This window comes from Ambystoma mexicanum, chromosome 6p (genome assembly GCF_040938575.1).
Source record: "Ambystoma mexicanum isolate Mex_15411 chromosome 6p, UKY_AmexF1_1, whole genome shotgun sequence".
NCBI classification, from domain to species: Eukaryota; Metazoa; Chordata; class Amphibia; order Caudata; family Ambystomatidae; genus Ambystoma; species Ambystoma mexicanum.
In genome coordinates this window covers 909,932,471-910,220,828 of record NC_090935.1, presented here as the reverse complement: position 1 = coordinate 910,220,828, position 288,358 = coordinate 909,932,471, and positions in this window count along the sequence as shown.

Here is a 288,358-nt window from a genome sequence, read left to right as displayed (position 1 = left end):
TGTCCCTAACCTCGGCCCAACTCACAACATTTCCATATACAATGACACCAATCGGGCCAAGAACAGGAATAATCACAACCGGCAATCAGTTGTGCATTGCAAAATGATTAAGTGTGCAAAATCAATATTTCTTATACTCCAATAAGTCATTGTAGTTTTGAGCAAATTGCTGAGGGAACAAAGTCACGATTACCATGTGATGTTAGCAATTCTACTGGCGATTCCACCTGTAGCCCTGGATATGTTGCATCGTTGGGAAAATAACGCTGCACTTTATAGTCCCAAAATAAGGCTATATTGGCAAACATTAGGAGTTACAGAATCTTGCACCACTCACTAAGTTTGTCTTGAGCTATTTTAAATGCTTAATCAGGGCAATGCTATTATGAGCTATCCCGTATCTAAAGCAGGTGCTGATCAGAACTGAAAACATTAGCCCCAGGCTGCGCCTGTTGAGAAGCAGGGGGTCAGTTGAGGCCATTCGCTCTGTTCCTTGCACTTTCTGCTGGACACTCTGTGTACTACAGACCAAGCACTTTGGATGTGCCTGGACCAATCCAATGCCTCCGTACAGAAAAAGGTGTCATCCCAGTGAGGAGTGTGCGCTTAACACAACACCTCTTTACAACAGTGTTGTTTGCGATTACTGAACGCATACTATGAAGCAATGTGTCTTGCTAAAATGACAGGTTTTATAACTATGTGTTGTTATATTGTATTTTGATTGCTTTTAACAACCGTCAGTTATGGTGGCAATACATGACAGTAAACTACTGGGTTATCTTAGTTATATTTCTATTAGAATAGCAATAGGCTTTCTAATGTAATCCTTTTCAAATCCGCCAAAGTAAAATTGTGGTGAGATGTTTTCAGTATCTTAGATCTGAATTGACAAGGCACTGATCTTTTACCTTTGACAGGACAGTGCGAGTGTGTGATAGACCCTGTTTCGCAAACCTTTCCCGAAGCGCAGGAAAATAACCTGATGTCCTAATCTTTGCCTCGTGGGTGCCATCAGTTGCACGGGGTTCATGTTTGTGTGTCCAGCCTTATCTGTCTGTCATAGTCTTCCTCGCCTTGGCAACGGCACCAAATAAAGAGCGTGGAACGTGCTTCTGGAATGTGCACATTAGTTCCAAGGTGCTGAATAGCTTATCCATGCCCTGCCTAACTCTACCCTCCTACCCCGAGTGCTTGGACACCATGACATATGGCCGGAGGCGCTATACAAATGCAAGACAACATAACATACATGTAGAGCTGTTATGAAGAGTGGAAACATTCTTCTTATGGTGCCTTGTACTGAGTAGAATTAATTATAGATGGTCCAAATTAAACATGAGGCACATTTTTGCAGCCATTTTTTTAGTTCTAGTTAGAGAACGCTTTAGTTCTCTCGGCGACCTTTTTACATGCATGTCTCCCATGCAGTCTGCTGTCACTCGGCTGCTTCGTTAAGCACAATGTCCTTCTGAATTGGTTTTGCTCGCTGAATGTCCCCTTGCATTTCAAATTCTGATTTATGGAGCGATTATCCTTGGCCTCTATTCCTCTTTTGCAAAATAAATTTGTTACGTTGACAGGCCATTTTGGAACCAAGCAAATTGACTGACAACACTGTGGTAGGTCTTCCATGTGCCTGTTACCAACATGTACTGCGCAGGAAAACAAGTAACATGGCTGGAAGTTGGCACAGGTTGCCTGCTGACCATCACATGTGCCGCCCTCCACTGTCGGTATACCTTACCATCCTACTTTTAATATAGAAGCTGCTTTTTTTCTCTACCTCCCCAGGGTGGATTGCAGATGCTAGGGCAGTTAATAAGCAATTATCAGCGCTGCAGATATCATTTGTGTGCCCAAAACACCGGATCGTTTTGTGTGTAGGGCATGGAACATGATGGACACTGGCTAGCTAGTTATTGGCCCAGCCGATACTCGGCATGCCTAATGCTCGAATGAAAACCAGAAACAGCTGAGGAGTAGAGGGGCTGAGATTCCGTAGCCCTTTGCTCCTTTGACTGTAATGTGCCTTCTTCTCAGAACAGAAAATATTCTTACCTTGAATGACACAGAATTAAGAATAATTAAAAGTATCGGAAGCAAGTGGCGTGTCAGCTGCCATGCCACTACAATGCTTTGCACCATGTTAAACATAAGCGCCATGCCTCTGTTTCCAAAAACAGGAACGCGAGGTAGAGAGGAGTCGTGCATGGAACAGAGAGGTCCTGCTTAAGTGTCTGGAGGATGGAGACCGCATGGGGGACAAGGGGGGGAAGTGGGGGTGGTGGGGGGGGGGGCGGACTACTAGGCACAGGCAAGTTGGTTGTAGAGGGAACTAAAGACCCGTCCACTATTCCTTTGACTCTGTCCTCTTTGTTTAAGTGTGTCTGGGTTATCAGGTGGGATCTCACACCACCAGCACAGGACAAAGCACGAAGTATTAGATGGGTACACTGGCATGGCAGATGGGTGGGGGGGCTGCAAAGATGGCTCTCTGTAGAAACCTAAATGCATTCCTCAGAGCACACCGAGTGTCATTAAGTGCCACAGAGCTGTCACCTCATATTATTATTCCATTTGAAACACATTGCCTGGCTAATTTTGACATACGCTTTTATGTGGAAGTGTGTTTGTATTATACCTATTGCAAACATGACTAAATATTAACAGTGGTGCTTTCACACTAGAAAACAAGACCCTGAGCCAGTGTTTAGAATTAGATTGCATGTTTGAGGTGCACATACATTGTTGCCCACGTGAATTGTATAAAAAATGTAAAAAAAAATATGATTGACATAAAATGTATGGGAAAATACATTGAAAAGTCACCTACATGTAACTAGAGCGTCCAGCCTTTGTATCTTACATATATTTTCATGGTTTTAATACTCCCAGGTTTCAGATTGTGCATCTTCAGTACAGTAAAAAAGCAGTTGTACATATTATCACGTACGTGTCAGGGATCAGCATGAGCTGGCATCAAACGTTTTAGAAACAAGCACAAGTTTATTAGGAATCTGCTACACATTAGAGAAAAATAATATGCAAGATTTTTATCAACTAAAGTTGTCAGGCTGGATATTCCTCAGGATGTGGGTCATGCGTCCGGACACCTAAAAGAAAGTGTCTCTCTGGAAAGTTAGAGAGTCCAAACAAAAACGTTCTTCCCATTCTTAGTAATACTGGGCACCGGTATGCTTCTAGTGTCGGATCTAAGCATTTCACACCCTTCTTCCTTCTGTCCCCGGATACCTCCTGCTACAATCTCCACCCTTCCTCCTTCTCTCTCTGGGCACCTCTTAGTACAGTCTCAGGTTTGACGGGTCCTGCACCATTCTTTCTCATTTCACTGGTTACCTCTCGGCACAGTCTAGAGTTCATGTGATCCTGCACCCTTTTTATGGCTTTCACGAGCGAGAGCCTCCTCCTGGGTCTCAGCTTCTAGCTGGAAGCTGTTGGAGGGCTTTGTAGATGATGTCAGGGGTGGGGATCTCGCCTTCCACCCAGGCACATAGCCGCAGGGAGAAGGAGGAGGAGGCCACCCTAAAATCTCACCAGAATACTCACTTGGCCTCTTACCACCTCCCTTCCCTCGTGGTACTGGTTCTCCAGCCCCTTACTACAGTCTCTCTCTAGCCCTCTGTGTTTTGCTCCAAGTCTTGTTCCAGCAGGCTCCTGCCCTCTCTCTTTCCATTCTGACCTTCTCCTGCCTCTCCTCAATGCCTCACCATGACGCCATTGCTCCAACCCTCCTACATGTACCCAGGGGTGACTCTGTATCCACCAACTCCTTTTCCTCACTTTTGTTCTGTTTCTCTGAGTTAGTCTCCCTTCTCCTTTTAAAAATATTGCACTCTTTCGTCACAGTCCTCTCTGCCACTTCCTCCTTTAGCACATTGATGTTACTTCTCTTCTCTACTCCACTTCCTCCATCTCCTTGATGTCCCATCACATCTTCTCTTCACTTCCTTCTATCACCTTCTCCGTAACAACTTTGATGTTCAACCACATTTCCTCTCTAATTCTCTCTATCACCTCCTACTTCACCTTCTGGATGTTGCTCCACTCCAGATCACCATCCCTCTGTGTCTTGCTCTATCCTGCATTCTCAGCCTTTCTCATCCCAGCCCTCTGGGCGTTTCTCCACCCACCCTTCTGGGACTTGCTTGTCCCAGCCCCCTGGGTCCCTTGATTCCCCCAATTCAGCCTCCTGTTCTCTTCTTACCCCCGCCCTCTGAGCCTCTCCTACAGGATCCTGTCTCTGGCTGTGCAAGTTTCTTGAGGCTCTCCCCCAGCCTTCTGTCTGCTGATAGTTCTCTCGACCCTTTTCCAGATCCTGTTCCCCTTTCCAGTCAACTCCACATTTCTACTAACTCACACAACCTTCTGCCACAGCCACTGCCATTTTTAGGGTTTTGGCAATTGTAGCCTTTCTCTGGTGCAAGGAAACCCTGGTATTTTTTTTCTTGGGTAGCTGGGATGGGGATTAGCTGATGGGCCTAACCACTGGGGATGCCTTACCATCCTGATGAGGGACTTTGGGTTGTTGGCTCATCCCTCCCCTTCAGTGGTCCTCTTTCAGCCGGCCACACCTTAGCTCTTCCCTCTTAGTGGACTCCCTCCAACTAACCGGTCTTAGCTGTATGAGTGCTGGAGCCCTTGGGAGGTGACTGATTGATTGCTGCATTCTGTTTCCTTGTTCAGGTCCTGCTGTCCCTGGGTGGCTTTGTACCATATTTCTGTATCCTCACGAGTGGAGTGTCGGCTCCACCGGCTCGCCATTCCTCTATTCCCTTAAAGGGGAAGTAGTGTCTAAGGTGGCAATGTGACAATCACCTGCAGGAAGCTCGGTGTTCTCTCCTCTGGGTCTGAATTTTTGTGTGAAGTGGCAAAAACCCTATTTCTGAGCTAACCTCTATATCTAACATCTGGGCACTGTATTATTTATCAAACGTGGATGAGAGTAATGGACTGAAGAAATCTCCCTTAAAAAGCTTTGCCACTTTCCATCTGAAAAAATGTGTATACTAAGGACAAGCAAGAGGAGTACTTATAGTGTTTGTACCAGCGTAATGATATAGAGGAATGTGACATCTGCCAGACGTTCTGTGCAAAAACTATGCAGACTAGGCACAGATGACTGGTTGGCCAGCTGGGTGAAAGTACAGCAGGCACTTAAAGGCTGGTTGAGTGAGGAGCACTGCCTCGTGTTCAATGTGTTACAAACGGGTTGTTCAAAAAGTATTTGTCAAATTTTTACAGACATGGAACGTTTGCCTTCTGGCTCCTTTGGGAAGTATTTTTAAGAAAATGGTGCTCTGAGGGTGGTTAAATGAAATAACGGACTAGTGTATTTAAAGGAACCAATATGTTGACTCCCTTTAGGGTTTTTTATGTAACCAACTTCAAAATGCTTGTTACATTTTGGAAAACAAACACGCCCACCCTGGTGACTTTTAACATACTAGCACACACTATTCATATTACAAGCAAGAACTGCAATTGATATTAACATATTAAAATATAAGTTAAAAAAATTATATGAAACGGTTTTTAGAATGCACACCACAACCACAAGCAAGTAGTACAAGGGGGTACCAAAATCGTCAATGTTAAATTGGGCAGGTGCCCTGCCCACCATTTCGAGTCTAAGACCTGCCCCTTTTGATATTGATTTGATATAAACTTAATATAACATTTATATGAAAAATGATATCAAACATGGTTCTCTTTTTTTATATAAAATGTATATATTGTTTTATAAACCGTTATATAAGAATCAATATAAAATTAATACATTTTTAAAAATAAGAATTCAAATTGTTTTAATCTAAAATTGTTATTTAACATATTTTCTATGAATTTTTCTATGAACATTTATATAAAAATGAATATTTTTTTAATAAAACATGTTTTTAATTTAATGACCCCCCCATAAATTGTAATCACCTCCAAAGTTTTTGATATCATTTTGATATCAACTGTATATCAATGTTACATGAACAGGATATAAAGTCTATATATAGTATAGAGGACGTTGTTGCATACAAGAGCTTGAATTCACCTGGGTAAATTTGCTTTATTCGCAAAGTGTGATTCGCAGTGACAATAAAAAATACTCCAAACTATTGGCTTTTGGCAATGCATGTTTCTTTTTAAAATGAACAGTGAAACTTTTACATAATACTTTTGGCTTTTGGCAAGCTAGATGCGTTTTAAATGAACACAATGCAGATGTTGAAGGGGCGGCTGTAGAATCTACATCAGGTCTCCACAGCCTTCAAAAAGCCAGATGGTGTTTACAGAAAAACATGCCGCAGGAAACAGAGAAATTAATGTGTTGAGGTGACACACAAACACGAAGCCAGAACTGCAGTGGGGCATGCTTTCATGCGTTTGCAAAGCACAGGCACAGATATCACAATACACTGACGCAGAGGCTTGTGGAATACCAGGAATTCTATTGACTCTCACCAGTTTTTCTGGATTTCGCTGCACCAGCAACAGGATGCACATGGGTAGCCTGCTAAGGATTGGTATATTGTTCGCTCTGCTGCACTGCAATGCCAAGAATGCTGATCCAGCACCATGGGTTGTCTACTAAGGGCTTCTAAATTTAGATTTGCTAAACTCGACAGAATATAGCCAAAATTAGGTTTTGCTCCAAGGACACAGGATCCCCAGTTTGTGTAAACTAAGCAAGAAATCATATGCCTGGGGAGAATTGTAGATTTAAGGATCTATGTGACCAGGAAAACAGTGCAGGTGGGGGAAGGAGTCATTAACCCTTAAAAGGGGCAGTTATGACTGCTGCAGGAATATGGCTTGGGAGTTCTGTGGATTTACCCAGGAGCTGAAGTTCTGCCAAACCCCTGTGCTGGAGACTCCTGCTGTGACACTAATTGATTGGAGTTGATTGCAGCACTGCAAGTAAACTTTGCTATATGGAGCTAATTGGATTTATCGTGGCTCAGGGGCACCTGGGACAGAGGACTGCAACCCTCTACAAGGCCTCTGATTGGAAAACAGCCCCTGTGTTTACAAAGCAGCTTGAGGATTGACATGAGAAAAAGGTGAGCTGGTTTTTATTTTCAAACACATTAATCTCACTATGGCTAACCTAACGGCGGGGAAATCACAGCCTTCCTACCTCCTGGGAAATCAACATTAAGTACACAAAAATAAGGTGATCACGTGTGTGTCAACAAGTCTTACATGCAGGAAGACCTAGAGTTAGTCCAGAACATATACTGAACCTCTAACTAGTCACAGTTTTAAAGCATACAAAATGTATTCAATTTTATCATAAATTCTCACAGACAGTATCATAATGTCATAATACGCTACAAGATAATAAATACAACCACAATATGATGCAACAAGTAGCATGTATACATAAATCGTACAATCTGAATCCACAGTATATCAGTACACTGGATTGCAACAACGTGGATGTATAGGTCACACTCTCTCACAATGCACTAAGAGCCCAACTTGTACAAGTTTCTGTCCTATCAAGGCTAATTTGCCAGACATTCATCAGGGGCACACATTTTCCACTTGTGTGTGTCGTGTAAAGGCTGGCGGCACAATTCAACCATCTACTGCCGGTATCCAGTAATCTTACCTCCACACAAGTGGTCGCCATACATATAGTCTGCGGGAAAAGGCCATGGCAACATTATGCATTGTGACCATTTGTGAGGGGAGTGGGGCTGTCCCCCATTTGCTTCGAGGGGTAGTGGGGGGAAACAAAATTAAAAACAGGTGTTGTAGGGATGTCTCCTGCAGGTTCAGTGATAATGTCACCACAAACCACAGCCTTTTTGCAGCACTTTTTTGCCACATGGCCTTTTTGCGGGGACATTATCACATGGTACCCTACTGCCCTGGTCTTCCTGTAGATCCGTAATAGAATAAAGACACCATTTTATTACACTAATAGGTTCTTAACTAATCCTCAACAATACCCTTACCCCTCGGGTTTGAGATATACAATTTGGTAATATACGTGAATGGTCTGTCGAGTTTGACTTCTAAAGACCATCTGCAACCATTAATGTTGCTTTGACTGGCTTCCTTATTCTGAATACACCAGGGCATCTTCCTCTTGCTATCCTAAAAAACCAAAACAACCTAAGTAGTTGTGGTTTCTTACATTGCATAAGAACACTAATTCTAAAGTCTATACTCCAATCTAACCTCTCCATGAGAGCAGGTCCAATCTCTCTGAGTGTATTCCAACCTTTAATATGTATGGATGGAAGATTATTTTCCTAATTACATGCAAGATAGAATCTGTGCAGGCTGGAAACACAAAAAGAGGGAACTACTAGACCGCTAGGGTCATCATAAAGCTGCAGATTATCAAAGCACAATTTAATATCAGACTTACCTGGTTATTAGTCTTCCATAACTATCATCTGATTTAAAGGGAATTTGTCATGGGTGCCAATGCCATCAAGGGTAGCGGTTTTTAGTAGGCCGAATAGTTCCCAGGGGACAATATGTCTGCAATGCCTATAAAATGAGGGATTGGCCCCAACAACATTCTTATTAGGTAGCCAGGCTTTAATGTAACACCAAACCATCATATTATGTAAAGAGAATTGTCATTCCTATACACATTTAATTTTAATTAAATTGCCATCCAGGAGTGCACATTCTTAATGGGCTGAAAGATTCCCGGAGTACACTATATCTAAATTGTCCACAGAAGTCTAGCATTAAAATAGGCCCATTAGTAATTAAGTCATAGGGCTATACTGTTGCACATTACAGCAGGTTGTTGCACCAAAAGAGGCCTCATTAGACCTCAAACCTACCTTCCAGAACTTAACAGTGAAAGTGCCTACAGTCTGTCTCGCGGACTATCAAAATGGCCACCATGTAAAAATACACATGATGACATCACGTAAACACGTCTGTCATCAACGTGCTGGTCGGGCTGGATTAGTAATACTTAATTTCGTAGCACAGATCTGATCTAAGGACCTACCTCACTGAAACAATGTAGATGCTATTGGTGGCTAATAAGGATGATAGTTCAAATTGCATCTACTACTCTTTTGCCTATTTGCAAAAACTAACACTAATCTACCATACTTGGTGTTAATGCTGGTCTCCGAGGCTCCGGTCATGTCCCTTTGCCGCATGGAGTGGACATACACACATCCCTACTTACTTAAACCCGGACCAAACAGCGGCACAGCACAACATGCGCAGATCAATTAAAGTAGATTTATGTATGAATCCTAATCAATGGTAAAACGTGTGTATTTGCAGACCATACCTATTTCACATCCGTAACAGGGAAATGGGCAGCACAAAACACAATGTGGTACCATTTCAGTTTCTTCCTCTCAATGACAATCATACATATGTGTCGTAGATTTTTTTTTTTAAAAAAAAATGCTTTATTGAAGTTTTCATAAAGAACCAAACAGCATTAAAACTATACAGCATAGTCATCCCCCTACCCTCATTCTCACCTACTCCCTCTCTATCCCTCTATCCCCCTAACGGCTCCCTATCCTCCCTCCTTCCCCCAGTGCCATCTGGTCCCTGACTTCACCTCCCTCAGTTCCCGACAACCATCTGCGTTCCACCGGCAGTTGACCACTGCCATCTGGTGGTTTTTTTACTGCTCTCTGCTTTGCTCAATCTGCATATGATTCAATTTGTTGGTGAGGAGCTAGAGCCTTCCTGCACCCCTCAAGAGCTTTACAATTAGGCAAGACTTCTCTAAGCACTATAGCACTGAGAAGCTTTTTTCATGCAAAAATAATCACACACAGGCGTGGCCAGCCACTAAATGAAAAAAGTTGGTATTTAAATATAAGGTGCAAATAACTATGTTAGCTGAATACATTTGTAAAAATGTAGTTAGTCCTTCTCAGGTCATGGTAAAGAGCAGAATCCTCTGTGCCAAAAGGAATGCAGCCTGTGCTAAATATAGACTATAGGCATTGCCTGGTGCCCGGCTAGCTCTGGCAGAGCACACGAAGTGGCTGAGTAGCTGTTTCCTGTCCATCAAAAGCCCATGTATACTAAGAATTGGAGTGTACATGCTTAATGCACGACATTCAATATTATGGAAAAACAAGGTTTTTAAGTGGAATTACTGGACCAGATCAAATATGAGAATATTGAGTGAAGTGTGGAGAGTATGGCAGAAAAATGTGTTTATATATAAATGTTTATAATATAGCAAAATATGATAAACAGGAGCTACAATGTATTCTTGCATAGGCAACAGTATGCTAAGTAGTTTGGTCTAAATGGAAACCCGGATATGCAAGAAGGAAGACTGCAGCATCCTCTGTAAGGCAAGAAGGACAGTTTTGGATGAGCTATGCCAGTATCCAGTAACCAAGTTGAACAGTATATAAGGTGTCTGCTTGCCATCAGTCTGGAGGAGCTGGCCATGAAAGAAGGACAAAATGCCGGTCGGGGGGGGGGCAGGATGGGGGGAGAGGGGGTCGGCAGAGCCCTTTGCCCCATACTCATTTCTGTACAGATTAAACTAGTTATCTTTGCAAGATGAAAGGGATCAAACTAGAAGTGGAGTCTTTGTGGGCATGCATGGTAGGTGGGTTCCCCAGGCCACGCAGGATGAAACATGTCAGTAAACTAAAGGACTTGGCCTACATACTGGCCAAGCGCACAATAGCCATGGGCTGGAAAGCTAACAATAGACCGAGGGTGGAAGTATGGTGGCATGATCTTCAGAAATGGGTGGACGCTGAAACAACAGTGTGGGGGCAAAGCATTTAACAGAGGAGGAGAGGACCCAGGTGAGACATTGATGGCCTTGAGACATTTGGTGGCCGTACTCTTTGAGTCGGCGCAGACCGGTCCTGGTGAAGATGACTCCTCGCCAGGTGCAGAAGGGATTACACCCTTAGAAGATACAATGGAAAATGATGAAGTGGAATAAGCCCGGAGGGAGGAGGGAGTAGTGGGAGAACGATGAACATTTCATGCTATTGTTACACCAATGACTGTTTGTTGTTTAGTTGTTTTGGATGTTTTGTTATTAAAATCAATAAAAATAATAAAAAATAAAAATAAAACACAGGTTGGATAATATTTTATGTATATTTGTTCTATGTAAAGCGCTTAAGTGTAATTGCTATATAATAACACATCATTATCATTTGGCCTTGGAAAAAAAATAATCTTTGCAAGATGAAGACTTGTGGCCTTAAATCCCTAGAGGTCTGCATTTACTCTGGTGTGAGCATGATTAAGGGGTACCCGCATGCTTAAGGGGTATCCCTGTAAATTGGGCTACCTTTCAGTGGTGACCTGTGATGTGATCTTAGTTTCTTGCCCCCATACTTTGCAAAGCCCCAGGCCAGTCAGCCACACCCATCTATAGTGACCATTCCACTAAATCAAAAAACACGTGTTCCCTGAGCGGTTTTAGTAGAAGCCATTTTAAAAGAAATACTCTCTGCTCACTGAAGCAGGGCGTGGCTCCAGAAAGACAGGCCAGCATGGGACTTCATAACAGAGGGAAAAACTCAAGTGAACAACACCCACATGAGTATACCCTTGCAAGTGATAACAACATGGGAACATGTATGTATCATATGGTGATGTGAATGATACTATGGGGATGTGAATGATGTACGAGGTCAATGGAATAGATGGAATAGGACTTTTGGTGATGTATTATGGAATCAGACGTTTTGGTGATAAGGAATAGATTGGATAGGATAGATTGGATTGGATTTCAGGTGATGTGTTAAGGAGTAGAGTGAATAGGAGGTGGGTTATGTATTGACATTGTCACATATTTCTGTTTTTCTACTTTTTATAATGAAAAGGGAACCCCAGCATATAAAAGACTGAGATGAATGGGATCCTCAGCATATAAAAGACTGAGAAGATATGGATCCCCAGCTTATACGGACTGGGAGATAAGGGATCCTCAGCCATAACAGGTTGTGACGGTAGTACCACACAGTATTCATTTATGATGATAGAAGCGATAGGTGGTATTACAAAGGATATAAGGAAAACCAGTAGTGGCTCCGTATAAGGAATGGGCCTGGATTTTAGTCAATTATTTTTGTATATTTTCCTTTGCTGTTGTGAAAAAGGAAGGAAGGTGGATGAGTCGGGGGGGGGGTGTTGGGGGGGGAAGGGGTGTGTGTGTGTGTGTGTGTGTAATCAAAGTGGAAAAAGTGGGGTGATCTGTATTTTTGTGTTATATTCAGAGAGTTCCTCTGTGAACTTTTGGGTTGGGATCCACTCTGTAACTAAATGTATCACACAAGAATTTGGTATGCTGCCAGAAAAAGGACGATTTCAACGGCAGGGAAGGAAGAAGAGCTCAAACTGTCTCAAAAGACTCTTCCGCACTGCTCAGAGGAATACCTGATGAGTATCTGCCTTTTAGCTCAGTAGAGACCTTCTTATTCATCTTTTTTGGTACAAGCAGCTGCTTCACTTGTATACCCCTGGAGAATGCTGAGAATGGGTCAATATCCCACGTCATCAAGGCGGTGTACAATCTAAGTGTTCAAATGAAGAAAGAAGGTGGAGTTCAGAACACAGATTGGCTATCGCGTGCCTATGATTGGGTCCTGTCGTGGCTGGGGGCAGCGGTAAAATTACTGGTGCCTGTTATCGTGTTCTTCTTGATCCTCTTCTGCACGTGCCAATTGGGTCTCTGATGATGTGTTCATATAGCCCCTAATAGTGCAAAGATGATGGTATCAATTGGGGGATCTAAAACACCTTGCCATACAATAAACAGTGAAACTCAAACTAATATTTCTGGGTTTGTAGATATGTCGGGTAGGGATGAGTTTGTTACTGTAGTAGTAACGAAAGGGGAAAATGTTGGGGAGGAGCTAGCACCTTGGCTAGCGCCTTCCTGCAGCACTCAAGTGCTTTACAATTAAGCAAGACTTCTCTAAGCACTATAGCACTGAGAAAGCTTTTTTCATGCAATAATGATCACACACAGGCGTGGCCAACCACTAAATGAAAATAGTTAGTATTTAAATATAAGGTGCAAATAACTATTTTAGCTGAAAACATTTGTAAAAATGTTAAATTGTAGTTAGTTTTTCTCAGAGCACGGTAAAGAGCAGAATCCTGAAGAACGCAACGTGATAAAAAGTCAGGTATGCACAGTAACCACGGGGCGAAACTAGTAATGCACGGATCCATTAAATCGGAAATCTCTTGATGTTGCCTAAACAAACATTGGATTCAAAAGAGTGAGTATCTAATTTATTTACGGTCTTGGACAAACGATATGTAGAAGCACTACATCGAAAAAACCCAGAACGGGAAAAGAGGAAAAAGAAACACCCCATCAGATTATACAAATCAGCGAATCGAAAAGTGAATAGACAACAGGATACATCAGAACGGGATTACCCAAAAGGAACCCACTCGTGTACGCCACCGCACCAACAGTCCATGAAGCAGGAGAATACCACGCATACAGAATTCCTCACATACATGATTATGTGCACACGAAGAAACGTGTCATAAGCATACAGCCAAAACATCTTGGGTGTCCTGAAGATGGCTTCGAACGAGCCCACAAAAAAGATTGGGTCACATTGGTACTATTTTCGAAACTAGAAACACGAATTGGTGTAGACACGAAAACGTGAGGGCAAAAGCCCATAGAATTATTTGGCATTAGCCACTCACTCATGTTACTAACAACACTGAAGATTGTTGTGCAGAATAATATCCAACATATGATAATGAAAGTAAATGTCTGAAACAACAAGTGGGTATGTTTCGATTGGATAAGAATGTTGATGTGTATGTTTTACCTTTTTTTACTTTTTAGTAATGTGTTTTTTTATGATGGTATCTAAATAAAATTGATATATGTATTTTATTTATATTTCATTATGTGAAACTGCTCAATGTCAACACTGGCATTATCGGACTGAGCTGTCGGAAGCGGCTGTTCCGTTTCTCACAGCAGTGCTGCTTGACGGCATCAGTGTGTTCCGCTAGGTCTCTTCCTCTATTTTTTTTTTGCTGGTCTGCCGGCATGCGTCGACTCGGGCGCTCTTCTCCTGGAAGGGGGGCTGTTACTGTGTATCGCCTCGCTGTGTTTGCTGCATCCTGCTGCACCCACAGAGAGTCTGGTTTGGTGCACTGAGCCTCCGGCTGCCTTGCTCATAGCCCACAGGTTTACCTTTTACTGTTGTTTAGACAGTGACCGCACTCGCTACTAAAACCAGCGTTCTTCGGCTAAAAGCACTTTGCCTTTCAGCTAGTCAGCTAGTTTGCCTTCAATGATACCTCACTCTATGATAGACGTTTCTCCGGTCTCCATGCCAGCTTTAAGAAAGGATCGCCTTGCTGAGGTTTCAGCCCATAGCTCTTGTAGAAGAGAGCGCATTCGTACCAGGTACTATGAGCTAGTACTGCACTCATTAGGCTCTCCAGAGGAGTCTTGCATGACCTTTGATGTTGGTCTGGCTTCTCTCATAGGGAGCCCAATAGCCAGGGGCATAACTAACAAAGATCACAGAGCTCATAGGGTAGTCAATGTTGACAGCTTTAATTTGCAGTTTGACAATTCGGCTCTTTTCCTTCCTACCTCACCAATAATGTCTAGTTGTGAAGTTAACACTAATAAAACTTCCCAAGTGCCTTCTTCAACCTCTGAAATGAATGGGGATTGGCTATTCCCCACTACATTGGCACCCTCCTTCTCAGGGGAGAATGTGAACATTCTTGCCCCCATATCGCCTCTGCCATCGCTTTCTGCTTCAATGAAGAATACTGACACGATTTGTATGCCTGATACCTGGACCCTTTTGTAAATGACTCTTGAAACAAAACTGAATAACTGTAATACTCTTGAGGACTTTAACGCATGGTGTGCGTCCTTTCTTACTTTTACAGAAAAACCTCATGCGCTCCCTTTTCTTAGAAATACACAGGTAGATAATATTCCACCTATGATGGGGTTGCTTAGTACTAAACTATCTTGCTCCTCTCAAACCCATTGGTTAGAAGCAGATAATACCCCATTCAAGAGTGTACGACCTACGGTTAAAGTCACCTGTTCTACCCAGACAGATCTTTCTTATGAAGAAGCTGAAAATTCTACCCACTCAATGAGGGTCTCATGCACTGATGTTAGGGCTGACCAGTGCCTCCTTTCCCTCTATTTTAGTAAATGAGTCTGCAGAAACCCAGTTTGGGTCCGTCAGAACTTCCTACTATGCCTGTGTCAGCATATTCAGCTGGACATCAGGAGTCTCAGAAACCCAGAACGACAGACCTAAGGAATGTACATTGTAAGAAACTCAACATGCCACCTCTGGAGAATGAAGACATCAAGGCCCTGGTGTTGGATAATCGGAACATTGTCATTTCTAATGTCTCAAAACTAGCTAAGACTGAACCCAGACACACACTATGCAATAAAGTCCTTGCCTGGTTACGTGCAAGAACAGGGCCAGGCGTTGTGCGTTCTTCTGATTTGAAAGTCTAGTGCAGAATTGACTTGGCCAAATGGTGTTCTCAAGTAAATAGTGACTGTATTTTGGTGGGATGTGGAACTGGCAGTTTGCCCATGTACCGGAAACATGCTAAATATCTGCCTATGGGTTCCACGAATCTTGAGCTTATTGTCTGATGCTGCTGCCCATTTATAGCAGTAATTTGCTGTATTCTGTTTTAATGGTTCCCTCTTATTTCTCCCTTTTCAAGTCCGACGTTGTGTTACTCAATGTCCTCATAATGCCCATGTATTTATGTATTCCTTTGTTGTTCTCACTTTTTTGGTTATTATGTATTTAGTTTGTTATTTATTTTATTTATGCTGTCTTGTAAGTTTTGTTCTGTGTAGTGCTCTGAGGCCTATGGGCTAGTAGCGCTTTATAAGAATAAAGTCAAATCAAAAGTCAAATCAAAGACTGGCCTACTGTACCATTTTTGGATTTAAATAATATAAAGGTACAGGATGTATTCCAGGACTTTTCCCACGGTCTTGTGTAAAAAGCTGGGTAGCTATCTGTGGACAGTGTTTGTTAGCTATCATGCTTAATGCACAACATACAACATTATGGAAAAAGAAGGTTTTTAAGTGGAATTACTGGACCAGATAAAATATGAGAATATTGAGTGAAGTGTGGAGAGTATGGAGGGAAAATGTGTTTATATTTAATTGTTTATAATATAGCAAAATATGATAAACAGGAGCTACAATGTATTCCTGCATAGGCAGCAGTATGCTAAGTAGTTTGGTCTAAATGGAAACCCGGCCATGCAAGAAGGAAGACTGCAGCATCCCTTGTAAGGCAAGAAGGACAGTTTTGGATGAAATATACCAGTAACCACTTTGAACAGTATATAAGGCACCTGATCGGCATTAGTCTGGATGATCCGGCCACAGAAGAAGGACAAAATGCTGGTCAGGGGCTGGGGGGTGGGGCAGAGTGATTTGCCCCCCATCCTCATAAAAGTATTGCTCCCCAATAAAGTAGTCAACTGCTCTAGCACCCCTCCCAGTACTCAGCAATGATTGGACGCTTCCATATCATATGCCAAAGACCAGCGTGGTCCCTCCTGCATCTCAGGCAAGTAATGGACACTGACTGGTTTATGGAGTGTAATCTCTCTGGTGTCAGGTACACCCTATGCAAATAATAAAACTGAGTAAGTTGCAATCTTACATCCCTGGATTCTTTTTTTACCTGTTCCCACATTTGCGCCATCTTTTCTACTGTTATGGGGGCTCACAAATCCCTTTCCCATTTTACCTTGACCACCAGCCCCTTATCCCGCCTTGTTGCATTCAAAGCCCCATACATCTGCGACAACTTCTAGATCCAGTAGTGTTGCACAAGTGGGTTTACCTCTCACTCCTCCGGGATACCTTCCCATAATTATGCCATTTGCTTCACTACTTTGGCATATGTGAGAAAGTGACCGCTCGCCACCCCGTATGCTTGTCTCCATTCTTCGAATGTCCTTAATTTCCCCCCTACAAAGAAATCACCTAGTGTGGTGCATCGTCGCTCCCTCAGGATTCCAAGCCCTCTGCTCTGTAATGCTATCCTGATAGTGGCATCACATCCTACTGGTAGATTCCTACTATACAGACCTTTAACATGTAGCCTTCCTAGCCATCTCCTTTAAATTACCCGTACAACCACAAAAACCTTTGTATCCCCCCTCCCGCCTATGGGCCTTCCCAACAATTCTACACCTTGTCTGTCCTTTGCGATTCCTCCCAGCAGCCCTGTTTTCTCTCCTACTAGAGCCATTGCCAGTGTACTACCCATTTTGACTGTGCCGCCATGTAATATAATTAAAAATCAGGCATGAGCAACCTCCCCTCTTCACAACTTCATTGTACCATTCGCCTGACCACACAACTCCGCCCAGTGTTCCACAACAATTCCCCCAGCATCTTCTCTAACATCTCAAAGCAAACCTTTTTGATATCATGGGATGTTTGCAAAATAATATAGAAGCGTATGGAGGACCACCATTTTACAAATTGCAATTCTCTCCATTAACGAGAGGGGTAACTTCTTCCAAAACTGTACTGCATCCCCAATACACAAGAGGGCACGTTCTATATTGTATACAAATGTTTCCCCCATTTCATGAAAAACCCGGATACCCAGGTACTTAAAAGTTTCCTCCTCCCACCGGAGATCCTTAATCCGGGAGAGCATTCCCCCCATGTTCTGAGTGCCACCAACGTGATCAGCAATAACTTTTCTTGATTAACCTGGTAACCCAACAGTTTACGGAAATTATCTAAAACCTCCAAGATTATTGGCATATTCCAGTGGATCATCCACATACAACAAAATGTCATCCACGTTGAGTGAGATTTTGTGACGCGCCCCTCCAGCCCTTATGCCCATCTCCAGGATGTGCAGTCTAAAATATTTTGCTAATGGCTCAAGCGCCAGGGAGAACAGAATGGGTGACACCGGACAGCCCTGTCGTGTTCCCCTCCCCAAGGAACATCCTTGTGATACCAGGTTACCCGTTTTCACACTAGCTGTTGGGTTATGATACAACAGGCATAACCACCTCAGAAACCCATCCCCAAAACCGCAGGCCTCCAACACTCTAAACAGCCTTGCCCATTCAAGTGAGTCAAATGCTTTCACTGCATCCAGTGCAGCTAGCGCCATTTCCCTCTGCAAATCCTTGATCAGTTCCACCACATGGTGCCGCCTGCATAGGTTCATGCCGGTATCCCGCCCTCCTATGAACCCGACTGGGAAAAACAAAGAGGTGATGACTGGAAGGTTTAGAATGAATCTTAACCACTGGCATTGCTCTGGGCAACCCTCCAGACCATTGTTCTTTGCCTGCCAAGCCATTACAGAAGGGGAAAGACCATATGCAAATCAGGCTTGGTCCCACCTCAAAGGGGCAGTCCAGCCCGAACTGCTAGGTCACATCCCTTCTGCACGAGACCACAAGCATCCCCAAACATGTTTCGGCCTTGTTGGGCCCCATCAGTGAGGAGTAGCTTGAGTCTCTAGGCCCAGCAGGCACAGGACCTACGTCCGGGCATACCCGTCCCTCTCGGGGTGACAAAGCAAAAACAAAGAGGTGATGGCTGGGAGGGATGTGACCTAACAGTTTGGGAGGGTTGCCCAGAGCATCGATAGTGGTTAAGATTAATTCTAAACCTTCCAGCCATCACCTCTTTGTTTTTGCTGTACCAGTCTGGGAGCCACCCTGGCCAACCTAGATGCCAACACTTTCCCCAGGATGTTCGCGTGCACGTTTAGTAAGGAAATAAGCCTGTAAGATGTACATTGGGTTGTTTCCTTATCCTTTTTCAGCAGTACTGTGATCACTGCCTCCCTCAGATACCCTGGCAACATACCCTTCTGGAGTGCGTGGTCGTAAACTCTTTTCAGCTGGGAGGCCAGAATATCTGCAAATGCTGTATAAAGCTCTAACTGGAGACCATCGCTCCCTAGGGCTTTGTTAGCCTGCATTGACATTATTGCACCGTGTATCTCCCCCTCTTCTATGAGTGCATCCAATCCTTCTCTTGCCCTTTCACCCGCTAACCTGGGCATTCGTACCAAATCCAGCAGATCTGAGGCTTCTGGCTCCGAATAGGTGCCTTCCATCAAATACGACTGTCTATGGTATTCCAGGAACACATCGTTTATTTCCTGTTGCAAGAGAATAAGCTGATCTGCCAGATCCTGCAACTGAGTATTCGTCCTCCTTGGGTGCTCTTGTCGTACCAGTGATGCCAAAAGCTGACCTGTCTTGTCACCCTCCCCATGTATACATTACGTATAGCAACTCCGGTCAAACTCTGAAGAGCAACTCTGGTCAAACTGTGCCAGGGAATCCTGGGCCTCCCTGTGGGCTCCCATCATCTCAGCCAGCAGCTCTCCTACCTGGTGTCCCTTTGCTAAATTTGCCTCCCGTTTCTGAATCTCCCCCTCCAGATCGTTCATAGTTATTCAAGGTCTGCCTAACTGCCACCGCCTGAGACATGCACTCACTCCTCTCAAAGTTATCTTAAATGCCTCCCACTGCATCCCTACGTCACTCGACGCTCTCTCATTCCATTAAAAAAGACATTATGGCCTCTCTCAAAGCCTGTGCATTGGCCACATCCTCCAATAAACCCTGTATCATCCTCCACATCTTGGCTCCAGGATAAGTCTGCAACGTCCCCAGTCTCACTACCAATGGGGAATGATCAGACATGGTCCTGTCCAAATATTGGACATATTGCGGTGGACCAAAGAAAATTCTCCCTGCCCGTGAACAAGTAATCCATCCTAGAATAGGAGCCATGAACCTCTGAGTAATAAGAATATCCCCTTTCAGTCATGTGCGATTCCCGCCATAGCTCCACTAAGTCCAGCCTCTCCAATGTCTGCCACAGCATAGCTTGCGCTTGTGGTTTTGTGGTACCCCCCTTTTCTGTCCTGTCCAGCTCCAGGTCTAGGGCACAATTGTAATCCCCCCACCCCCATATATACATCCCAGTACGATAGCCTCCTGTCAGATTCACCTCTGAGGGGAAATAATCCCCATAATCTACATTCGGAGCATATGAACTCATCACACACATTTCCTGTCCATACCATTGTCCCACAATGGTGATCGTTCTCCCTTCACTGTCTCCCATTGTTCACTCCACCTGAAAGGGGATCCTGGGGCCACCCATATCAGCACTCCCCTGGCATATGTCGAATATGAGGAGCCAAATACCTTCCCTACCCACTTGGACTCTAGTGCTTTCAGATCTGCCACCTACCTGCGTGTTTCCTGCAGCAATGCCAACTGTATGGTATGTCTCTTCAAATTTTGCCGCACATTTGCTCTCTTTCCCATACTACCCAGTACCCGCACATTCCACGTGCCTATTTTAAGGTAGTTCATGCCTGTGTGATCGAGTAAAATATGTCTCCTATTCCTATGTTGCCTGCTGTGGCACCAATTCCCCTGTCTCTGTACCCCTCTCAAACCAACCACCTCCCCCTGACAACCTTCACCAACCAAGATCGACCTCCATCCCACAAATGCTTCTCAGTGTGGTCAGAGGGATCCTGATGTCCGAGGTAGACTAGATTGTGCACACTCCAGCTGCAACTTGTCATGCGAACTGCTTGTATCCATCAATTAACATCCCTCCCCTTCGAGTAGTACCATCAGCCCTCAACCACCCCTGCCGTCTCAGCCTGGTTCTCCACCATTCTGCTGTTGTTTTCCTTTCGCTGCTGACCCAGGCTCCTCAAGGCACCTTTATTGGTGCTTTCCTGTCCAGCCAGAGCCATGCCTCCTGTGGGGAAACAACTAGAAAGGATTTGCCTCCACCTACCACACGCAGCTTCGCGGGAAAGGTAGTCATGTAACACAAATTAAGCTTCCAGAGTCTTGGACGAGCTGAGTCAAAAGACTTCCTCTGCCTCTGGACTTGCTGCGTAAAATCCAGAAAAATCTGAATCCTGGCACTATCCGCCTCAATGAACCCAGCTTTGCAGGCAGCTTGCAGTATTGCAGTATTGTGTCCCTGTCCCTAAAATTAACTAGGTTGGCCACTGTCGTTCTGGGTTGTCCTGGAGGTGGTGGTCTGCCGGGTACTCTATGCGCCCGCTCCACAGTGAAGAGATTTGAAAAACCTTTGGGGCGCAAGAATTCCAAGATCAGTTTTTCCACAGACAGCACTGTTCTCTGCCCCTCTTGACCTTCTGGGACCCTCACCAAGCGAATGTTGTTCCGACAGGACCGGCCTTCAAACTCCTCCGCCTTAGCCTCCAGCCCTCGTGTCGCCCCAATAAGGATGCAGACTTGATTGTTGAGTATGGCCATATCATCCTCTACTGTGCTCACTCGTTGCTCTACCTCCGTCAACTGCTCACTGACTTTCCGCAGGTCATCCCGCACCAGGGACACATCCACTCCTACTTCTTGTAACCTCCCACTCCAAGGAGATCCTAGATTCCTGTATGGCCACCATGAGTCCTTCCAGTGTGACTCCTCCCCTCGTGTCCCCTTCTGCCTCTGTCACCGTGGCATCCCCACCTGCCGGTTTAGCTAGCCTCTGCTTGGCAGTGGCATAGTGGTCTATCTTTTGCTGCCTATTCACCATGGTGCCAAGTCAAAGTTCCTGGAATCATAGAGGGTTGTGTTCCCCCTTTTGGCAACTGCTCCCCAGGACTCCCAGCTGTTGTCCTTCATGGGACTGTCTCTTGTCCCTTCTCCAAAGTTATGTACAGGCCTTTGTCCGTTGCGTCCTTAGAGAGCCATCCAGGAGGAGAACTATCTTGTCTTTTTGGGGCTTCTCCTCCAGCCTTTTCTCCTGATCTAATCCTATAACACTCGCCAGAGCACTGCTGCCAGTCCCAGACCTGTGGTTCGATCCTTTACTAAGCACGTATGCTCTTGCTGAGGCTGCTGTGTCACCTGCAGTAACAGTTTCCCCTACCAAAAGTCAGTCCAAGAAAGTACCCGGTGTAGTGCGTGTTCCCCCAGGCCAACTGCTACGTCATTTCTCCTAGTATTTCAACGAGTGAGCACTTCTTTGCCAGTGCCGTAGCTGTTGCCAGTGCCGTAGCTGTGGCCCTTCTTCCAGGCACCTAGTGCCTTAAGCTCTGTCAGCCAGAGTTCCCCAGCCTCCTCCAGCTTACCTCTGGACTACAGGGCATGTGACTCGCCTGGGGCTCGTCCTCTGCTGGCTCTCATGATCGGGTCCCAATCACTGTTCCTCGCCACACAAACTCTGGGTTCTGCCATACGTTTTCAAGATCAGGCTCCAGCTGGGCTCGTCCTATGCCCAGGGCTGCCCCCGCTTCATCTGTACCTTTCAGTTGGTGCTAGGGCTTCCCGCCGCTAGGTCTCCTTCACTGCAGCCTCTGCTCCTTCCCCTCCAGCAACGCAGGCGTGTTCCTGCCATGGAATGGGCAACTCCAGCGGATCCCTGCAGTCCCCTGACTCAGCAACTGGAAGCAAGTCACTCTGGGTCTTGTCCTCCTTTCAAGCCGTGGCAGCAGCCATCTTGCATCGCTCGCCCCCTTCACTACTGCAGTGGGTGTGTGAGCTGCCTGGTGGACTCCAGGACATCCCTCGCATTTAAACTCTCTGTATTTACACCTGGGGTGTTCCGACACCTTTCCTGCTGTGTCTGCTCAGCCGGTGTGCTACTTTTACAGGATTTATTGTCGGATTTCTGTGGCCTGGAGCGGGAGTCTCTGAGCTTCACCTCCTCATTCGCCGTTCACAGGCCACGCCCCACCATTGTAGACTTATTTTGCAAAACCTCTGGTAAGCTTATTAACAAAAGGGCTGGCCTGAGATCTACATGCCAATCAGAGTAATGCATTACAATTTCTTTCTTCTCATATACTAGATGGAACCTCATGAGTGTATATTTTTCAATTTAACAACACATAACTACTCAAAGTTTATGAATGTTATTAGAAACAACGTACCTCCTTTTTAGGCAATTGGACATTACAAAACAAATTGTTACCTTTTCAATTTATTCTTCTCAATGAGAGTCATGCATATGTGTCATAGACTTATTATTCAAAACCTTTAGTAAGCTCATTAGTAAAAGGGCTGGCCTGAGATCCACATACCATTCACAGTACTACATTTCGCCTTCCTTCTTCTCATATTCTAGGTGCAATATCATGTCTGTGTATATTTTTCAATTTAACATCACATAACTAGTCCAAGTTAATGCGAGTTATTACAAACACTGTATGTTCCCCTTGTGCCAAGTCTTCTGACCCGTGCAATTAGCAGAGATCTTACATCACAGATTCCCTGCTCCTTGAACAATACTCCACGAGAATGATCACCATAGGAGGGTTCTCTGGTTAAATTGTGCCACTCGGCAAAGTGATTCAAACCCTCAATGTGATTTTTAGTCATTGATCCAAAATTGAGTAATTTCTTATTGACTTCTTCTTGTGAACATCCTTTGACTTTTTTAAGGATTGTCCACTCGAAATCCATATACGTGTGACCTTTATCAATAACATTTTTCACCAAGGGGGCTTGTTTGATTTTATTTTTGATGCAACTCCTATGTTCTATCATTCTTGTTTTGCACTTCCCGTTCATTCTTACGATCTAGATACATGGACAGGTGATCAGGTATATAATATTGTCTGTGCTACAATTTGTGTGTTCATTGATCACCCATTCTCGTGTTAGCTCAAGGTCTACCACTAAAGTTTTTCTGGTAAAGGGGCACATCACATTGTTCCAAAAGGGGTGATATCCTAAAACCGATGGTGGCCCTCACAAGGTCCCATATTGGGATTAAGCATTTTTGCATGTACTGATATCATTCCACATGACCATGTTGCGCGTGTTTGTACTCTTCTTGAATGCCAACAAGAGGTCTAGTTAGATCTTTGGTAATGATTTTGTTCCAATTTTTGTTAATGATCCCTTTGATCTTATAGGAGAGATTACTAAAGGTAATCGCAAATACCTATGGATTTTCTTCCTTATCTTTTTTCTCATTAGACTTTTGTTTGCTCCAGCAAACCTCTGTTGTTATTATCAGCTTTTTTAGATGATCCTTTGACAAGTTTGTATGGATAGCCTCGATTTACCAGTTTATTGATTTCTAAATGTGCTCCCTTTTCATATGACTCGCTGGTAATACTATTGCATTTTAGTTTAGTTTAGTTTAGTTTAGTTTAGTTTAGTTTATTATTTGTATAGCGCCGCCTGGCCCTAGGGCATCCAGGCGCTTGCGATGAATACAACAAGAATAATGAATACAACAAGAATAATGCGGCAGAAATGTACAGATCGATTACATATTTACAAATTTACAGTCTTGGTGCATGCTAGTGAGGTAGGGCTAGGCAGTTTCTTTGGATAGAAGCCAAGTTTTGGTGTTGTGTCTAAATCTGTGAAAGGACGGTTCTGATCTCAGCTCGAGTGGAAGTGAATTCCAAAGTTTGGAGGCAAGCACGGGGAAGCTGGAGCCACCTGCTTTTTGGAGCTTAAATCTTGGGATATTTAAGCAGTGTGTTTGAGCTGATCTGGTAGGGCGCGCTGGGGTGTGGTGCTTGAGGTTGTCGGATAGGTATCTGGGTGCTTGGTTAGCTAGGCATTTGTGTGTGAGTGAGATGGTTTTATATTCAATTCTTTGTGGTATGGATAGCCAATGGCAGGTGCGTCTGGCGTCCGAGATGTGTTCATGTTTGGGTATGTTCAGGGCTGCTCGCAGGGCGTTGTTTTGTATGACTTGTAGTTTGTTGATGTTTTTCTGACTGGTTCCCAAGTATAGCGCATTGCAGTAGTCAACTTTGGAAAGGACTAGCGCTCTGGCTAAGGTGATGCAGTTGGATGGTGAGAGGTAAGGTCTGCTGGCATTGATGAGTTTACAGGTGTAAGCAGTGGCTGATGAGATGGAATTGATCTGTCTTGTCAGTGTGAGGGAGGAGTCGAGGTAGATTCCTAGGGTTTTGACGCTGTTAGAGACGATGATGTTATTGCCGTCTATAGTGAATGCTTGATAGAGTTTGTCGAGTTTATTAAGTCTGGGTTGGGAACCTAGGAGAAGAAGCTCGGTCTTGTCGTCATTAAGGCATAGGCCATGCTTGGCCATCCATTCTTGGATAATGGAATAAATGTTGTTGAGAGCAGTGAGGTCGGTGGTGTAGTCGCCTGTTAAAGGGATCAGTATTTGGGTGTCATCTGCGTAGTTGGTGTAGATGACACCCAAGCGGTCCAGTATGTCAAAGAGGGGTTTCGTGAATACATTGTATAGAGTGGGGGAGACGCAGGAGCCCTGGGGGACACCGCAAGTGACTGGGGCTGGGATGGCAGAGGCTGTGGGTGCGAAGACTCTCATGGATCTGTTGTTAAGGAAGGAATGGATCCATGCGTTGGCGTTATCTGAAAATTTGGCTGCTGAGGATAGATGTTTGCAGAGGATGTCGTGGTTGACCAGGTCGAAGGCGGCCGATAAGTCAAGGAGGAGAAGGAGGGCTAGTTTACCATTGTCTTTAATGTTGTCCATCTGTGTCTTAAGGTCAATCAGGGCGGTCTCAGTGCCGTGTTTGGGGCGAAATCCTGATTGTCTGAGTCCTAGTAAGTTATTTTTCTCAAGGTGGTTCTGTATCTGGAGATAGGCAGCTCTGTCGAGGATTTTTAGTAGGAAGGGTACAGTCGTTATGGGTCTGTAGTTGGTGGGGACATTAGGGTCAAGGGTGGGCTTCTTAAGTAAAGGAAGAACCCAGGAGTCCTTGAGGTTGTTGGGCACTATGTTGGAGGTGAAAGATGCGTTGATGAGGGAGGTGATGAAGGGAGCAAGTTGTTTGGCTGCATCTTTAATGATAGGGGCTGGGCAAGTGTCGCCTTGGCATTTGGACGGTTTAAGAGAGTAGATTATTTCTTCAACCTCTTTAATGGTTATGGTGGAAAACTCAAAGAGGTTATTGTCATCATTTTGGGGGGTGGTGTGGGTGTGTGTAGAGGGGGTGATGTTATCGGAGAGAGTGAGGCTTTCTTTCTTTGTCAGGATTTTGGCTTGTAGCGTGGCAATTTTGCCTAGGAGTGCTTCCTGGATGTTCGTGCACCAGTGGATGTCTTTGTTGCAAGTGTCTGGAATGGGGGATGGTGATTCGAGTTCTCTCAGGATATTGAAGAGCTCTTTGGTGTTAGATTTGGCGTTGCTGATTCTTTCATTGTACATGTTTTTTTTAGACTGGATGATGGCTGATTTATAGATGTTCGATGCCAGTGCGTAGGATGTCTTATTAATAGTGGATGGTGACTGTTTCCATGCTAATTCAGCTTGTCTTTTGGATTTGCGGAGTGTTTTTAGTTTGGGGGTGAACCAGGAATTGAGGTGTGCTCGTGGTTTGGCTTTCCGAAGCTTGAGTGGTGCTATGGTGTTTATGGCCTTAAGGATAGTTGTGTTGTATAACTCTACTAGTTCAGTAGGGTTGGTCATGGTGGGTGAGAAGTCGATGATGGGTTGGAGTAGCGGGAGGAGTTTCTCTAGTGTGATATTTTTGTTGTTTCTTGTGAGTATGGGTGGGGCATTGGAGGAGGGCAATGGTGTTTGAGTGCCTTTGTTGATGGTGAAGGTAATAAGGTGGTGATCGGTCCAGGCGCATGGAGTGTTGGAGAGGATGGTAGTGTTGCAATTGAGGTCAGCTATCCAGTCAAGGATGCGGCCTTTGTTGTGTGTGGGTTGTGCGATATGGTGGGTGAGTCCTAATTCTGAAATAGTGTTGGCGATAGTGTGAGCTTTGTCATCTTTCTCATCATTGAGACCTAGATTAAAGTCTCCTAGGATGAGTAGTCGAGAGTTAGGTTTGATATTGTTAGAGAGTAGAAGGGCTATGTCGTCATTAAAGGATAGTATGGGGCCTGGCGGTCTGTAAATGAGGTGGATGGTGATAGTGCTTGTGTGCGTTGTGGATAGTTTGAGGGTGAGTAATTCCGCTGATGTCAGTGATTGGTTTTGTATGTGTCTAATGTTGATGGAACTTTTTGCAATAACGGCTACTCCACCACCTTCAGCTGTTTGTCTGTCTGCACGGTAGATGGTATAGTCATTGGGTATAGCAAGTGATAGAGAGGGGCCAGATGCTGGGTGGAGCCAGGTCTCTGTAATAGCTATGAAGTCGAGATCATTGACGGTAATAATGTCGGCAACGTCTAAGGCATGGGCGACTACAGATCTCGCATTGATGAGTGCACCTTTAATGGTTTCGGTGGTGATGCATGATTTTTTGGTATGGGTGCGGGGGGAGGGTGCGATCAGGCCGTGTGATATCTGGTCTGTCGGAAGTGTAGGGCGTGTGCAGTGAGGGGCAGATTTGGTTAAGGTTATGTTTTGTTTGTTGCCTAGATTGGGGAAGGATGTGTGTGTTCTGGATCTGAGTCGGGTGAATCTCGATAATCCTGAGCAGGGATAGGATCTGCTGGTAGTGAGGTTCGTGATAGTGGGTTGGCCGATGGGAGTAGTTTGTGATGCTTCTTGGGGGCTGGGGGCGTCTGCTATGCGATGAGAGTCAATGGAGGAGGCAGGCTGGAAGGGGTTGATGTTGGGTAGGAAGGGGGTGGGGCAGGGTATGGGATAATGTCTGGGGCAGGCTAGTCTGCTGAGGCCGTTGGGGTGTAAGCGAAAGTGTGGCCCTGTACAAGGGGTGTCATGGGGGACCAGGCAGAATGGGAACATAATGAGGAAGGTCCAGGTTATCATGTCTGAATTTAGAGGGAACTGACGCACAAAATCGTCAGAGAGAAGCTAGTGCGCAATGTTAGTACACAATGGTGCTGCAGTGAGGGTACTAACGCAGAGAATCGGAGAAATGCTAGTGCACAGTGCTGATACCCAGTGCTAATACACAGTGTACTCTAAGCGACCATAAGGCACTACACAATGTCACAGTGGTCTCTAAGCGACCATAGGGCACAACACAAGTGGTCACAGTGGTCTCTACGCGACTATAAGGCACTACACAATGTTACAGTGGTCTCTAAGCGACCATAAGGCACAACACAGGTGGTCACAGTGGTCTCTAAGCGACCATAAGGCACAACACAGGTGGTCACAGTAGTCTCTAAGCGACCATAAGGCACTACACAATGTCACAGTAGTCTCTAGGCGACCATAAGGCACAACACAAGTGGTCACAGTGGTCTCTAAGCGACCATAAGGCACTACACAATGTTACAGTGGTCTCTAAGCGACCATAAGGCACAACACAGGTGGTCACAGTGGTCTCTAAGCGACCATAAGGCACTACACAATGTCACAGTAGTCTCTAAGCGACCATAAGGCACTACACAATGTGAGCAGTAGTCTGTGTTATACCGTACTGCGAGAACAGGGTTCAGTGAAGGCTTGAAACAGTTCAGGTTGCTGGCTGGAACAGTTGAAAAAAGGTTGCTGTAAGGGGCGGTATGTTTACCCCAGAGGAGATGGGCAGGGGATCTAGCCCTATGCTCGGTGGCGTGTACAGGCTAGAGATAGGCACAGTGCACAGTGCCTTCGAGGTGGGCCGGTACGGAACCTGCTGGCTTGTGGTTGACTCCCAATAGAGGAGAGGGGCCAATCACGATGTTTGCAGGGTTGCGGGGCCGGATGGAGGGCTAAAGATGCGGCGGACAGCCATCTTTAAATGGTGTGGACCTCGGGGCTTCGATTGGTGGCTGGATGCACTTTGAGTGCATTAATGGGGCAGATCCTGGCAGGAAAGGCCGCACTGGGCAACGCTGGAGCGGCGCGGATATTACTAAATAATTTGCCGCGTGTTGCCTTCAAGACGCACGCTCGTGCTGTAGCTAGGGACTCGTGACATACCTGGTGTCAGCAGCTCCAGCAGTAGATGGAAGGAGCTACTGCCCATGGTGGCTCTGGATTGGTAAGGGCAGAGTTTCCGGCCCCTGGCTCCTGTGGCTCCGAACAGGCACCCAACAGGCCTTAGAATGGCCTTCGAGCTGGCCGCCGGCGTAATCCGCCTGCCGGCGGTTCCAGCTGATGAAATTGAGGCTCAGCCTCGGTTTCACGCTGCGCTGCGCCCGGCATGGGCGAGTCAGGCGCCGTGTGGGGACAGGGTCAGGCAGGCCCTGTCCGAGTTCCCCGCTCGGCGCGTGGTTCCTCTGCTGGGCTGGGGGTGCTGGGGGGGCTCCTGCCCTCGCCCCACGATGAGGAAGGGTGGAGGATAGATACAGGAACTGTCCAAAAGGGAGATTGCCTCTAACATTTTTAGCATGACGGCTCCCATAATGCAACACGGGATTTTTATCTGTGGTCTTAGTATAGGGCCTTACTAGCAGTTGTCCTTGCTCGTGTTAAATGGTGATTTCTAGATAGTTCACTTCCCAATTGCTCATAGAGCCCTTGCACTTCAGGTCTGTTGTGTCCATTCAACCACCACACAAAGCTGTTAGCCTCTTCTTCACAGCCTGTCCATAAAAGAAACACACCATCTTTGTATCTCAGCCAAAAATCCAGTTTCTCTTTGAAAGGATTGATCATTGCATAGACATCTGTTTCCTGAAACGTGTTGACATAGAAGTTTGCTTCCATCGGGGGCTCGATGCCACTACCTAAAGCGCTCCATGATTGGAACCTTAATAGCGACAACAAAGCAGTGGGTTTCATCATGGTTCATTTGTCTAGTGGCTAGCTATAGCATCCAAAAACCCATGCTGCACTTTCTGAGGCATTCATGAGGTACTGGTTGCAGAGGCCCATTGAGGAACCAGAAAAGCCAATCTGAATATCGGACTGCCCCATCCGTTCACTTGTGTTGAAGCACCCCAAAAGCCATTCTAAAACTGCAGTGGATCCCCAATCATCCTTGGGTCTTGTTGCCACCCAAAAACCGTTGTTGATTGTTAGCACCCCAAACAGTCAGTGCTTGTGGCACACAAAGCAGCCAGGGCTTGTTGAATCAGTTGCAGAAAACTCCATAAATCCAACGGCTGACGGCTGTCGGCTGGCACATTCCACATCCAGAGTGTCTGCCTGCTGCACCATCCCACTGTTGGAAAACATGTTGGTATGGTAGGTATGGTATTGTTTATTTATATAGCGCCTATACACAGGTAAGTGTTTCAAAGCACTCAAGGAAGGTGGGAACATCGGGAAAAAAACAGTCGCTCAGAGCCCTTGAAATTCTGAGATGATAATAGTCTGTACAGGCACAGTAAGTGCGTATAATACATTTTTAACAAGTTAAGACACAGCAAATAGGCCTGACAGCGATTCTTCAGTATTACCAATGCAGTTACAGGTGAAGACAGGTAGAATAGACAGACAATCTTCAGGCATGGTGCATTCAGATCGTGGAAGTGCACAGACGGTGACAGTGAAGGGGAGGTCCAAGTGCACCAGGTCGCTGGAGACTGGGGTAAGTGCACAAAGAGCAACTCTCATGAGTTATTCTCAAGTGCAGTGAAAGTGGGTTGGGTGTAGGGCCCTGACGCAACTGCGAGAGGACTGGCAGGGGTGCCCAGGACCGGTGAGACTCTGAGGTGAGGTACACCAGGTAGCCAGTCAGCAAGCTGTAAGGGAGGAGGGAAAGAGTAGATAGTTAGGTTATCAAGGCAGAGAGAGAAGCAAGAGGAGAAAAGGAGTTTCTGAAACTTAAGAAGATCAGGCTCAGGATGCAGGGCGGCAGGGAGGCTATTCCAAAGGCATGCACCTGCTGAGGATAAGGATCTCCCTCCAAATCCCTGCTTGGAGAACTGGCTCACTCCCAGAAGTTTGGTGGTAGATGAGTGGAGGGCTCGTGAGGGACAGTTTTTGCCTCTAAATAAAAACAAAAAGAATGTAGAATCAGAATAGGACATCTTTTACACAATGACAATCAAATAGATTTTTAAAATACGTTTTCTTTTCAAACATTAACGGATACTGGGCCTCATTACACGGACGGCGGTAAGGGTTTACCGGTAAGGGCACCGGTACCGCTAAACCCTTACCACCTTACTACGAGGTCCCTTTGCGGGTTGCTACTTTAACGCCTGCTATTTAGCAGGCGTTAAAAACCAACCCGCAAAGGGACCAGGGTGCTAATTACGGTACCGCAATTTGCGGCATCGTAATTAGCGCCTTCCCCATTCCCATAGAGCCCTATGGGGCAAAAATGGGAATGGGGAAGGGCAATGGGGGAAGGGGGAATTACCGCCCCGCCAACCTTGGAATAGGGCGGTAATTCCCCTTTCCTCCAAGGCGGTGCCGGTATTTTACCGGCATGGACCAAGGTGCTAATAGCACCTTGGTCCTCCGCCTACCGTGTAATGAGGCCCACTGTGTTATGGTTCCCCTGGCCCAATGGTAAACACATTAAAAATCAACCTTTCAAGCAGTTTGTGCAAAAGAATCTTGGCTAAACCTCTTCATCAAGATGTGTGATCTTTGACAAAAACTCAAATCCCAACGTGTAAGGCCTGCCAAAATTGTAAATTAACATTTTCAGTATTGAGCGAGACATGGCTGCATTTATAACTGTATTTTAAAAAGGCTATCACAGGGTAGCACACGTCTATCTCATAGTGAACAGCGAAAAACGCTTTGCGCCTTAGCAACCCATTGAACCATCCACATGTGAAAGATGCAGCCTAACAATCTGCGCTTCCCTTGCACACAGAGAAAAGACATAAAAGCTTTTTACTGCCCAGGTACTGTAATTTGTACCACTTTGCGATCACAACACAAAAGAAAATGTAAAATGTAATACCTACTTGGAAATACAAAATGAGTCCACTAGAACCACTGGACACGATCTAAAACATGAATTGGTACAGTTGTTTGGAAGAAACTAGCATTTATGACCTCTTTCAAATATTCAAAAACAATATTTCAGCAGCCACAGTGCATAACAAAACATTTTACATAAAATAGTTACAAAGGAGCGCGAGAGCCCATCTACTGAGAACAGACATGGGTCAAATACACTGTTCTATGGAATTGTTTCCACTCAGGAGGGTCTACAAGCACGCTTTAGCTTACTGCACCCTTCACAGAAAAGAAATAACCATTTGCATATCAGTCTTTGTCCCACCCATAAGGGCAGTCCAGCACTGAAATGCTAGGCAAATCTCCTCTGAAAAAGATATGATAGGTTATTTATAACATGCTTAATACCCAGAGGTTTCTAAGAGCGGACTTGGGGATCGAACCTGTGTTGCTCTGTGTCTTCTTGCTTCCAGGGCGAGCACGTTGTCCTTAAGCTATCCTCGCGTGAGAGTACCATTAGCAACCCCAGACACATGCTTCGGCCTAGTCGGGCCTCATCAGTGAGGTGAAGCTGTGCCTCTCTAAGGCATACCATCTTAAGTCCAATGTAACACCCTGGCATTTGCCCCCTTAAAATATTCCAACAATTCAAGCAGTTTGTGCGAAAGAATCTCAGGTACAGCGCATCATAAACATAAGTGCTATTTGACAACCTAGACCTCAGTGCATATAACAAACTGGAAGTATTGGTCAACCAGTTGGAAAGACTGATCCGACATGAAATTAGTCAAAAATTACAAGCCACTTTCACAATATTATAAGGCACAACGTATCCCTCGTGGGTTAAGAATAGAACGCGAGACAACCTTATGCAAAGAAAACCCAGATTTTGTCAAAAGATAGAGGTATATTCTAAATAAATGTTCCTTAGATTTAATACTGCTTACGATTGAGGAATTATCAAAATCACTAACTACCATAGAAACAGTTTTGGAAACGATCAAAGCCACTCTGATCAAAACAATCACCAAAGAAGAGTTAACATCCATATTAGTTTATTGTCGTAGTTAGTTGTCTTAGTTGCATATTTAGAATTTAGAAGATACAAATATTAAACTTGATACTTACAAAAAAGAAATGGAGGCGAAAAAAATAAGAAAGTTCAGACGTGATACTCTGGACTATAAATTAGATATAGTTTATTCGTGGAAGGAATATTACCGCCAGAAGGATTGGGCAAAAAGTGGAAAAAAAAACGTATAACAAAAAAACTCCAGCTACAGGCAGTGCATCCTCTGAGGTTTCCAGTGCAGAACCTGAACCTCAAGAAATAGAACAAGAATCAATTATTCAGATAGATGACCAAGTAGCATCATCCTCCAGAATTGCCACACTGCCCTCTGAAAATATTTCTTCTTTTTCAGACCGCGCAAAATGAGAAGAAGCGCAAAGAAAAATCCATCAAGAAATGTGAACTTTCCTCAAAAGAAAATCTAGTGATTAACATCTCAAGTCATAATTTGACCAGATTCAAATAAAATATGTTGCGAAAAGGGATCTCATTTGTTCCACACTTTAGCAGTAGATTGTTAAAAGAAAAAATCAATTTTTTCAAACTAATACCCAAAATGAGATTGAAAATATTCTTCGACACATGTGAATGAGGCAACTCCAGGAGAGAAAATCCATACTTAGAAATTAAACCAAAAAGTACATTTCTACCACCCATCCAAAACCCTCTTTTGGAAGTATTCCAAAAACAGGTGATGAAAGACTTTGAAAGTTGAACTTCAAAAAAAGAACCAAAACAAAGTTCACACCCAGAGAACATCAAGTGTTAGACAGATTATGGAAGAATCCTAATCTAGTTATCAAACCCGCAGACAAGGGGGGTGCCCTTGTGCTGATGAACACCACACAATACAAGATGGAAATTGAGAGTCAATTAGCAGACCAAAACACGTACTTAGAAATCTTTACGAATCCTACAGAGGAAGTACGACAGATTATTAAAACCGCACTTGATGAAGCTGAGTCCGACAAAAGTATCAGTCATCGTACAAAAAGTTTCCTCACCAATCTGCATCCAGCTATGCCCATAATATACACTCTGCCAAAGGTACACACGAATCTCATGAACCCACCGGCAAGACCAATAATTTCAGCAAATACCAGTCTGTAAGAACCTCTAGCACAATATTTAGACAGGGCTATAGAACCTCTGACCCACAATTTCAAAACATGCATTAAAGACACAAATGACTTTCTGAACAAATTACAGGATATACACTTTGATGAAGAAAATTACATTCTATTTACCATGGATGTCACAAGTCTATACACCAATATCACCCATTAAGGTGGTGTGGAAGCCAAATAATGGCTATTGTTATCTTCAACTAAAAAATGCAAGGCAGATGAATTATTTATTCTCAAATTACTCAAAATAGTCCTACAGAACAACTTTTTTATGTTCAAAGACAGATATTTCATTCAAACATCAGGAACCTCCATGGGTGCCGTGATGGCTCCAAGTTATGCGAATACGTACATAGCATACATGGAGGGAAACCTACAGCCTGATTCATGGAATTATTTGCGTGAGAAAGGCAGATTTGCACGCCTTTCTTCCCGAAAATCCCAGTTTGAAGTATGGGGATTTTCGGGCAGAAAGACGCGCACATCTGCATTTTTCACGCAAATAATTCCATGAATTAGGCACAATGGCCCTCATTACGACCCTGGCGGAAAGTGACTGACCTGACCGCCATAGCGTAAATAGCGTTTCCGCCATTGCACGACGGAGTAAAGTGCGGCTAATTCCGACCCATCGGGCACGAGCACTACGCCATGGCGGAAGTGCAAAGTCCGCGATGGCGGAAATGTCCCCAAAACGCCCCTCACCGCCGTCGTACGGCGCCCTAGGTGCAATTCCGCCACCCATCTTAGCGGTCACCATAATGAGCGGCAATCGGAAAGTACGGTGACCGTAAATATACGGAAACGGAAGTAAAAACATGGTCCCGGAACGGGAAACAGCACGCCGTACACCTATAAAATCAGAATTCCCACACAACCATAAAAAATACTACCCTGAGACACATCCCAACCCGTCATCCACCCTAGTGAAAGCAATAAAAATGGGAAAAGTAGCGAAAAAAGCGTGCGACCGCAAGCGGCAGGTCCACTTCTCCCATGAGGAACTCACCGTGCTCACAGAGACCCTCCAGGAGAATGCTGCCGTCGTCTTCTCGACGCAAATTACCAGGACGGCACTTGCGAACAAGAAGGCCATATGGGCCCTGGTGGCACAGCGGGTAAGTGCGGTGGGGACCGCACCCCGCAACCCACAGCAATGCAGATGACTTGCGGATACGCGTACGGAGCATACTATCCGCCAACCGTAACATTGCCACAGCTACCGGGGGAGGATCGGAATCACGCATCAAGTTGACCCCCTGGGAAGAAATCTGTGCCTCCACCATTGGAATGGAGAGTATAGAGGGAGTCGGAGGGATGGAGAAAGGAGTGCAGACATCCGAAGAATCAGGTAGGTGGCCCAAATAAAACAATGCTAAATCCACAATGTCCAATCATGTGAAGTACCATGTGTCCACATAGTGCAACAGTAACACATGTCCAGGAGAACGTCCACATACATTGGCCTGATAGCGCACTTTAAAAGTCACATTAAATACATAAATAATTAAAAATCCTTAAAACACCCTCTACACGTGCAGCAGGCACACCCTAACTGCAGGCTGCAAAACAACTGCATCCTCAATCCACACAAAAATGAAACCACCTCCAAGGCCCTGACCCAAATCACCCTCAGGTACCACCCCAATGCATGTGATACATTGCCATTCCAATTTCCACAGACCCATTAATAACGCTCGCCCTCCTTTACTCCACCACAGGGTCCGATTCAAACGACGAGCTTCAGGACACCCCTACCAGCACACCTGCAAAGAGGGCCAAGACCAACGGCCAAAGACCCTCCACCTCAGCTGCACGGATCAAGACACGGCAGCAGCACAAATCAAGTGGCAGCACACAGGAGGGAACTTCAACAGGCACCCCAGCAGCCAGCATGCCCACAACAGCACCACCACAGGTCCCCCCAATGGATGCCACAGAAGGCACTTCTTCTGGTGGCAGCAGCACCATAGGTGACACTGCATTAATGGCAGCATGCTCCGACACAGAAAACGGGGATGTCGATGTAGGACCCATCCATGACCTGTCTCAATCCCCCTGTTTGTTTCATCCCGTACACCATGAGGATACCACGCAGGGGCACCCACAAGACGACGACTGGCCATCCCCCACAAGCCCTGTGGCAAGGCAACATGAGGTGATCAGCCCCTCTGTGACACCACCGCAAATGGCCATGGCACAGCAGAGGCAACAGTCCCTCGACCAGGTGATCGTGCAACAGCAGCAACTGGCCACGCTCCTCAAGGACCATGCTGATGAATGTGGGGGTACTAAGGCAGCCATAGAAACATCAACTGAGACACTTAGGGCGTAAATGGAGAGAAGTACAGAGACACTAAGGGCACAAATGGAGAGAAGCACCGAGAGCCTGAGAGTACAAATGGAGAGAAGCACCGAGAGCCTGAGGGGGGAACTGCATGCGACGTCCAAAGACGTATGTGCTGAACTTGCCGCTGTGCGCCGTGTGCTCACTGAGCTCTCACAAACCCTTAGGGACATGCATGGACGTGAGCAGGCAAAGACATCATCCGTTGCAAGTTCCGTCCAGGGCAGCCCCCAACGTAGATCTGGGAGGAACCTGCGCTCCACAGGGAGGGGTGCCCCTGATACCCGGAGAGGGGGCTTGCAATAGCGTCTGCCCACTGACAATGAGCATCTTTGGACACTGGTGTTCGGGGGGGAGGTAGGAGGGTGGAGGGGGTGTGTTGGGCTCACTTGGGTGGCGGGTCGATGGGGTGTGTAACATAATTTCACATATGCTATAAACATTGCACAATCATCCAATGAGATGTGTGGACATTGATCTTTGTGTACGAGGCCTTTATAGGCGTACAGTCCACATTGTGCATGTTCCAGACACACACAGTGCCACAAGTCCCGTGTCCATGTATCAGCCACCAGGCGTGAGTGCTAGAAGCATGAATCAATGAGAATCTGACGAATGTCACGGCCCTCCTGTGCCTCGCGGACTCCTTGAGGTGCTGCCACATCCCCACTCTCATCATGACCATCTTCAGGTGCTTGCAGTTCTGCGTCAGGGGGCATGGGCACATTTCTACGTACGCACATGTTGTGTAGCATGACACATGCCATGACCATCTTTGCAACCTCCTCATGGCGGTACAGGAGTGCCCTGCCAGACCTGCTGAGGCAGCGGAAACGAGTCTTCAGTAGGTCGAATGCCTGTTCTATGACTACACGGGTACGTGAGTGGGCATGGTTGTAGTCCTCCTCATGCTGGTTCTGTGGGTTCCGGAGTGGTGTAAGGAGCCATCTCTTCAGTGGATACCCGGCATCACCTGTATGTGGACAATAAAGGATGTTTGTGGAATGACATTGCTACGTACGCACCCCCCCCCTTCCTGCCAGGTCATTGCCGCATCACATACCCCACATTATCATGCATGAAATGAGACTCACCGAGTAGCCAGGATCTGTTCCCTGCGTGTCGCTCCATGTAGCGTGGTATTGTAGAGTTCCTCAAGACCATAGAATCATGGGTTGATCCAGGAAATCGGGCACAACAATGTGTAATGATCCTGTTGGAGTCACACACCATTTGTACATTAAGAGAATGATATTGTTTTCGGTTGCGGTACTGGACCTCCATGGCATGTGGGACGACCAATTCCACATGGGTGCAGTCGATGGCACCAATGCAACCCGGTATGCCGCCAAGTGCATGGAATCCCACTTTTGTGTTCGTAATTTCCTGCTCCGAGCGTGGTAGAGAGATGTAGTCGTCTGCGTGCTTCAGGAGGGCATCGAGCACTTGCAATAGTGTCCGTGAGAACACTGGCTGTGAAATGCCATGCAACTGTCCGACTGTGTGCTGGTAGGTGCCTGTGGCCAGGAAATGGAGTACAGACACCACCTTCAGTAGGGGTGGGATGGCGGTTGGGCTATCTATCATGCTGACAAGGTCAGCCTGTGTCATGTCCACAATGGCGGTTATGGTCTCCCGGTCCAAACGGTAGAGGGTGTGGATCTGCTCATCCGTGAGGTTGAACGGATGTGCTCGGAGGCGTGGGATTGCGGGCTGCCTGCGTGGTGGTAGTGGCTGTGCTGGCGGGCCTTGCTGGCCCTGCCTTGCCCTCCTCCTCCTCCTGCGTCTCCTCTGTGCGGCCGGTTGTTGTAGTAGTTGGTGTTCGTCTTCTTCTTGAAGTTGGAGTACTTGCAGTGCTATCAGGTCCCCCAGGGCCAACATCGCTAGTCCTGCCGGTAGTATTTTGGAGTGGGTGTGGTTGTGGGAGGGGGTTGGGTGTGCAATTTATGTGTTTTCAGGCTGTATAGCCTCCACCTGTGGTGATTCATTCCACCTGTGCAAGCTGCAATCCCCTTTGGGCGAGCACGTCCCGCACACAACGCTGCAATTCGACGCATGGCATCTTGCTATTACAATCATGTATTTGATCCCGATGGCAGTGAAATATTGGTTCATATGTTCATTCTGCTATGGTCCCATTGTTTCACATACTATCTTTGCAGTCGCGAACAAACTTGTGAAGGGTCAGTGGAATGTAGTACTCGATTAACGGTGGACCCTCATGCAGCACTGTACCGAGGTTCACCGACGGGCGGGGCGTCCCATTTGTGAGTGAAGCCAGTTGCCATTTTCACACACTGCCGCACTACATGGATGAATTTGTGATTTCAAGCGGTCACAGATGCCTTTTCGACGTGATGTTGCAAATGAGGAATTCGAAGGACGGCGCTTTCGGTTTTCAGCTAGCGGCGAGGAGACGCCCACAGGTCTGCCTGCAAATATAACGGTCTATTGTTTAATGTCCTTGGGACAGGGGCCATGGCGTGAATGCAATGATTGATATGAACAGTATGGGATGCGCAATAGCGTAGTGGACGATAAGGCAGGACGTTCCCAAATACATGTTACTTCACAACACTGGAATTCCGGCCTGGAGCACAGTGGATTTTGCAGACTGCATTACGCACAGACTCAATGGAAATTTCACATGTTATGTGAGTAAATAATCAGGCGTTTTCATTCCGGGATGAGGGAATGATGTATGGATGCATGGACAGATGATTTAATGGAGAGTTTGCCATGTACAGGCCTTTTTGGAATCTATCCACCTCCCCTGCGCTATGTGATGCAGAGCTGCCATAGTGGGACCATCGTCTATCTGCCCTTGTTGAACCCTCCCTATCTCGACGCGCCTTCAAACACTTGTGTCTATGCACGTTACTAATCCCATCTAATGGATTCTGTTTTGACAGACGCATGCACACAAACACTCGTTTGTAATAGTGTTTTCACCTCGATTTTTATAGTTATGATTCGCAAGTGATTTTTGGGTGGGAATAATCCTTTTGAGTGGGCTAGCATGCATATGGCTGTGGATTTAGTGTGATCATTGAAGTGAGTAATTCAAATGAAGTTCTGATGCCCATACTATTCTTTTTCATTTCATTTGGGTGACAGGTATCTCCTCCCCTTTTGCCGCTGCCATCTGTATGCCACTCCTGCAGATGGCTTTTACTCCTGACACCTGCTGCTTCGTGTTAATCAGTGGAGCACCATTACGATCTTATGGGACGATCGCCAATGGGCCACATGCCCTTACGCAGTACTAGTGGCTAGGAGCAACATATCGACCTTTCAGCTGGACTAGTGCCTACCTAATGGGACGGCCCTGCGGTTCTAGGCGCTTCCATGTTGCCTTTTTGAACGTGAATGTAGCCCCTGTGTACCATGAAGGAACAGGGCGTCACACAAGAAGAAGCTGGTCATTTATTGCGGATGCAGCCCACAATAATGAAATATATTTTGGAGTACATGACCTAATGGCTGTATGGGCTTGGTGATTTTGTTGTGCATTAAATTTCTATTCTGATATTAACCGTGTAGCGTTCTTCTTTGCAAGTAATGTAGCATATTCCTATTTGTGGAGCGATGTATTGTGAGAAGATCTGCATTGGGTTCCGGCTTCTGAGTATAGTTGCGTGGTACTGTATTGGGCGCGTTTGCCTACGAAGCCCAGTGTGGTCAGGGATAGGGGCTACCATTATGACTGTTTTAATGATGTCATGCTCAGGGGCGGGGGATTAGCTTTTGTGTAACAGATGCCGGTCAGCCAGGTGGATTGGTGGAATGATGTGATTATCAGAATATGGCAGGTCACAGGTGCCTGTGTTTGCGTGCGTTTCTTGGAGGGAGACTGAGGTCATGTCCATTGGAATAGCTTCTGTATTCGTGCCATCTGTGCCCTGCAGCTCCCATTGGCCCCTCTTGAGATGAGCCTGGCTGCTCAGTCACTCTGCCAACTTGTGTGGTACATGTTTATGCTGATGGTTGGTTTGTTTACTGGCAGGAGTACAGGGCTGGTGCAGTCTCACTCAGGATACTGCTTTGAATGTTGCCTTACACTGGTGTCAGTCGATGCGGGGGCCTGTTTTTGTTTGTCTCATATTTCAGTTCATGTTGCTGGACTTGAACCTTCACATGCCTGTGCTGCATCAGTGCGGCAATGGTGCCATGGCAAATATGGATGGCCACTCACAAGGCACTTGGAGCCCCTAGATTCATTTGTTCGTTGGCATGCATGGGTGACTTGTGCATTTCACTGGTTGCATTGTGTGACTTCATTGCACCTACGAGGAGTTGTGCAATGTGGCCAGGGAGTGGTGTACAGGCACTCAGTAGGGCCTTTTACGGTTGGTTCGCGATGCCGTACTTCTCACCATGGCGGAATGGTACTTTCCGCCATGCTTGATGGCGTTAGGTACATGTCCGATAGGGTCAGAATTCGCGTACCGTTGCGCCATGGTGGTAATTACGGTTTGGCATGGCGCGCGTGCGCGTACTTGGTGCAGTTAGCGTTGGCGTTCACTAAGGTGTCGCTAATGGCATCGTACTTTACGGTGACGGGTCATAATCGCACCGAGCGCTATTCGATGGCGGTATTGCATTTCCGCCATCGTTTTTTGATTTCCGCCAGGGTCGTAATGAGGGCCAATGTCTTTTGTGATATGAAATGGATGAAACATCTTACATTCTTTGTAAGGTGCATTGCTGATTTATTTGGCATATGTAATGGTTCCCCGGAGGAACTATCAGAATTTTTTGATCAAATGAACACAATGGCCCCCAGAATAAAATTCACATTAAAAACGAGCAAAACATCAATTGAATTCTTGGATGTTGAAGTTTACACCAAAGCAGGGAAATTGGAAACCACAATATTTACCAAGACCACTGACAAAAACATCTTATTGCACACCAATAGCTTTCACCACAGGAATTATCTCGAAGCCCCACAAATATACCACAAAAACTGAGGAACTCAAGAATACATTTGAGAAAAGAGCATATGACCCTGCAGTCATCAATACCAGTGCAGTAAAAGCAAGTAACACAGTAGGCTCAAGGCGTTAGAACCCAAAGTATATGAAACTGAAGAGAAGCTAATATATGTGACAACATATTCACAGCAAAGTAGGCAAATAAAACACATAATTAAGAAGAATTGGGAAACACTAACCCTAGATCCCATGATGGGGAGATTGTTTCCGGAACCACCTTACAACAAGAGCAAATCGGTAGGAGTGCATCTAATTAAAGCTGACTTTGCATACAAAAGAGATAGGACTCAGAAGTACAATGGCACCATTCCATGTCACAACTGCAGAAACCTGATCAAAGAAAATTATATTAACCACCCACACAAAGGATATGAGATCAACCTATATCACTCCTCAACATGTGACTCCAATAACGTGATCTATGGAATAAGATGTCCTTGTGGTTTGTATTATGTAGGTCTGACCACAAGGAAAGCCAAAACCAGGTGGTCAGAACACAAGTCGAACATCCGAATGGCATCGGACAAATCACCTGTAGCACAGCACTTTTTAAAATACTTAACAGATTGTTACTTCAACGGGAGAGCTATTGGATTGACCGCCTCAACTCGATGTCCCCTAATGGGATGAACATGGAGTGGGATTTAAGTTGTTTTCTATAAGGAATACAAGGCACCTACAGGGGACACCCCCCACATCTTAAAAAGTGGTGAAATACCTCCACTTTAATCTGGTCCACCGTGACAATACTACACCCACAAGCAGAACTATGGAACATGCATATATACCTTGATTCGACCAGCAGCTGAATATCTCCATATTTTAAATGTAAAACCATCCAGACCATGGATCAAGCATATCAAAACAACTTGTTACTCCAACATCATTCCAATCATTGGAAAAAACAAGAGATATAGGACTCTATTTAGAAGAAAAAGAGATACACAACTTTGTACATCTCAGTACACAACCTAATACATGGATCCAGGCTTCATAAGCTAGTATCGGTTAAGAAAATACCAGTCAAACATGACACTCTTCTTGCACCTGCCATGAAGTCCATTTTCTAATTTATTTTGTGTTCCTACCGGCGCGCAAGCAAGGTAGTTACCACAGCAATCAGAAACCACAGAAAGCACAGAGAACACGCAGCCCGCGTAACTGCACGAGACTTCAGAAAACTCAAAATAGGTAATGCAGGGATCCCCAACAGCTTATATTTTATTAAAAGGACAACGCCAGATAAAGAGATACATTCATGTATCTTTTTGTTACAGACAGCAAACAAGGCTATTTAGAGAGCACAGAAGCCATCAGAACACAAAGAACACGCAGCCGCATCCATAAAAAAGGAACGCGCACAAATACTAAGGAGGAGCGTAGAGGCTGCACCTAATGTGAAGAAGAAGGTACAATCCCACATGTATTATAAACTAGACTGACCTCAGCATTCCAGTTAGTCATAATCCTAACTAAATAGAGTCGTTTCTCTCTAGGAAAATCTGACCAGCTGAGTCCTATTGTGCAACTACAAGAAACTAGAATATTGCCTACACATAGACTGCAGCGGCTTCAGGAGTTTGACACCAGTTACTAATCTGACATACCCTGTGTATTCACAACGAGGTGAGCTTCCTTCGATGTATAATTAAAACGATTGTGCAACATATAAATGCAGGGCTTAGAACTGAGACCCAGCGCTGTCATGTAGCAACTGGTCCCATTTCTAGCCCACCTTTCATGACCACCCTCATAAAGGATACCTTTTTTTACTTACAGATCTATCTCTCAGAGCGAGAGGAGACTGAAACATAAGCCAACATGAAATTTTGCTTTCTCCAGTCCACTGATTTTGTGGCACTCATCTTCTTTCTTCCCTGTTTGACAACAAACTCAAATCCCCCAGGTCCTGGCGTGCCAAAATCAAAGTTCACAAAACTCTGCCCCTTTCATGCACAGCAACCCCCAATGGTTTCAAACTGGGTCATAATCAGTTTGTGATTAATATTTAGCACACTTCAACTATTTTACCAGGTTTATTGGCATGGGTACTAAAACAATGCAGTGTGAGTCTGCCGATATGCTGCCCCACAAAAAGACAATTTTGTCCTTGCCTTTCAAGGATGTGACTTAATCAAGTACAATTAGGGTTTAATTAGGGTTTAATTTGTGGAAGACTTTTTAAATGTACAATGTTTAAAGCACATTTTTCAAACATGCACAGTATTTGAAGTCATGCGAGCGGGGCTGCCCACTGAAAAAAGTGCTGCATTTTCTGGGGCGATGCGTATGTGCGTGCTTATGCGTTTGTGTGTGTGTGTTTGTATCCTCACAAAGATGACATTTTCCTCTAAAAATGTAATCCCTGCAGGGTGCAAAGTTGTAGGCTTGGAAGGCCTGAATTTGCAAAGAGCACCCATTATTTGAAATATCCCCATGCCCCATTGTATACACTTAAAACATGGTAGGCTTACATAATTGCACAGGATCACACACTTTGGGTAACCAGCAGAGCCTGGATTTCAACACATCAAAAGCCCCAATTAATTATCAGCTTCTCCATATGAGAGCCCCTTTGGAAGGGGGAGCGGATAATATGATGATGGCAGGAGCAATCAAGACAAGGATTCGAACAGTTGCATTCTTTAATTGACAAAATGTATCAATGTAAATTGGAACAAATGAAGCCCAAAACAATATTGTACCACAGGCTTTCACACAGCATCAATGAGTGCATTGCTGAAACACAGTGCATTCATCACAGCCTTTAAAGAGGCAGCGCCCTCATATGTGTTCTTAAATGTGAGTGTTACGCTCACCTGGTATCCACAGGGACGCCACCCAGCTGTGTTACTCGCTGGTATGCTTTGCCCTGATGTGGTCTGCGGGGAAGGTTCTGCCTGAAAATACAGGAGGACTGTGTTCAAGACTGACCGACTGGGGTAAGTATCCTCCCTCCACCCCGTATGATTTCAGTCCCTCTGGCGCCCTCTCCTCACCTTGTGGTAGAATTAGGCATGCTCTCCGTCCTGCCTTCTTTGCAGGGGCGCGTTGTCTTTCATGGGCAAGTGCGGTCCAGTTACTTCACTGACGCCGGCCCATTTGATATTGTTCAAGTAGGTCTTATTGCTGTTCTTTAGTTTTGTTGCTATCCTGCATGCCTTTCTTTGTTTAAAATGTCTCTTTTTTTCTCCCTTAGGTATGCAGAGCTTCAGCGCGGTGAACTGGCTTGGTTGAACCCCGCTGGTAAATGATGGTGCATTAAGACCGCTATGATGCGGTAAGTATGCGCTATGCTCAGCGCTGCGAAGTCTTGCCTTTGCTAACCTGTGTTTTCCTTCCTTGTAGGTCGCAGAGTTCTTCAGCGCGAGTAGAATGTCTGGAGTTGTGCCAGCCGAGAGGCGACCAGCCAGGTAAGCCTTTTGAGCAGTTCGTAATTTGTAAATGTCCCTACTGCTTTCTTTAATGTTGCCTCTATCTTCCTCTTTCAGGTCGTTCTGTCCGGGATGCGTGCAGATTCGAGGAAGCTGTTCTCAGTAGCTGCGAGTGTTTAAAGATGAAGACTGCAGGTAAGATACTGCTGCTAATGATGTTCCTTTTGTCTCCTTGCAGGTTCTGCTTCTCCGAGGTTCAAGGGAATAGCTGGACACGGTGAGCGTCACGTTGCAAGCTGCAAAGTAATGTGAAGCATGTTGTCTTGCTCGGGTGTGGTTTAAATAGCCCCAACAAAATAGTCCAGGTAAAGTAGTTCCTAGGCTACCACACCCAAAACACTAGACTGCATAGCTTGGTTCTTAGGAACCAAGCTATGTGGATGCCTCCATGTTGGCTGACAATACAATAAAGTAGTTCCCAAGCACATTGTTTTTCATGGTGTATGAGCCTGGCGCCATAGGCGCCAGGACTGGCCCCGTGAGGGCTTTTGAAGAGGATACCAGGCTCTAGAGGCCTGAGTCCTGACTCCACCTGGCCAATGGGTTTGCCAGAGGGGGTTTTGGGCGAGGGTCGTGGCAGCGAGTTACCCCATCAAAAATAAAAATGGTGAAACACACACTAATGTTTCACTACCCCAGTGTGGCTTAGCATTGGCATTAATACCAACATTTTTTGTAGATTAACCCTGTGCCATCTATTAAAAAACCTTCAAAGCCTATGAACCGCTAGACAGAGCCTTCCGGGACTGAACCATCGTCATGCTCAGCCCTGCCCAACTCAATTTACGGAAAGGGCCATTGGCTGTTCTAAACACATACAACCTTTACTTGCAAACACAGAAATGGCTATCATCTGAAACTGGTGGAGACTCATCTCCAGTTCCGGAAGCACCTCAAGACCTTCCTCTTTGCTGCTGCTTTTTCTCCTCTCCCCTGCTGACTTCCTGGCTGAAACTGAAACTGCACTGGTTACCTGGCCACCCTCTGATCTTAGGCCCAGACCCCTCCCCCACCAGTCGCACACCTGCACTGCCTTCCTGGCAACCACCGCACAGGGGGACTGTTTTCTGTATCCCTACAGTCCCACTACCAGCACTTGACACCTGATGTCTGCACTTACCCTTGCACTTGACACCAGCTGGCTGTACTTTTACATTTTGTTTATTCTATTATGCCATGTACTGCACTGTCCCCTCCCCCTTACACCTTTACCGTTACCCCTTCCGATACACTTGCTCGATCTGAATGACACCTGGCCTAGTAGGATCGTTGTCTGTCTTCTCTCTGTTCCCCCCCTCCCTTGCCTTGTTGGGCCTTGAAACACTTATGTATAGTCGTGTTATAAATGCCATATCATATCAAAGCTCGATTCTTATAGCCATGTGTTGGAACTGTATTTTTTTCCTACATGTCACACTAACAGTCATCCAGCTGTACAACACAGCTATACAGGGTGCTATGTAATGATACATTTAAAAAATAAATAAAACCCCTGACATTGAAACACACAATGCATGTTTAGTTTGAAAATAAAAACCAGCTCACCTTTTTCTCACTGACAAACCTCAAGCCGCTTCGTAAACACAGGGGCTGTTTTTCCAATCAAAGGCCTTGTAGCGGGTTGCAGTCCTCTGTCCCAGGTGCCTCTGAGCCACAATAAATCAAATTAGCTCCAGATAGCAAAGTTTCCTCAAAAGGCTGCAATCAACTCCAATCAATTAGTGGCACAGCAGGAGTCTCCAGCACAGGGGTTTAGCAGAAAGTCAGCCCCAGGCTAAATCAACGCAACTCCCAAGCCATATTCCTGCAGCAGTCAGAAGTGCACCTTTAATGGTTAATGACACCCACCCATAACCCTAGTGCTGTTATCCTGGTCACATAGAAACCAACATCTACAAATGTCCCCATCCCCCATGATGTCTTGCTTACTTTGCACAAACTGGGGTTCCTGAGTCCTTGTAGCAACATCTAATTTTAGCTGTATTTTGTTGAGTTCAGCAGATCTAAATAAAGAAGCCTTTAGCAGACCACCCATGTACATCCTGGTACTGGCTCAGCAAAAATGCAGAAATGACAGCATGAGTCATCTGCATTCTTGGCATTCCAGTTCAGCAGAGCTAAAAATATACCAATCCTTAGCCGGCTCCCATGTGCCTCCTGTTGCTGGTGCAGTGAAAATCTAGAAATGCTTGTATGAGTCATCAGAATTCCTGCCATTCCACAGGCCCCTTTGTCAGTGTATTGTGTTATCTTTGCATGTACATTGCAAAAGCCTGAAACACTGCCCCACTGCATTTCTGGCTTCATATTTGCATGTCGCCCCCAACACTCATTCCTCTGTTGCATGCAGCATGTGTCCCTGTAAACAGCATTAGGCTTTCTGAAGGGTGTGGAGACCTGATGTAGATTCTACAACTGCCCCTTTTACCTCTGCATTGTGTTCATATAAAAATCATCAAGCATTGCCAATAGGCAAAAGTTTATTGTAAATGTTTCACTGTTTATTTTAAAAAGAAACACGCATTGCCAAAATCAATAGTTTGGGGTCTTTTGTATTGGCACTGTGAATCACACTGTGCGTATAAAGGGAATTCACCTAGGTTTATTTTGACTGCCATCAAAGGTCTGGCATGCCATGACGTCATCTATACTATATATAGACTTTATATCCACAGAGAAATGGCTTAAGTCATAGGAGCGGTCTGGCTGCTAAACTGAAGTGGGTGCCAGGGGTCAATAGAGTAAGCCACTCTACAATAGGTCTGGAAATAAACGTCCAACTCCACTGCCACCCATTTAGTGCCAATGCGATACATGAATGCTGCAAATGAAGAACCCTGGCACTCGAATTTAGAAAAAAGTGCAAACATTTTGTTTATTAATCTATTGGTTAAAAGACCTACAAAGTTTTCAATTATAACATGAACAGTAACAAGTAAAAATACCCATGAAATTGGGTAAAGGTTTGCCACGTGTTTGGTCCTATGAAGGACTTCCTCAGGCTGTTTGTTAAAAAAAAAAATTACTCGGCTTGGATATTTAAACAGTGAGCATAACGCAAAGGAAGCAATCATCTGATTGTCACGTGATAGTCACTCAAAAACACAAGGTCAGAAATCATTATAACATGGTGGCCATATTAGTCTAGTTAAGTAAAGTACTTCAATCACTGCAAGTACTAGCACTGACCCACAATATAGAGTGAATGTAAGCGTCCCCAGAAACGCACCCCCCTTAGTAAGAGGCAATAATGGACACACCCCAGAAGGGGAATGAGGCCAGGACCAAGTGCGGGTAAGATCAAAAGAGCTTTATATGATTCAATATAGGGCATGCAAAGGACTCTGCAAACTCAGAGAGCGCTCTGTCTGACAATAGCAATGACAGTTAGTTATATTACAAATGCACATCATGCATGAGGTAAGCTATAGGGGCCACAGAGTCTCAGGGATTGGGTGGTGATGGCTAGGTGGTATACATTGTATACAGTTTCTTCTCCAGGATTGGTGGACGTTGGTGCTGCGCCACGTGGGGCGGGAGGTCAGCTGGGCTCATCGGAATGTAGCGCTGGGCCGGACATGTTACGATTGATAGCTAAACTAACATTTGCCCTTTTGGCCACACATTCCCACCCATTCATCACACTTCATGTGTCCTGTTGAGTTGTAACTCTTGTAAGCGTTGACCTTAGATCAATACATAGTCAGGAACATTGATACATGATCTGGAGTGTCTTAATACATTGGTTTTAGGAGGCGTCTTAGGTTCGAGCAATCAGGCCCCATGGGCGTAGTCAGGGGCATGGGCGGGGGTGCTTGACTAACCATCCTTGACAATAACAGTGAGGGATGGCATTATGATCTGTTGGTACACGTGTGTGCGCCCCCCTTTCTAGGGTCATTAACTCGGGGTCGATGGAGGTACTACTGACCTGTGGGGGGCATGTGACCGGTGCCTGAAAGGCAGCAGGATTTAGGACCAGGTAGCTCGTAAGTCACAGAGTTCGGCTGTGGCGGCCTCTGACAAAGGGGAGGGTGGCGGATGCTTGAAACGGGTCCAGCAGGGTCGGGAGGGAAGGCAAGGCTGTGCTGTTTGAACACCGTCTATCTCGAGAGAGCCTGGGCAGGGGGAGGGGGAAAAGGCCTTGCAGCTCGGTGGGTGGCATCTTGCACGAGGCGGTTTTACTGTCGTATGGGTGAGGGGCGACTAACAACACATGGGGTTCCTAAAAGCATTCATATGTATTTGTATTTACATAGGATACTAGCTGATGATCATACCTTTTTTTTTTTTACATAGCATTTCACATTTACAGTTGACATACGAACATGAGGTAGTGTCAATCAGGTGTGTGTAAAGAGTGTATTGAGAGAGCAACACAAGTTACTGTTCACAGTTATCAGCTGTCCAGTATTTGTATATCTCTTCATTACATGTGATATTGGTTGCACAACTTTCTCTTTACCCATTCTCCTTTATGTTAGCAGCGAACGTTAGTCAACAAGGCACATATTACATAAATGATTTCTGCACATTGCAAGGGCTTTCGGGGTGGGTATGGGTGCAAGGCGCCACACCGTCTATGGCTGGGGGGCTTGGTGCAGGGGTCAGGGCCGGCAGGGTGTGGGCTGATCTCAGTTACATCCTAGTATTCTCGTTCATAGCTGGGGCAATGATGTATTGCAGAAGGTCAACAGCTACAGTGTTTTATTTTGTTGTTTGCTCGCGTCTGGTGACTCGTGAGAACGAGTCTTCAGCGGATCTGCCATGCAGTGGGAGGTGGAGAAAGTGTGGGCCTCTGTCAGTGCGGTCAAGTGGGGGTCACTCTGCAGCATTCAGTGTTTCTGCCTTGGGTTGAATATGCATGTTTCTAGCAAGATTGAGATGGCTTAATACAAGATGGCTTCTATTCTCTGCCACATATCGTGATGTTGCCGCCCCACCGCCTGGGCCCGGGAGGCCGGAGGGCCGCCGACGAGACAAGGGTCTCAACCAAGGTGGGACATGTAGTGGGAGGGGGGTCCTATTGACCTACCCTTCCCTACATTTCCCCCCTTTCGTTACTTAAGTAACAAATACCTTAGCTCCCCCAGTCGCTCGCACTCTTTCTCAGCCAACACTGCTTCCTCCCAGGCTGGTGTTCCTTTTATTGGCATCCAGGCTCTGCACATCCCCCGGAGGCTTTCCCCCCTTCTGGCATACTCGTCTGGGGTGCAAGTCATATATATACATCCCATATCTCCCTCTAGGTCCACCCATACCTCCGTGTACCACTCTAGTTCCCGGGGTTCCTTTATTGTGGTATGATACAGCCTGTCCACTATTGTCATGATGCCTAACCCTGGAGCACCAGGCCAGGCCCAGCACCCCCGGAAGCAGGCATCATGCCCTCGGGTAAAAGCCCAGCGGCCCCTTATAGGGGCTCTTTGGACTCAGTCCTGGCGCCTTTGGCGCCAGGCTCATGTTGGACATCAGTCCTGGCGCCATAGGCGCCAGGCTCATAAAGGGAGGTGTTTTGTGCACTTACCTGATGCAGACCATGCTGCACGCTTCAGGCCTCCCTGAGACCTGAAAGGGACTATTTTTTTATAGGGACTATTTTTTCACTCGGGCGTGGCCAGGGAAGGATACATACCTAGTTGGGGAAGGATACATACCTGGGACTTCTTTGGAGGCTATTTAAGCCACGCCCAGACAGCAGCTCATGCTTCGTGTTGTTCTGCTTCCTGCAGCTTAACGCTCACCGTGTCTGCTCCTGCTCCTGGACTCCAGCCACGCCCGCCTCGAACCTGGAAGACCTGCAAGGAAGGAAGAGAAGAGAAAGGTGAAAACCAAGGACAATTTCAAACTTCTTACCTGCATCCGGAATCTTCTCGCCAGCATCCCTGAAGAAAGACTTCCATTTAAAAGCATCGCGTTGCTCGCTGCAGCGCCACGCTTCACTCACCTGTCCTCGAGACATCTCCCGGCTCCATCGCGGCTGTCAGCATCGGACGCCACATCTCTGCACCTAGGGGAGAGAGGAAGAAACAAAAGGTGAGCAGAAGGAACACAGAAGGAAAGCCTGATTAACAGCCATAATACTTACCGGCTTTTCTTCCACATTTCGGGTCGCGCCGTCCCGTTGGCAGGTACCGTACCCCGGCCCCCATGGGGAAAGGACAAGAGACATTTCTGGGGAATGATAAGGACATTTAGAGGGATCGCCCTCATCACTACTCACCTCGGCAGTTTAACCCCTCGACGCATCGCCTTCATTCTGCACCTGAAATAAAGGACAGATCACAGGTTAGAAAGACAACATAAAGGGGGCCTCACTTGAACTTTGAACTTTCATACTTACGGCGCATCGCTCAGGAAAGTCAAGTGGATTTTGCCAGCGCCATTCTGAAAACCAGTGAAGTAACTGGACGAACACGCGCCCCTGCACCAGAAGCAGGATGGAGAGTTCATCCTTCCAAACCATAAGGTGAGCTTAAACCAGGGTTTGGAGGAAGTTAGAGAGGAACGAAGGGGGAAGGGGGAAAGGAGGGAGCTCGCACACTATTCTGCAGACTGTTAATCCCCTTTCTCATCTGCAGAAGGATATTCCTACGGGCCAGGCAAGCACGATTTGGAGGTCCTGTCCAATCGGTGTTCCGGGTCCTGCGCATCACGCTAGAAGAGGCCACAGCAATCCAGACTAGACCAGCGCCCCCGTGGGAACCAGGTGAGCGTTACAACTATATCCCCGTTGTAATATTTAGGCACCATTCTATATTTGGGTTCTGAATCCTCTCCAGTTTGTACGTGTGCTTCCTGTTGCGCCCATGCCCTTCCTCCAGCATTGCCCATCGTCACCATCATCATTGCTCGATTAGGGACTGCAGTTGTGCAGCATCGAAGACCCAACTGGCACACACAAAAAATCAACAATAAAAACACGATGAGGGACATTAGTAATTTCACTGCGAGCCCCATCCAGGAAGGTACCCAGGAGAAAAGGTTATCGAACCACGTGCTTGGATCAGTGCCACCTTCTGTCTTCATTCGTTCGCCCAGGTTGTGGACTGCGGCGATGACGTGTGATAGTGTCCCGTTATCAGCATCTTCGGAAGGTATAAAAGTGCAACAGGCACTTCCAATTTTTCGGCAAACACCTCCGTCCATCGCTGTCAACAGGTCTAGGACATACCTGTTTTGCATTGTCATCAGTCTCAGCGCCCTTAGTTCCACTTTGATCATGTTGAATCCTTCTTCAGTGTCGTTGGCCAATTGAATCAGCTCCCACCGTGTGATCTGCAGCCATTTTGCATTTGCTCCGGCCTGAATGCTTGGAATGAGGGAGGCAAAGAAGCTTTCTGCTGAGCTGAATAACCTGTACCTGTCTGGGATCTGTGCCAAAAGTTCTGAGGAGACCTTTGAGATATAGTTTGAATACCTCTGCTTTCTGGACAGGATTTCGTCGGTGGTTTCTTCTGATAGGGCGTACAGTGGTGGCTCTTCAGTAGGTGAGGCGTTGGTTGTAACTTGAGTCATTTTCCGGCCCCCCTGGCCCAGGTGGCTCTCCGGTATTACCATTAAAGCTGAGTGCAGTGTCGCCAGGGAACACGTGCCCCTCCATGATGGTGGGAGGTACATGTACGCCCGCTTGCCACAGACCCAGTAAGTGTCCATCAGGGCTGCTGTTCCTTTCTTCATGTCTGGGATCATTAGGCTCATGCTGCAGTTCGTGTTTCTTCCCATGTCGATTTTCCCTTCTCCTAGGAAGCAAAGTTCACTTGAGATTTCTTTCTGTAGTTTCAATGCTTTTTCTATAGAACTCACCCAGGTCAATTTTGCCACATGTTCTGACCACACCGCGACACACGTCTTTGCAATCCATTGTAGTTTTTCGGCTGGCAGCCCTCGCAGTGCTTCAGCTTTGCACGTTACCACATCATCTTTCCATTTGTTTTCTGAAAATAGTGTTCCTTTTATTACCAAAAATGGTTCTTTTAAGCATACCACTCCCTTTGGTCTCGAATAGCACGTTTTTTCATTCTGCAGCATTTCAAAAGATACCGTGTGTGCCTGGAAGGTGTTCTTAATTCTGCACAGAGTGAGATGGAGGAGACACTGGGCGTCTGCAAGAGGCAATTCTTGCAGCATTAAAACTTTAGGTGTGCCTGAGGCATGGGGGATCAGGTAGCACATGTAGCAACTTTCATTAGTTGTTTGTTTGGCTGTGGAGCTCATGTCTGCATACCATTTATTTGACTGGTGTGGGTGTCTGGGATCCTCTATCGTGTCAAGCCCCAGGCCATAGTATTCGTCATATCTCTTTCTACCTATGTTTCTCTTCTTCCTGTTGTTGAGGAATGTTCTAGCATGCCTGGCTGCGTGCAACATGGACTCCCTCTCCCCAGCCCCCTCCTTCTCCCATTCTTCATACAGAGTAGTGAATTTGTTAGCCATTTCAAGATTTTCCTTAATTCTCTCTGTGGTGTGGTCTTTGTCTCGGGGAGGACTGATTGTCGTTGCGGGTGGGGTAGCAGTGGTGCCATATAACCATGATTTAACAGATGGGTGCCGATCATTTAGTTAATGTACGCTAACATTTGTGGTGTGGCTTTGGGGCTTCAAATGGATGGTCGGCTTGTTGTTAGTATCATTCTGATGTTTCGCCTCGTCTGGATGCGGGCCATACCCCCACACCAGCTGAAAGCCATTCCATATTAAATAGTTACCTTCCTTAAATGGTTTGCTTACATTTTCCATATTGCTTCCATTACCTCCCCCCTCATTTATCTCAATGTAGATAAATGCTGTCAGGTAATATGTTGCCAAGCCAAACATGAGTGTAAAAAATATAATAGCACAGACAGTCAACCCACATTCCTATGAATATGTTCGCAAATTAAAAACATTTCTATTCCTAGTGTCCCTATTGCTAGTCGTTGCAGGCTGCCTGTTCTTTGCCATGGTTACTCCTACATGTTGAAACATAGAAAAGGACGCATTAAGCATACAGTGCAGTTATTTTCACATTTTCCACTTTTCAGTGTTACTTTAGAGTGAGAGAGAGATATAGAGATAGAGAGATGGAGAGATAGAGATAGAGAGTGCAGGGTGAGGAAGGGGAGAGAGAGAAATCATTTTATACTTATTTACACGTTGTCATAAACATTTTCACAATACAGTTGTCATTTTAATACATTTCGCATTTTCTTGTTTTCGTTTTTCTTTTTATTCATGCACATTTACCCCGTCGGGGCCCTCTGCACCTTCTGCTGACCCCACGCTGTCATATGCTTTCCTGACGTCTGTTAAATGTATCCAATATCTCAGGCCCTTCACTTTCACCGCTGTGGGTGTGCAAAACACCACCTCCTATGGGCCATGAAATCTTGGAGCATTCCGCCTACGCACGAAGCTCCTGACGTATATCATCTCCCCTGGTACCAGCTGGCCTGCTGGGCTTTCTTGCTCTGGAGTGTGCGTTTCATTTCCCCATCACTTATGAATGGTGGTGCAAGTTGTCTCGCTATCATTCGCGCAGCCTCAGTAAGTTTAGTCAGGTAGTCATTAAATTCTTCTCCCAGTACAGTTGCACTTCTGTGTGCATCCGAATGTCTACGGAGGGGTGAGTGCGCTGTGTGCATTCGTCTCCCTGTCACGATCTCGTGGGGTGACAAATGGTGGTCCTTGCTTGGCTGATTCCTCAGCTCAAAAAGGGCCAAGGGGAGAGAGTGTACCCAATTCTTCTTGAGGGTGAAACATAGTTTTGACAGCCTTCCTTTTAGTAATCCATTGATCTTTTCTACCATTCCGTTACTTTGCGGGTGATAAATTGAGCATAGTTTATGCTAAGAGATCGTTCACAAAATGTGTGCCGTTGTCAGAGCGAATTACGTCGCAAATTCCCCAGCGGGGGAATACTTCCCGTATGAGAAATTTTGCAGCGCACTTCGCATCTGGGCAGGCACAGGGACCTGCCTCTACCCAGCGTGAAAATGGGAAAACTACCACTATCATGTACCTTGCTCCGTTGCATCTCTCACCCATATCTGCATAGTCGATATGCAGCTCTCTAAAAGGTCCTATTGGCTTGGGTATCATTCCTCTTAGTGTTCTCAAAGTCATGCCAGTGTTGTATATTTGACACGTTGTACATTCCATTGTTAGCTTGGAGAGTTGTTCCTGTAATCCTGGGATGAACCAATGTTCTTGTATCTCTGCTGCGATGTGCTGTCTTGCGTTGTGTGCTGGAAAGTGCAGCTGCTGGAATGCTACTTCTAATAGTTTCGTTGGCATCACTACTTTACCTGTGTTGTTTTGCCGCCATAATAAATCAGTTGCCGAATGGCTGCATCCTCTTTTCGTCCACAACTCTTTTTCGTCCTCAGGCGCCTCTTCCTGTAGTTCCAGTATTTGAGACACTGGCATCGTATTATACCCATCTGGGATACTCTCCTCTGCTTCTCTTCGCATTAAATACCCACCTGTGTTTTCTTTTCTCAAGTATGACGCTTCCTTGGCAGCTGTGTCTGCTGCTGCGTTTCCCAAAGAGACAAAGTCAGTGTTATTTGTATGGGCCTGGCATTTCACTATTGCTACCATTGTCGGTTCTTTTAATGCATCTATGAGTTCCCTCAACAAATCCGCATGTTGTACGGGTGAGCCATCTGCCCTGTTGAACCCCCTTGTTCCCCACCTGGCAAGCCTTCCCTGTACTGTTGTGGCCATATATGCTGAATCTGTGTAAATCGTCACTGCGCATCCTTTTGCTGCTCGTAAAGCTTCAATTAACGCTACCAGTTCTGCTGCTTGTGCTGAGAAATGAGCTGGTAGTCGCTGCTGTATTAGGACCTCGTACTCACCTTCTACCATTCGCACTACTGCCACTCCTACGTGTTTTTCTCCAGTTTCTGAATTTATGGAAGCTGACCCATCTATGAAAAATACCTCTCCTTCCGTCAGTGCGTTCTCACTTACCACAGTTGTGCCATTGTCCTCGCCCTGGTATGTTGCGCAGTCATGTGCCTGGATATCCTCTACAGTGCATGGCTCTGAGATGAATCTTGCGGGGTTAACCACCTTGCATCTTACCACATGTATGTTAGCACTTGATAGTATGACCTCATATGCGGTAGCTCTCTGTGTAGTTAATGTGCTCTTTGATCACTCGAGTATGGCGAACAGTGAATGTTCTACATACAGTGTCAGTGAGCATCCCATTACTATGGTAGCGCTCTTCTCAATTATTGCCTTATTGATCTTCGCGCTCCCAGCGCGTGTGTTGCCTGCTCCTGCTCCCCCCCTCCCACTTCCTGGTCTTTCCCCTCCCTCCCCGCCTCCCTGCCCGCCCACCCCCCCCCTCTGATTGGCTGCGTCCTGCCTCCCCTCTGGCCTACTCGACGGCCGTTCCCCACGCTCGCTTCTTTTTCCAGCTGAGCGTGGAGAGCGGTCGCCGGTGGCCTGAGGGGATTAGCAGGCCTGGAAAGCCCTGCCTGGGCCTCCGTGAGTTGCTTGCTTTTTAAAAAAAAATAGTTAAAAGAAAGTTTATTGCCTTATTGATCTTCGCGCTCCCAGCGCGTGTGTTGCCTGCTCCTGCTCCCCCCCTCCCACTTCCTGGTCTTTCCCCTCCCTCCCCGCCTCCCTGCCCACCCACCCCCCCCTCTGATTGGCTGCGTCCTGCCTCCCCTCTGGCCTACTCGACGGCCGTTCCCCACGCTCGCTTCTTTTTCCAGCTGAGCGTGGAGAGCGGTCGCCGGTGGCCTGAGGGGATTAGCAGGCCTGGAAAGCCCTGCCTGGGCCTCCGTGAGTTGCTTGCTTTTTAAAAAAAAATAGTTAAAAGAAAGTTTATTGCCTTATTGATCTTCGCGCTCCCAGCGCGTGTGTTGCCTGCTCCTGCTCCCCCCCTCCCACTTCCTGGTCTTTCCCCTCCCTCCCCGCCTCCCTGCCCACCCACCCCCCCTCTGATTGGCTGCGTCCTGCCTCCCCTCTGGCCTACTCGACGGCCGTTCCCCACGCTCGCTTCTTTTTCCAGCTGAGCGTGGAGAGCGGTCGCCGGTGGCCTGAGGGGATTAGCAGGCCTGGAAAGCCCTGCCTGGGCCTCCGTGAGTTGCTTGCTTTTTAAAAAAAAATAGTTAAAAGAAAGTTTATTGCCTTATTGATCTTCGCGCTCCCAGCGCGTGTGTTGCCTGCTCCTGCTCCCCCCCTCCCACTTCCTGGTCTTTCCCCTCCCTCCCCGCCTCCCTGCCCACCCACCCCCCCCTCTGATTGGCTGCGTCCTGCCTCCCCTCTGGCCTACTCGACGGCCGTTCCCCACGCTCGCTTCTTTTTCCAGCTGAGCGTGGAGAGCGGTCGCCGGTGGCCTGAGGGGATTAGCAGGCCTGGAAAGCCCTGCCTGGGCCTCCGTGAGTTGCTTGCTTTTTAAAAAAAAATAGTTAAAAGAAAGTTTATTGCCTTATTGATCTTCGCGCTCCCAGCGCGTGTGTTGCCTGCTCCTGCTCCCCCCCTCCCACTTCCTGGTCTTTCCCCTCCCTCCCCGCCTCCCTGCCCGCCCACACCCCCCCTCCCTTCCTCTCCCTCTGCCTATAACCTCCCCCCTCCTGGGCAGCCCTCTGCCCGGCAGCCCCTGCGGCTAAGGGCCCCAGGCCAAGGGCGACTCCCACTGTGCGGCTCCCTGTGTGTCTGCAGGTGTCCGCAGGGGACGCCAGGCGCCAGCTCCTCCGCACTCCGGCCCGGCCCACCCCACCTCACCTCACCCCCTTGATGCCTCGCCCCCCTAATCCAATTTCCCGGTAAACTAGGGTGTTTCTCTCCTCTCGCAGGAATCTCAAACTTAGGTGGCCCTGACCCACTTCACATTACTGTTTGCTCTTCACTGTGTTAACCTAGGCTGTTTCTCTCCTCTCGCAGGAATCTCAAACTTAGGTGGCCCTGACCCACTACACATTACTGTTTGCTCTTCACTGTGTTAACCTAGGCTGTTTCTCTCCTCTCGCAGGAATCTCAAACTTAGGTGGCCCTGACCCACTACACATTACTGTTTGCTCTTCACTGTGTTAACCTAGGCTGTTTCTCTCCTCTCGCAGGAATCTCAAACTTAGGTGGCCCTGACCCACTACACATTACTGTTTGCTCTTCACTGTGTTAACCTAGGCTGTTTCTCTCCTCTCGCAGGAATCTCAAACTTAGGTGGCCCTGACCCACTACACATTACTGTTTGCTCTGCATTGTGGTAAACCAGTGCCCTCCACTCACTTCCTGTCTGCATACTCGTGTCGTTCACCTCCCCTCCTACTCCATGGTGCTCTCCATCTCGCCTATCTACTCTAACTGCTTCTCCATTGACTATCCTGCTCTCCTCACTAAATCCGGTAGGAAAAAGTTTAAAAAGGACATCCTGGTCTCCAACCCAGGCCTCCCTATCGCTGACACCTACACGAGCGCCTGCTCCAAGGAAACTCTCACTGACATTCTCTTCTTCGTGCCTTCACCTGACCTATGGACCCTTCACATGGTCGCTGTGCTCTCTCCTTTCTCCACCTCTCCCATTAATGGTGGCACCCGTTGGGATGTCCTCTTGGCCCCCTTCCACTCCTCTAAAGCCATCATTAATGTCTATGCTAACGGGACCGTCTTGGTCCAAGGCCCTCAGGCCAACCTTCACCTCTTTGATAGACGCTTCCCATGCCTCATCAACTTCCTCTCCGCTCCCGCTGTCCCTCCTCCTCTATCCTCAGCTACCTTGCCTCCCCCCTCCCTCCCTACCCCCTCCCTTGCTCCCTCTTCAACTCCTTCTCTAACACCTCCGCAGGGTGTACCTCTGACCTGTACCCCTCCCCGGAAGTTTTTCAAGGGTGGCAACCTTCTCCACATTGCCACTCTAAATTCTCGCTCTGCCATCAAGCACTCCTCTGATATCTGTCGCCTTCTTGAGGAACTGGACCTCGACGTCCTCGGTCTCACTGAGACTTGGTTCACTGCCAGCTCTGCCACCAGCTTCGACACACTCCTACCTGACGGCTACAAGATCCTCTCCGTGCCCAGGCCCAACCGCTCAGGGGGTGGTGTTGCCCTTATCTTCCCTGAGTGGATTCCTGCCACTGTCACTCCTACGCAGACCTACTCCTCTTTTGAATGTCTTGTCTGCCGACTCTCTCTCTCTCCTAGCCATTCCCTTACCGTGGCTACTATCTATCGGCCACCTGGCCAAATTTCCTCCTTCCTCTCTGAGTGGGCTGATCTCTCCTCCTCACTCCTGTCCTCAACCACCCAACTTCTCTTTCTCGGTGACTTCAACATCCACCTTGATGCCTCCTGTCCCCCCACTGGTCTCTTTCGCGAACTCTGCAACTCTCTCTCACTCTCTATTCTCCCCTCTGGTCCTACTCACTCTGCAGGGCACACTCTTGATGCTCTGATCTCTTCTGACCTTCCCCTCTCCCTCCCTCTCTCCACTCCTCTCTCCTGGAGCGATCACTTTCTTCTATCCTCCCACCTCTCCCTCCCTACCCCACAGGCAAAGCCACCCTCTTCACTGCCACCCACCTTCTCGGTCATCCGACCCATGAAGCGTGTGTCAGTTGAGGCTTTCGCTGCCACCTTCTCGCCCCCTCCTCCCCCCTCAGCTGACTCCCACCCCGACACAGCCCTCTCCATGCTCTATTCCTCTATATCTGATACTCTCGATATCCTTGCCCCCGTCATGAGAATCCGCCTGAAGCCCAAAGCCAAATGTAATTCCTGGTACGACTCGGATCTCGTCACTCTAAAACGCAAGTGCAGGGTGGCAGAGAGGAAATGGCGTGCTTCATGTTCATCCTCTGACAAACTGGCCTGCCGCCTGCTCCAAAGGCAATACCGGCTCTCCGTCCTCACTAAGAAGAGAGCCCTTATCCAAGCCCGCATCTCTGAGGCATCAAACAACTCGGCCGAACTCTTTAAAATCTGCAAGGAGCTGGCCAACCCTGCTGCAGTCTCTACCTCTCCTGTCCCCTCCCAGGCCCTCTGCACTGCACTGGCCTCGCACTTCATCTCAAAAACTCAGGACATCCTGTCCTCTCTCTCCTCCCCTCTCCTCCCTCCCTCTCCTCCCGGCTCTTCCTCTTGCTCTCTTGCAGCCGCCCCTCCGCCCTCCTTCTCCTCATTTCCACCTTTTTCTGCTGACGAGGTTTCCAGACAAGTCCGATCTATGAAAGCCTCGTCTAAACAGGTTCACCCCTGTTCCTCCAAAACCATCAAGGACCACATCGTCTCCCTGGCTCCTGCCCTGGCTGACTTTTGCAACCACTCATTCGCCTCTGGAGTCTTCCCATCCCCCCTCAAGCACTCCCTTGTGCACCCCCTCCTCAAGAAACCCTCTTCCGACCCCTCCTGCCCAGCCAACTATCGCCCAATCTCCATTACTCCCTTCCTGGGCAAGCTCCTGGAGAAACTGGCCATCTCCCAGCTTAACCTCCATGCTGAATCTGTTGGTAATCTTCATGACCATCAATCCGGCTTCAGAGCGGCCAGAAGCACTGAAACTGCTCTCCTGAACATCCGCGAGGACCTGCTCCTGAACCTCGATTCCAACACTCCCTGTGTTCTCATTCTGCTCGATCTCTCCTCTGCCTTTGACACTGTCAACCATGCCATCCTGCTCAACCGTCTCCGTGATCACCTGGGTATCACTGGTCAGGCTCTGGCATGGCTGACCTCTTTCCTTTCCGGTCGACCCTCCCAGGTCCAAATGGGCTCCTTCCTCTCTGACATCTTTTTCTCCTCCTGTGGTGTCCCCCAGGGATCCAACCTCTCTCCCTGGCTTTTCAACCAGTATCTGGCACTCCTTGCCCACCGCATCGCCGCCCTCTGCCCCCACTTCCAGTGCTATGCGGACGATACCCAGCTCATTTTCAGGCTACCCTCGGCCTCCTCCTCTCCTTCCCTCATCTCCGACTGTCTGTCTGCTATCCAGGAATGGTGTGCCGCCAATGACCTCTGCCTTAACGCCAGTAAGACTGAGATTCTACTCATCGGCGCACCCACTCCCTCCTTCCCTGCAGCTCTCTGGCCGGCCTCCCTTGGCCCCCTCCCTGCCCCTACCTGCAAGGCTAAAAACCTCGGGGTCATCTTCGACTCCACACTCTCCTTCTCTCCTCATATATCTGATGTCTCTAAGAAATCACACTACCAGCTGCACCTCCTCAGAGGTATTCTTCCCTTCCTCTCCTTCCCCCAGAAGCTCACTGTCTCCCGAGCCCTGGTTCTCTCAAGGCTGGACTACTGTAACAGCCTCTATCTTAATCTCCCTGCCTCCACTCTCCGCCCTCTGCAACTTATCCAGAACAGAACTGCGAGACTTGTCCTTGGCCTCAAGCCCAGGGACCGTATCTCTCCAGGACTGAAATCTCTTCACTGGCTCCCAGTGGCTGCGAGGATTAAGTTCAAAACCCTCTGCATTGTCCACAAGGCCTTCTGGGGCCTGGGGCCTAAATACCTTCAACTCTCCCTTCCTAAATATCTTCCCTCACGAGCCCTTCGCTCATCCATCTCTAACTCCCTCATGGTCAGCCGCTTCTCGAAGCAACGTGCTGGGGGTAGATCTCTCTCCGCAGCAGGGGCCTCCCTCTGGAACAGCCTGCCTGCCTCCCTGAAACTTGAGGAGAACCATCTCCGGTTCCGGAAGCACCTCAAAACCTTCCTCTTCGCTTCTGCCTTCTCTCTCCCTCTCCCCTGCTAAACCTGCTCAACTCCCCACTGAATTCTACACTTAACCTGCATCTGGGCCACTCTCAGCGACCTCGGTCCAGGGCCCAGCCACTCTCCACTTGCACTGCCCCCCTGGCTCCCCCTGCACTGTGGGACTGTCACTGTATCCCTACAGCCCCCTACCCAGCACTTGCTCTGCACTTACCTCGCACTTGCCACCAGCTGGCCCTTTTTATTTATTATTTATCATCTATTATTTTATTACGCCACTTACCTTGTACTGCACTTTTCCCCCCTCCTCCTCCCCCTGCACTTCCTCCTTTTCCCCTTACCTCTGCACTTGCACGATCTGAATGACACCTGGCCTAGTAGGATCGCTTGTCCGTCTTCCCCTTGTTTTCCTCCCTCCCCGCCTCGTCGCGCCTTGAAACACTTGTGTATAGGCGCGTTACAAATACCATATCATATCATATCATATCATATCAATTGCGAACGCGGCGGCTGCGAGAGCCTGTTTGCATGCGAAATGACCTTGCATTACAGCATCCAGTGTCCCACTGTAGTATGCCAAAGGCTTGTGACCTAATGCCGCTTTCTGTGTTAGGAACGCAGTCATGAGTGTCCCCTTACAGTGCCAGAATAGGTAGAACTCGCGTTCATAATCTGGTGTCGCGAGTACTGGGGCGCTTGAAATCAGTTCTTTGAGTGATATCTCTGAATCCCACTGTATTTCTGTTTTTTCCTTTTGTGCTTCCTTGAGTGCCTGGAGCAACGGGTGTGTGTATGCAGCATAGTCTAATATCCATGCTCGACAATAGTTGCACATCCCCAGGAATTTTTGCATGTCCTTCGCTGTCTTTGGTCGTCCTACTGCCGAGATAGCCGCTACTCTGTCTGGTATTATTCTTTTGCCATCTTTTGATATCAATTGCCCTAAGTACAGCACTTCACGTTGACAGTATTGCAGTGTTTGTACCTCCTCCCCCTAGGGTAAATGCTGTCAAGTATCTGCACTCTTCTGCAAGTGGTATGGAGAAAAATGCGTTTTTTAAATCCACTACAGTGAAGTGGGATGCCTCTTTTGGTATGCTGCATAGGATTGATGCCAGATTTGGGACCAAAGGGAACTCTTTCTGGATGACGTCATTTAGTGGGTGTAAGTCCTGCATCATCCTCCAGGCCCCTCCTTTCGCTTTTTTGATTGGGTAAATACATGTATTGAACAGGAAGTTCGAGGGTACTATTATCCCTTGCGCAAGTAGGGCATTTATTGTTTCTTTTATACCTTCTTCTGCTTCTCGGGACAGGGGGTATTGTTTGACCCGGGGCAGGATTGCTCCAGGCTTGAGATTGATTTTTACTGGTGTGACCCCGTGTAGTAGCCCTACGTCATGGGGGCCTGTTGTCCACAATTGCCAGGGTACTGAATGCATGTCGTCATTAAAGAATGAGGGTGGGGCGCCTACCACTGCCATCAGCTGTGTTGGCACCTGTCTTTGCTGTATCATTACTTCACAAGGGATAGCTATTTCCATTATTATTTCTCTGTCACTCTCTGAATCTGTGAAAAGCTCCTCATCTGACAGATCCTGGAGTGCAATGTCAGCGTTTATGCACAGTACCGTGCGCCACTCACAGCCGTGCATGTCCATTGCAATTACAACTATTCTTTTGGCTGTTATTTGTACTGCATGTATGTCCACTGACATCACTGTTCCAGGCACTATCTCGGGGCTGGCGATTGGACGAAAGACACATTCTGCTGGTACTCTCCATTCTAGCTTTTTCAACTCCGGGACCACCCTGGCTAATGTTTTTAACCCATGAATAAACATATCTGGGTCCACAGGTATGCCACGCACCTCTGGGCACGTTGCTCTTGAATATATCACTAGCATGGCACACATAGCACACATCCCTGGGGTTGAGCACACAATCCCTCCCCTTTTTGTGAACGAGATGGTCATGTTCAATTTAATGAGGAGATCCCTTCCCAGCAGGTTCACGGGTGATTGTTCATAATACAATAGGGGTGCCCTCACTGTTTTTCCCCCTACTGTGACGTCCAAATCTTCTGTGTAAGGAACTTCGACCACTGCCCCAGAGAACCCCTGCGTCTCCAATTTACGATTAGATAGCGGAAACCGGCCCTCGCGTATACACGATTTTTCGGCTCCCGAATCTACCATAAAGATGAATTGTCTGTTTCCTATCTCTGCTCCCATCAATGGTTCCTCGCTTGCATTGAAGGTGGTCGATAGGATTGGACACGCAAGTGCTCTCTGTGGGCTGTCCTATGCTGGATGCCTAGTTGTTCCCCCTTGGCTGAAAACATTACCTGAAACTACGCCACTCCTCCATATGGGGCGGGCGCGCCGTTAGGTGTCGTGGTAAATGGGTTGTTTTGTGTGTATGGTATGTGTCCACTGCCTTGTGGATGTTGTTGAGTGTGGTGGGCTCTTTCCTTGTATTGTTCTTGCCCTCTTTCGTCTTGTTGTTCTCGTCCTCCGGTTCGGGGTAACCCGAATGGGCTCCCCGGATGGGGGTGCCCGTAATACTGATCATCTTGGTAGCTTGGGTTAGGCCTACTCCTGCATTCGTGCGAGAAATGTCCCCACCTCCCGCAATTCCAACAATTTCCTTGCCCCCCTCTGGGTCCTGGTCCCCCCTTTCTGCCATTACCTCTGTATCCCTGTCCAACTCCTCTTCACCCCCTGTACCCACCTCTTCTGTTGTTGGGGTGCCACGTTTGCCACTGCAGTCCTCCGTACTCCTCCTGTCCATTCCACTGCCTTTGCCCGTTGTCTGCCCAGTTTGCAGCCATCCTCCCCTGTATCGCTACTAATCCCCCCTCCTCCTCTTCTGGGTCTCTGTCGTGTGGGAGTGCTGCTACATATGCTGCGACCTTCACTAGTTTCGTTTGTACTAACTTGGCTTCGTCTGCCAGCCTCTTTTGTGCCACCTCCTTTTCTCGTTCTGGTCATCCCTTCGCTTCGATCCCTGCTATTTTGTCAAGCGCTTTTTGCACTTCTTTTGGGAGCCCTCTCTTTATTATGAAGTAGAACAACGATGTTGATTGGTCATATGGGGTACCCATTTCAGCTCTCCACATCTCCTGTACCCGGAAAATGTAATCTGTAACTTCTTCCCCATCATTCATAGTGCATTGCATTACTGACTGTAAATCTGGTGTGTCTGGGAATGTTTCCCTCAATGCGTCCCAAACGCGAGCGCGCACTGTATTGAAGGCAGCGCCATCATGTCTGTCACTATCCAACGTTATTCCCGGGAAACCTGTTTTTGTCCACACCCTGTCTGATTGGTCCCCCACTGCTGACACGAGTAAACTCTTTACATCTCCAATAGCCAGTGGCACCCCTGCAGTGTGTTACTCAAAGGCATATATTCATTTGCTAGCTCCACCTGATAACGGGGGCAGCAATTTCAATAGGTTTGCTTTATCCATCTGTGCCCAAGGTATGTAATTCGGTCTCCACGCCCCCGATGTATTAGTGGGAGTTGTAGTCGCCCCTTACATCCTCTACCAATACTCACCTTTGTTCCTTTCTTTCCCACCATAGCTACCTTCCCCGTCCTGTTTCTTATCCTCCCTGTCCATTCTGGTTCTAGTGTCCTTTCTGGTGGTGTTTTTTCTAATTCCACTAAACTTCCACCTGCCGCTATTCCCAATCTCCCAGCTTCCTGCTCATCTTCATCTATGTCACACCACAGCTCCTCTCTCCCATCACTTTCCATTCCTTCTCCCCCTACACTTCCCCCTATATTGTTCGCTCCTAGTTCTACTATCTGTGTGGGCTCCTCTTGTATTCTGAATAGTATCTCCCCTTTCTTCCACCCTTCCTCATTTGACTTATCTAAAGGGTGTGACCGGGACAATCGTTCTGACCTTTGTTGAGTTTGGCTCACCTTGTTCGCATAGGCTTTGTATCCTTGACAACTATTCCCTTGCTATTGAGAGTCTGGCGTCTAAATCTTCTGTCAATTTGCATATGTTTACCGAGGGGGTACTTACCTGCCCATTTGATCGGGGGCACTGGTATGGTGGTGGCGCAGTTGGTCTTGCTGTGGGGGTGGGGGTGCTAGTGGGTACGTATGTGGGGTTACTGTAACCTTCAGCGGGTGGGGGTTTGTTTAGAAGTGGGTGCAATCGAGTCACCTCTATGACTCTCTCTTTTCCCTTGTCCTCCTTGCTACCTTCTGCTCGCGCTGATGGGGTAGCCGTGAGGGCGGGCTGATCAAGTGTGGTGTCTATTGTCTTTGGTGGGGGTGTCTCCTCAAATAATCGCCATAGATCTAGTATCTCTCTTCTATTGTGAAATTGTTTCCCCTTGTATTTTAGGAATATGCAAGTGGCTACCATGTCCAGGACGCTTTTATCAAATGACCCTCCTTGTGGCCAGACCTGGGGGAGACCCTCCCCCTTCAGTTCCGTTACCCATTAGTCGTGGTATTTAGTTATCCTTTCTGCATGACCTGGTAAACTCTTACAGATATGCGCTTGGGGTGTCTCCGCTCCCATGCCTAAATTGATGTTACCTTGTTCATTTGTACTAATCTGTTCTGTCACTCTGTGTGTGTTACTGCGTACATATGGCTTCAACCCCTTCCACGTTACATAAAAACAACTCACATTGTTCAATGAACATATGTTTGTTTATCAACTCTTACCAGGCCACACTTACAATGACCGTACCCCCATAGAAAAGTGCTTAAAAACAGTGCAATTATACAGTGTCACGTAATTACAGAAGATCACAACCATACAATGTGCACAACACACCGCAGACATTCATCACACCTCAGCATACACATATAGCATTTACCCTCCCTGTCTTGCCCCTTCGCCTTCTACGGCGACCCCCTCTATCCCTCACACAACTTCTTCTGTCTGTATATATATATTTTTTTTTTCCTTTTTTTTAAGACCTTGTTTCTGCCCCGAATTGAGAGAAATTTAGAGAAGAGTAAGAAGAAAAGCTATTTCTAACGTATTTTCTGTGTCTCCTTACTTAGACACCCTTAGATTATCTTTTCACAGTTTTACTTATTCCCAGCACTAGTCGAGATAGCACTACGCGGCGCCGCCTTCTACTCCCTTACAGAGTTAGGTTCCCGTCCTCTTTTCCCTTTTCACTTTTGTGTCCTAATGGCCATGTGCAAGGAAAGAGAAAGTATTGGAAGTAAGAAAGTCCCCCTTATATTCCCCACTCCCCTTTTCTCCTTTCCCCTTGTCCTTCAAAGAAACTAAAAATGTTCCCTTTTAATATTACTCGCACTTAATACTCACGTGCCCGTCTTGATCCGAGACTCTCCGGATTTGGTCTGTCCAAGCAGCGCAGCCTCGCACTCAATGGCCCCACCCGGCTCCGGCGAGCGGTACTAAGGGTTTTTTGAAACGGGACCCGTACCCTCTCGCCCTAACTGCGTGCGCAGGTCTCTGCGTACCAGTTGCCGTAGGTGGGCGGCTCTGTTGAGCGGGCGCGCCGTGCGTCTCCACTGCAGCCGGGGTCGTCTCATGCCAAGGGGACAGTTTAAAGTTAAGAAATACATCACGTCTATGGGGTCACCACTGAATGTAAGCGTCCCCAGAAACGCACCCCCCTTAGTGAGAGGCAATAATGGACACCCCCCCGATTGATTCAATATAGGGCATGGAAAGGACTCTGCAAACTCCGAGAGCGCTCTGTCTGACAATAGCAAAGACAGTTAGTTATATTACAAATGCACGTCATGCATGAGGTAAGCTATAGGGGCCACAGAGTCTCAGGGATTGTGTGGTGATGGCTAGGTGGTATACATTGTATACAGTTTCTTCTCCAGGATTGGTGGACGTTGCTGCTGCGCCACGTGGGGCGGGAGGTCAGCTGGGCTTATCGGAATGTAGCGCTGGGCCGGACATGTCTTGTAACAACGATTGATAGCTAAACTAACATTTGCCCTTTTGGCCACACATTCCCACCCATTCATCACACTTCATGTGTCCTGTTGAGTTGTAACTCTTGTAAGCGTTGACCTTAGATCAATACATAGTCAGGAACATTGATACACAATCTGGAGTGTCTTAATACATTGGTTTTAGGAGGCGCCTTAGGTTCGAGCAATCAGGCCCCATGGGCGTAGTCAGGGGCATGGGTGGGGGTGCTTGACTAACCATCCTTGGCAATAACAGTGAGGGATGGTATTATGATCTGTTGGTACACGTGTGTGCGCCCCCCTTTCTAGGGTCATTAACTTGGGGTCGACGGAGGTACTACTGACCTGTGGGGGGCATGTGACTGGTGCCTGAAAGGCAGCAGGATTTAGGACCAGGTAGCTCGTAAGTCACGGAGTTCGGCTGTGGCGGCCTCTGACACGGGGGATGGTGGCGGATGCTTGAAACGGGTCCGGCAGGGTCGGGAGGGAAGGCAAGGCTGTGATGTTTGAACACTGTCTATCTCGTCTATCTATAACAACACATGGGGTTCCTAAAAGCATTCATATGTATTTGTATTTACATAGGATACTAGCTGATGATCATACTTTTTGTTTACATAGCATTTCACATTTACAGTTGACATACGAACATGAGGTAGTGTCAAGCAGGTGTGTGTAAAGAGTGTATTGAGAGAGCAACACAAGTTATTGTTCACAGTTATCAGCTGTCCAGTATTTGTATATCTCTTCATTACATGTAATATTGGTTGCACAACTTTCTCTTTACCCCTTCTCCTTTATGTTAGCAGCGAACGTTAGTCAACAAGGCACATATTACATAAATGGTTTCTGCACATTAAAAGGGCTTTCAGGGTGGGTATGGGTGCAAGGCGCCACGCTGTCTATGGCTGGGGGGCTTGGTGCAGGGGTCAGAGCCGGCAGGGTGTGGGCTGATCTCAGTTACATCCTAGTATTCTCGTTCATAGCTGGGGCAATGATGTATTGCGGAACGTCAACAGCTACAGTGTTTTATTTTGTTGTTCGCTCGCGTCTGGTGACTCGTGAGAACGAGTCTTCAGCGGATCTGCCATGCAGTGGGAGGTGGGGAAAGTGTGGGCCTCTGTGAGTGCGGTCAAGTGGGGGTCACTCTGCAGCTTTCAGTGTTTCTGCCTTGGGTTGAATATGCATGTTTCTAGCAAGATGGAGATGGCTTAATACAAGATGGCTTCTATTCTCTGCCACATATCTTGATGGTGCAGCTCCATGTGTCGGCCGGCAGCCGCCCCGCCGCCAGGGCCCGGGAGGCCGGGGGGCCGCCGACGAGTCAAGGGTCTCAATGTAGTGGGAGGGGGGTCCTATTGACCTACCCTTCCCTACAAGAGTTAAAAACTCATAGTTAATGCTATATATTTTTCTTGAGATTGCTTCATCACAAGGCTTGCTGGTATTAAAACTTTATTCAATTTATGCTGAGAAAATTGCTTAGTGCAAAATGTATATCCAGTTGATATAACATTGCTATACATTTATATCAAAATTATATCAAAAGTTTCTGGGGTGATTATATATTTTGGGAGGCAGTCGTTAAATTAATTTTAAAAATAAATATATAAATGTGAATATACATTTTTAAATTACAACTATATTAATTTTATAATAAGGATTATATTCATTGTTATATACATTTAATATCAAATAATATATTAATTTTATTTTAAAAATATATTAATTTTATATTGTTATACAAAATGTTGATATAATTTTTTGTACACACATTATAGTACTTTATATCAAATAGATCTCAAAAAGGGCGGGTCTTAGACTGGAAATGCTGGGCATGGCATCTGTGAAATATAACATTGACGATTTTGGTACCCCCTGGTACTACTCGAGCATCATTTTTAAAGCACTGTATTCCTTTGTGTGTCAATTCATCTGAATGAATGTGGTGCTTTGCTACACCACACTAATAGTTTTTCCTTTATGCGCTTTGAACATACATGGTTTGACATCTGGGCGATTCCTTTCATGCCTGTCTACCTCAGGGTAAACATTGGATTTATTAGTCATCCTTCAGGGTGTGGAATATTGTAGATAAGGTGTATAGCTGAAAGAAAGTAAATAACATTTAGAGTAAAGAGACACTTGAGCATCAGAGTCCAAAGGAATTGCCTGGGATTTTTTAAAAGTAATACTTAAATTCCACTCTCTCTACGTTGCTGGCATTGTTTCAGCAGTAGAGTGAGAACAATTTTCATATAGTCTTTTTGTTTATAGGACCTGGTAAAAATGTACATGGTACAATATTAAGTTAAATGGTAGTCCTGTGGAAGGCTATCCGCCTAAATCGGGGAAAACAAATTGCGTTTTTAATTTGTAATCTCTTCATATGGAAGATTAGGTAATTCCTTCCTATATTTATATTAAGCATAAATGTGCTCAGTGTTCACAGATGCTAAAACCACAGCGCATGTGGTTATTTTGTCTGTTTGAAAAGCAGTAGAGGCACCCTGTGTCCATAGATAATGACAAAAAGTGACCTCAATGTCTGCTTGTGTCTTTCAAGTTGTAGAAATATAGTGTTATGCAGGAGTTAATCTGTACTTTTTTCCGGGAGGGAACTTTTCCTTTTCTAGTAGAGGAAAACAAAAAGAAAGTTATATTTTTTAATGTTCAGGGTTCGAAATTGAGATTTAGTGAGCAGGAGCTAAAACCAGCTCCTTGGTGTCGGGTGTCACCTAGTAGGCAGGAGCTACCAGAGATGCTCCTTTAACTTTGTCCATTTTGTATGAACCCTTGTATTTAAATGTGTATTCGGTGTGTTTTAATTAGTTTTCTCAAATTCTCAAAGTTCTCAAATACTCAAAGTTAATGTCATATTTACATGTTTGGAAGGCACCAGTTGTCCCTAGGAGCTAAAAGTAGCTCCTGGTAGTTGTTGGTTTCAAGCTAACCAAGTTCTACTATTCTAGAAGCAGGAGCTAAATAGCTCTCAGCTCCCATCAATTTCGAACTCTGATGTTTATGTGGTAAAAAATTGTTTTGAGACATTCAGTCCCATTACGAGTTCGGTGGTATCTCTGTGGTAAATCCACCTAGATACCACCAAAGGAATGACCATTTCCACCACTTGGTCCGGCGGAATTACCGCCATATTACAAGTGGTGGTAGGCAGTGTTAGTCCCCATTAACTGGAGTGCATAGGACGCCTTGGGGATTTTGGTGGAATTACTGCTGGCAGTAATTCTGCCGATGTTGCCATTTTTTGACAGAAAGGTGGAGGATTTACTACCAGCTCTGAGCTGGAGGGGTATCGTGCACCTCTCTGCCTAACGCATAGTATGGTGGTGTGGGGATGCAGTGTTAATGTAGCAGAATTACTGCAACACTACCACAGAACTTTCCTGCACCACCATACTCGGAATGAGGCTGAAGGTTTTTAACAGACCTAATTTTAGCCCTTGTTAATGGAATCTCCTCCTTTCATTTACTTCACTGACTGATGAGAGCAGGTGCCTTTGCACATGGTGGCCATTTTGATTTTATAGTGCTAACCGAGTAAGGGCTAAGCTGACCATTTGTGGAATGAAAATGACTGCCAGTTATCTACCGGTACCATATTTAGACTAAAAACTTCAGCTGTATCTTTTTGGGTAGCCATATTGTAGGCAGAAATGGTTGCTGGATGAACGAAGGTGGCCTTATTGAGAGTAGAAATGGTTGCTGCATTAATGCGGGTGGCCATATTGAAAGTAGAAATGTCTGACCGAGGAAAATGGGAAGCCATGTTGAGAGTGAAAATGGCTGCTAGGTAATTGCAGGCAGCCATTTTGAAAAAGAACATGGCCTCAGAATGAGGAAACACATATATATCAAGTGGCTGAGCTTAAAGTTATGACTAGTAGCACATTTACAGTGCCAATTACGCCCTTAACTCTTAGAAGGCTGCTTAGAGATAACAGTGACCGGTCAAAGTCTGATGTTACTACTTTATATAGCTTCCTCAAGGAGATCCGAAAAGAATGTGTTTTGGGTGGGGAGGGGCAGGTAGTGCATGGGAATGGCCATAGGAATTAATATGGCCAAGGGCATTCAATGGTGTGGTTAAATAATCAAACAACATCCACAAGATGTGCGTCCCTCCTGACATGTCATCTTCCTCTTAGCTGTACTCAAATGCAACAGTTTCAGTGTTTTGGTGTAGCTTAAGCACCACCTAATAGCAAAAACTGAAAAGGAATGTTCAAGCAAGGATCATAAATAGAGTCTTTACTAAAAACACAGCATCACTAATCACACAAATCACTTGCCCATGCAAGGAAAAAGCACACAGTATTGCAGGTAAATTAGGATGTATACTGCAGGAAGGATATAAAAAAGACATATAGAGGACTGAGAAAGGGAAACATACAATGAAAAGCGTTACTTTAAAATGCTTTAATATGTCTTTGGGTAAAGTAGGGAACAGGGCCCTAAACCGCCTTTCAGGTCCAAGGGAAGGGCAGGTGCTCAGAGTACCTGCGTGCCTGGGAAAAGACACCTATCCCATAAGTTATCTACCTAAGCCTCTTTTAGAAGTGTCAAAATGTTCTGGGCGCTTCGCTTTGTCCCAGAATCAGAAGATTAGGTCCAGGTATCCTGATGTGGTGAGTCACCCAAGGCTGGAAGGTAAAGCTGGGTGCACAAAGTATCAAGCCGCTAAATTAGGGGTCCAAGTGGGCCCTTCTGTCTCAAAACAGCTTCAAATGCCTCTTGATGAATTTCTTAGCAACAGCAGTACAAGAGGTAATGCCTCTGGACTTTTTATTATTATTATGTTTTATTTTAAGGACAATAGATTATCCAGTGCAGGAACTCAGTAGAGCTCTGTTCTGCACTTCCCAAAAACCAACGAAGTATACAGAGTCACCTACAAGAACACTGTCCCACACAAGTAGTTGAGTGTCCTGGTAATAGGGCCTTGAATGCAGGCAGGCTTCAAAGTTCTTCTACATGTGGTCTCTCTGTTCCCCAGAGTCCTGTCTCGTGTAGATCCAAGGGTATTTCCCTGTTCCCCTCCCCCCACCTGTTAGCAGTCTTCAATGGGAATTTGTATGGTTCCTTCTTCGTTTCACCACATGTGGTCACTTCAGCTAACAGCAGAGGTTTGTGGGTGGCACGGCCCATATGTTAACAGCCTGAGAGGAGAGTAATACATTTAAGCAGATGAAAAAGCAGATGTTTCGGCCCTCAACTTTAGTCAACGAGTGTCAGGGAAATAATGTAACTTGTAGTACTAAAACCAGAATTGGCTATAACTTCAAATCCCTACACCTCACACTAATCCCTTTTGGTAGAATGTTATGTTTATTTTAGTACACCATCCAATTAACATGTTAATTGGGATTTAACACAAGGCATCTTCCGATTTCAGAAAAAACAATAAAGTTAACATCAGGCTACCTTATCTGAGATATGGCCAAGCATCTGGTAGGGAAATGTACACTGTTGCAGACTGTATTAAATATTATTAAAATTCTCTCCAACTCTATCTTTTTGAATGATACAGTTGGAGGTACCAATAGACTTCTCTATGATATTAGCCTGTCTCTGAAAACAGGCGATAATTCCCACAGAGCTTTTTTCCACCAGAAGAATTAGCGCCAGTAACAAATATGGCAATTCCATCACATTACAAGTGGCAATACTGCTGAAATACCGCCAAAAAAGGTGCCAACTCTGTTACTTCCAAAGAAAAATGGATGTAAATGCATACAGGTGATGAAATGAAGCCACAGGCGCACCCAATTGGCCCTGAAAAAGGGTATGTAAGGACCACACCATCCCCAAACACACTTCGCAACACTGTGCAGCCACTAGCAGTAGCAAACCTTGAGATCTAGGATCTCTTGCTCTACATTGAGCTACAGAGGCATGCCCACAGCACCATGTAGTGCAAGCTTCAGAAAGGTAGAGGAGACGCCTTGCAAGGAGAGAGCTCATTCTCCATGGCCAGGCCATTGCCCTGTGCATTAAGTGATGGCCTGCTGATAACCCTCTACCGCCTTCACAGCGAGACCATAGCAGAGCTCCTTCCCTGATACAGACCAATCTACAAAACCTGATCAACATAAGAACAGCTATCCACTGATGCTTGCGTTGGTGCTGCACTGTTTTGCCACAGGCCTCTCACAGCACACTGCGGGCATACTGCATGGCATGTTGCAGCCCATATTTTGTATTGTGCTTGGCTAGCTTCTGGACATGTTCATGCAGCAGGCTCCCCAGCACATCTCCCTGCACAGTTTCATGCAGCAAATGCACATTTCTATGCAGCTAACCACTTCTCTAACATCACCACAGCTCTATATTGCAATCATGTGACATTGGTGGCCCCTCTGGCATCTGAAGGGTTATTAAGGAAGAGTAAACAGCAACATTCCCTTAATGTACAGGTGACCTCTGATGCAGACCTCACTGTGACCTACTGCTGTACCCAGTTCTCAGATTCAACCACGACGCAATGGTCCTGCAAAACAGTACACTGCCAGCATATATAGAGACCCAGAGAGGGCACCTGACCAGGATCCTGGATAAGTACAATCACCATCAAACAACACAGAGAGGCTTTTCAAGTGTGAAGGGTTTCAACCATGGGGGATAGCCTATTTGATGTCTATGTAATTCATGCCTGTCTCACCCCTGTAATTGTATTGTAATTGTAATTGGGTATTTAAAACACACTTAATACCCAGAGGTTTCTAAGCGCGGACCCAGGGATCGAACATCCGTTTCGTTTTGCGTACAAGGTGAGCATGTAGCCTGTGAGCTATCCTCCCAAGACCTGCCCTCCGACACATGAGAAGCACTACCCCACCAGAGAAGAGACTTCAGGACAACGTCAGGGCATGACAGAAATGCAAAAACCCACATTTATTTTTTATTTTATTGTGATTTTATCAGACATTTGATCTTACACACATTACAACAAAACTAAGAAATATATACATAAAACAGAATTAAAATACACCTTCTTTACCGAGTTATAAAAACAATTCTAAAATAGTTTAAAAAAGAAAAGGCAAAGGAACAAATAGGAAGAAAAAGAAAAAGAAGAAAGAGCATTCACAAGCGTAATTTCCAATATGCATACATTGCTTGTAAAAGATCACCACCTAGGTTGAACAAGCTTAATTCATCCAGCATTTTAACAATTGCAAACATTAGGAATAGTTCAGATCCCGCACACATTATTACTGCGAGATTGGGGCATTCCACCAATAAATGCCACAATGTTTCTGGCTTACCCTGGCTGTTACAATGGGTGCAGATGTTAGTCAAACTGTCTACCTTCTTAGAAAAGAATTGCACCTCCAGGGAGAAGGTTCAACCGAAATCTTAGCAATCAATATCTTTTGACAAGATATGGGTAAGTGCTTTATCAACTATTTGGAAGGTTGAGTGCACTTTATAGCCTCTTGTTTTGGATATTGTGGCAATCCAATCCATTTCCTTCAGAGTTTTCTTTACGCTCAAAAGACTGTCCAGTAACTGTCCTTGTCCAAAACATACAGCCATTTGTCTGAAAATGCCAACATTAAATTCAAGAACAGAGATGCTTTGTATTTCATGCAGTCATGCAGATTTAGGAACAACGTGTTTGAATTTGGTGACACAATTTTTCCAACAATGGATACTACACCCCAATTAAACCAACAGCGAAGTGACACCACAAGCCAAGGTCAAAGCGTAATGACACCATGGGGAGAGAAGGGTGGCAGACCCAAGACCCTCTTCCAGGGTCTGCCCTCCATTCTGTCTCACTGAATATCATACGCTGCGCATTTCTATTTCCATACAATATACAATCTTTGGAATTACATTACCTACATAGAAATGTAGTAAAGTTTTGATAGAAAATGGACAGAATTTATCATGAATTTGCTTCATCTGAAAAATCAGTTGGTCAATTTTCTTCTTGATGTTATGCATTGTCATTAATTTATTGGAATGTTTGCATAAATTAAACCGCAAATAAACAACTTCCTTCCTAGTTTCAATACTGATGTTGTCGATAGACCACTTCACTGTGCTGATATCCTTCCTGGTAAAAGGGCCATGCCACCTGCATAGGATAGCCAACTGATTCATTGGCACCCTATTTTAGGACTGATCAGTGCAGCCTTCCATAGAGTTTCATCCAAATCTGCCAGGTATAGGTTGAATAAACATGGGGCCAGTATACAGCCCTGGCGCAACCCTTTAGATGTCGGAAAGGTGTCTGTGAGGGATCCCTTAGCATCTAACCTAGCCCTCACTGATATCCCTTTGTGGATACATTCTAGGATGGCCAGCAAAGGTGTGGGGAGTCCCCACTTTCGCAGTTTATCCCAGAGCAAGTGGCGATTCCAAATGTCGAAAGCCTTAGAGAAGTCTATTAAGGCTACATATAACTGGTCTAGCAAACCCTTCCCTGATTGCCTAGTTCCATCTTTAATTGCAGACAAAATCAGCCCATTTAATGTAATGGATTACCCCTTTCTGAAGCCACATTGAAACCTGGGTAATAAGGTATTTTCTGTAATCCAGGTCTCCAGTTTTTCCCGAATTAGGGCTGCAAATATTTTGCTGTCACAGTCCAAAAGGGCAATGGGCTGATAGCTATTGGGATCCGATTGATTTCCCTTTTAAACACTGGAATAATTATGTTGAAAGTAGTCTGCAGTCGAAAGTCCAGAGAATTTTGGACCTTAATAAAATCAACAACAATGGATACAAATAACACTCTGGAAAACAACGTAGGAGAAAAGGTTTGGATGGATTACTTCACAGCCCTGTTCCAAAAACCAGTGGAATCTTTGCCAACACCGCTGAATAAGAACAATGTTGTGTGGTCCGACCCTTGTGATTTGGACGAGATCAGCAGGAAAATATCAAGATTAAACACCTAAAGGGCTCATAGCCCAGATGGGATTACTAATACGGATCTAAAAGAACATCCGCAAGAATGGTCTGCTTTTATCCACAGAGTGATTAAGAATTGTATGGAAACAAAAACTCTTCCATTCTCGTGGACAACATCAACTGTGGTCCCCATCTATGCGGATGATCTAATTCTAATGGACCACACAGCAATTGCACTACAATGCCAGTTAAACAACCTTGCAGAGTACATTACAAAAAATAACTTGGAAATCAATAAAAACAAAACCAAGATCATGGTAATGGAGAAACTAACAAGGAAAAGGGAGTTTTTCCGTTACAACCTGGAAGGCCAAGAAATCGAACAAGTTAAAGCCTTTAAATACCTGGGGGTGATCTTAAGCAACAGCAGACGTGAAGTTCCCATGCAAACGAACCTAATGGAAAAAGCGAAGAGACTTACTTCACAAGCCAGAGCGATCGACAGAAAGTATGGCCGTTTCTCTATGACTCCGGTCATACAATTCTATAAAGGGAAGGCTGTCCCATCTTTGACATACGGTTCAGACGATCTGCTAATGATCCCAAAGGATTTTTGGCTTCGATTACAAAGCTTTTTCTGGTGAAGAGTATTAAATCTACCAACCTCAACACCTGTTGCATCAATACGCCATGAATTATGTCTCCCGTCACCACAATCTATGGTGAACAGGAATTTGCTGTTGCTTACAGAAAGATAATTACAAGCAAGTGTGCAAATGTCTTGGGCATTGTAAATACAGAAATGACAGGAAAACAAGAATAAACTATTGACAAAATGGGCACAAACTAACAAGGAGCTCCTGGAGGAGATAAGCAGTACCAAAGAGGAGCTAATTCAAAACCCTAATTAGACAAAACAAAAATGAATCGAATGGGATTGGATTCAGACCATCTCTTTGGTGACCAGAAGCAAATTGATAAGTCATTTGCCCCCAGCGACCAGGAAAGTAAACGAACGCCCGAGTTACATGACAAAGTTCCCAAGTAAAGTATTTGCGAAACACCTTCCTAAGGATACAACTAAATCTTCTGTTGACTAATGAAATAAGAGCGATCAGAGGGCTGCCGAAAGAAAACATGCGTTGTTTCTGCAAGAACAAAGACCATCAGGAAACCATTAGGCATCTGCTATTGTCATGTGTTGGCCTAACCACTTTAAGAAACACACATATGAGCCACCTGTTCAAAGACCTGCGAATCTGGAATAAAGAGAGCTGGTGGTTTTGCTTAATAGAAGGTGATAAAACATCCTACATAATAGCAGTTGCCCAGTTTTTCCAAAAACTGGAACTTTGAGACTTCACACGGACATGGTTAGAAATCTTTTGGAGATTTAGATTTCTTATTTTGCTTCTCTTAACTTCTTTAGAGAGCATGGAATTAAATGGAAAGAAAAACTTAAAAAAATTGCATGTCAATTAAATCAATAAATACAAAATAATAATAATAATAATAATAATAATAATTATGGATTTTTTTCAAGACCTAGGCATATTGCAGGATCTTAATATGTCTTTAAATAATAGAGTCAACACCAATGACCATAGATCAATGTTCAGTTTAAACAGCAAATTAGTGAACCCATTGGGTTCGGCAGCATTCAAATGAGATGATTTCATAATTAGATGTTTAATGTCCTCTTGATCAAAAACTACTTTCAAAGAGGTAGGGATACACAATGTCTTTTCAATGTTCAACACTCTACCAAACATTTCCGCGCAGTGTGAGCGTCACTCTCTTTCACCTACTCCATTACTTTGTAACTCAGTCTGACCAACTCCATCATTGTTTACGATAGACCAAAAATTACAAGTGTTACTTTGAGTGAGTGATTGTAACATCCTTTCACTGTCTTGCTGTATCATCTGAAATGTATGATTTCATATCCAGTGTTTGAAACCTCTTATTACTTCCTTATTTCTTTTAGACATATTTCTGGGTCATGATACTGACGACGCAACTGTTTGAGATCTGCCTTATGGGATTTATTACGTTCCCATACCGATGTATTAAAGAAATGAACATGAGCAGTTTTCTTAAACACAAGAATTTTAGGCTTCTCCCTTCCCCAGATAAAGTTGTGAAAGGCGACACTCATACAGTTTGAAAGGATATCATCTTTCGATCCCTGACTGATATAGACCTCCAATTTCCTTGTTAAATTTGCCTCATTCCTACTACATTTTTTTATTTGGTTTCCCCCACTACTTACAGCAAAATTCTGGAGTTGCTTAGATGTTTCTTGTTTTTTATATAATTCAAATGTTGTCATAAGTATATTGTGGTCGCTCAAGTTTGTTGTTATGATCTCAAATCTGTTGCATCGTTTAAGCATTAGTCGAGATAGAATTAAGTAGTCGATATAGGACGCCTGGGCCCCTCTTTTCCATGTTGGCCTTTTCTCTAGGTAACCCTCCAAAATTCCCATTTGCGACTAACAAGTCCCAATCTTCAAGTAAAGGCGTCCATTTCATATTGACCCGGAAGTTAGTGCTACTCCCATTAGAATATTCTACTTATCTTCCAGCTTCAGAAGCAGTCCACGTTGTGATTTACAAACTAATCAATACCCACAATCCTCTGATTCCAGTATAGATTTAGACTCAGAATGTTATGATTTTTATCACCCATTTTATGTTTTACTGAGATCACTGGAATCCCTGGTATGTCCTTGGAGGTGATATTTATGGACTGGAATTTGGTATTTCTACGTGCGATTAGCAGTCCACCGCAGGGCGGCTGGCTCTAGATTTTTGGGCAAATTGCTGTATCATTTAGTAACCATCGCTCCAAAGTGGATTCAACTGTCCGGTCTCTTGCAATATAATTATATCCCCTGTTATAAATATATTAATCAGGTTTCCATGTTTCAAGAAGCTGTTGAAACCTCTCATATTCCATACTACTATACTAAAATGTTGCCATGTCAGATTTCCCCTTCTCAAACATTTCCTTCGCCAACTCAGGTTTAAGTGAATCTAGCACCAGGACCCAATTGCCCAGCATCTCTGACGTGGAAAGGCTACTGAGTCTATCCTCGAAGGATCATATGTGCGCTACTCCAGTTTTTTTCAACTTAAATTGCCCTGTTCCTCCTGCTCTTGGAAACCGGCCGGTTTCTCAATTTCCTTTAAATGGCCCTTTATTTCTGTTCCTTACCGATACAACATATACTCAACGTTTAATATTTTGTGTTTTTCTTCCAAATTTGATTTCAACACGAACGTAGACTTTAGATGTATTTCAGCCAAATCTGTCCTGGTTTCATATGGAAAACTCACATACTGAATGCCTTCTGAGGAGATTCTTTTTTAATGTTGTAATCACTTGTAGCATTTTTAAAACATTAGTCTGGTTCAGAATTAAATTTAGATTCAATTTTTTGTCTACGTCCATATGAATCTCATGAGTGTTAGGGTCTGTCTCATTCACTACACTGCACTGTTTGTCGACCCATTGAATTTTTTAACTGCTTTTCCTTGTACCACTCTGGACAGAACCAGGTGAAATCAAATCTGTTATACCAAACAGATCCATCAGACGATCTCGATCACCCATAGCTAAATCCATATAGACTAATGGTACCCCCTTATTGAGCATCCCCTGGTGCTCCCCTGTTCTATCTTTCTGCAATTCTGTTTTTAGGGGTTTGAAGATTCTTCTCTCTTCCATTATTAGATTTTTACACTGTCACCGGTTTCTTAAAACTGGCTGTCCAGCGCTCTTTATCCTCTATTTTTTTTTCTCTGCTCAGAATTCTCAGATTCCTGCTCACCATTCCGAGCTCATTCGGTCCTTCCAGAAGACCATTTGGCTGGAGTTTTACATTTCTAGCCACCCGGAGGTGTTAATACATAAATTATTACTGGGCCCTATTTCTTCTTTCCTCTGTATTGTTTGACTAAACATATGACATATCTTTTGTTTTACATGTCCTTTGACAGAAACAATCTGCAGGTCAGTAGTTTTGGTTAGATCTACAAAGTCCTGACTTTCTTATGCTGATTGAATATTGATATTTTGGGGCCTAGATATTTTCCCTCAAGTTCCCAACCCTGTGGGTTAGTATTTACTTCATCTTCAATTAGGACGTTTCTAAGATATTTTCTGGAATCCAATCGTAATTGATTTTTCCTACCGTTCTTTGATTTTGGGGTGGGGGGGCTTTTTGTATAGCTTTTTCACAGTACTACTTCCTTCTTTAGCTACCTCCCCCGTCTGTTCATCCACCTTTCCCCTTTCTTGTACTTCATCAGTAGAGGCCTGTTGCTGCTTCGTCTCAGGCAAGTCTGTAATCAGCTGCTGAGGTTCTGCCTCCTCTGTCGCTGTTTGTTTATGCCTTGTCTTTCTCAGTTCTTTTTAGATTTTTTTTCAATTAAATTAGTCAGTATATCTAATTTGACATTTAGCTCACTTCATTTTTTATATGTGTGTACAATTCTACTGAGGCAATGAGAACAGTATTCAAGGCCAATATCGATGATGAGGTTAACTTAATTTGTTCGTCAGCCTCCCTTAAGGTGTAATGCAGGATCCTTGGACCCAAGGTTTCAGTGTCTTGGACTATATCACTATGGGTGAATTTATCCAAAAGTTGCGAGGGAGAACCTGCTAGCAAATCACTGTCCTCCTGAATGGATCCTTCATTTAATCTGCTAGGATTAGGACAGTGAATATCTGCATATTCAATCAACAATGGTTTGAGATCTGTCTCACCATTGCTGTTCACTAACTCGCTGCCTGATATTCCTGCCCCATCCAGTATGCTGATGTCTGTTACATCACCCGGGAATGCCATAACACTTAAATTAGGGGTTTATGACCTTCTAAACTCTATACTGCAGCTCCTACTGTTATATTTAACTGCCCTTGAGACTTCACTGTGGGGTTCAATCTTTTCCCCAACCCATCTCCTATTGGCCTATCTGCTTGTGAGTTAACAGTGGTGTCAGTACCCATAAACTGTTCATTATTTAAACTATGCAATATGTGATCATTCATTCTTAAATTACAGCAGGTGGAATTGACCAAGTCATCCTCTGTAATCCGTGAATGAATACCTAGTTTAGCCACTTTCACTGTGAGAATTTGATCGTCTGCTTCTTTACTCAGCATTTGACCGCTCACATTTTTATTCACAACTAAAAGGGGAAGAGATTGTGTTACAAACCGGCTGCTATGCCAAAATCCAAAAGCTGGATGCACTGCATCCTGTAAGCTGGAGCGGGAGAGGAGCAGTAAGTGGTGGCGTGACCGCAAAGATCAATGGTGGACTGGCAGTCCTTTTAACTACACCAAAACCACTATGCGGGTGGAACCGCGTAACATCCCAGTACCTTGGATACTGAAAGGCCATCCAGGACGAAAATATAAAGTACGAGATAACAAAGGAAGAAAAGAAGTCGGTCAGGCGAAGGGGATAGCCAAACCAGAACTAAGAGAAATCGCGTTGACGTTATCCCTGAGATTGTCAGGTAACGGGGAAAGCGGGAGACCCTGGAGGGAGACAAAGAATCGTTATGGGACTAACCATAATCATCCCAGTCAAGAATAAATCTTTGTAACAAAATGAAAGAGGAGAGTGATATACAAAAGAAAACCATTCACAAGGGAGAAACTATCAATCTAGAGTCAAAGAAACCCCATTTTGAAAATAATCCAAAGTATAAGGAAGCACTTAGAGAATTGTATGAACTGATCAAAGAAATCATGAACGCCATTTTCCTGTCTTTAGTTGTTACGATAGTGGTAGTAGTATGGTCTTTTAGGGTTAGTTTGGACAGATTCATTTAAGACATTCACAGATGACGGACGAGAGTTTTACTAAGTTTAAGTAGGGAACACCCTATAGAAGTAGGGAGAGATAGGCATGATCATTTTCTCTAATATAAACACATTTCAAATGTCTTACAAGAGTCCACGTCCTTCTTATGACCCGCCACAACATGGTGTACCACAATGGATAGCACATGCATGTTGTTGCCTTAGCATTGGTCCCATTAGCTTGCATCAACGGAGTCCAATGGTAACCCCAGATTCAACAGCCATACACCGCCATATAGACTGATTTAGCTCTTTAAATATGTTGGGGAGGCTCCACTGGTAGGTCATCAAGTTTCTCCCCTGTAGCCCAGCTCGTAATCTGAGTAAACCTTGTTGTATGGATTCTGATCTGTTGTATCTAGCTAGAATTACTAGAAAGGGCAATGCCTGGGTAACAAACTGGACAACATCTATGTTTCCCTCACAACCCACAACGATTTAGGCTTCTTCTGAGTTTAACAATACACATTATATTTTACCTGGCAGCGTTGCTTCATGCACAGCCATAACTTACAAATATCCACTGATAAGTGCTGGCGAAGCCTAATGCATTCTTGCTTACAGAACTGCTTCGTGAGCATACTCTAAGAGGCACGTTTTTGATTTCCAATCTTCCCATTAAAAAGAGGTGTGTTAAAAGTGATCCTTGTCTAACACTGTGAGTAAAAGGGAAATCCTCTTAATAATTGCCCATCTGACTATAGCAGACTCTGGCTGAAAGGTTCTGATGTGTTTCAAACAGAACTGGCAACAAGAGGCCTTGCATTTCTATTCCCTTTAATACAGCCAATATTTCGGACCAATTTGTGCTAACAAAAAAGGGGGGCGTGGCCGAGCGAAGAACCATGCGGATGCAGGTCCCGTGAGCTCCTCTGCGCTGAGGCGGAATGTAGGCTCCAAATAGGGGCTATCCCCTCTCTGAACCCTCTTCATGGACGGGGAATGAAGAAAGATTGCCCCCCTGGTCTCCCAGAGCGATTCTCAGCCGCTGCACATCCAGGAGCCCAGCGTCCTGACACAAAGATCTCTGGGAGTCCCTTCTCCAAAATGTCGACCATTTTCCGACCTGCGGGCAACTGAGGCCGGGACTGATGTGAAGTCATGGTCACTGGTGTGGCTTCGCCTCCTCAGAGCTCCCCTGGGGAGCCGGAGCATCAGTGCCCATGAAAGCAAGCACCAGTGTGGCCAGAGAGGAGCCCCTTCCCCCGAGGCCCAGGCGGACAGCCGAGTGGTGGTACTTGGTGACAGAGGCCCTGTGGGGGGACGCAAGCTCTCCGGCAACTGCATGAAGAAGGAAGCTGAGTATGTGGCAGAGTGGGGCCATGCAGCCCAGGTGGACAAACCCAGGTGAATCCTTCTCGCTGATAACGAAAGGGGTGAGCACAGTGTGTTCAATCCAGAGGACCCGGAGCTGTGGCGATCTGAGGTGCCATCCATGAATTGATGCTGCGACCTGGTGTGTGTGGGGTGGAGGAGCCCCCTGTTGAGGGGAAATTTATCCCAAGCCCCCCTGAAGCACCGTGGGAAAGTGGCCCATGTCTAACTTGGGCAGAGACCCACTACGTGCACTCAAAAGGAGAAGGGGTGAAGAGTTGGTAAGCAATGCGAGGTATGTAATCAAGATTGTAGGAGTCCCGTTGGGGGGCCTGCTTATAGACTAACCCCTTGGAAGAAAACCCTTGGCCTTGAACATTTTGGAGTGCTAGCTGGTGAACAGATGACCTGGCTGGGAGCCTGTGGAGCAGCAGGCTGTTCGGGCAGGAAACCCTCCCTCGGGGGACTAATGATACTAGCTGGTGGGATACTAGCTGGTGGGATACTTGGTGAGACCCCTGCTGACTGGGCGGATTGTGCAACATGTGCTTGGGAGCAGACAAAGGGAAAGGTATCAACACAGCGAATATAAAACAACTATTAATGGGGCAAGAGCTGTCCTCCAGGAAGCATTCCCTTGAAACTTGTGCCCAGGTTAAAGCCTCTGCAACACCCTTGCCAATAGAAGACACACCATATGTGCCAGCGACAGAAGCAGACATTAGGTCCATGCTTCTAGAATTGAAGCAGGAAATCCAGGAGACCAGGGGAGCACAGGCAAGCTGGTGAGCTCAATTGCAGATCTGCAGACACACATTACAGCTGCAGAGTCATGACTAGAGGAACTGGTGACAGCTATGGGGGAACAAGCCCACGAACAGGCTCTCCTATCGAATAGGACAAATGGAGGTCATCATTGCAAAACAAGAAGAAGCAGAAAATCGCACCAGGTGAAACGATATCCGCATCCGCTGGATTCCAAAGCAAGTTCTGGATCAGGAGCTGATTATCTATGTCGAGAACCTCTTCCGTTCTGTCCTACAAGTCTCAGACAGTGAGGAAATAACCCTGGATCGAACGTAAAGAGTGTATACAGCATTTTAGATCAGGAATAACTTACTTCTGGATTTCCTGACGAGGGTGCATTTTTATCACCAAAAGGATCAGGTGATGCAAGAAGCTAGGAAGCAGAGGGAGATTCGTTTCAGAGACTCAAAGCTAATGCCTTTTCAAGACCTATCACAGGCTACCCTCTACAGTCCTAAACGACTGAACTTAGTCACCTCCTGGCTGTCAGATAGGAAGTTTCCATATAGATGGAGTTTCCCATATCAGTTGCTCTTTGAACTTGAAGGGAAGAAATATGCCATCTCCAAGGAGGAAGAGGTATCAGCTTTGATGGGTTCAGAAGAAGCAAACAAGGAAGAGGGCAATGAAGACCACCAAGGCCAATCTAAGAAACTGGTGAAAAAGAACACCAAACTGAGAGGTCTGCAAAATAAGAGCAGAAATAAGCTGGTTAATCTATTTCGTTGACGCTGGTATCCCTGTGTCCTGAGGTTAGAAGTTGGGCCTTTAACTGTTTATCATTCCAGGCAGGAGACCTTGTTCTAGTTCTGAATGTGGGACTCGGAGGATGATCTGGAGACTAGATTGCTCTGATTCTGAGATATGAGAATTGTGTGTGAGATGAATGTTCTCTGGGTGAATTGGCGAGGAGGCATGGTACTGTTCACTGGAGTGGAGTGAAGTGGAGGGAACAGACAGAGAGCTGGGTTTGGGGATGTGTAGATTTGGCTTTGGTGTAATGGAAATCACCACCACTATGGCAGAGTTACTTGAAGGGTTGCTCAAGCCGTTTCCTTAAGACTTATAAGCCAAGCTGTTGTTTTTTTAAAAAAAGTTGAATTAATGTTACAAGTTCAGATCGCCAATGTCCATGGTCTGGTAGCACACACAGGTCTCATGGCCCAGAGGAGTTTCTATCTTCAAGGGGCCGTATAGCGCTGCTCATAGGTATAGATACTTCACAAACCTGACTCTATAACTGCAGGTGGGTTTGTGGAATGTTCGAGGCCCAACTCCCTGCAAGTCAGTGTTGGGGCGTCTGAAGATACTAACTTGGGACATTGGGTTTCTCCAGGAAACACACCTGCTGCCCCAAGACAAGAGCAAAAGGTGATGGCTGGAAGGTTTTGAATAAATCATAACCACGGGACAGCTCTGGGCAACCCGCCAGACCATTGTTTTTCAACCTGCCAAGCCATTACAGAAGGGGAAAAGCCATATGCAAATCAGGCATGGCCCTACCCCAAAAGGGGCCGTCCAGCCGGAACTGCTAGATCACATCCCTTCTGCACAAGACCTCAAGCATCCCCAGACATGTTTCAACCTTGTTGGGCGTTATCAGTGAGGAGAAGCTTGGGTCTCTAGGCAAGAGGCTAAGATTCATTCTAAACCTTCCAGCCATCACCTCTTTGTTTTTGCATTGTAACCCAGAGTGGGACGGCTATGCCCAGACGTGGGTCCCATGCCTGCTGGGTCTGGAGACCCAAGCTACTCCTCACTGCTGAGGCCCAACAAGGCTGAAACATGTCTGGGGATGCTTGTGGTCTTGTGCAGAAGGGATGTGACCTAGCAGTTCATGCTGGACTGCCCCTTCTGGGGTGGGACCAAGCCTGATTTGTATATGGTCTTTCCCCTTCTGTAAAGGCTTGGCAGGCGAAGAACAATGGTCTGGAGGTTTACCCAGAGCAATGCCGGAGGCTAAGATTCTTTCTAAACCTTCGAGCAATCACCTCTCTGTTTTTGCTTTGTAACTCCGAGTGGGACGGGTATGCCCAGACTTGGGTCCCGTGCCTGCTGGGCCTATACACCCAAGCTACTCCTCACTGATGAGGCCCAACCAGGCTGAAACATGTCTGGGGATGCTTGTGGCCTTGTGCAGAAGGGATGTGACCTAGCAGTTCAGGCTGGACTGCCCCTTCTGGGGTGGGACCAAACCTGATTGGCATATGGTCTTTCCCATTCTGTAATGGCTTGGCAGGCGAAGAACAATGGTCTGGAGGGTTGCCCAGAGCAATGCCAGAGTATAAAATTCATTCTAAACCTTTCAGCCATCACCTCATTGTTTTTGCCTCAAGACGAGAAGCAGATGAAAAACAGGACGTTCCCTCTGGCTTATTTTAGTAGTGCAGGAGTCAAATAAAAAGGGGTGCCAATTTTGATAGCTCATGAGTCGCACTTCCAGGTTAGGAACACATGAACTGATCCCAAAGGGAGCTATCAAGCCATAAAGGGATTCCTTCATGGGTTCCCCTTGACACATATGGTGCTGTATGGCCCAAACGATAATCAAGACAAATATTTCATGCACCTGATCCTGATCATTCAGGCGTCTAGGGAGGGGGAACTGATCATAGGAGGAGATTTCAATTGTGTCATAGATCCTCTGGTTGATCGATCAAACATCCCCAGACTCAGCAACAGACCTACGGACGTTCAAGTTCCATTCAAAACATTTCTTAAAACCAACAGGCGATGTGGATAGCCAAGAAGTCTGAGTGGATGCTTTCATCATAGGCTGAAGAAAACTCAACACCAATTTGTCCTTCAGTGAGGATGCTCGTCTGAAAGTTAGTGTAGGTCGCGAAGAAAGCAGTGGCAACAAATCTTTGCCATGCTAAGCACATGCCAGTGCCTTTGAATGATCTTCCTGATGTTATATGACGAAGTACCAAATGTCACAACAAAAAGCAGGTCATCATCAGTCTTACACTGGGTTTATCAGCTAGTATATGTATATCTATATATATACAAACATGATCCATATTGTAAGTTATTCTTACACTGCCATGGTGGTTGGGGACAGCATTGGGGGGCTATGCACACAAGGCTACTGATCGACTGGTGGCCTCTGTGTACCTTCTCTGAGGTCTGCAGTGGGTGGCGGTCTCCAATCCTGAGTCTAACCCCATTCCCAGCGACTGGTCTTAAACATGGGACTTGGTCACATGGCCTTTAGACACTTGCCTTGTCCAAAAACTTCCTTGTGGTTTCTTCCCATGGCCGCATGACTAATCGTCTTGGAGATTTTCATAAAGCGCACTAGTATCAAGCATAAGCCTAACGTGGAATTTGTTTCCGAACTGGTTTTTATTAGGATTTTCCAAACATGAACAAACTAGAGCAATTCTCTTAGGGTCCAAGAATGTGCATAAACGTAACTCAATAATGGTCTGGATAGTCGTGCCCAAAACATATATATCAGTATCTTTTTGTGAGATTAAAAAAGGTCAGTTCCTGTTAAGGCTGGATCCTGGGCCTCCTTGACAAATTTAATAATTTAATAACAAAAAGCAAATGTGTAGGAAGGTGCTGAGTGTTTCATATAAAGCATAAAGAATTCAAAGATAAATCTCACTCATGATCTTGCCATTTCAATCCTTAAGTAAGTCTCTTGTTTTCGTAACCTGGGCATGTTCTTGTGCAGCTGGGGCTTTTACTTGTTTTTAAAGACTTTTAGTTATAAGTCTGCATTCTGTTTGTACACTTTTGATCTGTATTCAACCCATTTGTTTGTGCCCAGGTCCCGAAATACCACAACTCCACCCTCCTACTCCCCTGCTACTACATAAACATATACATACATATGTATATGTACATGTAATTGGTCGAATTGACCAAAAGTGCACGAACGAAAGCAGACTTTCAAATGAAAGTATTTTGAAACATGTATTACGAGCAGGGGGACTGCAGAAAGGTTGCATCCGGTGTCAAATTGTGCTGAAGCCTGGTAGTTGATTCTGTAGTTTGTGTCATCCTGGGATGGGCCATAAACTAAGGACCTGAGCAATAGGAAGAGAGGAGGCCACTGTGAGATACCAAAGGGTGTCTCACCTGCTAGTCCCCGGGGATCTCTCTCTCAGGTGGCCAGGGCACGGCCATCGTCATTGGACCCAGGTCCTGGGTGTGGACCAGTGTGGGAGAATCACCTAGGTGGAGGGTCTCCTGTGAGTGGGGGTGAGGCAGCCAGTGGCGAGATGGGGTATTCCTCCCTTTCCCGTACCCATGATCCCTCTTATTTCATAGGATTGTCCTGTATCCTAACTCCCCCACCCCCTTTCCACACAAACACTGGGCCAAGGAAGAGGGTGACTGAGGGTAATAATGCTAACTCTTATACATCACATTGGACATGTCCCGCTAATTGGTTCAGGCAAAGTCTGGCACTTGACTCTAAGTGCATACATCTGATACCAATTTGCTCTCCTCACACGGATATAAGGTGCAACATAGAGAGACACTCTGAGCAAGGAAGAACACAAGTAAGAGCAGAACTTCCAGGCAAAGGTGAACCTACTGGAGCAGAGCAACGGACCAAGGGACAAGAGCCACGGATGGAGAACCCCAGGAGTTCCCTGTAGGCAGTCATTGCTGCCAAAAGGATGCGAAAGACACATGGAGAAGGCTGAATCCCAAACTAGAAGGCTGCATTGTTTTTAAAGGATGCCAGCAACCCTCTCGGGTGAATGGCAGAGTTGGGGAGGCGAGGCCAAGCCTGTGGTACTTACCTTGACTTGTAAACTGGAAGACAGTGAAGACAAGAAAGAAACACACACAGCCGGTGAGTTGGCAAGCCATGTGAGAGACTGGTGTGTGATTAAGAAAGATTGAAGTGGCAACATAATATTGCACAATTGAAGGCTGCACGCGTGTGGATGAGACGGGAAGATAGGCAGACCTGCAAATGAATCTTGAAGTAACGACAGCTGTAATGTCAGTGATACTGAGTAACAGAGTGGTCCGGCGAAAGGAAGTAGCCCACTCGAAAGTCTCTGTGAAAGGTGAAACGTTTGTAGTGATAAAGTGAATGAACTGTAAAAGCGAGATGATTGAAACTGACCTTGAGAAAAGGTGAGAGTAAAAAGGTGAACGTTGAACTTTGGTGCATAATACTTTGAACTACCCAGACTAGTAAGCACTGCGGCAAATAACATAGGAGTGTGAGAAGACGAAGTGGTCCTGCGGAGGTCTGTAGAAAAAAAGCCACACACATTTTAAAATCTTGACTGAGGGAGACCGAAGGTGTAATAAGTTAGGGGAAGGGTACCCCTAAATGAGGTGAATTAAGTTTAGGGAAGGGAACCCCTGCAAGTGTTTTGTTTTGCTTTGAAAGGTCTGAGCCCGACTGAGGGAGACCAACATGAACATTTGCTCTGAAAGGTCTGACCCCTACAAAGGGGCGCCAATGTGAACTTTTTAGTGAACTGTGTTTTGGAAATTGGAAAGTAAGACTTTAACATAAAAGGCCAGGCGGGTCTCGATCTGCATCTTGAACTGCCTTTGTGTTAAGAGCCTGAGGCAAAGTGTGTCATCTTGCCTACAGGGACTGCCTTATTTCATGCTGTCCAATGTGGTGAGGAGAGCTGACTCAGCCACATTTATACTTTATATTTGAACACTGAGTTTCCTTTGCTTACATATTCTCCTTTTCACACTTTTTGTACAAGATATAGGGCAGGCATTAGATTTCTGTTAGTATAGACCATTTTGTCACAAGTCTCTCCCCTTCTCACCTGTTTTTCCTGCTTGCTTGCGACCTTCTTTGATGATTTCTTTCGCCTGGTCCTCGATTAATATCAACCCATGTGCTGGTCTTCGGGTTCCAGCGTGAGGATAGCAATCCCATTCCAGGAGACATTCAGATGTCCAGGGCGGAACCAGGAAAGAACAATGTCCGAGCTCGGGGGCACGGAACGCTGTGACCGAGTGTAGGCGAAAATCCAAGAAGAAGCTTCAAGGTACATTCAAGGAAAGGAAGGGAAGGGAGGAGGATTCAAGGAACCGGGAATTAGGATTCGGAAGAAAGCCCCGAGCGAACTCTGGCAACACACGTCCAACTACAGCGAGCGGTAGCGTTGAGATGCGCTGAGCCGTGGGGGCGTATCTGTTTAGTAGAACGTTGAGCATGGCGCGCAAAGACTGGCAAGCTGCATTCTGTATCAATGTTGGGAGGATCACGGCATTCAGTCCTCTATGGGTCAGGGACCACGAAGTCCAAAATGGACGCAGGCGACGGTTCATGACAGTATGCCTCCTCTGAAGCCTAGCTCCTCCGGGTTTGCCTGGATGGATGAAATGGTATCTTTGAATCAGCTTGGGGGCATTCTTGTTTGACACTGGTTCCCAGGTGTGCTCACTGGGAGGATACCCTTTCCACTCGACCAAATACTGTAGTTGACCACGTCGGTACCTAGAGTCACAAATTCTGAAGACCTCGTATTCAAGTTGGTCATTGACAATCACTGGGGTAGATCTTGGATCAGTTCGAGAGGGCTGAACATATGGTTTTAACAGAGAAGTGTGGAAGACTGGATGAATCCTTTTCCATGACTCTGGTAGTCGGAGTCGAAAGGCCACTGGATTGCCGATTTCTTTCATAGAAAAGGGCCCGTAACACCTGGGAGCCAATTTGTTTGGTCGTAGGTGATGAGGAAGGAGTTTTGAGTATAACCAGACCTTATTGCCTATTGAATAGGAAGGCCCAGGCCTTCTTTTGGAGTCAGCATAATGTTTAACGTCTCTTCGGGCCTTTTCTAGGTGTTCCTTTGCTTCTTTTTGTACATTGATTAGTGTTTCAATCCAGGAATCAACCGCAGGAACTGGGGTAGAATGTGGAAGAATGGACAGTAAGACTGAAGGATGAAATCCTTCACTACAGAAGAAGGGACTGGTCTTGATAGCAGAAGGATCCGAATTGTTGTATGCGAATTCGGCCACAGGTATTAAGAGTGACCAATCATCCTGGACTTTGGTGGCGAAGCAACAAAGATATTGTTCCATGGTTTGGTTTACTCGTTCGGTAGCTCCATTGGTCTGTGGATGATAACCCGAAGACAATGCACGTTGGATTCGCAGTATACGACATATCTGTTTCCAGAACTGGGATATGTACTGGGGTCCTCGGTCAGAAATGATTTTGGATGGTAGCCCATGAAGCCGGAATATGTGTTCTAGGAAAATCCCAGAAAGTTCAGATGAGGATGGCAGTTTGTGTAGAGGCGTAAAATGAGCCATATGTGTGAACAAATCAATCAATGGTAACCATTATAGTTGTGTAGCCCCTGGAAGAAGGTAGTTCCACAATAAAATCTGTGGCAATGATTTCCCAGGGTCTTGTTGGTAGTGCTGGTTGGAGCAGGAGACCTGCTGGTCTTTTATTGTCATGTTTGTTCTGATTGCAGACTGCACAAGTCTGGACATGGATCTTGATATCATCCTTCATCCTCGGCCACCAAAACTGTCTTTGTATTAGATGGAGGGTGTTGGTGATGCCACGGTGTCCTGAATGGAAAGTATCATGACATAAGCTTGTGATCTTTTGTCTCAGTCCAGGAGTAGGGATGACCAACCAATTATCCTTGAATAGATATCCGTCTTTTGATTTGAGATTCCATCGATTGTTTCTCTTAAACTCCTTCCAAGGATCAGAGGACTGAGTTTGGATTTGAATATCCTCCAGGAGAGTAATTGCTTGAGCAACAAATATTGTGTTGGGAAACATCTTTGGAAAGGTCCGATCCTCAAGGGGTTCGTAATCAGGACGTCTGGATAAGGCATCGGCTATAATGTTATGTGTTCCAGGGAAATGATGGCTTTGACATTGGTATTGGGCAAAAAAGAAGGCCCAACGGGCTTGGCGACTGTTTCTACATTCTAGGGATTGTAGGACTTGAAGATTCCTATGGTCCGTACGGACTTGTACCGGGTATTTGGCTCCCAGAAGGAGATGATGCCAATCAGTGAAAGCTTGATGAATGGCTAACAATTCCTTCTCCAGGACGGAATAATGAGTTTCACTGGGAGTCAAGGTGCGGGAGAGATAGGCGATGGGGTGTTCTAACTTGTCGCCCAGTTCCTGTTTCAGGACTGCCCCAATGGCGTAGTTGGAGACATCAGTTTCAACAAGGAAAGGTCGATCAATGTCGGGTTGAGCTAGGGTGGGAGCTTGTGTGAACTCCGACTTCAACCGTTGAAACGCCGAATCTTGGGCTGAGGTCCACTGAAAGGAGTGTCTTTCTTTAATAATGTGATAATAGGGTGCACAATCTCAGAAAACGCTGGTATAAATTTCCTGTAGAAATTAGCAAGCCCCAGGAAGGATTGAATCTGCTTTACAGTGGTTGGAACAGGCCAAGACAGAATGGAGTCAACCTTGGAAGAGTCCATTCCAATCCCCTTTGGGCTAAGAACGAATCTGAGATAGTGAACAGTAGACACATGGAAAAGACATTTCTCGGGTTTGGCCAGGAGCTTATGTTCACATAGACGTTGTAGGACTGCCCATACATGCTCTTCGTGTTTCAAATGGTCCTTGGAGTAGATCAGTATGTCGTCTAGATATACAATGACGAAGAGGAACAGCATATCAGAAAACACCCGATCCATAAAACGTTGGAAGATTGCTGGGGCATTAGCAAGTCCAAAGGGCATGACCAAGTATTCAAAATGGCCAAAGGGTGTTCTAAAGGCTGTTTTCCATTTGTCACCTTCTTTTATACGAATAAGATGGTAGGCACCCCTGAGATCTAGTTTTGTGAAGATGACTGCACCTCTGACTGCTTCCAGGATGTCCGAGATGAGAGGCATTGGGTAACGGTCCTTGAGAGTGCATTGGTTAAGGCCACGGTAATCCAGACATGGCCTAAGCTCCTTGGAATCCTTCTTGGGAACGAAGAAAAGGGAATCGCCCGCCGGGGACTTGGATGGTCGAATAGTTCAATTTTCCAAGTTGGTATCCAGGTATTCCCGGAGGGCCCTTTTTTCAGGTTCTGACAAAATAAACATTCTTCAGAAAGGAATTACGGCTGAAAGTTCAGTGTCGATGGCACAATCCTCATGTCTGTGGGGTGGTAGAGCTTGAACAATGGCTGTTGAGAATACATCTGTGTAAGCCTGGTAGGCCCTGGGAATTCGGATGATGTTAGAGACGGTGACTGGAATTTGCTGAGTTTCTTGAGAGTCTTCAGAGGACCTTGGTAAGGTGTCTAGGGACAAACAGTGGGACATACAATGTTCTGAACCAAGAAACAAAGAGCCTGCTGCCCAATTGATGTAGGGGTTATGCTTCTGTAACCAGGGCATGCCTAGAACCATTGGATAGTGGGCAGAGCTTATGATATCAAATTTAATCCTCTCTTGGTGGTGATTTATAGAAAGAATAATCTCTTTGGTTTGAAGGGTTATGGGTCGTAAAGACAGGGGTCTCCCATCAATAGCTTCTACAGGTTGCATAGTCTCTCATGTTTCGTGTGGAATGTTGTGAGTAGTGACCCAATCATGATCTATGAATATGCCCATGGCTCTGCAATCCACTAATTCCAGGATGGGGTAAGATTCTTTATTGGAAGGCGATAGGAATGCCTGTAGAATCACAAGATTATTTTGTCCAGGAGCGTTCAAGGAAGGAATTGATGTGGAGCAGACACCTTTCTCCCGAAACTGTGCCCCATCTAGGATCGGGAGCTGGCATTTCCTGAATGCCGTGAAGGAGCGAGAGGACACTCTCTCACAAGGTGTTTATCGGATGCGCAATACATGCACAGGCCAATGTGAATCTGGCGCATCCTTTCTTGTGGGGTAATGGGTCCACGGAAGGCCCCCAGTTGCATGGGTTCTGGATCTGAGGTTGGAGAAGCTGCGGGCTCTGGTCTGTATGGATGGTCTGTAGCAGCTTTTTGGAATGTTGACTTCTTTTTCTCCGCCTTTCTTTCCTGGATTCGAAAGTCAATTTGTAGAGAAAGGTCCATGAGGGACTGGAAGGAGCTTGGGCGAGCTACCCTGGCTAACTCGTCCTTTATTTCTTCATTCAGGCCTCTTCGAAAAAGGGTGAAGCTGGCTTCTTGGAACCAATCAGCCTCCTTCACAAGTTGTTTAAAGCAGGTCACATAGGTAAGCATATCCTGGGATCCTTGTTGAAATTCAAGTAGTCGTTCTTGAGCACTGTAAACCTGCTCTGGACGATCAAACATGGCTTTTAGGGCTTCTACAAACCCATCATAATCATCCAGGAGGGCGTTGCCCAAATTGACTAGGGGGGTTGCCCAGGTCAAGGCGTTACCAGTGAGGTGTGAGATCATAAAACCCACCTTTGCTCTTGGGGTGGAAAAGTAGTAGGGCTTGAAGGTGAAATGCACCAAACATGAATCAAGGAAGGCACGAATGTTCTTTGAAGAACCATCATATTTGTCCACTACTCTTCCCAATAACACACTTTCTTTAGTTGCAGAGTCACGAGACAAGACTAACTGCTTTAAAGCAGCGTTCTCTGCCTTAAGGTTCTGGACTTCTGTGGTTAGTTCCTGCATACCTCGCATGAGGTCTTGAACCGCGGCTTCCATCTCTGTATCTGTATCGTTTTTTAAGCATCTCAATCTGTCACAAGTCTCTCCCCTTCTCACCTGTTTTTCATGTTTGCTTGCAACCTTCTTTGATGATTTATTTCGCACGGTCCGGGATTTATATAAACCCGTGTGCTGCTCTTTGGGTTCCAGCGTGAGGATAGCAATCCAACTCCAGGAGACGTTCAGATGTCCAGGGCGGAACCAGGAAAGAACAATGTCTGAGCTCGGAGGCACGGAACGCCGTGACCCGAGTACAGGCGAAAATCCAGGAAGAAGCTCGAAGGTAAGCTCAAGAAAAGGAAGGGAAGGGAGGAGGATTCAAGGAACCAGGAATTAGGATTCAGAAGAAAGCCCCGAGCAAACTCCGGCAACACACGTCCAACTACAGCGAGCGGTAGCATTGAGACGAGCAGAGCCGTGGGGGGCGTGTCTGTTTAGTGGAACGTTGAGCGTGGCACGCAAAGACTGGCAAGCTGCATTCCGTATCAAGCAGCCATGTTGGGAGGATCACGGCATTCAGTCCTGTATGGGTCTGAAGTGGGAAAAGTGAACAAAAGGCTCCCACCAATCCCCTCTCAAACCTGGCCTAGAGGATCACGGCCCAGACACCCGCCACGAGAGGAGTTTGCCCATCTACCAGACGACCAAATACCCTGGTACAGGAACATACGGATGTGCCCACTCGTGTGCCCACCCGCCTGCCCACCAGCCTGCCCCGCACATGCCGACACCTGCGGCATGGATGGACTCGACTGAACCATCCAGCACCAAATCAACACATCGTTAGAGATGCCATGATGACCTAGCCAACGGTCAGCACACCCGTGCAAACATACACACCGGACACTCCCACACCAATCCACACAAAAAACATACTCAATGCTATGACGTAGGCGACCGACACACCCACGGACGTGCATCTTTATTATTTTCCACATAGGCTTTTCAAAATGCAGAAACGCAAGACGCACAATGAACTCATCTAAAAAGGCTTGCTCACGCTTCTTCTAAACCCACGTATCATATTGAGAAATACAACGAAGACACGACACTGGGGATAGAGCAATATGATACCATAACCTAAAGCGCTCTGCATCAAGCGGTTCCACCTATGCACCAGGCCCAAGTAGGCCGCAAGCAAAAGCTTCCATGAACATTGAATGAGCAAGAGTTTGGTTGCTGACCCTGCAGAATGAGCCCAGCGAAAGCAGACAGTCAAGGGCACAACGTTGCAAACTCTCATACCGCAAGCCGACGCCAAGGTCACACCTGCAAGATAAGCCAGGCACACAGTGAGAAATGCAATATTAATTGTGCAGAATTCTGCCTCAACCACGGTCCCACCTCACGTGACCAAGCCGAACCTGATAGGGAGCCAAGCCCAGGAGGAAGAAGGCGCCTGGATCCCCCGTCTCAAGACACAGACAGATACAATTAAGCGACTCAATGGACATCTGCAGCGGTGGGAGTAGTCGGCCTTCCTGCTTATGAATAAATCCTCACATTGTCTGCACATACCCATAGTGAAACATTGTTGCAAATGACAGGTGCACCGCGAGCTGGGAACAGCGATGGTCCCAGACTGGAGGGCTCACGGGTGGACCAATCAGAACATGGGGCTCCTACCACTGACGCCATTAACATTGACCAATCCTCAGGGGTCTTCATGTAACAATTTTTATGTATCAAACTGAAGGGACAACCCAAGTATACCACCTGACTGACCCTTAACCACTAACAACGTTCTCTATACGTATGCTATACTAACCCTACCACTCGGGGAACCAATCCAGAGTGGCGATAGGTTTTTTGCTAACTTTCTCAGGTGACCCAAGTAGCGCGTCGTAGTAAGGTAAAAAGGGCCTGCGAGCCCCACGATGTTGAGAGAGTGTCAGGACGGACGCGTACGATCCTTGACCCATCCCTGCCGTTTTGTTTAATCACCTTGCTTCTTGCGTGTGTCTCATACTCTATCTCTTTTGGGATATACGGGAGGAGTTGGGGCCTCCCTGCCCGGAGGTCCGCGGACGGCCCAGCCGACCCCGGGAGAATTTCCCCCCGACAGGTCAGGGACCACAAAGTCCATAATGGACGCAGGCGACGGTTCATGACACATTTATATTTGACGGACTCAACTAGGACGGTTTTATTTATTATTTGATGGTCAAGAATACTCTCATTTTAGCTGTAGGGCAAAGTAGGAGTTTCCCCAACCCCATTGAAACTTCAATAAAGTTTTTACCTTTTGTGTCTGTGTTATACATGTGATACCATGCCTCCCTTACACCACCCTAAGGTCTTCGAAAGGTCCTCTCTAGACCTTGCATGGCCTGACTTACACTGGATCCTGGTTCTGCAGCCTCCCAACCCAAACGTTCGCTCCTCCTCAGCGTCCCACCACAAGCTTATACCTCCAGCCTTTTTCTAATTTCTCGCCTCTCTTTTTCTCTGTCCTTGTGTGTCTCCTGAATTTCCTTTTCTCAAGCTCGTTCCTCCACCCATCCAAGGCTTCCCCTTGCATCTTCTCTCAGTCTTCTCCTCATGCTGTTCTACTTTTCTCTCTGATCTTCCAGTCCTACACCGTTTCTCCCCTACTCATGGTGAACCTCTGCTCCCCCTCTCCACCTGGTCACTCTTTTCTCTAACAGTCTTCACTGTGAGGAATCTGAGGGCATCTTCACTTATTTTCCCAAAATCGCCTCTCCTCTGGTGACCAGGGAAAGGCCACCGCTACTGGATCCTGACCTGGGGTTTGGATATGAGAGGGAGAACTACCTCGGGGAAGGTGAACTGGGAGAAGAGTGTGAGGGACACTCAGGTGAGATGCAGTATTCCTCCCCTTCTATGTAAGATGAACCCCTAATTCTCACATTTATATGGCATATGGTAACGTTGATCCCACATCCCATAAGCCCCCACTTACACATATACCCTTTTGTATTGATTTCACCTACAAAACTTCGACTAAAGAACATGTGTTCAAACTACACTACAACTCCCAGGAAGCCTCTGATACTGGGATGAGGAAGATGCAACAAATACTGACAACAGACTGCAGAACTAATTCAGCACAGTCTAGTTGCCGAATCCGGAATCCAACTAACGGGAAGTTAAAAGGCCAGTACTGGAAGAAGAAAGTAGTAGTGATCGGGAGAGAACAAGAACAACAGAGGAGGAGGCGTGGAGATTGCAGCCGACCATTGGGAGAAGCAGAGTGTGCCGAGACGACGAACCCTGAGCTGTTTCAGCCATGTCTCGAGATTGGTATTAGAGAAAATGCTCTAGTCTCCAGAAGTCAGGAAGCAGAAGACGGTACCTTAACGGACCAGAGTTGGCAGAAAGACTGCTGTGAATGCTTGTTACCTTCAGGTGCTGTGGTCACACTAGAGGGTCTGAGGGGCAGAAGAAAACCCAATGGGAGCCGCAACAACCCCTAAGCCATGAACCAGGAGAGGAGGCAGAGCGAATGGCAAAGAGCCAGTGAGTTTCAGCAAGAAAAGAAACCTTTAGCTGCTACATACACGACTGTCCTATGCGAATACATTTTATCATGCAGTATGCAAAGTTCCTTTCCATGGTGACCCTGCAACTGAGGATGTTTCATGAAGGACAAAATATCCTAGACAGCTGCCAAATGGGATTTCGCCCTCTGATGGGAACCAAATCGGTCCTGGTATCTGTACTTGATGAGCTTACCCTGATTAGAGATGAGGGCGGCACGGCAGGCCTCATTTTGTAGGACTTGTCGGCCACCTTCGACACGATTGATCATGGGATTTTGATAGCTAGGTTAGAGGAAGTAGGGTTCTCCGGGGTAGTACTGGATTGCTTCTGCGCCTTCTTGGTTTCGCGTTCCCAAACAGTTTCCTTCTACCCATACCATTCATCTCCGGTTGCAGTTACCTGTGGTGTCCCACAGTGCTCAGCCTTATCCCCTTTACTGTTTAACTTATATATTTGCCCTTTGGTGGCTCTCATTCGCTCGTTTGGCTTTAGGGTCTTTTCTTATGCAGTCGTCACCCAAATTCTGTTTACATTGGACCCAAAAAAGGCAGATGGGAGCGTAAGATTAAAGAACTGTTTGGAATCCGTATGGGGCTATATGGAGACAAACTGGCTTAAGTTGAATGGTGGAAAGATGGAGGTCCTGATTACTGGATCTGCCAGAGGCTGCTAGAGGATGGACCGACGACTTCTGCCCATCATCGCTTGGCCCTTTGCCAGAACCAGCAGAAATAGTCTGTAGTCTAGGAATTGAGATACCAGAATCTTTGTCGATGGAGGCTCAGGTCAACACAGTGTGTGGATTAGGGTTTGTTAAACTCAAACAGTTGAAGAAAGTCCTCCCTTCAGTTCCTGATGAATTCTATGCCCAGGCAGTGGCACCATGTGTAAATCGAAGTATTGATTATTGTAACGCCATCTATTTGGGACAACCATCCTTCCTCATCCAGCGCTGGCAAGTGCTGCAAAATGCAGCAGTGTGTCTGGTTACACATATTCCGAATGGAGCAGGAGTAACAAGGGCTTGGCAATCTCTCCATTGGCTGCCGATTGAAGCCCGGGTAAAATTTAAAACTTTGTGTATTATGCATCGGGCGCTGACTGGAAAGGGATGTTTGGCCATTCAGGAGAAACTGCACAGACATACTCCAGCCCGACCTCTGAGATCCTCGAATGCTGCTTTTCTACAGGTACCCAAATAAAGGAAGGAGCAGCTGGGGGGCCGAGCCTTCTCGGTGGCTTGGCCTAAGCTTTTGAACTTGAGGTCCTACCATCTAAGAACCACTGTGGACTTCCTTCCTTTTAAACAAAGTCTCAAAACATTCCTCTTCCGGTGAGTTGGAACCTCTCTTTGGTCTCTCCATTTTGGGTCTTTTTTGTTTAAGAATCATAATGCCTTAGGTGAAAGTGCACTATATAAGTAACCAATTGATTGATTAATTAATGAACCGATCTTAAAGTGAACACGGGGGAAGGAAAAGTATCTTTCCATTGTTGAAGCAAACTTTCATTGGTACCGGAAACCGCGTTAAACGAGAAAAGTAAATTAGCATTGTTGAACCAATTAAGGCTACCGTCAAGTGAGAAGACTGACATAGAAGTGATATTTTCCCATGGAAATACTTCATATTCAAAAGTAAATGAAGTCAGTATGGTTTAACCAAAGAAGGGAAAATATATATAAGTAAGAAGATATTATATTAACAGTTTGTCCCAAATGAATATGATCTGAACACGTTTTGCCAAAGCCAAAAGAAGGTTGAAGATGTCAAAATAAGATTAGTGCTGCATATAATCATATTGATAGTCCAGTTACCTTTTGATGAAGAGTTGTCGGAAGGTGGGAAGGACAAGTTGCTAAGAAAAGGAAATGTTAATACCAGTGAAGTGAATTAGTTATTTAAAGTCAAGTAAGAAACCAAGTACTTGCAATAGCCAAAATACAAGGAATTGTATTACCCGAGAAACAAGTGCTGGCAAAGACAAGTGAACACAAAGAGTTGTTTGGTATGAGAAATCCAGCATTGGCCAAAGCCAGGAGAAGCCAAGAAAGAGAACCTGGTTGCGTGACCTGCAATGGGTGAACCGTGTGGTTCAACAACTGTGCCTAGAGTGGCCCCCGCATGGAAGTAGTGTTGATGGAAAACAGCCAAGAAAGGGGTATTAGTTGTGTGACCTGTAATGGGTGGACCTTGTGGTCCGACAACTGTCCCTAGACCGAAGACCCTGTATGGAGAAGCCATTGAAAGTATCCATAAAGAAGTTTGTTTTGCAAGAACCTTTTATGTGATTTTGAAATCAAAATATTAACTGCTGATGTGAACTAGTGAAAAGAACTCATATCAAAAGAGCTGGGAGGAGTCCCAAGGAACTGGAGTGTTTTGAGAAAGCTGGAAGAAGTGAACTCTTGGGGAAGGGAACCCCAGTATCTTGTGAACTATTTTGAACTTGGGGGAGGGGAAGCTGATTACAAGCCTAAAGCTGGAAGAATCTCTGAACTGTATTTTGAACACTACTCATTTTGATGCTTAGATCCCTACACATTGCATACAGTTATTTGTGAGGACAAGTATAGGTTTTGGACACAGACAGACACTTGATTTAAACTTCCTGACACAGACTATCCTTAGTTTTCTTTAGGTAGGGAAATTCCACCTTAGCATAGGGCAAGTTATACTTGACTCCATCCTGCTTTCTGGGTTAATAATGATTTTTGTGAACAAACCTCAACCTGTTGTCTGTGTCTGACTCATGATGCCTTCACACCACACTGGGTATTCTTTAGACACTTCCTCCTTAAGCACCTCTATATTTTCCTCCACTCCTTCCATGATTCCTCCAACCCCCTCCCTCCTTAAATTCTCTCACTGCCCTTCCTTTGCTGCTCTCATCATCTCCTTATGCGACATCTCAGTAATGAGGGCTTACTTCACAATCTCTCTTCCAACTGCCTGTGTCCTTCTCGCAATAGTTTCTGGTTCTCTCTCTCCACAATTGCTTGGGTGTCTCTCTCTGCAGCTACCTGTGTCCTGCTCTTTCAAGCCTTCTGGGTTTCTGTCTCCCTCTGGGCACCTGGGTTTTTCTCTCCCTAGCCTCCTGGATCTCTCTTTCCACAACCCCTTGCATCTCTCTCCTCAGCTCCCTGTGTCACTTTTGCCAACTCCATCCTTCTGGGTTTTCCTCTCCCTGGCTTTCCATTTATTCCTCTCCCCAGCATTGTGGGTTTCTTTATTCTCAGCCCCCAAGCCTTTCTCTCTCCACTCTCCAGAGTATTTATCTTCCCAGCTTTCAGAGTCTCTTCTCCAGCATCCTATCTCTCAATTGCCCCAGCCTGCTAGGTCTTTGTGACACCAGCCTTCTGGGCCAGTCTTTCTACTGTTCCCCAGGTCTGTCTTTCACCACCCTGCTGGATCTTTGTCGCCAGCACACTGGGTCTCTCCTCCAACATCATGTCTCTTCTTTACACCAGCAGCTGGGCTTTCTTCTTTAAAGCCTCCTGCTCTCTCATCTTGCCTCCTGCTCCTACCCCTACTCACCACGTAAGTCATCTATAAACTAGGCCCTTTTCCAATCTCTGCTACAGCCCCTTCCTTTTATTGAGCCTTGTCCCCACCTTCCAGCCTCACTCTGCCGTACACAAACTTCAGATGCAGCTGTTATGGTGATTGAATGATGGGCCACCCGGGGCTTCCTCGTTCAAACCTTATGGCTCCCTCTTCTTTCCTCCTATATCCTGTACCTACTCCACCTCCCCAAATCTTGTCATCTGTGAATGAGGTTCTTTTCCAACCTCGGCTACAGCCCCTTCCATTTATAGATCCATGCCCCTGCCTTCCAGCCTCACTCTAGCCTACACAAAGAGTATCTCCTGATGCAGCTGGCATGAAGATTGAATGATGGACCCCATGGGGGCGGCTAAAGGTTTTGATGTGGTTGATCCCTGCCCAGGGGTGGTCCTCTCTCTGCTTGCCACACAGTGCCGCTGCCCTTGGCTATAGGTGTATGCTGGTGGAGACCGTGTAAAGTAATAGGTTAACTAGTCAAGCTTTCTGTCTGACTTCAGCTCCCACTGCATCCCCATGTGGTTCTGCAGTGCAAGCGGCTAAAATCTTGTTCTGCCATTTTAGGTAGGCTTCCTTATCCTCTGTGAGGAGAGCAGGGTGTGATGCGCTACAGGCTCCGTGAGACCATCCCTCATAATCAATTCCTTTAAAAGGGCAGGAACTTCTGAGACGGTAATCTGACAAGCCCCTGACTCCCATGCCTGGCATGGTGGGAGTCCACCCCATGCTGGCCCGAGGCCCAGAAGCACCTGGCTTGTGGCAGCACCTGGACAACTTTGTGGTCCCACCACCCATCAGTAAGGTCAGTGAGAGGACTTTGTTTCAAAAACCACCCTGAAGACGCTGAATTTCTTCATGATTGGTATTCCTACAGCCCCCATGCCCTTGAATTATAGTAAGGATATCTTTCTCAATACTTCACTACACTTGATTCATTGCTACGATTATATGTGTGAATGTGTATCACAACTGGTAAATGTTATGTGAGATTTTGAGTGACAGTTGCCTGAATAGATCGGTTTGGAACTGGTGTCACTAAGACTGCTGTACATGTGGCTTGCACCTGCATAGGAGGTAACATTGGAGCACCGGATTGGTGCAGTTAACGGTGCGGAAAGCTGAGTGCATATATTCTGCGTGGTGAGCTACATCCTGATTTGTTAGAAGGGTGAGAATTGATAGTTGAAGAGAGAGAGTATTTTGAATGTGTGGTGTCAGTTTCTTTGAGCTCTCGTGCAAACAGATTAAGCGGGCCAGTAGGCGGAGAGGTAAACTAGGCGCAAATGCGTTTACACATCCGGCCCCATTTTAGTCCTTCTCGAAGGAGAACGAAGCAGAATTTGCGTCTCCGCCATGCTCTGTCCTCCATGTTAGGAGAGCAGAGTGCTTTAGAACTGCATGAGATTTTCATGCACGCATAAAAAAAGGAGTGGATTCATATGGAATAGGCCTCGCATTAGTAATTGCTAGTGAGCATAGGAATCCATTAGTAAACAATGCCATCATAGTGTCATTTGGAGGTGACGATTCGTTGTTTGCCAAACTGAGAGTGAAAGTAGAGTAAAGGCAATTTCAACTTATTCTACTGTTCACTTTGTGCTGCGTTATGCAAAAGTTGAAACTTGCATGCAGGAGACCCAATAGCACATACGTGCAAACGTTGGAGATCCCCTGCGTGCAATTTGTATTTATTTCAAAATGACCCCCCAAACAGGGAAGATTTCAATAGAATAGAGCTGTTACTTGGAGCACGGTTCTTGCTCCCCTGTCACTGTCTCCCATTTGGGATATTGGTTTGGTGGTCTTTGATCTGGCTCAAATGTGGTAAATGTTTTTCTCTGGTTTAAATGCGAAATTATGGAGACATTTTCCAACCAAAGAGTCGTTAACATATTTCGCTAGAGGACGGGTAGATTAATCAAGCTTGAAGCATATAATCCCTTCCTAAATCAAGTGGGTATTTATGTGTGGAAAAGGTATATTTCAGTCCTGATTTAAGATTGGGGATGACGTTCTTACTTAAGCATTAAAGCTGATGACCACAGTCAATAACAGTAGTTATGTGCCGGGTAGCATGGGTGCTAGCCACATAAGCGGGTGCATAATGAAGTCTTAGGGCACATAACTACTGATAATCGCCATTGGCAACAGACTTTAAAGCTATTATCATTCATCCATGCGTGAGTATCCTTGAATGGTGAATGCCATTGGATATTTGTGAGAGTTGAGATTAACCGATTTTACTGAAAATTGATTTTGGAATTGGAGAAGAGCTGCAGATCTGGTTGTGATGGTCAGATATGTCAGAATCTTTGGACATAGCATTTAACTGGAAGGGGGCAGAGCCAATAGCATCCGCAGGCTGCCTGTCCTTCCTCACATGCCATCTTTTTCTTCTGATCATTACATTCCAAAACAGTAGTTTCGGCTTAAAGGTGGTGCTCTTCTCAACAGCAAATCAACGAATGCTTCTGTGCGAATACTTCCTGGAACTGTGTGATGTGGGTGCTGAAAACACAACACGCTCCTTTGGCACATCCTCACATCTCAACATAGGGCGTCTTCACATCACCATCAAATCACAGACGTGGTAACTACGTTAACCCCTAATCGGGGTCTAATGTGCACAGGGATGCAGATGCTCATGTGATCGAAATACAGACTCTAATTGAGGCACTATTTACATCTCTGCCTCTTTTGTTGACTTCCATGCCCTGGTCTGTTCTCAGTTGAGTCTACACTCTGTTGCACATTTATCTGGTGTCATCAGACCTCAGTGATATGTGGACCTAGAATTTAAACATACAATGCCAATAACATGGCTGACAGGCCCGAACGATAACTAATGAGGATCCCGATTGACTTTTCGGGTGGTGGATGTGCTGCGCACATGGATGCCAGTGTGTCCACTACTGCGTCACACTCATTGCAATTTTCAGCCATGTTGTCCCTAGTGTCACCTTCTTCTTCCGGGTTCAGCTTCCTAGACTTCCTGCTGTAGTCCACAGAGGAGCTTATTTTGCTACGTGGTGTAAATTAACCGCAGGGCACCTGTTGCATTTGCCCCGAGGTGCAAATGCGTCCCATCGGTCCAGTTTTCATCATTTGTGGAGTACAAAACAAAGGTGTTAATGCAGGTACCAATAGAGTAAAGCCCGCCGGCCATGTACGCATGGCATGCCGTTTATAGTGGACTCCTATGGAATCTGCCTGCTTTTTGCTGGTGTAAAAAGCTGGGGGATTACATAGGAATTCACTGGCGATTATTTTAAAGTGAACCTTTTACGTTGGTCCAAACAGGTCCCCGCACAAAAATCTCATCATTTGCACGTTGTAAGATATAGGTGCAATCGACTGGCTGTATGCCTCCCTTTTGCACTCTTCTGGGCAAATTGCGTAAACACTGCCTGCCATTTAGACATGGCAGGCAGTGTTTACAATGGATTCCTAGGTAATGCACCTGCTTTTTGCTGGTGTAAAGCGCAAAGCAGACAGATTCCATCGGAATCCATAGCATTTACACCAGCATGACAATGTCATGCTGGTGTAAATAATGGTGTATTTGTTCGGCAGAGAGGGCGCGGGCGTGGGAAGCATAATTTACCGTCTTTGTGCCCTCTCCACCATAAAAATAATTGAAAATATATCGTGGCATGAAAAGCATGGATAACATTTGTACACATGCATTTCACAGATACATTTCACGCTTTTGTGGTGTGCCACCCCCTTTTGAGAACAAGCCCCTTCCAGGGCTCGTGCTAATACCACATGTTGGTGGCCATGGGACTTACGGAATAAAAGGGATGTGCGGTTTCCCGCTTGTCAGCCGATGTTAGCTGTTACCTGACTCCTGCCTGCTGTGTGTCTGCAGCTGCGTAGCAGGCACAGGGCCTGCTACTGCAGGGCCCTCCACCAAGACAGTGCCCCTGCTGAGCAACGCTGTCCCTGATGCCCCTCACTGTCGTGGCCACTCTGCAACTCCGGCTACATTGGCCCCAGGCCATGGAAGAGCCTGTGGATGCATATGGGCTGATAGAGTGCCCCTTGTCCGTCTGTGTCGGCTGGGTGGCCCCAGTAAAGGTGAGCCTTGACCCCGGTGCCCTGGGGGTCCAGGACATGACATTGGGGTGACCCCCTGCAGCTCTGTGTGGTGGGCGCCCCACCCCACCCCAGCCCACGGGGTGGCGTGTGTGTCCATGAGTTAGCCCAGAATGTCTCCAGAAGGTGATCCAGCTGGGTGCCCCCAGCAACGGTGGCAGAAATGTAATTCATGTTTCGTGCCACTTCTACACCTTCATAAAAGGAGCGCCTGGAGACTGCCCTTATTATAAATCAACATAACATAAACCAAAAAACTGCACCAGAGCGTAAGTAAAGAAAAGAAGACAGGCTTAACACCTTCACGCCTGTCTTTAGCACAATTATTTGCAATCCGGGAATTTGGAAAATGAGCCTAACTGCCCGAGAGAGTTGACCTACTGCAGGGCATTCATCTCAGTTGGAAAATGTCCGCTTCGAACCTCAGCCTTTGTGTTTATTTCCTGTCGCCACTTCCAGACAGAGAACATTCTGGAAAATCTGCTTTCCAGATCAAATCGGAAACTATTCTTACAACAGCGCACTGGCATTTCCTCAGCTCTTGCTCCAGCTTCTTCTTACAGGGGGTGGAAACTCTAAACTGCCAACACAAAGATCTGGCTTTAATTAGCCGTCCCTATAAAAAGAAGGCCAAATTCCCTTGTTATCTCAACTGCGAAACTGGAAGTACACTGCATCCATCATTTCTCTGGTATGTTATGTTGGCAGAACCAGAAACAGCCACAACTTATTTTCCGAAAAGCTATCAAACATCAGGTGATCATACTGCAGAGTCGTTGCGAATAGTAAACAGAGTATTGACAGTGGGCCTCATTATAAAGTTGGCGAATACGGTATGAACGGTGCTGGTAAGGCACCGGCAATGTTCATACCGTACCACAGAATTACGAGTTCTGCTCGCAGGTGCCTGACAGCCCGCCAGGTCTGACCTGGCGGGCTGTGCGGCACCCGCAAGCATAACTCGTAATTGCACCAGCACTGTTATCAACGGTGCCGGTGCAACCATGCTCCGCACCCCCATTCTGCCCTATTGGGCAGAATGGGTATCGGAAGCCCGGCAATACCGCCACCCGCGAATGGGCGGGAATCAACTCGTAATGGGCCGGTTATTGCCCAATCGCGGGTGGCGGTGGCGGTGCCGGTAGCGAGTTTGGCGGCAGCCGTGCCTGTAAAACAGGCACGGCTGCCGCCAAACTCGTAATGAGGCCAACTATGTAGATCAAACTTTCTGTCCCATTTCCCAAGCTGCAGAGTTCAGAAGCACTGGGACAGCAACACGCACAAGTGCTGCGGTCAGACGCTAGGTGCATCCTCGTATGGTGTTTGTTTGTTTGTTTATTCATTACTAATGCGCGCCAGACCCGGGGGTATCCGGGCGCAACAGTTACCGAAAATGCAAGGCTTAGGTTACAAAGTTACAGGAAATAAGCAGGAAAGAAACATATGTACAGGCAATGAACAGAATATAAACATATATACAGCAGGCATGTGCCAGGAATTACTTTGAGAGAATATACAGATACATTACCGAGATGTAAAAAGCAAAGCAGTCAGGCCTACAGATCAGTAGATTTGAGCAGGATAATGTAGTTGCGTCTAAATTTAAGGTAGGGTTGATCTTCTCTAAGGGGGTGTGGCAGAGAGTTCCAGAGTTGGCCAGCTTTTACAGGAAAGCTACTACCACCTGCCTTAGCAAGCTTGAATCTGGGAATGGTGAGGCAGTTGGTGTTACCCAGTCTCGAAGGTCTGGTGGAAGTTTTCCTATGGAGTCTATCCGTGAGATAGCTGGTGGCAGCATTCTTTATTGCTTTGTGGGTGAGTGATGCAGTTTTTAGGAGGATTTTATTATGGGTCGAGAGCCAATTATTTTGGCGTTTAGTAACTGAAACGTGCGATCTTCTGGTCGCACCAAGTGCAGCTCTTATGGTGTTGTTTTGGAGGATTTGTATCCTCTGAATAATAGATTTATTGGTGCTGATGTAGAGGGCGTTGCAATAATCTAGCCTGGAGAGTATTAGTGCTCTGGCCAGAATCATGCAATTGTCATTCGTCAAAAATGGTTTGCCAGTCCTAATGAGCTTACAAGTGTAGGCAGTGGCTGAGGCCATTGATTTCACTTGTTTGTCGAAGGAGAGGGTGAAGTCAAGGTAGAAACCAAGGGTCTTTACTTCCTTAGCCACATTGATGGTGTTACCGTCAATTGTGAAGGATGAGTACTCCTGGCCTAGTTTCTTAAGGTTGATGTGGGTGCCCAGGATGATAGGCTGAATCTTGTCATCATTCAGGCATAGACTGTGGGTGGCCATCCATGCCTGGATGATGAGATACACTCTATTCACCAACGCCAAATCCTTGTTGTAATCCCCAGAAAGTGGGAGGAGAATCTGAGTATCATCTGCATAGTTAGTGTAGGTGATATCCAGAAGGTCCAGATCATCGAACAGGGGCTTGGTAAATATATTGTATAAAGTACGGGAGACACACGAGCCCTGGGGGACACCGCACGTGATCGGAATAGGGTCAGCCGCTGCTGAAGACAAGAAGACCCTCATGGTTCTGTCACTCAGGAATGATTCTATCCAGGTAATGGCCTCAGCGGATAAGTGGGCCGCAGAATCTATGTGGCTGCATAAGACCTTGTGGTCCACGAGGTCGAATGTGGCCGATAGGTCAAGCAGTAGGAGCAGGGCTGTTTTACCTTGGTCTCTTAGTTCATCGACCTGAGTTTTCAAGTCGATAAGTGCGGTTTCTGTCCCATGTAAGGGGCGGAAGCCTGATTGTCTTGCTCCCAAGAGTTTATGGTGTTCCATATTTTTGGATCTGAGTATAGGCAACCTTATCAAGTATTTTGAGGAGAAAGGGTACCGTCGTGATAGGACAGTAATTGGTGGGTATTAATGGATCCAGTGTTTGCTTCTTTAACAGTGGGAGCACCCAGAATTGCTTCAGGTTAGTGGGAATGGTACCAGATGAGAAGTTTAGTTTAGTTTAGTTTAGTTTATTTATTTTATTTTTATATGGAGGCATTGATAAGTTTGGATATAAAAGGGCCAAGATCTCTTGCAGCATCTTTTATAATATGTGCTGGGCATAGGTCGCACTGGCAATTGGACGGCTTACGTGAGAGAATGACTTTTTCTACCTCGAATATGGATGTTTTAGTGAAGTGGAATCTGGCTGGACGGTCAGGAGATATTTCGCTAGGGGGAGGGTCTAAGTTATTCGGTTGGGATGGCAAGTTGAGGGAGGCTTTTTTTTGGCTATTTTATTTTGGAGGGTGGTTACTTTGTTAGAGAGTGCCTGTTGAATATCTGAGCACCATGTTTTGTTTTTGATGCAGATAGCAGGTGTGGGGATAGGAGACTCTAATTCCTTTAATATGGCGAATAATTCCTTCATACTGGAATTGGCGTTAGAGATGCGCTCGTTGTAGGAGTTATGTTTAGCCAGGCAAATTTCCTTTTTATATTGGGAAGAGATTTTAGTTAGTTTGGACTTGTTGGCTTCTGAAGGGAGTAGTTTCCCGTTAGTTTCACAGTTGCTCTTTAGGAGTCGTAAGTCCATTAAATGAGGGGTGAACCACTTGTTTAGGTGAGATTTTGGCTTGCTAGGTCTGAGTTTAGGTGGAGCAATTTTGTCAAGTACAGTTCACATAATTTTATTGTATTCATTGACCAATGTGCCCGGATCCAAGTTGTCAGCCAATGAGTTGAGGGTCGGGAGAATGGCAGGGATAACTTTGTCCACTGTAATGTTCTTTTTGTTCCTTGTTAAACAAGGTGGGGCAGCTGGTATGACCAGCGGGAGTGGTCTGGTAGTGGACAGTGTGAAAGACATGAGGAAGTGGTCTGGCGAATTTAGTTTAATCAAATTCTACCATCAGTAATTCACCTATGTCCTAGTTAGCCTGGTGTTCCAGCTGTAGTTATCACATACCCAGGGGCAGTTCATATATTTATTTACTTGTGTAACTCCCAGATCATCAACCATCACAGAATATCAAAGTCTTTGGAGGTTCCTGAATTGTAGCGGGTAGGCAGCAGTGGCGTGTCCAGGGAGTGGCCTGGGGTGGTATGTGCTTCCTCTTAGGCAGAATTGCATGCAGTATGCTCTGGGACCACTACACACGATTAAGACTACAGGTGTTAGCCAAACCAACCTTTGGTATAAGTCTGTACCACACAGTTTTTGGTAGTGAGCTGAGCAGCCAGGCTTATCTCAAGAGTGAATGTGAGCAGTACAAGTAGTTACACAGAGGACTTTCAATCACAGTAGTTTAAGTAAACTCTTATACTCAAGGTTTTTTGGTAAAAACACTTAGTAACTTATTACACAATCATTTGGAAAACATTTCACTAGCAGAAGGCAACTTAATATTATATACCATACCCATACACTTCAGTACAAAACTGTAAGCTTTTGAGACAGTTTGAGCTCCCCTGAAATAGGAGTTAATGGCAGTTCAATTACTTAGCAGTGAGTAAAAAGTAGAATAGATCACATATACGTTCTAGGCAGTGCAAATAGTTTCAGTTCACCAGAAGAGTTCAATTCAAGTCAATAGGCCAGGCCAAAGTCAATGGGCTAGTGTTCTGGATAGGAAAGAGCAGTTCTGGTCTCAAACGGTAAAGTCTTTGCGAAAGTTCTTAGAAGTAGTTTAGGTGAAAAAGAATCATATGTCGGGTCACACGCTGATTAGGCCTGCAAGTTAGGAAAGTTTCACAAACGTTCACCACGAGAGTGGCGTTATTTCAATCGGGTTGGCACAGTTCCTTTTGAATGAAGAAACAAATGCTGCTGAAGTTGTGGTTCCTGGCAGGTCCTGCAGATCTCGCTGTTCCTGAGCCTCAGTCATGGGGACAAGAGGGGGGATGTCCGGGGACTCCTGCACTGCACAGAATCGTTGAAGAAAGCAAACAGGAGGTCGTCACTTCAGTTCCAGTAGCTGTAGATTCAAGAACACAAACTGGTGTCCCTCTCCCTGGTTAATCCTAACCAGCCTTGAGAATGGTATGCAGGTGTTTTATGAGTTGATTGGTCCCACCAACTCAAAGGAAGAAGCCGTCCTTGAAGGAGCTTCTCTGTCGAATGGAGTTTGGCAATTCTTACCTTCAGCATGGCTTCACCGGGCAAACCAACGGTCCAGGAGTTGCAGCAGCCATCCCCTTCCAGCTCGTCTTCAGTTCTTTCATTCCAGTGGTTGACTCTGCCATCCAGTCCTGGGGACTCACCTTTTAAACAGTTTTCTCCCTTTCATTCCAGCCTAGCTGTCACTCACCCAGCAGGGTGGCTGTCCTTGCCAGACAGCCAGCCAATCACGCCAGAGTGCATTTGGGTCTCCTAGGAGACTAAGCACAGGGAGTTTCGGGCACCTCCCTCACTTCCTGCCCACCCCAGATACTCAGGCGCCAGAGGCGGTCTTCAGTCCTGAAGCCCGCAAAGGCACACGAACAAATATACCAAACCTGATTTTGAGCGCAGAGACAATTACTAGAAGGAACTTTCCAAAAAGAAACAGCGAAAAAAGAAGACCGGGACTTGTTTAAACAAAGGGGTTTAAGGCGCCAACTTGAAAAACATGTCTCCTGTGATTTTTAGCTACCAGTGTTCGCGGCTGGGAAAAATCATGGTAGTTTGTTGCAAAAACACTGGCACCAACCTTTTCAATAGGAAAGGGTAGCATGTGACTGCTACATGAGTATTTCGACACGGGATACTATGTAACCCCTCCAGCACTCCATTGGAAGATGGTGTGTGGTGGGTCTATGAATTTAGAAAGATTAGTAAAGTCAATTTCACTTTAAATTCTCTGCGAAACAGTAGTTTATCCCAGAGAAGATATTTAAACCTGTGGGAAGTCTAAAAGACACCTCTGTGTCATTGCACTGAAAGTGCTGTGTAACACACATGAAAAGATGATGCCTATAGAGTTATCTAAAACTCCACAATCAAAGAACACAAATGTAAAACGCACATCAAAATACATGAAAGAGTGGGGAAAAAAAATCAAGTCCTCAAAATCCAGCAAAAATTGCTGGGGGTCTGTAAGGTGAAGGGAATTAGCACATTTATGAGAATTCTCCCTAACACTACCCCTGGAATCTGATTTGCCACCCCAGGTGCCACCCCATTATCCTAAACTATGATCATTATGAGTGTGTGTGCTCATACTTCATGCCACCCCTGCATAAGGCAGTGCCCCACTTGGGCCACCCCAGTAAAAAGAGCCTGGGCGCGCCACTGGTAGGCAGCTTGACAAATGTAACTGGGAAGATGGTTTGCTAAGGTGGGCGCTGCCACTGAGAACCGTCTGTCTCCTTAGCCAGTGTATCTGAGATGGGAGCCTTCAGGATCAGCAGGCCAGCCGATATGGTCATACCCCCAGGTTCCTTCAACAAGGTCTGATTGCTTGCTCTTTTTACAAAGTACACAGGCACCAAATGACATTTTGCAAAATGTATTCTGCTCATTCAATGCAGATGTTCAATCCTGCCCTCAGTATCAGTCAGTACTTGCATTGGGCCATGGCCACATTCCCGCCCCCGCTATGCCTCACTCATTATTGAAGTCAACACTGGCATTCAGTCTACCTGCCTCTCTGTGGGAGCATGCACATGAGTGTATGTCCCACATCCCATTTGCCTCACTCTGTGCACATCCCACCACAGGGCTGCATATCCCAGAATACATTCTCTCGCTCACCATAGAGACCAGTATAGAGGACAACAGGCCCCAGAATGCGCGCTGCCTGATGTTAACGGTCCTCCAGAATTAGTTTCAATAATGTGCTTTGCTTCTCATAGTGCAGATAACCTCATCATACTACTTCTGCCAGAACACACTGCTGCTCAATTAATAAACATGCCTCCAGGAGTCTATGTGTCCCAGGTACCACCCGCATCCCTTAACACAGATGACGAGGCTACAGGCCACAAGAGGTGGTATGCATAATCTGCTTGACACAGTTCAGATGCCTCCCTCACCACACACAAGACTTCATGTCAAGGAATGCACATTACACTGCACACTTGGTAACTATATTTTTAGGAACGCCCTCTCCCTTCCATACGACAGATGCCCCCAGAGTACTACATGCTCAGCAATGCACACTTTACTCTGCATTTCTCCACTCCACCAGGACTACATATTCCAGGCAGCACTCTTCTGAAGAGCATGGACGGCCCCTCCCACGACTACATGTTCCAAAACACTGTCTCAAGACAGAAGACCACCGACAACATTACATGCAACAAATCCCACCAAAGTCCCCTTGAAATTGAGCTGATGTTCGCTTTCAAATCTGCCTAATACCCATCCAATCTCCCTGACATTCCCACCAAATGTCCCTGATGTTCCCTGAAATGTACAGGGGAGTGTGTCAAGGGGAGGAAGGATAGCTCAGGGGCAACGCATTTGTCTTGGAATCAAATCAAAACCACGCTGCGCAACACAGGTTCGAATCCCGATCCCCCGCTTAGATATTGCTTGTTGGTATCAAGCGGGCGTTATAAAAGAACAATTATAATTATTTGAGTGTTCTGTTTCTTTCTCTCTCTTTATCTCGTCCACTGGGGGTCATTTTCTATCGAGTACAAGCAGGGGACCGCCAATATCATCCCCTACATGCTGTTTTTTTTAAATGTATGTATTATTATTTTTTTGTTTACTTATGGTTTATTGTAAACCGTTACAAAAAGAAGAAACAATTCATCAATACACAGCGATACATAAAAACACAGTGTTAAGAAATCATCTTAAAAGTCCATGCAAAAGTACAAACATTAAAATCTCATATGGTAATGCATCTATGAAAAAGAAAATGGCCTAAAAAGGTTCACCTCATCCTATGGCCAGAGAGTGCAAATCGTGTTACCTTTTCGAATACGTAACTACTGGCCCAATTAACCTTGAAAAGCTGTTTCATTTGATATTGCTATTTCCCATGTTCTTGCAAATGCAACTATTGCCAGCCCTTCAAAGGTGGTCGTTGGGTTCAACATTCTTTTCCCCATTTCATTTAAGTCCCAATTGTTAACTGTGCTTATGATTCTATTAAAGTATGTTCTTCTGGGGGGGGGGGGTGCTGTTGCATGCGTCGAAGATGGCCGCATGAGTGGAAGGAAGGCTCTGCAGCCCGGGACCTCTTCACAGCGTTATCCTTATTTGGAGAGTGCATGCTGAGACTGCTTAATGGCAGATTTGATGGCGGAAAGTATCTGCTACAACACCGTCGACTCTGGTGGCAGTAACTTGCCCGAATGGCTGTAAAATCGTGATCCCGCTGGAGCGAAGTGCCGCCAGTGCTGTGCCTGCCCTGCCCGCCTTCCATGCTACCTGCGCTGCTGGCCCAGCGGTGCGGGCTGCCGTGTCCACTGATACTGGTGAACTGCCCCTGCCATCTATGACTACCCAGGACCAGACCATCCGAGTGGGGGGGACTGGACACCTGCCCGCCAGCTATTGACTTTTACGAATTCCGCGGCTGAGCAGATAGAGGAGGGACTGGAGGCTACGTATGCTGGGCTTCCTCTGCATTGCCAGCTGGCTGGGGCAGGGCAGTGGCCGTTCTGCGTTGGGATCGGCCCTTGTTGGCTCTGTGCATGACCCTGGCTGGTGCTTAGTGCACCTTCGGGGGGCCGATCTGGGCCGAGCGGGAAGCCCTGTGGGGCTGACTACTACTGTTGCTTGAGACACCGAGATCCCGGCTGCGGGGGACCACTGCTGGGCCTACCAGGTCACGGGTCGCCTTCTGCCTGCTATCCATCACCCCCTCCGCTGGCGCACATACTATTGCTGCGTGCCACGACTGTGGTGGACACATCTGGGCACCGGCCCTCTGGGGTGTGGTGTGGGAGGCAGCCTTGGTGAAACTGCAGAGGCTCCTACACCCGAGCTTGGACTGCATGCTTGGGGCTTCTGGTTCGCCATCATCATCACTGTGACCCTGCTGGAGGAGACTTGGGCGCCTACCTCTTTACCCAGATAACCAAGGACTAAATCCTCCGAGAGACTCTGAGAGGCCCACACCCACCCAACACCACTTGGAGGGGCCTCGCTGCTATCTATCTGTTCTTCATTCACTGGCACCACCCTGTATGAGTACACCACCAGGTGACATCCGACTCCTCCCGGCTTGGGCCTCCTAACACTCCTCAGTGCTGCATCGGATGCTGGCGTGGGGCTAAGAGTTTGTCCCCGGCTGTGTGTGTGGCCTGCCCACGCTCTGGGGTCACTGCTTGCTGCCCTGCAGCTGGCCCCGGATGGACCATACCCTGTGCTCCAAGACGGTTGGGCACAACCCCCCCACCGCCCGACTACAGTGGCTGATGTAAGTACATACCCCCCCTGATAATTAAGGAAGCCACAAAGCCCCCCTACCACAGTTTGTTCGGGGGTGCCTGAGCTGCTGGCCATAGACGTGCCACGGGTGAATGTGAGGTCCTTCCTGTGGTTCTGTGGGATTGAAGTACGCAGGGAGCTCTGCGCTACCCGCCTTGCAACAGGAGTTGGATAGCTTCAGGGAATACATGGAGAGAAAAAGGAAGTTCTTAGATAACCCTGGAATGGCGAGGGCGAGCGCCCCGGCAGCCAGAGTGGTGCAGCTTGAGAAGGGGAGCCAATACATTCCGGCGATCCTTGATATGTCCGTAGTTTTGGTACGCTCAACGTCCAACGAGAATCAGGCATTTCATTTGTTTTATGCTACACTCTACGCAAACTCTGATGAATGTACTCTCCCAGAGGTTGAACATTTTTAGAGGGACTGCCAATTTCCATCTTGTCAGATGACGCGAAGGAGACACTAGATGCTCCAATGACTAGGGTTGAAATAGAACAGGGTATTGATGCACTCCCGTCTGGCAAAGCACCTGGCCCCGACGGGATGACTATGGAATTCTATAAGCATTTTAAATCTCTCCTAATCCCACATTTGGCCACCCTATTGGATAAGGCACGTACATTCGGGGTTCTCCCACCTACATTACGATAGGCAGTCATAATGGTACTGCTCAAGCTTGACAAGCCGGCGACGAACTGTGCATCATATTGGCTGCTGTCACTAACTAATTGCGATGTGAAGATATTTGCTAAGGCATTGGCCCTCCGTCTTGCTCTGTATATGTCATATATTGTCCATCCGGACCATTCAGGGTTTGTCCTTGGCCACGCCACTGCTTTAAATCTAAGACGTCTCTTCAATATCCTGGCTCAGATGGACCCGGGGGCACAGGCTGTGGTGGCTACGCTTAATATCCAGAAGGCCTTCGACTCTTTGTCCTGGTGTTTCTTATGGGCAGTGCTGGAGAGGTGTAATTTCGGGGCACGGTTTATCTCCTGGGTGAGGTTGCTCTATACACTCCCAAATGCCAGGGTCTGTACTAATGGGTGGCTCTCAGAACCTATTCCCATTAGCAGAGGGACTTGGCAGGACTGGCCGTTCTCGCCTTTGATCTTCGCATCGTGATGGAGCATCTGGCCGACTTGATCAGGTATAGACGCTCACACAGAGGGATTAGATTGACGGGCGTGCCAGAGATCATTTCTCTTCATGCGGATGATGATTTGTTGTTCGTGCGAGATCCAGAGACCCAACTAGCAGAGATCCTACGTGACATCCTTGCTTTTGGCGCCCTGTCTGGACTGAAATTGAATTGCGCTAAATCTGAACTTTTCCCGCTGACAGACTCTAGAGTTGCCCCCCGTGACCTCATGGGATTCACCTAGGCTGCACTGGAGGTTAAATATATGGGTGTTAGTGTGACACGACAGCGGGCCTCGATGCACGACTGCAACTATGGCAGATACCTGCTCCAGCTCTCGCATAAGCTGCATAGTTTGGAAAAACCTCCCCTTACTATTTCTGGCATAGTGGCACTATTGAAAATGGTTGTGCTGCCCCAGCTGTTTTATTATTTTTTAAATATTCCAATAAGGCCGGGTGCCGAGCTCTTTCACACACTGAGGAGCGAAATCAACAACCTTATGTGGCATTCGGGTGCAGTGAGACTCAAGTGGGAAACATTGACTAGACCATATAACCAAGGCAGCCTGGCTGCCCCAGATCTTGTGAAATTTTGGATTGCAGCTCAGGCACAATTTGCAATTTACTGGTTTGACAATGACCCCCCTTCTCCACATGTCAAAATTGAACGGTTGGCAGCCGGTATGCCCGATGTGCGTTCACTGGTGCTCCCACTTTCTTGGAGATGCTCTAGCTGCATCAATCCTGTGGGTGCTACCGCTCTTGTGTGCGACAAGATATGTGAGCTGGTGGATAACCCCCAACCATTCCATGGGGCCTTCTGCTTTGGAACTGTCTTAAGACACCCCCCCGAAATAGGCAGGGAACCCGCAGATAACTGGGCGCTGGGGGGATGTGCCACACTGGGCGAGATCTTTAACATGCAAACCGTGATGTAGTGGTGCGCCTGCCTGAGATTGTATGAGGGCTGCCTTCCAGCTGACTGCATTATGCTCACCTGAGACGCGCGATTCGAGCTACATGGGGCCACACTGCCCCCAGATAACCCCCAGATGACCCACTGCTTGGCTTGGTGTTGGAGGGGCCCTTGGCCCGAAGCCGGGTAACCAGAATATATAAGTTGATGCAAGACCGAGCAAATAAACCTCTAACTAAGCTGCGTACAGCCTGGGGTACAGACTTGGGTATCGATATCACGGATGAAGATTGGGAGACAATGTGCTCGCCGACCCGCAATGTATCGCTTAACTCCAGATTCCACCTGATACAATTCAAACTGCTACACAGGTTCCACTACAGCCTGACTTAGCCTATTCTCACCGCATAGTTCCTCCCTGTGCCCGAGATGTGGCTCCGAAGATGCTGGCTATTTACACATGACATGGGACTGTTCGAAACTGCAGGAGTTCTGGAGTGGGATCTGCGATACAGTATCTGAAATGTTAGGTTGCATAGTTGTGCCTGGCCCCTTGACCTGCCTACTTCACAGGTTTGATGGGCTCCGGCCAGGCTACCACAGGATAGCCAGTTTATGTATGATTCATGCTGTGCGTAGTATTCTATTGTTGTGGTTGCGGCCCTCACATCCCACGGTGAAGAGGTGGTTCTGATGCCCATGTAACGGCTACATGCCGTTACATGGGCATCAGAACAGGAGGAGCACTGGAGATAGCTCCAGCCCATCCATTGCAAACCTGTTGCTATATGGCCTCCCTTCCACAGTTACCTGCAGCAGTTGCCCGATAGTGTGCCAGATGTCATGGAGTCGAATCTCTGATTGGGGAGTGACTTTTTGGTTGTTTAGTCTTGCTGCCTAGCCTGTAATAAACTGTAACTATGATGTCTGACCTCTTATGATGAAACAACATTTGATGCAGATGTGTGTTATGTATCACTGGTTGCTGCTGCCGACCCGATTGTTATTGTAATGTCAAGCACTCAATAAATAAAGTTTTTAAAAAAATATATATGTTCTTCATTCAAACTGTAGGGCTGGACAATCCATGAACAAGTGTCTAAAGTTCTCAACAACCTTGTTATCTTTATAATGTCTATACGAAGAGTTTGAGGAATCAGTAAGACCCCGCCTTATTAAAATCACTTTTGTATGGAATAAATTCCAGCGAAGATGGAGTATAATGGACCGAAAATATTTGTTTGGAAAGAGTAACTAGTATGGGGCCACCCTTCCTCTCCTCTTATATCTATGAGACAAGTGTCGAAGAGAAGCATAACTGTGAAAGGTATCTACAGTCTTTGTCCAGTCTTGGTCGTATAAGGCCGCTTTGACCTTCCTCTGCATTGATATTAAAAACTCTACCTCGAAACCCAGTTCATGAAGTGGAAATTCGCTATGGAGTTTCAACTTCCCTAAGAAACCTCCTGATCGAGGTCCCGTCAGTCCTTCCAGTGCAGTTTGTGCTTCTGAAGATAATGTGCCCTGCTCAGCTGTAAGAATTTTATAGTACAAGCACAGTGTCCGCCATTGCACAGGGACGCTGAGGGAAAGAAGCCCCAATTCATATCTTAAAGATGCAACTGGGAGAGTGTTAGGGATTCTTAATACATGTCTCCACATTGTTCCCTCAATTGTGTCTAACCAGAGTTGTGACTTGTTGGGTCAAAGTTCCAACACATACGTCAGTCTTGGAATCACCTTTCCTTCATAAAATTGTATGCTGGCCTTAATAGAGAACCTACCATATCTCTTATCAATCAGGGTTAACTGATTGGTCAGATTCTTCTCCTTCCAGCTGACTAATACCTGCATGTGAAAGAATGGACAGAATTACTGGCCAGACGTGTGGGTCACTCTTTGAAACGCTAATAGTTAGGCCACTGTTGCCTGGGGCACCTGAAGACTTGGCCTTTTTAATTAATGGCAAGATTTCTGCGGGGTCTGGTTTCAGGAGAGATGGCCCTACATTTTAGTCCGGCATCCTCTGAATCAAATCCGTTCAGAGTGCATTATCTCCTATGTGCAGGTTTTTAAATTGGGACACCCACGCAATTTCGGACACCGCATTAAGTTGTATACAAGCTTGAGACTTGATCGTTGAATTAACGGTATCCCAAAATTGGTGTGAATCTTTACTAATTAGGATTCTTAGCATGTGTTTTTTACAGAAGGTTCGGTAGTCTGGTTTTAATTTTTTTATTTTGGAATTTTTCAAAGGTTGCTCACCGGGCCAATACCTTATTAACCTAGTCGTTCTTCTGAATAACTGTTTTTTATTGCCCGATTCTTCATTATAGTGGTGTAAGAACTCACTTTGATTTTGTCTGGGATTGGCAGTGCTGCCCGTTATCGTATTAGGCAAACAGAGAGATTTGGTCTCTGATTCATAGAATTATTTGCGTGTAAAATGGGGATTTGAGTCGCAAATCCTTGTTTTACCCACAAATAATTCCAGAATCAGGGCCATAATGTCTGCAAATACCTCCTCTCCAAAATGGCCCAATTTCCATTCATATGTTGAGTTGTGCATAAGGGCCGTAAGTACTTTGTTCAGTTGCATTGTGGTACTGTGAGTTCATCTCAACCCGTTCTGCTATTATTCACGGTCAGATTGACGGGACCATTTAGCTTAACCCCTGCATAGGAAACGTCAAAGCTAGCCACTATCATACAGTGGTCACTCCGCTTGTTCTTCAGAACTGAAAAATCAGTGCAGGCCTCAAGTAGGAGTGGATCTACGAAAATGTAATCCAGCGTGGAGTAGCTTTTCGCTCTATGCCAGTTAGCTAATAGTTTGCCCGTAAAAGGATCGATTTTGTTGATCATGTGTAGGTCTAATGACCTCGTGGTGGTTACCCAATTTAGTCCTGATAAAGCTTTTAAACTCTTGTGGACAGGCTCGACGTTAACACGGCCAAGGACTTCATCTAATAGAGTGTCAGGACAGTCTACGTTTAAATCTCCAGCCACCAGAATACACCCCCTGTGATCCAACGCTTTCCAATCAGTTATGCTTAATTGTAATTATTTAGGAAATCATCCAGGGCAGCTATCCCTCTATGCCAGTAAATATTTACCAGCAGTACAGGTGCACACAGTTCGAGGGAGTGCATTTCAACTGCCAAGATCCCAAATAGTGAATTAGCAATTTGCATCACCTTCAAGCCTTGACTGGTTCGTATTGCGGTTATTAGCCCCCCAGATGGTCTACCCATGACACCTGACTTGGCTGCTTAATGGAAAAGCTCATAGCCATCTACCCGAGGGCAGGTTGTTACCAAAGTTTCTTGTAAAAACATTAAGTTATTATCTTTCATGCAAGACCAGGCTACAACATTCCATCTAAGTGTGCAGACTCTTAAAATCAACTAGATGCCCTTTGTCATTGTCCTTTAGAGTCCCACAGGGCTGAGGTTTTTTCTGAGTACAAACAGCCCTGCATCCTAGAAAACTCCTTATGCTGGGGTCTATCTACTGTTCCCAGCGATTTTCCGCCTCTAGGAGTTTGGCCACTCTTCATCATCCCTGGCTTGTTATCTCCTTCATTTAAGTAATTGTATATTACAATATTAAATCCCAGACCTTCAAATATACTTCTCTCTGCTGAGCACCACACATCGTGGGTAATAATAAGCAGCGCTCAGATGCCCGAGGGTTTGTAGCGCTATATAAATGCTAAATTATTATTATTATTATTATTATTATTATTATTATTATTATTAATACAAGCCCCATCACTTGGTGCGAGTTGAAGTAAATGACACATCTGTTCGTATACAGTCTATTAGGGAAATGAATTCTTTCTATATGAAATGACGAGATAGAACGCAGGGTCGGGATTTCAGCAAAGATATTTAGAACATTGGAACGGTTCAAACAAACATTCTCCTCCTCACATGGCAAATGACAGGTCAAAAGCACCTCTTTAGAATGTTATTTAACATATTGACGAGAGTGCTGCTTGCCTTAGAAGGATGCAACCATTTCTGAACATTGGGCATCGGTGCGATTATCCTTGTTGGTGTCTGAACTCTTGGCACCTCGAAGAATGCTATGGGTTGTAATTATCCGCCCCTTAGTAACACCAGGGACAGGATAGGAATCAATGCGATCGTTGGGTGTTAGTCTCATAAGGTTACTCCTTTCAGTGTCCTCCGAGGGGCACATTTCCACAGTTCGGGGAATCTGTTGAGTTTCCTTTTTATCGAGTCTGGACCGATAGAGTTTCTCCAAAAGATTCTGCATATCAACGTTGACTTTGGTTGTGGGGAGGGACTTATCCCCGCTGGGATTGAAACTTGTCCCCGGGACACAGTTATTGGTAGTCAGATGCATGTCAAGTGAATCTATTGACATGCCACTCTGGGTGGCAAAGATCTTCTCACAAACATCCTTCAAAGGTTGTGGAGCATTGATATAGACCCCTGGCGAGTCCATTACATGGTTGGGGTCTTTTGTGTTATTTCTGTAGGGGTCGGCCGTGTGTCAGGAAAGGACTTGCTGGTCATTGACTTTTGAGAAGCGGACCATTGGAGGGTCTGTCTGAGCACTTGATGACACAGATGGCAGAGTCTGAACGCCAGTCGACTTCTTGCTAACTTTTTCTCTGTACTCCTCTGGGGGTAATTCCCTTTGAGTGAACCGCGATGTGTCTGATCCGTTAGTCAAGCGTACAAAAGATTTTCCAACCGGGTCATCTCAGGCTTTGCAATGGAGGGCACTTGTGTACCTGTGTTCAATGTGTCCTTTACTTGGAAGAAAGGTGGTTGAAAAGCACAGTCGGAGGTAGTAGGGGGCAGATATTTAAGGAATGATTTAGATATCTTATCGCCATCAAAGGGGATCTGAGCATTCGCCATTAATAGCTGTGTTGGTGGATTGTTGAACGTGTTGTGGGATTGCCCTTCTCTAAGCTCCCAAAGAGTGGCTCAGCCATTAACGAATTGCCTATTAGGTTGTTTACAATAGCTTTCTTCCATTTTGAGTACCTTAAGTTCGTTGAATTCTTTTTTACTATGCAGGAACGCAGCACCATCGAAGAGCATCTTTCATTCTCGTTGTTTTCATGACTGACTGTGTTAGGGAAGTTTGTTCGATGACTCTTTTTCCTTTTGAGGGGTAGACTAGGTCCACCTGTTTTACGGAGTCTCCGCATGGATTTAATATCTCGACAGAATCGTCCAAAATTATTAGATCAGGGCTATCTTGCTGTTTTTCCAGAAACAGCACTGGAGACAACAATAGTAGAGGGCATATCATATCCCCCATCATGTCTAGCTTTTTCCATGCAATAGCATCTAGGTAGTTCGAGTGGTCCTTGATTCTTGGTATATGTTTTCGTATAGCGTTACAAAAGAGCTAAGCACCATGCTCAAGACAGATATGGTAGGAGAAGTAAGGCGTATTCTGTCATCAAGTTCTAGGAGCGTGTGGTATAGCCCAGATCTACCATTCTGAAGAGGACTGGGTTCACCCTCCCCTGCACGTTGGCTCTTGGTGTTTTCTTCCAGCAACTTCGCCAACGTGATGGGGGAATCCATGTCCTCAACATCTCTTTCATGATGTGTAGATCTCTCAACTATAGATGCGGGTTGAGCAAAAGGTGAAACAGCAACCGGGTGGGTCAAAGACCATAGATTCTGTGAAATATACTGAGATCATTCACGTGAGTATGGTCCTTCTCACCCAGGTTCTTTTGTCTTTCCAAGGGTCTTATTTCTGTACTAGATACCGATTTTTTGAAAAGGTTAGTGATCAGATTACTCCACACAGGGGAATTGTTTCCCTCTTTCAAGTTGTGAATTATGGGGGCCAAGGAGCTCAATGGCTTTCTTGTTTGAGCATCTGTCTCCTGGGGTGCAGAGAGGATCGCTGACGAGGGGTCAGAGTGCCCTAGATTTGTTAAGAGTTTTGGACAATAACATCCTCCTGGTAGGAAACATAGTTAGTGCTGTTCAGCTTTATTGTCAGAGGGGGTTGGACCAGGGTCGGACTGGGACAAGAAATAGGCCCGGACATCCAAATAAAAGTAGCCCACCCCTCGTCTCAAAAAAGTGGCCCACCCTGCGCCTCAAAAAAAGTGGCCCTCAATCCATCATCCATGAATCGCGTCAATTCACGACTTTACAGAAATTGCTACTTATGGAGGGTTCATGTGTCTGTTACATTACAACACAACTCATAAAATAACATAACTTTGCATACAGTTCTGTGACAGGGTCCACAGCTCAGAGGCGCAGGAGTGGCATGAACCTACCACCCCCACTGCGGTTTTGGGAGCTGCTGCAGGTCGATGCTTATACAGGGCTCCGAACCCCAGCAGGGAAGGAGGGTTAGGGTGACGATGGTTGGATATCAAAAGGGGGGGGGGGTAGGGAAACCGGAATGAGGTTTAGGGAGAGGTTATAGCATTGTTCCTAAGTACACTACGAAAAATATGGTTATGATTTCACTAATGTGATATACATTTCATACAAGAATGGATCACCATATGTATCATTAATATCTGTGTGTATAGATCCATATTGTGAAATTACTGTAAATGCAAGCAGACGTCCAAGGCCAAATGCTATGTTATTGTATAGCACGCTTAAGCTCTTTTTTTTATAGAACGAATACGCATACAATATCACCCAACCTTTGTTGGTACTCATGCAGCAGGCACTTAACCCACTGAGCTACTTCCCTCTCAAAGGATTCGACTGTCCTGCAGATTGTATGACAAAGTTCAGAAACCCGAGCACAAAAACACACATAGAGACACATACTTCAAACATCCATTATTAAGTGCTCTGGGCATAGCTGAAAAAGTAAAGAGCACAAGCCTTTTTCGTGCATTTAGGCGCAAGGATTTTGTCAAGTGACCGAGGGCCATCTCCCGGCTGCTGGCACTCTCACGTGTGGCCTCTATCGCACTCTGACCTGCTGCAGAGACGTGACAGCAGGGCTCCAGCTGGTGGCACTGACTCCCAAGTGCCTGGCTCTAGAGTGAAGGAATGGCAGTGTTAGGAGGCTCACAGGTCCGGCCTGTGCACGGTGCACGGGGGTGCAGCCTGCCAGCATGCCAGTGACAGCAATGCCACATTTGGCCAGATCTTGCGGTGGCAGATGGAGGGCTGCTTTTTGGCCCTCATCTTGAAAGTGTCGGAGGCCATGCGTGTGTGTTCTGGAAGTGTACCAGTGACTGCCTGATTGCTTCTCTGCAAGGCAGGCTGACATCTCACAGACCATGTGCACCTGTGGTTTCTGCAGTGTGTCCACGCAGGAGGCCATGTCTGCAATCCCGATCCGGAGCTGTGTGCGCCTGAGGAGGCAGTTTAAGTTTGCATATGTTAGCACTGTGACTAAAGTATTCTGCATTGTGTACATGTCAGAGGCCATGTGTAAGGTGTCCTTAACTTTGTACATGTGTGAGGTTGGATAACACTGAGATGGAATGTCTTGTGATGATTGTAAAAGAGACAACGGCAGAAAAATAAACATGCTATAACTGCAATTTGGAAAAAGCAAAATACCTAGTCCGAAATTAATGCTCACCTCAGCTCTTGGCCAGGCTCCTAGAATCTTTCTGTCTCCGCTGCCAGGCTGCCCATTCCCTGCTAAAGCTACACTTCCTGCAGTGTTCTTCAGGTGAAAGCTGTATCTACTCCAGAAGACAAAGCAGTGCCGGGCTGCCAATGTCACCACCCTGGCGAGCTGCTTTCTTCCAGCCACAGGCGACCTGATGCTAACCTGGGGTGCCTGGTCCATTCCAACAAAGATCACCATCGCCATTCCGACAAAGTCTGGCAGTTCTTCCATCTCCTACTGTGTGTGCCATTGGTTCTTGGGATCCTCTGCTGTCATTTTACTTATTGATGTAAAGCTTGCTAATGCCTGCCCCTGAGGTATCTGCCCCCACCTTCATCAAACTCTCTGCACATAAATCACTGCGTCTCCTGCCGCCTGTGCTCCTCCCCCATTGCTGTCACTTTCTCTCCACATCATCCATGGTCTTTCAACGTCTGCAGCCGCAATTTTATTGGCCTGGCGCCAAGTTGCTTTGAACTTTGCAAAGTGCAACGAATTTGTTGCTTTCTGCAAAGTTGGAAGCAACTTAATGTTCCCGCCGGCGCCGCAGTGCCATGGTCCCAGCCAGGTCCAGCCCAGCCCTGCAGGCAGCCTCCAGGCTCTTGCTGCAGTGCCCACACCGGTGTACTGTCCCCTGTAATCTAGTTGTTGGTGCAAGCATAGATAGCCACAAACTGTGAAGGCATCCCGGAGAAGCCATTACACTTGAACAACTTAATGATGTACAAATACACAGAAAAAGCATACACAAAAGCACCCTTATGCAAATTGTAAGCTGCAAACGCTTTTGTTAAAGGACCCAGCTGGAATGAGTAAAGCCAAATGTTTGGTCACAAAAACATCATTTTGGTAGGCTGGCATTACTTTTAATCAGTTCTGCTCAGAATGGTTCACCAGAGATCTAAACAGTGGCAAGTATTATACGTTTACTTTGGACACACACGTTCCACTTGAACAGCTCACTGAAAGCAAAGCGATCAGCCCACCATACATGAAACACAGAGGATAAATGCGTTACACAATGGCCTGATTGATTGCGAGATATGGTTACATTTTTCAGCCCTCCCGCCGGCTGAAGCCTGCAGTTTGACTGAACGAGAAATGTTGTTCGTTTAATTTGTAGTTCTGTCAGGAATACTACAAGTAACTAATATCTTTATCATTAATATAACAGTCCCTGAAATAAAGCATATTTTCACTGTATTTTCACTGTATTGCTACTATGCTTGCTGTTGCGCGTTGCGGTGCTGCGGGTGCTTTTTGCTTTTCTTTTTTTTTTTTTCACTGGCCCAGGCGTGGCCAGAAACCGGCCCCCAGGCAGGACCGGCCCACACAAACATGATTTTGTTTCGGCCACGGGCCGATTGGCCGAGGTGCCAATCCACCACTGACTTTGAACATCTCCATTCACGCAGGGATTTGTGGATGCGAGCAACACATTACTGCAGGCTTGTGTGTGATAGGTACAGGTTCCATTTGATGAAATCCCTTACACATAACCAATGTTGCACCCATGCAGGTGATGCTGGCTATCCCTTGAAGAGGTGGCTCCTTACCCCTGATTGGAACCCGCAGAACAGGCACGAAGAGGACTACAATCGTGCACATACCCGTACCCGGGTGGTGATCGAGCAGACCTTTGGCCTTTTGAAGGCACGTTTCGCTGCCTCAGCAGGTCTGGTGGGGCACTCCTGTACGGGCATGAGAAGGTGGCCAAGATCATCATGACATGCGTCATGCTGCACAACATGTGCATCAGACGGAATGTGCCTCTGCCCCCTGACATTGAACTGCAACCGCCTGGTGAGGCTGAAGAGGAACAAGAAAATGGGGTTGCACGTCAGGCAGGTGGCGATGCACAGGAGGGACGTGCTGTGCACCAGAATCTGGTAGACCAATATTTCTAATACACATGGATGCGGAGGCTGCCATGGATTTGGGACTCAGGGCACTGGGTGTTGGGGGGACATGGACACTGTGCACTGTTCACCAATAAAGCACACCTGCACAATAACCAATGTCCAGTCATGTGATTATTCTTGACACAATGGGTGTATTAACCATAAAGTGTAGAGAAAGTGCATAAACCCTCCACCCCAAACACCCTCTCCCCCCTCTCCCCTCCCCGCACAACTACCCCAAACACCCTCTCCCCCTTCCCACTCCCCCCACAACTCCCCCACACATGGTGTGCACTTCAGTGTAGCATTAGTCCGCAAGAGTTACCAATAAGAGGCTGCCCCTACTTCCAATGTCCTCTACCAACATTGGGTGGCTGCATGTCTGGCCTCCGCAAAGTCCGCGCAGACCTGCTCAGGGGGCTGGTCTGCCTGGAGCTGGCAGAGGAGGAGGTGCCTGGTTGCTTCAGTCCCTGTGCGGGACGCTGGCTCTCCATGGCATCCGCGACGCGGCTGAGGACCCGCCTCACAGCTGCCAACTCATCACAGATGCGTGTGGTACTCGCTTCTATAGCGAGTTTAATGGCTGTAGCGTATTCACGGCACTCCTCCCTCGCCAGGGCAGCTACACTCACATACTGGCCAACCAGCACAGTGAGCTCCTCCTGGCGCTGTTGGATGACACCGGTGGATGTTGACGCAGCGTGCGGCATGGGTCTGCCATCAGGTGAGCTCTCCCTGGGGCTCCATCTCCCTGGCAATGACTCACCACCAGACAGCTCATGGCTGCTGGCATTGGATGTGGGGTGTGGGGTGAGGTGAGGTGACAGCTGCGGGCTGGGTATGCCATGTCCTACGGGTGTTTGGCATTGTCCCTCTTCATCCAACAGGGGTGCCGTGGCAGCTGCTTCTCCAACTGAACTGTTGGCAGTGGACAGTGGGCCTTCTGCCACTGGCTCCTGTGTGGTGGGAGTGGCTGGTGTGGGTGCTATCGCGGTGTCAGTGCCCCTATCACGCCTTGGTGACGTTGCATCCTGAGTGGCTTTGGGCTTCTGCGGCAGTACTGGTTTGCCAGAGCCCCTTGATGTGGTAGGCCTGTTGCCTGCTGCCTCCTTCTATGCCCCTGGCCTTCTTCATGGGTGTTGTGGCCTGCGCCGCGGAGTCCTGGTCCTTACTGTCAGATTGTGAGCCTGTGGGGGACAAAGAGAGGGACAGCATCGGTGATGGTTCTACGTGCATCATGTATTTATTGGTATTGTTGCAGTTCTCTCCATTTGAGGCTCTTTGGACTTTGAGTTGTGACATACAGGTTGCTTGCCATATGGGTGGTTCATGCAGGCATACGTCTGGGTGACACATGTATGAGGTGCTGCATGCATGGGGATGTGATGGTGCTGTGGACAGCCTATAGGCAGGGTTGTGTACATGTGTGTGTGATGCCCCATACATTCGCTCATTTCACTGTCACATTTGGGGAACATCATCATGCTTTGCATTACAGTGGTTTGTGTGGACACTCACCTCCATCAGCCGATGATGGCGCTCCACGCTCCATTTCCCCCACTCCCTCAATTGTCTTTATGCCAATTGTGCTGGCACATGTCTCCTACCAGTGTGTCATCTTGATCGGTGAGCCTCCTCCACCACCTGTTCCCATGCCCTTGCGCCGATTGGCTGCAAGAATGCTCCTGACACGTAGGCGCAGGTCATCCCAGCGCTTGCACGCGTCTTTTACAGTGCAGAGGGTGGTACCCACCACACTGACTTTGCGTGCCACCTCCTCCCAGATCGCCTTATCTGGGCAGCACACCACATGTCTTGCACAAACACGACCTCTGCATTTTCGGCAAGTGTGTCGGCGAGCATATTTAGCTCCTCCAGTGAGAAACGGACCTTGCGCTGGCGCGCAGCACCTTTCTTCAGGGCCTTGGGCATTCTGATGGAGTGGTAAGTGAAGTTGGGGCTGCTGTTGAGCTGATGCAGGTCCTGGGTGCTGAGGATGGCAATGGATTGTGTTTTTAAAGATGGCCGCTGTGCTCTTTCCCGTTCCTGTGCGATGACGCTACTTCCGGTTCCGCTTACTTACGATCCATCGATGGCGGTAGTGCTATCAGCGCATTCCTTGATGCCGCTAAGGGCCATTTTTGGGACTTTAGCGGCATGCCGGTAATGTCCTTACCGGCATGGCGCAAAGCTCGTGCCCGCGAACTCGTTATGGATCGCTATTAGCGGGCTCTTTACTACACGGACACGGTAATTGCTCCATGCCGGTAAGGACAGTTACTTACCTCCAACCTCGTAATGAGGCCCTTTGCCTCTGTTCTTTATTTTTACAAGCAAGCAACAAACCAAACAACAGAGATTAGGTTCTGACTCCCCCATGACCCTACATGATGGATGTTACGGTGTCACAAAACGGACCCACCTTTCTGTAGGGCCGCCTTTGCCCGATTGGTTGAATTGTCTTCCCTGCCAGATACAATCACTCCCCAGCTCTGTGATCTATTGTAGCCCACATTTCTTTCTTGGCTGTTTGTGGGTTGGTAATTACTTGGCAGTAGTTGATGGCGTTCTTGGCTGTTGTCGGGACTGGCGTTGGTCCACCTGGATGTCTACCAGAAACACTCCCAATGTACTCTCAGGTGTTGCAATGGCATCAGGCAGCAGGCACTGGGCCGGCTTAGGCATAGGAGAACTGGACGGCTGCCCAATTAAAGGGTGGCACAGGGGGCCATCAAGACGGGAGTGCCAGAGGGGCAAACTGTCCCGGCCCCCGTATGTTATGTGCGCCTCGCGGGGAATGGAAGATGCACTGCCTTCATGTCGCTCCATTTTAGCAGTCAGATACAACTACATATTTACATCCGTCTCTGTGTGAGAGTTTGCAGTACACAAGAAGCATGTGAGTTGGATAGCCTATTAAAAGACAAATCCTCGAGCAGTAGGGAGCAGCTGGTTGATTACAAAGGCAGCTTAATTATAGGAGCTCGCATTGTGACCATTGAAATCAAAGCTCTGCGGCTGTACTGGGACTACAACGAGTGCTTTCCATTGAAAAAACGTTTTTAACACCAGGCTCCTGCTGATTCATGTACTTGATGTCTTTAGCCAATGCAAAGAAGTAGATGCACTTTTTCTTTGCAAGACTTAAGCAAGTCATGATAGTGTATTTTTTGCTGATGAGGCTATTGCATCGAGGTTTTCATCACCGCATTACATCCAGTTTATGCAATCACTATAGCACAACAGGTGCAGCATTTTCATCTTTCTTTGGACCATATTGATCACATGTGATAACAATGATCACATGCAATTACCAATGTTGAAATGCATTTTGATAGGTTTGAGTGCCAACATGGTAAAGAAGATAGCTCCGTGAGTTAGGTACTTGTTGCAGAGGACTGTGTTAATGTATGCTGTGGCACAGTAACCAATCATGACAAGGCCAGCACAGCCTTTCCTCTCTCTGAGGTTATTTGTGTAAATAAACACAGTTCACAGTAACACTTACTGAGCTACAAAACAACAGGCCTGCAACAAAAAACTCTACTTTGAAAGGCTAAAATAGTATCACTCTGCTGCAGGTCTATTTAATATCAACAATAAGGAGCATAATGCATGAGTGGGAAGAGGTAGTTAAAACTACAGAGAGTGCAACCCAAGTGCCTAACTCATACAGTATGTCAGCATTCCTTAGCCCATTGCCTGCTCTTTTTGATCTAAATAATTTTAGTAGATGGGGTCCTAAAAATTGCCACGGCAGCTAAACGTCTAAGGCCCCGCTAATGTTGTTTTTCATTTCATGGCTAGGGGCCTTTTCACACGTTTTTTGTATTAAAATATTCAAAATTTCAACAATTAGGGCTGACCCTTGTGGACTGCCATTTCTGATGGAGAAATACAACTTTACTCATGCTCTTTTTTGCATGATACCCTTCTAAAAGGATTTTCTTTAAAAACATTGTCATGCTGGTTGAGGATCTGCTTTGTGAACTTCCTATGACAGTTCTATAAAACATGTATTATTTTAGTTCATGGGTGTAAAACATTCACAAACAATTGAATCTTGCAGTTGACAATAACTGTGAAATAAAATAGCCAAGGGCCAAAACTTAGTCATGACTCAAATCCCAGCTTTACCACTTAACACAATTTTGTGATTCTGGACAATACATTTAATCTCTGTGTCTAACTTGTCATAAATTCCAGTCCTTAAATATTTCAAAATCGTCAGCCATTTAGAGTTATTTAACTCTCAGGGTAAGCTCTTTAAACACGCCTCACTCATGGGTTAACTGGCTGTAGTGTTGCTCCATGAATTATTTTAGTGACCATTTCTTTATCGCACACCACAAAGTCATTTTCTTCTTGGCTCACTCATAGCTGGAGCACTTGAAAACCATGGCCTCTTCTGATGGATATCTATGTTTGAATGTGTGCGCCTTCCTGGTAACTTCTAACCTGTACCCACTGCTGGTGGTATATGTACCTTCCTTGTTGTTTCCAATCTGCCTCCTATACCTGTAGATTTGTAAAGGTGCTAATCTCTGTCCTGCATCTATGCTGGGGTGTGTGGACCTTTCTCATATGGCTTCTGATCTCTGTCCTGCATGTAAACTACAGCATGCATGCCTTCCTTATGGCGGCTATTGTTGGAGTGAGTGCCGTACCTATGCCAGAATACAACTTCATGTGGCCTACTCGTGTTGCCCTTGAAATGGGACTTGTTTATTAGGGTCAGTCCTGGGTCCACGTCTCTTCATTAACTATACTTCTGCTCTTGGCACGTTGATCTCCTCCTATGGCTTTTCTTATCAACTCTTCGCTGATGACACGCAGATGATCTTCTTTTTCTCCTTATCTGACGAGCTACAGCCAAAAATGTGTAACTGTCTCTCGCCATCAAATACTGGATGGCATCTCACTCATTCATCGTCAACTGCGCTACGACGGAAGTTCTCTACTTCCCATCCAAACAGACTATTGCTTCCTCTCCCTCTCTTCTATTCTTCTCTCCTGACTACTTTCCTTACTCTGCTTCTGCTCGCAAACTTGGTGTTGTCTTCGACCCATCTTACAAATTCTCACTCTTCATATCCAAATCTGCTTTTGCTGCCAAATTTAATCTCCTCAACATCAGAAAAATAAAACATCTTCTTCCCTTCAACACTGCTAAGCACCCAATCTCCTCTTTAGTACCCTTGTGATCTGAGTAGTCAAATCCATGGCCCAACTATGCTTGCCCAGCACCTCTCAACAAAGTCCTCAACTTTACAGTCCGTACACTCTTAAACCTTCCCTGCTTCAACTCCACCTCCCCAGCATGTCATCAGTTATGCCCGTTATCTGTTAGAAAGAACTATAAACTCATTCACATCTTCAAAACTATACACCGACTTGCTGCACCCTACCTATTGGCCCATCTCACTCCCTACTCGCACCCTTGCTCCCTACAATCATCCTCAGCTCGCCTCCTTGCCACCTCTTGTGCCCCTTGAGCTCCCTCTCATTTCCACTCTCTTCCTTTCCTCACTCCCTTACTCTGCAATGCTCCTTCTCTCCCTCTTCGCACTAAACCCACTCAATCTCTATTTAAATATAACCTACTAGCTTTCTGAAAAACCACTTACAGCATTCTACGCGACCATCTCCCTGTTCTCCTCTCCCCCTACCTCTCTCTATGACAACCCCAGAGCACTTATCTCTCAGCCATCATCCTAAACACAGCATTTCCTCCACTCTCACGTTCCTATAACATGCTCTACTGTCCTCGTCCCTGATTCATGTTTCTACCTTCCATGCATCATCTGGTCTTATATCCACATCATCTCCTCCATTGTTGCAAACATTGGTCCTCCGCTCTGTAAATCAATGTTAAAAGGTTTTGTAAGCATTTTTGTGTCAAAAATGCACTGATTTGCCTGTAATTTCCATTAAATAAATAAAATCAAACTATTCTAATTCTAGCACAGATAAAAGGAGTTGGTGAACTTTAAAGGTGATCCTATGATTGTTTTGATTGCTGCAGCAGAGGATATTAAGCACTGGCTTGTGACTGGTATCGGTGGGGCGGGGGAGGTTTGGGGGGGTTGGGGGGGTTTGTGAACAGACGTTTTTGGATGTCTTAACATTTTCGTTTTGTGAGAAGCCCTAAATGCGTCTGCACCAAAATACCTTTTGATAGATAGCCCTGTTCAAACAGGCTATTTTGAAGCATGTTTTGTCTGCATACAGAATATTTCTTTGTCCTGTCTTCCTGTAGGAACTACTCATGTTGTTAAAGGCCTCCAGATTTAAAGCGGTAGAAGGAGGGGTGTAGAGCTAGTTTTCCACACTGTTCTCATCATAATCGTTTTGGTGTTGAGTGGAACCTGAAAAGAGGGAAAGACTCTGGAGGTACACCTCAGACACACAAACTTTAATCTGTCGAAGATTTGTTATGTACATGGTGTTTTAATGTGCAGTTACTCAGATAAGCCTAATTCGGGTTGTTGCTAACCTCCATCTCTCCATCTCCAATACTCTGGACATCCTTGCCCCTGTCATGAGGATCTGCATGAAGCCTGCCTCCAAGTGCAACTCTTGGTATGACTGATTTGGCCGCTCTGAAACGCAAGTGCAGAGTTGCTGAGCGGAAGTGGCAGGCCTCAAGAAAATCCTCTGAAAAACTTGCCTGCCGCCTGCTCCAAAGGCAATATTGACACTCTATCCACTATAGGAAGAGGGCTCATGTCCAAGCCTGTATTTCTGGGGCCACCAATAACACAGCTGAACTTTTCAAAATCTGCAAGAAACTTGCCAATCCTACTGGAGTCTCCTCTTCTCCGTCCCAGGCCCTCTGCACTACACTGGCCCCCACTTCTCCTCCACAACTCAGGACATCCTGTCCTCACTCTCCCATACTCCTCTCCCCAAACCCCTCCTCTCTTGCCTCCCTTGGCTCCCTCCCATCCTCCCCCATACTCTCCTCCTTCTCTCCCATTGCACCGGATGAGGTCTCTAGAATAGTCCGCTTTATGAAAGTCTCCTCCAAACAGGTGCTACCCTGCTCTTACGGAACTATCAAGAACAACATCTCCTCTCTTACCCCTGCCTTGGCTGACTTCTGTAACCATTCCTTTGCCACTGGCTCTTTACCACAACCCCTCAATCACTCCTCTGTGCACCCTCTCCTAAAAAAGCCGCCCGTTGACCGTTCCTGCCCGCATAACTATCACCCTATCTCCATCATTTCTTTCCTGGGCAAACTCCTGGAGAAGTTGGTCATCTGCCAACTGACCCACCACACCAAATCTGCTGGCTGTCTCCACGGCCACCAGTCTGGCTTCAGAGCATCCAGAGGCATGGAATCTGTGCTCCTGAACACCTGTGAAGACCTGCTCTCAAATCTTGATTCCAACTCTCCCTCCGTTTTGATACTTCTCGATCTTTCCTCTGCCTTTGACACGGTCAATCACGCCATCCTCATAAATCATCTCTGTGATATCCTAGGCATCACGGATCGGGCACTGGTCTGGCTGACCTTCTTCCTTTCTAGCTAACTTTCCCAAGTGCAACTGGGCCCGTTCCTCTACGCCACCTCACTCTCTACCTGTGGCATCCCTCAGGGCTCTATCCTATCACTGTGGCTTTTCAATATCTACCTTGCCCCTCTGCCCCACTTGATCTCCACCTTCTCGTCTCACTTCCAGTGTTATTCTGATGACACACAGCTGTCCTTTAAGCTTCTCTCCTTTTCCTCCTCTCTCATACCTGATAGCCTGACTGCTCTTCAGGCATGGTGCTCTGCTAATGATCTGTGCCTTAATGCCAGTAAGATGGGGAGCCATCTCATTGGGACGCCTGCTCCCTGCTTACTTCCCACTCTCTGTCTGCCCTCCTTGTACCCCCTCCCCTCACCCTTTTGTGAGGCAAACGACCTTGGGATCATCTTCAACTGCTCTCTCTCCTTCTCCCCTTACATCACAGATCTTTCCAAGAAGTCCAACTTTCGGCTCCACCTCCTCAGAGTCATTCACAATTTCCTCATCATTCCCCAGAAGCTCAACATCTCCAGAGCTCTAGTTCTCTCTAGGCTGGACTACTTCAGCAGCCACTTCCTCAATCTGCCTCTTTTCTCCTTTCACCCTCTTCAACTAATCCAGACTTATCTTTGGACTCAAGCCCAAGGACGCGTCTCTCGAGCCCTAACATTTCTCCACTGGCTCCCGGTGGCTGCAAGGATCAAATTCAAGATGCTCTGTATTATCCACAAGGCTTTCTGGGAGCAAGGAGCCAGCTACATTCAACTTTCTCTCCCTAAATGCCTCCCTGCTAGAGTCCTTCTGTCCTCTAGCTCCACTTTTCTCCAAGCAGAGTGTGGAGGGTAGATCTCTTTCTTCGGCAGGAGCCTCCATTTGCAACAGCCCTTCTGCCCCTTTCGCCAGATCTCCTTAAGTTCTGGAAACTTCTCAAGACTTTCCTTTTCTCCTCCTCCTTCCCTCTCTCCCTCCCTTGCTAATGTCCCACTGGCTGTGATTGGTGCTTGGTCCCTTATGTGCCTTACAAGTGACAGGACCTCCTCATCCAGTCTACCCTAGCACCCCTTAACCAGCACTTTCCCTCGGGCACCCTTCCCTGACTAGCCTGATTCTGGTCCACCCCGTCCTCGCACAAGCTGACCCTTACCACTGGTTCCCCTGGCACTGGCCCTCCTGCTCAGCACTTGCCCAGCGCTTGGGCTCCCACATTCCTCCACTACTCCCATCCCCCCTGCCCTTATCCCAGCTGGACCGCCCTGAACAACCCCCCACCCCCTGCACTTATTGCTACTGCATTTGCCTGGTCTGAATGTCACAAGGCCTACTAGGACAGTTTCTTATTATTGTTGTTTCTCCTCTGCCACCTCCCCACCCCCCTTTTGCCTTGTGGCGCCTGGAAACTCTTATAGTACCATGTAAATGTCCAATACAATAAAATAAAAATGAAAGTTAGAGTGCTTGAGGCTACTGGTCCAACACAAGAAATATTAAGGGGGCCTCACCAAATTATTTTCAATGTGCCTCACAAAAAAAGGTGACAGCCCTGGTGGGGCCCAGAAATGCAGCTTTTCATAGCCACATTGCTTTATGCTTGCAAAGGAAACCGTGAGCTATCACATCCAGCCTCCATGGCTGCCATAGTCAGGGTGCCAAGTGAAAAGAGGCCTCTAGAGCTGCTCACTTTCTCCTTGCAGCCTCCCATGTTGTGTTGACTTTATCAACGCATGACAGCCCATTGGCCCTGCAGGAGTCAAGTGCCCAGAATTTCCCACCTCGGAAGCATCAGACCGAGCTGTACACTTCAACGTAAAACTGTACCATCATTATATGGATGTCAAGAAGATTGTAGAACACAGGCCTCATTACAAGTTTGGCGGTAGCCGTGCCCTTTTTAAGGGCATGGCTACTGCCAAACTCGCTACCGGCCCCGGCACCCACGAATGGGCCATTACTGGCCCATTATGAAATGAATGGGCCGGTAATTGCCCATTCGCGGGTGCCGGTATGGCCGGCCTCCCAACCCCCATTCTGCCCCATAGGGTGGCAGCATGGTTGCAACGGCACCGTTAATAACGGTGCCGGTGCAATCACGAGTTCTGCTCGTGGGTGCCGGTCTGCACGCCTGGTCAGACCACGCGTGCAGTCCGGCACCGGCAAGCAGAACTCGTAATGTGGCAGAGAGGTAACAACGGCACCGGTAGCACTACTTGTTGCGCCGTTGTTGCCTTTCCGCCACATTCGTAAAAATGCAGAACTTTGTTCAGTTGAACGGCAGCCATTGATGTATCCGTTGGGGTTGAAGAGAAGCTCATAATAAAGGACGTTTCCCTACTTACCACTGTCATCGATCCTTTCAGAAGCTAAAGTGGCAAAGGGCTGTCCGCAGTTTTATTTATTTTTAACAGCTTTGTAACTATTCTTAATAAACTGTCATTTAACCCGAGTTCATATCAGTCTGGTGTTGATCCCACTCGGCTTTGTGAAATCAGTACAGCTCGCCTTGACTGGACTGCAGGTCCACCAGGAGCAGTTCCTCTCACGTATGCAGGGTCTTGTGGGGAGTGAGTCCTTCCAGCAGCCTGAACACTTCCTCATCTGCATAACAGTCCCCGTCACTGCCGCTCTCGCTGTTGTCTAATTGCCTTCCATGTTACCCCTCCAAGCTCTTAAGGGTGAAGTGGCCACAAAGGGTGAAGTAACCTCATCCCTCCCTAGGTCCCCTTACCGTCAAATGGCATTTATGTGTGCCCCCTTCTGGTTTGAATTTGTATTTCTGGTGGTTTTTGTTTTTTCGACACCATCATTTTTGTTGGTTTTTGTTTTTTAGTCACCATGGATTTAGTTTGGACCGTTTTTTCCAATGTAATTGTGTTTTTTCAAAACTAGACATTTTCTGCCTGATTCATGGAATTATTTGTGCTGAAAACACAGATTTGCGCGCCTTTCTGCCCGAAAAATCCCTGTTTAAAGTATGGGGATTTTCAGACAGAAAGGCGCGCAAATCTGCGTTTTCAGTGCAAATAATTCCATGAATCAGGCTGTTAATTTGATTTCATGAAACTTACTCTGACCATTCCTTGTGGGGCTTGACCTGGACATTTGTTTTCAACCTGCACAATTATTTTTCCTTTTACCCCCAACACCACGGGAGTAGCAGCAATATTTCCAACCTTTCCAACCATCCCAGATTTACTAAATGTAATATATATATATATATATATATATATATATATTTTAATTGAGGAGGAGCGCCATATTCTCTATTGTAGTGATGCACTCACCTCCCAGGTATGTTGTCCTGTTGCTGACCAGCCCTTGGTGACTGCCTGTCATGGCCATGAGTGGTGTCATCGACGTACTCTTCAGGCATAGGCATGTTGCATCTGATGGCGATGCTGGGCAGCATGCAACACATGGCCATAATGAGTCAGACCTTACAGACTGGTACATAAATGCACCGGCAGTCTTATGAAGACAGCAGAACCATTGTATCAGGACACCAAATGCCCGCTCAATGGGTTTACAGCTCTGAGTGTTAGCAGAGGGTGCATTGGGTATCCTTTCATTCATGTATTTGAGAGTGTGTAATGGCTAAAGCCCAGATATCTGGCAATATTTCCAAGACATACATGTCAGTGGTTGTGAAAACGTAAAATTAATATATACATGCGTTTTGGCAGTGCGAGTACAGGTGAGACTTATGCATTTGTCAGAGAGTGGGACTTGGCATGTATTTGAAGCCAACTGGAATATGTGCATTTGGTAGTGTGGGGTACAATGATGGCCAGTGAGGGGTCTTAGGTACAGCAACAGCCTTTCTATACTATATGCATAGCTCTCGGTTATACCTATCCTATGCCTGAGTGGGACACCCTGTCCTGTGTTTTTCCTTGAATTCTGCGACCTGTGGTCCTACCTTTGAAATAGGTAAGATGAACTACAAGTCCCAGAATGCAAGGAATGGAACCAGGTCTGTCTATCCCACTCACACATGGCATAGGGCAAATGACAGCTCTGACACATGGGGTGGCATGTGTCGGAATTGATCGAACCATTGCCGTGTGATACTTCCCACGTGACTGCTGTCTCTCAGATGTGTCCACAGTGGGGTATGTTGTGAAAAGATTTCCAGGTAAGTGTGTGATGCATTTGTGAGGTTCTGCGGTTTCATGAACATACCCAGCAGTCATGCCCAGCATTGTCCTAGTCCCTCTATGATACTTGACCGGTCACTCTGGGTCAGGGTCGTGAATTCATGTGTTATTGGAAATCCTACACACGTGTGTGAAGAGCTGGTCAGCATCAGAGACCATCTGCATTTTTATGGAGTACCATGGGAAGACCTCTCTTGTCCTGGATGGTAAAAAAGCCATGAGTGTGCTGTCCAGGGACCCAACCAGATTAAGGAATAATTGTGCCTTAATATGATTGATGGTCACAGGGTCATGTGTGAAGGCAATGTGCCTGTTCCACAAAAGTGGGGATGGTAAGGAGCTTCAACGGGGGGTATAGACCAGGCTGATAGGTTGCATGGGGAGCTGCAGCGTAGGCTAATGGGTTACTTGGGGCCCACAGGACATGCTCATGTGCTACTAGGGGAGGGCAAGAGTGGCTGATTGGCTGCCTTGGGATGCTGAATTACAGTCTGATGGGTTGTCTGTAGGGGGAGCTGCAGGACAGACTGATGAACTGCCTGAAGGGCTGCGACTACTCTCCCAAACATGTTTGTCCCAAGATTCCCTAGAGTTGCCTCGGGTAGAGAGACTGGTGTGCTGCTCCTTTCATGGTGCTGGAAATGTAAAAATGTATATAATCTCTGCTTTATGTGCTGTCCCTAATGCCTAATTGATGGAATGCTCCATGTTATATAGGCTGGCGCATGGGCTGTCACATGGCTGGCATCACTTGTTGTGCTGATTTAGGCCTCTTGTTTAACTCCTGGCTTACACCTGCTCTGCACAGGTGCTAGTTGTATGAGTAAATGTTGGTAGCAAAACATGTGTAATGGTGCATTATTATACCCATGTTTGTATTTTGCGTGCACATCCATTCTGTCAGTTTTGACGCAGTGAATGGACACCTTTAATACATGTGGTATGGTTGTGTAGGATTAGGCCTTTGATCACTGTAACCAAAAGCAGGCCTTCCCTTAAATATTACGTACATGGGTTGTCCGTAAAGCAAGTTTATCTATCGTACAAACGGCCAGGAGGTGTTAGATAACATCAAAGAATCAAACTAACCTGGCCCCCTGAACCACACAAAGAACACACATTTTATACAAATTTTGTTACAGAGTCAACCCCCACAAATGATTGGTTAAACCTGCACAATGTAACCATATTCCCTTTAGTTCCCACACTTCTTATTGGATGCATTCATCTAAGCACCATCCTCATTAACTTATAATTGCATGTTTCATATTTACACTACATCCCTCTCTGGGGCCTTTCCATATTTGGCCATAGTCCCATCTCCTTGTTACACAGTTTACACAACTTACAAACAATTACAATTATCACAGGTTCCATCTGGTTAGAAACTTGTGACACACACAGCTAGTCTATGAAATTCCATTGATGTAAAAGAAGAGGAGAGCAAACACATTTCCCTTTGATCTATTGTTGCTGGTTTTATCGCCCAAACATGTTGGTGTCCACATTTCATTCTAAACTATGCGACTTACCATTCCAGCCTACATGGTCTCAACCCACATCTTGACCACTGTAATAAAAATCCATGATCTATCGGTGCTCCTTTCCCCGCAAACAGCCCGCATCATGTTTAATTGTCCGGCCCTAGCAGGTGACCAGAATATTCAATAACAGACTCCAAGATACTTCCAGAGATTGTGGGCCTCATTACGACCCAGGCGGTAAGGGGTTTACGGCGCCGTAAACAGCGCCGACCCTTACCGCCTGAGTACGAGGTCCCTTAGCGCCATGGCGATTTTAACACCTGCTTTTAGCAGGTGTTAAAATCCATGGCGCTAAGGGACCATGGAGTTAATTACGCCACCGTAATTTACGGTGGTGTAATTAACGCCTTCCCCACTCCCATTATGCCCTATGGGGCAAAAATGGGAATGGGGAAGGGTAAATGGGGATTGGGGACTTACCGCCCCGCCAAGGTCCGAATGGGGCGGTAAGTCCGCGGCCCAGGCGGTAACTTACCGCCTGGGTCGTGATGAGGCCCTGTATCTCCCCTTCACAATGCACCTAGACCATAACAAAAATCTGCTTGAAACTTACTATCTGAAATTCATCGCAACTGCTGCTGTCTTTTCCCAACCTTGTAAAACTAGTTTTTCAGTCACACATAGCTCAATTGCCCAACCCAGGTTTTTAGCCAGTGCAATTCCTAACTTGTCAGAGACTTCTGCAGCAAAACAGACCTGTTTTCATACTGCCCAAAGCCTATTTCTCTGGAGACTCCCATGCATGTGTACCTATGTATGTTCAGGACTACCGCATCCCCTCACACTGATTTTCCATTGTCAGTCTCTTACCTCGCATGCACATGTAGAGCACCCCGCTGCTTGATTGTTAAGTACTATGTGGCATGACACACCTGTATTGCGTTTATATTGTATCAGCAGTTTTGACACTTATCTTGCTGTGCACATGAAATTCGAAAAATGCATCAAATAAAACACAAACAACACTAAAAATAACACATATCTCATTCTGATTAGCTATACTAGATTCATATTAAATTCCCACATTATGTCAACATTGCTGTCATCCCAGCCACCAATATGGTGCACACAATTCAAACTTCTCTTTACCCGTGGGACCCTTATCAACCACCCCAGCATTCCCCACTTTAGTTAATACATTACCTAACAAACCAATTTCCAACTCCTCAATCTCATCTTCTCGGGGGAATGAAACCTTACATACATCTCTCCTATTATTCCCCTCTGACCCATGCTCCTCCAGTGGACAATCCCAATTCGCCCTACCACCAATTCCGCAATCTACCCGTTTTCCTACATATTCACCCCAACCTGGTGGAGGACATAAAACTACTCCTGTATCCATTTCAGAATCAGTTTGAGTACCCATGTGAGATGGAATGGCAGTGGCCCTAGCCTTAGACAGGGTCACAACCATCATAGCAGCGGCTCTAGGCATGTGGGCAGTGCAGCACCGTAGACATAGTTGACAGGAACAAAAGATAATGAAAAAAAGACAAAAATAGGTATACGAATTTTCATAGTTATGCTCATCCATGAAGGCACCCAAGAAAAAAGAGAGTCCAAAAAAGAATCATCAGCAATTCCCGCCTCCCTTTCCATGGCCCCCCTCAGGTTGTGCAATGTGGCAATCATTTGGGTCAGAGTTCCACTGTCCAAATCATTGGGAGGAACATATGTGCAACATTTACTCCCAATCTTCTGGCAAACCCCACCCTTCAAAGCCGTTAGGAGGTCGAGGATATACCGGTTCGGCGATACTACAAACCTCAAGGCCCTGAATTCTTCTTTAATTGCACTAAATGCTGATTCAAAGGAATTCATAAATAATAATAATTCATAGCAAACAATTTGTAACCACTTCGAGTTGGCCACAGTCTGTATGCCAGGGGCCAAAATGGAAGTAAAAAACATCTCTGTCCGGCTAAATATTCGAAATTGTTCAGGAATGTTTATAAGAGCCTTAGTGGATGCTGATGAGATGTAGTTTGATCTTCTCGATCGTTTCAAGGAGTCACTTTCTACAAAAGTTTGTAAAGTTCCTGAATTGTCCATGTCTGATGACACAAGGGATGCAAAGGGTATGGGGGACAAAGAGAGCGCAAATGTAGACTCAGATTTGGATTTTGAGAATATAAGGTGGCTCTGGGGAACCACAAGGACAGGCACATGCAAGGTGGTGAGACTGCAAACGCCTCGCCAGGATGGAGGTAACTGCATGTAGGAAAAGGGTCCACAGGACCAGTACAAGTCAGGAAGTGCTGCCGTACCTTCAGCCAGATCAGCGATGTGAAGCCTGATGCTGCAGTTTCAATTTGTGCCTACAGACACTGTTCCATCACCCTTAAAACACAGAGAAAAAGGTGTAAGTAATTGGAACTTAACTTTCTGGCTCCTTAAGCCATGTTAAAAAGTTCACATACTTTTTCTATCGACTTCCTAATCCTCAGTTTATTTGTGCCACCCCTTCTTCAGGAAGTCCCACTAATCCTCCTGCTCTGCAACTCTTTAACCCTTGCTCCCATTTATTGTTCACGATAATTAATCCTTCAAGATTGAACTATACTCTTTGCATGCAATGAACATCCTTCTGTTTTTCCCCATCTAATGGTAAACATTCTTCTTGACTGGAAGGGTGGAAGCTGCTACAGATTGCCCCTGAAATTGCCCTCGGACCCTGCACAAGTCTATGTGCATTAGACACCATGACTCCACTACCCCTACCTTGTCGGGAATAAATAATCTAGGGACACCAGAAGCATAGAAGCAAATATAACACAACTCTGTCGCTCTCTCTCTCTCTCCCCACCCTGTTCCTATCATGATACCATGAATTATCTGATGCAAAGCTGTGTGTGTCATTTACTGTTTCTAAATTTACATCATCATCATTATTTACAAAATCTATTTCAAGGTCTAGTTGTGCTTTTAACAATTGTTCTGCTGAATCCTTAGTACTTGATAACTAAGACCCATTTACATTCCTACTATTGAGAACATATACCACAGAAATCACGAGAGAAATAGATCTATACATTCTCATACACATGTTTTAATGCATTCTTTTGTTTTACAGTCTAAATAACAAATAACAATTCTCAATCGCTTGGCGCCCCTTCATCCTTCCACTGGCATGAACTGTGTTTCCTTAGGACACACTTATCTTTTTAGGACTGCTCTTCCCCAGGTGTCAGTGGAGAGACTCTGGTGTCCCTTTGTACATCATGGATGTGGATCCAAGTTTTGCTTCCCGCCACTTTGACTGCAGTCAGTGTACCAAAGATTATTCAATGAAGTACATAGAAACGCTGTTCATTCCAGCGGTGAACAAAGGAACACACATAGATGGAGTCCCCAGGGAGTAGCAATGGTTGCTGTTGATCTTCTTGTTCCTTGCTGTCTTTTCCCGCTGCCTACTGGTGTGATACTGTAACCTGAGAAGACACAATCGTAATGCTCTTTTCAGGGTCCGAAGATATTCCCCAAACTCTTCTCCAAGAATCTCTGCTGACTTATGTGCATCTGAACCTGTGCATGTGGGTGAGAATGGTGTATACAATCTATGCCTCGTCACCACCTCATGAGGACTGAGGTGATGATCTTTCCCCAGCGTATTTCGTAAGCAAAACAGGGCCAATGGAAGACAGTACCACCAACTTTTTCACAATTTACTACATAATTTAGACAACTGCATTTTAAGCAAACCATTAAGCCTATCCACTATTCCATTGGCTTGTGGGTGATACACCAAGCATAACCTGTGCTTGATACCCAGAAGAGATGTAATCTCTGCAAATAATGCCATAATAAAATGGTTCCCGGCAATTCCAAGATGGCTACCACTAGGAGAGCACTGTGACCGATGCTCTCGTGAACCTCAGGATCCTTAAAACGTTTAATTGAGCATTATCGCCCTCCCCAGGCATAGGATTCTGCAGTGGAAGAGCCTGTGTAGGTGGGGGCTAATTCTCTTCCCTTCCCTTCCAAGAAAAGCTTGATTCACAACTGTGAGGGATGCTGACATGGTCGCCAGTTGGCAGACCCGCGTTGCACATAGCTGAGGCCAGAAAACAAAGTCGGCGAACTTGCGGTGCTGATCCAGCTGGACGACCAGAAAAAGTGAGGTGGTCAAGGAGAGCTTGTGGGAACTGCCAGGAGGGCAAAGAGGCGCCCGTGGTCCTCGCAGTGTTGTGCCAGCTGGAACCATTGAAGAGGGTAAAGAAGAGCTGAAAAGGGTGCAGTGAGGGAGTCCTCGACCCCAGAGGGATCGGAAGTGCAGAAGGAGACCGCTGGAAGCCCGCTTTCTCCACTCTCCCACATTTGGAGATTTAATTGTGGTAAGCAGGAGTTGGAGAGGAGGAGCAAGGCTATGGTGGAGGTCAAGTGTAGAGGTGCAATCAGACATCCTCACTCCAAGCACCGCCACTATGTTGCCTATATGTTGGGAACCTGAGATGCCGACATGTGCCGTTCCAGTCAGTGTACCAATACCACAGAGAACCTTTGAGAAAAGATATCCATTGAGGAAACCCTACCAAAATGCACAGAGACACAGGAACTCATTACAACCCTGCCGGTCCAGTAACAATGGTGCTGGTAGGCTCACCAGCACCATTTTTACCTGACCGGCAGAGTACAAGTTTGTGAGCCGGATGCCCACCCGGAATGGCACCCGCTCGTAGACTTTGACAGGAGCACAAGCACTGTTGCACATGGTGGCGGTGCTTGCATCCTCCCCATTCCCATTGAGTCCTATGGGACTTGAATGGGGAGTTGCATTTCCCGGCACCTGGCTTCACGGATCGCAAGGGCTGTAATGCCCCAGTGATTCCCCAAAGCCAGGCACTGGAAACAAAACACATTTCCGGCGCCAGCATGGCGTTTTTACCGGCAGGGCTACCGCCGGAGTTATAAGGAGGCCCACAGTGTTCTTTTGGATGAAGTACCGAAAAAAATGTGCATTTTCTCCAAGCCTAATGACATCACATGAAATAGGAGCTGACATATCTAGAGGCTTGACGGAGAGAAGAAACATAATAGTATTCTTTAAGAAGTGAAAAACAGAGGGTACAGATGAGCAACATTTCGGGCTCGAGATGAAGATGCTCATGCTAGAGAATGCTGGAAAATATGTAAATCAGTTTACACGTGTACAGTGCTGAAAGGCAAGTAGTGAAAAGTATTCACAAGGCTTGCTATGTAGTGAATTAGATTGCAGCGATGCGCCAATGTATATACATAGGAATGTATATAACCTGGATGATTCCACAATGCAGTTTAGCAGGCCTGAAACCCAATGAACAAGAAAAAGACTTTCAAATGAGTGGCGCAGTTGGAAATTACTGATGGCATGGCATGTTTCAGAGAAGAAGGGGATGGTCCAGAACCAAGGAAATAACACCACAGTGAGACTGATGCCTGTCAAGAAGGCTACAATGAATGTGAGAAAGGAACACGTTTCTGTTTGAAGCACCATGAAAAAACACTAAAGGTTTCTACAGTTCATCATTTAATAGGATTAAATGCGCAAAAGACTCGAAAAAAGTGGTCTTCAAGTCACATGGGTGAGATCGAAATAGCTTGAGTCAGGCTGTGCTGAAACTAGAATCCAGAGTGAAGCTGTACTCCCTTTATTTCCCAGACGAAGTCAACAGTTACAAGGCCAAGTTCAAAAGCCTAATTGTCTGATAGACTAAAGGAGTGTTGATGGATAGTGAGTTAATTGGAGGGGAGGCATGATCATGCCAAGCTTCCATGCACCTGGGATGGTAGCCTACATGCTGCTAGCATGTGGAAGATTCTAGAGGTGTACAAGGGTGCCACACCAATCATAGTGGGCTGTGTAATTAAGAGCCCCATAGTGTGAAGACCCAATTGATCGTTGTGTACTTAGTGACGACAATGATGGCTAGTTATTGGGGGTGGGTTTTGATGCTCACCTGACTTAGGTACCCAATCATAACCAGTGGCTATTTAGAACGTGTACATAGATGTTCACTGAGAGCCAACCACAAGTACTCATAAGTTTTGTAGTTTGCCACATAGCATGATGTCAGAAATGATGAATTCTTATTATAAAAGAGCTGTTTTTTATGAAATGTTTCGAGATAGAGCTGTGTGGTGTCAGATAATGCCTGTTGTACTCCTGTTTTAGATAATTGATATTAAAACAGAAAGCAGTTTGCCAACTTCCTGAGTCATTCTGATTATTGATGTTTGAGTAACTTTTGCATCCCCATCCACCACTGAGTATTGCTACCTTGTCTTAATGGGCTCTTGGGAGAAAGAGTTCACATCTAACGAGAAGGCCCAGGGGAAAGAGGGCCAAGTAAACCCATTCTAAGGAACATGGAGTGACGTGGGGTGACTCCCCAGGTCTGGTGTTGCATGGTCTGGCGAGAGTACGGGGAGAAAGACTCAGACTCTAAACAAGGGAGTATGAGCCCATAGCGGGGGACAGCTGGAGGGAGCGAGGCCTACACCAGGCATACAGGGCAGCACAAGCACTTTAGGGGCCCTGGTCCCTGGATCCCATCACATCACTTACTGAATGGAGAGCTAAACACTGGTGAGCAACATCCCAAGGGGTGAGGAAATAATACACGCTCTCCCCGGACAGGGAAAGTGGGCCATCATTTGAAAAAAGCCTCCAGGACATATTAAGAACACCCACTATAAGCAAGGTCTACACATAGCTAACTTCAGAAGCGCAAATCAGAGCACACAATCCTGTCAGTACAAGGATAATAGGAGAACTACGGTGGGAATCAGCCTATCCATATTAGAGGAAGGAAGCAGGGAGGTGAACCCAGTTGGAAGGGTACCTTGCACCGGTGAAGAAAGGCGAACCCAGGAGGAAGGGCGGCAAGCTAAAATGTACAAGATTAAGCAAAAAGATCCTCCACAGCATTAAAGGGACCCAGGAAATCCCCTCAGACCAACTTTCAGAGGATGTGGAGCAAAGATTTTCACCCTCCTCATGGAACACAACAGGGCCGGGAGCAAACAGAGCAGGGAGGTCCTCAGATAGAAGAGGGCCACAACCAAAATGGGACACAGTCACTACTCAAGCAATACTTCAGAAACTTTGGGGATGGAATCACAGACAGAGTCTAGAAGCAAATGACCATAATGAGAGAAGATCTGGCAGTGGCACTCCAGGAAATAAAGCGGGACGGTGAATAAAATGGTGGAAAGGGTGGACATGAATGAAAAATCAATACAAGAGTTGATAGAGGACTCAAGGAAGACAGAAACCTGGATAGAGCAATTGACAAACGCGACCCACAATCTTGAGCTTCAGAAGGAAGACATAGAAAATAGGTTGAGATCAAACATCCAAATTAAAAACCTGCCTGAGGATGTCCTAGACAAAGACCTAGAAATTGCAGTAAAAGGCATGTTTGTGGACTACTAGACGGAGAGAAAAAGTCAGAAGTGAGGATTGACAGGATCCATAGAGTGGGCCCCTGAAGAGTGGAACCAGGAGCACAGCCTAGAGACATACTGGCTGCTCTGCAAGACTACAAAATAAAGGAACAGATCCTGCAGACTTCAAGGAAGGTGAAACAAATAACTTACAATGGGTCTTACCTGCTGCTTTTCCAAGACCTATCCCAGATAACTTTGATCAAAAGGAGGAAAATGGCCCAGGCCGTAGGGTACTTCGAGACAAGGATATCTGATATTGCTAGACGTTCCCATTTGGTTTGGTGTTCGAGTGGCAGGGGAAGCAATATCAGATTGCATCCTTTGTAGAGGGAGTGACAATCTTGGGGATTTAGGAGGAAGATCAAGAGTCAAGGGTCCCCCAGGCAAAAGCTAAAAGCTCACTCAAAAGTTGGGAATGGTCAATCGTGAAACTAAAGAGAAACAAGAAGGGGGGATATCAGCCTCAATTGAAAGGCATGGCCCTCTGAGATGAACATGAGAGGAGGCTATTTCCTGCGAAGGACAGAATATCTTGAGACAGACAAAGAGGTACAAAGGGCTAACTGATCAGCAAGCCTGGGGAGGGCGGGTAATAGGGACGACACAGGAGGTCCCGAGGGGGTGGGGGAGGTGGGGGTGGAATCTGGAATGGGTTGTGGAGAACCCACTGATGACCACGCTAGGTTGGGTAAGGGGCTCAATCCCAGAGAGAGCGATTCAGGGGGCTAGAGGCCGGTTGAGCTGTCCGAGCGAAGGGGCGAGGGAGGGGAGAGAAAGGGAGGGTGTACTCATGTGAGGGGGGTGGAGAGGGCGAGGGAAGGGGGAGGGAGAGGAAGTCCAATCAGGAACTGGTAAGGAGGTACAAAAACTGTTGCCAATCATATGGCAATGGATAGTCACAATAAACTAGGCATTATATCCTTGAATATCAAGGGATTAAACCCCCCTCTGAAGAGTACAAAATTGGAAAGATACATACAGAGGGAGGGAAGGGATATAATAACATTACAAGAGACCCATGTACAGACCCGGGACAAGGAACGATTGAGATTGAAAGGCTTTTGCCAAATGTACCAGTCCACAGATAAGAATAAGAAAGGGGGAGTGTTGATAACCTTTCAGAATAATCTTGATCTCATGGTTACCAACATGGATAGGGATGCACAGGAGAGATACGTATCCTTGGATCTGAAGGGTAGGGGGGAGGGCTACATGGTAGCAACCATTTACACTGTAAACACAGGACAAGAAGCCTTAATTCAACACTCCCTGGTCAAATTCGAGAAATTTGCGAAGTGCCCCATAATTTTGACGGGGGATTTTAATATAGCTTGGGATCCAGAAAAGGATAAATCCACGAAAACTCAGGGAGCATAGGGGAAACCCGCAAAAGATTTGGTAGAGAAAGTGAAGAGTCTAGCACTAATGGACATATGGGGGGAAAGGGATGGGGACAAGAAGGGGTACACATTTTTCTCGCACATCCATCAATCATCATCATGAATAGACTATGTGTGGTCATCCCAGGCACTCCTCTGATGGATAAGGGCTATAGAGGTGGAGGCAATAGTCTTATCAGACCATGCTCCCTTGACACTGAAAATCAGCAGGAGGTCAGGCCCTTTAGAAATTGGGGTACTCTGTTTTCCTGTTCAAGGACGAAGCCCTGAAGAAAGAGTTGAAGGAAGCGATCGAGAGTTTCTTTGGGGATAACAACTCGGAGGACACATCCCAGCAGATGAGGTGAGATGCCTTTAAGGCTACAATTAGGGGGAAAATAATTGTGATTAAGGCCCGCAGGGACAGGGAATTAAGGCTAGTAGAAAAAGACTTAGAAGAAAAATGTAAGAGGGTAATGGCCAGGATGGGAGTGGGAGTGAGTGGGCAAACAAGACAGGAGTATAGAGCTATAAAAGGGCAATTGGAAATGTTACAGGTCAAGGTAGCGGAAAGCACCCTCCTGTTCTTAAAACAAATATATTACATTAAGACAAACAAATCAGATAGACTTCTAGCTAGGATGTTGAGAAGGGAAGAGAAGGCCAAAACTATTTTAAAATGAAGAGTGTAAGGAGGGGATACCAGCACGGATACTAACGACATTGCCCACGAATTCTTGATGTTCTATATGGAATTATACAGCTCAGAAAATCCATCTGAACGGAGGGAATGGGAATACATAGAAAAAAGAGACTTGACAGAAATAACAGAACAGGAGAGAGAAGCACTCGAGCTAGATATCACATTGGATGAGTTGTGGTGGGTCATTATGTCATTACCCAGTAATAAGTCTCCTGGCCCGGACGGGTTCACTGCAGAACTTTATAGATCCTTTAGGGAAACATTGTTACCATATCTGGTCCCCCTCCTTAATGAAATTGGGGGAAGGGTGCAAATTACAGCCACCATGGAAGAGGCAAATGTAATCCTACTGCCAAAGGAAGGCAAAGACCCTAGTGTATGTGGGTTTTATAGGCCGATAGCCCTAATCAATGTGGATTCTGAGATTTACATAAAGGTCCTGGCGAATCACTTTGACCAAATTCTCCCACGTATAATTAAACCAGATCATGCAGGTTTCATCAGGGGCAGACAGACAAGTGACAACACAATGAGGAGAACGCACCTTATAAAAAAAGTTACAGAAAGAAAATTCCAGCCCTTCTGGTAGCCCTAGATGCCAAAAAGGCTTTCGACAGGGTAGAGTGGTGGTTCCTTTTCATCGCAATTAAGCGAATGGGCTTTGGCAATAAGCTTCTAACAACGATCAAGGCCAACTATCAGAACCCATCCCTAAGGCTAGCAATAAATGGCCAACTGTCTGAGGCCATCAAGATGCATAGGGGTACAAAGCGAGGCTGCCCTCTTTCGCCCTCCCTTGCTGTATGCAATTTATCTGGAGTCACTTTTGAAGGCAATAAGAACTAATTGTGAGATTGAAGAGATTACATTTGGGCTATGGTTCACAAGTGCGGATGATATTTTGTTAACCATCATAGACCCAGAACGCTCCCTTAAGGCAATGGAGAGAGAGATGAAACAGTTTGAGTCGGTAGTAGGGTTAAAAATAAACGTCCACAAAACAGGAATCCTGAATCTGACAATACCGAGAGAAGCAGAGGAGGGGCTCATGGGTACGCTTCCGTACAGATGGGTCCTGAGGTCCATAACTTACTTAGGAATCAAATTAACTAAAACAGTGGACAAGCTTTTTTTCAGCCAATTACTTGCCCATGTTAGAAACAATAAAGAATAAATGGATCGATTGGGGACCCCTAATGATAACCTGGATGGCCAGAATCAATGTTTTAAAGATGGTTATCCTTCCTCAACTGTTGTACTATTTCATGGCTCTCCCAATACATGTTAAAAAGAAAAACAGAGTGGAATCCACCCCGTAAAACCCAGTGCTCCTCCTTGCTCCTCGTTAGGAGCTAAATCCATTCCTCTGTAAATTCCAAAAGTATATTGCTTGTACTCATATTCAAATTATGCGTTTTTCTCACGCAATAATCCCCCCACGAGACAAACTCATCTCGTGGGGGCTGTCTGGGTTGTGATCCTCTTGGCCATGGTCTGGATGAGATTGGGGGGAGGGTGTTGTCCCATTCTCCCACTTCAGTCCCCCCTCTGGTCGACTTGTCGACCACAAACTCATCCTTTTCCTTATCTCCTTTCACTCTCCATACTTTAGTTATTCCGGCCAAGTGTCCATAGTGGTTGACATGATCTTCAAACGTACATGTAAACGCAGCTGCCGCCGGGTTTGCAGTATACCCTTCTTCCGACATAGCTCCTCGGGTTTCTTGGGTTCTCTACCTTCACAGATGGTGGATCCATGTGGTTGTCAAGAATCTGCTTGCGCAACCTCTCTCTTTCCTTTATTATCATGTCCGTGTGCTTGACATCGTCAGCCGGTAGTAAGGCGTGCATGCCGACCATCTCCATCATTTCGTCTGTAGTACGTGCTTTTCTAGCTTTCCAGAACTTTATCACAATCAACACAGCTCTACCCAATATTATCACTCCTACTATTAATTTCAGTCCATCCCAGAGCCATGAAGGCATCCATGACCATAGAAATGAAAAACAGCTGTTATCTTTCTCTACCACTTTACTCTCTTCCATCATTTTGGAGTGCATCAGGGCCAGTTGTGATACTGCTTCAGTAAGTGTTCCATTATCTGCGTCGTTAGCAGGGATAAATGTGCAGCATGATTGTCCAACTTTCGCGCAAACTCCTCCTTCCATCGCCGTGAGAAGATCCAGCACATACCTGTTTTGCAGTGCTACCATTCTCACTGCTCGTAGCTCTTCTTTTATGGCGTTGAATCCATTTACAGTCGAATTTATTGTCATCATCAGCTCCCACCGGGTGATCTGAAGCCATTTTGCGTTTGTCCTGGGTGTATTATTGATGAATAGAACATTGCTCCTCTGCTAACTAGTCTGTGTTCTGGTGGGATGGAGGTGAGCGCTGTTTCTGACCTTCCCCACAGGTAGTTTCCAGTTAGTGCTTCCCCTTGTCTTTTCGCTCTTGACAAGACGTTATTGTTGTTGTTCTTGTCACCTTCTGCAATCTTCACTGATCTCTTCTTCCTTTTGGTCCCTTTGTCCATCTTGGGGAAATTGGCCATGTTGACATGTTTCTGAGGCACAACCAGGGATGGTACGTTGATGGTACGTTGATGTGTACCACGGTGCATACTCCATTCCATAATGGAGGCAAGGTGTGGTACGCTTTATCACCGCAGGCCCAATAGCGGTCCATTAGAACTGCTGTGCCAGCACCACCCTCAGGTAACTCTACCGTACTTCCACAGTTGGTGTTGTATCCCACATTCACATCACCTTTGTGTTGGTAGCATAGTGTGGATGCAGTCAGTGGTAGTATGTTTATTGGATCTTCGTCCTTCTCCATCCACGTCAGCATCGGTACATATTTACCCCACGTCGTGCAACATCTGTCGTTGTGCTCCTGTATGGTGGTAATATTTTCTCTTGTTATCATGTTGCTCCAAACCACTCCTATTTTCTATTCATTGTTCATATATATTTTCCCAGTTATTGTTATTAGCTGTCTTTCCCAGCACCCTTGTTCACCAGGGACTTCAGTTGCATACCAATCACACAGCAGGTATTCTACCATTACTTTCTTTGTTTCTCCTTTGTCGGGGCCATCCGTCATGTATCTGAAGGCTCAGCATTTAGCCTGCTTTTATGGTAGCTGAAATATGTTTTGAGGAAATTGTTTTCGTATGGATATGTGTCTCTTGTTTTCCATTGAAGTCTCACCACCGTCCCTTGGAATCGTCCTTTCGTTTGGAATAGTGCCAGATATATTATACATTTTACTGTTTTTGCTGGTATTTCAGTGTGCTCATGGTGTATGGGATCAATGAGCACACATAGCAGGTATTCCCAATAGTATTGTGGCTGGGTTTGCTGCTATGGGGTACTCTGCCTCTACAATGTAATTCAAGGGCCTAAGGTCCTGGATGAAACGCCAAGACCCTCCTTTAGCTTTGCGCACTGGGTACATGGCCGTGCTACATGTTGATTCTGATGGTACCAATATGCCATTGTTTATCAGGGCTGTTATAGTTTCGTATATGCCCTGATCTCCCTCTTTTGATAGTGGGTACTGCTTTACCCTAGGTAATATTGATCCCTTTTTCATCTTTATTTTTACTCCTCAAATGCTCTTTATGCAGCCCACGCCATAGGGACTGGTGGTCCACAGTGATGCTGGAACTTTAGCCATGTCTTCCTCATAAAATGGTACTGTGGTAGATGTAGGTGCCCCTAGTGCCACTGCCATTTTTAGTGCCACTTGCTTGTATGTCACTCTCAACCAGATGTCAACACTCATCATAAACACCATCTCTCCTTCTCCTTTGCTTTCTGAGAAGAGCTCTTCGTCAGACACCTGTGTGAGCCTGCACCCCTCAGCCAGTGCTATTACTGCTCTCCAGGCCCTCCCCTGCCTGTCTTGGGCATGTACTGTGATGTAATCTGCAGTTGCCATGATGCTCTCGATGCTCACTGAAATCATCTTCCCCTCTAGTTCATTTGATGGTGTCTCTGGCCTGAACAAATATGCTGCTGGCCTCCTCCAAATCTTGCCCTCTATTCCTGGCATCCATGCAAATGCCATATCTGTTCCATATTGGAACATTTCTCCATGTACTGGCTCAGCCAGAGCTACTGTTTGGCCACAGTAGGCTTACAGTATTTGTCGTGTTGTGAGCATGTTCATTCCTGGTATGGAGCAAATTGTGCCGTTCTCCGTGAAGTTGATTGTCATAATCAATCTGCTCATTATGTCCCTCCCAAGTATGTTTACTGGCAACTCCTTCGAGAACAGGAGCGGGACAGACATATCATTATCTCCTATAGATAAGGAGATGTTATCAGTAAAGGGAACCAACCCTCGAGCCCCAGAGGATCCTTGAGTGTGCATGGCCTCGCCTGACATTTTAAATTTACCCTCCCTTATGCAAGACCTAGTGGCCCCGGTGTCAACGAGGAAGGATATTTTTTTGTCACCTATCACTACCTGTATGCATGGTTCCTCCGCAGTTTTAGGTGTTATCGACAGGATGGGACACATCAAAAACGTCTGTGGGCTGTCCTATTGTGGGTACAGTGACTGACCGCCTCCAGTGTAAGGGTTGTGCCCCAATATGGTCACCCTCCCTAACTGTGTTTGTGGTAGTGGTGTATCAGTGGTTGACACTTTATTGTCCTGTATTTGGGTGAGCTGCTGTGCTGGTTGCACTTGGTGTTGTTGTATTACTACCACCTGTTGCTGTGGTGATGAATATGTCCGTACCTGTTGTTGTGGTGCGGCATATTATTGTACCTGTTGCTGTGGTTATTGTGGTGACGTTTGTTGCTGTGTGTTGTTCTGTTGTGTTCCTTGCTGTTGTTGGTAAACCTGTTGCCCCCCCATATGTCCTTGTGGCCCCTGTTCCCCCCAGGCCGATGGGGTGGGCCTCATTCTACATGTGCGCGACATGTGTCCCACCAACCCACAAATCGAACATACTGGTGGTTCCCTGGCCTGCCATGGGAAATTCCCCATATTGTCTTGGTACCCTTGTTGCCCGTTAGGGTCGTAACTTCGGAACCCTCCCCCTTGCTGCTGTGCGTGCTGGCCATACCCTCTCCCTCTCCTCATGCCGCCCCTCCCCCGGAAGTTGTTATAATATCCATTTCCTGATGACATGTACCCTCCCCCTGCGGGAGCCGTGTATGGTGGGGGTGGTGGCCTTTGTTGTGTTATAAGTTGTGCTGGCTGTGGTAATGGTGCTACTTGTTGCTGTGTGGTGTCTTGTGCAACCACTACTTGTGTGGGGGTGGGTGCCATTACTACTGGTGTAGTTATTAGTGCTCCTTCCATGGTATATTTAGTTAGTTTTTTCTGCACTAATTTTGCCTCTTCTGTCTTCCTATCTTCTTCCTTTTGTTTCATCTTTTCTTGCCACATTCTACAGTGATGTATTATTGTTAGTTGTATTTCCGGCCAGGCTTTATCTTCCATTCCCACTATTTTCTTTAGCTGACTTTGTACTGTCTCCGGGAGCCCTTGTACTAGTATGTGGTAAAAAAAGGGCTGGTGTTTTATCCCATGGCTCCCTGTTTTCCAAGCGCCACTTCTCCTGAATCTGCTGGATGTAATCAACAGGATCTTCATTCTCACGTGACGTAATAACTCCTATGTCTGATGTGTCTGGGTACTGGACCCTCAGGGCCTGCCATAGTGCATGCCTGCAGTTGGCAAATGGTGCCCCGTCATGTGACGTGTCTGTGATTTTAACCCCGGGGAAGCCTGCCCTCTTCCAAATGTCATCTGCTGCATCCCACAATATTGATATTAATAGTCCCTTCACATCCCCTACTGCTAATTTCTGTCCCGCAGTGTGTTTCTCCATCTCGTATATCCACTTCCTTGCTCCTCCGCTTACGGATGGGAGCCTACATTTTATATTCTCCTTATCAGCATGCTTCCAGGGACATATTGCGGTCTGGCCCCTCCCCTTTCCAGAAGTGGCATTAAATTGTAACCCCTCGGTCCCCCCCCGTGACCGTGGAGTAATGTCAGTGTACTTGTCCTCTTCCTCTGTGTCGGGTAACTGTGTTGTCATATTTATATTAACGTTGCTTTTGCATATCTTCTCCTTCGTTCCTCCTCCCTCTCCTATTACCCTCTTGTTTCACCGCAGGAGTGTGTGGCATTTCCTCCTGTCTGCGTCCTGGGAGATCTCTGAGCCTGCCACCGTATGGTGTATGTTCAGGTGTAGGTGTGAGTGGGCGTGGTGGGTGTGATAGCGTGGATGTTACTGTGTGCGTTGTTCCTCCGGCCACCTCTCTTACCTGTTCTTCACCTGTCTTCTCCTCTTCCTTCTTCCTGCATGCCCATGGTGATTCACCGTTAGCGCGTGTGAGGTACAATTCATCTAAACTCTCCCTACTGCTACTTCTTCCTCTTTTCCCCACACCCTCTTCTTCTTCGCTGCAGAATCCGTCCATGAGCGACAACCCCCATTCTGTTCTTTTTCCCCCCACTGTTACCATTTTTAAGTCTATTAAATCCATTCCTCTCTGTTCACCTCCACTAGTTGCTGCCTCCTGCGTTGATGTTGTAGCCACTTCCACGTCCTGGCATGCGTATGTTCTTACTCCGTGCTCCGCTCTCCTACCTCCACTCTCCTCTTCCTTCCTCGCCATTATCTCACCGCCTATTTCCTCTCTCTTCTTTTTCAGTTCCTCTATCACCTCACTACTTACCCTTGCTAGTATCCTTTCTTCCTCTCCCATTTCTCTTTTTCCCTTTTTAATATACTTTCTATTACTTTACCCTCTTCATATTTCATGGTGCTTTCAAAGAGTATTTTCTTCTTCCATAATTCCATTTCCTTTTCCTTCTCTTCCTCCCTCCTCTTCATGTCACGTTGCTCTGCTCGGGACACCCTCTCCGCTATTGCTTTCATCCTCTCCGCTTCCCTCTTCCTCTCTTCTGTACGCTCCTTCATCCTATCCTGCTCATCCCTACTCTCCTTCGTTTCCTTCCTCCTTCCTTGTGTCTCTTGCTCGAACTGTCTAATCAGTGCACTCCGCGCATCTCTCAATTCAGCCAATCTTTCCTCCAACATCTCCTCCTCTTCCTGTGACAGTTCCCCTTCTCTCGTGTTACTCACCTCACCCCCTGTCTGAGTGCTACCTTTGTTGTCCTTAGGCACTCTCCTCACCACATCTTCTTCTTCTCCTGTTAAGGTCCCTCGCAGCTTTAAGAGCACCTGCGCTGCTATCCATTCGTCTTGTCCTATTTTCGCGATGTGCTCCTCACCTCTCTTTCCTCCTTTTGCGCGCGCCTGCGTGCAACTTGAACCCACCGTGCTCGTCACCTCCTCCCCCCTCTGGTAGCTACCGGTAGCGGTATATGGTGGAGGGCTGTATGCGGGGTTTGAGTACCCCTCAACTGCCGTCAATTGTTGCCTCACTGCTTCTCGTAACTCCGTCACTGGATACAACCCACCTTCTGCTTTCTTCACTACTTTTGCTAGGGGCATATCTTCTGTCCCTTCTTTCTTTACTTCTACTTCATGCGTGGTACCAGACCTGTCGTCCTCCCTTTTGTCCTTCTCAGTGCATTGTGCGTTACTAGTCGCCGTTCCTATGTTCCCTTCTTCTTCCTTAATCTCTTTGCCCTCCTTTGTTTCTTTGCTCCCCTTCTCTTCTGTCGTCCCTTCCATGGTGAACATTCCTATTGCTCCTGGCTGGGATCCCTGGAACATCCTCCACAAGTTAAATACCTCCACGTGATGAGCTAATTTCTTCCCCTTCTACGTGTTGTGTATGTGTGTCAGCAGCGAGTGTTGGACGTATGTTTCAAAACTGCCGTTAGGCGGCCATGGTGTCGTCATTTTGTTGTCTGTTCCTTGTGTCCATTCTATACTATATTTGCTAAGCTTCTCCCTGTGAGGTGATAGCGTCTTGCAAATATGTTGGAGGGGGGTAGTTAGAGTGTTCCCCCACCCTCCAGACCCCGACCCGTATGACATTGCTGTACTATACTGTTAACTCTCCTCAGCAACAACCTTCTTTACTTGGCCCCGTAGATTGGGGACTTCCGACCGTCCGCTGAAAGGTAATGTAGTTACAAATATACAGTTCTTTTCCTCTGTTTATTTTTCCTCCTTTGATACCACCAGTACGGCCCCCTGTGGCCGCGGCGCACAAAGCCCCCTGCGGATGCATGCCCTGTGTGACGTGCCTTTACAGCTGCCCCACCTTTTCCACTCCCCTATTTTCCACCCACCTTCCTCAGCGTAACCAGTGTTCTCTGTGCGTGGTCACTTCCCCCTTTTCACCCTCCCCTTATTTTGGGGGTAGCCGGTGTTCTCCGTGCGTGGCCTCCCCACCTCTGTTGTACCGCCCTTACCCTCTACTTACTCCCATACAAACCCTCGAACGACGCAATGTGGTTGAGGTGTCCTATGGAGACCCTACGGGTGACGTCACCGACTTCTTCAAACTATTACCGGTAAGACTTTTATAACATTAAAAGAGCGCGCGATATGTTATAACTCCTTGTCCCCGTCAACCCCACAGCTGTCCTCTTGTTACGCCCGGAACAAGGTAACCAACAGTAAACTCTTATAATCGGACTGCGCACGCCTCTCGTCGCCTCGCGTGTGATACGCCTCTCGCCAGGGGAGCTTAACCAGCCAATTATCTTCCGCACTCGGCAACAATCCAGCTACCTCCTATGGGAAAACGTCATCTATCTATCGAGCTTTTTTTTTTTTTTAATAACTCTGTTTATTGAATTTAAACAACAAAACATAAGAGACATATAAGAATAAGACATGAGTCAGCAGTATACGTGTGGAAGGCAATCTCAGCAGTATACAAGTTGAAGGCAGTCGTCCATATCAACGGGGCCCGTAGGGCCGAGGACCAGAAGACAACAAGACAACAATAGGACCAGGCAGGCAAACAAGGCAAGCATCACTACCGGTGCACCCCCACCCACAGAGCTTATTGAGCATCTAGCCATTTGCCCCATATTTTCTCGAATTTACGGGGGCAGCCCCTTGCATTATAAATTCGGCGCTCTAAGGTAGCACCTCGGTCCAGCTCGTTACTCCATCGATTCAGGCTCAATGGTTCGTCCGACCCCCAATTGGCCGCTATAAGCCTTTTGCTCGCCCCCAGCGCCGTTGCCAAGAACATTTTTTCATGTTTGGACAGGTCTACTTCTCCTCCGATGCCCAATAGTACCATCTTGGGGTCCCTGGGAATTGGTGTCCCCAGAGCGGCTGAGATTGTATTAACACATTCCACCCAGAAGGCCTGTATCACCTGACAGTCCCATATCATATGGTAGAAGGTGGCGGGTTCAGTTTTGCATCGGACACATGTCTCGTCTTCTATTCCACCCCATCTGGCCATTGCAGTGCGCGAGTGATATGATCGAAGTAGGATCCTCAACTGTATGAGCCTAAGCTTGGATTCTATCCCAATTTCTCTGGGGGACATTAATGCTTCTACCCAGTCTTCAGGTTCCAGGGGGCCCAGGTCCCTTTCCCACTTTGCCTTTAGTCCGTCGAGTTGTGGAGTCCCGAATGAGCTAAGGGCCTGATAGAGGCTGGAAGTGACCCTAGAAGAGATGTACTGCGGGAGAATATTGGTCTCGATGGGGGAGCAAGGGGGTAGGACCGTCGTGTCGGGGAATTGGGCGCGGATTGCATGGGACAATTGCGCATGCCGAAACCGATCCATGGGAGCCAGGTTGAATCGTTCGCGCATGGTCTCAAAGCTCAAGAGGCGGCCCTCTTGTATAATTTGTGCTAATGTGTGTATTCCTTTGGTCAGCCAGTGACCGAAGGGGCCCATTTTTACCAGTTCTGGGAGGAGCGCATTGTGCCATATGGGTTGCGACAGTGTTGGCTGGCCTTCCCAGCCAATTAGCTTGTGAGCGGCCCGCCAAGCCCTCCGGATATGATGGGACATTTTGGGCAGCGCCGGGAGTTGGTCGCGGGTGGCGTAGAGGATTTGGAGCGGTGTTAGTGGGGACATGGTCTCCAGCTCTATACGGTTGTGTGGCTGTGTGGGGTCTGCATGTATCCAGTCATTCACTACTCCTATTTGTGTGGCCAAGTAATAGGTGCGTATGCAAGGTAACCCGATGCCTCCCTCCCACACCGATCTTTGGAGCGTGTCAAGGGCAATCCTGGATTGTTTCCCTCCCCAAAGCAATGTGCGCAGATTCTTGTCGATGAGTGCGAAGGTTTCCCGGGGGATGGGGAACGGGGCGTTCTGGAGGACATACAACAGTCTGGGAAGGGTCATCATTTTGAATAGTGCGGCCCGGCCCATTAGGGACAGGGGGAGAGATTGCCATTGGGGGATGTCTCTGATGAACCGCTCTATTACTGGTTGTATATTAAGTCGGGGGAACCCATCGAGCGTCGGGTCAAGCCGTATACCCAGGTATTTGAATTCCCTGATAGAGACGCGATATGGGCAGGTCTCCGGGATCGCAGGCTCACCCCCCTGAATCGGGAAGAAGATGGTTTTGGCCTCATTAACCTTTAGGCCTGCAAAGGACTGATATTCCCCGAGTATGCGGGAGACCACCGGGCACGAGACACCTGGGTTACTAAGGTATATGAGCAGGTCGTCCGCATAGAGCGAAAGGCGGTCTTCCCCCCCTCCCGGCCAGACGAAACCATTCCAGTTGGTGTTAGCTCTAAGCTCAATCGCTAGTGGCTCGATGGCCAGGAGGAAGAGGAGTGGAGACAGCGGGCACCCCTGCCGCGTGCCTCGACCCAGGGGGAAAGGTTTGGAGGACATGCCGTTCACCCTCACCGTGGCCTCCGGGGATGCATATAACAGTTTTACCCACGATATAAACGTCTGCCCCAAGTTCATCCTGGCCATGATCTCCCACAAGGCATCCCACCCCACTGAGTCAAACGCCTTTTCGAAGTCCACCGCCAGGAGGGCGAGTGGAGCTGGTATCTCCTTTGCCCTGGATAGCGCCAATTGGACCCTGCGCAAGTTCATTCGAGTCGACTTATTGGGCATAAAACCGCATTGGTCCGGGTGGATTAGGGTCTCAATCACTTGCAGTAGTCTGTTGGCGAGTGTTTTGGCGAGGACCTTCGCTTCGCCATTAATCAGGGATATCGGGCGATAGGAGGCACATTCCTCCGGGGGTTTCCCCGGCTTGTGTATGACCACTATGCATGCCTTCCTGAGGTCTGGGGGGAGTGCTCCTAGTTCCCTGCTGCGTAGAAACATGCGGTGCATGTGGGTGGGGAGCATGCTACCAAGGCACTTCCACGTTTCTGTTGGGAACCCATTGGGGCCCGGAGTTTTCCCGGGCTGGAGTTGTGCCAGTGCCTCCTGCACCTCAGTGTCAGTAATATCCGCATTCAGGAGGTCTGATTGGTGCTGCAGGAGTGTCGGGATTTCGATGTGGTCGAGGTATCGGGAGGGTTCGACCAATGGGTTCCCCGTGGGCGGGGTGTAAAGATTTTTGTAGTAGGTGGCGAATGCCTCGACGATATCTGAATCTTCCGTCAGTAGTGTCCCATCCGGAGATCTGATTGCCCTAACGTGTCCCCTGCTCTGCACGCGTCTCTCCAACCAGGCCAGTGTCTTGTTAGCTTTGTCGCCCCTTTCATATATTTGGCTTCGGACTAACTGGTGAGCATTTCGTGCATTGTCTAGGGACAGGTTACTGAGGGCGGCCTGCGCCGTGAGCATCGCCTCCTTTGCTTCTTGGGTGTTCTGTATGAGGGTTTGTCACTCACACTCCAGGACGCGTGTCTCTGCATCCCTGACCTTCTGGACTTGGCGTTGTTGGTAGGCGGAGACCTTGGAGATAGCCTCCCCTCGTAGGACAGTTTTGTATGCCTCCCAGATTGTGATCGGGCAGTCCACCGAGCCCACATTGTGTTCGAAGTATTCCGCTGTCGTCTTCTCTAGCTCTTCTGCAATCTCGGGGAGATGGAGATGGTACGTATTTAGGCGCCAGTTACGGTCTGAGCGGCAGGAAGAGTTCTTGAGGGTCAAGAGAAGCGGGGAGTGGTCCGAGATCCCTCTTGCGAGGAATACAGCATCGAGGAGCCTGTGGGTTATATTGCGAGGGATGAAGGCGTAGTCGATCCTGGAGAATGATTTGTGGACCCCAGAATAGAAGGAGAACCCTGCCTCGTCGCCATGGAGTGTGCGCCAGGTGTCCACCATTCCTGAGGTTTCTGCAAACGTGGTGAGTGGCGTAGAGGTGGGACGTGATCCAGCTCTCCTATAGGTTCTGTCGATTGTGATGTCCATTACCTCGTTAAAGTCCCCTCCGAGCACCCACACATCCGCCTCCTCCTCCAGGAGTAAGTTCTGTAATTCAGCGAGCAGTTCCTTCGTCAGTGTGGGGGGGGCATAGAGCGCTGCCAGGCCCCATCTCTCACCCCAGATGTCCGCCAGCAACAGCACATAGCGGCCCCGGGGGTCCGTCCTGATCTTCCTAACATGGAGGGGAACTCTCTTGTGGACGAGTATCATTGTGCCCCTCGCCCCTTTCGTGAATCCGGCATGGTAGACCTTCGAGTAGTTGGATCTTTTGAAAAAGATGGTGTTGGTGCCTGTCAGATGTGTTTCATTTAAGAGGGCAATGTCTGGCGAGTGTCGGTTTAGGTACTGGAGTACCAGTCTTCGCTTTATGCTGGAGCCGAGGCCATTGACGTTCCAGGACAGTATCTTCACTTTGTTGGAGTTCATCCTGTCAGCGTGAGACTATTTGTTGGGGTGTCTGAAAGGATTAGTGGCCGTTGCATTTTCCCCACGGGGGCATAAGTTGTTTCCTTCTCGGGGTGGGGGGGACCCCCAGCGGCCGCCTCGCATCGGAGTGTCTGAAGACTGGCAGGTGCCTGCGTCTCTGAACCTGGCCCACCGTAGTGTTTGTCTGACTTGCCTGCTTTCATCGTTTTCCAGCTTTCTTTTCCCGTGACTTTGCTTCTTCAAGTCCCCAAAACTCCCCCCACCCTGCACTTCCCTTCCAACTGGGAGCACCTGTCGCCCTAACATCGAACTTATAACTTGTTGAACGTAAACTTCGTCGGAATGACCCGACCTAGGGTGGTGGCTCCAGTGGAGACGCCCTGACTGTGTTTGGAACTGCGGTGTCAAGGTGGTGGTGGCCGCGGTGGTGTAGTTTCCATGGTGTCCCTTGGCGACCTCAGTACTGTGATGCCCAGGCCTCATCCGTTCTCAGTGGTATTCCTGAGGGGGGGTCTTGGTGTTTCTGTTTCGGGGCCCATCGGAGTAGGAGGCGGCGAGTCCTGCCCGGGCCCGGGTTTGCGAGCGGGCGGCCCAGAGGGCGAGCGTCGAGGCGTCGGCCCATTAAGGATCTGTGTTTCGAGCCAGTCCCATGCTTCTTTGGGGCTGTGGAATAGGTGTGTCGTTCCCTCGTGGTGGACCTTGAGCAACGCCGGGAAGAAGAGGGCGAACTTGATGGATAGAGAGTGCAGCTTTTTCTTAACCGAGTCAAACGACTGGCGGGCCCGCTGAACCTCCTTAGTGTAGTCCGGGTAGAACCCTACTTTATAGCCGTTGTATGTGATTGGGCCGGAGGCCCGTGCCATCTGGAGGATGGCGTCTCGGTCTCGGTAGTTCAGGAGGCGTGCAATTATAGTTCGGGGGGGGGCTCCTGGGGTTGGTCGCCCAGTGGGTACCCTATGTGCTCTTTCGATAGAAAAGAATTTCGACAGTTTCTTGGGGGCAAAGATGTGGGTCAGCCAGTCTTCTAGGAAAAGTTCGACACTGGGGCCCTCCTCTTTCTCCGGGATCCCAAGAATCCTGAGGTTATTGCACCGTGCCCTGCCCTCACTGTCTTCAGCTCGGTATTCTAGTTGGTTAACCTTCTGGGCAATTATGGCGAGTTGTTGTTCCAACTGGCGGACATTATCTTCTGTGTCCGACACTCTTTGCTCCGCTTCTCCTACTCTGGACGATAAATTGCGCAGATCCTGACGTAGGAGAGATACTTCCGTGCAGACTCCGCCAATTTTGAGTTCCAGCGATGTTCTCGAGTCCCCAATTGCCTTCATTAAGTCTCTAAGGGAGAGTTGGGGGTCCTGAGCTGCTTCCCCACCATCCGCTTCCGCTGGGGATTGCATTTCCAGGCGGGGGGGGGCTTCCACGGTATAGAGGTCCATTTTGCTTTGTAGGGTCTGCCTCCTAGCCTTATCTTTGCCCATGGCGGAGTCGGGTATTCGTGTGAGGCGGCAAGTCCGGATGGGACGTATTGGTGCCCCCCAGGGGGTCGTTGTAAAGTCTGAGTTGGGGTGGGTTTGTCGAGCGACGATCCTTCCCTATTGTGTCCCTGTTCAGGTGTGCCGGCGGGATTGCTTGGCCGCTGGAAGCAGACCCCTGCTATGGTTGGTCCGTTGTGTCTATTGGAGGGTCGCGGGCCCACAGAGATGGCATCCGCATATACGCCCCCCCGGAGCCCGTATTATTTTCAGTTCTTGAGTGACGTGTGGAAGGCGATCGACGCGGCTCTCCGCTGTGCGCGCCACTTTGTGCTGCCCCTGGAGGCCGTTAATTGTGTCGATTGAGGGGCAGATCCCTTTGTCGTTGGCGGTTCCAAGGGTCCCTGGTCGGGGTTGGTCCGGTGAATTTCGGGGGTTTGCCCCAATGCGCGGTCTCACACCGGGCTGCCCCAGTGGGGTATCTGCCCCGCTCCTTGTGCTCGTGAAGTCGTGGCCTTTACAACGGGAGGCCTCCGTCCCTCCCCGGGTCACTGCCCACAGTTGTTAGCTTATTGCCAGTTCCCTGGACCCACGATCGTTTGTGGAGGGTGCTGCGGACGTTGTCACCAGTTCTGGGTGCTAATGGTGATGGGGGAGGAGAGCGCCCCCAGTCCCCTCAGCTCCGTGCCCCCCACAGGTGGACCTCCGAATTCACTTTTGGGTGGGGGATGAGGCGTCTCCTTAATGCGGGTCGGTATCCCGCCGGTCGCCCTTACCTCGTTAATGCTGATGGGGGAGCGCAACACCGCGTTACCGGTTCCCGTGTCGCGGCTCAACCCCAGGCGTGACAGTCCCGCAAATTGAGGGAGAGGCGGGTGGGGGCAGAAAGGCGTTCTGCTCGCCTCTGTTTACGCCGCCGGGTCTGGTAGCACAGCGTAGAGCGTAGAGATCCCTTGCTGTCCGTGTAGTGCTGGTGTCCAGGATCGTCGCGGCTTCAGCGCCGAGCGTCGGCCGTGCCCGCGGTTCGGGCACTCGGACGGCCGTCTCAAGCAGGGGGCTCAGCAGGGTGGAGGAGCCCCGGGCGGCAGTCAGGAGGAACCGGAGCGATGCCTCGGGCCGGCGTCCTCGGCCCCCCCCCGGCTCGTCCGCTCCCCGAGGGCCTCAGTGGCCGCCGCAGCTCATGGGGGGAGGGGCGAAGGAGCCGCAGTTAACCGCCCAGCAATGGCGGCGAGTCTCGCGTCGGCGGACTCAGGGACGTTTCTCACGCCCCCCGGTCCGATTCTGCTCGGGGTTGTAGCAGGCAGTGCCTGGATGGGTCCGCCAGTGTTGTGCTGCTTCAGGAGGTCGGGCGAATTCCCGGAGCGGAATAAATGAAGGATATTTAATCGCGGCCACCGGGAGCCGACGCGATTAGTTCTTCATGCGCGGCTCGCGCATGCGCAGTCTCTATCGAGCTTTAACACTCGATCAATAGGAATCCTCATCAATTCATTGATCAAAAACGCCAATTCATAGGAAAGCCACACCCCCCCTCTACAGGTGCCCACGAACAACCACACGTGGTGCCTTCTGGCTCCACCCACCCTGCTTCTGTGACGCAGTAGAAGACGGCCCTCGTGCCTGTCCTGCTACCGCTCACCCGTCTGTCAACACTTATTAATCAAATCTTTGCAACACACTGGGCCTCATCACGACTTGGGCGGTTACGGTAACGCTATTAACGCGGGCGGTATTAGCCCTACCGCCGAACTCCCCGGCGCTAATAGCGCCGGATCACGAGTTCGGCGGTAATGTAAGTCCCCATTCCCCACTGAGCGCCGGCGGTAATAGCGTGAATTTTCAGCGGATTTCCCCCCAGCTCAGAACTGGGGCGAAATCCGCCGAAGCCCTGATTCGGCGGACCCTTAAATCCGGCGGTAATAGCGCTACCGCTGGATTTAAGGGTTACCGCCGAAGTCGTGATGAGGCCCACTGTAATAACACCTCCCGCCGCCCTTATTACAATTCCTCCCCCCTCCCTCACAATGTCACATTGCTTGTTGGGTGTGCCAAGTTCCCTTGATGCGGGGCCGCTCGACTGAGTGCACCCCTCCAAGCGGCTCGCCACCTCCCCTCGTTTGGACCACGTCTGGATACTCGCCAACCGCGGGCGAGATACTTCTCAACCGGCTCCCGAGGGCCAATATCCGGATTGCGCAGTCCGGTCTTCTCGCAGTTCCGCGATGGTCCTGTAGTCCTCAAAAAGGGGCAGCGGCAGAGGGGGCCGCGCTGCCGGGCGGCCTCCCAACGAGAGGCCTTGTATAAAGTTCTCAGGGATAGACCTCAAACAGATCTCAGCAGTGCCTCTAACTTGTCGGGGTGATTATCCCGGGGGCTGGCAGAGCCGTCCGCGGACCTCCGGGCTGGGGAGGCCCCAACTCCTCCCGTGTCCCCAAAAGGAGTATGAGACACACAGAAGGAGCAAGGAGGTTCTGCTGTTTATTATAACAACGGCAGGGATGGGTCTCGGATCATACGCGTCCGATGAGACTCTCACTCTTAGTAGGGCTCGCAGGCCCTTTTTACAGCAGTATGATGCGCTATCCGCGTCACCTGGGAAAGTTAGCAAAAAACCTATCGCCACTCTGGATTGGTTCCCCGAGTGGTAGGGTTAGTATAGGTAGCTGTTACACTCACCTGACTCCCACGGAGGCGCTGGCCTGGTTCGCGCTGCTGTGACCTCTTCTAAGGTGATGCGCAGGGTTCGGAAGACGGACTGGACCGGGCCCCCAAATCTGGCTTGTCTGGCTCGCAGAAGTATCCTTCTTAGGGTCTGGAAGGACGAGCTCTCCATCCTGCTTCTGATGCAGGGGCGCGTTGGTATCCAGTTACTTCACTGGATTTTCGGATTGGTGAGAACCAAACTTGCTTGGCTTCCAGGTAAGGTTTTTGATAAGAGGTTCCCCTTGTGTCCATGCATTAATGTACTAATGCTAGTGTCTTTTTCCCCAATGGGGCCGGGGTACGGAATTCCGGGGAACAGGCACCGACCCGAGATGAGAGGTGAAATCCTTGTAGAAATCAGGTAAGTCTTTAATGAGCGTTTTTTGGTAATGTCTTTTCATTCGCTCATTAACGCTGATGTCTCTTTTTCCCCTTAGGGGCCGGGGTCCGGAAATGCCAGGATGCGGCGCGGACCCGAAATGAAGAGGGAATGAATCAACAGGTAAGTCTTAACATGGAGATTTAGCTTTCCTTATTCCCTTCTCTCTCTCACCTTTTGTTCTGGTGTTTTTCTCCCTAGGCGCTGGGGCGTGACTGCGAATCCGGATGATCACTGCTGAACATGGAGGCGCCCTGTAAAGGTGAGTGGAATGCGGCGCTGCAGCGATCGACGCGATGAGCTTTTAAATTAAAGTCTTCCTTTTCAGGATTGTCGGCGAGATGTCTCCTGGATGCGGATTTAGCAGGCAAGGACTTTTCCTTCTTCTGTTCTCTTCTTCTCTTCCTTTGCAGGTGATCCAGGATGCTGGCAGGCGTGGCAGAAGTCAGGATGCAGGAGCAGACACGGTGAGCGTCCAGCTGCTAGATGCAGAACAACGCGAAGCACGTGTGGCTGTTTGGGTGGGGTTTAAAAGCCTTGGAAGAAGTTCCAGGTATGTATCCTTCCTCCAATCAGGTATGTATCCTTCCCCGACCACGCCCGGATGGTAAATTAGTCCCACAGGTAAAGTAGTTCCTTTCAGGCCTCAAGGAGGCCGGGATCCTGCAGCATGGTCTGCATCAGGTAAGTGCACCCAAGCATTCCCATAATGAGCCTGGCGCCTGTGGCGCCAGGACTGATGTCTTTTATGAGCCTGGCGCCATAGGCGCCAGGACACTGTCCAAAGGGACCCTATATGGGGTTGCTGGGTCCTTCCTTGGGGACTGGATGCCCGCTTTCGGGGACGCTGGGCTTGAACCGGCTCCCCGGGAGCGGGCATCATGACAGCACTCCCCCCCAAGGCCCCTCCCAAGGTTGTTCCCTCCGGGAGTTTTGGTTTGTCTGGGAAGAGTCGGTGGAATTTCCTGACTAATCGAGGTGCATGCACATGGTCGCTGGGTTCCCACGACCTCTCCTGAGGTCCGTACCCCTTCCAATCAATTAGGTAGAACAGTTTTGACCTAAACATTTTTGAGTCTAAAATGTTCTTCACTTCGAATTCGGGCTCCCCATCTATTAGAATAGGTTCTGGAGGTTTGAGTAGTCGGGTTCCGGGTACCACTGGTTTCAGAAGTGACACATGAAAAACAGGGTGAATTTGCATACTAGCTGGTAAATGAAGTTTAACAGCCACTGGGTTAATTATTGCCGTAATAGAATAAGGTCCCAGATATTTTGGATTAAAAGTTCGAGGCCCTTTGAGCGGTAAATGTCTGGTAGCTAACCACACTTGATCCCCAATCTGATACGGAGGTGCTTCACTCCGACGTAGATCAGCATTCTCCTTGTATTTTCTCTTGGCTTGTTCTAAATGCGTAGTTGCCTCTTTGAAGGCTTGGGTAATTGTAGAATGCAGATGTTCTACTGCAGGCATTCCGAGGTTCTGAGGTGAGTCAAGGTTTGAGGTTCAAGGGTGATGCCCAAACAAAGTATAAAAAGGACTGTGGCCAGTTCCAGAGTGTACCGTATTCGGCTATCCAAAGAATGTCTTTCCAGTTGCTTTCAGATTGCTGTAACATACACCGTAAGTACTGTTCAAGGGTCTGATTTGTCCTCTCGGTCTGACTATCGGTCTGAGGGTGGTGACTGGTCGATAATCTTACGTCGATCTGCGCCATTTGACAACATTTGCGCCAGAAGTGGGAAATGAATTGGCTTCCCCGGTCAGAGATTAGTATAGATGGGAATCCATGTAGCCGAACAATATTTTCGAGGAATTCTTTGGCTAGGACAGAAGCTGAAGGTAAACCTTTCAAAGGAATAAAGTGGGTCATTTTGGAAAATAAATCCACAATTACTAGAATAGTATTGTACCCCGAATAAGGAGGCAGGTCCGTAATAAAATCCATTGATAGGGTGTGCCAGGGTGCTGGTGGTATGTCTAGAGGTTGAAGGAGACCGGCTGGTCTTTTCTTTTGACTTTTATTTTGGGCGCAAACACCACAGGACATCAGAAAAGATTTAACATCTTTTCGCCAAGAGGGCCACCAAAATTGTCGTTTCACCTTTTCCTCTGTCTTGGCAATACCGGGGTGTCGCTCTATTAATGTATCATGATAACCGGAAATAACTAGTTCGTGTAATTCCTTATGTGGCAGGAATAAGCGTCCTTGGAAATAAGGTAAACCATTATCTATGGTAAAGTCTGATCCCTTTTGTATCCATTCCTGTAAGGTTGTAGGGTCCAGGAGTTGTTTCACTCTGGCTTGAATGTCTTCAAGCGTCTGTAACGAAGTCATGCCTAGAATCCTCTGTTCGGGAATTATTGGTACTGGTTCTGAGTTTGTATCAGATTCTCCCATTCCAATTCGGGATAAGGCGTCTGCTTTGCCATTCTTGCAGCCAGGTCGATAGGTAATCACAAAATCAAATTCAGCGAAAAACAAAGCCCATCGGAGCTGCCGTGATGACTGAGCCTTGGCGGTTTTCAAATACTGTACATTTCGGTGATCAGTGATCACTGTGATGGTATGTCGAGCGCCAAGCAGATAATGCCGCCAGGCTTTAAAAGCGGACTTAATGGCTAACAGTTCTTTGTCCGTGATTGCATAATTAACCTCGGGTGCCGAGAATTTTCTGGACCAAAATGCTACGGGATGCAGTTGGTTGGTTTCGGGATCTCTTTGGGACAGGACAGCTCCCATGGCTAGGCTGGATGCGTCAGTCTCGACGACATAAGGGAGATCTGGACGCGGGTGTTTCAATATAGGTGCGGAGGTAAACTTAGCTTTTAAATCCTGAAAGGCCTGCTCAGCTTCTTCAGACCATTCAAAACGTTTATTTTTCCTCAAGAGTGCAGTAATGGGTTGTACCACGCGTGAAAATTCCGGGATAAACCTGCGATAGAAATTGGCAAAGCCGAGCATGCTTTGAACCCCTTTTACAGAGCTAGGTGATGGCCATTTGAGGATGGCATCCACTTTTCTTGAGTCCATTCGGACTCCTTTGGGTGTCAGGATGAAACCTAGAAACTCGACTTCTGTGGTATGGAAAACACATTTCTCCAATTTAGCAAATAGTTTGTGTTGGCGCAGTTTTTCAAGTACTGCCCTGACGTGTTTTCTGTGATCAGATTCCGAAGAGGAGTACACCAGAATGTCATCGATATATACGACAACACAAACATCGATGAGTTCCCGAAGGACATCATTCATGAAGTATTGGAAGGCAGCCGGCGCGTTTCACAATCCGAAAGGCATCACCTGGTACTCGAATAATCCGTATTTAGTACGGAAGGCAGTTTTCCATTCGTCGCCTTCTTTAACTCGTACCAGATGATAAGCCCCCCGGAGATCTTACTTGGTGTATATGCAAGCGTCCTTCACCTGGTCAAGGAGTTCAGGGATCAGAGGCAGAGGATAACGGTTTTTAACCGTTATCTGGTTCAATGCGCGGTAATCGATACAAGTTCTAAGGTCGCCTTCTTTTTTGGGCACGAAGAACAAAGCCGAGGATGCCGGAGACTTTGACGGGTGAATAAAACCATTAGCTAGGTATTGATCCAAATATTGTCTCAAATGCAGATTCTCAGGTTCGGTAAGGGCATAAATCCTGCTACAAGGGGGTTGTGCACCGGGCACCAGATCGATTTGGCAATCGTACGATCTGTGAGGAGGTAACGTGTTGGCCTGTTCCTTTTGGAAGACCTCCTGAAAGTCTTGGTATTCCGGAGGTAGTTGCATGGAGGCAGAGGTTACAGATGCTAGATTAATCTTCAGGTTTTCTGGGTAGCAGGTCTGTGTACAATCCGGGAAGGTTATTCTCTTAGCTCGCCAATCAATTCGAGGATTATGTGTCTCTAACCAAGGGATTCCAAGAATAACCTGAAACTGTGGAGCCTTGATTACATCAAACACAACACCCTCCCGATGGCCGTCGGGACCAATAAGAGTCACCTCAGTAGTGGAATGTGTTACCGGTCCAAAGGCAATTTCGGTTCCATCGACTGTGGTGATGACATCTTTGCTGGTTTTAGGACAGAGAGGGAGGTTAATCCTAGAGACCAATTCACGATCCACATAGTTTCCAATAGCCCCACTATCGATGTATGCCTTTATTGCATGCAACCGCTTAGGCTGTTCTGGATCTACGAGAACCATTGGCACAATGAAATGCGAGGTCTGAGAGTTAGTTTTCAAGCTCGGCAAGCGGACCCCTACACTTGTCGGGCGGAGTCGTTTCCCGAAACAGAGTCTTCATGGTTTTTATCAGCGGCTCCTACCACCTTTCGGGCGGTTTTGCCAGGCAATCTCGTAGAAAGTGTCCAGAATTCCCACAATAAAGACATAATTTTAACTGCCGCCTCCTTTCACGTTCCTTTTGAGTTAAGGGTCCTTTAACCCCTCCAATTTGCATACGCTCAGAGACATCAACTCCCTTGGGATTAGCATAGGTCTTGACCAACAACCGGGTGTCAAACCTGGACCGATCTGCTTTTCTGTTCTGAAGTCTGTGATCCAATTGGACCACTAAGTCTATATACTCTGTGCATTCTTGGGGCGGATTTACAACTTGGGCCAAGACATCTTTAAGTTCTCCGCGAAGGCCTCGATAAAACAACGTGACTCTTTTATCCTCTGGCCATCCCGTTTCCACAATTAGTCTATTAAAGGTTGCAATATAGGATAGGAGGTCCTGATTGCCCTGTCGCAGGGATAGAAGTTCGTCATCCAGAGCCTGCCCCTGAGAGTGTCGAGCAAATAACCTTTCCATGCTTGCTTGAAACCTTTGAAAATCACGGAGAATCGGGTCATCTTGAGTAACCAGTGGAACTGACCAATCGGCAGCGCAGCCGCTGAGATATGACAATACAAAGGCTACCTTGGTCTGATCATTAGGGAAGGCCCCAGGTCTGCATAGGAAGTGCAAACGACACTGATTCATAAATACGGCGAATCGTTTGGGGTCCCCAGCAAAGCGTTCGGGTGGGGCCAGCGGCATGTTTCCAGGTAGATTAAGCTGCACAGGGTTACTGGAAACCACAGGAGCGGGGTTCCCTCCGGAACCGGGTAGAGGAGTTTGCCCAGCTTGACCTTGCAAAAGCTGTCTGGCCAGGTCATCAGTTCTTTCCTTTGATATTATTAATTCCCTCCTGAGGGCATTAGTCTCTTGACGAGTGGCATGTACTTCGGCCCGTAATTCCCCCAGTAACTGGGCCAACTGATCAGTCTCAGAACTTTCCATAGCGCCTGGGTGGGAATTTGTAGGAAGGCTCCGCGTTCTGTTACACTCACCTGACTCCCACGGAGGCGCTGGCCTGGTTCGCGCTGCTGTGACCTCTTCTAAGGTGATGCGCAGGGTTCGGAAGACGGACTGGACCGGGCCCCCAAATCTGGCTTGTCTGGCTCGCAGAAGTATCCTTCTTAGGGTCTGGAAGGACGAGCTCTCCATCCTGCTTCTGATGCAGGGGCGCGTTGGTATCCAGTTACTTCACTGGATTTTCGGATTGGTGAGAACCAAACTTGCTTGGCTTCCAGGTAAGGTTTTTGATAAGAGGTTCCCCTTGTGTCCATGCATTAATGTACTAATGCTAGTGTCTTTTTCCCCATAGGGGCCGGGGTACGGAATGCCGGGGAACAGGCACCGACCCGAGATGAGAGGTGAAATCCTTGTAGAAATCAGGTAAGTCTTTAATGAGCGTTTTTTGGTAATGTCTTTTCATTCGCTCATTAACGCTGATGTCTCTTTTTCCCCTTAGGGGCCGGGGTCCGGAAATGCCAGGATGCGGCGCAGACCCGAAATGAAGAGGGAATGAATCAACAGGTAAGTCTTAACATGGAGATTTAGCTTTCCTTATTCCCTTCTCTCTCTCACCTTTTGTTCTGGTGTTTTTCTCCCTAGGCGCTGGGGCGTGACTGCGAATCCGGATGATCACTGCTGAACATGGAGGCGCCCTGTAAAGGTGAGTGGAATGCGGCGCTGCAGCGATCGACGCGATGAGCTTTTAAATTAAAGTCTTCCTTTTCAGGATTGTCGGCGAGATGTCTCCGGGATGCGGATTTAGCAGGTAAGGACTTTTCCTTCTTCTGTTCTCTTCTTCTCTTCCTTTGCAGGTGATCCAGGATGCTGGCAGGCGTGGCAGAAGTCAGGATGCAGGAGCAGACACAGTGAGCGTCCAGCTGCTAGATGCAGAACAACGCGAAGCACGTGTGGCTGTTCGGGTGGGGTTTAAAAGCCTTGGAAGAAGTTCCAGGTATGTATCCTTCCTCCAATCAGGTATGTATCCTTCCCCGACCACGCCCGGATGGTAAATTAGTCCCACAGGTAAAGTAGTTCCTTTCAGGCCTCAAGGAGGCCGGGATCCTGCAGCATGGTCTGCATCAGGTAAGTGCACCCAAGCATTCCCATAATGAGCCTGGCGCCTATGGCGCCAGGACTGATGTCTTTTATGAGCCTGGCGCCATAGGCGCCAGGACACTGTCCAAAGGGCCCCTATATGGGGTTGCTGGGTCCTTCCTTGGGGACTGGATGTCCACTTTCGGAGACGCCGGGCTTGAACCGGCTCCCCCGGAGCGGGCATCATGACAGTAGCATATGGAGAATGATATTAGTGGGTAAGGATTGGTCAGGTGGTACACTTGGGTTGTCCCTAATAGTTGTTACTTTAGAATCATTACAAGGGGACCCCTGGTGATTGGCTAACACTAATGGTGTCAGTGATGAGCCCCCCCTGTGTTCTGATTGGTTCTCCCGCGAGCCCCCAAGCCTGGGACCATCGTCGTTCCCAGTTCGCGGTGTACCTGTCATTAGCAACAATGTGCAACTATGTGTTTGTGCAGGCAACGGACAGGTCTGTTCATAGGCTTGTGAGTGGGTCGTTCCCATCGCTGTAGGTGTCCATCTTGCTGCTTTGTTGTTGCAACCTGTGTCCCAGACGTGGGACCCAGGCGGCTTTCTGCCTCGTGAGCCTGGCAACTTGTCAGTTCGGCTTGGTCACGTGTGGAGAGACCGTAGCTGGAGCAGAATTATGAGCATTAGATTTGTATTCCGCTTCTGTGGGCTTGGCATTTTACAGGTATAACCTTGGCGCTGGGCTTGCGGCATGCCAGTTGCAACATCGTGGCCTTGGCTGTGAGCTCATGCTGGGGGCTCGATCTGCATGGTCAGCACTTGTACTCTTGTTCTGAGAGGATTTTAATGGCGAAGTTCTTGCCTGGGTGACTCTTGCTTGCGGCCTACCCGGGCCTAGTACATGGGTGGCGGTACATAATCCATGGTATGGAGGTCTCAGGTTGACAGGGCGTCGCAAGCAGTATTAGATATACATGATGGTGTGGGTGGCGGGAGAAGCGTCAGCAAGCATATACACGAGCTCTTCAGGCGTCTTGCGTTTCTGCGGTATTGTGAAAAGGCCTATGTGAAAAATAACAACGATGCACGTCAGTGGGTGTGTCAGTCACCAACGTCATAGCACTGTGTATGTTCTTCGTGTAGGTTGGTGTGTGAGTAACCAGTGTGCATGGTGGCACGTGTGTTCTTGGCAGTTGGCTATATCGATATGGCATCTCTAACGATGTGGATACTTGTGGCTGTTGTTCTTAGTCGAGCTCATCAATGTCCCAGGTTTATGAACCAGGGTATTTTGTAATCTGGTAAATAGACAAACTCGTCTCGTGGGGGGTGTCTGGGTCGTGATCCTCTTGGACATGGTCTGGATGAGATTGGGGGGAGGGTGTTGTCTCCTTCTCCCACTGGGTTTTAAGGGGTGGATTCCACTCTGTTTTTCTTTTTGTCAGTTTTTCGCATGGCCCAAGTGTCATTGGGCTATTCTCAACCTGGTAGCTCCACATATAAGGAGCAACGTATGAAGAAATACGCATTGAACTAACTCATTTTGAAACATACAGAACTAGTAGTAGTGCGAACTAGTAGTAGTGCCCACCTCTTCTCCATTTCTAACAATACATGTCCCTGTCTCTTTCTTCTGAGCTATCCAAAAACACACAGGGAGATTTGTTTGGAACAATAAAAGACCCAGAATAGCTAGAAGGGTAATGATGATGCCTAGAAACAGGGACGGAATGGGGGAACCCGACTTTAAAGTATACTTTATGGCGGCACAAATAAAAGTGATGAGGGACTGGTTGAAAGATGACCGGGAAAAGATATGAAGGGCGATGGACAAGGCACTGTTAGTGGAAAACCTAGAGGAAGTACTATGGAAGCCGAAGGGTGACAGACCAAACAATATGTAAGTAAGATACTTTAAGTGGTAGGGGACTACTGGGATGAGCTCACAAGGTGGGCTCAAATCACCACATTCCCATCTCCATTTACCCCAATCTTTGGCAACCCACACTTTACTCCAGGGAATGGAGGAATGGGCTTTGGGTTATACGGGAAGGAGGCTGCCATAAGATTCAGGACGTGTTCGTGGGGTTAGAAATAAAAACATTCTCCCAATGTAAGGCAGCCTTTGATGTGGAAGAAGGGGAGAGGTTTAGATACAAATAGGGCATTGGTTAATGCAGCCTTCCATGAGGGAGGAAGTGACGAAAATCTAAATCCTTTTGAGACATTTTTAATGATAGACTCTGGGGACAAATATTTAGTGAGGCCGATCTAGTCACATTCCAAACAGGGAGAGGAACCAGGGCGAAGGAAGTACATGGCATCTGGGGAAGGGGCAACAGGCCAAGCGATAGAGGAAACAAAATGGAAACAATTGTGGGCCAACATCCCCATGCTAACGAGGTCTCTGCAAAGCCAGGAAATATGGATTGAATTCATGCTACAATGGCACCTAATTCCGGAATGAATACATACATTCTACCCCTCAGTGCCTAACGTATGTTGGAGGAAATGTGGAATGGTGGGGACTTGGAATCATATTTGGGGGGACTGCCGCTATATTCAAGACTATTGGAGTGTAATACGGGAGGCACTAACGGAGGCCTTGGGTCTGAAGGGAGGGGGCAACAGAGGTATGGCCGTCCTGGGGTTAGGAAGACCATTGGAGGAACTATCCACCAGAGTAGAAAGTGAAGTATACGTGATCTTAATGATGGCAGGCACTTGGGATGGTGCAAAAATGGAAATCGAAGGACCCTCCCATGGAACAGGAAGGGGTGCAAAAACTTTGGAACTTTGCAGCCCTGGAATGGGTAACCTACTCTCTACAAGGAGAGCATCAAGGATTTTTGGCTGACTGATCTGAGGTGCTGGGGTTTCTCCAGAAAGGGGCGAGGGGGGGCCGGTGCCCGAAGAGAATGAGACTGTTGGGACTGGTGTGAGTAACTGTGGACATACGCCTTAAGGAGTTTGTGTTTGGAGACACTTCAAAAGGAGGGCCTTTCATCCAACATCAGACTACAGGGGGGACCAAGGGGAGTTCACAAAGTGTTGAAAAATTGTGAAAATGTTAATAAAAAGTTATATGGAAAAAAAATGGTTCCCATTATCTGATCTCAGGACTTCACATATTTCCCACCATGGAAATACCTCCCTCACCAGAAATGTAGCTGCCGATTTTGCATCAGGGTGTACGCAGGGACCAACCGCAAGCCATCAGAAAAATGTACATACAATTACAATCAAGTACCTGAAATTATAACACTTCTGTATCATATCAACAAAATCAATGTGAATTTCTTTGAAAAGACCTGAAGGCCAGGGAATTACCCTTCTCACTGCTTTCATTGTGTTACCGGGATTTAATTCTTTACAAACTATACAATTCCGTACAAACCTACTTACCTGTTCGTGAATGTTTGGTATAAATCTATCCCCCTGGAATTCTGTTGCTATTTGTTGTTGGGACATGTGTGACGGGTAATATAGTTGCTCTAGATCCACAAGAAGTAGTTCTACAGGCATTATTACCTTCCCCAACAACTCCTGTCTCCACAACAAGTCTGTGGGCAAGAGCATACATCCCCTCTTTGCCCAGAGCTCCTTCTCCTCTTGAGGTGCCTTTCCCTTCATTTCTACTATTTGAAGCAAAGGGACTGCAGATACGGGACTGGCAATTGTACTTGTTGGGAAACCATTTCCATTTTCAGAGGTTCTAAAAAGAACAAGTATGCTGCTTCCTTTGCCGCTCTGTCTGCTGCATCATTCCCATGCACTATTAATCAGTTCTATTAGTATGTGCCGCTCACTTTACTATTCCTACCTCTAACGGCATTGTTAGTGCTTCAATTAAGCAGGTTAGCAGCACAGCATGGTGGACTGGTGTCCTGTCAGATCTTTTAAACCCTCATTTCTTCCATCTAGATAACCCAGAATGTACAGTGGAGGTGACATACGCAGAGTCAGAGTAGATAGTGACTGTCTTCCACCTACTCATTTCTAGCACCTCAATGATTGCTACTAATTCTGCTGCTTGTACGGAGTAATGAGGAGGCAGTCGTTTCTCCCCTCCAAACCGGTGTTCCCCATCCACAAGAGCTACAAAGGCCACCCATGTGTGCCTTCTCACCAGTGCCCTGATACATTTTTGACGACCCATCAACAAAGAGTATCTCGCCTGCTTCCAAAGCATCCCCCTTACATTCGTCCTCTCTTCTTCTTCTCCCACATAAATTGCACAGTCGTGGAAAATGTCATCAGGTTTCACTGGTTCGGCTAAGAATGTTGCCAGATTGACTAGGTGACACCTTACCAGATGTATGGAAGCATTTGACAAAATAACTTCATACCCCCATACTCTTTCAGTTATCAAAGTAGACTTAGACTTTTCCAAGATAGCAAACACTGCATGCTCCACTCACAACGTCACCCGGCAGCCCAGAGTAATGGTTGAAGACTTTTGTATTGCAAAAGCTGCTGCTGCAAGAGTTTGTTCACACAGAAACTGACCTTGCATAACTGAATCCAAAAGCCTGCTGTAGTAAGCCACAGACTTGTAACCTAATGCTGTTTTTTGAGCCAGGACTGCTTTAGTTTAGTTAGTTTAGTTTATTTATTTGTAAGGCGCGCCAAGCCCTGGAGCATCAGGGCGCACAGGACAAGAATATGCTCAACTTTGTTACAGGTACATCTACATAATCATAGTACATTCTACAATAAATAAAATATGTACAGGTACATGTGCATGGTCATAGTACAGTATACAATAAGCAAGAATGAGCAGGGCTGGAGCTAGGTCCAGACAAGAGGTGATAAGGGTACAGGAATACTTAACAATGTGGAGGTAATATACAGTGGAATAAGTACAGTAATATACAATGGTGTAAAATACAGACCGAGGTATCAGAGCTGGGGCATGCAGGTGGATCGCCAGTAGGGACAGTCAGGTCAAGCAGGTCAGATTAGTTAGATGTCATTGGCTCTCAGCCACTTTGTCAAATTCTGCCTGAATTTCGCGAAGGGCTGGGGTTCTCTTATGTCATGTGGTAGGGAGTTCCAAAGCTGTGCTGCTTTGACTGCGAAGCTATGTCCTCCAATAGTGGCACGTTTAAAGCGAGGGACATAGAGGCAATTCGCATTGACCGTTCTTGTTGGTCTAGGTGAGGTTCTTAAGTGTAGCCTGTCCATGAGGTAGGGTGGTGCCATGTTATTGAGGCACTTGTGAGTAAGGGAGGCAATTTTGAGTTGGATTTTGTCCTGAGTGGATAGCCATTTATATTCTCTTCTTATAGAGGAGATATGCTCTTTCCTGTTGATCTTGAGAGCGGCTCTCATGGCATTATTTTGTAGGACCTGGATTTTTTGGATAGTCTGTTTGTTAGCCCCAATGTAGAGACCATTACGGTAGTCCAGTTTGGACAGTATAAGGGCTCTGGCAAGCGTGATGCAGCTGTCTGTAGAGAGGAATTGCTTGCTGGCTCTAATGAGTTTGCAAGTATATGCTGTAGAAGAGGCTAGGGAGTTGACTTGTTTGCCAAAGTTTAAGGTGGCGTCAAGGTAAAAGCCTAGAGTCTTGACTTCTTTTGCTACTTTGATATTATTCCCGTCGATACTGAAGCTGGCATAGTCAGGGTTAAGTTTAGTTATGTATGTCGGAGTGCCTAGGATTATGAGCTCAGTTTTGTCATCGTTCAGGCATAAGCCATGTGTGGCCATCCATGCCTGAACGATGCTGTAAATTTTATTCACTAAAGCCATATCCACGACGTAATCTCCTGAAAGCGGAAGGAGGATCTGGGTATCGTCTGCATAGTTGGTGTAGGCGATACCCAGATGATCCATTTCGTCAAAGAGCGGCTTTGTGAATATGTTATAGAGGTTTGGTGATACACAAGATCCCTGGGGTACACCACACGTTATAGGGATCGGTTCAGCTGAGGCTGATGGAGAGAAGACTCTCATGGTGCGGTTATTCAAGAAGGATTTGATCCATAATATGGCCTCTTTGGAGAAGTGAGCAGCAGAGTCTAGGTGGCTGCATAAGACTGTATGGTCGACTAAGTCGAACGCTGCTGAGAGGTCTAGCAAGAGGAGTAAGGCTGCTTGGCCATTGTCCCTAGATTGATCTATTTGGGCCTTGAGATCGATAAGGGCAGTCTCTGTACCATGCTGGGCACGGAATCCAGATTGGCCGGTTCCGAGCAGGTGGTTGGATTCAAGGAAGTTTTGTATTTGCATGTATGCCACTTTGTCTAAGATTTTTAGAAGAAAGGGCACAGTCGTGATAGGCCTAAAATTGATGGGCATGGCAGGGTCGAGGGTTTGCTTCTTTAGGAGTGGCAGGACCCACGACTCTTTAAGATTTTTCGGTACAATGCCGGTGGTGAAGGATGAGTTGATGAGTTTAGTTATGAATGGCGATAGTTCTCTCGCAGCATCCTTAATTAATTGGGCAGGGCATTGGTCGCCTTTACAGTTGGACGGTTTAAGTCCCAGGATCACTTTTTTGACTTCAATGGTAGATACCTTGGAGAAGCAGAAACGTGTTATTTGTTTAGCTTTAAGTAGGGGTGCTGGGGTTAGAGCGTCCTGAGGTGTGAGAGATGCTTTTTTTGAGGGCGATTTTAGTTTATAGGTTGACTACTTTGTTAGTAAGGGCAAACTGAATGTCTGAGCACCATTTTTTGTCCTTGGTGCAGTTTTCTTGGGGAATGATGGGTGTTTCCAGCTCTTTCAAGATACTGAACAGTTCTCTGACACTTGATTTAGATTGAGATATTCTGGTATTGTATGTTTCCTGTTTGGCTAGTAGGGTATCTTTTTTGTATTGGGATGATATCTTTGCAAGGTTTAGTTTTTTTTCTACTGTAGGAGTAAGTCTCCATTTGGATTCTAGTTTTCTTTTGGTTAACCTGAGGTTTTTTAGATGGGGGGGTGAACCATGAGTTGAGATGTTTTTTCGGTTTGCTAGTCCGTAATTTGAGCGGTGCTATGTGATCAAGGGCTGAGTTCATAGTTTCATTGAATTGATCAACTAGCATATCAGGCGCCGTGTTGGCTGGGAGCGAGTTTAGTTGGGGTAGTATGATTGGCAACAATTTTTCCGTGGTTATTAGCTTTTTGTTCCTCGTGGGTATAGGAGGGGCAGGTGTGGATTTGGCTGTGGCTAAGTTTGTAGCTACTGTAAATAGTAGTAGAAAGTGGTCCGTCCAGATCTGGGGAACGGTGTCTGTAATGGTTACTCCACAGTTGTGTTCAGCTATCCAGTCAAGGATGCGATCTTTATTATGAGTGGGACAGGTGACATTACCTTTCTATCTGTATGTGAAAATAGAAAAATTGGTGTCTGGTAATTCAGGGTCACCAAAACTGGAGCATTACTGATCGCATTTTTGAGTTCCCCAAATTTTTTTCTAATTTCCTATAGCCAATTTATAGGATACTTCTCCTTCTGGTTTGGACCATTGAAAAGAGTTGAGAACACACACAAAGTCAGAGCTGCCATCAGCTCTGTCCAAGGCACACTTGTACATTCACCAAAAAATCAATTGAGGCTGTCTAGGGCCTTGAAAATTAAAAGGGGACCCCAGCGCACTGTACTGTAAGGTACTATGTTCATCGATAAAATGTTACTAAGAAATAGCAACAAAGTGAAATACTAAGGGAAACAAAGTCTCCCAGTACTGACTGTCTTAATGGCATATCAGTTTCCCCATAACAAAATGAGCCAAAGCCCAACAGAGTACAGCAGAAGGCTGGGCTCCACTGGCAAAAGTCAGGCTAGGATGGTCAGACAACAGCAAAAAGTTGGGGGGTACACAACTGGAGGGAAAAATACTCATGTCATGCCGCCGTCTTTTGGTGGTCGCTGGCGGTTATGGAAGGCTTGGCGTTGGCGGCGCCATTAGATTGTTCCGTGTTTTTTCCTTTCACTTCCTGGTTTGACGGTCTAGTCTTTTTCTCTTGTTTCTGTATTTAACCACGCCCTCTCTTGGGCTCTGTGCGTTGCAACTTTGTTTCCTTTTCCTGGTTGCCGTGCTACTGGGCCTCATCACGACCCAGGCGGTAAGTTACCGCCTGGGCCGTGACTTTACCACCATGGCGTAAACTACGTTTACGCCATGGTGGTTGGCGGACTTACCGCCCCATTCCGACCTTGGCGGGGCGGTAAGTCCCCAATCCCCATTTACCCTTCCCCATTCCCATTTTTGCCCCATAGGGCATAATGGGAGTGGGGAAGGCGTTAATTACGCCACCGTAAATTACGGTGGCGTAATTAACTCCATGGTCCCTTAGCGCCATGGATTTTAACACCTGCTAAAAGCAGGTGTTAAAGTCGCCATGGCGCTAAGGGACCTCGTACTCAGGCGGTAAGGGTCGGCGCTGTTTACGGCGCCGTAAACCCCTTACCGCCTTGGTCGTAATGAGGCCCACTGTGTTTTCCGTGCCTTTTCCTGTTGCCATTTTCCGCGGAGTCTATCGCGGTATCCTTTCACTCAGCTTCTCCCCCTTCCTTCCCTTTTTCTGCCTTTCCGTCCTCTCGGTCCTCTTACCTTTCGGGGTTTCTCCTCCTTCCTTTCTCCCAGATCTCGTTCCTGGTTCCTGGCGGTACTTCCATTCCAGTCCCTCGCACTGCTCCTAGTTCAGTATCAACATCTCCGGACTATCCAGCTTCCTGCCGCACCGAGAGACTTACCCTGATTCTCCTGCTCCGGTTTTTTCCTGCATTCCCGGGCTCGCCAGTCATCTCTTCCTGCACAGCATCCGTACCAACTACTTCGTAGAGAGGTTTTTTTAAGCGGCTGCTTTTTTCCTCTCGTCTTGGTTTCTGCGGGACGGGGGCCGGTTGCTTCCCTGTTTATCAGGGGATCAGGGTGGCTTCTTCCCGCGGACGGCCATACCTCTTCACAAAGAAGAAGCCCAAGAACAAGGCCTCCAGACGAGAAACCGTTTCGAAAGAGACAGGTGAGGAGAAAGGGGAGGTGGACGTTGATTTATCAGATTTGGAGGAGAATCCGCTGGTTCCCATCATCCGTGACAACTCATAAATGGAAATCTTTCCTAACACTCGCCCCTCCCAGACCAAGGACAGGGGGAACTAATCCACTCCTGGATGAGCTTCTTGTTCAGGTCAGTTAAACATTCTGGAAAACCAGTCAGCATTGCTATGTTGGACACCTGGCCTATGCTCAATGGTGAAGTCAAAAACTTGCAGGCTTATGGACCACATGAGCAACTTGGGATTCTCTCCCTTCATGTTCATGAGCCGCTTTAAGGGCTTATGGTCAGTTTGCACAGTGAAGTGGGTCCCATAGAGGTAGGGTCTCAGCTTCCTTAGGGTCCACACAACAGAGAAACATTCTTTCTCTACTCTGGACCACCTGAGCTCTGTACTTGAGCTGGCAACTTATGAATCCAATAAGGTGTTCTTTGCCTTTCTCGTCTACCTCTGATACTACAGCACCTATCCCAGTGTCAGAGGCATCTGTCTGCACAATAAAATGTATTTTGTAATCAGGGGCCCTGAGAACAGGGGCCTGGCAAAAGGAGTATTTTAAGCCATTGAAGGCCTTCCCACACTCCTCAGACCAAGAGATCTTCTTGGGTTTCTTACGAGTTGTGAGGGCAGTCAGAGGGGCAGCTATGGTGCCATAGTCTGCCATGAAGTTCTATAATACCCAGTGAGACCTAAAAAGGCTCTCACCTGAGTTTGAGTAGTGGGGGTAGGCCAGTCTTGCACTGCTTGTACTTTACTGAGTAGAGGCTGAATCCTCCCTCCACCTACTTCATGGACAATGTAGACCACGGAACCTTGACCAATCCGACACTTGCTGGCCTTTATGATCAAGTGGGCCTTCTGAATAGCCTGCAACACAATTCTAAGGTGTTCCACATTACCCTCCCAAGTGGCACTGAAAACTGTTATATCATCCAGATATGCAAGACAGAATTCATCCAACCCATACAGGACATGGTTCACAAGCCTCTGAAAAGTGGCAGGTGCATTCTTCAATCCAAATGGCATTACCCTGAACTAGTAAAGGCCTTCTGGAGTTGAGAATACTGTCTTCTCTTTGGCATGTTCTGCTAGGGCTATTTGCCAATACCCTGCAGTGAGGTGAAATATGATGAGGTACTTGGAGGCACTCAAGGAATCCACCAGCTCATCAGTTCTAGGCAAGGGGTATGCAACTGTCTTGGTGACAGCATTCAGAGCCCTGTACTCCACACAGAACCTCAACTCAGATGAACCTGCTTTTGGAACCAGAACCAAAGGATTGGACCAAGGACTACTGGAGGATTGAATCACCCCAGGATCTAACATCTTGTTGACCCCTGTCTTGATGTAAGATCTCACCTTATCTGACATCCTGTATCCCTACATTTAGTAGGTACACGATCTCCTGTGTCAATATCATGTTTGCACCAAGTTTTCAAACCAGGAGCTAGGGAAAAGAAAACAAGGGGGAGAACTGTAAAGACTGGATGGGTGTATCTGTACTCCTGCCCTCTATATGGCAGAGCAGAAGCACAGAGCACCCCAGCCAAGATCTCTACAAGGTACCTATAGACGAGCAATTAAGGCTTAAGCTCTCAGGAGGTGATGCAGGCTGGTTCTTAAGTACAGTGTAGTCCACAAGCACCCACCGAGGTCTGTCCATAAACTATGGTAGTGATAACACAGTTATTTATAAAAATATGCTCAAGTAATGTACACAATCACAATAATAAATCAAACAGGGGTGATTTCCAATGGAGAAGAAAAAATAACTAGGAAAAGAGACTAAAATCGCAAACTGAATTAAATACTTTTCCACTTTATTATTGATTAGATAAAAAAGGGTTTTACAAAAATAATTCTTTAAAACATTATTCACTTGTCACTTCATTCATTCATACATACTCAATTCATACAAAATTCATACAAAAAAAGGGATGTTCTCCATACAAAAAAGGAGAAACAGGAAAAGCAGAAAAGGCCCTGTCATTTCAACATTATTTCATCTGTCATCTGTGGAAATCATTTTTATGTCCACAGAAAGATTTGTTCCAACTTTTTGCTGGTCGTAATACTACTACTATTACTATTAGTCCCCACAATAAACTTTCATCTCCAACTTTTTGCTGGTTGTGATAGTACTACTATTACTATTAGTCCACACAATAAACTTTCATCGACTATAGGTGTCCTGAATTATAAGCAGTCATTTCTTATAGGACTTCCAATGTATGATAGTTTCGACAATAACAAGCATCTAGTAATTCCTTCCAGATGGTTTGTATGTGTCTTCTTCAGGATATGTGAACAAAATAGATCAATCACAATAACACACTTTGTGCTCCGACAATTCTAAAATGGTAAATATATACAGTTTCTATTTGGCACCACTATTACTCTGATTCCATTAAAATGCATCAACTGTAGACAGTTCAAATAGCATATAAATCAATATAGCAAATGGTATCAACCACAGAGTTAGGAGGAAAACGGATGTTTAGACAATTGGCAGAATACTGGGCAACCTGTAAATAAAGATATAACACAAGCCCAGTCCATATATTGTCTAATAGAGTCGTATCTCCTTCTATAAAAGTTCTCCCGCCCCAAAGTACCGTTCGATGTCAGGTTGTCGACGGATCCTTCTTGAGTGACCCACTTGAAGGCAGGAATCACGGATTGTCGAGATCCCACGAAGAAAAGGCGAACAACGCCATTGGGGCAGTAGCTTTGGTCCTGGTGGTGCTTGTCGACGATCGGTCGTGGACGTCCTGCAAAGATGAGGCGTGCGGTGCACCTCGACAACGATAGTTTGTTGCAGCAAAGAGTTACTGAAGAACTTTCGCCCAGCAAGGGCGTTGGGTTGTCGGTGTCTTTGTGGTCTTTGGGTGACGGGAAACCCCCCAGCGGATTCTCCTCAGCACGTCGGCAGCCTTGACTTTCTCCAGCGGGACAAATCGGTCGTCTGTGATGAGCGAGAGAGTCCTTCACTCAAAGGGCTCTTAGGCAATGTAACTTTGATGCTCCGGTCAACGATGAACGTCGTCGACGGTGATGGACTTCAAAGTCCGGTCACTTCGCTTCATGATTCTGCACAGTCCCTGTCTCCCGTCGGCAGCCTTTCGAGGAATGACTTCCAGGAAGCCTTGGCGAAGGTTAGCTGGCACACGATGATACCTCGTAGCTCGGGGAAAGGTCTCCTAGCCAGGTCCTCTCTTGGATCAGTTCCTTGACAGTCACGCAGCTTTCAGATTAGCGAAGGACAACAGCAGCAATTCTGCTTCTTCCAGCAGGCTTGAAGGTTAAGCATCAAGTATTAACTTCAGCTTTTGAACAATTTCCATCAGTGAGAGGCCCCCCGATATACTGTTTGGTCTCTCATTCACTCTGCTGGGTCACACTCAGGCAACCAATCACTCAGAAGGGCAGTCAGGCAGGCAGGCAACCAATCAGAGTCACAGTGCATTCAGGCCATTCACTTCCCTCCAGACACTCACAACAAGGAATGTGTATTGGGACAAGTACCCAGCCATTCAGCACTCCACACTGCACTCATACCAGTTTCGGGTAGGGCTGTCTCAGTCTTTGTGTCACATGCCAGAAACCAGACACCCATAACCAGAAGTGCATATTGGTCACACACTCCATTCACCCCGGTCCCACCCCAAGGGCATACCCACAACATACAGTCAATGGGACGGCTCCAGCCAGTCTGGCCTGGACTTCCCCACAATACCATATATGGAACTTCCACCCAACAGCCAGACAGTGGGAAGGGACAGAGTCAGGGCTTCCCAGGACTTTGGGAAAACAAGGTAACAGGCAATAGAAAGCAAGAGGCCACCGGGGCCATCTTGTCTCCTATCAGGAATCAACTGATTCCAATGGCAGGGCCTGGGTATCACAAAATGGAGGATACTCAGAGCACCTGTCAAATTCAGCATGAAGCTGCCACCAGCCCATACCCTGCTCAGTGTGCCACACATGTGCCCAACAACATACACTAGGGGTACAGGGTTGCACCCCCACCCATGGGTGCCATAAGGGTATCCCAAGGGTCTGTACACCAAACCATAAAGAGGAAGAGCTGCACTGCCGGGAGTCCTACATGGACTCCTGAGCAGACAACAATACAGAACATCCATGAAAAAGAACTACAGAACAAGGACAGGGAGGCCCTGTCCCTCCAATGCATTTCCAACATCACACATCACAAGAACTGCCTCAGCAAACGTCTCACCTCATCTTGCTGACCAGAAGTCAGGTGAGGAGCCACTTTGACACCCTCAATGTAGCTGTCTGAAGGACTGCCCTGGAACAGATCAGGAAGAGGTTCTGACTCTTCCTCCTCTACATCTGATGCCAACAGCAGTGCAGCTATTTCAACCCTAGGGATGAAAGCCTTAAGTCTATTCACATGGAACACATGGAGCTTGTCCAGACCTTCCACAGTCCACTAAATACTTTACCTCATCCAGTGGCTCCACTACTGAGTAAGGGCCTGACCATATATCCTGAAAAGCTCTAGGCCTTATAGGGTTCATGATCAGGACTTGCTGGCCTTCTGGTCATACCAGTGTTTCACCAGAGCTTGCCCAGCCTTCAACTTATCACTAGCCTGAACCATCAGGAGCCCCATCCTCTTCCTTAGACCTAGCACATAGTCCACTACATTGGTAGTGATAGGGGGAGTAGGCATCTCCCACCCCTCCTTGACTATTGCTAAGGGTCCCCTAACAGGGTGACCAAAAAGAAACTCATAGGGGCTGAAGCCAACCCCCTCTTGGTGTACCTCACTGTAGGCAAACAATAAGCATGGAAGAAGGAGATCACATTTTCTCCTTTGGGGCTCTTCCAGAGCCCCAATCATGCCTTTGAGGGTTCTATTGAACCGCTCAACTAAGCCATTGGTTTGGGGTGATATGCTGAGGAAAACTTGTAAGTAACCCCAGACTCCCTCCACATGGCTTGCATGTACTTGGACATAAAGTTGCTGCCCTTATTAGACACAACTTCTTTAGGGAAGCCAACACTAGTGAAGGAGACTGATGGATAGTGGGTTGATTGGAGGGGAGGCATGATCACGCCAACCTTCCATGCACCTGGGATGATAGCCTGCGTGCTGCTAGCTTGTGGAAGATTCTATAGGGGTACAAGGGTGCCTAACCAATCATAGTGGGCTGTGTAATTAAGAGCCCTAAAGTGTGAAGAACCAATTGATTGTCGGGTATTTAGTGACAACGTAGATGACCAGTTATTGGGGGTGGGTTTTGATGCCCACCTGATTTAGGTACCCAATCATAACAAATTGGCTACATAGAACATACACGTAGATGTTCACTGAGAGCAAACCACAGGTACTCCTAAATTTTGTAGTTTGCCACGTAGCATGATGTCAGCAGTGACAAATTCTTGTTATAAAAGACCTGTTTTTATGAAATATTTCGAAATCGGGCTGTGCAGTGTCGGATGATGCCCGTTGTACTCCATGTTTTAGATTAATTAATATTAAAACAGAAAGCACTTTACCAACTTCCTGAGTCGTTCTGATTATTGATGTTTGAGTAACTTCTGCATCCCCATCCACTTCTAAGTATTGCTACTTCGTCTTAAAGAGCTCTTAGGAGTAAGATTTCACATCTGACAAGAAGGCCCAGGGGAAAGAGGGCCAAGTAAACCCCTTCTCCCCAGGTCTGGTGTTGCATGGTCTGGCGAGAGTACATGGAGAAAGGCCCAGACTCTAAACAAGGGTGTATGAGCCGATAGCGGGGGACAGCTGGAGGGAGCGAGGCCTACACCAGGCATACAGAGCAGCACAAGCCCTTTAGGGGCCCTGGTCCCCGGATCCCATCACATGACCTACTGAATGGAGGGCTAAACACCAGTGCACAACATCCCAGGGGGTGAGGAAATAATAAACGCTCTCCCCGGAAGGGCAAAGTGGGCCATCATTTGAAAAAAAGCCTCCAGGACATATTAAAAACAACCGCTATAAGCAAGGTCTACACGTAGCTAACTTCAGAAGCCAAATCGGAGAACACCGTCCCGCCAATACAAGGATAATAGAAGGACTATGGTGGGAATCAGCCTATCCATATTAGAGGAAGGAAGCAGGGAGGTGAAGGGTACCTTGCACCGGTGAAGGAAGTCAAACCCAGGAGGAAGGGCGGCAAGCACAAATTTACAAGAGTAGGGGAAAGGATCCTCCAGTAGCATCGAAGGGACCCAGGAAACCCCCTGAGAGCAACCTTCAGAGGATGTGGAGCAAAGATTTGATAGCTCTCCTCAGGGAACACAACAAGGCCAGGAGCAAACAGAGCATGGAGGTCCCCAGATAGAAGAAGGTCAAGACCAAAATGTGATGCAGTCACTACTCAAGCAATACTTCAGCAACTTTGGGGATAGAATGGCAGTCACAGTCTAGAAGTAAATGACCATAATGATAGAAGAACTGGCAGCGGCACTCCAGGACATAAAGCAGGACATGAATAAAATGGAGGAAAGGGTGGACATTAATGAAAAAGCAATAAAAGAGTTGATAGAGGACTCAAGGAAGACAGAAACCTGGATAGGGCAATTGGCAAACGCGACCCATAATCTTGAGCTTCAGACCGAAGACATAGAAAATAGGTCAAGGAGATCAAACATCCAAATTAAAAACCTGCCTGAGGATGTCCTAGACAAAGACCTAGAAACTGCAGTAAAAGGCATATTTGTGGACCTACTAGATGGAGAGAAAAAGTCAGAAGTGAGGATTGACAGAATCCATAGAGTGGGCACCTGAAGAGTGGAACCAGGGGCACAGCCTAGGGACATACTGGCTGCTGTGCAAGACTACAAAATAAAGGAACAGATCCTGCAAACTTTAAGGAAGGCAAAAGAAATAACTTACAATGGGTCTTACCTGCTGCTTTTCCAAGACCTATCCCAGATAACTTTGATCAAAAGGAGGAAAATGGCCCAGGCCTTAGGGTACTTCGAGACAAGGATATCTGATATTGCTGGACGTTCCCATTTCTGTTGGTGTTCGAGTGGCAGGGGAAGCAATATCAGATTGCCTCCTTTGAAGGGGGATCGACCATCTTGGGGATTGGGGAGGAAGATCAGGAGTCAAGGGTCCCCCAGGCAAAAGCTAAAAGCGCACTCAAAAGTTGAGAATGGTCAACAGTGATACAAAAGAGAAACAAGAAGGGGGATATCAGCCTCAATTGAAAGGCACGGCCCTCTGAGAAGAAAACAAGAGGAGGCTATTTCCTGCAAAGGACAGAATATCTTGAGATGGACAAAGAGGTACGAAGGGATAACTGATCAGCAAGCCTGGGGAGGGCGAGTAATAGGGACGACACAGGAGGTCCCGAGGGGATGGGGAAGTGTAACGCTCACCTGATTCCCGCAGAGGCGCCGGTCTTGACTGGGTGAATGCCGTATCTTCAAAGGTGATGTGTAACACACGGTTGGCTTTTTGGGCTGGACCTCTGTGCACTGTATGTCTGACTCCAAGAGTAAGATGTCTGCAGATAGAAAATATGGGATTAATGAACTGCGGTTATTGGGTGCCTCTCTCCTCTTCCCTTTCTCTTCTCCTGTAGAACCCCAAAGGTTAACGCCCTCACCTTAGGTAAGTGAACGCCGAGCTCTCCATCTGCCTCGGGGCAGGGTGCCGTAACCAGTTTCTTCACTGGATAAGGGTGCAGGCCTCTTGACCTCAGAGGACTGCTGTCCATCGTTAACTGCACGAACGGTAAGTTCTGGGCACTTCAAATGTCTTAAAAGTCTTTTGTAATGATATCCCTTGTTTTGCAGGGTTCCGGCGATGGCGGATGGCGGGCTGATGAGAGTTGAGGATCGAACCCGCGTGAGGAATAGAAGCGCCTGGAAGCACGTAAGTAAGCGCTTGTAGCCTGCTTCACGATGCGCACTAACTGTCCCTTTTATCTTGCAGGTACAAGTTTGGAGCTTTAGAGAAGCTGAAGGGTGCTGGAATACCCACTGGATTCGGCGTGGGAAGGAGTAATGGCACGTGAGTAATAAAGTTGCCCAATGTCTTTAAACGCACCTTCTTTTGTCTTTCAGATGCGGGATGCAGCGCCGAAGGCCTCCGGAGCGTGCGAAGAGCTGGTAAGCTTTTGTCTTTCAGATGCCGGAATGCAGTGCGAAGACCTCCGGAGCATGCGAAGAGTAGGTAAGCCTTTGTCTTTCAGATGCCGGAATGCAGCGCGAGGCGTTGGTGACAGCCGATGGACCAGGTAAGAGATGCGCTGCCACTGAAGACCGTAGTGCTAACCTGTTCTTTCTTTGTCTTTACAGGTGCTGCTGAAGACTGGATTCCAGGATGGTAAGCCTTTGTTCCCTTAGGCCCAGGATCAGAAGAAGAAGACACGATGAGCGTTCTGCTGCAGAGAATGCAGAATAACGCAAAGCAAGATTCATCCATCGGGTGTGGTTTAAATAGTCTCCTGTAGTGCTTAGGTGTCTCCTTCCACAGCCACGCCTAGGTAAGAAAAGAGTTCCTGCTTTCCAGAAGAGTTCCAGTGTTCTGAACCTAGGGAGTGGCTCCTGCCCCACCCAACAGGAAAAGTAGTCCCAAACAGAAGAGGGTCAGGGGTTCAACTGGCAGGTAAGTAAGCAGCATGGTCTGCTGCAGGTAAGTCCACCCAAGCATTATGAGCCCGGCGCTTCCAGCGCTGGGACTGGGCATCTTTATGAGCCTGGTGCCACTGGCGCCAGGACAGGGTCCAAAAGGTCCCAATTGGGACTGGCTGGCACTCGGAACCAGGGTTATGGGTCTGCTTCCAAGGGAGTCGGGCAAGTCCTGATATTTTGGAAGCAGAGATCATGACAGGAAGTGGGGGTAGAGTCTGGAATGGGTTGGGGAGAACCCGCAGATGAACAAGCTGGGTTGGGTAAGTGGCTCAATCCCAGAAAGGGTGATTTGGGGGGCTAGAGGCCGGATGAGCTGTCCCAGCGAAGGGTGAGGAGGGGAGGTGAGAGCAAGGGAAGGGGTAGAGGGAGAGAGTCCAATCAGGATCTGGTAAGGAGGTACAAAAACTGTTGGCAATCCTATGGCAATGGATAGTCACAGTAAACTAGCCATTATATCCTTGAATATCAAGGGATTAAACACCACTCTGAAAAGTAAAATATTGGAAAGATACAGGAAAGATACATACGGAGGGAGGGACAGGATATAATAACATTACAATAGACCCATGTACAGACCCGGGACAAGGAACGATTGAGATTGAAAGGCTTTCGCCAAATTTACCAGTCCACAGATAAGAATAAGAAAGGGGGAATGCTGGTAGCCCTTCAGAATAATCTTGATCGTATAATTACCGACATGGATAGGGATGCCCAGGGGAGATACTAAGCCTTGAATCTGAAGGATAGGGGGGAGGGCTACATGGTAGCAACCATTTACACTCCAAACAGGGGACAAGATGCCTTCATTCAACACTCCATGGTCAAACTCGAGAAATTTGCGAAGGCACCCATAATTTTGACTGGGATCCAGAAAAGGATAGATCCACGAAAAAACTCAGGGAGCACAGGGGAAACCCGCAAAGGAGCTGGTAGAGAAAGTGAAGAGGCCAGGACTAGTGGACATATGGAGGGAAAAGGAAGGGGGCAGGAAAGGGTACACATTTTTCTCGCATGTCCATCGATCATCATCATGAATAGACTATGGGGGTCATTATGAGGTAGGAGGTAACCATGCCGCTATTAGCGGCATGGCTACCCCCTTAACGGGCACCGGGTCCGGGTTCTTTGAATGAGGAATTACCGAGCCATTCCGACCTTGGAGGGCCCGGTAATTCCTCATTCAAGGAACCCATTCCCATTCCCACTCGAGCCCCCATAGGGCTCAATCCTGGTCTGCTCGCGGGACCCGCTAAGGACGCCTGGTTTTACGATGAACCAGTTTTACCAGGCGGCCTTAGCGGGTCCCGCAAGCAGAACTCGTAATGAGGTGGTAAGTGGTTGACGGCTCCGGCACCTTTACCGGCGCCGTTAACCCCTTACCGCCTACCTCGTAATGACCCCCAATATGTTTTGTTACTAGATAGCTCTATAGCCTCTAGGTTTCTTGCTCTTTTTGAGGAGCTTAGTGTTTTGATATTATCAGAACAATTGCATGAGATGACAGGACTACTACTAAAAACTGGTGAATTAAACATAGAGACAAATTCCAGGTGGTAGATAACGTTCATGCATACGTGCCCTTTTTAGAACCTTTGAAAATGGAAATGGTTTCTCAACAAGTACAATTGCCAGTCCTGTAACTGCAGTCCCTTTGCTTCAAATAGTAGAAATGCAGAGAAAGGCACTTCAAGAGGAGAAGGAGCTCTGGGCAAAGAGGGGATGCATACTCTTACCCACAGACGTGTTGTGGAGACAGGAGTTGATGAGGAATGTAGTAATACCTATAGAACTACTTCCTGTGGCTCTAGTGCAGCTACATTACCCGTCACATATGTCCCAACAACAAATAGAATCAGAACTCCAGAGGGATTGGTTTATACCAAACATTCACAAACAGGTAAGTAGGTTTGTAGGGAATTGTATAGTTTGTAAAGAATTAAATCCCCGTAACACGATGAAAGCAGTGAGACAGGTAATTCCCTGGCCTTCAGGTCCTTTCAGAGAACTTCATATTCATTTTGTTGACATGATACAGAAGTAGAATAATTTCAGGTAATTGATTGTAATTGTATGTACATTTTTCCAATGGCTTGAGGTTGGTCCCTGCATTCACCCTGATGCAAAATCAGCAGCTAAATTTCTGGTGAGGAAGGTATTTCCACGGTGGGACATATGTGAAGTCCTGAGATCAGTTAATGGGAACCAATTTTTTCTCCATATAACTTTTTATTAACATTGTCACAATTTTTCAACACTTTGTGAACTCCCCTTGGTCCCCACTGTAGTCCGATCTTGGAAGAAAGGCCTTCCTTTTGAAGTGTCTCCAAATACAAACCCCTTAAGGCATATACCCACAGTTACTCACACCAGTCTCAACAGTCTCATTCTCCTCAGGCACCAGCTCCTCCTAGCCCCTTTCTGGAGAAACTCCAGTACCTGGGACCAGTCAGCCAAAAATCCTTGATGCTCTCCTTGTAGAGAGTGGGTTACCTATTCCAGGGCTGCAAAGTTCCAAACGTTTTGCACCCATTCGTGTTCCATGGGAGGGTCCTTCGATTTCAATTTTTGCACCACCCCAAGCGCCCCCGCCATCATTAAGATCACGTACACTTAACGTTCTTCTCTGGTGGATAGTTCCTCCAATGGTGTCCCTAAACCCAGTCTAGCTATACCTCTGTTGCCCCCTCCCTTCAGACCCAAGGCCTCCGCTAGTGCCTCCCGTATTACACTCCAATAGTCTTGAATATAGGAGCAGTCCCATCAAATATGATTCTAAGTCCCCACCATTCCACATTGCTTCCAACATAAGTTAGGCACTGAGGGGTAGAAGGTATGTATTTTTTCTGGAGTGAGGTGCCATTGTAGCATAAACTTAACCCATATTTCCTGGATTTGCAGAGACCTCCTTAGCATGGAGATGTTGGCCCACAATTGTTTCCATTTTGTTTCCTCTATTGCTTGGCCTGTTGCCCCTTCCCCAGATGCAATGTACTTCCTTTTCCCTGGTTCCTCTCCCTGTTTGGTATGTGAGTAGATCGCCCCCATTAAAAGTTTGTCCCCAGAGTCTATCATTAAAAATGTCTCAAAAGGATTTAGGCTTCTCGTCACTTCCTCCCTCATGGAAGGCTGCATTAACCAATGCCTTATTTGAATGTATCTAAACCTCTCCCCTTCTTCCACATCAAAGGCTGCCTTACATTGGGAGAATTATTTTATTTCTAAGCCCATGGCAGCCTCCTTCCCGTACAACCCAAAGCCCATTCCTCCATTCCCTGGAGTAAAGTGTGGGTTGCCAAAGTTTGGGGTAAATGGAGACGGGAATGTGGTGATTTGGGCCCGCCTTGTGAGCTCGTCCTAGATGTCCCCTACCACCGAAAGTACCTTACTGCAGTACATATTGTTTGGTCTGTCTCCCTTCGGCTTCCATAGTACTTCCTCTAGGTTTTCCCCTACCGCTGCCTTATCGATTGCCCTCCATATCTTTTCCCGGTCATCCTTCAAGCAGTCCCTCATCCGCTTCATTTGTGCAGCCATAAAGTAAAGTCCGGTTCCCCCATTCCACCCCTGCTTCTAGGCATCATTATTACCCTTCTAGCTATTCTGGGTCTTTTATTGTTCCAAACAAATCTCCCTGTGTGTTTTTGGATAGCTCAGAAGAAAGAGACAGGGGCCTGTATTGGGAGAGTCATGAAATAGTACAACAGTTGAGGAAGGATAACCATCTTTGAAACACTGATTCTGCCCATCCAGGTTATCATTAGTGGTCCCCAATCGATCAATTTATTCTTTATTGTCTCTAACATGGGCAAGTAATTGGCTGAAAAAAGCTTGTCCACTGTTTTAGTTAATTTGATTCCTAAGTAGGTTTTGAACTTCGGGGCCCATCTGTACAGAAGCGTACCCATGAGCCCCTCCTCTGCCTCTCTCTGTATTGTCAGATTCAGTATTTCTGTTTTGTGGATGTTTATTTTTAACTTTGCTACTGACTCGAAATGTTGCATCTCTCTCTCCATTGCCTTCCGGGTCCATTAAGGTTAGCAACATATCATCCGCAATCTTGCGAACCATAGCCCCAAATGTTATCTCTTCAATCTCCCCATTAGTTCTTATTGCCTTCAAAAGTGACTCCAGATAAATTGCATAGAGCAAGGGCGAAAGAGGGCAGCCTCGCTTTGTACCCCTATGCATCTTGATGGCCTCAGACAGATGGCTATTTATTGCTAGCCTTAAGGATGGGTTCTGATAGTTGGACTTGATCATTGTTAAAAATGTATCGCCAAAGCCCATCCGCTTCATTGCGATGAACAAGAACCACCACTCTACCCTATCAAAAGCCTTTTCGGCATCTAGGGCTACCATAATTGCTGGAATGTTCTTTCTATTAACCTTTTCTATAAGGTGCACCCTCCTCCTTGTGTTGTCACTTGTCTGTCTACCCCTGATGAAACCTTCATGATCTGGTTTAATTATACGTGGGAGAATTTGGTCTAAACGATTCACCAGGACCTTCATGTAAATCTCAGCATCCATATTGATTAGGGCTATCAGCCTATAAGACCCACATGCAGTCTGGTCTTTGCCTTCCTTTGGCAGTAGGACTACTTTCGCCTCTTCCATGGTGGATATAATTTGCACCTTTCCCCCAATTTCGTTAAGGATGGGGACCAGATATGGTAACAATGTTTCCCTAAAGGATCTATAAAATTCAGCAGTGAAGCCGTCCGGGCCAGGAGACTTATTACTAGGTAGTGACATAATGACCCTCCGTACCTCGTCCGATGTGATATCTAGCTCGAGTGCTTCTCTCTCCTGTTATTTCTGTCAAGTCTATTTTTCTATGTATTCCCATTGACTCCGTTCAGATAGATTTTCTGAGCTGTATAATTCCATATAGAAGCTCGAGAATTCACGGGCAATTTTGTTAGTGTCCGTGATGGTATCCTCTCCTTACACCCTTCATTTTAAAATTGTTTTCGCCTTCTCTTCCCTTCTCAACATCCTAGCTAGAAGTCTATCTGGTTTGTTTGCCTTAATGCAATATTTCTTCTAGGTCTTTTTCTGCTAGCCTTAATTCCCTGTCCCTGCGGGACTTAATCACAATGATTGTCCCCCTAATTGTAGCCTTAAAGGCGTCCCACCTCATCTGCTGGGATATATCTTCTGAGTTGTTATCCCCCAAAGAAACGCTCAATCGCTTCCTTAAACTCTTTAGTCCTTGAACAGGAAAAAAGAGTATCTCCATTTCCAGAGTCCTAAAGGGCCTGACCTCCTGCCGATTTTCAGTGTCAAGGGAGCATGGTCTCATAAGACTATTGCCTTCACCTCTTTAGCCCTTACCCGTCCCAGGAGTGACCGAGATGACCACACACAGGGCCTCATTACGAGGTTGGAGGTAGCCTTGCCGGTTTTACCGGCAAGGCTACCTCCAAACTCGCATCCGGGTCCGACACCCGCGAATGGGCAATTACCGGGCTATTCCGGCCCAGCCGGACCAATGGAATGGGGGAAGGTGATAGCACCGGTACCGTTAATAACGGTACCGGTGCTACCATCACGTTCTGCTGGCGGGTGCCGGTACGGCCACCAGGTCAGACCTGGTATGGCGGTACGGTAGCAACGGGGCCAGTAGCGATACCGGCGCTGTTGTTGCCTTACCGCCATACTTGTAATGAGGCCCTATGTCTCACGAGGGGTGAGGGTGATCGAAAGCCCACAATAAATGAAGCCACACATTACTCTCAGGTGTTTTGTTTTGTTTAGTTTAGTTTATTATTTATATTGTGCACCCCACCCTGAGGCATCTGGGCGCATGACAAGAATATGCATGTTCATGGTTACAGAGAAGATAGTACACACAACAGTTGCAAAAAGGAGAAAGTGGCAGGAATGGATGGTATGCACAATAATTACATGCGGATGAGTGTGGCAAGAATACAGTTGCACACTTAAGCAGTAGGCGAGGTATACACATACATGGACAAGGTGGTAGGCATGGAAAACACAGTAGTTTCAAATGGGGGAATAGTTAGTATTCACAGTGATTATATACAGAGGAGCGGGTCCGGGGTACGGTTATTCATTTAAGCAGTAAGCAAGATATATACCTGCCGGGGGCAGATGTGGGTACATATAGGCGTGTGAGGGAGGTCTAAACAGGTGTGTCCTTGGAGTAGGATTGGTCAGTGCGTAGTGAGGGGGGGTGGGAGTTCCAGAGTTGGGCAGCCATCACTGGGAAGCTGCTACCCCCCGCTCTTTTAGCTTTATAGCTCGGCACCTTTAGGCGGCCAGTATTGGACGCCCTGGTTGGTCTGGTGGGGTTGTTTTTGACAAATTGTACTGCCAAAGAATGAGGGGCATTTTTGTTAAGGCATTTATAGGTAAGGGAGGCTGTTTTGAGTTGGATTCTTTCTTGGATGGAAAGCCAGTTGTTGTTACGTCTTGTTTATGAGATATGTTGCCATTTTGAAATGCCCAAGGCAGATCTAAGGGCATTATTCTGCAGAATTTGAAGTTTATTAGTAATAGTTTTGCTTGCTCCTAAATAAAGGGCATTGCAATAGTCAATTGTAGAGAAGGCTAGCGCACGCGCTAGGGTCGTACAGCTCACCGGGGACAGAAACGGTTTGCAAGAATGTATAAGCTGGCACGTATATGCAGTGGATGAAGCAGTAGCACTAACCTGTCTAGTTGGGACGGTGCCTGTGCGAAAGGAGGCATTGATGAGGGTGGTTATAAAAGGGGCCAGTTCATTAGCTGTGTCTTTGATGTCTGAGGCTGGACATGAGGCGCCTTGACAATTTGAAGGTTTCAAAGAGGCAATAATGTTGATTACTTCTTGGGTGGATACTGGTGCAAATTTGAAACGTTGAGGAGGTTTTGGCAGGATGGGGGTAGGTTTGAGTGTGGTTTGCTGTGGGTCCAGAGATAGGGCCTCATTACGAGTCCGGCGGTATCCTAGGCGGTAAAAGCCCTGGTTACCACCGGACTCGTATTACCATTCCGCCTCTGTGATTCCTGGAATTACCGGGGCATTACAACCCCGGTTTCCCGGGAATCACGGAGGCGGAATGGTGTTCCGTAATGCTGCCGGTGTTTCCTCGTCCGCCTGCAGGCAGGCAGTGTTAAACCCTCCAGGTCGAACCTGGTGGGAACATCACCTCCCGCCTGCAGGATTTGTGATCGCCCGGCATGGAAACAGCGGTGGCGGCGGGTTTACCGCCACCGTTGTTTCCATACCGGGCGATTTGTAATGAGGCCCATAGTTTTTTAGCAGCTTTTTTTCTTTTGCAGCAGGGGGATTCTGTTAGTTAAGGCTTCTTGAATTTTGGTGCACCAGATCTTGTCTTTGATGCAGTTATCAGTAGAGGGAATGGGGGATTCAAGCTCTCTTAAGATAGTAAATCATTCTCTAGAGCTTGAGCCTGCTTTTTCAATCCTATAGATTTCTCTTTTGGCTGTGAGAATTGACAGGGTAATTCATAGAATTTCTCACAAAAGTGGCGCAAGCGGCTGGCGCACAGTGTGCGCGTGCGAATGTCTGCGTCAGCCGCGTGCGCTAAAATCGATTTCTGCGCACAGCGTATTCATGGATTTTAGCCTCCAAAACCAGCCGTGGCGCAGAGTGGCGCAGCGACCCTGCAGCAGCGCCAGTTACGCCCCCAAGAACGCCCTTGCGCAAGGAAAAGCCATCAAAATTCCCAATTCAGCGCAAAGGGCTGCGCTAACCCTGGACCAGTTTACAGGGCTGCCAAACAGCAAACGCCAAGCGGGGAACGTGTATTACTTGGATGCGCGTGAAGTTTCACATGCGAAAGGGCCTGTGCGAGTGGGGTACATGTATGGGGTTCGCGGGAAGTTTCACACGCGATTTCAGCAGGGTACATGTATTACGGGGTTCACGGGAACTTTCAGACGCGAAAGGCCTGTGCAAGTGGGGTACGTGTATTACGGGGGTGCGCGGGAAGTTTCGCACGCGATTGGCCTGGGTACGTGTATTTCAGGGGTGCGCAGGAAGTTTCACACGTGATTGGCCTGGGTACGTGTATTTCAGGGGTGCGCAGGAACTTTCACACGCGATTGGGCTGGGTACATGTATTTCAGGGGTGTGCAGGAAGTTTCACACGCGATTGGCCTGGGTACATGTATTACGGGGGTGCGCGGGAAGTTTCACACGCGATTGGCCTGGGTACGTGTATTTCAGGGGTGCGCGGGAAGTTTCAAACGCGATTGGCCTGGGTACGTGTATTTCAGGGGTGCGCGGGAAGTTTCACACGCGATTGGCCTCGGTACGTGTATTTCAGGGGTGCGCGGGAAGTTTCACATGCGATTGGGCTTCGTACATGTATTTCGGGGGTGCGCGGGAAGTTTCACACACGATTGGCCTGGGTACGTGTATTTCAGGGGTGCGCGGGAAGTTTCACACGCGATTGGCCTGGGTACGTGTATTTCGGGGGTGCGCGGGCAGTCCTACACGTGAATTGGCAGTGTGGGTCGTCGCAGGTGTCCCCTCTACGCCCTCCACGGCCCCTGCAGGCAGCCCAGACCAGAGGGGACTACCCTGCACCCCTGGTCATGTCCTGCAGGCAGCACATCCACCATGGGCATGCCCCCCAGCACAAGCCACGTCACGTTGCAATATGATCACCAACTCATGTCCTCATGTCTGCCAGCACCCCCAGCCCCCAGCACTGAAGGGCACCTGCCATCAGGCCCCAACTCATGTCCCACTCATATCCCCTTGCACCCCCACTCCCCAGCAGTGCAGGGCACCTGCCAGCAGGCCCCCACTCATGTCCCCTTGCACCCCCACCCCCCAGCAGTGCAGGGCACCTGCCAGCAGGCCCCCACTCATGTCCAATTCATGTCCCCTTGCACCCCCACTCCCCCACTCATGTCCCCTTGCACCCCCAGCCCCCACCAGTGCAGGGCACCTGCCAGCAGGCCCCCACTCATGTTCCCCAGCCCCCCCACCCCCCAGCACTGAGGGGCACCTGCCAGCAGGCCCCCACTCATGTTCCACTCATGTACCCTTGCACCCCCATGCCCCAGCAGTGCAGGGCACCTGCCAGCAGGCCCCCACTCATGTCCCCCAGCACCCCCATCCCCCAGCAGTCAGGGGCACCTGCAAGCAGGCCCGTACTCATGTCCCACACATGTCCCCTTGCACCCCCACCCCCCACAGTGCAGGGCACCTGCCAGTAGGCCCCCACTCATGTCCCACATGTGTCCCCCAGCACCCCCACCCCCCAGCAGTCAGGGGCACCTGCCAGCAGGCCCCCACTCATGTCCCACACATGTCCCCCAGCACCCCCAGCAGTGCAGGGCACCTGCCAGCAGGCCCCCACTCATGTCCCCCAGCACCCCCACCCCCCAGCACTGAGGGGCACCTGCCAGCAGGCCCCCACTCATGTCCCACACATGTCCCCCAGCACCCACACCCCCCATCAGTGCAGGGCACCTGCCAGCAGGCCCCCACTCATGTCCCACACATGTACCCCAGCACCCCCACCCCCATCAGTGCAGGGCACCTGCCAGCAGGCCCCAACTCATGTCCCACTCATATCCCCTTGCACCCCCACTCCCCAGCAGTGCAGGGCACCTGCCAGCAGGCCCCCACTCATGTCCCCTTGCACCCCCACCCCCCAGCAGTGCAGGGCACCTGCCAGCAGGCCCCCACTCATGTCCAATTCATGTCCCCTTGCACCCCCACTCCCCCACTCATGTCCCCTTGCACCCCCAGCCCCCACCAGTGCAGGGCACCTGCCAGCAGGCCCCCACTCATGTTCCCCAGCCCCCCCAGCCCCCAGCACTGAGGGGCACCTGCCAGCAGGCCCCCACTCATGTTCCACTCATGTACCCTTGTACCCCCATGCCCCAGCAGTGCAGGGCACCTGCCAGCAGGCCCCCACTCATGTCCCCCAGCACCCCCATCCCCCAGCAGTCAGGGGCACCTGCAAGCAGGCCCGTACTCATGTCCCACACATGTCCCCTTGCACCCCCACCCCCCACAGTGCAGGGCACCTGCCAGTAGGCCCCCACTCATGTCCCACATGTGTCCCCCAGCACCCCCACCCCCCAGCAGTCAGGGGCACCTGCCAGCAGGCCCCCACTCATGTCTCACACATGTCCCCCAGCACCCCCAGCAGTGCAGGGCACCTGCCAGCAGGCCCCCACTCATGTCCCCCAGCACCCCCACCCCCCAGCACTGAGGGGCACCTGCCAGCAGGCCCCCACTCATGTCCCACACATGTCCCCCAGCACCCACACCCCCCATCAGTGCAGGGCACCTGCCAGCAGGCCCCCACTCATGTCCCACACATGTCCCCCAGCACCCCCACCCCCATCAGTGCAGGGCACCTGCCAGCAGGCCCCCACTCATGTCCCACTCACATCCCCTTGCACCACCACCCCCCAGCAGTGCAGGGCACCTGCAAGCAGGCCCCCACTCATGTCCCCCAGCACCCCCACCCCCCAGCAGTGCAGGGCACCTGCCAGCAGGCCCCCACTCATGCCCCACTCATGTCCCCTTCCACCCCCACCCCACAGCAGTGCAGGGCACCTGCCAGCAGGCCCCCACTCATGTCCCACTCATGTCCCCTTGCACCCCCACCCCCAGCAGTGCAGGGCACCTGCCAGCAGGCCCCCACTCATGTCCCACTCATGTCCGCTTGCACCCCCACCCCCCAGAAGTGCAGGGCACCTGCCAGCAGGCCCCCACTCATGTCCCCCAGCACCCCCACCCCCCAGCACTGAAGGGCACCTGCCAGCAGGCCCCCACTCATGTCCCACTCATGTCCCCTTGCACCCCCAACCCCCAGCAGTGCAGGGCACGTGCCAGCAGGCCCCCACTCATGTCCCCCAGCACCCCCACCCCCCAGCAGTCAGGGGCACCTGCCAGCAGGCCCCCACTCATGTCCCCCTGCCCCCAGGTCATGACGATCCTCAATCATGGCCCTTATGGCCAGCCTCCGCAGCCCAAAGACCCAACCAAGTATTGCATCCACCCACATAGAAAAGGCAATTACATGATACAACCCCAATGGCAAGTATGTAAATGAACACATGTCCGTCACACACACACAATGGTTGCAAGTGAATGTGAAAACCCATATCATGACATGCATGAAACAAATGAGATAATACCACACATCGAAGTATGAAGTAAGAAATGTATTAAACGCAACATGAATGGAATTAAAATCAAACAAACAACAATGGGAATAAAAAAAGAAAAGCTGCATGTCTGTAAAATAATGAAAAACAATAAATCATAATCCAAAGGAAAGGTGTCCAAAGTCACAGTCCAACAAAGCAAATCCAAGGGAAAAACAAAAGTGAAAACCATTGCTCCATGGGGCAATCCCAAAAAAAAAGATGAATCCAATAGTGAACTATATACAGATGAACAATCTAGGGTCCATGATCCCAACTGAAGAAATGAAACCTATCAAAAATACTACCTAATGAAAAACTATATACAGAAACGTGGTGCATTGTCCAAGCGCAACCAAAATAAAGAAAAAACCAAAGGAAACCTAATACTATCTAACTATTTACAAGAGCAGCGGGCTAGTCCGATGGCTCACTTTTGGATGTCCCGGGCCAGGGCATCATCGAACTCCTGCTCAATGTCCCAGAGGCGGTCCTCTTCCATGGCCCGAGGGTTCGCAGGGACGACGACATGTTCTCCTCTAACTCCCTGCAAATTGCCTCGAGGCACTCGGCCCGCCTCAGGGCCCTCCGCATGGAGTTCTCCACCCTGACCATCGTGAGCCGTGCCTCTTCTGCCCGCTGCCGCTCCGCATCTATGGCATGGCCTAACCGCTGCCTCAAGGAAAACACTTCCCGTCCTGGGTCCTCCTGCCCTCTGGCCGATGCCTGCCCCTCCGATGACGAAGGCCCTGAGCCATCATGGCTCCCACCTTGTTGCTGCTGCTGCTGTGCCTCTGCCCGTGCCCTGGCTCTTGCTGCCTCCACATCCTCCTCCGGCTGGGGTGCAGTTGTTGAGGTGGCCACCCCTGCTGGACGTCCGACTCCCGACTGTGGCAGGGATGTGCCCTCCACCAGCCTGGCTGCAGGGTCAGAGGCAGCTCCACAGGGCACGCAGGTGACACATGGGTGGGAAGATGGCACGGAGTACGACTGGCGCATAGGGGGTTCAGTTGAGGAGGGGGTCGGAACAAGGCCCAGCAAACGGAGGAATCCGGCCCTGGTGACCTGTCCCAGTAGGTCGACGTGGTCAACGAGCCATTCGAGACGACATGCAGTCTCCCCATGAAAAAACTGCATTTCGCCTCGCATGGCCCGTTGACGCAACGCCACACCACCCAGGACAGACTCAACCCGGTCCCGGATAGCCACGTCCGCAGGCAGAGGAAGGTCAGTTGTCGTAAGCTCATCCCCTGCCTGAAAACGGGTCTGGACGTAGGTATCCCTGCTGGTGCAGGATGATGCAGTCACAGGATCGGGGACAGGATGACACACAGACACCTCCGCGGTGGCCTGTGATGCCTCCTGTCCCTGCCCCTGCACTGCACCACTAGCATCAGTGGAATCCCCACCTCCAGACCCCGTCTCTGTCCCTTGCATGGCCTCCTCCTCCACCAAACCCCCCACCAACCTGGATGACTCCGTGCCATCTTCCTCCGTCGGGCCCTTTGGGGTCTCAACTGCCCCTTCTGCTGCCGAGGAGTCCAACTCCGACCTCCGCCTCTTGGACCTCCCCTCAGCAGCTGCGACCTGGGATGCGCACCGGACTCCCCAACGAGATGACAACCTGGGAGGGGAGCTGGGCCTTGCGTCTCCGGCTGGCAGTGCGATCCCTGCCGCTGTGCTCCACAGCATGAGCAGGCAAAGGTGAGCCAGACATCACATGAGTCACAGGGAGTGCACTAGACATACACACACGCCACCACACTTACATGCATGTGTACACCTCCACCAAGTGTCGCAGTGATGAGATCGGCATCCATGTCACATCTGGCAATCAGTCTTCTACATATCAGTCTTACATGCATCCATGTTGCATGACAGTTGCACACTTGTCAGATACACATACATGCATATGTACACAGTGCAGATACATGCAGCTGGAACCAACATCCATGTGTGACACCACAACCTTGACAACTGACTTACACAGTCATTCAAACATGTGTGCTCACACATCTGCATTTGGCCTGCATGCTTGCGCACAAATACACCATCCATGTGTCTCACACATGAAAGGACTCGCATGTGTCAGCCTCACGGCCCTGCACATACACATCCATACATGGCCCTACAAAACCACATGTGCAACCTGCACACTACTGGCACACCACCACACGCACAGCTTCCAATCAGTATGCATGTACACTTACCGCTCGACTCCAGACAGGTGTGCCTCTCAAGGACCTGGACGTGGAGCGCTGGGCATACGCGTTCCAGGACCCTCATTTGGTCTTCCGATAGGTGGCCCCGGCGCCCCTTAGCATCCGCTGCCTTCAAGAGGCGCCGGGCCTTGTTGAGGGTCCTGGACCTGAAGTCCTCCCAGCGCTTCTTTACATGATGGAATTTGCGGACTGCCACCCCCTCCACGTGGATGGCAGTCACGATGTCTGTCCAGATCCTGGTCCGTCCTTCCTTGTCGGCGCGCGACCTTCCGAAGAGGGCATCATACTGCCCCAGGACACCAACTTCGGTGGCAGTGAAGCTGGTGGCCCTCTGCCTCTCTGACAGGGGGTTGCCAGTGCCGCCAGATGGTGTAGTGCTGGACATGGCAACCCTAGAGGCAGGAGTGGGTGGGCAACTGGGTCCTGGGGCTGGGCTGTGGAGCGATGGAATCCCAGTCGGGAGTCTTCGGTTCCAGCAGGGGTGGTCACAGCAACAGCACCCCTGGCTGACGTGCAGGCAGCAAATAGCAGGGCACGTGAGCAGCAGGCAGTCAGGCAGCAGCAGATGGCAGGTGGGAGCGTGCTTGGGGTTCTGGGGGGCAGTAATTCGGCCTTCTGGGCAGGAGCGTGGTCTTCCGTGTGCTTACGCGTGGCCAGCTTGATACGGAGTGATTTAGCACGTGAAAATCTTGCACGTCAGCGTGTAATTCGAGGAAAGGCCCTTAGCGCGTAAGCGCGTCAGCACACGTACGCGATTTCATTGGACCAAAGGCCCTTAGCGCGTAAGCACGTCTGCGACGTGCGCGCGTGGGTGTTTCCCTGAACACAGGTGCATGTTACACATCCAAGAACTGCACGTCCGAGTGTCAGCTCGTGTAATTTGAGGATAGGGCCTTAGCGCATATACGCGGAAGTGACGTTGGACGTGTGGGCCGGTTTAGAAGGTACGTGTAGGACGTCATTTCCTTGTACGTGCTTTTCGTGGAGAGCGAGTGGGTGAATTCTGTACTTCTTGTCGGTTCACACGCGATTTACTTCACAGCGTTTCTAGTTCGTACTCCCTGTTACCTCTGACAGCTTTTTTCTGATTTTCTGTTGGGCCTGTTTCCTCAAACAACGTTCACTTCTTCTTTTGTCCTGTCTCCTCAGACAGCGTACAATTCTTCTTTTGGCGGGGGTGTTGCCAACGCGCACACGCGCGTCTTTTTCACGCTATTTTTCCAGGCAGACGGTGAGTCATGCACATATGTACCGACTGTGCTTGCCCCGTGTGTCGCGTACCCCTTCAGCGGTCATTGTAGGCTGCGTGTAACACGCGCACGCCTATTTTTGTGTTTCTGGGTGCCACAGCGTAGTGCGGGTTCATTTTTCCACGCACGTGGTCTACGAGGGGTTGCGTGCACGTTATTTTCTGGTTTTGGGGTGCCTGTGCGTTGCATCACCCGTCATCTTCCCCCAGGGGTCACATACAGGCTTGTTAGTGCACTAGGGTACGAATCCCATCTAGTACCCTACCCCTTTGACCCCCAATTGCCCAGGACAATAGTTCACTGCAACTCCCATATGCACAACAACATCAGTGCCATGGCTGGGAGGCGAGCAAGCGGTAAGGGAGGCAAAGGTGGCCGAGCTTCAACAGGTGGGCGTGGTGGGCGCGGTAGGGGACATGGCCGGGATTTGCAGAGTGCCCCTATCCCCCCATGTGTGGAGGACCAATCATGGACACCCATGCCCCCGCATGGTTGAGGGAAACGTGGCTGACACCATCCCAGCTCAGCCCTTGTTGGTCCGGCCCATTGTGGCACCTGACCTGGCACAGGAAGACTCCCAGGCTGACTTCCAGATAAGCAAGTCTAGGCCACGTGTGGCGGTGCAAGTTGGTGTCACCAGGCCACGTGGATCTGGGGCAGCTATGTCATCTGCTGCCCCGAGTAGGCAGGGTGGGGAGGCTGCAGGGGCAGCTGCAGCTCCATCCACCCCAGCTCTGACTCTCCCAGCCAGGACAGTGTCGGACCCGGTCCATCATACTGACAATCCCCCTGCCAACATCACACTCCAGCCAATGCCTGCACCAAGTCCTATTGTTAGTGGGCATTCGCACACTCCTACTACCCAGTCCACCGGTGCTCCTGCCCCTAGTGACCGGAGCGGTGTAAGCCACTCACGATCCCCACCACCTTCCAAAAGAAAGAGGAAGAGTGCTCGTCCACTACAGGCTGATACCCCAGACCTGGCTATGCAGTACGGCACGCCAAGGAAGCCTAGCTTCAATGATGCCAAACGTGATGCACTTGTGCAGTATGTGTCCGCACATAACCGCGAAATGTTGATAACTGCAGGGTGCAAGACCACACCTGCTCAACGTCAGGCACACTGGCAGACCGTCGCGGACATCATAAGTGGCCTTGCATTTGTGAGGCGCACAGCTGGTGATTGCTACAAGCACTGGAATTACCTTAAACGCAGGGCAAAGAAAAAGCTGGCCTCAAATCATGCCGCTACTCTGGTGACTGGAGGTGGGTCTCCACCAAAGGACATTGAACTCACTGTACATGAGTATGTTGCTGGGACCTACGTCACAGAGGAACAGATCCAAGGTGTGGGAGAACTGCCAGATTACGAGGCATTGTCCGGTGAGTGCACATGCATGTGTGTGTGATCCATGTGTATGTTGTGTGTGTGAGGGGTTCGGATTGAGTGCCAGGTGAGGGTGTGTGTGCCTGAGTGGTTTGAGTCACCCATGTGCTTCATCCAAAACATTCTGTGCCCCTGGATTTGGGTATTACAGTATCCCTTCTGCCCACAGAAGAAATTTTGCGCAACATCACGCCAGTTGCCCTTGAAGTGGCATCTTGCAACAACATTGTTCCGTATTTTTCAGTGTTCATTCAGGCTGATTGTTTCAATTCCCCCACTTTTACTACGCATTTCTCAGCCCTATTGTCAAACAATATGTGACATGCCTATGTTACATGCAATCTGTGTGATGGCATATGTCATGTATGTGGATTGGACATGCCACTCACAGGCCAATGTGTGATGGCACTGCTAGCCAGCATGCAGCTAATGTGTTGCTCTTCCATCTTGGTGTCATCAGTGTCTGCCATTTGCCTCCCCTTCAAACTCAGTGACAGTGCATGCATGGGAGGGTTATAGTCATGTGGGACATGTGTCAATCAAGTACTGGTTCTGTAGCTTGTCAGGCCTAATTGTGTGCCATGGTGCTAATGCCTGTGTCCATTTTATGTCTTTCATGTTTTTGCAGGGGATGACGCACTTGATGCTGTTGAGGTTGAGGAGATGGTGCAGACCCAGGAGGGATCTCAGGCACGACTGGGCACCAGTGGGGGACGTGGCGTGGTGGTGGGTGAGAACCCACTCTTGCTGCAGACCATTCTCTCCAGGGGTGTCTCTGGGTGCACCTCCCCAGACCTCTATTCAGGTGTTGATTCGGATGATGAGACCTATCTGGCGTCGCAGGTAAGTGTTTCTGGCAGGGATTCTGTTCTGTCCAACCCACCTTCAGCAGGGGTAGAACCCTCTATGGGGATGTCAGTGTTGGTAGGTCCGCCTTTGGTGGTTACGGATGCAGGGTCACACTCAGCAACATCTGATCCTGTTCCTGGGCCAGCAGATCAGAGGGGGAATGCAGTCCTGCAGCCTCAGGCAGTGCCGGCACAGCAAGGCGCAGTTCGCCTTGCCCCAGACAGGTGTGGTGCCCGCCAACGCGGTGGCCGTATGCCACCAGGCAATACCGCATGGGAGCAATCCATATACGGTATGGCAAAACAACAGGCAGCATCATCTGAGATGATGGCTCAAGCAATGGAGAGGGTGGCCACTTCCATTGTCCCCCCTGAAAGGCAGATGGAGCAACTACAGCAGGCAACAAACTCCATTTGCCAATCACTCAGGGAGGACATGTTGGCGTCCAACAGGGACAGACGGGAGGCACTGGAGACTCTGCGGGAAGCCATTTCTATAGAGCCCCAGGGCCACAGGGAAGCCCTGAGGGTAGAATTCCATCACCTCAAGGAGACTCTTGTTGACCTTGAGGCTTCCACTAACTTGAGGACAGAACAGCAGCTGGAGCGGGTCACACGTACGCTCTCAGCTGAGATGCAGGCAACTTGGGAGGAGGTGCAGGTGGTGCATGGGGATCTCCGCACTATAATCCTCCAGAACAAGACCTTCCACGCCTGCATGCTTGCTGCCATGGAGGACCAGACTAGGGCTTTGCGTGGGCTGCCTCCCATAGCACCACCACCTCCTGTGGCGGCAGCACAGGGTGATGAGAGCGACCACAGCGATTCTGATTCTCTGTCATGATGCCTACCTCCAAGGAGCCAGGTCCGACCCAGCAACCCCAGAGGCAGGCATCATTTCCCCCAGGGAAGTGCCAGCGGGCCCAAGCTGGGGCCCTTTGGACACAGTCCTGGCACCTTAGGCGCCAGGCTCATGTTGGACCCCTGTCCTGGCGCCTTAGGCGCCAGGCTCATAAAGCTAGACATGTGTTCAAGTGTTTTAATGTGCACTTACCTGATGCAGACCATGCTGCTACATCCAGGCCCTCTTGAGGCCTGAATGGAACTACTTTACCTGTTGGACTACTTTCCACCTGGGTGTGGTTGGGGAAGGATACATACCTGATCGGTGGAAGGATACATACCTGGAACTTCTTCCAAAGCTATTTAAACCACGCCCGATCAGCAACTCACGCTTCGCGTTGTTCTGCTCCTCGCAGCTGGACGCTCACCGTGTCAGCTCCTGCATCTGGACTCCAGCCATGCCTGTCAGCATCCTGGGTTGCCTGCAAAGGGAGATAAGAGAGAATTGGAGAGAAAGAAGACCTTACCTGCTAAAGCTGCATCACGGAGACATCACACTGACGATCCTGAAAGGGAAGACATCATTTTAAAAGCATTTCGCTTCGATCGCTGCAGCGCTGCATTTCACTCACCTTTCCTGGGCGCCTCCATCTTCAGCAGCGATCATCCGGATCCGCACCCACTTCCCAGAGCCTAGAGAGAAAGACAGGAAAACAAGGTGAGAGAAGGAAGGGAAATAGGAAAAGCTCAGTTTCCTTCTAAGACTTACCTGTTGGGTCATTTCCATTTCATTTCGGGTCCTGCCGCTTCCTGGCATTCCGGACCCCGGCCCCTATGGGGAAAAAAGACAAAGACATTGAATGAGCGAAAGCAAAGACATTACCTGAACGCTCATCCAGAACTTACCTGTCATTTACTGGAACTGCACGTTTCACTTCGGGTCGGCGCCATATCTCCGGCATTCCGAACCCCAGCCCCTAAGGGGATAAAGACATAAGCATTAGCGCTTGCTGCAATAAGACAATGAACATTATTATTAAGCTTGAACTTTTGAACTTGCAACAGAACTCTTACAGCGCCTCACCTGAATAGTCAAACTTATTTTGAACTCCCATCAAACCTCAATCCAGTGAAGTAACTGGGTTTCAACGCGCCCCTGCATCAGAAGCTGTCAAAACGCGACCCTGGACACTGTGGAAAAGATGGAGGCTTACTTAGGCACCTTGCGGTCCTTACCGTTCTAGTCTTTTTCGTCCTTTTCCTTTAAAAGGTAGCCACGCCCACAACGCTGTGCGTTGCAACTCGCATTGTCAGCCTTTCGCTAACTTCGCCTGCAGTGCCGCTCTTTGAGCTCGGTCCTTTGATACTTTTCTACCTAGTACTCAGCCCGCTTCGGCTTTCCCTGTTTCTCGGCTCTTTCCTTTTGTACGGGGTTCTGTACTGTTAAACCATCCTTCGTGCCCCTCCGCTACTTCTCTCCGGCTTCCGCTACTTCTCTCCCGCTTGCTCTCTCTCTCGCTTCCGCTAGATACCTCACTCTTGTGCATACGCTTTCGCTCCGCTTGCTCTCTCTCTCGCTTTCGCTAGATTCTTTACTCTTGTTCATTCGCTGTCGCTCCCGCTTGCTCTCTCTCTCGCTTTCGCTAGATTCTTTACTCTTGTTCATTCGCTGTCGCTCCCGCTTGCTCTCTCTCTCGCTTTCGCTAGATTCTTTACTCTTGTTCACCCGCTTTTGCTCCCGCTCGCTCTCCCTGCTATTTCTCTCTCTCTCCCGCTTCTGTTCAGGCTCTCATTCTCCTCTCTCTCTCGCTCTCCTGTACCAGCTCTCTCTCTCTCCCTCTCTCACTCTTACCTGCATTATAGCCTTACCATCCCTCCTGACTGCTCGTGTACAGCCTCCGCTTTGCCTTCCTTGGATCGCAGTGGACTCTCTTCCAATCCTTTTCGACATCAGCCCTCCACTTCCGACACACTCCCTGCCAGCAAGGACTCGCCATCTAACAGGGTTTTTTCTGCCGTCACTGGCTTTTTCCCTGACTTTACGGGACTGGCTCCCCTGGGTCCACCTGACAGCTTGTTCCTACCACTGTCAGGGTGGCCTCAAGCGGAGCTCGTCCCTATCTCTACGAGCGCAAGAAGGACAAAAAGGGAAGGAAGAGCACCAAGGCGGACGAAGACCCGCAGGAGATCAAGAAGGAGGGGAGAAGAAGACCAAAGACATCTACCAAGGAGGATTCCTCTAAGGAGTCAGGTGAGGAGCCTTCGGGGGTGGTAGTATCCGATTCTGACAGTTTGCAACGCCCACAAGTCAACATGGCCTCCCTAGAACAGATCCAGGAGATGGTAGCTGGTATCCAAGGCCTTCAGACTGAAGTACAGAATCTCCGAATCGAAAATGTCAGTCTACGACAACAGATTGCAGTACGAGATGACACTCGGGGTGACTTGCCTCCACAGTCATTCTCTTTTGGAAAATATGATGGCAATCCAAAGCATTTGAAGGAATTCCTGGATGCTTGCATGGTCTATTTCACTTTTAGACCGAAGGCCTACGAACTAGACAGGTCCAAGGTTGGTTTCCTTGTTGCTAATCTCGTCGGAAACGCCTTGGCTTGGGCCACCCCGTTGATATCCCAATCCGATTCAGCAGTCAACGATTATTCCCTGTTTACCCAACAGATGAGAGCCAGATTCGACAGACCTGAAGTTCAGTTTTACTCTTATGAAGCCCTCTTGGACATTCATCAAGGGAATCAAGATGTTCAAACTTTTGCTTCTGCTTTCATCAGACTGGCAAAGGATGCAGGATGGCCTGACTCTGCTCAACAAACCCTCTTTCGCCGGGGACTCCATGACGATCTCAAAGATGAGCTAGCCAGAGTGGCTCGTCCGACCTCCTTCCAAGGACTAGTGACTTTGACTCTTCAGCTGGAATACCGACTTCAAGAGCGAAGACAAGAAAAGAGGAGGTTCCGAAACCTTCCTTCTGCCTGTACTACTCCAGTTCCTCTTCCTAATCGGAGCCAGACTGAAGAACCAATGCAGATCGGAACTACTAGAGGCCCCCTGACTCCAGAGGAGAGAAAGAGACGTAGAGATCTGGGTCTCTGCATGTACTGTGGATCTTCTAAGCATTTTCTCCGGAACTGCCCCGAAGTACCTCCAAGACGTTCGGGAAACGCTTCTCCTCGGTCTTGAGCAGGGATAAGAACCGGGCAGAGACGATCAATCCCTGCAACCTTACATGTCAGAAGGCTATAGAAGATGATAACAGATTGTTGGTGTTCACCATTCATCTCACTTTCGAGTCCAATCCCACCGTTGAGGTCTTGGCTATGTTGGACTGTGGTGCTGCGGGTAATTTCATCGATGTCCAGTGGGCTCAAGATCAGGGGGTGCCTTTTCTACAAAAGAGCTGTTCCTTACCCGTAGAAGGAGTGGATGGAACTCCACTCTCCTCCGGGCCCATTGTACAAGAAACCATACCCGCTACTATGCTTCTTTTTCAACACCAGGAACAGATTGTTTTCGATGTGATAAGAGCCGCACACTTCCCAATAATACTGGGTATACCATGGCTACGTAGGCATAATCCTACTATAGACTGGTCAGCCAATACTATATGCTTTTCATCTTCTTTCTGTACTTCTTCCAGCCTTCTCCAGACCAATCCGGTTCCTGGTAAGGGAATCCCTACTCCTAAGTCCGCCTCAGTGGTGCAGATGGTGCCGCTCTGCTACCAACAATACGCCAAACTTTTTGAAGACGAACTACCACGCTCTTTACCTCCTCATCGGCCTGAAGACTGCTCCATTGAGTTAAAACCGGGTGCTTCCGTTCCTTTTGGCCGAATGTATCCCATGTCTCTCCCAAAAAGAAGGGCCCTTAAGGAATATCTGGACGCAAACCTTCAGAATGGTCTCATCAGAGAGTCACACTCCTCTGCCGGAGCATCTATGTTCTTTGTACCCAAGAAAGGGACCTCCGAATTGAGACTGTGTATTGATTATCGAGGTTTGAACTGTATGACTATAAGAGACAGATATCCCATGCCTCTTATAAAGGAAGTACTGGAAGCAGTTGAAGGGGCTAGCATTTTTACCAAACTCGACCTTCGAGGTGCCTATCATTTGTTGAGAATCAAGGAGGGAGATGAGTGGAAAACCACCTTCAGAACTCCTCTGGGACACTTTGAATATCGAGTGATGCCCTTCGGACTGGTAAACGCCCCGGCGGTTTTCCAATGGTTTGTGGACAAGATATTCTAAGACCTGCTATACTCTTTTGTAGTAGTCTATCTTGACGACATTCTTGTCTTCTCTTCTTCTCCGGCCGAACACCACAGACACGTTGAGCAGGTGTTAAGAAGACTACAAGAGAATCATTTATTGTTAAAGCCAGAAAAGTGCATCTTCGAATCCTCGTCTGTTCCCTACCTAGGCTTTATTCTCTCCAAAGAAGGAGTTCAGATGGATCCCGAGAAGGTGAAGGCGGTACTTCTATGGCCGACTCCCAGCAGCCCTAAGGATATACAAAGGTTCTTGGGTCTCTCAAATTTTTACAGACGCTTTATCCCAAATTTTTCGTAGATCGTGCTACCCATTACCAATCTACTAAAGAAGGGTCAAGAATTTTTATGGGACTCGAAGGCAGAGCAAGCTTTCCAGGTACTCAAAGAAGCCTTCACCACTGCGCCCATCCTCATTCAACCCAATCAGTCCCTTCCTTTTGTGGTTGAAACGGACGCCTCTGGAGGTGCCATAGGAGCAGCCTTATTACAGTCTGGTAAGGATGGTATCGAACACCCGGTGGCGTACTACTCCCGGACACTCACCCCGAGTGAAATAAACTACTCGGTATTGGAACGGGAATTGTTGGCCATCCGCCAGGCTTGTGTCGAGTGGAGACATCTGTTACAGGGGGCTGCCCATCCATTTCTGGCGAGAACGGATCATAGGAACCTCAAGGTACTCCAACAAATGGAGTGTCGTAATTCCAGACATGCCCGGTGGGCATATTTCTTCTCCCAATTTGACTTTGACATCACGTATCTTCCGGGGAAGGAGAACGTGTTGGCTGATGCCTTATCCCGGAGCCTAGGAGAAGAATGTCCAGTAGAAGGACACAAACCTGAAGAGATTCTTTCGGGGAAAAGGATATTAGGGGCGGTCAATTCATTTCTACAAGAGGTTGAACGTACAACTAGTTCTACCCAGATACCCAACGACCGTCTGTCTTCTTTGGAGAAAAGATGGACAGTGTATTTCTACAAGGACACCCTGTTCCTTCCGTCTAAAGAGCTTCAAATTCAAGCTATGTCTTGGTGTCACGATCTACCCTCTGCTGGCCACAAGGGGCAAGGAGCCACGACCAATTTGGTATCAAGGTATTTCTGGTGGCCCACTTTAGCCAAGGATGTAAAGGCTTATGTAGCCGCATGTCCTATTTGCGCCTCCAGTAAGCCCTCTACGCATCGCCCTTTGGGTCTCCTTCAACAAGGACCTTTACCAGCACGTCCTTGGGAACACATTTCTACTGATTTTATTGTGAATCTTCCTCTCTCTATGGGTTCTACCGCCATCATGGTTACAGTAGATTCCCTGAGTAAGATGGCACACTTTTCTCCTCTACCTGGCCTACCATCGGCTCCAGAAGTAGCTGAGGTTTTTCTGAGAGATGTGGTTAGGCTTCACGGTCTACCCCAAACTATTGTTTCCGACAGAGGCTCTCAATTCACTTCTCGTTTCTGGTCTACACTGTGCAAGACTCTGGGAATCAGTAGGGCTCTCTCTTCTGGTTATCACCCCCAAAGCAACGGACAAACTGAGCGTCTGAACTCCACTTTAGAACAGTACCTTCGTTGTTTCTGTGGTCAAGAACAGGAGAATTGGAAATCTTTTCTCTCCACGGCGGAATTCGCCTACAATAATACAGTACACTCTTCCCTAGGAACCAGTCCATTCTTTTTCTCCTATGGCTTTCATCCCATGCATATCCTCTTGGTCGGAATACCATCGACTGCTGTCCCTGCGGTTGACCAAAGGCTTAGTGAACTAAGACGTATACAAGGGGAGGCTAAGAAGAACTTGGAGACCAGCAGGGAGCTCCACAAGAGGTACGCTGACAGGAAAAGATCTCAAAACCCCAAATGGACTGTTGGCACAAAGGTTTGGTTGTCCACAAAATTCTTGCCACGCTGGCTACACCCAGGGAAGTTTTCTGCCAGATTCATTGGGCCTTTCCCCATTTCCGCACAGATCAATCCGGTGGCCTTTCGCCTGAAACCTCCTCACAGTATGAAGCGCATCCATCCTGTGTTCCACTCGTCCCTTCTCAAGGCCTGTCTATCAGATCCGCATGGTCGGACAGTGCCATGCTCATCAATTCCCGATAATCCAGTACCTGAGGAATACGAGGTGGAGAGGCTGGTGGATTCTCGCTACAGACATGGTACAGTTCAGTACCTGGTACATTGGAAGGGATACTCCACTGCAGAGCGTACCTGGGAACCTAGAAGCCACATCCATGCCCCTCGCTTGGTACGTCTTTTTCACCACCTTCATCCAGGTAAGCCCGGGGAACCCCAGATGAGAAGGGGGCATACTGTCACAACGCGACCCTGGACACTGTGGAAAAGATGGAGGCTTACTTAGGCACCTTGCGGTCCTTACCGTTCAAGTCTTTTTGGTCCTTTTCCTTTAAAAGGTAGCCACGCCCACAACGCTGTGCGTTGCAACTCGCATTGTCAGCCTTTCGCTAACTTCGCCTGCAGTGCCGCTCTTTGAGCTCGGTCCTTTGATACTTTTCTACCTAGTACTCAGCCCGCTTTGGCTTTCCCTGTTTCTCGGCTCTTTCCTTTTGTACGGGGTTCTGTACTGTTAAGCCATCCTTCGTGCCCCTCCGCTACTTCTCTCCGGCTTCCGCTACTTCTCTCCCGCTTGCTCTCTCTCTCGCTTCCGCTAGATACCTCACTCTTGTGCATACGCTTTCGCTCCGCTTGCTCTCTCTCTCGCTTTCGCTAGATTCTTTACTCTTGTTCATTCGCTGTCGCTCCCGCTTGCTCTCTCTCTCACTTTCGCTAGATTCTTTACTCTTGTTCATTCGCTGTCGCTCCCGCTTGCTCTCTCTCTCGCTATCGCTAGATTCTTTACTCTTGTTCACCCGCTTTTGCTCCCGCTCGCTCTCCCTGCTATTTCTCTCTCTCTCCCGCTTCTGTTCACGCTCTCATTCTCCTCTCTCTCTCGCTCTCCTGTACCAGCTCTCTCTCTCTCCCTCTCTCACTCTTACCTGCATTATAGCCTTACCATCCCTCCTGACTGCTCGTGTACAGCCTCCACTTTGCCTTCCTTGGATCGCAGTGGACTCTCTTCCAATCCTTTTCGACATCAGCCCTCCACTTCCGACACACTCCCTGCCAGCAAGGACTCGCCATCTAACAGGGTTTTTTCTGCCGTCACTGGCTTTTTCCCTGACGTTACGGGACTGGCTCCCCTGGGTCCACCTGACAGCTTGTTCCTACCACTGTCAGGGTGGCCTCAAGCAGAGCTCGTCCCTATCTCTACGAGCGCAAGAAGGACAAAAAGGGAAGGAAGAGCACCAAGACGGACGAAGACCCGCAGGAGATCAAGAAGGAGGGGAGAAGAAGACCAAAGACATCTACCAAGGAGGATTCCTCTAAGGAGTCAGGTGAGGAGCCTTCGGGGGTGGTAGTATCCGATTCTGACAGAAGGAGGATGGAGAACTCATCCTTCCAGACCCTAAGGTGAGACTTCATGGGGAATCGTGGAAGGGTATCGTGGAGGGTTGGAAGGGAGTGGGAGGCTTGAGCATTATTCCGTCAGTAGGTAATACTCCCTTTTCACGCACAGGGGAATATTCCTGCGAGCCAGAAAAGCCAGAGTAGAGGGGCCCTTCCTGTCCATCTTCAGAGTCATGCGCTTCACCATTGAAGAAGCATCAGCACTCGAAGCCAGACCTGCGCCTCCGTGGGAATCAGGTGAGCGTGACATTCTCTCACGATAGCGTAGCCGTGCAGGCCATGAGCCCATGGAGGTGTTTTTTTTCCCAACATCCACACAGGTGGCTGTTGGTGTGCACCCTGTCCTCGGACCTCCTGGGTGGCCTCCCCCACTCCCCCTGCCCCCCACATGGCCATTTTTGATTTTTGATTTTTGATTTTTTGTTACATTGTGTTGCCTTGTGTGGCTCCCGTGGGCATCCACTGTATTCCGGCTGGGCACATGCAGGCTTGTCCTGAGTTTGGGTTAGATGCTTGGGTTTGTGAGACAAAAACCCCTCCTGCTTCCCTTTTCCATGGGCTTGCAAAGGGTGTGCCCAAGTGACAGTGACTTACACAGTGACGTTGGACTCCCATGAGCTGTGTGGGCAGTCTGTAGTCAATACTGTGTAGACATTCCTTGTGTATATTGTTGTTGTATTGTACACTGCATGTTGTAATTATGTATGCTTCTGCTTCCATGTCTCCCTCTAAATTTGCAGGTTCATTCCTCATGTCTTCACAAGGCCGTCTACTTTGGAGATGGAGTTCATGTTGTATGCAGTACACAGACAAGTTTTGAAACCTGCAAGACTACAGTTGGAAGGGGGCGATGTGGTGGCACATTAAGGCTGTAAGACTACGACTACTTTAATTTAGTACTGTCATGTTTTAGTTATGTTTGAGCTTGTGGAGCTGCATTGTATTGTTGGTAAGTATTTGGTCATGTGTGTTGTTAGTTCAACATTACTGGGAGCATATTGTGTGTGGCCAGTTTCCATAAGGGACACTGTACTTTGTGACACTTGTGTCAGGTTTTTGGGATTGCTTTGTTTGCTCTCACATAGCATGACATGCCATGGTGTGTTGGGTGGTGGTGCTGGGGAGGGGTTGGGTGACATGGCACTGTTCTCATGTTGTATTTTGCAAGGGGGTAATGCATTTAACAGAATATGTGTCTTTTGATGACACAGCATTGGTGGTGTTTCTGTAGGTAGGGATGCACACATTGTGACACTTCCAGGTGACCAATCTCAGGCTGGTATGGTTGTGACAGTTGACTGTCCCTTGTGCCATCATCGATTGTCAGCTGGTATGTGGCAGGGCTGTGTGCACTCCACAGGGGTGTGATTCTAAGTGAAGTAATTAGCCACCAGCTGCGTTCGGGCTGCCTCACCCTGTGCCCTTTCCCCTCCCATGTGCAGCGGGCGTGCATGTGGTTGGGGATGTGGGGGCACCACCATGTCCACCGGCAGGCCCCGGCGTGTTGCAACATTGTGCAGGACATGCTGCCACTATGATCCTGCACACTACTGGGGGAGCGTATAACAGCTGCCCGCCAGAACAGTCAAGGGAGCGAAAGCGTGACTTGAGCACTCTGAATGTGCGCTCCACTATGCCCCGGGTTGCAATATGGGCTGTGTTGTATCTTACCTCAGGTGGCGTGGTGGGGTTCCGAATTGGCGTCATCATGTGGGTGCTCAGAGGGTAGGCACTGTCCCCTGGGGAGGTAGTGATGGGTATCATTAGTAGGGTTGTGACATTACTCAGTATCTGGCATGCATGCATGTGCTGTGGCATTTATACTCACCAAGCAGCCATGTATCGCCATGCCGCCCAGCTTCTAGGTCCCGGTTTAGGGTTGACATTCTGTAAATGAAACTGTCGTGGGTGGACCCTGGATAGTTGGCATATACTGAGGTGATGATTCCCTTGGCATCACATACTACCTGCACGTTGATGGAATGCCAGTGCTTGCGGTTTCTATAGATGTGCTCTGATGCCCTGGGGGGACGTAGAGCCACATGGGTGCAATCAATGGCACCTAGGACTTTGGGGAATTGTGCCACCCCATAGAAATCCTGGACGGCAGCCTGCCTTTCTGCAGGTGTTCTGGGCAGGACTGATGGGCGTGCAGTTATGATGGCCAAGACCTGGTGTAGGCAGCGTGACTGCGTGGCCTGTAACACCCCCCCACTATGGCACTTGTCCACTGAAATGATCCGGTGGCCAAAAAGTGCAGTACATTGAGGACCTTCTCCAGGGGGCTGAGTGCTTGGGAGCAGAGGGTGAGTGATGTGAGGTCATCCTCCCACTCACTGACCAGGTCGAGTATTATGTGAGGTGGAAACCTGTACCTCCAATACACCTGATCATCAGACATCCCAAAAAGGCTGGTTCTGGGTGTGAAAATTCTGGGCCTGACTATCCTCCTCCTCCTCCTGCGGTATCCCATGGCCACTGCTGCTAAGAAAGGTATGTTCATCCGGGCGTCTGAGCTTGCTTGTTGTTTGCGTGCACTTTTATGCTGCGCGGGTCCACGTACGCCTGCTTCCTGCTGGAGTACGTGTTTCCGGATTAGCGCGTCTTTTTTGGCGCGTGCCTGTGGGAGTTCCACGCATTTGCCTCCTGTACTTCCCCGCCCACCCCAGTAATACACGTAACCTGCTCGCCCAGGCCCAATCGCATGTGAAACTTCCCGTGCACCCCTGAAATACACGCTATTTTTGACACAGCAGGTATCCGTGTTTGTCGCGTACCCCTTTGCACATCATTTGTCCTAGAGGGCCACAGTATGGGACATTCATCAGAGCTGTATGTACGTGCTTTTTGTTAGCGCACATTTTCTTAATGCGCAGGGACGCTACCGCCTGCCTTCGTGTGGCGGACATGTGTTGATGTACATAGTTGACTTTTGGTTTGTGTCATGAGATCGCCATTTCACTGCTGGGGGTGGGGGTGCAAGGGGACATGAGTGGGACATGAGTGGGGGCCTGCTGGCAGGTGCCCTGCACTGCTGGGGGGTGGCGCTGCAAGGGGACATGAGTGGGAAATGAGTGGGGGCCTGCTGGCAGGTGCCCTGCACTGCTGGGGGGTGGTGGTGCTGGGGGACATGAGTGGGGGCCTGCTGGCAGGTGCCCTGCATTGCTGGGGGGGTGGGGGTGCTGGGGGACATGAGTGGGGGCCTGTTGGCAGGTGCCCTGCACTGCTGGGGGGTGGGGGTGCAAGGGGACATGAGTGGGGCATGAGTGGGGGCTGGCTGGCAGGTGCCCTGCACTGCTGGGGGGTGGGGGTGCAAGGGGACATTTGTGGGACATGAGTGGGGGCCTGCTGGCCGGTGCCCCTGACTGCTGGGGGTGGGGGTGCTGGCGGACATGAGTGGGGGCCTGCTGGCAGGTGCCCTGCACTGCTGGGGGGTGGGGGTGCAAGGGGACATTTGTGGGACATGAGTGGGGGCCTGCTGGCAGGTGCCCCTGACTGCTGGGGGGTGGGGGTGCTGGCGGACATGAGTGGGGGCCTGCTGGCAGGTGCCCTGCACTGCTGGGGTGTGGGGGTGTTGGGGGACATGTGTGGGACATGAGTGGGGGCCTGCTGGCAGGTGCCCCTGACTGCTGGGGGTAGGGGTGATCGGGGACATGAGTGGGGGCCTGCTGCCAGGTGCCCTGCACTGCTGGGGGGTGGGGGTGCTGGGGGACATGAGTGGGGGCCTGCAGGCAGGTGCCCTGCACGGCTGGGGGGTGGGGGTGCAAGGGGACATGAGTGGGGGCCTGCTGGCAGGTGCCCTGCACTGCCGGGGGGTGGGGATGCAAGGGGACATGTGTGGGATATGAGTGGGGGCCTGCTGGCAGGTGCCCCTGACTGCTGGGGGGTGGGGGGGTGGGGGTGCTGAGGGACATGAGTGGGGGCCTGCTGGCAGGTGCCCTGCACTGCTGGGGGGTGGGGGTGCTGGGGGACATGAGTGGGGGCCTGCTGGTAGGTGCCCTGCACTGCTGGGGGGTGGGGGTGCAAGGGGACATGAGTGGGACATGAGTGGGGGCCTGCTGGCAGGTGCCCTGCACTGCTGGGTGGTGGGGGTGCAAGGGGACATGAGTGGGACATGAGTGGGGGCCTGCTGGCAGGTGCCCTGAACTGCTGGGGGAGGTGGTGCTGGGGGACATGAGTGGGGGCCTGCTGGCAGGTGCCCTGCACTGCTGGGGGGTGGGGGTGCAAGGGGACATGAGTGGGACATGAGTGGGGGCCTGCTGGCAGGTGCCCTCCACTGCTGGGGGGTGGGGGTGCTGGGGGACATGAGTGTGGGCCTGCTGGCAGGTGCCCTGCACTGCTGGGGGGTGGGGGTGCTGGGGAACATGTGTGGGACATGAGTGGGGGCCTGCTGGCAGGTGCCCTGCACTGCTGGGGGCTGGGGGTGCAAGGAGACTTGAGTGGGGCATGAGTGGGGGCCTGCTGGCAGGTGCCTCTCACTGCTGGGGGGTGGGGGTGCTAGGGACATGTGTGGGACATGAGTGGGGGTCTGCTGGCAGGTGCCCTGCTCTTCTGGGGGTGCAAGGGGACATGTGTGGGACATGAGTGGGGGCCTGCTGGTAGGTGCCCCTGACTGCTGGGGGGGTGGGGCGCTGGGGGACATGAGTGGGGGCCTGCTGGCAGGTGCCCTGCACTGCTGGGGGGTGGGGGTACAGGGGGACATGCGTTGGTGATCAGTAGTGCAAGCTGACATGTGGCTTGCCTGGGGGGCATGCCCATGGTGGATGGGCTGCCTGCAGGACATGACCAGGGGTGCAGGGTAGTCCCCTGTGGTGTGGGCTGCCTGCAGGGGCCGTGGAGGGTGTAGAGCGAACACCTGGGAGGAGCCACACTGCCAATTGACATGTAGGACTCCACGGCACCCCCGAAATACACGTACCCTGCTGAAATCGCATGTGAGACTTCCCACGAACCCCAGATTTACACGTACCCAGGCCAATCGCGTATGAAACTTCATGCAAACCCCAGGAATACACGCACCCCACGCACACAGGGCCTATCACGTGTGAAACTTCCCGCGCACCCCCGAAATACACGCAAACGCTATTTTTGACACAGCGGGTGTCAGTGTTTGTCGCGTACCCCTTTGCACGTCATTTGTCCTAGAGGGCCACTGTATGGGACATTCATCAGAGCTGTATATACATGCTTTTTGTTAGCGCACATTTTGGCGCACATTTTTTTCATGCGCAGGGACGCTACCGCCTGCCTTCGTGTGGCGGACGTGTTTAGGCCTGTGCGCGTCTTCACTGGTGCGCTGGTTTGCCCTATTCTATTCCATGAATACGTGTTGTAGGCGAGCGTGTGGGCGTTCCGCGCACTTGCCTCCTGTACTTCCCCGTGACGCCCACATTTTCACGTGTTGTTCCCCATTCTGCGTGTCATGCCCCGTGTTACGCCTACTTTTGTTATGTGCGCCGTGCTATGTGCGCTTTCGCTGTGGCCGTAGCGCACACCGTTAGATGACCTGTGCACCGGCGTGCGCCACGCAGATTTTCAGCGCACATCCCAGATTTTGCTCGCGCACGGACTTCCATGAATCGATGTGCACGGGTTTTGCTGCGATTTTCGCACTTGCACAGCGCTTCGCACGGTTTCGCACGCTTGCGCGGGAATTTTCAGCGCACATTAATTTCATGAATCGGCCTCTGAATCCTTATATGTGGCTGAGATTTTGAACATGTTATCTTTATTGGCTGGGGAAGGGTTATTTCTTCGGGAAGTTTTACATTTTCTTTGTTCGTTTCTAGGGGCTTTCAGTTTCGCGGTGAACCATGAATTTAGGTGTGCTTTGGGTTTGCTTTTTCGCATTTTTAGGGGGGCGATGTTGTCTAGCGCCATGGTCAAGGTATTGTTGTAAAGGTCCACCAAATCTAATGGGTCAGAAGAGCAAATGGGGGCTCAAGTAAAGATCAGAGGAGAGGCAGAAGTCTGTCTGCAGTAATATTCTTTTTTATTTCTGGTGGGCATAGGTGGGGCAATGAGGTGGTCAGTGTTAGGCGGGATACAGTCTTGAAGTTTAAATGAGAGGAGGGAGTGATCCGTCCAAGGTTGGGGTTCAATGGAAGTGATGGTTGTGCTACAGTTAATGTCGGCTATCCAATAGAGGATTCTACCTTTGTTGTAAGTGAGTAGAAGGACTCTTTGAGTGAGGCCAAGCTCCACTAAGGTGTGGGGAATGGATGTAGCCTGGATATCAGTCGGTTCATTGAAGCCTGGATTAAGGTCACCTAGAATGAGGATTTGTGAGGAAGGTTTCATATTGGTGAAGAGGAGTGCATTAATTTCTTCCTTAAACGCTCCCAATGGTCCGGGAGGTCTGTAAATTAGATGCATTGTCATGGTTCTGGAGTTTGTGAGGGGGAGTTTTACAGTAAGTAGTTTGCAGGAGTTGGTAGTGGTGTGTGAAGACAGCTCTCAGTCGCAGTGAGGTTTCGGCTATGAATGCCACTCCACCTCCTCTGGGGGAGTCTCTGTCAGTTCTAAGGACTGTATAATGAATTGGGGTCGCTAGAAGGAGGGATGGACCGGCTGCTGCGTGTAACCAAGTCTCGGTTATAGCGAGGAAGTCCTGATTCTTTTCTAGGATAAGGTCAGCAATGTCCACTGCATGGGCATTGATCAAGGCCCCTAGGATATTAGGGTTGTTGTTGGGAGCAGAGAGTAAAGGTGTGGCCGCAGCCAGTCTAGACTTTTTCAGGAGTTTAGGTTTTGTTTTGGGTGTGTGAGGAGGAGAGTTGTTTGTGGACAATGGGACAGATGGTAACTGGGGTGGCATCGAGTAAGATTTACCAAGTCTGTTACCAAGCCTTAGATTTCGGGTTGTAGAAGGGCATGGTTGATTGGGCATCAGAACGGTGTGTGTCTTGGAAGGAGTACTAGAAGTCTTAGTAGGCTGAGGTCTGTCCTGTGGCAGGACCTGCGTTGCCAGTAGGTAATTGTTAGAGGCAGTTACTGTAGTCATTGCGTGGGTTCTGGTCAGTGGTGTGGTGTGCGACGGCTTCAAGGGTGGCAGGAAAGAGGTTGGTTTGATCCGCATGGGCAGGATCAACGGTGGCAGGAAGTGGTGGGTGAGATATGGTGATCAAGATTAAGATGCTTGGCCATGGTAGTATGCCTCCAGGGCGTGCAAGAATGGGAATTACTGGTGGAAGGTAGGGTTGAAGGTTGGCGGGCGCATCCAAAATATATATGCATTTATTAAAGGCCCTTTAAGTTAAACACAAAGTAATTATTCAGCAGTAATAACAAAACCAATACAACACTAATATAGCAAACATATATACAGTAACCAATGGTCTAAAGGAATAGTACACAGTATTGATCCACAGCCTCCAAAGAAAGGGGTCATACAGTGCAAATGTCATTTAGGCAGTCCTTCACAATTCCAACCCTAACTAAGAGGCAGTCTAGTCCCTAAGATGAGTGCAGCCTTGAGCTCAAAAGTACTTTCGGTGCTGGCGCATGCAATCGTGCGGTTATGTCAAACTGTGGTCTATTCAAGGGGCTGTGGCGACTCAGGAAGGTGGGTGAGGCAATGAAGAATAAGTTCCCACTATTCGAGGAGTCTCCCCAAGAGGGCAGAATAGGATCCAAGCATTGGGAAACGCTTGGTAGCACAGGCTACCTCGATAAAGAAGAATGGCCCTCAGGGGACACTTGTGCGTAAAAATGGATGCATGTGCCAGGGGCCACTGGTAAGGGTTGCAAGTACTCACTGACCCTTGGCGGACTCCGGACCAAACTTCAGCAGTCAAGTCTACTTCGGTCGCAGGTTCAAATCCTGCAGTTGCGCGGCTTTGCGACTTTCAGGGGCTGCGTTCCAGGGATGATTCTGTGGCGGGACACTGGCGATTTCTCCGCTCCTGATTAAGTGATAAGGCCAATTCTGCTGCAGCAAATCTGAGGGCACAGGGGGGCACAGCCGCAAGGCACCCACGAAGTTCGTCACCACAGCTAGGCAACACAGTGACCGCGTATGCTTGGGTTCAGGCGGACTCTCCTAAATCCAGACCTAGGAATCCTAGGTGTACAAATCTCGAACAGAGAGTGCCTTTTACCCAGAGCTTACAGTTTCCAAACGCTCAAGTCGAAACTCAAGACAGCGACGGTTCCAGGGCAAAGGTCCCGTACAAGCTGGTCAGTTCACTGGGCAGTCCAGGAACACTTCCGAAAAGGCTCGCTTACAGGTTAAGCAGGAGGTGCCGAGAATAGTTTGTCCCACTTTTCCAATGGGTCAAAGTCCCCTTGCAGGCCTTTTAGGTTCAATCAAAAACAGGGGCTCCAACGGGACAATAGCGGGCTCAGGGTGCCAAACTTTCCACTGGGTCACCAGCGGTTCCACGCATCTGCTTCATTGATTCAAGATACTTGGCTCCTTTACTAAGTTCGGTGTCAACTCAGAAGATTGGCCTGCAATGGGTGTAAGATGCCCTCTCTTATCTAAAATCTCCTTTGCACCAAAATGAAGATAAACCAATGAGAGATCTGCTCACATACAGCCATCCCTAATGTGGCCAATCACGGACCCCGGTGGTCCCAGTTATTGGAACTAGACAGCTGCAGCCCACATCCTGGAGGCACACACACAAGGCATGCAGAAGCCTGCATGACCAAATACGGAATTTCCCAGATCTGCTTGACATGGGGAAGGCAAAGGAACAAGCTGGCCAAAGGACAGAACAAAGGACCTTGTGGCATGGCCACTTTAGGCACTGGCCACTGTCCTGAGCCAAACGCAGTAAACGCGGTTTGGAACATTGAAAAGAGTTGAAAACATAAAAAGTCACAGCTGCCACCAGCTCTGTCCCAAGCATACTTGTACATTCGCAAAACAAAAGGTGATTGCTGGAAGGTATTGAATTAATCATAACCACAGGCACAGCTCTGGGCAACCCTCCAGACCAGCATGCCAAGCCATTACAGAAGGGGAAAACCATATGCAAATCATGCTCGGTCCTACCCCAAAAGAGGCAGCACAGCCCTAACTGCTAGGTCACATCCCTTCTGCACGAGACCACAAGCAACGCCAGACATGTTTCAGCCTTGTTGGGCTTCATCAGTGAGGAGTAGCTTGGGTCTCTAGGCCGGGCAGACTCAGAGCCCACGTCTGGGCATACCCGTCCCACTCGGGGTGACTTTAGCAAAACAAAAAGGTGATGGCTGAAGGTTTTGAATTAATCAACACCATGGGCACAGCTCTGGGCAACCCTTTAGACCATCGTTTTTCAGCCTGCGAAGCCATTACAGAAGGGGAAAAAACATATGCAAATCAGGCTTGGTCCTACCCCAAAAGGGGCAGTCCAGCCCACACTGATGGGTCACATCCCTTCTGCTTGAGGCCACAAGCATCCCCAGACATGTTTCAGCCTTGTTGGGCGTCATTAGTGAGGAGTAGCTTGGGTCTCTAGGCCCGGCAGATTCGGGACTCACATCTGGGCATACCCGTCCCACTCTGGGTGATTTAGCAAAGCAAAAAGGTAATGGCTGGAAGGTCTCTTGCTCGCTGCGCCAAAGGGAACCAAGCTGCACCTCACTGAGGAGGCCCAACAAGGCCGAAACATGTCTGGGGGTGCTTGTGTGTCCGTGTAGAGGGGACCTGGCCTAGCAGTTCGAGCTGGTCTGCTACCATTGGTGGCAGTACCTGATTTATTTGCATATGGCTGGACCCCTTTTGCAATGGCGCAGATGGGTTAAAACACGGTGGTGTGGAACGTTGCCCAGAGCAATGCCAGTGGTCCAGATTCATTCAAAACCTTCCACCCATCACTTTTGTGGTTATACTTGTACCTTCACCAAAAAATCGTTCGAGGGTGTCTAGGGCCTAATGAAAATGGGACCCAGTGGACTGTACTGTAAGGTACATTGTGTACTGATAAAATATTACTAGGAAATAGCAACAAATTGAAAGACTAAGGGAAACAAAGTCTCCCAGTACTGACTGTCTTAAGGGCAAGTCAGTTTCCCCATAACAAAATGAGCAAAAGCCCAGCGGAGTAGAGCAGAAAGCTGGTCTCCACTGGCAAAAGTCAGGCTAGGATGGTCAGACAACAGAAAAAGGTTGGGGGGTACACAACTGGAGGGAAAACTAACCATAAATGGAAATCTTTCCTAACAGTGGCCGTATTACATGGGGATACAGATGGTTGTATCATGCCTTGTATTAACAATGCCATAATGGTCTCAAAAATCCATTCGTCTGCATCCCTAGACATGGGGTATTGCCTAACTCGTGGCAATATTGCTCCTGATTTTAATTTAATCTGTACTGCTCCTACACTTTTCAACAACACCACATCATTGCTGGTCCACTTTCCAATATGGCAATGTTTTCCTAACGACGAGCATAGCCTGTGGTACTTCCCTTTACTCTATCATCACTTGGAAAGGCTCCCCAATCTCATATACCATCTCTCCTGTGTCTTCTGCGTCCTCAAAGAATTGCCCATCGGACACATCTCTTAACGATTAAGTTGGATCGATACACAACACTGTGCGCCATTCGCCTCCTTCCTCATGGGTGCCTGAAAGAACCAACCTGTCCTTCTTGACAACTACTTCTTCTAACAGAATGGTAACAATAGTTCCTTGCGCTTTCTCCTGTGACTCAGCAGGCCTAAACAAAAATTCAAGAGGTATAAACTATGTTTGATCTTTTATTCCCCGGACCCAACTCAACACTATGATCACCCTATGCAGAAATAATACTGAATACACTGGCACCCCCTAGTCGCGCTGTCACTGTAATATGCGGGGGAAAGTGCTGCATATTAGAGGATTTTTATCCCCATCCTGCACAGGTGGCTGGGCTGACATGATCAGTGGGGGTGCATGGTATTGTACCAAAATGTTGCCGTTATTTGTGCACCCCCGCAGTCACTGCGACTTTGGAGGTGCACAAAATGAGGGCGACATTAACTGCACCCAAGCAGAGTGGGGGTTGCAGGTGTGTCCCCCGCTCTACTTGGGCGCAGTAACGGGGGTCAGGGGTTGCGGGGGTGTCACGCGCTTACCATTTTGGAAAGCGGGGGCACGTAAGAAAAAAGAAAAAAAAGAAAAGCGTCCAGCGGCTTCAGCTCCAACCCACGTTAGTGGCAGGAGCTGACGCCTCAGGGATCGCAGAGTGTGGCGGCACACTTCTGCGTGTGCCTGCCTAATGGTAAGTGGAATGGGGGGTTTGGAGGGGTAATGCAGGCCAGGGGAAGCGGGCACAGTGATTCATATGATCACTGCGCCGTGCCGTAACTGGTGTCAGCAATTTCGCCCGTCGCAGTTATGGGCGGCGCAGTGATCACATAGATCCGGGGTGCATAGATCTGTGCCATTCCAGCTCCTGGGTTTTGATCAACCTGGACTTGCTGGGGTGGCACAGAGCTTGGGGCGTATGGCAAAGTTGGGGGATTCATTTGTGGGGGACCTACATTGAATTATTGCAACTGGCTTTGACAGTCCAGTGCGCTGTGTCTCATTCTCCCACACGCCCAACACTGCACTCCATACCCTCCATAACATTCTCCCGTCGGCCCATTAAACTAGGGCCCCATCCTTGCAAACCCACCAAATGACCAAACACCCCATGAAAACCCACCCCTACCCTCTCATTGGTCTCAGTCCACGTACGTACCCGTCCATCCACCCTTGTCCCATTACGGTTTTCATTTGTCCCTGCTGTTCTGACTGTGTCTGCTGTCCCTCTGTGGAGCACGTTATCATTGCTCCTTCCAAACAAATCTTTGCCAACTTTTTCTAAACCAGTTTGGTCTTGGCCTTCTGTGCTTGCTCCATGCTTTCAGTCTCCTTCTTCTGCCGCCTTTTCAAAAATGCACAATGTGTGCTTGAATCTCCTACCAACTCTTGACCTCTATTCCTACTACTTTATCCAGGTCATGCTGAACTTCTTGGGAGCCCCTTTTTGAAAATGTGGTAGAAAATAGCCACATTCTTGTCCCATGCTTCTCCCGTCTCTGCCCTCTGCATTTCCTGAATTAATTGAATATAGGCAGTAGGATCCTCATCTAGGTTCATTGTTTTCGCCAAGATAGAGTTTATGATGGCACATCGGGGTACATCAGTCTCAATGCCCCCCAAACTTGTGCCCTATAATTATTAAAGGCCACTCCATTATGGGTGTTCCTGTTCAATCATGTCCCCAATCGCTAACATGATACTGGCGGTTTGTTTTTCCAAAGCATAAATCTACTTCCCTGCCCCTGCAGTGAACGAAGGACGTGTCTTCATTAGATTATTCCGGTCCATGTGTGACCACGGGACATAATACACCTTCCCCTGATGCTTCTGGAGTAGTGGAAATTGAGTTACCCCTACCTTTACTGGGGCTTTCCCCATCTGTCCTTGGCCTCTTCCTACATCCATGTGAGCCTCACCGCGCATCAGTAAGCCCCATGGTGAGCTTTCCCTGATTAATGCTGGAGCGGGAGGCACAGCTACCACTTCTTGTCCTCCCTGGTCATCAACTGTTCCCTTGTTTCCGTTTCCTCATCTTCCTCCTCTCGTACCACATCCCGTAATCTCTCTAGGGGGGTGGAAGCGCATTCGGCACTGCCATAGCATCTCGCTTCTCTTTCTCCCTGTTCTGATTCCGTACCTGTGACGGCACCTCCTTTCTCCAAATCCACATTTCCTCCCTTTATAACTGATTTATCTAACATTATGAGGATCTGACCATGCCTCCATCTCCCTTCTTCGGCCTCCTTCACTTGCTAATACCTTCTTCCTGTTCCTCACTCCTGCTGGGTTGTAACCGCATTACTTCATTCTCCGCTAACCTTACTGCTTCTTCCCGTTTCCGTTGTTCCTGCCTCTCTACCACCATCCGCAATCTATCTTCTGTTCTAGTGATGGGCGACTCCTCCTACTTTCTAAGCTCTTCATGGATCATTGCTCTCACAGTTCTATCCTGCTCTTGTTCCTTCAGCTACAATTCCAGCGCTGATCTAAATGTTGAATATACTTTCTCATTCCACCTTCCATTTGAGACCCATCAATAACTTTGACTGTGTTATTCTTCTTTTCCCCTCATGATCCCATCTTTCGAAGATTGGAGCTGATGGGGGTGTCAGCCCTGTCCGTCTTGTAACTACCGGAGTGGTTACTAGAGAGCATGGAGGTTCAAACTCAGGGTTAGTATATCCTTCTGCGGACGACAAAAGATAGCACCCATATGTGGCGGTGCGGAAGAAACTCCTACACTCCTTTCTTGTACCCTCCTCAACAGTTATAATTGTATGTGTCTTCCAGTCCTTCTCACACAACCTCCATAACTCCAAGATATACACAGGATAATTCATAGAATTCAGCGCACAAGTGGCGCATGCGGCTGGCGCACAGTGTGTGCGTGCGACTTTCTGCGCTAGCCGCGTGCGCTAAAATCCATTTCCGCGCACAGCGTATTCATGGATTTTAACATCCAAAACCAGCCGTGGCGCAGAGTGGCGCATCGACCCTGCAGCAGTGCCAGTTACGCCCCCAACCCCTCCCCGTGCGCCATGTACAGCGCACAAATCCTGTACATGGCGCACAGGCTCACAACCTCGAAAACGTCTGTAAACCTACCCGCACACCCCTCCGAATACACGTACCCGGCTGCGCGGGTAGTCTCACACGCGATTGTCCCTGTGCGAGTGGGGTACATGTATTACTGGGGATCGTGGGAAGTTTCACACGCGATTGTCCTTGTGCGAGCGGGGTACGTGTATTACTGGGGTTCGTGGAAAGTTTCACACGCGATTTGCCCTGTGCGAGCGGGGTACGTGTATTACTGGGGATCGCGGGAGGTTTCACACACGATTGGCCCTGTGCGAGTGGGGTACGTGTATTACTGGGGTTTGCGAGAAGTGTCACACGCGATTGGCCCTGTGCAAGCGGGGTACATGTATTACTGGGGTTTTGCGGGAAGTGTCACACGCGATTGGCCCTGTGCGAGCGGGGTACGTGTATTACTGGGGTTCGCAGGAAGTTTCACACGCGATTTGCCCTGTGCGAGCAGGGTACGTGTATTACTGGGGATCGCGGGAGGTTTCACACACGATTGGCCCTGTGCGAGTGGGGTACGTGTATTACTGGGGTTTGCGAGAAGTGTCACACGCGATTGGCCTTGTGCAAGAGGGGTACATGTATTACTGGGGTTTTGCGGGAAGTGTCACACGCGATTGGCCCTGTGCGAGCGGGGTACGTGTATTACTGGGGTTCGCGGGAAGTGTCACACGCGATTGGCCCTGTGCGAGCGGGGTACGTGTGTTACTGGGGTTTGCGGGAAGTGTCACACGGAATTGGCCCTGTGCGAGCGGGGTACGTGTGTTAGGGAGAATTCTCTGTTTAGGCTGAATTTCCTAACCTAGTGAGTCCCCCAGCAGCTTTGCTGGATTTCTGGAGTTTGTTTTTTTCCATCCTGCCAAGAGTGAGACTCTTTTCTCCCACTCTTGGACATGAATGTGGTTATTTCCTTTCAATGTCAATGTGTTCTATGGGCTATGGGGTCTTTTACTCCATAGGGTCTCATATGTTTTTCTATGTGTGTTACACCGCACCCTCCGTGCCGTAATACTGGGGCGTCCTAGAGGATCCCCACCATAGACTCCATACCCTGGGACTGACTACTGTCTCCCAGGGCATGTAAAGTCACCATTGGCTTTACTAGACCTAAATTTACTAACAGAACTAGTACAAACCATCCTATTGTGGACGAACTAGTAGGGGTAATTCGATTGCCCCTGGGTCTGTTATTCGAGGGGGCACTGTCCCATCCCCCCTCGTCGAGTTTTGGCTGGTGGCAGTGGAAACTACTTGTTATATTTGACCACGAATATAACCCTATGGGATTCTTCCCATTGTTGGAGATTAATACTTTTTCTTGTTAGTCTCTAACATACCACCGGTTTATTTGTCTTAAACAAATCTATCGGTTGGTATTTTCTGCCAGAACTCGGTTTTTAAAATGGCGTCTTTGTTCGTCTCTGTGACTCCTAAACCAAAGGTTGAGCCCTTTGTTCCACTTTTGGCGGGCTTCTGCACAGAGGCCCTCCAAAGTGGTGCCATTCTGTCTGGGTACCACAGGGGGTGTGGGAGGGGGTTTAGGCACCCTGGACTGAGTTGCCTTGCCAACTCAAGTCGCACTCTGGTGTGATTAGCCCAAGTGGTGAGCCACCCCGCTCACCACTTAGTGTGTTTTGATTGACAGCTAGGCTGAATGAATGGGGGTTTTCTGCATAAAAGCAGGGCTTTTGGGACTGGATCTTCAGAAGTCGCCACAGGACCTAAGAATCCGACGAGGGTAAAGCTGAGCCGACCTGCAACGACGACACATCCGGTGGAGCCCTGCTGAACCGACTCACCACTTCCCGACGACAGACGAGAACTCCCCGCCGGAGAGTCTTCTTCCCCTGACTGGTGGGAACAACCAGTCCCCTTTGCTCTTTCTTCGCTTCCAGGGCGTAGTGGTCGAATTGCCCGTGCAGAGCACCCCGGCAACCGGATAGCCACTAACCCGTACCGCGACCAAAAGGTGGTGCCTTGTGACAGAGCACTCCGCGGCTGGTCTCTTCCCTGGTGGTGCAACAATCTTCAACTTTCCTTGGACGACGAGATCATCTCTTCTCTTGGCAAAGCCCCGACTTGCATCCACCACCAGGAACAACTGCCCCCGCCAGAGCTGTCTCTCCACATACAAGGTACCGTGTCCGACTGGCTTCCCTTTTTGCCAGATAGAGTGAGGTGTCTTAATCCTCTCCTCTCCATTGGGTCGCCTCCAAGCTTTCTTAGCTTTCTGTTCTGAACTGGTCCAATCTTTCGATAACAATTTGTGACAAAGACTCGAAGTGCATTTCCACTGTGATACTTTTTGGGACATATCGCCTTGCCTCTCTCCGAGTGGGCCTGGCCTCTGAACTTTGCGATCTACAGTAGACCCTGCCTTACTTGCCTTGCATTTGTTCGTAAAATTGTTGGTACCGAGTTGATTTCATACCCTGCCTTTTCTCTCCCATCCTAACGAATACTAGAGTGCCATCTAGGTTAAAGCATTCACCTCTGTCTGCAAATAAGTGGTGCCATTGAACCTAGACTTGTCTAACTATTTTTAGGGGGATTGATTTACTTATAGTAATTGTGATTGAAGTTGTTTGCCGTATTAGTGCCAGAGTGTTTTCCATAGATGTGTTGTTATAAATAAATACCTATATATCTTTACACCCAAGCTCTGTTCCGTGTTTGCTTGTTCTACTGTGTGAATTGCCCTATTTTGTATACTCCACATACTGCCTAACTTTTCTTGAGAGAAGTCTGACTGCTCAGCCACAGCTACCAGGTGAATCTGTGTGGTACAGACAGCTACCAAGTGGGTTTACCGCCAACACCTGTAAGCCTAAATCTTTTGCAGTGGTCCCAGAGGGAACTGCACAGGTTTTCCGCTTAACACTGGTGTACAGTGGTGGGATTTGAATCGAGTATACAGTTTAGAGTGCTTTTCAACACTTTAGGATAACTAACCACAAAGCTTAGCACTAAAAAGCAACTTTCAAAAACATGTCTACTATGGAAGTTTACAGTCAAGAGTCCTTGTCAGACGAAAATATTGAGAGTTTGAGAGCTCTCTGTAGACAAGAGAATCTTTCTGTAAGAGGCAAGAAAGTAGAATTGATAGCGAGATTGCTGGAAAACCAAAGTCTGGGTACTGGTTCAGAGGAACCAACTTCTCCAGCGAATGTAGAAAACAGTGATGGTATTGATCTGAATCAAAGTCTTGATAACGAGTCAGAAGAGGAAAGTGAACCTAATGAAGTTAGCCACTCTGAGCCTCTGTCTGCCTTACCGACTGTACCTACGGGGCCCATACCAGGTCCCACATGTAACCCTGCCTATTTTGAACTTGAAAAAATGAAGCTCGAATTAGAATACAAACGGTTTTTGGCTCAATCTGAGAGAAACCAAGAGCTCGAGTTCAGATGGATGAATGCCCAGGCTGAGCAGAAGCAAGCTGAGTTAAGGCTCAGAGAAATAGAACTTAATCACGAGTTAGAGATGAAAAAGTTGTCTGTGGAAAATGCTTCTCTCTCCTCTGGTTCCTCTAGAAGCTCCAGTCCCAAAAGACCCCGGATGCCGAAGGAATTAGTGGGTATGTATGAACCGAGATTGGATGTTTTGGATTGGTTAAAACTGTTTGAGTGCAATCATGGGCTCCAGGACATCACCGGGAATGAGTTACTTCCCTGGTTGTTCTCTAGGCTCCCCCCTGTTGCGACTGGTGTGGTAATGGTGTTGGGGGAGGCGGATAAGAAGGATTACGAAAGTGTGAAACTAGCTTTGATAGCTAGATTCGGGAAGACCCCTTCCCAGTATCTTAAGAGGTTTAGAACCCTCAAAAAGCATGACGGTACCCCTTGGGCTACCTGGGTGAGTGAAGGGTTGCAAAACTTAGAGGGATGGATTAAGGGTTACAAAGTGAACACTTATGAGGGTATGAAGAATCTTTTTATGTTGGAGTCTATTTATGATGCCTGTTCTCCTGTGCTCAGACAGCACTTGGCTGATTCGAAGGAATTGGATTCCAGGAAGCTAGCTAAGGCTGCTGACTTGTGGGTTGCCAACAGGGCTACTCATTAGGATTCTGGGGCACCTCAGAAAAAGGACGAGGGAAAACAGCCTAAAAAAGACTCAAAAGAGAATTCTAATAACTCAAATTCCAAAGAGGGCCCCAAACAAAACCAGAAGGGTAAGCCACAAGGAAGACCGCAGCAGAATAGTGTACCTTCTGGTGCCAAACCGGAAGGAGGCCAGAACAAGCCACCATTCCAGAAAGCATTCGGTAAATGCTTTGTTTGTGGCTCGACTGACCACGTGAAAGGAGATCCCAGATGTAAGGGTAAACCTTCAGGGGTCCAGATTGTCTCCTTAGCCTTCGCTCCAGAGGAGGAAGTCCAAATGGCAAGTGGAAACTTTCTACTGCTGGCTGATGAACCCATTGGAGTCTCAGCCAGCGTTTCTTTAGTATCTCTGGGGTTGTGGGAACAACAGAATTTAGATGTCTATAATTCTATCCCCGATAATACTAAAGAGTATTATAAGGACAGTGTCCAGGTGAATGGTCAGACGACTCCTGCCATTAGGGACACTGGGGCCAGCATAACTGTGGTGGATAAATCTTTTTTTCAGGCTGAGGATGTTGCTAAGGCACCCAAACGCCTCACCAAGTTAGATGTAGGGCCTGTGCAGATGCTTCCCCAATTACCAGTTCTCATCCAGTGTAACGACATGACTGTGAAGATACCTGTCAGCATACAGAGTGAGGTACCAGGACGCGTTCTGTTGGGCAACGATTTGAAAACTCTCGGAGTTGTATCACATACCCCCAGACCTCCTAGTAAACGGTTACAGGATCTAACCAGACCTGCAAGGGAGAGAACCATGCGAGGTACTCTCCAGGAGAGGACGAAGAAAGAAATCACTCCTGCTCCATTGGAATTGACAGCTGCTGTCTCAAAGAAATCAGAAGCGAAAGGGAAACCTAAGACTTCTATACCGAAAACCGCAGTCAGCATTTCAGTGCAGCCGACAAGGACTTCCCTGCGGTTGTCCAAAGTTACACCCGTAACTCCACCTCCAGCTGAGGCTGAGAGGGAGGTACAACCCTGTGTGGTAGAGTTAGACTCTGAAGAAGAGATAATGGAAGGCCAGGAACTCATTGGAGATCTGGATCCTGTTGACCATCCTGAGCTGCAGTCTTTACTGGCAGAAGGTGGACCCAGCAGGGCAGACTTCAGTAAGGGACAGAGAGAATGTTCAACTCTGGAAGGTCTTCACCACCAGGCAGAAGCTCAGGCTGAAGGGCAAGAGCCTGGGAAATACAGGTTGCACTGGGAAGAGGGCCTCTTCTACAGTGAACCGACTGAGTCTTCACCTGGAGACTACAAACGACTTGTAGTACCCCAAGAGAACAGACCACAGTTCTTGCAGTTAGCCCACAAGATTCCTTTGGCTGGTCACTTGAGTTTCAAGAAGACTAAGGAAAGGCTCTCTCTCTACTTTTATTGGCCAAAGATGGGGGCCGAAGTAGAAAAACATTGCAGGAGCTGCCACACCTGCCAGACCTCTGGTAAGGTTGGCTCCAAGAATGTGGCACCTTTAGTGCCTCTCCCAGTCGTGGGAGTCCCATTTGAGAGAGTAGGGATTGACATTGTTGGTCCCCTTGATCCTCCAACCTCCTCAGGTAACAGGTTTATATTGTTGTAGTAGGCCATGCTACTAGGTATCCTGAGGCAATTCCTATGAGGACTGTTACAGCTCCGGCTGTGGCTAAGGCCCTCTTTGGTATTTTTACCAGGGTCGGGTTTCCTAAGGAAGTAATCTCTGACAGGGGGTCAAACTTTATGTCCCACTACATGAAAGCCATGTGGAAAACCTGTGGAGTTACTTACAAGTTCTCAACAGCTTACCAAATGTCAAATTGGACAGAGTAAGGTAGTCTATCTTGGACATGAGGTAGGAGGTGGAGAAATAAGGCCTTTGCTCAGTAAGATTGAAGCTGTGCAAAATTGGACAACACCTACTACTCAAACCCAGGTGAGAGCTTTCTTAGGCCTCACTGGGTATTACAGGAATTTCATTGAGAACTATGGGACCATAGCTTCTCCACTGAATATCATCTCCTCGCCCAAATTTCCTAAAAAGGTTAGATGGAACGAGGAGTGCAATCAGGCTTTTGAAAACCTGAAAAAGGCTCTTTGCCAAGCCCCAGTACTCAGAGCTCCTGATTACCGCCAAACTTTCATTGTGCAGACAGATGCTTCAAATGTAGGAATAGGTGCCGTACTCAGTCAACTGGATGGGAAAGGTAGGGAGCACCCCGTTTGCTTCATCAGCCGCAAGCTGAAGGATCCTGAAACAAGGTGGGCAACAATCGAAAGAGAATGCTTTGCTATCGTGTGGGCTCTGAAGAAGTTTAGGCCATACTTGTATGGTTCTACTTTTGACATTCAGACTGACCACCAACCCTTGAGATGGTTAATGCAAATGAAAGGGGAAAACCCAAAACTACTGAGATGGTCGATCTGCCTGCAAGGGTTTGATTTCACCATTGAGCACAGGTCAGGGTGTCACCACCAAAATGCTGATGGTCTCTCTAGGATGTATGTAATCGACTAGAGGTATGAGATTCATCCAAGAGTGGATTAAATCCTCCTGTCCCTTAGTCTGGGGGGGCGAGTGTTAGGGAGAATTCTCTGTTTATGCTGAATTTCCTAACCTAGTGAGTCCCCCAGCAGCTTTGCTGGATTTCTGGAGTTTGTTTTTTCCATCCTGCCAAGAGTGAGACTCTTTTCTCCCACTCTTTGACATGAATGTGGTTAATTCCTTTCAATGTCAATGTGTTCTATGGGCTATGGGGTCTTTTACTCCATAGGGTCTCATATGTTTTTCTATGTGTGTTACACCGCACCCTCCGTGCCATAACACTGGGGCGTCCTAGAGGATCCCCACCATAGACTCCATACCCTGGGACTGACTACTGTCTCCCAGGGCATGTAAAGTCACCATTGGCTTTACTAGACCTAAATTTACTAACAGAACTAGTACAAACCATCCTATTGTGGACGTACTAGTAGGGGTAATTCGATTGCCCCTGGGTCTGTTATTCGAGGGGGCACTGTCCCGTCCCCCCTCGTCGAGTTTTGGCTGGTGGCAGTGGAAACTACTTGTTCTATCCGACCCCGAATATAACCCTATGGGATTCTTCCCATTGTTGGGGATTAATACTTTTTCTTGTTAGTCTCTAACATACCACCGGTTTATTTGTCTTAAACAAATCTATCGGTTGGTATTTTCTGCCAGAACTAGGTTTTTAAAATGGCGTCTGTGTTCGTCTCTGTGACTCCTAAACCAAAGGTTGAGCCCTTTGTTCCACTATTGGTGGGCTTCTGCACAGAGGCCCTCCAAAGGGGTGCCATTCTGTCTGGGTACCACAGGGGGTATCGGAGGGGGTTTAGGCACCCTGGACTGAGTTGCCTTGCCAACTCAAGTCGCACTCTGGTGTGATTGGCCCAAGTGGTGAGCCACCCCGCTCACCACTTAGCGTGTTTTCATTGACAGCTAGGCTGAATGAATGGGGGTTTTCTGCATAAAAGCAGGGCTTTTGGGACTGGATCTTCAGAAGTCGCCACAGGACCTAAGAATCCGACGAGGGTAAAGCTGAGCCGACCTGCAACGACGACACCTCCGGTGGAGCCCTGCTGAACCGACTCACCACTTCCCGACGACAGAGGAGATCTCCCCGCCGGAGAGTCTTCTTCCCCTGACTGGTGGGAACAACCAGTCCCCTTTGCTTTTTCTTCGCTTCCAGGGCGTAGTGGTCGAATTGCCCGTGCAGAGCACCCCGGCAACCGGATAGCCACTAACCCGTACCGCGACCAAAAGGTGGTGCCTTGTGACGGAGCACTCCGCGGCTGGTCTCTTCCCTGGTGGTGCAACGATCTTCAACTTTCCTTGGACGACGAGATCATCTCTTCTCTTGGCAAAGCCCCGACTTGCATCCACCACCAGGAACAACTGCCCCCGCCAGAGCTGTCTCTCCACATACAAGGTACCGTGTCCGACTGGCTTCCCTTTTTGCCAGATAGAGTGAGGTGTCTTAATCCTCGCCTCTCCATTGGGTCGCCTCCAAGCTTTCTTAACTTTCTGTTCTGAACTGGTCCAATCTTTCGATAACAATTTGTGACAAAGACTCGAAGTGCATTTCCACTGGGATACTTTTTGGGACATATCACCTTGCCTCTCTCCGAGTGGGCCTGGCCTCTGAACTTTGCGATCTACAGAAGACCCTGTCTTACTTGCCTTGCATCTGTTCGTAAAATTGTTGGTACCGAGTTGATTTCATACCCTGCCTTTTCTCTCCCATCTAGGTTAAAGCATTCACCTCTGTCTGCAAATAAGTGGTGCCGTTGAACCTAGACTTGTCGAACTATTTTTAGGGGGATTGATTTACTTATAGTAATTGTGATTGAAGTTGTTTGCCGTATTAGCGCCAGAGTGTTTTCCATAGATGTGTTGTTATAAATAAATACCTATATATCTTTACACCCAAGCTCTGTTCCGTGTTTGCTTGTTCTACTGTGTGAATTGCCCTATTGTGTATACTCCACATACTGCCTAACTTTTCTTGAGAGAAGTCTGACTGCTCAGCCACAGCTACCAGGTGAATCTGTGTGGTACAGACAGCTACCAAGTGGGTTTACCGCCAACACCTGTAAGCCTAAATCTTTTGCAGTGGTCCCAGAGGGAACTGCACAGGTTTTCCGCTTAACAACATGTATTACTGCGGGAAGTTTCACACGCGATTGGCCCTGTGCAAGAGGGGTATGTGTATTTCTGGGGTTCGTGGGAAGTTTCACACGCGATTGGCCCTGTGCGAGCAGGGTACGTGTATTTCGGGGGTGCGCGGGAAGTGTCACACGCGATTGGCCCTGTGCGAGCGGGGTACGTGTATTACTGGGGTTCGCGGGAAGTGTCACATGCGATTAGCCCTGTGCGAGCGGGGTACGTGTATTACTGGGGTTCACGGGAAGTGTCACACGCGATTAGCCCTGTGTGAGCGGGGTACGTGTATTACTGGGGTTCGCGGGAAGTGTCACACACGATTGGCCCTGTGTGAGCGGGGTACGTGTATTACTGGGGTTCACGGGAAGTTTCACACGTGATTGGCGCTGTGCAAGCGGGGTACGTGTATTTCTGGGGTTCGCGGGAAGTGCCACACGCGATTGGCCCTGTGCGAGCGGGCTACGTGTATTACTGGGGATCGCGGGAAGTTTCACACGCGATTTGCCCTGTGCGAGCAGGGTACGTGTATTACTGGGGATCGCGGGAAGTTTCACACACGATTGGCCCTGTGCGAGCAGGGTACGTGTATTACTGGGGTTCGCGGGAAGTGTCACACGCGATTGGCCCTGTGCGAGCAGGGTACGTGTATTAATGGGGTTCGCGGGAAGTGTCACACGCGATTGGCCCTGTGCGAGCGGGGTATATGTATTACTGGGGTTCGCGGGAAGTGTCACACGCGATTGGACCTGTGCGAGCGGGGTACGTGTATTACTGGGGTTCACTGGAAGTGTCACACGTGATTGGCCCTGTACGAGCGGGGTACGTGTATTACTGGGGATCGCGGGAAGTTTCACACACGATTGGCCCTGTGCGAGCGGGGTACGTGTATTACTGGGGTTCACGGGAAGTGTCACACGCGATTGGCCCTGTGCAAGCGGGGTACGTGTATTACTCAGGTTCGCGGGAAGTGTCACATGCGATTGGCCCTGTGCGAGCGGGGTACGTGTATTACTGGGGTTCGTGGGAAGTTTCACACGTGATTGGCCCTGTACGAGCGGGGTACGTGTATTACTGGGGTTCGTGGGAAGTTTCACACGCGATTGGCCCTGTGCAAGCGGGGTACGTGTATTTCTGGGGTTCGCGGGAAGTTTCACACGCGATTGGCCCTGTGCGAGCAGGGTACGTGTATTTCGGGGGTTCGTGTGAAGTTTCACACGCGATTTTGCTGTCAGAGCAGGGTACGTGTATCCAGTGTGGTGCGCAGGGAGTCCTACATGTGAATTGGCAGTGTGGGTCCTCCCAGGTGTCCCCTCTACCCCCTCCATGGCCCCTGCAGGCAGCCCACACCACAGGGGACTACCCTGCACCCCTGGTCCTGTCCCGCAGGCAGCCCATCCACCATGGGCATGCCCCCTAGCCAAGCCACATGTCACCTTGCAATATGATCACCAACTCATGTCCCCCTGCACCCCCACCCCCCAGCAGTGAGGGGCACCTGCCAGCAGGCTCCCACTCATGTCCCTCGGTGCCCCAACCCCCCAACAGTGAGGGGCACCTGCCAGCAGGCCCCCACTCATGTCCCGCTCATGTCCCCCTGCACCCCCACCCCCCAGCAGTGAGGGCCACCTGCCAGCAGGCCCCCACTCATGTCCCCCAGCACTCCCACCCCCCAGCAGTGAGGGGCACCTGCCAGCAGGCCCCACTCATGTCCCCCAACCCCCAACCCCCAGCAGTGAGGGCCACCTGCCATGCAGGCCCCCACTCATGTCACACTCATGTCCCCCTGCACCCCCACCCCCCAGCAGTGAGGGGCACCTGCCAGCAGGCCCCCACTCATGTCCCCCTGCACCCTCACCCCGCAGCAGTGAGGGGCACCTTGCCAGCAGGCCCCCACTCATTCCCCCCCAACATGTCAACATGACCCACAATCATGGCCCTCATGGCCACCAAAATCCCACGGCACGCCACCCCTGCCCAAATAACCAACCAAGCATAACATACACCCCACATTGAAATGCACATTACATGAAACAACCCAAATGGCATGTATGCACATCAACACATGTCCGTCACACACACACAATGGGTGCCAGTAAATGTGAAAACCCACATCGTGACATGCATGAAACCAATGAGAGAATACCACACATTGAAGTACGGGAACAAATGTATTGAACAAAAATGTGGTGAAAGAAAATCAAATACCAAACAATGGACATTAAGGAATTAAGGAAGACGGAGCAGAAATTGATTTATGACCTTAATACAGTAAAAGATGGTCTAAACTGAATACATGATAGCAAATTGGTAGTCTAGGGTTACATTTTTCATTTCTAGACCCAGACTTAGAGGTTGATTAAGCCGTATGGGCGGTTTTGGGCGCAGTTCCTGGATGGACACTACAGTTCCCATGAGCAGTTGGGCGACTTGTAGTCCACCGCGTAAACAACAGAGGGTAGCGTGATGATGTCATCACGCCAACAGGACGAACGATGATCACGTAAGACTGGCTGATACGATCGTACCGCGTAGACAAACACTCGCGCGCAGGCAAACGGGACGGAACAGACTCGAGGAGAAACGAAAAGGTAAATGAAAGATCTTTTCCGCACAGATAATTAGGCAGTATGATGGATTTATTGTCACGCTAGAAATGTTATTGCTTAGGTTCAACTATCGGGATTCCTTGCGGGATGACCGAGGGCTATTGGAAAGCACGACTGAACCAAAAGTCACGAACAGGCGTTGTGCTGTGCGGGACCTGCCTTAAGTACTTTTGGTAAGATATGGGAACAAAGGCGCAAGGCAGATTTAAAAATAAGAGGTGGTCTGATAAGTCACTGTTGGAATTTTGGGTTTGTTGTAGATACAAAGAAAATTAGAACATTCATTGGACCAATAGATCCCTGAAAGTGAAACGCATTTCTCCAAGGGAAAAGTGAAAATAAGAGGCATTGGAGAGCAGCATAGCAGCAATAGACACTCGGGGATGTTGCATTTGTAAGTTCCGATGATGACAATACGGTATACATTTTGAATGCAATTGTGATGTAATATCGAGTGAAAAGAAAAAGAAAAAGATTGTTGATGTTCCAAATAAACAGGAAAATAGTACAGATTCAACGTAGTAGTGTTCGTTGAAGAGAGTTCTCTGATAAATACAATATTCAGGGATATATTCCTTGTTTTTTTTTAAAAAAGATAAGTTACAGCATGTTTTCTGACATCGTTGCCTTGTTGATGCATTACACATAGTCCACAAGATATTTATATATATGTCTATTTGTTTTCATTTTGTAGATCTGTGGGAAAATTCCTCGCTCTTAGTATGCAACACGCACAGAATGGATGCGTGACATAAAAGAAAATGTCCTGAAGACAGAATCTATGAAAATACAAAAACAATTGGTTTGAACTGTATTTGAAAAATGTGTATAGATTCCAGAAACACATGTCGAGTGTTGACACACTGGGTTCCTTATAAAAGGGGAACATCTTGTCTTGTATATATCACTGATGTGTGGGTATTTGCAAGAGTTGGGTAGAAGCACACTATAGAAATGTGTGTTTGTACAAGAAAGCATATTGACTAAGATGAAATGGTGTTTAGTAGAGACAAATACAACATTTGTCCTTTTTATAATTGTTTTAAATGTATTGTGATAGACATTAAAAATATGTATATTTTTTGGAAATAACCTTGTGAGACATATAAATAACCTGAAGTGAGAAAGGGTGGATTGTGTATGTGTCAGGCTGATGTCATAGACAGCTTTATACCCTAAAGGAAGGAAGCCGTGTATATGGGGTGTTTTTCTGTGTGATAGATTGTAGTCCTTTCCCATATGGCCCCTAAAAAGAGGACAACACAGCTCTGGTTAGCTGACATAAGGAGAACAATGCAGAATGTCACATAATGATAAAAAAAGGAAATCAGAATCCAAAATATATGAAATCAAAAATGTCTCCAAAGTCTCCTTCCCATAACAAAGCAAATCTAAACAGAAACGAAAAAGTAAAATCCATTGCTCAATGGAAAAATCAAAAAAGAAAATTATGACAAATCCACACTCCAACTATTTACAAGGATGAAATCCTGGGTCCATGTGCCCAACTGTCCAAATGAAACCTACAAAAATACACTAACTAATGAAGAACTATATACAAAAATGTGGGGTATTGTCCAACTGCCCCATAAAAAAAAGAAAACCAAAATGAAACCTAACACTAACTAACTAACTATTTACAATGGCAGCGGGCTAGTCCGACGGCTCACTTTTGGATGTCCCAGGCCAGGGCATCATCGAACTCCCACTCAATGTCCTGGAGGTGGTCCTCTTCCATGGCCCTGAGAGTTCGCAGGGACGATGACATGTTGGCCTCCAACTCCCTGCAAATTGCCTCGAGGCACTCGGCCCGCCTCAGTGCCCCCTGCATGGAGTTCTCTGCCCTGACCATTGTGAGCCGTGCCTCTTCCGCCCGCTGCCACTCCGCATCTATGGCGTGGCCCAACCGCTGCCACACGGAAGACACTTGCAATCCTGGGTCCTCCTGCCCTCTGGCCGATGCTTGCCCCTCCGATGTTGAAGGCCCCGAGCCATCATTGCTCCCACCATGTTGCTGCTGCTGCTGTGCCTGTGCCTGCGCCCTGGCTCTTGCTGCCTGCATGTCCTCCTCCGGCTGGGGTGCAGTTGTCGTGGTGGCCACCCGTGCTGGACGTCTGACTCCCGACTGTGGCAGGGATGTGTCCTCCACTAGCCTGGCCGCTGGGTCAGAGGCAACTCCACAGGGTACCCAGGTGATACATGGGTGGTAAGATGGCATGGAGGACGACTGGCGCGTAGGGGGTTCAGGTGAGGAGGGGGTCGCAAGAAGGTCCAGCACATGGAGGAATCCAGCACTGGTGACCCGTCCCAGTAGGTCAACGCGGTCAAAGAGGCATCCGAGATGACGTGCAGTGTCTTCACGAAAACACTGCAGGTCAACTCACATGCAGGACAGGCTCAACACGGTCCCGGATAGCCACGTCCACAGGGAGAGGAAGGCCAGTTGTTGGGCGCCCATCCCCTCCCTGAAAACGCGTCTGGACGTAGGCATCCCTGATGGTGCCGGATGATGCAGTCTCAGGGACAGGATTACACAGAGGCACCTCCGCGGCGGCCTGTGCTGCCTCCTGTACCTGCCCCTGCACTGCACCACTGGCACCAGTGGAATCCCCACCTCCAGACCCCGTGTGTGTCCCTTCCACGGCCTTCTCCTCCTCCGAACCCCCCACCAACCTGGATGACTCCATGCCATCTTCCTCTGTCGGACCCTGTGGGGTCTCAGCTGCCCCTTCTGCTGCCGAGGAGTCCATCTCCAACCTCTGCCTCTTGGACCTAATCTCGGCAGCTGCAGCCTGGGACGCGGCACCAGACTCCTCACTCCCCGAAGAGATGACAATCTGGGAGGGGAGCCGGGCCTTGCGTCTCCGGCTGGTGGTGCGATCTCTGCCGCTTTGCTCCACAGCACCCTCTCCGCCCTCTTCATCAGTAGTTGACGCTGCAGACAGGGAGAGATAGAACACAGGCATCAGGGCACTGTACAATGGACTGATACACACATGACAGTTGTACATGAGTGACAGTGTCATACTTCAGACATGGCATCACACTCCCTAACACACATGCCATTTCTACTCACACACATGAGCAATTCCACAGCAATATTGCACCAGGCAGCACGATCCATACACATACAACAGCATCAGCATCCAAAGGTGAGCCTGACGTCACATTAAACACGGGGAGTACACAACACATGCACACATACCAAACCACTTACATGCATGTGTGCATGTCCACCAACTGTCAGAGTGATGAGATCGCCATCCTTGTCACATCTGGCATTCAGCCTTCTACATGTCAGTGCCACATGCATCCATGTTGCATCACAGTTGCACACTTGTCAAATACACACACATGCACATGTACACAGTGCAGATACATGCAGCTGGAACCAACATCCATGTGTGACACCACAACCATGCCAACGTACATACACAGTAATTCAAACATTTGTGCTCCCACATCTGCATTTGGCCTGCATGCTTACCCACACATACACCATCCATGTGTCTCACACATGAGAGGACTTGCATGTGTCAGCCTAACGCCCCTGTACATACACATCCATACATGGCCCTACAAAAACACATGTGCAACCTGAACACTACTGGCACACCACGACACGGACAGCATCCAATCAGTATGCATGTACACTTACTGCTCGACTCCAGACGGGTGTGCCCCTCAAGGACCTGGACGTGGAGTGCTGGGCATATGCGTTCCAGGACCCTCATTTGGTAGTCGGACAGGTGGCCCCGGCGCCCCTTGGAATCCGCTGCCTTCAAGAGGCGCCGGGCCTTGTCGAGGGTCCTGGACCTGAAGTCCTCCAAGCACTTCTTGACATGTTTGACGTCGCAGACTGCCACCCCCTCCTCATTGATGGCAGTCCCGATGTCCATCCAGATCCTGGTCCGTCCTTCATAGTCGGCGCGAGAACCTCCAAAGAAGGCATCATACTGCCCTAGGACTTGCTCCACCAGGACACCAACTTCCCTGGCACTGAAGCTGGTGGCCCTCTGCCTCTCTGGCTGGGGGTTGCCAGTGGTGCCAGATGGTGGTGTGCCCGACATGGCAACCCCAGAGGCAGGTGTGGGTGGGCAACTGGGTCCTGGGGCTGGGCTGTGGAGCAATGGTATCCCAGTCGGGAGTCTTCAGTTCCAGCAGGGGTGGTCACAACAACTGTACCCCTGCATATGAATGATGTGCAGGCAGCAAATAGCTGGGCACGTGGGCAGCAGGCAGGCAGGCAGCAGCAGATGGCAGGTGGGAGCGTGCTCGGGGCTCTGGGGGGCAGTAATTCGGCCTTCTGGGCAGAAGTGTGGTCTTCCGTGTGTTGTTGCGTGGCCAGCTTGATACCGAGTGATTTGGCACGTGAAAATCTTGCACGTCTGCATGTAATTCGAGGAAAGGCCCTTAGCCTGTAAGCGCGTCTGTGACGTTACGCACGCGGGCGTTTCCCTCGTGACGTGGGCATAGTGGCGCATGGCGCGTGAAAAACTGCACGTCTGCGTGTGAATGCGGGTAATCCGAGGAAAGGGCCTACGCGTATGTGACGTGACGCGCACGGGCATTTCCCTCAACACAGGTGCATGTTCATCGTACACGTCCAAAAACTGCACGTCCGAGTGTCAGCTCGTGTAATTGGAGGAAAGGGCCTTAGCGTGTATACGCGTAAGTGACGTTGTACGTGTGGGCCGCTTTAAAAGGTACGTGTAGGACCCCATTTCCTTGTACGTGCTTTTTGTGAAGAGCGAGTGGGTGAATTCTGTACTTCTTGTCGGTTCACACGCGATTGCTTCACAGCGTTTCAAGTTCGTACTCCATGTTACCTCTGACAGCGTTCATTTATTTTGTTGGGCCTGTTTCCTCAAACAGCGTTCACTTCTTCTTTTGTCCTGTCTCCTCAGACAGCGTACAATTCTTCTTTTGGCGGGGGTGTTGCCAACGCGCACACGCACGTCTTTTTCACTTTCTTTTTCCAGGCAGACGGTGAGTCGCGCACGTATTTACCAACTGTGCTTGCCCCGTGTGTTGTGTACCCCTTCAGAGGTCATTGTAGGCTGCGTGTAACATGCGAACGCTTATTTTTGTGTTCCTGGGTGCCACAGCGTAGTGCTGGTTCATTTTTCCACGCACGTGGTCTACGAGGGGTTGCGCGCACGTTATTTTTGTTTTCGGGGTGCCTGCGCATTGCGTGACCCGTCATCCTCCCCCAGGGGTCACAGACAGCCTTGCTAGAGCACTAGGGTACGATTTCCATCTAGTACCCTACCCCTTTTACCCCCAATTGCCCAGGACAATCGTTTACTGCTACTCCCATATGCACAACAACATCAGTGCCATGGTTGGGAGGCGACCAAGCGGTAAGGGAGGCAAAGGTGGCTGACCTCCAAAAGGTGGGCGTGGTGGGCGCGGTAGGGGACGTGGCCAGGATTTGCAGGGTGCCCCCAGACCCCCATGTGTGGAGGACCAATCAGGGACACCCATGCCCCCCCATGGTTGTGGGAAATGTAGCTGACACCATCCCAGCTCAGCCCTTGTTGGACCAGCCCATTGTGGCACCTGAACTGGCACAGGATGACTCCCAGGCTGACTTCCAGGTCAGCAAGTCTAAGCCACGTGTGGTGGTGCAAGTTGGTGTCAGGGTGGGGAGGCTGCAGGGGCAGCTGCAGCTCTATCCACCCCAGCTCTGAGTCTCCCAGCCGGGACAGTGTCGGTCCAGGTCCATCAAACCGACGTTGCCCCTGCCAACATCACACTTCAGCCAATGCCTGCACCAAGACCTATGGTCATTGTGCATTCGCACACTCCTAGTACCCAGTCCACCGGCGCTTCTGCCCCTACTGACCAGAGCGGCGTAAGCCACTCAGGCTTTGCCCCACCTCTGGCACTACCGGCTGAGACCCCAGACACGGCTACACACTCTGGCACGTCAAGGAAGCCTAGCTTTAATGACGCCGAACTTGATGCACTTGTGGCCTATGTGTCGGCACATAACCGCGAAATGGTGGTGACTGCAGGGTGCAAGACCACACCTGGTCAATGTAGGGCACACTGGCAGATCATCGCGGACCGCATAAGTGCCCTTGGATTTGTGAGACGCACAGCTGATGATTGCTACAAGCGGTGGAATGACCTGGAACGCAGAGCAAAGAACAAGCTGGCCGCAAATCACCACGTACGCATGCTTCCTGCTGGCGTAAGTGATTCCGGATTAGCGCGTCTTTTTTGGCGCACGCATTAGCCCCATTCGATTCCATGAATACGCGTTGTAGGCGCACGTGTGGGCGTTCCGCTCATTTGCCTCCTGTACTTCCCCCGTGATGCCCACATTTTCACACGTTGTTCCCCATTCCGCGTGTTACGCCCCGTGTTACGCCTACTTTTGTTGTGTGCGTTATGCTATGTGCGCTTTCGCTGTGCGCGTTTGAAGACATGTGCGCCAGCGTGCGCCACGCAGGATTTTGGTGCACATCCATGGATTTACACGCGCACGACTTCCATGAATCGCTGTGCGCGGGTTTGTGCGATTTTCGCACTTGCGCTGCAATTCTCACACTTTCGCACGCGTGCGCGGAAATTTTCAGCGCACATTAATTCCATGAATCGGCCTGTAAATCTCTTTTCAATAAAAGTCTCTCGCCTTCAAGGCCTGATGCTCTCAACAAGTAAACACAAAAGTTCAGTTCTACGAACACTTTGGGTGATTATCATGGATCTGTGAATTTAGGCAAACAGTAGAATGAAGTTTGTAGTCACTGACCTGTTCCAGATGCTACTGTCGAGTGAGAGTGAAAATCCCCCTGAAAACCCTGCCTCCTCTGTCCCGGACAATGAGATTAGGAGGGACAAGAATCCCAGGGAAACCCTGTGGGGAATAAAGCCCTTAACACAAACAAGAGCGGGTAAAACAAACAAGAGCAGGTATCTACTATAAGGGATAAGGAACGTTAGTGTGATTCCTACTGTGGCAAAGTCGCAATAAGTATTGAAAAGACAACAAACTCATGGAGTGTCTGCCATGGAGAGTAGCAACACGTAACATACCAGCGGGTAGCTGTAGATATTCGCAATCAAGGACTGCCGTGGGTGGAGACCAGAAGAGAGCATGTGAATGCATACTGACTGAAACGTTACATGGAACATCAGGCACCATCTTGGGTGAACCTTGCAAAATTGTCCTGACTCCTCTCCATCGGTGCCATACAGACCACCGATGTACGTGGGTTGTGACAGTGATGGCTTCACCTCTGGGTCCCCCTCGACTGGGCGCAGACCCCTCAGAAACTGTATTCAACAAATTCACAATACAGTTCCCTTCTTAGAGAACTTTGGGTGATAGTTTACCACCCCTAGATCTCCCTCGGCCGGGCTCAGATCACAAATGACAAGGGGGGCACTTTCCTTCCCCTTGTCTTGCAATAATTCTTGCTTTCACAAATCTTAATGTCTTTTTTATACAAGTTTTCGGGCTTTGCCCCTCGTTACGGGTTTCCTTCTGCCAGGTTCACTCTCGCCACCTTTTGGTTGTCAGCTTCCCTCTCCTAGGCTCACTGTCGCCGACTGTTACAGACAGTTCATCACGGGACTTTAGACTGTTGGGGTGAACTGAATTATATTTGATTGCATTCCTAAGAACTGCGTGTGTTACTTCCAGTTGCCAACTTTTTCTTTCAGATTCCCCAGGCTCTCCACAGAATTCTGCCCAAATCTCTTCTCTAGCAATGTCCAAAACCAGAAAGTTAGTCCACCAGTTGTCCAAAAATGTGCATTATCTGTGCCCCCTTGAGGAGAAGGAGGGAAGATACTATGCCCCGGTACAAGTACAGGGGCAAGGTACAATTTTGGCACTGGTGGACACTGGATTCCAAGCTACCCTTCTGTCCAAAAGGGCCTTTGAGGAACTAAATGCAGGAAGGGGGGAGAATTACCGAATTCCTCTCACCTCTCTTCCTGGACAACTGCAGAACTTTGACGGGAAGGAGATTCCCGTTGAGGGGACTGCAGACTTGGACATTAAAATTGGGCGACACAAGGTGAAACACCCGGTCATAGTAGTGACTCCAGAGGGCACCCCTTGTTTACTAGGGAATCACCTCCTGAGAAGGTTGTCACCCCTAATAGATTGTGTAAACAAGGTCCTCTGGACCCAGACTAGCCGACCAATAAAATTAAAACAGAGTGTCAACCATGTTAGTTTAAACGGCACCTGCCACATGGTTGAACAAAAATCTGACCAAGTAGAATTTCACTTCCAGAACAACCAAACTCCAGACGTGACAGTAATAGCAGTAGGACAACAGACTGGTGATGGGGGGTCCTCTCTATTTATGAAAATCAACCTTCCTTCCAGTTTAAGGTGGTATTCCACACTGGAAGGAAACACCCTGAAATTCTTTACTAATCCACAATCAGAAACTCCCACTCCTATAGTCCAGAAAGATGTGAAATCAGCTCAGAGCATGGCTGATATTCAGCAAATTGGAGAGCAGTTGTTCATCCCTGTGCAGTTAAATGATGGGAAGGACTCTGTTCTCGCTCGAGTGTGCGTGAACAACGGTAAGAGTTTCATCAGCAAAGCCATGTTCCGCCAACTCCCAAAAGATCCAGCCATTCCCACATTCAAACTGATAGACAAATGGGAAATGGACCTGGAAGCACCTAATTCCAAACATCTCCTGCCAAGCAGGTGTATGCTCAAAATCTCCATTGGCAACAAGAGCATAGTCCATAATTGTTGGGTCGTGCGAGATGTCACTGCCGCCTTTTACTTAGGCAGTGACATTCTCAATCGCTTTGCTATTAGTTTGGACCTAATAAACTTCAAAGCTTGGTCCCGATTAGCGGATAATCCCATGGGCTTTGATGATCCAGAAAAAGCATTTAGGTCAGCTCAATTGCTACCTAATGCAGTTGAAATTCAGATCAAAGAGGAAGTCACCATCCCAGAAAGGACCCGACAATTCTCCCTGGAAGTGAAAGTTAAAAGAGGACAACATTTGAAAAACCCTGATGCTTACATACATCTAAACGCTTCTCTCCAACAGCAAGGGTTGGGGGTAAACCCAACTCCATTAGTCAACATAGAACATGACACCCTTCTAATAGAGGTGGATAACAGCGACTTAAAGAGTATTACTCTAGCCGCAGGCACCATTATTGGAATGGCGGTTGATGACCAACATTTTTCCATCGATTTAGGAAATGAACTGTTAGGACCAATCCCCAGGGACTGCTTTGACAGTGACAGTGATGACAATACAACACCAGACAGGATTTTTACCCGGCATGGGGGGAACTTCCTGGTGTACACTTCCTGCCCCTATGGTAAGGAAGATGTGACTTGTGACTTCAGGAGGGATGAGGTGATTTTCCAGGTCCAGGAGGGTTGCCTTTCCCACCTGAGGCCTCCAGTCCAAATCAGCACTCTGACCAGGGACTTCTCCACCCAGCTGGAGGAGGCCGCTGAGATAGCCAAACCAGAAGTCTTTCCAGGCTTCAGGCAGATGGTGGAAGAGAGAGTCAACCTAGCTGATGCCTGTGTGACTCTGGAACAGAAGCAAAAGTTGAAACAAGTTTTCTTGGATTTCCAAGATCTCTTTGCGGTAGACTCATATGACTGTGGTCGCACCGACATCCACACAACAAAAATCCCCACGGACCCTGGCATGACTCCAGTGTTTGTGAAGCAATATCGCTTGCCTCTCGCATCAATGGAGTCCCTTACTGAAATAATTAAGAACCTGGAGTCCCGGGGAATAATCCGTCCAGTTCACAGCACCTTCAATAACCCGGTGCTGGGAATATTGAAGCCAAACGGTCAGTGGAGACTCTGCGCCGACCTCAGGGAGCTCAACAAACGGGTCCATACTTCCCGATGGCCTCTGCCCTACATTGACCAAGGGCTGGCCCAGATCCAGGGGTCACAGGTATTCACTGCAATAGACCTGACCAATGGATACTGGACTGTGCCTGTCAGTAGGGAGGACCAATACAAGCTGGCTTTTACCTTTGGGGGGCAGCAGTACACATGGACCCGGACTCCCTTCGGATACCTCAACTCCGGCAATGAATTCAACATTTTCCTACATAAGGCCATGCCCGACCTGGGTACGAGGGGCAACCTGGCTTATGTAGATGATGTCCTCATCAAAAGTTCATCTGTGGAGGAACACATAGCGGAGATCCGTTATGTTCTGACACAGTTGAGGGCCGCCGGAGCAAAACTTTCCTTTCCTTTCAATTCCCCACACAAAGTCTTTGAAGAAGACAAGTGTGAGGGAATGCCCACTGTCTATGTGGATGGATGCTCTTACCATGTTGACAACGACGGGGAGAAAGAACTGGTAGCTGGCGTAGGGAATGCATGGGTGAAGGAGTTTCCAGAACCCTCCGCTGGATACAAAATTGGTCCCCGAAGTAGTCAGGTGGCAGAATTGATGGCTGTGCATCAGGCCATCCTCACTGCTGTCCAGCATCAACTCCACGATTTGGTCATAATCACAGATTCAGATTATGTACGGAACGGGTTCGTGGAGCACCTGGTTAATTGGAAAACCAGAGGCATGTTATGTGCTAATAACAAACCCTTGAAACATGGGAAGTTAATCCAAAACATTGATGATCTGGTCACATCGAATGGGATGACCATTTACTGGTAAAAGATCAAGGGTCATTCCAAAGTAGAGGGACCAGACAAAACTGGAAATGACTTAGCTGATCAGCTGGCCAAAACCGGGGCCATCCAAGGGGATCGAATAGAAATAGAGTCCCTTTTGGGGGAAATCCAGGTCGCTGCTATCACTAGGTCCCAGACAAATGCTTGCAATGATCTTTCAACTGCCCAATGGAGCAAGGAGACCCCTGATGCTGATTTGATTACAGCTCAGAAGGGGGATCCAATTATTGGTAAGTTTTACCATTACCTTGAGGACCCTGAGAACTTTCCCCTGACGGATACCGATTACATTGGGAAAGAGGACCTAAGAGTGTTGATGAAATGTCCAAAAATGTTCCGGATCCAAGACGGTTTGTTGGTAAGGAAATCCAAAGCTGGCCACGATCAGTGGGTGGTTCCTACCTCATTCCGAAGCCTGATGTTAAGTCACGCCCATGATGCGGCGGGTTTCACACAACACTGGAAATCTTAAGAGAGGTTGCATACTGGCCACACATGGGGCAGGACCTTGACCAATACTTGAAGGGGTGTCTTGCACAATTTCAGCCATCATCCCTCACGCACCGTGCACCCCTCCAAAAGAGGGGGATGACACTGCCATGGTCAGATTTGCAAATCGACTTTGTAGGCCCTGTGATTCGCTCGTCTAGAGGAAACAAGTACATGTTGACTGTTACATGCTTGTTTACCAAGTGGGTGGAATGTCTCCCAGCCACAAAATGCAAGGCAGAAACAGCAGCTGCCCTGATGATTAACCACATCTTTTCCCGTTTTGGTCTACCTCAAAGGATTGAGTCAGACAGAGGTAGCCACTTCACCAGTGAAGTAATGACAAAGATGTGGGAGATACCGGGGGGTAAAAGGAAGCTACACATTGCTTACAGGCCAGCTTCTTCTGGAGCAGTGGAGAGATATAACCAAACCATTGTGAGCATCTTAAAAAACTTTGTGGCAGATTCTGGGCCAAGTTGGGATATCCGATTACCTCTGGTCCTAATGGCCATCAGATCTACCCCTTCATCTGCAACCAAAATGTCACCATTTGAGTTGATGACTGGACGCAAGATGGTGCTTCCCCAGCATTTGCTCTACAGAACCCAAGAGCAAACGTTGATAAATGCCTCCACAACTCATGAGTATGTGGAGAATTTAAGGAAACACCTTCAGCATGCTTTTGCCTATGCTCAGCGGAATCTAGAAAGATCAGCCGAGAGCATGAAGACCCACTATGATTTAAAAACTACCCGAAAGGAATATAAGGTGGGTGATCGGGTCTATCTATACAATTTCCAAAGAAACCAGGCCAAACAGAGAAAATGTTTGCCTACATGGAAGGGACCGTTTGAAATTATAGACAAGATCTCCCCTGTGGCCTACAAGATCCGCATCCCCAAAGGCGGTTTGGCAGAGGGGGAAGACAAGTGGGTACATATAAATCAGCTAAAGTGTTGCCATACCAGGCACACTCTGCAGCAACTGGAGGAGTCCTCTGCAATACCAGAGGGGGCCGCTCCAGAGTAATTCAGTTCCAACTCTAAAATATTCCACATATAGCATATAAAATTCTGTGATCCATATATATATAGATGTTCTTGTCTCCTAATTTAAAAAAGAAAATGTATATGTTCATATCTTCCGATTCATAAAATATATATGTTCACCACACCATTAATAGTGGTGGAAAAATGTCTAGGAATGTGTATTGCCGCTTTGCTTTATCATCCTAGGAGAGATGAAACCATGGAGACTGACCAAGGAGGACGATCCGGAGACCGGGAGCAGAGACCCAAGAGGCCCGGGGTACCGACCAATATTCCCATCGGGACCGGCGAGGAGAACCGATCGATCAGTACCGGATGGAGGAAAAGATGCTGAACTGTGCCATTTGCAGAATTGGAAGAAGATTATGCGGACATACCAGTGCGTGGGTCAAAACCTTCTGTGCACCCGACTCCCCATCGACTCAAATTCAAAGTGCAGTCGCGTGGGGGGGCTTTGTTGGGTGTCCTGACCCACGTTTGAGCTATCATGCTGCAACATTTGGTGCTGTGGGCTTAGAAAATCCAAGATGGCCAAAAAGCCCACATGTACGCCAGAATAGGAAAACTGTGCAGTACTGGCATGGAAAACATCATGATGGCCAGAACTTCCCAGAAAATGCACAGGGAAATGCATGAAGAATAGGCTGCCACCCATTTTTGCCTATGTTGTGAGCACAGGAGGGCACTGCCTAAAACCACCATTGGGCTACCCACACAGTAGCCTGAAACCATTGGGAATGGCAATGCTGATTGCCAAAAGCAACCTAGAACTGTGGGGAATTCATTTTCTTAAATCCCAAAAATGGTTGCATTACCAGTACTCACCACTATCAGAAAGCCGGCGTTTTAAAACCACCAGACTTTTGTGTAAAACTGAACAAATGAAACAAAACCAGACCAAGGAAAGACTTGCTAAGAGGTGGATACAATGTAAAACTATATTCTGAAATGACTTGAAGGAAGTAATTATTTAATGTGTATGTAAAAATCGTAAGTGATTTAAACTGGGAACAAAAAATTGACATGTAGCTAAAAACTGGCTTAAAGAGATTCCAATTCTGCCTGACATCTACCCCCACAGGAGTTAAAACCTGCTCAGCCACTCTTCCCCTTGCCAAAAGGAGTTGTCACCTCTCTGATTAGATTAGGGGTGGAGCAACTACAGGGAGTTGAACAAAGGCCTGTCCTGGACTCAGGCAAATGTTATATTGGGGGCGTCGTAAAAGTGGCTTCTTCTTGGCAGAAACGGGGAGGGGCAGCCCACTCTGAGGACAGGCTGAGCTTAAAGAAAGTGGATAGACTGGTTTCTCCACCATGTGACCTGGGAAGACACACCCCTGTTGGCCAGAATATGATTTTAAGAAAGATGTATAACTCATGGTGCGGACTTGTCAAAATTATCTAAATGATACCATAATTCTTGTGATTTTTCTGTGAACATTTTGAGATGCGTTAGGACCCTGTGGTGTATTCTGGGGGGTTGCTAGCAGAAAATAGGGTCTCACTCCAAATGTCTGCATGTTAAAAATCTGACACTTCATCAATTAATGTCCATACTCCTTGCGCACATGTGTGTAATTTTGGGTAAATGTCCGATATTGCAAAACCAGTTAAAAAGCGCAAAATGTTGCCATTTCTGAATGCAAGCCCCCAGGAAGAGCAGAGTTTGAACAGAGTATACCTCATGTGATATGTGATGGGTGCATGTAATTTTAAACAACTGTGTATCTGTGCAATATGTATTTGGGTCAAATATAGATTTATGTGCAATTTGACAGGGGAGTGTCCTTTCTGCAGGCCATAAAACAGCATCACCATGACTCACATTTCCTTTCCCCTATCAAGGAAGAGAGAAAAGCTTGACCAATGATCAGTTGAGAGAGGGGCTGGCTTAGTGATGCTGCGCACACACCCACTTTCAAAACACATAAAAAGAGACTGCTGGGACAGGTAGAGACATTCAAATCCAGTTGCTGCGGAGCGTTTTGCCGGACCACACAACATCCAGAAGATACCAGTTCCAGACTGACTCCAGCTACATACTCCAGAACCTAGGACTTATATTTTAGAACCTAAATCAGAGGCCTAAAACCACAAGCTGAGTTCTCTGCAGCAGGCCTCAAATCATTGCAAGCTACTCACAGCCGGGCGAGCTGCTTGAATCCCTTGCCAAGAACTTTTGCCAGGACCAGCCCAGAGATCCAGGAGCCGTGCAGAGACCGCTGTATCCGGACAGACCAGACCAGTGCCAGACCAGACCAGACCAGACCGTGCAGAACCGCAGACCCAGAGACCAGATCGCTGTGAAGTGCCGCTAGCCTGATTGATCAGATCCGTGACGAGGTCCAGTCCTTCCAAAATATATTGTGAGTAGTTAGGTCAGATTGTGACAGAAATAAGCTCTTAGTTTAAAATAATCTAGTCCAAACTATTTTAATCTAACCAGAACTGCCTCCTAGAAGTTGTCACTTGTCATTTTGTAAAGCTGCACCACTGTCACTTGTCAATTCTGAAGCTGCAAGCTGTCACCTGTCATTTTGAGTTTACTTTAAATCCGAAAAACTACCTTTATTTAATCGTCTGTATCTCTGGAACCGTTTGGGCTATGAACTTGGTTTTACTTTCCTCTGAAAGCTTAGAATCTAAGCTTTCCAACAAGCCTGGAACCGACTTCCTACTTATACTTTTTTCCGCAATCACGATTCACGCACTCGCGAATTTTACCGCGATTTGCGATTTGGTTAAAAATCCAGCCACGTGTAACCATCAGCAGTCATTTCTTTCCTTGCTAAAAATTTGTTTGCCTCTTAATCACCATCTCTGAATCATTGCTAAAGTGAGCCTGAACTTATCCCAAGTAGCTACCACTCCCTCTGAACCTCCTAAAGGGAATTAAAACCATTTTCAGCATATTTCTCACTTCATTGCCATCACCTTTTAAAAGCATTTTGGGCCTGTGTTTCAAACTTCTATCTGTGGCCTAAGCTTGCTGGAGTGAACTGAATTATATTTGATTGCATTCCTAAGAACTGTGTGTGTTACTTCCATCTCCTTCCATTTCTTACATTGCATAGGGGAGGGAGGTGAATTGCCAGAGGAAAATGTGATTATTTTATCTTTTGCTAAAATCATATCAAGTATTTCTGTACTGCATTGTATTCCTCATTGCTTTTCCCTTGAAATCATTAAAGTAGTTTTGCTACTTTATCCATCCTATACTAACTCCTCATTGATTGTAAAGAAGTGTGCTAGTGCCAGATTACCCATTGTTGATCAACATCATATGTCTAAGTGTACTATCAGATATTAATTTATTATAAAGTGTGATATATATATATTGTTTACATTCTCAAATAAACCTTTTAAACTTGCAAAACAGAACTACTTCTTGGCTCAGTGGGGTCAGGGGGATTCTAAGAGAGGGGTGTTATATAGGGGTAGTCATCCAGAACTCATGAACTGGACATAAAGATATATCAATAAGGGTTTCCATTCAGTATCCCAGATTAGGCATTGACTTAGCTGTAGTGTTGAATTGAATCTTCTTACAAGACTTCGCCCCTTCTCATCAGCATCCCTCTGCCAGGTTCACTCTTGCTAATCTTTACAAAATACAGTTCATGTACTAATTGTCACCATACAGGATTCACATCCCTTAGCTTCCGTAATCATCTGCCGGTCAAAGACTTTCGACGGTACAGAGGTTTTTACAAGACCTCTGTATGACCACTTTGACCCTTCTTTGCCTCTTCCCAAGGCCTTCTGGTTACGGTAGTCTCTACCGTTGGGTAATTACCCAGGATTTGCAGAGTGAGTACCCACGTGGTGCTGGACTCCTCTGTTGCTGGTTTTCCCCCTCTTTAGTTACTAGTATCACTTGCTTTTCAAAGTTCAATTTTAGCCTTTGGCTACTTTTCGTTCGACAAAGTTCGGTTTCTTATCAACACTCCCCTCGACTCACTGGCTGTGATGAACCGCTTGCCTTTCTTCCTCTTTGGAGTCAAGGTTGGTACCACAGATACAAGCATCTCTCCCCGTCTTGGTAATCAGTGGAGGAGGGTCTCGTGTACCGTTGACATCTGCTGCAACACATGTTGGCTATTGTTCGTGAACTTATCATTCCCTCTGCGGTGGTTCCACAGGGCTTGGTCGGAAAGGGCAAGGTTGACTCTCTCCTCGTTACCCTCTCTGTCTGCTCCGCCTTTCTCCTCCTCTTGAACTGCTGTGCTGAGTTAGCTCTTATGTTGTGCGGTCTGCCTTGCTCGTATTGTGCTCTTGTGCTCCACCTTTTATCCCTATGGGGAAGGGAAAGGGCTGTCAGGTGTGTGTCATTCGGGTCTATTGCCTGACTTTCTCTGACCCTGGTATTGGGACATGTCAGGTAAAGGGCTCTGATGTTAGTCTGTTGTCTTTCGGGTTGTGCGAAAACGTTCATGTGGAAAAGGGGGGCAATGTTTTGGAATATCCTGTGGGGGGATGGGGAAAAGGTGTCAAAAGAAGGGGGATACTGTGTCTCGCCCGACGGTGTCCCACTCACACTCCCCAAGGACCCCTCATCCAGGTGATCCTCCCTCACTGGTCCACCCAAATGAACTAGATCCAACAGCGATGGCCGTGTCCTGGCCACCTGTTTGATAGATCCCTGGGGACTAGCCATGGAAACACTGTCAGGTTTCTCACACGTACCCTTATCATTAGACCCTTCGTCAGGCCAGGAATTAAGCATTTTACCTTATTCAAAATGTTCACCTTATATCCAGGGAGCACCTGACATAAATGATTCAATGGTGTCTCCATACTCAAGACCAATGTAACTCAAAAACATTTTTAAAAATCGTGATATAAACCGCAAGAAACAAACCCACAGCACAACCAATTACTACCCACAAAAGATCCCCTTTTCCTTTCACTTTTCTTAAACAAAAGAATTTCCTGCACTCACTCTCTGTACTTGCCTTCACCACAACCGTCTTGATAATTGGCCACTCCTCAGGCATACACTAAAGACAGCATATTATCAAAAACACATGCCAGCCAAAAATCCTCTTTACTCGAGCATAAAAAGGAATGCAATGTTTTCCACTACAACACTAGTGTATCTCTCTCTTCTTTACTAGTAAAACACTCTCGACTACAGTGCTGTATTTTCCTGACTACAGGAAGATACCCTTCACTGCTTTGAGTAACCAAGAAAAAGCGAGACGCAGGTTCCGTCCGCTCAATTGATACAAAGTAAGGGGTTACCAAGGGTACACTCCAGAACGGTATCTACAGGTGGTCTTACCATAAGATGCCATTAATATGTTCGAATATGCAGCTGGCACAGCCAAAGGCCATGGCCACTGGCTAGTATTGTGTTGAAGTACATGGCTAGTGGCTGGTTAGTGTATTGCTTATTGCATTTTATTCTTTTAAAATATACAGTGGACATGGCCAAAAGATGTGCAAACCACTCAAGATCAAAGGCCATGGCTAGTGGCCCATTTATATGTTAAAACATATAGTGGACACAGCCAAAGAATGCGGCCACTGGCCAGTATTGTGCTAAAATCCATGGTTAGTGCCTGACCAGTGTATTTAATAAACAGTGGACATGGTTGAAAGCTGTATCCACTGGCAAAGGCCCAAATGTATGGTTGGTAGACTGTTAGTGTTTTAAAATATTCAGGATACATTGGTGAAGGTTGTGACCACTGTCCATAACTGAAGGCCATGACTAGTACCCAAATTATGTTTTTAAATATATTTGGCCATACACACTGACCATGGCTGAAGGCCATGATTAATGCCAGTTATTGTTGTAATGTAATTAGGGATGTCATCAGTAATGTGATCGTGATGTCATCATTGTGGGCATAGGCTGTGCATCAGGGGGCGTGAAGTTAAGGTGGCTTTAACTAAATTTCAGAGGTTTTGTTGTGTTAGGTTCTCACCTTATGTCCCTGCAACTAAAGTTTTTTTTCCTTGAATTTCAAGGTTGTTTTACAATGTATTGCTCACCTTAACGTCCCTGCAACTAAAGTGTTTTCCTTGAATTTCAAGGTTTTTGTTATTCCATACATAATTGACATTAATAATACAGACAATTGACCTAATAAAAACGATGTATCATGTGTAGAAAGTAAAAAAGAAATTGAGCAACCACATTCCCCCCAATAAACCTGTTCTTAAAAAACTTTGTTTGCATATTTACTTAACTTTTTAAAGGGTTTACATTTAAATTTACCATTGATAAATATAAAGTTATTAAAGGGTTACAATAAAAGTGTACAAACGCTACACTCAATGTATCCTAAAATAATTCTTTACAAGACTACTACCCATATATATATATATGTACATATGTTTTTTTATAACGGTTTTATAGGTGTGGCTACCAAGGATGCATGTGTGGCTAAATGTGGCAATGACTGGGAACTTTTAACCATGGCTTCCACAGTAGATAACCGCAGCTATAATGAAATACATAAGGATATTTTGTTTATTTTTAACATACACTGTATTGAAAAGATCAATTAAGGGTCTTTGAACCATATATAAAGTATGTGTTTTTTGTGTCTATTTTTACAACTGAAAAGTTGGTCCTGAAAAGGACCGTTTCTGGGGGTAAGGAAAAAAGAGGTAGGAACTGGGAAGGGAAAAACACTAGGATTTATACATATAACAAAAGGTAAATGGTGTATGTTCTAAAAGAACCCTGCCCAAAGCATCTAGGGCGCCACTTCCCTACTTGATCAAGCTGTGACAGGTTTTGCACATCACAATAAAATTAGAAAGATCGGGTGCAGGCAAGATGGACTGAGGTTGGGTGTTAGTTGGTGGAAAATAGCTGGTAATTGTATTTGAAGTCTGTGGCGCAGATGACAAATACTGCTGTGCTGAACTTGCTCCATGTGCTTTGACTTTATATTTCACATGAGCCTTCCTATAGGATTCATCCACTTCATCCCAATGAACACACACAAGATGTTGAATTAACGTGGATGTCCCCAAGCTTTGCGATGGCTTGTTTGAAGGTGCCCTCCACAAAACCTTACCACAGAAATTACACCTCCTCAATCTCCTTTTTGCTGTGTTGGTCCTTTACGTGGAAATATTGGCATCTGTGAGCTATGGTTTTTTTGGTACATTATCTTCCGTGGCGGTAAAGCTGAAGCCACCCCCACCACCTCATCATCACTGCTGGTCATAATCATTTTGAAATGCAGGACCATGGAGGAAAAATAAAAACTGTACAAATAGACAAAACAAAAAGGACACTGCCACTTAATATCAAAACACTTTTTAAAAAAATATAACAAGCTAAAATAACAAAATCTGACAAACTACAAAGCAAAGGACGAAGGTATAGGAAGAAGAAAGGTAAAAAAGGAATGGATAAGTCAAGGTACTGCTTTTACACATTCCTAAAGGTTTACAATGATGCTCACCCACCAAGAGACAGAAAGCAATAACAGAACACATGAAAAGGGTGTTTGGGAGAGGGGTATAACCGCAGTTACGCGATCGAGCCAACTGGAATGTGTTTTCCGTGCGTGCCGATACATTCAAGCGCAATTTCATGTTTGCGCCTAAATTATTGACCAATCGCATGGCCCAATGAGGAGTCACATCTGCACGTGGCAGTAGCTGGATCAATGGAAGACCCAACCACTCAGAAGTCTACGTAGACGCGGCTACGTGTCAGGTTCCCATTGAATATTTCAGCCAGAAGAAGGTTAAGAGCTTGGGCAAGCTGTTGTGTTTCTGGGAAGTTGCGAGTTTATAGTCTTTTCTCTTGTGGTTTTCTGTTGGCTAATGCCAGTTCTATTGCTTAACTATACTGTCAGCCAGGAATAATTGTCCCATTACAAGATGGTGGTTCTGCTGAAAAGCAATGATTGTCCCAGCAACTATTGTAAGGTAGTTTGGAACTTTTGGAAAGGTTCTAAACTGCCTTTCATTCAAGTCGAGCTCCAGGAATGTCACAGCTATATGAAGCTCCCCAGAAAGTATCCTGAAACTAAGAATTATCTGAAGGAAGAAACAAGCAACAAGGAATAAATCACAGAGGAAAGCTGAGAATAAAGACTGAGCTAAGTGACAGAAAAGTTAACAAAGGAAAGCTATGTTTTTGAACTGTCATATGAATGAAATTGAACTGTAACTGAAAATCCCAAGAATGACTTAAACAGAAAATATTCAGAAAAGCCTTAAGTTATTATTTATACAAAAATAATTGTTAACGTTGTAGCTAGTTTTTAAGTTAGCTTTAGTGAAAGTTTCATGTTGCTCTAATGCGCACTTTGTTCCGGTTTATTGAAGTCTGCACGTGTGTAAAATTATTCCGTGCGAACCGCAGCTGTTCCATGAAGGTAGATGAAAAGAAACGATACGTGTGTGTGAAATAAAGGTGCGCGCGATCATCAGCTGTGTAAATAGAAAAGAAGGTAACGATATTGCGCATGTTACCAATTGAGCGCGAATGTAGGTAAGCGAGTTGTAAAGCAGGGCATCTGCTTGCCAGCGTTAGAAGCCTTCATTCCCTTCATGCTTTAAATGAAAGGACCTAACGGCGCATCTGAGTGTCATGCAAGGATATTGCGAAGACTCGAGGAAGCTGACAAATATTCCAGTGAGCCGCAGGGTTCCGATTACAGGAAGATTAAGCAGAAGAAATCACACGAGTTCTAGGTGTGCAGTGAGTTTATTGAGGGTTTTTTAAACCTTGGATTCTAAAGCATTGTAAAACTGAAGGTTTCTTTTCGTGTCTACAAGAAGAAAATTAAATAAGCATAGGAAGAGCAGTTTAAGTGAAAACTGAGGATAAACCTGAAGAGGAATTTAAGTTGTAAATGATTAAAGGATTATCTCTTTCAATGCTCAGGAGACAGATACTCTGCAGTAAAGAATGGACACATGTTAAAGGAAACGTGTTTGTCTACAGGAGCTTGAACTGTATTAAAGTCACAGAGGCATAAAAGTCTTCAGCAAGTGAACAGAGTTTTTAAAAGAACTATCAACTAGAGTAACCTCCAAGCTCTTTGCGGAGGTAGTCAGGTAATTTAAGCTATAGAAGAGAACATTGAGGGAGTTTCCATTGAGGTAAAAAATTGTCTAACCATAGCTGTATTTATTGCATGTTTCCAGAAATCAAATGGTCTGAAGTTGGAGGCTTTTTGGAGGAGACCTGATCTTTTGTTATTTTGTCCACTTGCCCATTCCCTTGGCGTGGTTAGCTCAGGAGTTGTAACTAAAAGACTGCTGGGTGGACCAACCTAAGGGGTGTGGAGGGCTCTCGTCTGACACTGCTGGATTCAGTGCTGGGACCTGATAGAACGAAAGGCCCACGTGAATAACACCTGCCCGAGCAGAGATGGAGTCAGATTTGACCTTGAGTTTCCTGGGGAAAATGTTTATGGAAATGAAGCATCTAGGAGGGAACCCTCGCAGTTAAGTGTCCGAATGCAGGAATTAAGTCTGCAGGTTATTAAGGGAGGAGCAGAAGTAGAGAAGCCAAGCATTTCAGGCTGGGGTTCCGGAGGGAATCCTCCAGTGCTGTATCCGTAGTCTGAGATTGGGGAATCTAGAAAGGAAAGAGGAGTAGAGAGAAGGTTGGGAATTTCACCAGCTATTTCCTTAGTGACTACCCCGTTGGCTCCACCTGAGCGTTTCTCGGGTGATCAACAAAAATGTAAATCCTTCTTGATGCAGTGTGAATTGCATTATGTGTAGACCAGAGTCATTCCCAAATGAAAATTAAAATCTAAAGTGCTCTTTTTAATTTCATATCTGACAGACAAGGCAGCAGCCTGGTCTGTTCCTTTAGTGGGTGGAGGAGCAATTGAATTAGACAGCTGGATACTATTCAAAGCAGAGTTTTGTAAGATGTTTGATTGACGAACCGTGACTCAGACTGTAGATAGTGAATTTTTAGAAATGAAGCAGGGAAACCGAGACCTGTCGGTGGATATAACTCAGTTTAGAGCCCTGGTCTTGGAGAGTGGTTGGCCAGAAGAGAAGAGATCTTCTGTTTTCTACCGGGTTTGCATGAAGAGCTGAAGGATGCTCTGACAGCAATTGTGGATAGACCAGCTTCATGTGAGAAATTGATGACCCGTGTGCTGAAACTGGATGCAAGATTGTCTGAAAGACGTCTAGAGCGGAGGAGGTTCCTTCCAGAGGGTAAATCCCGGGTTCGGAGTGAGCAGCCTAAGGTAGAATCATGTCCCAGGGAAGTTAGAAGTTCAGTGCGTCAAAGGCAGTTCAGACCCCCCTTAACTAAGGAAGAGAAGGAGAGAAGACGAAAAGGGAAACCTTTGCCTGTATGGTGGGGATAGCAGCCATTTTGTAGGAAATTGTCCTTGAGCTCCTCTGAAATTCCTAGCACCTACTGGAAGAGGCCAAATGGTGGCAACTACCATTCAGACTTCAGTGCCACAAATTACACTGAATGTATCCTTCCATTGGAAGGGTAGTTTGAGATGTGGGGGCGCCTGTGTGTTGGATTCAGGAGCCACAGCAAATGTTATGGACGGAACTTTGGCAGCTCGTCTAGGTGTACCATGACTGTGGCAAAAGAAGTTCCAGAACAAGTCAGGGCCGTAGATGGGACTCAATTTACATCAGGTCTAATGACACACATCATAGATCTCCTGGGTCTGAGAATCGCAGAAGGGCATTGGAAGGAGATAATGTTTGAATTGATAGATGCACCCAGATTGCGAATCATTCTTGGTACGCCTTGGTTGACTTTACATACTACTTTGATTGATTGGGCCAGGAGAACAGTGGAGTTTAAATCAGAATGTTGTCTTGAACAGTGTACTAAAGTTGGTTGGGAGATTGACACGGTTGAAGTGGAGAGTTTGGGTGAGCATTTGGCAGGAGGAGCAGTAGGGGAGCATGTTGTGGGTGCGATTGTGGGAGTTTTGCCAGAATGCTATCAATATTTAGCAGACGTTTTTAGTGAGCAGGAGGCTAGTGAGTTACCACCCCATTGTCCAAACGACTGCAAGATCGATTTGGAAGCAGGAGCACCAATTCCCTGTGGCAGAATGTATGTTCTAACTGAAAAAGAAAACGAACACTTGAAGCAGTATTTGGCGGAGAATTTAGCCAAGGTATTGATACGTCACTCGCAGTCACTAGTAGCATCACCTTTATTTGTTGTGCCTAAGAAGGATAAGACCGTAAGAACTTGCATTGACTACAGAGCCCTAAATAAGATCACAATTAAGAATTGATATCCTCTTCCATTGATTTCCACCTACATACACAGTATATCTAAATCCTTCCCTAAAACTCTTATTAGTAGTTAGATGTCATTTATTTTACAAACATTGTACTTTAGTGTTTTTGTATCTACATCCTATATAAACAGTCATGACCTTCCTTACACTCAAAATAATGTACATCGAACCATTTGTGTAACCTTGCACTTATAGAGAACCCTTTTATATATTAATATATACACTGTTTTACACAATAAGACAGAAGTAGAAGATTGCCAAATGGTGTTTTCTCTTCTAATTCATGTACTCTCCAGAATATTATCTCTACAATTATTTTGTACTGATTTTAAAATACATCCTTGTAACAATCCATCTTCTACTTTACATAAAACACTTATTACCCTATTCTTCCAATTCAAACTCTTATTTTGCATGTCTATATTCACAAAGAATATAAAACATATATTCTAAAACGTTGGTTCTAACAACATTAAATAAACATTATTTACCCCCTTTGGCAGTGTAGCTTGGTGTGTGATTATAGAGTAATTACAAACAAGCCAATCTACTTCTGTACGCACCCATGTTGTGAAATGTCCACAGTGAATAGGTGTCCCCTCATGAAAAATAATTACTCACGTCGTAAATGTTTTCTTACTAATAGAAACTTGACTATTTACAAAATTCCTTATTGACATGTTAATTTTCCTACCATCTACACTGTATCTTTGAAACATAATCAATACATACTTATTAAAAACTAGATTTTGCAGTGTAGATTATAAATTACAACCACAGGCACTGCATTGCATGCCATGGAAGGCTTCCGTTAGAAGGTCAGAAAACTGGATACTTTTCTGATCAAGGGATAGGAAGATATACAAATCTTTCAGAAATATCCTGAGTAGTGTAATCTTTCTAACATTGTGGACACATATGATTCCACTTGTAACTAATTCCTGCATATCTATCTATATTAACAGTTTCCTGCACTAATAAATCGAAGACAGTCATTAAAAGTTCTTCACTATCTTCCTGTGTATTTTGAGAAAATTGTTGATTCCACTTGCAACAGCTACTACATTTCAGATTGACATTGCCGAATGTGTACTGTGTGGTTTTTCATCTACAGATATTTTAAGAAATTAATGTTCCACACATAGCTGCTTGAATGCTGTGGAAGCTATTTCTTGCATCAATGGTGTCATTTGAAACATACACAAAGCTGCATTACAATAGCATATTTAAATCTGCAATGAGAGTATGTCATAGTTGAACAACTCTCCAACTCCAGTAGATTCTGTTGTTTTCTTAGTCTCAAGAACAATGATTTTATTTGAATGTAGTTTCACTGACTCCTTATGTTTCCTGGCTAGGTGCTTAGCAAGTACAGGTATATGGTTCAGGTGAGGAGCATACAGTAAACTAACCTATTATAGTCTTCAATGCAAGAAATGTCAGCTGTCACTTTTCTTTCATCAAAGTTATTTTTTTAAACTTTTTTATTTTTCATATGTGAGAGAGCTACATAGGACATTCCTTCTGTAAACACTGTATGACCAATGTCAATAAGTCCTGCTTCTAAAGTCAACCCTTGTGAAGTATGAATAGTAAATGCATATGTTCACAAGTGTATCCTTAAAAGTAAGAAACATGCAGAGGTCAGAGAAATCAAATGAGGTTCTTCTACACAATCAAAATTTACTTCAACATGTTCAATATTTGTAATGACAGGAAACGTGTGAAATGCAATCCCTCTTCCCATCGCTCCATTCACTAGACCAATTCCTACATTCAAGTTACCTCCTAACATTATTCGTGCATTGATGCACAGTTTTAAAATTGCATCTAGACCTGCTGTTTTAGAAATTAAATTATCTAGTTGAACTAATCAAGCTTTTGCTCTCTTATCCAATTCTAATGGCATAACTTGACCACCTAAAACATCACACAATTGTATCTCCACAATATTTTGCTTCTCAGCATTGTACATTTACGCTTGTTACACTGTGCAAGTGTGCACATCAAAGCAACACAAGAAATGTTTCTTTCCTGAAGAGTCACCATGACATCAGACGGACTGCAATCTGCATGAAACATATTAGAAATCAGTCTTCTCTCTAAGACTGCTTTCACATTCTCCTCAATAACACCTACACAAATCTTATTAAGCATGGTTGCATACTCTAAGTCTGCAGATTGCCTCATACTAATGGTAAGTTAATGGAATTCAAAACAATTCCAAAGGTTAAAAGGTTAAAATGACCAATACTTCCTATACTTTTTGGAATATCCTTAGATTGCAGAATTTTGAAAACTGGTTGACCTTTCACAGGAGTTAGTTGTAACAAGTGTCCAAAAACAAGTACATGTTTATCTCCAAACAGAACTGTCAGGGGTGTGGGGGTCCCAGGGTCAAAACAGTCCCATTAGGTATGCTTATGGTCCCTGCCACATTTGCCCCAGAAATAAAACATGGGCTGTGTAAGGCTGGACTACGCTTGTACGGTGCTGGCATTTGCACCAAGCAGCAGAGGCATGGTAAGACACATTAAGATGGCCATCATGTTAAGGCCTTGGCAATGATCCAACATGGCCACCAGGAATCCCTTTTCTGTACTGCTCCATGAGTTGTTCCAGTTTATCAAAGCATGACCCAGGGCTATTTAAACCACATCCTTGACCCACACCCTTTGCTTCACGTTGTTCCTGTCATGAAGGCAGCAGGATGCTTACCATGTTTGCCGTGATCTGGATCCCTGGAGCCAGCAATCTGCACCAAACAAGGACCGATCCTGGAATGCTGGAGCCATTGACCTGCACCTGCAAAGACAAAGGAGCATTAATTGGCTAAACTAGCAAAGATAAAGACAAGACATTAATCTGTTGAATCTAAAACAAGCATAAGAAATCACCTACTTAACGCATTAGCTCCTTTATCCAGGTAGCACTGTTGAGCACCGGATCACGCAGCAAAAGCCTCAGTCCCCTGTACTAAGAAGAGAATTACAAGAACAAAGAGGTCAATCCTGCAGCGAACTACCACAGTGCTGCAGAAAACGAAGCTACATAGAATAAGTGTTTAGAGGCAAGGAAGGAGAACAAATGACACTAAAGTGCAACAAGAGAAGAGATAGGAAACACGGAGAAGAGAGAGGAAGAGGACATTAGCCACGACAACAGGCTTTTCACAAAAAGACACAAAGGAAATGAAAAAGACTAAGAGCCCTCAAGTGCCATATCGCATGCTACAGCAGGCCTGTCGCGCAGCAACCAGTGAAGCAACTGGGAGCCAGAGTTACTTGAGTGGGTGTAGGCCCACCAATAGAGAGCCCAAGGTGAGTTCAGCCTCCCTCTTACCACTAGCCCCACATGGCCTGGGAACTAGGGTGGGGGTATATGAAAATAACCCTGCAGTAATCAGCTGTATTTTGATTGTAGGTGGGTGATCCAGCTTTCCCAAGAAAACAATGCACAATTACTGGAAACACTCGCCCTACAAGCCCAACCCCTAGTATACTAAACATGGCAGTGGGCCTCATAAAAGGTCTGACAGTAAGCCTGCCAGTGATACCGGTGGCTTGCCGCCAGACCCGAAAAAAATTACTGGTGCCCGATTTCCCTGCAACACCGGGGTATGCTGACCCCGGCGGCTGGGAAGGCAGGCACCAGTAATTCTGTAAGTCCCCATTCCATGGAGTCACATAGGACTCCATGGCAATGGGGACCACGGAAGCACTGGCACCGTTAATAACAGTGCCGGTGCTTCCGTGAAATTCTGCATGCGGGTGCCGTCCGACCCGCCAGCAGAGTCGTAGTGTGCCAGTCCGAACCGGCACACTCATAATGAGGCCCAGTACCTCATTGGTCATCACTGCACGTGCTTGGGCTGGTGAGAGGTGCGGGACACTCAGCAGGGATTCCAGACGCTCCTCCAAGGCATCAGTTAGGCAATACAAAAACGTTGTAGTCAGTCTTCAAAACATCTTGCATTTGCAAGTGAATGAAAGCTAGCATCAAGTTAGACACCATGCTTACTTCATCTACAATCAAGGTATTTCATTTTCTAAGAACCTTTCTTACTTCTTGTGATGCACTTGATAAACGTTTTTGATACTCTAGTCTGTTGTCATGTTCCACTGATAGCATCCACAGTCGATGTAAAGTAACACCTCCTACATTGAATGCTGCTAAACCTGTTGAAGCAGTTACAATACATGACAAAGAGCAATCAGTTACATTTAGCATGAATAAAAAAAGATGTACCTGTTCCTGCTTGTCCACTAACATACAACAATATAGCAAAAAAGGTAGCATGCACCCATCTCTCGAAAGAACATAGCATGATAGCCTGTTCTGTGGTTTTTACCCACTGTGAGAGTCTGCAGTCATCACTTTTAGCTCACTGTACTTTTCACAAAGGAGGAATAACCATTTGCATATCAGTCTTTGTCCCACCCACAAGGGCAATCCAGCACTGAAATGCCAGGCAAACCTCCTTTGAACAAGAGTACCAACAGCAACCCCATACACGTGTTTCAGCCTTGTTGGGCCTTGGGGTGGAGCTGTGCCTCTCTGAGCACAGTGAGCAAGGGGTCCACGTCTGGGATCCCCCAGGTAACTTAGGGCGGCCAACCCCAAGCTGGTCACAACAATATAGGTTTGTATTGGACACAGGAACATTGATGCTTGTCATCCTGTAAACCATGTAAAAACCTATCTTTGATTTTATAATAAACTTCATTTACTATTTCATCATAATTTGCATCTTTAACTTTAGTTTTCTACTTCTTCCATGGCAAGATTAACACCAATTTGAATAATTGTCTCACCAAGCACATTTTGACTTCCTGCTGCAGAATCTTTTCTTCCCTTAGGGGTCTCTTTTGCCAATTCAGCTGCCAAAAGTTCTTCTTGATTTAGTTATTTCTCCAGTAACTCCAAGTACTGGTCACATTACATTTTGAATATGTATTTAAGCTTTTTTTTTTAACACAAGATGATTCTTCAAAGGTTTCAAAACTTCCAAGCAAATCACTCTCTGCAGGCCATGGGAAGAACAACTCAAAAAGACAAAAATGAAATAATTCCTTTTTCTCTGCAGTTTGGCAAGACAATTTCATGTGGTTTATGAGACTTGCGTTCTCATGTCTCACTAGACAACCAGTACATCCATGTACTTTAAACCGTCCTCTGTCACTGTTTGCTTCCATATTTTGATATGAGTAGCATTCTGCAACTTCATATAAACAAAGATCCTCCAACTCTATGGATCGATCTTGATAATATGTATCAATCAACTTGGTTGTTAGAATCGCTATACTGTCAGGTATTTTTTGGCTAACTACTGAATTTCACTGAAAGGCTTCAGTGCCCGATTTCTAGGACTAGCGAGGCCAAGACTTAACCAAAGTACATTAATGCTACGTCCATACAGAGGGAAACTAGTAAGCCAATCTCCAGTTTCGTAGCTACCACACTCTCTATGTGAGAGCATCTTCAGACCAAAGTTTAGAAGTTTCTGACTAAGACTTTTATCTGCTGATAAAACTGCCCATTCCTCAGCTGCATTACTCTTTTCAGCTTTTGTCATGTATGCTGTAGCATAATGAGCAACAGCTGTTGTATCATAAGTAATATACTGTACATCAGTATTTGCATTCCAAAGCTGAGCAATGACAGGATTGTAATCATTAATGAATTGGCATTCCTTATATCTTTTTTAAATTATAGGTATTTCTTGGTGACTTACCAGTAACATGGTGTGGAACAGATGACATCCAACTATTCACTCGACCAACTGGTGTCACAGGCCTTGGAAAGCCAAATCTGCACTGAGTGTAGTACTTGTCCTTACTTTTGTATTTTCTCTGACAGTGCCTTGCACATGAGCCAATTTGAAATATTTCCACCTTGTTCCGTAGATCAGCATTCACATGTTGAGCATATTTTTCTATGAACTCCATCACACAGCCATCACTTTCTTTCCCAAACTGAGGAGCATCTGTAATCAACAGCAGCATGTGTATATGTTGAGCCCCATGTGCTTGGTACTCTTTCCTCCAAAGGAAATGTTACATATAAAGTGAAACATGGCTAAAGTTCTGTGATGAAAGAACCGCAATACACTTTCAGGGTCCATGGAACGCAATTCTCCTGGTGTCATGTGTTCTATGTTTTCTTTTTGTGGATTAGTTTTACCAATCCACTCTGCAGGCTCATTCCAACCATACTCAGCATAACTTAAGTTCACAAACCAAATTGGGGAGCCCAAGTTTCTGATGATGCATCTAACCTCGGAGTGGCTCCTATACCAATATTCCTTGGTGCCTCTCATTGTAGCAAGAATATTGGTACGTTTACCATCTAAATCTTAATATTTTTCTTTCACCTGTTACAGCATCTCACATTCAGAAAGATTTTTAAATCTAGTTCTGGTCTGAAGTGTATGAGGAACAGCATAACATAATGTTGAAAATTCACCTTCATACAACAAGTGAAAAATATATTCAACATGGGTGCGGAATCAGGAATCTTCAGAATACATTCTTGTACAACGATATTCTGAAGAGGAGATTGGAACCTTTTGATCATCCTCTCTGCCTCCTGTACCAGTAGGAAAAAGCATAGGGAAACAATAAGCTTCTAACATCTTTTCACAGACACTGATTGGTGCACCTTTCGTTGCTTTCATTTGATACAATTCTAAACTGTCACCCATAACTTTACGTGAGTGTAGAGGATGAATAGTATAATGTGCATACAAATGATTGTCTTCTGCAACAGATAGACGTTGCAACTGACCTTCACTGAATTTGTTGACTCAACATCAACTATAGACAATCTGTTACAGTCACACTGTCTTTCTATAAATCATTGTGCTTCAATAGAAATGCCAATGCGTTTTTCACCTTTCCAATATCTATAACTCAAATGTTCTTATCTTTAGTGGCAACACCATTTACTAAAACAAACAAAGAATCGGCTTCACTCCTGGAGTGTTGACATTTTCTTCCAAATTGAGAGGCAAAAAAACAACTTTGCCTCTCACAGCTTGCACTGATGATTTATTTAGGTATCTTTGTTTGCAATCTAACATTAACTTGAAAAGGATCAACAGTTTGAAATGCAATCACTTCAAACATGATTAATTTCTGAAGCACAACAGGGATATCAAGCACTACTATGTCATTCAAGACATTTCTTGCAGGAATACTTGCTTGATTATAAAACCCAACTCAGTGTCTACAAACATAAAGCGCCTCACTTGTGTCAAATCGTTCATCTACAAACAAATACAAATAAAGTTCTTTTCAAACATCTTCTACACTCTATTTTATTTTTCTCAATGTACTCTACTTGCACATGAGACTTATAAAAAGTGTTTTTACAAGGTACACAAACAATGTCACGTCTTTCAGTAGAAGACAACATTGCAATACTTTTTTATACTGCTGAAAAATCAGAAACTTTGAAAGCATAGGTTCATCATTTCTACTTCCTTCAAGTGTTTCATCTACGTACTCATATTCTTTTAAATGCATTATATTTATCATTTACTGTGTACAAACTAAACTTTCTACAGTTCCAGTCAAAAGTGTTTGATTTAAACGTGCAAGAGACATACTTGGTGTTTTGCACTCATACAGTTTAACTACAAGGTATCTCATTTTAGTATGATGTGCAGCCAGCATCCGTATATGATGAAACTGTATCAAGACAAGCTAGAGAGTGACCCAGAAGTCCTGTCTTTTCACAAACTTCACAGTCATCTATTCTCTGTAGCATCTTGATCTGTCTTTGAACATTATTATTTTTGTGCAAAACTTGCAAAAATCTCTTTAAGACTTTACAAGAAAACATATCAATATTGCACAAAAGATTGCACATCCATACTTCACTTTGCTTTTTAGGTTTTATTCTAGACTGGCCTAAACTTTCAATTTCTGTATTATCAGACCTTAGCATTAGTTCATTTTTAGAAAGCACATAGTGTTGGTCTTCAAGGCTATGCTCACTTTCATCAATAGTAAGAGGCACATTCTTTCCTTGAATGTAACTCTCCTCATTAAAAAATCTTTCTGCATGAGAAGTGTGTTTCCACTCTCTATCAAACATGTCACAAAGGTTGTCATGTGTAAGTACTATGAGAAACCTGAGGGTATTCTCCCAAGTAAACCTTGGGGATCCCTTATTCAGGTGGCCAGGGGAGGGCTGGAGCTCTCAGATCCCAACGATGGACGAGCAACGGAGGATCACCTGGGCATGGGAGCCCGGGGTTATGCTTGGGGAAACACCCCAGGTGAGACGCAGTACTACATCGCGGAAGGAGAGGAGGACAAAGTCCCTGAGATTTTCTTTGGGTATTCTACATCTACCTCCCTTCAACCCAAAGAAACCCCCTTAATAAAATCCAACCACCCCTACACCTCTGGTGAACCATATAGGAGCCCAAACCCCGTTACAATCAAAAACCTCAATTCCCAGAATCCTTGGTTTTCTGTTGCTTACCCGAATACTCCCGATCATTCAATTTGCCGGCCCTCTGATTATTATTTCCTGCATTCCCAAACTGTTCAGATAAAACACTACCGTCCCACAATCCCCCTTGTTTATTTCATCATAATAATCCCAGTCATTCCCGTTTGCTTCACAAACCCTACCCATCTCACCTTTCTGAATTTACCAACTCCCCTAGAATGAAGAATATAATTTCTCAGAACAAAACCCACCTTTTTACACAAACACCTTTGTACCCCATAGAAGACAATAGACTAATGATAAAACCCTTTACCTGACATGTCCCAATACAAGGGTCAGGCAAAGTCAGGCAATTGACCAGAATCACATACACCCGACAGCCCTTTTCCTTCCCCACAGGGATAAAAGGTGGAGCACAAGAGCACAGAATGAGCAAGGCTGACCGCACAACGTGATGGCTAACTCAGCTCAGCAGTTCAAGAGGAGGCGAAACAGGGCGAATACTGAGAGGGTGACAATGAGAGAAGTGACCTTGCCCTTTCCGATCAAGGCCTGTGAAACCTCCGCAGACAGAAACATAAGACGGCGAACAAAGGCCAGCATATGTTGCAGCAGGTGTCAACGGTACATGAGACCCTCCTCTGCTGATAACCAAGCTGGGGAGTGACGCTGGTCTATGTGGTACCAACCTTGACTCGAAGGAGAAAAAAGCACCAACCTTGACTGAAGGAGAAGAAAGCCAAGCGGTTCATCACAGCCAGTGAGTCGAGCGGAGAGTCGATAAGACCCCGAACTGTGCTGAACGAAAAGTAGCAAGCAGCTAATCTGAACATTTGAAAGATATAAAGAAACTATTGCAAAAAGATGGAGAAAACCAGCAATAGAGGAGGCCGGCACCATGCGGGTGCTCACGCAGAAAACTCTGGGTGATTACCCTATGGTATAGACTACCATAACCAGAAGGCCTTGGGAAAAGGTGAGAAGAGGTCAAAGTGGTCATACAGGGGTCTCATAAAATCCTCTGTACCGTCGAAAGTCTTTGGCCGATAGATGACTGTGAAAGAAAGGGAAATGAATACCACTTGCTGAATTGAGCGATGGAACCGAGTGTTGCAAAAGTTGGCAAGAGTGAACCCAGCGGAGGGATGTTAACAACTAGAATAATGTGTGGATCGAAGTAAACCCGACCAAGGGGTATCCACTGTAAACTGTAAATGTTGGCGAGAGTGAATCCCACAGAGGGAAGCAGACAATCAGGGGCGTAGCCTGAAGAACTGTGTAAAAAGACATTAAGATTTGTGAAAGTAAGAAGCAGTGGAAGTGAATGGTCCACCTTTCAAGTGGGCCCCAGCCCCGTCGAGGGAGATCCAGAGGGGAAAAGTCCTCACGCAAAGTCATTTTTCAAAGGAACATTTTGTTTGTTTGCTTGTTGTTAAATACATCAGGCCCTCAAAGGCAAGAGATGTTTTATTGAAAAGAGACTTAACCATCGAAGAACCTGATAACGGAAACGGAACTGTTGGCTCGTGCTGAAAAAGCTCAAGCGTATGCTGTGCTCCAAGGTCCCACCTTGTCCAGTGCTGAAAACATGGTGAAGGGACGCCCCTGGCAATCACATCCTGACTTATTATTTGTGAACACTTCTTTCTTTATTGAAACCCTATCCCACACCCTTTTTATAATTAGTTGTAAGGAATTGGCAATATGTTTTTCTTACTAAAGACTCTTTTAGTTTGACATGACGCCACAAGGACTGCCTTATTTTTTCATTTGATGGTCAACACTTGCTACCATCTTAGATTTAGGCTTAGATTAGGCGTTTACCCACCCTGCATTTACAGTTTTCTAAACACCCTTGAGCTGTGATCACTTGTATCTGTCTTTACTGTTGCCACCATGAGTTCCTTACAGTACATGAGTGCATGAACTGTTTCTATATTTCTAAGAAATGGTGTCGTCACCGTAAATAATTTCTCAAGTATATTCAATACAAAAATGAACAATTTTATTTTCATATGAGAAGTTTTTTTAATTATTACTTCTAATTTTTTCTTTTGCAAAAAACGCTTTACAAGATATCTAGATTTTGGTTTCACACTTCTCAAAGGATTAGTAAAAACTAGAGAGTAGTATATTTTCATATATATATATATATATATATATATATTCCCGTTTCAAATTGATAGCACATTTGCTTTCTTTTCTTCTAAGCATCTCCTATTTGAAATTGTAGATTTTCAAAAGTATTATAAATAACATGTATTGTTGTATTATCTACAGTATGTGCATCTACAGATTTGAGAACACTGCTTTTTAAAATTTCATATTGTAACCAATTGTGGACTGTGGCCTTGTATAAGGCCCTATTTGCCTCAGGAGGGGCAGAGATTCCCGGACGCGGTGAGGGCAGGAGCCCTTTATCCTCCACATCACCATTGCTGCCTTAGATGCAAGCCCATTGACCCAGCGACCGATGCCACAACATCTTTCTGCATATCTGGTGAGCTTAATCTGAGAGCTCATTTTTCATAACTTGCAACCTTTTCAAGCTTATAGCAGCCGCTGCTGCTTTACACACCGTGATCAGCTGTTTCCCCCACAAAGATGGCCGGCGCAACGTGGCCCCACATCGAGGGTGTGCCTCGCTACTAGGCAACACATTGCCTATTTCAAACCCCTACTTCCGCCAGCAGGCTGTGGACCAAGGCCGTGAATAAGGCCCTGTTTGCCTCTGTTCATCGGGGCGAGCTGTGACCCTTGACGCTCGTCCAAGGAACACTATAACACTTCAACTGCCTTCCCGCCGTACTCCCCAGTGACTGTTGCCACCTACTCAGATGACCACATCACTGCCATGCAAGTCGCATAAGGACCTAGCCTCTCACTCACTGCGAGCAGTCTGTAGAACTGGAGTAGCTGTAAGTACCCCTGTTCTTACCAATGCTCTCTAAGCACTCGAACATCTCTGGCTCACAGCGTCCACACTACTGCATAGCTGCGGCAGTCTTACCCCCTGCCGCAACCTCAACCAACAGCCCTTTGCCGTTGCTACTTGCTGTATACTCTAGCCCAATGCACATACCTGTGCTGCCCCCGTCACTCAGCACGTTGCCCATGCCTTATATGTATCGATTCATTGTGAGCATGGCTCCAATGCCTCAGATAACTGATCTAGCCCTGTTAGCGGGCGGTACTATAGATGTCCCACCTACTGGGCATTATATGCTCCAGCCCTTTGCATAAAGACATTCTAGCCTATTGTGCCCGTGTGATCAGCTTACTGTATTAAGATGAACTGCCCATTGATTGTGCCCCTGTGAATAGCACACTGTATCAAGGCGAACTGCCCATTGATTGTGCCCCTGTGAATAGCACACTGTATCAAGGTGAACTGCCCATTGATTGTGCCCCTGTGAATAGCACACTGTGTCAAGGTGAACTGCCCATTGATTGTTCCCCTGTGAATAGCACACTGTATCAAGGTGAACTGCCCATTGATTGTGCCCCTGTGACTAGCACACAGTATCAAGATGAACTTTCCATTTATTGTGCCCCTGTGAATAGCACACTGTATCAAGGTGAACTGCCCATTGATTGTGCCCCAGTGAATAGCACACTGTATCAAGGTGAACTGCCCATTGATTGTGCCCTGGTGAATAGCATACCCGACTGAAGTGAACTAGCCTATTGTGCCATTGTGGTTGAGCTGAACTGCCTACTGTGTACTAGCATACCCCACTGAAGCAAACTAGCCTATTGTGCCATTGTGACTGAGTTGAACTGCCTACTGTGTACTAGCATACCCTACTGAAGCGAACTAGCCTACTGTACCTCTGTGTCTATTGTGGCCTTGTGAACAGGATACTGTATTGAAGTGAATTAACTTACTCTGCCCAAGTGAACTAACAAACAACACCTTGCTCTCATGGCAGCCTTTTGCAGAACCACACTAACAATGGCAACCATCCTACCACTAGTCAACTCAATTACACCATCCTACTTCCTCCCTAGTTTTCAACTATCACCGTCACCACAACTACCCCCTACACATGTGTCAACCGTGGCTCATGATGACCTTAAACAGGCTCTTGCACCCAGCTCTCATCTTAGCCCTATAGAATGGATTCGCCGATTTGCCTCACCGCCCACACCCTGGATCACATGCCCAGTGAAGGACAGAAACTTGAGACTTGGCTCCCGACTCTCTCTCCGTAGATCTATCGCGAGAAAAGACTACCAACCTTCATCTCTAACCCTGTCTTCAGCTAGCCTAATCCCTAATACAGAAAAAACCTTACAAGTAACTCACAGCATAGCTGAACGTCCTACCCTCAGAGGCGCTCTCAACAACACCTGGTCCTTAGTTGCCCATGCGCTCGACATTGCAGACCTTATCTCATCTAACGACTTACACTTCCTGGCCATTACAGAAACCTTGTTGCATCAGGCAGCAGGCCCGGCACTATCATTATCCATACCAGATAGCTATTCAATAACAAGGGAAGATAGAGACACAGGTAACAGAGGCAAAGTAGCATTCATAGCCAAAACCTCTTTTGGACTTATAGCCACCACGCCTGCCAGCCTCCCATCTTGTGAACTCCTAACAGTTAAGATCCCACTCTCAGCGTCCCAAACAATCTGTATGCATCTTATCTACAGACCGCCAGGTCATATCTCCTCCTTCGAGGAAGACATTGCTGACCTCCTTACTAACAACACCAAACCAGGATCCCAAATCATCCTGCTTGGCAACTTTAACTTAGGCCTTGGCGATCCCAATGACTCAAGAGCCTTATCTCTGGAAAACACAATCACCCAACTTGGTTTCAACCATCGCGTCACAGCACAGACGCATGATAATGGCAGAGCTCTGGATTGGTTGACAGACCACAATTGTGATACCACCATCCTCCAAAACGAACCAACTGCTTGGTCCGACCACCACGTCATCTCCTTCTCCATCCAAGGGAATGCCCCAACCAACACCTCACCAACCACAGCTCCACAAACACTTGCTAGGAACAACGTAGCATAACGTTGCAAAGCCTATGCCCTCGCATCCATAATATCACTGTCCCTGCAAATGACATAGACCTAAATGCAAATAAACTAGTTGACCTCTACAACAAAACACTTGAGACAGCAGTATATAGCATCGCTCCTATTAAACTTACCAAAGCTAAACCAGTAGCCCACCTCAACAAATGGTTTACACCGGAACTGAAAATCCTTAGGAACGCCAAAAGAGGGGCTGAATCTACCTGAAGAAAAACACCCACCTCTAACAAAACGCTCTTCTCTGCAGCAGCTTCCACTTACAAAACAGCCATCCTCACCGCGAAAAAAGAAACCTATGACAACAGAATTGTCAATGCCAAATCCAGAACAAAAGAGCTTTTCAATATCATTAGGGAACTTGAGTCACCGTCCACACCGGTGGAATCCTGTGTGAAAGACGCAGACTGGTGCGCTAAAATTCAAAAAGCTCTTGCAGACAAAATTGCCCTGCTTAAATCCAGAATTGAGCAAAAAAAGAATACCGTAGCAAAAAACGGCAACACATCTGCACCCCCACCCCACAAAACCCCTACTTGCCTACCCTTCTCCGGTTACAGCCACAGAAGTAGAAAATATCATCAAAGGCCTCATGCCGTCCAGGTGTCAAGGGGATTTATGCCCAGCCGCAATCATTCAGGAAGGCGCTAAGGAACTGGCCCCCTTCTTAACAGCCATAATCAACTCCTCCTTCAAAACTAACTCAGTACCTAATAGCCTTAAAGAGGCTTGGGTTATGCCCCTCTTAAAAAAAAAAAAAACAATCCCTCGAACTACAGGCCTTTCACCACCGTGCCCTACATTCTTAAGTTCTTAGATAGAGTAGCCTATCTACAAATTCAGAAACATCTGGAGGACAACAACTTATTGGGCCTCAGACAATCAGGCTTTAGGCCAAGGCACGGAATTGAAACAATCCTCCTGGACCTTAAAATCCAGATGGATGAGGTGAAGGATAATGGCAAGCTAGCCATACTCCTGCTGCTTGACCTCTCAGCAGCGTTCAACCTTGTTGACCACCAAATCCTCACCGAACACCTGGCTTCAGCAGCTGCCTTCTCTAGCGAAGCCTCCGCTTGGGTACAATCCTTCCTTGCCAATCGCACTACGAGGGTCTTCCCACCCTTGGCATCAGCTGACCCTATCCGGATCTATTGCAGCGTCCCGCAAGGATCGTGCGTATCGCCAACCCTCTACAATATTTTTATGAAGCTCCTGTTTGACCATCTCGACAACCTGGGTGTCACATACACTAATTATGCTGACAACACTCAGGTTCTCATCACGCTATCAGGATGCTATGAAGAGGACTCTAAATTGATTAATGGCTTATACATGTAGATCCAGGCGTGGACGGCAGACCACAGTTATTGTCTTAATGACGAGAAAACCGAGCGACTGCTCGTCGGCTCCCAACAATGACTAAACAAATTAGACCCATGATATGCATCCATCATCATTGATGGAAACCTAATCAAAGTGCCCAAAGAAATTAAAACCTTAGGGGTATACTTGGACTCTACTCTCTCGCTCAAAAAGCAAGTGAACGCCACTGTAACGCTCACCTGATTCTCGCAGAGGCGCCGGTCTTGACTGGGCAACTACCGTATCTTCAAAGGTGATCTGTAGCACCCGGTTGGCTCTTTGGGCTGGACCTCTGTGCACTGTATGCCTGACGTGTAGAGTAAGATGTCTGCAGATAGAAAACATGGGGTTAATGAACTGGGGTTATTGGGGTGTCCCTATCTCTTTCCTCTTCTCCTCTCCTGTACACCCCCAAAGGTTAACGCTCTCACCTTAGGTAAGTGAATGCCGAGCTCTCCATCTGCCTCAGGGCAGGGTGCTGTAACCAGTTTCTTCACTGGATAGGTAGCGCAGGCCTCTTGACTTCAGAGGACTGCTGTCCGTCGTTTACTGCACGAACGGTAAGTTTCGAGTCATTCAAATGTCTTTAAAGTCTTTAGTAATGATGTCTCTTGTTTTGCAGGGTTCCGGCGATGGCGGATGACGGGCTGAAGTGAGTTGAAGATGGAGCCCGTGTGATGAATAGAAGCGCCTGGAAGCACGTAAGTAAGCGCTTGTTGCCTGCTTCACTATGCGCTCTAACTGTCTTTTTATTTTGCAGGTACGAGTTCGGAGCGGCTGCAGGGTGCCGGAATACCCACTGGATTAGATGTGGAAAGGAGTAATGGCACGTGAGTATTAAAGTTCCCCAATGTCTTTAAACGCACCTTGTTTTGTCTTTCAGATGCGGGATGCAGCGCCGAAGACCTCCGGAGCGCACGAAGAGTAGGTAAGCCTTTGCCTTTCAGATGCCGGAATGCTAACCTGTTCTTTCTTGTCTTTATAGGTGTTGCTGAAGACTGGATTCAGGATGGTAAGCCTTTGCCTTTCAGATGCCGGAATGCTAACCTGTTCTTTCTTGTCTTTATAGGTGTTGCTGAAGACTGGATTCAGGATGGTAAGCCTTTTTCCTTAGGCCCAGGACCGGATGCAGAAGACACGATGAGCGTTCTGCTGCAGAGGTTGCAGAATAACGCAAAGCAAGATTCATCCACCGGGTGTGGTTTAAATAGCCTCCTGTAGTGCTTAGGTGTCTCCTTCCACAGCCACGCCCAAGTAAGAAAAGAGTTCCTGGTAAGAAAAGAGTTCCTGCCTTCCAGAAGAGTTCCAGTGTTCTGAATCTAGGGAGTGGCTCCAGCCCCACCCAACAGGAAAAGTAGTTCCAAACAGAAGAGGATCAGAGGCTCAACTGGCAGGCAAGTAAGCAGCATGGTCTGCTGAAGGTAAGTCCACCCAAGCATTATGAGCCCGGCGCTTCCAGCGCTGGGACTGGGCATATTTATGAGCCTGGTGCCACTGGCGCCAGGACTGGGTTCAAAAGGTCCCAATTGGGACTGGTTGGCACTCGGAACCTGGGTTATGGATCTGCTTCCAAGGGAGTTGGGAAAACCCTGACCTTTTGGAAGCAGAGATCATGACAGTACCCCCCCTCAAGGCCCCTCCCAAACCGGGCTTCTCCGGGGGTTTTGGCTTGTCAGGAAATGTTCGGTGAAATCTTTTGATTAGGCGAGGAGCGTGGACATATTCAGCAGGTTCCCAGGATCTCTCTTGGGGGCCGTAGCCTTTCCAGTCAATTAGGTAGAATAGTTTAGATTTGGAGATCTTGGAGTCCAGAATGCTTTTGACTTCAAACTCGAGTTCTCCATCCACTGGGATAGGTTTTGGAGATTTGGTTAGTCGGGTTTGAGGTTGCACGGGTTTTAATAGAGAGACGTGGAAGACCGGATGTATCTTCATGTGCGGGGGCAAGTCCAACTTGACCGCTACTGGGTTTACTATGGTAGTGATGGAATAGGGACCAAGGTATCTTGGGTTGAATGTGCGTGGCCCTTTTAGAGATAGATATTTGGTGGATAACCAGACTTGATCCCCTACTTGATAGTGAGGGGCTTCCTTCCGATGTTGATCTGCTCCTTTCTTGTATTGTTCTTTAGCCCTTTGAAGGTGAGAAACAGCTTCCTTAAAGGCTTGGGTGATTGTAGAATGCAGGTAGTCTACTGCTGGTGTTTCAAGATCTTGGAGGGGATCCAACTCCGAGGTTCGAGGGTGACTGCCGTACAAAAGAAAAAACGGGGTTTTCCCAGTTCCCGAATGGACAGAGTTATTGTAGGCATACTCGGCTATCCAAAGGATATCTTTCCAAGTTTTTTCAGTTTGTTGCAGCATGCAGCGTAAATACTGTTCCAGAGTTTGATTGGTCCTCTCGGTTTGTCCGTCGGTCTGAGGGTGGTGACTGGTCGATAGTCTCACATCAATTTGAGCCGACCGACAGCAACTTCGCCAAAAATGAGAAATAAATTGACTACCTCGATCCGAAATCAGAACCGAAGGAAAACCGTGCAGTCGGACGATGTTTTCGAGAAATTCTCGGGCCAGAGTTGCTGCTGTTGGCAAGCCTTTGAGCGGAATGAAATGCGCCATCTTGGAGAATAAGTCCACGATTACTAGAATCGTATTGTATCCGGAGCATGGAGGTAGATCGGTGATGAAGTCCATAGAAAGCGTATGCCAAGGGCGAGGTGGGATGTCAATAGGGCGTAAGAGGCCTGCTGGTCTTTCCTTTTGACTCTTGTTTTGGGCGCATACTCCACAGGACATTATAAAGTCTCTGATATCTTTTTTCCAAGACGGCCACCAGAAGTAGCGCTTGATCTTTTCTGAGGTCTTGGCTATACCGGGATGACCTTCCATTAAAGAGTCGTGATAACAAGAGATTACTTTTTTCTGTAAATCTGTGCTGGGTAGGTATAATCGTTCTTGGAAATACAATAAGTTGTCCTTTACTGCAAAGTCCTTTCCCTGCAGATGCCAATTCTGTATGTCTGCTGGAGTTACAAGTTGCCTGGCTTTATCCTTAACTTCCTCTATGGATTCTGTGGCGATTACACCCAGAATTCTTTGTTCGGGAATGATTGGTACAGGTTTAGGGTTGACCAAGTGTTCTTCCACTCCCATCCGAGAAAGGGCATCGGCTTTACCGTTCTTTGTACCAGGTCGATAGGTAATTATGAAGTCAAACTCGGCAAAGAATAATGCCCAACGGAGTTGTCTAGAGGATTGGGCTTTTGCGGTCTTCAAATATTGCAGGTTTCGGTGATCCGTAATCACAGTAACGGTGTGTCGGGCCCCCAGCAGATAATGCCGCCAAGCCTTAAAGGCAGACTTGATAGCCAGAAGTTCCTTGTCAGTAATCGTGTAATTGATTTCAGGAGGCGAGAATTTGCGGGACCAAAATGCCACGGGATGCAACTGATTGGTTACCGGGTCCTTTTGTGATAGAACTGCCCCCATGGCAAGGCTTGAAGCATCAGTTTCCACGATGTAGGGGAGTTCGGGGCGAGGGTGTTTTAAGATTGGTGCAGAGATAAATTTAGTCTTCAAATCCTGGAAAGCTTGTTCCGCCTCGGTAGACCATTCAAAACGTTTGTTTTTCTTTAACAAGGCAGTGATGGGCTGGACTATTCGAGAGAATTCGGGGATAAACCTGCGGTAAAAGTTAGCGAAGCCTAACATGCTTTGCACACCTTTTATGGAGGATGGTGATGGCCATTTGAGAACTGCATCGACCTTCTTTGAATCCATACGCACTCCGCCAGGTGATAATATGAATCCCAAGAATTCAACTTCAGTCACGTTGAAAACACATTTTTCCAACTTAGCGAAAAGTTTGTGTTGACGCAATCTTTCGAGGACCATTTTCACATGTTTCCGATGTTCAGATTCCGATGAAGAATAAACGAGGATGTCGTCAATGTAAACAACAACACATACATCTATGAGGTCTCTGAGGACATCGTTCATAAAATATTGAAAGGCGGCCGGGGCATTGCAAAGTCCGAAGGGCATGACCTGATATTCAAATAGCCCATACTTGGTGCGGAAGGCCCTCTTCCATTCATCACCCTCTTTTACTCGTACCAAGTGGTAAGCTCCTCTAAGATCCAGCTTTGTATATATGCATGCTTTTCTGACTTGGTCCAGGAGTTCAGGGATCAAAGGTAACAGATATCTATTCTTAACGGTGATCTGGTTCAGGGAGCGATAATCGATACAAGTTCTAAGGTCTCCTTCCTTTTTTGGAACGAAGAACAAAGCTGAAGAAGCAGGGGACTTGGAAGGACGAATAAACCCATTTGCCAGGTATTGATCCAGGTATTGTCGAAGGTGAAGGTTCTCAGGCTCGGTGAGGGCATAAATTCTACTACAAGGAGGAGTAGATCCAGGTATCAGGTCTATCTGGCAGTCATAAGACCTATGAGGAGGTAGAGAGTTAGCCTGATCCTTCCGGAAAACATCTTAGTATTCTAGGTATTCGGGAGGTAACTGGGGAGTCTCTGAAGAAATTGCAGCCAGTGCAACACCAGGTGGAGGGTGACAAGTAGAGACACATTCTGGAAACTGGACCGTTCTTGCTCGCCAATCGATCAGAGGATTGTGTTTCTCTAACCAAGGTATTCCTAGAATAATCTGAAACTGAGGGGCCTTGATCACATCGAACACGATCTTCTCATGGTGTCCATCTTGACTTACTAGCGTCACCTCTTGAGTGGTATGCGTTACTGGCCCGGAGGCTATCTCCGTACCATCCACCGTAGTAATGACGTCCTTTACAGCCTTGGGACAAAGAGGTAGATTCATCCTCAAAACCATTTCATGATCCACATAATTGCCGATGGCACCGCTGTCGACGTAAGCTTCAATTGCATGTAATCGACCCGGATTATCAGGGCTAATGAGGACCATAGGTATCACGAAATGCGAGGTCACGGAACTGGTTTTCACGCTCGGCAAGAGGACCTCTATTCTTGTCGGGCGAGGTCGTTTCCCTGCTCAGAGTTTGTAACTTTGGTAACTGCAGCTCCTACTGCCTTCTTGGCAGGTTTCACCGGACAGTCTCGAAGAAAGTGCCCTGAGTTTCCGCAATATAGGCATAATTGCAACTGTTTCCTCCTTTCCCGCTCCCTTTGTGTTAGAGGACCTTTCAGACCCCCTATTTGCATGGGTTCCCCGGAGTCTACTCCTTTGGAAGGAGTTGGCGGTTTGGAAAATACTCGAGCACCAAACTTGGAACGATCGGCCTTCCTGTTCTGCAGCCTGTGATCTATTTAAACGACCAAGTCTATATAATCCGAACAGTCTTGTGGGGGATTCACTACTTGGGCTAAAACGTCTTTGAGCTCTCCACGTAGACCTCTATAAAACAGCGTAATCCTTTTGTCCTCAGGCCATTGAGTTTCCACTATTAGTCTATTGAAAGATGCAATATAAGCCAAAAGGTCTTGATTACCCTGTCGCAACGAAAGAAGCTCATTGTCCAAGGCCTGCCCCTGTGAATGTCTTGCGAACAGTTTTTTCATACTAAGCTGAAAGGCTTGAAAATCATGGAGAACCGGATCATCTTGATTAACTAGAGGGATCGACCAGTCTGCCGCATTGCCACTAAGGTACGAAAGTACAAAAGCTACTTTTGCTTGATCAGTTGGAAAGGCTGCTGGCCGGCATAAGAAGTGCAACCGGCACTGATTGATAAATACTGCAAACCTCTTTGGGTCACCAGAAAATCGTTCGGGCAGAGCCAGAGGTACATTCCCAGGTAGGTTGATCTGCACTGGATTCATAGAGGATGTTGAAGGAAGATTTGCCCCTGATGCGGGTAACGGGGTCTGTCCGGCTTGTGACTGTAGCACTTGTCTAGCAAGATTGTCTGTTCTCTCCTTGGAAATAATTAGTTCCCTTCTTAGAGCATTTGTTTCCTGACGAGCTGCATGCACTTCTGCCCTTAGTTCCCCAAGTAACCGGGCTAGGGGGTCAGTATCCGAGGTTTCCATAGCGCCTGGGCGAGAGTTTTGCGGTAGGCTTTGCGTTCTGTAACGCTCACCTGATTCTCGCAGAGGCGCCGGTCTTGACTGGGCGACTACCGTATCTTCAAAGGTGATGTGTAGCACCCGGTTGGCTCTTTGGGCTGGACCTCTGTGCACTGTATGCCTGACGTGTAGAGTAAGATGTCTGCAGATAGAAAATATGGGGTTAATGAACTGGGGTTATTGGGGTGTCCCTATCTCTTTCCTCTTCTCCTCTCCTGTACACCCCCAAAGGTTAACGCTCTCACCTTAGGTAAGTGAATGCCGAGCTCTCCATCTGCCTCAGGGCAGGGTGCTGTAACCAGTTTCTTCACTGGATAGGTAGCGCAGGCCTCTTGACTTCAGAGGACTGCTGTCCGTCGTTTACTGCACGAACGGTAAGTTTCGAGTCATTCAAATGTCTTTAAAGTCTTTAGTAATGATGTCTCTTGTTTTGCAGGGTTCCGGCGATGGCGGATGACGGGCTGAAGTGAGTTGAAGATGGAGCCCGTGTGATGAATAGAAGCGCCTGGAAGCACGTAAGTAAGCGCTTGTTGCCTGCTTCACTATGCGCTCTAACTGTCTTTTTATTTTGCAGGTACGAGTTCGGAGCGGCTGCAGGGTGCCGGAATACCCACTGGATTAGATGTGGAAAGGAGTAATGGCACGTGAGTATTAAAGTTCCCCAATGTCTTTAAACGCACCTTGTTTTGTCTTTCAGATGCGGGATGCAGCGCCGAAGACCTCCGGAGCGCACGAAGAGTAGGTAAGCCTTTGCCTTTCAGATGCCGGAATGCTAACCTGTTCTTTCTTGTCTTTATAGGTGTTGCTGAAGACTGGATTCAGGATGGTAAGCCTTTGCCTTTCAGATGCCGGAATGCTAACCTGTTCTTTCTTGTCTTTATAGGTGTTGCTGAAGACTGGATTCAGGATGGTAAGCCTTTTTCCTTAGGCCCAGGACCGGATGCAGAAGACACGATGAGCGTTCTGCTGCAGAGGTTGCAGAATAACGCAAAGCAAGATTCATCCACCGGGTGTGGTTTAAATAGCCTCCTGTAGTGCTTAGGTGTCTCCTTCCACAGCCACGCCCAAGTAAGAAAAGAGTTCCTGGTAAGAAAAGAGTTCCTGCCTTCCAGAAGAGTTCCAGTGTTCTGAATCTAGGGAGTGGCTCCAGCCCCACCCAACAGGAAAAGTAGTTCCAAACAGAAGAGGATCAGAGGCTCAACTGGCAGGCAAGTAAGCAGCATGGTCTGCTGAAGGTAAGTCCACCCAAGCATTATGAGCCCGGCGCTTCCAGCGCTGGGACTGGGCATATTTATGAGCCTGGTGCCACTGGCGCCAGGACTGGGTCCAAAAGGTCCCAATTGGGACTGGTTGGCACTCGGAACCTGGGTTATGGATCTGCTTCCAAGGGAGTTGGGAAAACCCTGACCTTTTGGAAGCAGAGATCATGACAGGCACTGCATCATCTACAGCCTACACAAACAAGCTGATCACTGCATGCAAGCCTTTCCTCTCGCCTAATAGTTGCATCACCTTAGCTAGAGCTCTAGTGCTTTCCAAAATCGACTACTGCAACACCCTCTTCCTAGGTACCTCTGAGCATAACCTGAACAAACTTCAGGTTCTTCAGAACAATGCTTTTAAGAGCAGCATTAAGCACTCCTCGCTCCTCCCACATCTCTAGCTTCAGACAGAACGCCCATTGGCTCCCAGTACGAGACAGAATAACCCTTAGATCCCTTGTCATCATCCATAAGTGTCTATCAAACTCAGCGCTCAAGTACCTGGCTGTTAAATTTAACAAAGCCAATCAGATAGACCATCCAGAACCTTATACTCACACTGCCTCTCCATTCCCAAATTCAACCTAAAAAAGCAGGTGGTTCGAGCTTCCCGGTCCTGGCTGCCAAACAATGGAACACTCTACCCTTCAACCTTAGAACGGAACCCTCATTCTGGACCTTCAGAGCCAATATTAACACTTGGCTGGCCAACAAGAATTGCTTAACATCTGCTTAACTCATTTACTACTATATCTCTCGTTGCACTGTACCTCATTATGTATCAGCCTGTGACCACCGCACTTAGTATTTTTTTTCCTGCCTTTGTCCCTATTTTCCATGAATATGCCTGTAACAGTTTGAACATGTCATATGTCTCTGGCGCCTAGTTACATCAGGGTTTGGCACACGGTATAAATAAAGAAACTAAACTAAACTAAAACTTTACTTCCCTGCATACGATTCTTCCTTCTGGCACGTTGTTGTTGCTTGCTTGATGGCATCTTAGAAAAAAACTGTAAAGAAAAAATGTGGGGTGGTGAAGATAAGTGATTGTGTTTTTTTTTACATTTTCTATATATAATATGAATTGTTATTTATATAAAATGTATTCAGTATATTTAGGTGTCTAAGTATTACTTGGAAAGTAGGGTTTCCTTATTTTATTTCAGTGTTTTCTGAAGAGTGTCAAACAGTAGTACATGTTATGCTATGTGTGAGAAAAATATATTTTAAAATATCAAATATCCTTGCTTCTTTTTCTATAGGTATAACCTGGCAAATCGCATAGTTGGTGCATATCTTTCACTTCATATGTGTATCCCTTATCATGAATTCGAAGGCTGTAAAACAAATGGTCACTATGATCTATACAATTAGCTCAGGTTTCATTCAGGCTTAGCATCTAGAAAATGTACTGTA